Raw genomic sequence first — 288,358 nt, 5'->3', positions numbered from 1 at the left:
GGCGGCCTCTAGAGGCCAAAACAAACATGACACGAAAAGGAAATAACAGCGGCCTCTAGAGGCCAAAACAGTCCTAGTCCTAACAGCTATGAGCTTGGCACACTTGTTTCTGGACATTTTTGCCCATTCCTCTTGGCATAACCTTGCAAGCTCTGTCAGGTTGGATGGGGAGCATCGGTACACAGCCATTTTCAGCTCCTTCCACAAATGTTCAATTGGATTCAGGTCTGGGCTCTGGCTGGGCCACTCAAGCTCGGGTTCTCTACCAGAGGCCTAGGAGTTTGAGGGTCCTGCGCAGCATCTTAGCTGTTCCTAGGACTGCGCTTTTCTGGACAGAGATCTTGGATTTTGTTCCTGGGATCTGTTGGAGCCACTTTCCCAGTTTGTGGGTCACTGCACTGAGGGCTTCTATCACCACAGGGACCACTGTTGTCTTCATCTTCCACATATTTTCTAGCCCTTCTTTCAGCCCTTGATACTTCTTGAGCTTCTTAAGTTATTTTTTCCTGATGTTATTGTTACTTGGTATTGCCACATGCATCACTACAGCCTTGTTCTCCTGTTTGTCCACTACTACCATGTCTGGTTGGTTAGCCACTACCAGTTTGTCTGTATCTGGAAGTCCCACAGGATCTTAGCTTGGTCATTCTCAACCACCTTTGGAGGTGTGTCCCACTTTGACCTTGGGACTTCCAGTCCATACTTGGCACAGATGTTTCTGTACACTATGCCAGCCACTTGGTTGTGGCATTCCATGTACACTCTTCCTACTAGTATCTTACACCCTGTTGTTATGTGCTGGATTGTTTCGGGGGCATCTTTGCACAGTCTGCACCTGGGGTCTTGCCTTATGTGGTAGACCCCAGCCTCTGTCAGTCTTGTGCTTAAGGCCTGTTCCTGTGCAGCTATAATTAGTGCCTCAGTGCCATCTTTTAGTCCAGCTTTTTCCAGCCACTGGAAGGATTTTTCAAAATCAGGTACTTCTTCTATCTGCCAGTGGTACATCCCGTGCAGTGGTTTGTCTTTCCGTGATGGTTCCTCTTGCACTTCCTTCTCAGGTTTCTGCTGCCCAATGTAATCACTAAGCACTTCATCATTTGGGGCCATCTTCCTGATGTACTTGTGGATCTTTGCTGTTTCATCCTGGATAGTGGCTCTGCAGGATTCCAAGGTACTTGTAGTTGTCTTCCATGTCTCCTATTATGCCATATGCTAGCATCACCCCCTCAGTTCTGACTGCCTTCCATCTTCTTGTTACCATCTGGGCACACTTGTCTAGTCTGAATGACATTCGGCTGTCATTGCTGTGGATCAGTGAGTCAATGTCTTATTCAGACCTGGCATACAGCTTGACATCTTCCATGTAGAGGAGGTGGCTGATGGTTGCTCCATTTTGCAGTCTGTATCCATAGCCACTCTTGGTGATCTAGCTGAGGGGGTTCAGTCCTATACAGAACAGCTGCGGGCACAGGGTATCTCCTTGGTATATGCCGCACTTGATGGTGACCTGTGTTATTGGCTTGAATTTGGCCTCTAGGGTTGTTTTCCACAACCTCAGTGAGTTCTTGATGAAGGTTCTTAGAGTCTTGTTGATGTACAGTTTCAAACATTCCAGGATCCATGTATAGGGCATCAAGTCATAGGCTTTCTTCTAGTCAAACCAGGTGGTGCAGGGATTGGTATGTCTGGTTCTGCAGCCTCGAGCTACTGCACTGTCTACCAGCAGCTGATGGTTTGCTCCTCTGGTGTTCCTACCAGTTCCTTTCTGGGCCTTGCTCATGTATTGAGTCATGTGCTTACTCATCTTATCCACTATGATGCCTGACAGGAGCTTCCATGTGAGCAGCTGGTGCATCTGTGCTGCCAAGTGCTTAGGTAGTGAGGTTAGCTTCTTTAGCCAGTAGGCATGAACCATATCCGGGCCTAGTGCTGTCCAGTTCTTCATTTTTGAGACTCTTGGATGTCTGCCACAGTAATGGTTACTAGGTCTTGTTCAGGGAGATTGCTGTGTTTGGCTCTCAAGGTCTATGAGCCACTGAGCACTGTCATTATGTGATTTTTCCCTTCTCCCCATCCCTTTCTAGTATTGTTCAATCTCCAGCCTTGGTGTGTGTGTGTGTGTGTGTGTGTGTATATATAAGGTGTAGAAGCAGTTTAGCTGAAGTGGTCTCAAAATTGCTTTCAAGAGCAGGCAGCTTACTCCATTGATCTGAAGACAGCAGTTATCTTTAGAGAGGTCTTAGAATGTTTTATTGACGTGTACAATAGTTTGCTTGGCATGAGAGTCAGACATTTTCCCAGGTAAATTAAAATAGCCATAATGAGCCCATCAATGCAGATACACATGACTATATATTTTTTCCCCAAACGATTATTAAGAAAAATATTAGCTTGTGTGAAATGTATAAAAATGTAGAAATGCACTTTTTCTATTTTCCATTTCTTTTTCACAGAGTATAATTTTTAAAATTAAGAAGATTTAGACTTTAGATTTAGTCTTATTGGGTGTTCAGTGATATTTACATATATGAGTACATCTCATTATCTCTAGCCGCTTTATCGTTCTACATGGTCGCAGGCGAGCTGGAGCCTATCCCAGCTGACTACAGGCGAAAGGCGGGGTACACCCTGGACAAGTCACCAGGTCATCACAGGGCTGACACATAGACACAGACAACCATTCACACTCACATTCACACCTACGGTCAATTTAGAGTCACCAGTTAACCTAACCTGCATGTCTTTGGACTGTGGGGGAAACCGGAGCACCCGGAGGAAACCCATGCAGACACGGGGAGAACATGCAAACTCCGCACAGAAAGGCCCTCGCTGGCCATGGGGCTCGAACCCGGACCTTCTTGCTGTGAGGCGACAGCGCTAACCACTACACCACCATGCCGCCCCATACGAGTACATGAAAGTAAATATAGACTCTACTCTTTGAAGAGCTTATTCTTTCAGCAGCTCCTTAAAGGGACACTCCAGCCAAAAACTAAAATTTAACCATGGATGCATCTGTTGTAATATACCTACTTGTGCACTGATGCAGTGGGCTCTGTCATGTTACTTTCCAATCTGAATACTTCAGAAATCCCTTCCAAATTATGTATCTTGAAACTTTGACAAACTATAATGGTTATGGTGGATATTTGGGGTGAGTGGTGGGAGGGGAATGGGGGAACAGGGGGGAATTTGGGAATTCAGGGAAGACAGATAGCTAGCTGTCTATGGATAATAAGCAATCACTTTACTTTGTAAGTAAATTATTGCAATGATACACAAATGGATTACTCAAGTGACAGAAATGACTCAACAGATGAAGATTTTTTTTTTAAATTACTGTTACACAGGGGCATCTAACCATCCATGGTCGAGCCAGAATATACAGAAGAAGGTTTGCACCTGAGAGACGAGCAACAGGAGGCAAGCAGAGAGCAACTGTAGGTCTTTCAAAATGACACTGGGCCAAATAACTGAAGTTAGCAACAAATAGCTACTATAATATTCACTTACAATGTTGCATGCTTATTTACCATTGTGTTACCAATCATACTAGCCATCTTATTAATAGTAACATACATAAAGACACATGGAATGGAGAAGTGATTCTGCAGGAGCTAAAAGATGCCTCCATTGTGCACCTGTATAAGAAGAAAGGAAACTGCCAAGTGTGTGACAACCACCATGGAATTTCCCTCCTGTCCATGGCTGGAAAGATCCCAACTCATGTCCTGCCGAATCATCTGATCACACACCTGGAGCAAGGCCACCTGTCAGTGACCCAGTGCGGGTTCAGGGCTGGATGGTGGACCACTGACATGGTGTTTGCCACATGCCAGCTGCAGGAGATGTGCCAGGAACAGGGTACATCACCTTTGTGGATCTGACCAAGGCCTTTGACACCATCAGTCAAGCAGGATTATGGAAGATTATGTCCAAGTTTTGCTGTCCTGACAAGTTCGTTGCCATGGTCAGATAGTTTCATGAAGGGATGTGTGCTCATGTCCTGGACAATGGAGAAGCATCTGACACCTCTGAAGTGACCAATGGCATGAAACAAGGGTGTGTACTGGCCTTGACCCTGTTCAGCATGATGTTTAAGGCCATGCTGACTGATACCTTCAGAGACTGTCATGATGGCATACCCATCAGATATCACACTGAGGGGGTCTATTCAACTTCTGAAGACTGCAGGCCAAGACCAAGGTGCTGAATGAATTCCTCTTCGTTGATGACTGCACTTTAAACAGCAACTCAGAATCTGGTATGCAGGCTAGTATGGATCACTTTTCTGATGTCTGTGATGATTTTGGCCTTACGATCAGTGCTAAGAAGACTGCAGTAATGTACCAGCCAGCATCAGGCAAATAATATGTTGAGCCTGCAATTACAGTTCATGGGCAGAGACTTGAGCCTGATAGCAAATTTACATATCTTGGCAACTCACTGTCTATATACAGCCATGCTGATGATAAGGTGACCAGTTGGACCGCCAAGGCCAGAGCAGCTTTTGGTAGACTGTGTTCCACTCTTTGGGAGTGCAGAGGCATCAGCTTGAGACCAAATTGAAAGTTTACAGGGCTGTCATCATACCAACTCTGCTGTATGTATGCGAGACATGGACAGTGTACACCAACCACACCAGGACATTCCAGCACTTACACATTACCTGTCTGTATCATTTGATACATATCCGGTGGCAGGATTGAATCTCAGATACAGAGGTTATTGAGCATGCCAGGCTCCCCAGCATCTACAGTCTGCTCCAGATGGCCCAACTCCAGATGGGCAGGGGATCTAAGCCATATGCCAGATGACCTGCTCCTAAGGAGACTACTTTCCGGTGAACAATGTAAAGGGAAGCAGTCACCCAAGAAAGCTCTTTAAGGACAGTTTGGAGGAGTAATCTGCATACCTGGGAAGAATCAACAAAGGGCACACCAAGATGAAGAATGGTGCCCTGTTATTCTGAGCAGCAAGGGAAAAGAGGGCTAGGAGGAAAGCAAGTGTTAGCAACAACAGTGTTCTCACAGGGACAGCAGACTATGCTTACATTGGCCTTATCAGCCATACACACATTCACAAGAGCAGCATCTAATGCCGCTTTTCCACTACAAACGCGGCTGAGTCGGGCTGAGCCGTGCCGTGCTGAGTCGGGCTGAGCGGGGCTGTTGGAGTTGCATTTCGACTACAACCGCGCTGAACCGTGCTGGCTGGAAGTGGGTGGACACATTGGGTGGAGTTAGCGAAAGTGGGTGGACGTCACGTGATGTCGTTAAGCAGCGCAAACAGTGACATCAGTGATCTTTTAAGCGGTAGTCTCACGACCCGAATAGTAAACAATAAACATGGAGGACATGGAGTCGTTAGTGTTGCTGGTCTTGATGCTGTGGCTTGTTGTCACCGACAACGCGGACAGATACTGGCAAGAACGTATAGATGAGGCGAGGCGCATAAGGCATCAGAAATTCTCGTAATTCGTAATTATTCTCCTTCCGGGTTTGCGGTGTTTACAGATCCCAGCGTGCTCGCGGGGCGTGTGTGGGCATGTGAGGACACTCCTCCTCACCAATCAGTGCACAGGGGAGTGTCTGCTCACGCCCCCAGCCTCACTCGGCACGGCTTGGCTCGCTTCAGCCCCACTCCAAAACCGTGCGAGTTTTAGGGGCTAAGCAGGGCTGAAACGAGCTGAGTCGTGCTGGTTTTTGGTAGTCGAAACGCGAGCCGTGTCGGGCTGAAGTGAGCTGAAGCGAGCTGAAGTGAGCTGAAAAAGGGTAGTGGAAAAGGGCCATAAGGGGGATGTCAGTGGTCCTCATCAAAAATGATGGACAAGAGAAGAAGCCATAATGGCATACATTTGCTAAGAAAGATTAGTGAGCATTCCTACCTCAATTTGGCTCCTTTTGTTCTGGACATATGGAGTTTTTCTGCTCTTCATCTTGTACGTAATATAGACAGATATTTTTAGTGTCTGCTTTGGCAGAAGAAACAGTAACTCTGCATAGTAATCATCTTTATAATCATCTGTTTTGAAGCACTGACTGCACACTCGTAAATATGTATCATTAATTGGTGTTGTAGAGACCGCATTACTTTTTTTAAACAATAAGAAATTTCTAACTTGATTTGAAATACTTGGTTATAATCTGATGGAAGTATCTATCGAGAATTTGGTTTAGGAATCAGATTGACATGAGAGAAAATGTTATCCACATATTATTATGGATTAACACTAAACAACAGAGAGTGCTATACAGCCAATCTAACATTTTTGAATGATATTACTCTCGAAGATCTTTAGGATTTGGAGTCTTGTCATGGCTAAATGGTGCTAAGCAGTAGTCTCGTTTTGTATTTGCATATATACTGTATATATGTGTATGCACTGTAAAAAAATGACATGGTATCTGCTTAAAATAGGCAAGAAATTACAGCAATAATTTTGAGTACATTTCAGTAGCATATTTTATTAAGTGAAATTTAATCTAAGCTTAAAATCAAAATCACCAAAAATGTTTCATGTCCAAATAGCATCATCATCAAAAATATATATATATATGTATGTGTGTGTGTGTGTGTGTGTGTGTGTGTGTGTGTGTGTGTGTTAATTCTACTCAATTTTTAAGTAAAATAATGACTAAATTAAGTATAATTACTTGGCTGATTTTTGTAAATATTCATTATTTTAACTCAATAAATTAAATAAACCAATTAAGCTTTCTTTACTTTTGTGTAACTTTTTTGCTTTGCACATAAGCATTATTCACTACAGTGTAAATATTAAAACAGTACAACCATCAAAATAATGTGATAACATGAAGAAACCAGACCAATTCTCACATATTACCAAAGAACTTAAATTAAAATCACAATAAAAAGTCAAAGGCATATATAGATAACTATTTATTTTTTAATATAAGGAAGTATTTGTATTGGATAGGTTTTATATTCAAAAATAAATCATATGGAATATTTTTAATGTACAGTACAAAAAAAAGAGCATGCAGCCGATTCCCCTCTCGTCATTGCTATGTCTTTTTACTGAGCTGAATATTTGCTGTGGACTTCAATATACACATGTAAAAAGGGTAATAATTTTTCTTTAAAATTGTTCAAATTAAATAAATTCTGTTGTGACTTGTGTTAACCGTCCCCAGTGGTTTCCAGTCATTTACTACTTTAGTGTCTTTACGCATGTGCCCCTTCACCATGAACAGCTATGGAATCTATCAATTAGACTTGTGTTGCAACAAAGGAGACAGAAACAAAAGTCTGACAAGTCTGTCTTGTGTCTTTTACCAGTCCTTCTGCAAATAATTGAGTCTCTGTTCAATATCATTGCCACCACTTAGCAAGCTAATGTTGTGTTAAACATTGGGAAACTTGGCAATTCCAGAAAGAGCGTCATGCAAAAGTATTCATCCCCCTTTGTGTTTGTCCTGTTTTGTCACATTACAAGCTGGAATTAAAATTGATTTTTGGGGGGTTAGCACCATTTGATTTACACAACATGCCTACCACTTTAAGGGTGAAAATTGTTGTTTTATTGTGATATTGTGTTGTTTTATTTATTTATTTATTTATTTGTGTTGTTTGGTGTACACTGTTTAAAGAACAGAAATCTGGAGTGTGCATAGGTATTCACCCCCCTCACCAATCAATACTTTGTAGAGTCACCTTTTGCTGAAATTTTCTTGGGGTATGTCTCTATTAGCTTAACACATGTAGCCACTAGGGATGGTGAAAACTAAAAAAAATCTTGACCGACCACCGAGCCTCATTAGCCGGTTAAAGTCGGTTAACCTATGAGTTTAAACAGGGATGCAAATGGCACGCCTTTTGGCGGATGCCGCCTTTTTCACGGCTGAATCGTGCAGATCCGATTTTTTTTTTAGGGGGGGCGTTGGAGTGTCTGAATAATTTCATCAGAGTAAATTCTGTATTAAAATTACTAAATAAGCAAATGCTGTTACAGTCCATGAAACATAGGAAGTATGAGAAGAAAACAGTAAATCAGAAAGCTGCTCATGTTTGCGCGAAAGCTGCGCAAATGTGCGCAGCTTTCTGATTTACTGTTTTCTTCTCATACTTCCTATGTTTCATGGACTGTAACGGCATTTGCTTATTTAGTAATTTTAATACAGAATTTACTCTGATGAAATTATTCAGACACTCCAACGCCCCCCCTAAAAAAAAAAATTGGATCTGCACGATTCAGCCGTGAAAAAGGCGACATCCGCCAAAAGGCACGCCGTTTGCATCCCTGTTTGAAATTCTAGAATTGGAATTATTAGAATCTATTCTAAATCTAACCGTGAGTATCCGCACATTCAGTCCCAGTCGCTGACCTCCACTCACATTACCTTTTCTACAGCGTGAAACATTTAGTCAAACACGGCACTGATGTCGAGGGGTTTGTATTGGAGCAGAGGACAAATGGCTCCAGCTTAGAGACAGTTTCAGTTGGTCATGATGGCGTTGAAAATAAAGTCAAGTGCTAGAAGAAGTACATAACATTCAGTGATGGGAATAACGATGTTAAAATAAAGGCTGTTATAACACCGGGTAATCTAATTAATTAGCTACAATCGTTATAACGCCGTTATCAATATCAACATGCCATTACTGCATGGTATTGAAGTTGCTCTGAAGCCATCACCGACTTGGCTCACAGACATAAAAGCTGCGTTTGTCATTCCCCCTCCAGACACCGTTGTCATTTCATCCTCTCCCCTTCCCTCCAAAAGTCGGTATCTGCACCTTTAGTTTGTGTGGAGAGATATGATCTGCAATAACATGCATTGTTGGCTACAGACCGAAACATACTTTCAGAATGCACTGGCCAAGGCAGGACTAAACTCGATGTGCCTTCTAATAATAATTAAAAAAAAAAAAAACAGAATAGTAATTTGTAAGCTAAAAAGCCTGTGTCTACACTTTTCTTTCACCGAGTGGCAGCTGTCTTCAACTGGGGAAGGAGGGCGGGACATGACTGAATGGGTGTTTCTGATTTGTCAGCTGTCGTCCTTACACCGCATGGCATGCCCCAAGCGTTTACAACATAGAATTCCAGGTTCTCCGCTCCAAAATTGGCAGCTTCAAAACGATTGATTTTTTTTTAACCGACAACCAAAAAAAAATTAACCGGTTGACGTTGATTCGGTCAACCATCGGTCAAACGGTCATCGGTTAACATCCCTAGTAGCCACTAGGATTTTTGTCTATTCCTTAAGGAAAAACTGCTCCAACTCCTTCAGGTTAAATGGGTTGCTTTGGTGTACAGCAATCAAGTTATACCACAGATTCTCAATTGGATTGAGGTCTGGGCTTTGATCGGGCCATTCCATGACATTTAAATGTTTCCCTTTAAACCATTCCAGTGTAGATTTAAAAGTATGTTTAGGGTCATTGTCCTTTGTCCAACAATTGTCCAACAATTTAAAGGAGTTAACAGTAGTATTTACTTTAGATCATTCAGCGTAGACATTACGTCTTTATGTGAATCTTTGTCCCAGTCTCAAACCTCTGGCTGATTCAAACAGGTTGTCCTCCAGAACTTCCCTGTATTTAGTGCCATTCATCTTCCCTTCAGTCCTGACCAGCTTTCCTGTCCCTGCAGATGAAAAATATCCCCATAGCATGATGCTGCCACCACCATACTTCACTGTAGGAATGGTGTTCTCAGAGTGTTGAGTTTGTGCCACACATGGCATTTCCCATGATGGCCAAAAAGATCAAATTTAGTCTCATTTGACCAGAGAATTTTCTTCCATATATTTGGGAAGTCTGTCACATGCTGTTGGACAAACTCCAAACATGTTTTCTTCAGCAATGATTTTTTCTGCCCACTCTTCCATAAAGCCCCACTCTGTGTATGGCTTAAAGTGGTACTGTGGACAGATATTCCCATCTCAGCTGTGGATCTTTGCAACTCCTTCAGTGTTATCTTTGGTGTTTTTGTTGCATCTCTGATTAATGCCCTCCTTGCCTGGTCTGTGAGTGTTGGTGGGCGGCCTTCTCTTGTCAGGTTTGTAGTGGTAACATATTCTTTCCATTTTGCTCTAATGAATTTAATGGTGCTCCCTGGGATATTCAAAGTTTGGAATATTTTTTATAACCCCACCCTGATCCATACTTCTCCACACCTTTGTCTCTGACCTGTGTGGCGTGATCCTTGGTTTTCATGTCGCTTGCTTAGTAATGGGTTAGGGTCTTTCCAGAACAAGTTGATTTATACAGACATCATGTGACAGATCATGTGACACTTTGATTACACAGAAGTGGATCTTAATCAACTAATTATGTGACTTATGAAGTGAATTGGTTGGACCAGCTCTTATTTAGGGGTTTCATACAAAAGGGGGTGAATACCTATGCACACTCCAGATTTCTGGGTTTTTTTTCATCTTAATTATTGTTTGTGTCACAATAAAACAATTTTCACCTGTAAAATTGTAGGCATGTTGTGCAAATCAAATGGCGCTAACCCTCTGAAAATCCATTTTAATTCCAGCTTGTAATGCGACAAAACAGGACAAACACAAAGGGGGATGAATATTTTTGCAGGACACTGTATATTCCAGCCATGCTTCACTTGATGTGATTTACATTACCTTGAGTTGTATGACTTTTAATGTCAGATTGTAAGTCTGGCCAGTGAGTTCAAATGCCCCAGGAGGGGAAGGTGATCTCACTGCTACTGTGGTGTTACACCAATGCCAAGCCCCAGGCAGTAGAAAATAACCTGGCCAGCTCACATAACCTAAGTGGGGTAGTGGGAACCGTGATGGAGGAAATGTCATCTAAAAGTAGAGGAATCAATTTAGATCAGCAGTATGCACAACTCATCAACATGCAACTGTGGCCCGCATGGTGAGTTAGGGCCACACCCTCCCAAGACTATGGTAGTACAAAGAAAGCAATTGTCCTCAGTCCCCAGCAGCTCTGACATGCCCAGCTATGGGAGTGGCCATGGTGGAGAAGGAGCAGAGGGTGCCAAGGATCTCTGGCCAAATACAGGCTACTTAAAGGATTTGACCATCTGCACATACAATGTGTGTTCCCTTCTGGGAGAAAATAGATTGTGAGCTGGAAAAAGAACTTGACAATATCACATGGGACATACTAGGACTCTGTGAAGTTAGACACCAAGGAGAACACTTGCAACAGTAACAAAAAAAGTGGACATTTGCTGTACACTAGGGGAAAGGAAAAAATAGCATTGGAGGGGTGGGTTTCTTTGTTCACAAGGGCATAGCATCAAATGTAATCAGCTACAGAAGCACTTCAGGCAGAGTAGCTCAGAACATCCTGAAGCTCTCCAAGAGGCAAACTCTTAAAATCATCCAAGTATACAGTATGTTCTAACATCAAGTCATACTGATGAAGAAGTCAAAATGGTATATGAGGAGATTGAGAAACTACTTGACCAAGAGAAGGCAAACCATACAATAGTCTTGGGAAACTTCAATGCTGAAGTTGGTCGATGGAAAGACGATAGTGAGACAATAATGGATAAAATTGGAATAGGCACTAGGAACAATATGGGGTGATCACCTTCTGGAATTTGCCCTCAACAAGGGTTCCAAGTTAATAAACACTTCCTTTAATAAAAAGGAATCTCAGAAATGGACATGACAGAGCCTGAACAGTACCGTCAGGAATGAGACTGACTTCATTCTCACCAACAAACATTGTCAAAGATGTCTCAGTTTTAAGTCACTTCAACACCAGCAGTGACCACAGGCTAGTGAGAGCAAAGCTACCTATTAATTTCAGGCTGGAAAGATGTAAGCTAATTAGGAAGAAGAAGACTCATCTAAATTTGGTTAATCTCCAGCAATGTAGAGAAGAATTCTAGATAAAGTTAAGGAACAGATTTCAAGTACTGCATGAAGTCAATCAAGAAGACATAAATTATATTTGTCATAATTGTACTCAAACTGTTCAAGATTGTGCTATGGAGGTTACAGGTAAAAGAGAATCCCAAAAGACTGATAAGATCTCAAAGAAAACTCTAGATTTGATGAAGAAGAGGAAAGAGATGAAGGTATCAACACAAAAAGAGAGCACAGAGTATACGGACTTGTGCAAAACTATCCGAAAACGCATGAAGAATGAAATTCATGACTTCACCACCAAGAAAGTTCAAGAGGCCATTGTAAGTAACAGCAGCTACAAAGCAGCTAAGCGTAAACATTTTAGTGGGAAGATGGCGATGGTGGAAGAATCATCCATAACAGAGACCAAATTATCACAAATGTGAAGGATTTATATCAGGATCTGTATTCCAGCAAGGTCCATGTTGACCCACCAATCATCACCATAGATACAGATGATGACATACCACCTGAAGGAGAAGATGAGGTAGCTAAAGCCTGCAATGCTACGAAGTGAGGAAAAGCACCAGGTAGTGAAGAAATATTTGTGGATGTCTTAAAAGACGGTGGCGTTGAACACCAGACAGCTGGAGACATTAAGGATGTGAAAAACTAGACACCAATCAGCTTACTCTCAAACACCTACAAATTATTCACCAAAGTCCTCACCAATCAATTCACTGGAATACTAGACTTCAATCAGCCAAGGGTACTACCAGTTTGAGAAGTAGATTTTCTACAACAGACCATCTCCACACTTTCAACCAGTTACTAGGAAAAAAACCTGCAAATACAGACAGCTATTATGTGTTGCTTTTGCAGATAATGTACAGGCCTTTGACAGTATTGAAATTCAGGCAGTGATAACAGCTCTCCAACAACAGGGCATTCACCATAAATATACCAAACTCATAGAGATGATGTATAACAAGGCAACTGCAATCATTCACCTGCATAAAGATAGTGATGAATTCCCCATCAACAAAGGAGTCCAGCAGGGAGATACTATATTACTCAAACTCTTCAATGCAGCATGAGAGGAGATCCTTCATAAAATTAATTGGGAGAGTAAAGGGATAAAATTAGATGGTGAAAGGCTAAACCACCTGTGATTTGCTTATGACATCATCCTAATCACAGATGATAGAGACAAGCTAGAAGAAATTATTAATGACCTTAACACAGAGAGTGATAAATTTGGTCTGAAGATAAACATGAAAAAGACAAAAATAATGTTTAATCAATTATGTAAAGAACAGAAAATTAAGATGGAAACCATTGAACTTGAGAAAGTATATTTACTTAAGACAGCAAATTACAATGGATCATGATCAAATATATGAGGTCAAAAGAAGGACAAGAGCTGGTTGGAGTGCATTTGGCAACTTCAACGATATCATGAGGAGTAGCATGCCCATCTGTCTCAAGAGAAAAGTTTTCAATCAATGTGTTGTACCTGCAATGACCTATGGATCTGAAATCTGGGCTTTAACAAAGAAAATGGAACAGAAACTTAAAACTATACAGCATAGTATGGACTGTACCATGCTTAGAATATCTAAGCATGATAAGAAGACAATCCAATGGATCAGAAACCAGACTCCAGTTGCGGACATAATACAGACAATCAAAAGAAAGAAATGGAGATGGGCTGGCCACCATGCAGAAATATCTGTCAATAAAGTAAAGTTGTTGTTATAAAGATGAAGTGTGGGGAACAGCACTTTACTCTTCCCCACACTTCATCTTTATAAGAACAATTTTACTTCCCCCTTCCAGCTCACATGTGACCAAACAAACCAATCAGAAGCTAGCAGGACCTAGCTTGAGGTAAATGTAAAAGAATCACAGAAGCAAATTCAACAAATTATCACAACTATTTTAAAGATGAAAATGTACATATCTAAATGTGTAACTAAGTAAATAAAAAACATGCCAACATAAGTATGTAAATAGTTAACTGTGTAAACACTATAAACATATTTTAAGTAAATTGCTTGAAATATATGCATTAACTTGTACACTTTACACAAGTGATTAATTAGGCAATAAATGCATACACTTTTTTTTTTTGTTTCCGTTTCTGGTTGAGAGTACGTTGTGCACGTTCTGGCTGCCGCTTCTCATCAGAGCTTTTTTTATTTTATTTTTATTTTCTTTCTTTTTCTATTTTCATTTTATTTATTTATTTATTTATTTATTTATTTTTTCTGTGTTTGTGTAGTTTGATGTTTGTTTGAGTGTTTTGTCCGCCGGTTGTGGTGTAGCTCCGGACCTAGTTTTGGGCGTAGGTTCCCTCCAGGCCTTGGTTCGCCGTGGGTGATGCCTGTGCTCCCAGCTATGGACTGCAGTGAGCCTGTTGCTCATTTTACATCGTGGTTGTCTAGCGCTCTGTGCTTTAACGCTTGGCGTGATGTTCTGAGCGATGTTGCTCGGTGGTGTTGCGGCGGCTGTGCAGGCCAGTGGCGGCTGCTGGTTTTTAAAACAGGGGAAGCCCATTTTACGTATTCATCATAAAACCTGTAGGCCGGATATCAAAGCATAGAAAGGTGTGCCCCATTAGCATAGTGAACTAGACAACCCTACCTAGTGGCAGAAAGTATTTTTGCTTGTACATTTCATGTTATAGTCTGGCTTGCCAGGCTAGTGCCTCATATCCTTAATCAAAAATATCAAACATCCAAAAATCACTGGCTATTCAACGAAGAGCCTTGAACATCATACCCTGATATGCAACACAGAGTCTTTAACACAACACCCAGCTGTGCAACACATCCTTGAACATCATCTGCAACACAGTCTGGAAATTCATAACCAGGTAGGCTATGCAACACACAGAACCCTGAATATTATACCCAGGTATAACCTATAACACAGAGCCCACCATTCTCTTAACATTACTGAACAATATACACACTTCAGATTCATGAACATTATATGATGCACACTATTTATACACAAATTCTGCCCTCCGCTCCTTTTCCAGAAAATGGTCTGTGACCCTGTCATACTAGCTGGTTGTGCTTTCCAGAGACTTCACCAATTTCTGTTAGCAGCTAGCACTGCAGATCCCAATAAGGCTCAAGTTAGCCTACAACCTGATTGAACTACAAATGAAATAAATGAGTGAATTCACGAATGATCAAACTGATAGAATGGATGAACATTAACAGAGCACAACGAGTAATATTTACATTTATTTACAGAGTAATGTACAGAGACATCAATGAGAAGAAACGTTTATATGAAAAGAAATTCGGACAGCACTTTGGCACACGACTACACTTTCTCGACATCCGCTAGGGACTGATCATACTTCCGTGTTCCTCGCCGACGCCAAAGTACAGAGCCTGCCCTCCTCACTACCTCCAATAATCCTTCATCAGCCCGGCTTCTTGTCCCTCCCACTGTCTCGTTTAGTCCCAGAGAAGCCCGGCTTCCCTGGAAGTGACGATTTGGTCGATTTTAACCAATAACAACTAGCCGAAATTGGCTGTTCAGAGCCGTCTCATAGACTGCAACAGAAACCCGGCTGCCAGCCATAGAGCCCATTGAAATAAGAAAGGTTACAGCCAGTGTTGCCAGATTGGGCTGTTTTAAGTGCAATTTAGCGGGGTTTGAACATATTTTGGCTGGAAAACGTCAGCAGTATCTGGCAACGCTGGTTACAGCCTGGCAGCAAAGGTGATTCTCATAGCGAACTGCAAGTTCGTCAGACATCACTCAAATAAGTTACAGGATAGTTATGAACATAAATACAATCTTGGGCATATATTATGTTATGCAAGTTATTGTTTTAATGAGAATTCAACATCATAGATGCCGCAGTTTGGGGAGAGAATTTTAGGGGAAGCTCAGCTTCCCTTGTTGTCTCTGAGAAATCGCCCCTGGTGCAGGCGGTTTGGACATACCAGCGCTCTGCATGATGGAGCTTCTCTGCTCGCTTTGTGGATCCATAGCGTGGTGTTCGAGCGATGTTGCTGACGGCGTCACGGCGGTGGTGCTGGAGATGTGGGACTCGTTTTCGTGTGCCTTTTAGTGAGACTGTGGCTGCTACACCACTGGAATTACATCCTGACCCCTACTTGGTGGACTTTTTACTTTTTTATTTATTTATTTATTTATTTATTTATTATTTTTAATTATTATTTTTATTTTTTTTATCTTTTATTTATTTCTTTGTTTCCTTGTCTATAATTGTAAAGATTCCTTGGGTTTTTTGAAAGGCGCTATATAAATTTAACTTATTATTATTATTATTATTATTATTATTATTATTATTATACACTTACCTTAAAACCAGGACTGACAATGTGATGAACGTCACATATAGAAGAGAGCCCAAGCTTCGGTTGTGTCAAAGACAATCCCAATTCCAAAAAAGTTGGGACGTTGTGTAAACTGGAAATAAAAACAGAATGTGATAATTTGCAAATTATGGAAACCTTATATTTCATTGAAAATAATACAAAGATAAATGTTGAAACTGAGAAATATTATGTTTTCTTGAAAAATATAAAAAGCCAAAAGTCAGCATCTGTGATGGTATGACAGTGCATTAGTGCACATGACATGGGTAGCGTGTACATCTGGGAAGGCATCATTAATGCTGAATAATATATACATGTTTCAGAGCAATATGCTGCCATCCAGACAAAATCTTTTTCACGGACGGCCTTCCTTTCTGCACATATTAAAACTGCATGGCTCCATAGTAAAAGAGTCTGGGTGCTAAATCAGCCTGCTTGCAGTCCAGACCTGTCTCCCATTTAAAACATATGGCTCATTATAAAGTGCAAAATACAACAAAGGAGACCCCGACTGTTGAGCAACTGAGATTGTATATTAGGCAAGAACAAGACAACATTTCTCTTTCAAAACTACAGCAATTGGCATCCTCAGTTCCCAAACGTTTACAGAATGTTGTTAAAAGTAGAGGTGATGCAAAACAGTGGTAAGCATGCCCCATACCAACTTTTTTGAAAAGTGTTGCCAACATCAAATTCAAAATGAGCATATATTTTTCAAAAAACAATAAAATCTCTCAGTTTCAACAGATTTGTTTTTGGACTATTTTCAATGCAATATAGGGTTTCCATAATTTACAAATTATCACATTCTGGTTTTATTGACAGTTTACATAGTGTCCGAACTTTTTTTTTTTTGGAATTGGGGTTGTATGTCAGCAAATGGACAACTCAAATAAAATGATTTGATTTCATACCTTTAACATGTTAGAAAATGAAAATTTACTCAAAATATTCAGTAAGATTATTTTCTGCATTTTATCAGAAATAAAAAAAATTGACAGGAAAAATGAAATCTTGATTTTATAAATTAAATAAACTTAAAATTTATTAGTAGTGAATTTATATTTTTATGGAAATCTGCTTCAACACTGATTTCATTTATTCAACAGTGTGTATAACATAGTCCTTACTGTATATCAAAAGACAGCATCGAAACATTTAAGAAAATGTGAAGGTGTGTGTTACAGTTACCTTAAAGGTGATACGCAGAACCATGGCCTCACTTTTTGTTTATAAATGCCTTGAGACCTCAAGAATGGCATAGGAATAATTTTAAGTATTAACAATAAATCTAATATAGTAATTTTTCATGATTAAAATGATTCATATAGGTAGCGGTCTGAGTGAATGACCTTGACATCTGACACCACTGCAGGAAGGCTATTGGTCTCATTGTCATTTCCGCTATACTAAAACACAGAGCTGACTGCAACTTCGAGTTTCCATTTTGAGCTAATTTATCACCATGCCATGTAGATGTGTTGCTGGTGGGTACAGCAACACAGCAGAAGGTGGATTTATGTTGCATTCGTGGCCCAAAAAGGTTTAAACTGCAAAGATTTGGACACATTTTGCGAGAAGTTCATGGGCACATTGGGCACCTATGAAGTGGTCTCGCCTCTGCTCTACACATTTTACTGAAGACTTGTACGAGACCTCTGATCTGTTGAGGAGCATTGGCTATAAGCCCGTATTGAAAGAGGGTGCAGTACCAACAATTAAAGGAAAAGAAAACTAAAAGAAAAGGAAAGTAAGTTCAGTTGTACCAGTTCGCCCAGAGTGTGAGCCAAGGGTTGTTGCTAAAACCCGGGACGGAATGGGACAGGATATGACATATCATTGCTCGGGCAGTGACCTCCTCGCGGTTGTTGCTAAAACCGGTGACGGCCCGTCCCGTCCTGGGTTTTAGTAATTGCCTGAGCCGAGCAGTAATGGTGGAGTACTCAGTATGGAGAAAATGGAGAATGAGTGGACCAGCCATCTGATTCCTCCGCTGGATATGCTTGCCTCAGCAGCAATATCTCACCCTTACATTGAAGAAGTGAATGAACGGAGAACTGAACAAACAACTGAAAGTCAGACTGCTTCAAAACAATCAGCCACAAGATCGGCCTTCAAGAAGCGAGAACACAGACAGGTAATCTGCAACTCTCATTTGGATACAAAACAACAAAAATAACAACACTCATTTGTAGAGGGGGCTGCCATGCCATAGCCATAGTAACCAATTCCCTGCTCCAATTTATGAACCATCTTCTCCCTTTCACTGTACAGCACTGAACACACCAATCCCTGTACTCGATGCCATGTTCTATCTCCACCCATTTTTCTGACTCCCTGTAATGGTATTGGATACAGAGACAATACCGGATACCAAATACAGTGACATCACGACTGTGCTTTAAACCCACGGCGAACTCGAAATTCCTTTTCTCTGGCGGTGGGTTTCCACGCGTGAAAGAGACGTTGTTGCATCCGTGCTACAGGAGAACAAAGGACAAAGAACGAGCTATTGATACTGGACCTTTAGCCAAAGTTCAATGTATTTGATCTTCGCATAGTTGCAATAATAACTGAACCGGTTAGTTACTGCAGCTCACGCAGTATTTTAAAGAGAAAAGGTGACCAGATCCCTTTTCCCTTTCATAACATCGACAAACTACGAACAAGATTCCTTCCAGATCATCGGACGACCAATGGGACACTGAAGATCTTCAGCTGACGAGCTGTAAAAGTAAAAGAAACAGAACTGTTTTCTCCCTGGACCTGCGCGCTGCGCTGTCTTCAGATAACAGACGGTGCACTTTCAGTCACCAAGCAAGAGCCATCTCAAGTAAGGCTGGCATCTGGGCAATTGTTAGTCTTAGTTGTGGCTAGTTAATGTGAAGAGTGTTGTTTATTTGAATTCATTCATGGTTTAAATGTACGCATTTTGATTCACATGAAAGTCGGTCTTAGACCGCGTATTGTTTGATTTGCTTTGTTTACTATCTGTATTTAGTTAGATCGTGCATGCGTTCTCTCTCTCTCTCTCTCTCTCTCTCTCTCTCCCTCCATTGCACTATACCCCTCAACTTTGGGATTTCAGGAGTAGCTAAGGTTGAGTAGAAGTTTGGTTTTGAGGCCTAGTACAAAGGCTCGCGCATTCCATTCACATACCACATCTATCTCACCCACACGCACACATAGCCTCACTCCCCTCCTCCTTGTCGTGCGCCTGTGCACGACCTCTCTCCCTAACTCCTTCTCATCTCATTAATGCGCAGCTGCGCACACACCTACACTCTCACACACACACTCTCCCACACATATACTCACACACACACTCTCACACAGACAGACATAAAGATTTCCCTCTCACATTTTAACATCCACTCTCCCCGACACTGTAAACTTGCATTTAGCCTGTTACTTCTGATCACCTTTAGTGCCTTAGTTATCATCACATGCACTGCTGATTTCTTACTCTGTTTACTACTGGTTATTATTCTACTTATTACTGACTATTGCTCCATACACTACTGATTATTACCTGTATACATGATATCACCATTTATATTGAATTATTCCTTGGCTGCTATTGTTGCTATATCTGATCAGTATTAGTTTGCTAATTTGTATCAGCTATTTCAATAAATGGTATCTTTGGAATAAACTGTGTCCTGTCTATTGCTACAACATTCACTGAGTGCCAACCTCTGCCAAACAAGTATTCCAATTGCCGTCGTCCATTTGGTTGTTATATGAATGTTATAGATCTAGCGTAAACGTATTACATTAGAGCTACAATACTCACTAAAACTATAGCAACATCACCACTAAGTTATTCCATTGATTTTAAGAGTTTAGCTATAAACTATTAGACACTTGAATTAATGATTAATGAATTTATGAGACTGATCCCTTTTTACATGAGACTTATTCAATAAGCCTATTGCACCCACACATTGTTTACCTGCATTTGGATTAATACATGTAACTTGTATTGTGTGTTTAATTTACCGGTATAAGATTATTCAATTTGCTTCAGAATGTGATTATCTCAGTTCATCTGATTATTTAATTAGTCTTTTATGTTTTATCAGTGAAAATGCATGCATGTACATGTATGTTGCATAAGTTATAACACCCATCCTGGTTTAATGGCAGTCAACCCACAAGCAATGAAGTCAAATTAGTCTTAGTTGAGAAAGTCAGTAACAGTATTTCTTACTTTCACCAAAATTTTTTGTTTGGTCTATAGCTATCAAAGGCCTCGGCCTTAAAACCAGTTCCTGCTGTGATATCACGCACTCAGGGCTGGCTGGCTCAGCGGGGCACCTCGAATGCCAACTTTGCAGTCGATTTTAACTGTCAAAAATATATATTTTTTTAATTCCCATTTATGCAGCATACAAGAGTCAAGGATGGAGATACTATCCACTCAGAAATGTATTTAAAAATAAAGGTTCTGCATATCTCCTTTAACCTATCCTAAAAACATTCATGACAGTGATAGTGTGGTGAAATGACCATGCAGATACCTACGGATTAGCAATAATAACTGAATCAGCATTTAGAGCATTATATATATATATATATATATATATATATATATATATATATATATATATACACACACACACACACACACACACACACACACACAGTGGTGCTGGAAAGTTTGTGAACCCTTTAGAATTTTTTCTATTTCTGCATAAATATGACCTAAAACCTCATCAAATTTTCACACAAGTCCTAAAAGTAGATAAAGAGAACCTAGTTAAACAAATGAGACAAAAATATTATACTTGGTCATTTATTTATTGAGGAAAATGATCCAATATTACATATCTGTGAGTGGCAAAAGTATGTGAACTTAGCAGTTAATTTGAAGGTGAAATTAGAGTCAGGTTTTTTCATTCAATGGGATGACAATCAGGTGTGAGTGGGCACCCTGTTTTATTTAAAGAACAGGTATCTATCAAAGTCTGATCTTCACAACACATGTTTGTGGAAGTGTATCATGGCACGAACAAAGGAGATTTCTGAGGACCACAGAAAAAGCATTGTTGATGCTCATTAGGCAGGAAAAGATTACAAAACCATCTCTAAAGAGTTTGGACTCCACCAATCCACAGTCAGACAGATTGTGTACAAATGGAGGAAATTCAAGACCATTGTAACCCTCCCCAAGAGTGGTCGACCAACAAAGATCACTCCAAGAGCAAGGCATGTAATAGTCAGCGAGGTCACAAAGGACCCTAGGGTAACTTCTAAGCACCTGAAGGCCTCTCTCACATTGGCTAATGTTCATGTTCATGAGTCCACCATCAGGAAAACACTGAACAACAATGGTGTGCATGGCATGGTTTCAAGGAGAAAGCCACTGCTCTCCAAAAAGAACATTGCTGCTCATCTGCAGCTTGCTAAAGATCACGTGGATAAGCCAGAAGGCTAATGGAAAAATGTTTTCTGGATGGATGAGACCAAAATAGAAGTTTTTGGTTTAAATGAGAAGTGTTATGTTTGGAGAAAGGAAAACACTGCATTCCAGCATAAGAACCTTATCCCATCTGTGAAACATGGTGGTGGTAGTATCGTAGTTTGGGCCTGTTTTGCTGCATCTGGGCCAGGATGTCTTGCCATCATTAATGGAACAATGAATTCTGAATTATACCAGCGAATTCTAAACGAAAATGTCAGGACATCTGTCCATGAACTGAATCTCAAGAGAAGGTGGGTCATGCAGCAAGACAATGACCATAAGCACACAAGTTGTTCTACCAAAGAATGGTTAAAGAAGAATAAAGTTCATGTTTTGGAATGGCCAAGTCAAAGTCCTGACCTTAATCCAATCGAAATGTTTTGGAAGGACCTGAAGCAAGCAGTTCATGTGAGGAAATCCACCAATATCCCAGAGTTGAAGCTGTTCTGTATGGAGGAATGGGCTAAAATTCCTCCAAGCCAGTGTGCAGGACTGATCAACAGTTACTGGAAACATTTAGTTGCAGTTATTGCTGCACAAGGAGGTCACACCAGGTTCTGAAAGCAAAGGTTCACATACTTTTACCACTCACAGATATGTAATATTGGATCATTTTCCTCAATAAATAAATGACCAAGTATAGTATTTTTGTCTCATTTTTTTTAAACTGGGGTCTCTTTATCTACTTTTAGGACTTGTGTGAAAATCTGATGAAGTTTTAGGTCATATTTATGCAAAAATATAGAAAACTCTAAAGGGTTCACAAACTTTCCAGCACCACTGTGTGTGTGTGTGTGTGTGTGTGTGCGTGTGTGTGTATGTTAAAGTGAAAACTGTATATGTTACTAGAAAAGAAACTGAACGCTTATAAAAGAAGAATGTGCCTCAGATGGTGAATTCCTTCCGGCATACATGTTTATCCTCCCTTAAAGAGTACACTGCCTCCCAACTTAAAGTGAAGCTTCTAACAAGAGCTCAGTCACTGAAAGAAATATCTTTGTTCTTGAAGAACACTTAACTTAAAAGCATCTTCTGTCTACATCTCATGTATTATTCATGTGTGTATACCACCCTTTTTTGTATTTTATTCAACGTTATTGCTTGCTCTCAAGTAAGTTTGATATTGGAGGTCTGAACAACTGTTTTTATGGTGTAAGTAACAATGGGTGCAAGCATTTGATATTTGGAGGAAGTTAATGAAACATTAAATATTTCAGTCAGTGTGAGCGCATAAAAGGTACAATTATCTGCATATTTCTCACAGTAATCACTAAACACACTCTACAACATGTAGCAGGGTTGGAATGGAGACGGGGTGAGGAACTGTTTACACTAATCCTGCTGATTTGCTTTAAGTGACATCAGGAGGTATATATTTACCAGAAGACAGCAGTTAGATCAAAGGCTCCAAGCAATATTTGAACTCTATGGAACACTCAAAACAAGTTTCATGCACAATCCTCATTGGTGTGTAAAGGTTCAGCTTGTGACTTTGAGACAGGCTGGTATTGATCTAGACATTTTAATTGTTTCAAATTTATTTGATTGTAAATTCCATGTCAGTCAACTAGAAGCAGATGACAAAAGTGCACTGAAACTACAACTGTTTAAAATTTTACAACAGACATTTTCTTTGTTCACTAGTTTTGTATCCTGTACCCTGGCCCATATATATATATATATATATATATATATATATATATATATATATAAAATGGGCTGTCTGACTGTGATTTGGTGGAGTCCAAACTCTTTAGAGATGGTTTTGTAACCTTTTCCAGCCTGATGAGCATCAACAACGCTTTTTCTGAGGTCCTCAGAAATCTCCTTTGTTCGTGCCATGATACACTTCCACGAACATGTGTTGTGAAGATCAGACTTTGATAGATCCCTGTTCTTTAAGTAAAACAGGGTGCCCACTCACACCTGATTGTCATCCCATTGATTGAAAACACCTGACTCGAATTTCACCTTCAAATTAACTGCTAATCCTAGAGGTTCACATACTTTTGCCACTCACAGATATGTAATATTGGATCATTTTCCTCAATAAAAAATGACCAAGTATAATATTTTGTCTCATTTGTTTAACTGGGTTCTCCTTATTTACTTTTAGGACTTGTGTGAAAATCTGATGAGGTTTTATGTCCTATTTATGCAGAAATAGAGAAAATTCTAAAGGGTTCACAAACTTTCAAGCACCACTGTAAACTGGGGAGAACTGGCTGGAAGAACATTTCATGAATTATTTAATGCCGTGTTCATATACTTTGCAGTTTTAGGGTGTGCAAATGAGAAATGAACTGTATAAGGCTTCACAATATATACAAATTTTTATATTAATTAATTAACTAACTAACTAACTAACTAACTAACTAACTAACTAATTGAAATATAAAATAAACTACATTTTATCCATATTGTTTTATTCCTTCTTCCTTTAACCCCATCATACAGCTGTCAGTAGTTACTTTTATTAAAGCTATTAATCATGTACTATATACTTTGATTTATACAATATACAAATGATACTTTTCTACTCCTCTAGAAGCGAAGTGAGCTGACTAATTTTTAATGTCTTAATTGTTCTTGATGAACAATAGTAAAGGTGCAATAAGCATTGCACTGACTGAAAGTGTTAAGATTATTTTCAGCTGTTGTTTTAAAAAACTAATATTTTTGTAGTTTGAGTCAGTTGTTCAAAAAACTTTTTGTGAAAGGTTTGAGCAATTGTAAAAGAAGATCTAAAAGGAAGTGCTTGTGTTCTATAATCATATACCACCCAAATCCCAAAGCATTCTGGAGTGTTTTATCCCTTGAAGTTTGGATTGGAGGTGGCATCATGTGTTATCCACTTCAGCACATGAGGTATGTTTTTCTTTCACTCTAGCTATTGCCAGGATTTTTTAAGGCACAGATAATTTGCTTGTATTCAAGTTCCACTTCTGTCTGGATGCTAAAAGCATGGAAAGTGAAAGAGAGGCACTGATTGATGACATGCACAGATGCCTAGCAATGCTCTAGTCATTAATGCTCTATTGATTGATGTCTGTTGCAAACACTTGTGGTAATGTGACTTCTTCCAGCATAAAAACAAAACAGGATTGGACAAGCCAAAAACAGAAGCTGGATCTATCAGTGATGGCTGATCCTAATATTAAATGAGAGGGTTAAAATCTAATATCCATCAGTAGCTCAACAAATTAGGGTTGAGCATTGCATTATATCACAAGGTCTAATTGATGCCATAATAAGAATTATTTGGGGCAAACTGCTACACACACTTTAAAACTTAAGATTAGTCACTGCATTTTTAAAGTATTTCAAGTCTGTAATGCCCTAGTGGGGTCATGTCATATTCCTCTATGTTACCAATCATGGTACACAGAAAACTTAAAACCCTTCCACTGAGGAAAAAAAAGCACTAAACATATAGTTGTCTGTCTGTCCTTTTGCATCAGTTGTGTAGTAAATAATCCACCTTGACTATATTTTCTGTTTTCACTGATGATTATGTGTCAATGAAGTGAGATGAAAAATATCAGCTCAAATGGAGTTCACAGAGATTCAAGCTGTATTTGTCACATGTGCATTTGTAGCCTATACAAAATGAATGAAATGACATGCAGTTACTCCAAAAACTGTGCATTTCAATTATTTCTTTGAACTGTTCTTTTTTGGTGACAGAATGATTGTACAACATACATCTTACATCCGGTCTGTGAACGGAGGGCGGAGTCAGGGAAGGTAAGTGGCAGAATCACTGCACCTGATGTCAGTTAACCTGTGTTTGTGTGTCTTCCCCAGTGACCGCGCCCTATAAAAGGAGAAAGAGAGCAGAGGAAGGGAGCTCTCTCCCCAACCAGACGACTTTTTTTTGTGTGTGTGTGTGTGTGTGTGTGTGTGCACGCGTGTGGCTGGGAGAGTGTAAATGTCACTGAAAAGTGCAAAATAAAGTTTTTGGAAACTCAGTTCTGGCCTGCCATACTCCTGTGCTCCACCCACCCACTCGAAGTTCTACAGTGGACGTGGGTGGTTCTCCACTATAGTTGCAAATTGGGATATGGACCTTGAGCAAACTGATAAGCTCATAAGGCAGAATTCTGGTAGCCAATTTTGGAGTTTTATCAAAGTATCTTCTTATTGCTCGATATGGCAAAATTCAAGGTCAAAGGTCAAGGTCATTTCAAGGTCAAGGTTGCCCTTGTCTCTGTCAGTACACAAACAGGTCTCTGAAATGCCTAATAAATCCATAATCTCTGACCAAAATCAAAATGTAATTGACCCCAATTACAAATCTGGGCCTTATTATCAATAATTATATTTGAAAATGTATATTTATCACAACAAAACAATAAATATATGTATTAAAAGGGTGCAGCGTTTGTGTACTGACAGCATGTTTGTGTACTGACATGTTCAAAAATAAGACAATGAAGTTGATTATTTGAGCAGAACAGTAAAGATCAATCATTCAACCAGGTAGTAAGTAGGGGAAGCCGGAAGTAAAATTAACAGTTTGTAAAAGGTGAGTACGGGGGGGGCAAATTCAAATTTTTAAGTCAGTACACAGACACTCTCAGAAATTGACTAGGCCTAATCAGAAAACCTTTAAAGATATCCTGGTAGGATACATGTACTAGGTATAGGCCTATATACTAGTAGGTTGACAAAAAGGATCGAGAGACATCAAACTGTCATCCTATCAAATTGGTCAATACACTAACACAATAGTCAGTACACAAACAGACTCCGGTGTTAATGTATAGACTGTTAGTGTATGGACAAATAGTTCATCATCTGGTCACCAGGGTGCAGATGTGTATATGATGCCTGTGCATTGTAGTCTAGTTGAAAGGTCTTCTAACTCACATTCATGGCACAAACATGTTTTCATGACAAAGCTGGGCCTACATCATTCTAGTCTGGCTAACGCGACAAAGCTCTCCGAGCTATTGGTCTGGCCAAGATATTAAGCCCAACCGTTTCCCAGAGCCCGTGGTTGACCCGCCTCCCTGAAATGCCTCAGTTTGCTACTGGTCGAAGCCAGAAAAGGCTGTGACGAAGATTAAACCAATCACATCACTCTTTCCTCTGATGTATGCGACGCGACGGGGCTAACTGGTAGATTAAACTCTTACCGAAGCCGGTCGGAAGCAAGGCGAAAACGTCCTTCCTTTCAATAAATACCTCCAGGGCTGCTCTTTGCTCCGTTTTCAATGAGAACTTCCTGTTGAATGCTTTCAATACAGCATCTATGCGGAAGCGTGAATGAAGCGCTTCCGGCATAGATTCTGTAAACAATCTATGGCTTCCTGTCGCAGTTCTACTACGTCAGTGCCTTGAACACGCCTCTACCCAGGGCCGTTGGAGATGCTCAAAGTTGATTGGTTCCTGATTTTTTGGGAGCTTGGAAGAGCTGTAGATAGCTTGCCTGGCCAGACTAAAATCAATTTCTTGGCGGGAAAATTTCTGACTAGTATTGGAAATATTTTCAGAATGTGCTTTTCTTCATGCTGCATGGACAATATTGATCATATTTAAATGGGTGACAAAATAATAACACCAATAAATATTTTTCAGCAAGGGTTTATTTTCCTTCTGGGATGTATGAGAGATGCATTTTGGACCCCCTTGGGTACTTCCAATGAAAAATTCTACCAACACTATTATATTTGAGTGGATAAAATTTAATATCAATTAATTTTTATAATCAATAGGAAGGCATATGAACACAGACACCCTGATTTTATTTAAAGGCCTGGTCTCAGAATACTTGTTAAGTGAGGTGACACCAATTTGCAACTATAGTGGAGAACCACCCACTATGCTTAAAAGTCAGCTTTGTACCAGGAAACACAAATTTAATTGACTTCTACAAATTCTGCCAAGTAAAGTGGTCAAAGCTTGTTGAGAAGGCTGTCATGGGTTCATTTCAAAACTTCCAAAAATGATGGCTCAACCATAGTAGCATTTTAGTGCAACGGTGGTTTGTTATTCTTGTCTGATTCAGTGCCACAAACAAGATGCAAAAGTCCCTAAATAAGCAGGTGAAAAAGAATTATATCAAAAGAAAACATTCAACAGTTTTCAATATTCAGTAAAACAGCTCAACTACTGAACCTTCTGCTCTTAGGTGCCAGAAGTAAAACTGACTCCTCTAGGCCTACTCAGCCTCCTTTTCCCTCTGAAATCCTGACTCCCTTGGTTCCAACCAACTCAAAGTGGTATCAAGCATTACAGTAAACAGGAGTTTGCAATATTATAAAACACATATTTTCCCATAACAATTACATCACTCACTCTAATAATGTCATGAAACATGTTGTGTCTATGTTATTGACATTTATATGCAATATTTGTATAACCAGTAGTCCAGGATCGGGCTTCTCTCCCATGAGCAGGTGCAATGAGAGATGGCGATAACCCAAACAGCAACAACAATAAGACCTGGGAAGGCAAAGAAGACAATGAAGAGGAGGACCTCGTCATCATTGAATTTTTGATGGACAGCCATAAGTTGTACAACCTGTGAGCCAGTCTAATTATCCTGGTGGTCTCCCCCTCTCCATGAGCTCACCGTAGTCCCCCTTTTCATGGGTTGACTTTGCTAAAACTGTTACTGTAATTTGCATTCAGTTTTTCCCTATGCGGCACCCATAAGCAGAACGTGTGAAGACAAGCACAGGAGACAAGACAGCATCTTTGCCAAACTCCTTAATAATATGAAAGAAATGTTAAAAGAAATGTAACAGAACCCTCTGCCAAATTACTGCTTTTTTCTTTTGGATTGGTGAGACTCAAGAATTGAGAAAGGTAATCTGCCATTGCCTGATGTTGAACCAAAAGTATTGAAGGTCTAAGTAGCATAGTTTTACCTTGGCATTTCGGTCCTTCATTGCCTGGGACCAGGTCAAGGCCCAGTGATTTGTGTCCAAGTCAAACTCCCTTGCCAGCAGGTAGTACCACAAAGTAGCCAGAGCCCATGTAATGGTCAGATATTTTTTTCTCAGTATTTTAGTCTCTGGTTTCCCTTGGCAGCAACTTTCTACTCATGTACAACACAGGTTTCCCCAAGGCCCACTGCAGAGGCATCCACCTGTACTAAAAAGCAGAAGTGAAATCTGGACTCTGCAAGACTGAGAAAGAACACAAGTGTGTCTTTAAAGCCCATAAAAGCGAGTTCACAGTCAGTAGTCCATGCCATTAGATTTCTGGTGACCTTAGTGGTTAGGTCTGTGAGAGGGGAGGCAGTTGTTGCAAACTGGGGAATTAACCTTCAATACCATCCCACCAGGCCCACAAAAAGACCTGACCTGTATTTTTGTCCATGGCCTGGGAATGGTCTCCAGCTTGTCCACTTGAGGTTGGATCTGGCCTCCACCCAGATGGTATCCCAGGTTTGAGCTTCTTGTTTTGCCCACTGAGACTTCTGCTGGTTCAAACTCAAGCTGGCTTCATGAATCTGACAATGGAATCATTGCAGATGTTGGAGATGGTTGACCATAGTGCCACTATAAATCACTATGTCATCCAGATAAGCTGCACAGCAGTCCTCACATCCTTGCAGAACACAGTCCATTTGCCTCTAGAATGTAGCAGTGGCTCTGTGCAGACCAAAGGGCATAACCATGAACTGGTATAAGCCCACCGGTGTCTGAAAAGTTGTGTTTTCATGGGACTTCTCCAGCAGCACTTGCCAATAACTCTTACAGAGGTCCAGTGTGGTGATGTACTTGGCAATGTCTGATCTTCTCAATCATGTAATTGATCCTGGGCATTGACTAGCAGTGGTCTCAAAGTTTAGGGGAATAAAAGGGTATGAGGCAGAGAATAGGATGGTACAATTAAAAAAAGGCTGAAGCCCTTCACCATGAACCATATGGTAGGTGAGAAAAATGGAAAACTGAGGTTATCTGAGACAGTTTCAAGGTATCTGGGGAGGAATTTCCAATTTATTGTAAACAGCAAAATAAAGTCTGAAGTGGTGTAATCAATACTAAAAATTAATAGAACTGCCATATACAGTAGTAATGAATCAAAAAAGAAACTGACAATACAAAACTTTATATATTATTGATGTTTACAAAATCAAGTAACAGTTACAATATCTTGATTTTGTAAACATCAAAAATATATATGTTTTGTATAGTCAAATTTCTTTTTGATTCATTGTTCAATTTCTGAACAATCTGAGTATTGATCTAATTCTAAAGCTTCTATAACAGTGTCTGTAGTGATATCAGGTACTGAACTTGATTCAGGTTTTTTACATGTTCTATCTTCCCCTTTATCCTTTTTTTCTTTGAAACAAACTACTCTGTTGCCTTTTGTATAAGTCTATTCACTTCAAATGCATTCAAATTAGGTCCAAATTTTATATTATATATATATATATATATATATATATATATATATATATATATATATATATATATATAAGCATGTGATATCCCCTTTATATTAAGGAGATTGAGTTCAAAAAATTGTCAGTCCTGCGCGCTGTGGCACGTGCACCAAAAGGTGCGCCTCAGGCTGTGCACACGCCGAGTGAGCTCCAGCACACACGCTGTGAACAAGGCACACCTGTTCTCAATTAGTGAACCAAGTGTTGGGCTATTTAAGGACTGCGCTGTATTACGCAAAGTATTACGCCATGTTCAGTGCGCGTTACCAAGCCTTTTTTCCCCATGTTTGTGGTTTTCCTGGTTTCTCGACTACTGTTCCTGTTTCTAGTTCTCGTTCTTGTTTTGTCTCCGACATACTGTTTGTGCCTCGATCGACCTTTTGCCCGTTTTCTCATTTATGACCTTGCCTGCCAATTTGGACTGTTTGCTTTTGTGTGTTTCATGCACTTCATGTATATATCGCACTGTATTAAAATAAAGACTTCTGCACTTACATCCGCCTCTCTCGTGCACTTAACATTTTTCAGATATTTTGAAAAAATATATTAATTAATCACAGTATTTTCATTTGGCATTGCACTATATAAGTTATAACAAGTGAATGTATGTTCATCTGACAACAAGTGACAATTCTTGCAACAGCAACTGTACAAAAACAAATACGTATAACTTGTATATATTTATAATTTTAACGATTACCGTTAACATTAACTGCATGACAGATGTCAAATCTCAATATGTGACTCCCCTACAAGGATACACTGCATTCCGGTGCAAGTCAAAATGTAAACAATGTCAATGCGCCAAGCATGCTGAGTGGGTGGGTTTGACCCAAAACAGGCCGTATACAATAACGGAACAGCGATCGATATTTATTTATAATATAATATTTAGCTGACCAGCATTTACACATGGACCCATACACAGACATATTCAGGGGCAGATCCAGGAAATTGGGGGGGGGTAACCCAGTAAGGCCAGGGATCAGGGGGCAGCCAGAGTCCCCCGGAAACTCTGCAGTTTTTAAATGTCCAGAGATGCATTTTGAGCTGTCAGAGACATGTTGTAAATTCAGTCTCCGAAAGAAAATTACCATATAAAAATGTTTTAAAACTAGGAACTTTTAAAACCATTTTATTAATCACTGGAAATGATATTGTCAGTTGCAGGTATATGCGTAGAAAATAATTACAACTGATATATGGTCGTATTTATGAAAGTTGCACTGTCATATAATGCATTACCACATGACACTCTAGTCTACAGTGTAATACACTGACCACAAAACACCTAATATATCAATAAATTATTATTGTTTTAGCAACTGCAATCTGAGCTCACTGGGGGCATTTTAAGAAGACTGTCACAGGACAGAAAAGTCTAAAATGTTCTCTGTCCATCCAAATTTCAGCCTGTCTGAATGATGGGCCAAAGGCCCAGAACAATGTTCCCGGGAGTCCGGGGCCCACCTAAGCTGAAGGTCTTTAGATGCCTGGAGATGGCTTCTCAGCTATTTCCAGGCACATTTTTGTGCTCTTCAAACACCAAATTACATGAGACATTAGTTGTTAATTATACTACAAATTGAATACAATTCACAAGAAAATGTCAGAAGTTTCAAGAAAAACATGTTTAAAGTTCTACCCAAGAAAACAGTAGCGCACACAGGTCAGTTCAATGTCTAGAAAAAAAGTATGAGGGGGCCAAGGATGTTCTAGTTGGTCACAACTTACTGGTACTCATATATAGATACTATAATAACACTCATGAAACATTATGTCAACAATGACTATTTTTATACTATGTTTATAATAAGTCTATAAGAAATTTAGTAATTAACAACACAACTATTCTTACATAATAGAGTTAAAATTTTGAGTATGAGATTCCAAGTAACTTTGAAACAAAATAAATTTTAAAATGACTCAAAACTAGATATGGTCATATCATTTGGTATTCAGACTAAAATCTACTGCACTAGAACTTAGAAAACTGAAAAAAACACGGAGAAAAAGAAACCACTCGAAAGCGAAAGATGATCATGCCGTTACCATGGGAACAGTCTTTTATGAATGCATAAGTGGGAGCTCAGTGCTCTGACTCCAGTGTGACTGAATAAGGGAGTTTTATGTTTCATCTAATTTAGGAAATTTAAAAAATATAATATTTGGTAGTGGGCACATAGGAAAGTGTAAAGTTTCTGTCAATATGTTTATCATGCTTGGATGATAAAAACTCGCAAAGATATTTATCTAAATACATGACCTACTCATTCTAAGCCTGCCGAGCTTCACCGGAAAAGCTCTCAACCCCAGAGGGTTAAAATACGATGGAAAAAAAGCACTTTATCAGGGTCCAAAACCTGTAATAGTCTGTTTTATTTTAACATTAGTGGTACGGTATATCTACCCAGCTGATAACAGCGTCGCGTGGTGTCAGGCCAGAATGCACTCCTACTCACTGATGAGAGACGACTTGTCATTGAGAGCATCCACAATCGGCCAATCACAGGCCATGTTTTGACATAATATATTCGCCAAATATTACATTTGGAAGAAAGTTAGAAGTAGATTAGACCCATATCTTTACCATTTTTCATGGGCCATCCAGTCCTATGCTTTTGAAATACAGACAGACAAATGCAAAAATTACCGGTCAATGTCCGACAATCCGGCCTTATTTCCCACAGTGTTATGTCAATGCACAAAGTTCCCGCACCCTGTTAAAATCCAACAGGACTCACCTAGATTGCTTTTCACTGCACTTGTGTCACAAGCAAAAAAACCTAATCGGACCTACTATTAAATATACATTTATACCATAAACTCTTCAGCTCAATCCCACATAACGATTTATTTTGTTTATTTTAAAAAAACCTTATTAATTACATAAAAAGGTGGGCATATCTTGGTATCTGCAATACTACATTTTTTTTCTTTTTTTGGATGGGGGGGGCACACTGCATGCACCCCCACTTAAATCCATGCCAGAGTATTTCACTCGGTAGTCATAGGGTCATTCCATGCCAAATCAACAAGAGGTTATGCTCGACCATCTCAGATTTCAATTAAATTTGGAGGGCTCAGAGATACTATTAAAAGAAGTTAATCCCCAAAACTTGAGCTTCCTATCACCAATAGTTTCAGAGATACAGGCATTTGAATTTTTCAATTTTTTTGTTTTTTGCTCAAAACATACATATTTCAAAGTGCAATATAATCTTTATTATGCAAGATAGAAAACAAATTTTGCACAGAGAGACTCAATGTCTTGTACTACAAGCTTCAGCTTAGAATTTTAATGGTCATTGTATATTAGATGGTGATTTTAACAAGGAAATTAAAAAGACAAATTGCATTTTTAACTCATTCTGGAAGCTTGCCTGTGGCAGTAATGCTTAAACTAAGAATGTTATTCAAATCTACACAGAAATATCTACCAATTTCAGTTTTACCAAGTCTCCACTATTCCTAGGTTGTCTGTAATAGGGTTTTGAAATTCGCCGATTTCTAAAACATGCCATTTTCAGTAGCAAGAAATCCAATGTGGGATAGCAGTTAGGAAATTGTAATTTTTTTTTCAGTAATCCCCAAGACCCATATTTTATATTTCCAAATTTTTGTTCTGTGTCTCTGAAGTATTTTTAAACTACAGGGGTTTAAAAAATCCATTTTCACCAAATTCGAATTTTCATATAACTGATATTTGAGGGTTAATAAATGCTTCAATAAGGCTCAAGTAGGTTAGGAGACATGGTTCTTACTCAATTTTAAATAAAATTTCAATTAATGCTCAGTATTAATTATTTGTAAATTGATTTTAATCTAAGACTGTGTAACATTAGCAATCAATGACCAGCTATTGTGTACCAGTCAACAGCCAGCCTTATCAATATCAACACAGCACAATAGGTGACCTTTGATACCAGAACAGGTGGCTCATATCTTATAGTTTTAGAGTCTGTAAACTGCATACTTGTTCAGATAACATTATATTGCTTGGATTATATTAAATACATTGTAATACAGAACACTGAGAAAATTTACCAGTGTTATTAACTGAATGTGTTTCTTTGCAAGGATTGGATATTTTGAATAGTTGACTAGGGAATTTAATTGTAGTTGTTTTCAATTTTAGATCAGTATAAATGAGTTTGTTCTTAGACATCTAGAAATGGCTGAACTTCCTCCCTGTCCCTGTTCTATAGGAATTGGACTAAAGAAAGATTCTGACTGCCATAAACTAACATACAACAGAAATTGTAAGTTAAGTGATTTATATGAAAAATGACTGACTTCTTTAGTTTTCATATATATATTTACTGGAAAAATGTGAAATGTTCATATATTATTTAGCTTATTTCAAAATGATAATATTTTTAAAACCATATTTCTGTGACATGAACACAAGTAAAATGTTTCCTTATCTATACAAAATCATTTAGTTGTATTTATCAGTCCTTAATCATCAATAAAATGGAAATAATATCAAAAATTTTAATTTAGAAAAAATGGATATTTAAAACACCTGTAGTTCAGAAATACTTGAGAGACACAGAAGAAAAACTTGGAAATATAAATTATGGGTCTAGGAGATTACTGAAAAAAATTTACAAGTTCCTAACTGCTATCCCACATTGGAATCCATGCTACTGAAAATGGCATGTTTTAGAAATCGGCGAATTTCAAAACCCTATTACAGACAAACTAGGAATAGTGGAGACTTGGTAAAACTGAAATTGGTAGATATTTCTGTGTAGATTTGAATAACATTCTTAGTTTAAGCATTACTGCCACAGGCAAGCTTCCAGAATGAGTTAAAAATGCAATTTGTCTTTTTAATTTCCTTGTTAAAATCACCATCTAATATACAATGACCATTGAAATTCTAAGTTGAAGCTTGTAGTACAAGACATTGAGTCTCTCTGTGCAAAATTTTAGGTTTCTATCTTGCATAATAAAGATTATATTACACTTTGAAATATGTATGTTTTGAGCAAAATGCAAAAAAATTTCAAATGCCTGTATCTCTGAAACCGTTGGAGATAGGAAGCTCAAATTTTGGGGATTAACTTCTTTTAATAGTACCTCTGAGCCCTCCAAATTCCATTGAAATCTGAGATGGTTGAGCATAAATTTGTCAGATATTTGTTGATTTGGCATGGAATGACCCCATAATGATGGCTAAAATTAGACTTACCCATGGGTCGAATCCTTTTTGAAAACCAGGCATCTAACGTGCCACCCCACTTCTTAGTCACCATTTCTAGCCATGTGGTAGAGCGACTCAATCACAGCACACCTTGTCAGCCAATCAGATTACAGCTTAGTTACAGCACACAGCAGCATAATGGCTGCCTCTATTTCCTATGGCAGTGTTAATATCTGGCCATTATTTAGTTGAATAAAACTTAGTTTCACATTGCACACTGCTCAGTTTTGTACAGATATGTAAACAAAAATATTTTTTGTTACTCGGTAAAAAATAGATGGTGGCAAATCCTACTACAGATGGTGATTTGCTGCCATTGACTGGCTACTTTTGAAACCCCTGGACTAGGCATCAAACCAAGAAACAGTGTTCAACTCAGAAGTCCATGCAGACCCAAAGCATCCCATCTTTCTTTGGAACAATGACAGCTGGACTGTACCATTCACTGGAAGAGATTAGATTAGATTCACTTTATTCATCCCACATCGGGGAAATTCATGTGTTACAGTAGCAAGAAAAAGTCAAACATGTAACAAATAAAACTGAAATAAAAATTAGACAAATGAAGGATTAAATACAGAGGGCTATTTGCATCATCTACCATGAAAAAGTATAGAAAAGAAAAAAAATTGCCTTATTGAGAGGCTCGGAAAAATTGCACATTACAGGTGGACTCTGTATATATATATATATATATATATATATATATATATATATATATATATGGGCGGCACGGTGGTGTAGTGGTTAGCACTGTCGCCTCACAGCAAGAAGGTCTGGGTTCGAGCCCCGTGGCCGGTGAGGGCCTTTCTGTGTGGAGTTTGCATGTTCTCCCCATGTCCGCGTGGGTTTCCTCCGGGTGCTCCGGTTTCCCCCACAGTCCAAAGACATGCAGGTTAGGTTAACTGGTGACTCTAAATTGACCGTAGGTGTGAATGTGAGTGTGAATGGTTGTCTGTGTCTATGTGTCAGCCCTGTGATGACCTGGCAACTTGCCCAGGGTGTACCCCACCTTTCGCCCGTAGTCAGCTGGGATAGGCTCCAGCTTGCCTGCGACCCTGTAGAAGGATAAAGCGGCTAGAGATAATGAGATTATATATATATATATATATATATATATATATATATATATATATATCCAAGACAGCTACAAGTACCTTGGCATCCCACAGGCTAATGGAAACCATGAAGAGGCCACAAGGAAGTCAACCACAGCCAAATACCTCCAGAGAGTAAGGCAGGTCCTGAAAAGTCAGCTGAATGGTAAGAACAAGGTCCGAACCATCAACATGTACGCACTACCAGTCATCAGATACCCCGCTGGTATCATAAACTGGCCAAAGGAGGAGATAGAAGCCACAGATATCAAGACTAGAAAGCTCCTCACCATGCATGGAGGGTTCCACCCCAAGTCCAGCACCCTGAGACTATACACTAAGCGGAAAGAGGGAGGCCGAGGGCTAGTGAGCGTCAAGACCACGGTCCAGGATGAAGCATCGAAAATCTGAGAATACATCAGAAAGATGGCCCCAAAGGATGAACTGCTAAGTGAATGTCTCAGGCAGCAGAACCCTGATGAGAGTGCAGAGGAGGAGGAACAGACAACCTGGAGGGACAAACCCCTACATGGCATGTACCACCGTCAGATAGAGGAAGTGGCTGATATCAAGAAATCCTACCAGTGGCTGGATAATGCAGGACTGACAGACAGCACAGAGGCACTAATCATGGCAGCACAAGAACAGGCCATAAGCACAAGAGCCATAGAGGCCAGGATCTACCAGAGTAGATCAGACCCAAGATGCAGACTGTGCAAAGAAGCCCCTGAAACAGTCCAGCACATAGTAGCAGGGTGTAAGATGCTAGCTGGATCAGCGTACATGGAGAGGCACAACCAAGTGGCTGGGATAGTATACAGGAACATCTGCAACCAGTATGGGATAGAAGTACCCAAGTCCCAATGGGCCATACCACAGAAGGTGGCTGAGAACAACAGGGCCAAGGTCCTGTGGGACTTCAGCTTCCAGACTGACAAACAGATCCTGGCTAACCAACCGGACATAGTGGTGGTGGACAAAGAGCAGAAGAGGGTGGTGGTGATAGACGTGGCGATCCCAGCTGACGCTAACATCAGGAAGAAGGAACATGAGAAACTTGAGAAGTATCAAGGGTTGAAAGAGCAGCTGGAACGGATGTGGAAGGTCAAGGGTTGCGTGGTCCCCGTGGTAGTGGGGGCACTTGGGGCAGTAACCCCCAAACTGGGAGAGTGGCTCCAGCAAATCCCAGGAACAACATCTGAAGCCTCAGTCCAGAAGAGCGCAGTCCTAGGAACATCGAAGATACTGCGCAGAACTCTCAAACTCCCAGGCCTCTGGTAGAGGACCCGAGCTTGAGGATGACATGGATACCACCCCCCCGCCGGGGTTGAGAAGGAGATTTTATATATATATATATATATATATATATATATATTATATATATATATACACACACATACATACATAAAAAAAAAAATCTCCTTCTCACCCCTGGCGGGGGGGTGGTATCCATGTCATCCTCAAGCTCGGGTCCTCTACCAGAGGCCTGGGAGTTTGAGAGTTCTGCGCAGTATCTTTGATGTTCCTAGGACTGCGCTCTTCTGGACTGAGGCTTCAGATGTTGTTCCTGGGATTTGCTGGAGCCACTCTCCCAGTTTGGGGGTTACTGCCCCAAGTGCCCCCACTACCACGGGGACCACGCAACCCTTGACCTTCCACATCCGTTCCAGCTGCTCTTTCAACCCTTGATACTTCTCAAGTTTCTCATGTTCCTTCTTCTTGATGTTGGCGTCAGCTGGGATCGCCACATCTATCACCACCACCCTCTTCTGCTCTTTGTCCACCACCACCATGTCCGGTTGGTTAGCCAGGATCTGTTTGTCAGTCTGGAAGCTGAAGTCCCACAGGACCTTGGCCCTGTTGTTCTCAGCCACCTTCTGTGGTATGGCCCATTGGGACTTGGGTACTTCTATTCCATACTGGTTGCAGATGTTCCTGTATACTATCCCAGCCACTTGGTTGTGCCTCTCCATGTACGCTGATCCAGCTAGCATCTTACACCCTGCTACTATGTGCTGGACTGTTTCAGGGGCTTCTTTGCACAGTCTGCATCTTGGGTCTGATCTACTCTGGTAGATCCTGGCCTCTATGGCTCTTGTGCTTATGGCCTGTTCTTGTGCTGCCATGATTAGTGCCTCTGTGCTGTCTGTCAGTCCTGCATTATCCAGCCACTGGTAGGATTTCTTGATATCAGCCACTTCCTCTATCTGACGGTGGTACATGCCATGTAGGGGTTTGTCCCTCCAGGTTGTCTGTTCCTCCTCCTCCTCTGCACTCTCATCAGGGTTCTGCTGCCTGAGACATTCACTTAGCAGTTCATCCTTTGGGGCCATCTTTCTGATGTATTCTCGGATTTTCGATGTTTCATCCTGGACCGTGGTCTTGACGCTCACTAGCCCTCGGCCTCCCTCTTTCCGCTTAGTGTATAGTCTCAGGGTGCTGGACTTGGGGTGGAACCCTCCATGCATGGTGAGGAGCTTTCTAGTCTTGATATCTGTGGCTTCTATCTCCTCCTTTGGCCAGTTTATGATACCAGCGGGGTATCTGATGACTGGTAGTGCGTACATGTTGATGGCTCGGACCTTCTTCTTACCATTCAGCTGACTTTTCAGGACCTGCCTTACTCTCTGGAGGTATTTGGCTGTGGTTGACTTCCTTGTGGCCTCTTCATGGTTTCCATTAGCCTGTGGAATGCCAAGGTACTTGTAGCTGTCTTGGATATCACCTATGTTGCCCTCTGGTAGGTCAATCCCCTCAGTCCGGATGATCTTGCCTCTCTTTGAGACCATCTGGCCACACTTGTCCAATCCGAATGACATCCCTATGTCATCGCTGTAGATCCGGGTGGTGTGGATCAGCGAGTCTATTTCTCTCTCGTTCCTGGCATACAGCTTGATGTCATCCATGTAGAGCAGGTGGCTGATTGTTGCCCCACTACGGAATTGGTACCCGTAGCCGCTCTTCATGATGATCTGACTGAGGGGGTTCAGGCCTATGCAGAACAGCAGTGGTGATAGCGCATCTCCTTGGTATATGCCGCACTTGATGTTGACTTGGGCAATGGGTTTTTTTGAGTTGGCCTCTAGGGTTGTCTTCCACATTTCCATTGAGTTCTGGATGAAGGTCCTTAGGTTCCTGTTGATCTTATACAGTTCCAGACATTCCAGTATCCATGTGTGTGGCATTGAGTCGTAGGCTTTCTTGTAGTCAATCCAGGCAGTGCACAGGTTGGTCTGTCTCTTCTTACAGTCTCGGGCGACTGTTCTATCGACCAGTAGCTGGTGCTTGGCTCCTCTGGTGTTACTGCCAATTCCTTTCTGTGCCTCGCTCATGTATTGAGCCACATGCTTACTCATTTTTGCCACAATGATGCCTGACAGGGCCTTCCATGTTGTGCAGAGACAGGTAATTGGCCGGTAGTTGGATGGGATGGGTCCCTTCTGGGGGTCCTTCATGATTAGGACTGTCCTGCCTTGGGGTAGCCATTCTGGGTGGGTTCCATCCCTCAGCAGCTGGTTCATCTGTGCTGCTAGGCGTTCATGGAGTGCAGTTAGCTTCTTCAGCCAGTACGTATGGATCATATCGGGGCCTGGTGCTGTCCAGCTCTTCATCTTTGACACCTCAGCTCTTGGTGGGTCTGACCGGTTGTTGGTCCCCTGCCACTGAGAGTACACCTTGGCTGGTTCAGTGGAGAACAGCTTGTTTATTCTCCTGGCCTCTCCCTCCTTGGTGTATCTCTTCAACCGGGTGGCCAGAGCTGTTAGTCGCTGTTTGGCAGTTTCAAGTGCCTCTGGTATGGAGAGTGAGTTGTACTTCCTGGGTGCCCCTTTATTCACCATGTTCCCTTTCTGTAGTTCAGCTAGCTGGCTAACTTCTCTCCGTGCTGCCTTTATCTTGGCCTCTAATCGTCTCTTCCATGGTGGATACTGTTTGTTATGTCCCGAGCCCACCTTGTGTCCAAGCATCTCCATGATTACTGTTGCTGTACTGTGTATCAGCTTGTTGGTCTCAGTGATGGTTCTTGTGGAGATTGTCTTCAGAGCAGCATTCACATCTACTAGTAGATCTTCTGAAGGTACTTGGCAACTCAGCTTCGGTATTCGTCGGGGGCTCCAGGTTTCCAGTTGGGTCACGATCTTCCTTCTCAGGTCAGCAGCTTTTGTGTTGAGGCTGTTAGTTGTTGGGGCTTGGTACCCAATCTCTGGTTGTGGGGATGATGACATCTCCCCGCTGACCTGTCTTCCTGGTTCCCCCTTGCCGTAGCATCGTTGTTGTATTTCATTAATCTCTAGTTGTGATAGTAGATTTCGATTACGGATGTTGGAATACTGGGCTAATAGCTGTTTCTTTGTTAGCCTTGATTGTGGGTTTCAAAGTATCCAATGTATCCCCTCTCTCTGGGATTGCTTGTATGGTAGCATTCCAGCAAATCCGTATTTTCTGTCCTCGTCCATCGATGTCTTGTTCCAGTAGCCCATTTCTCATCAGTTTGCCCTGGTTCCCTAGCAACTGACGCAGACCTTGTTGACCCAGGCGACGTCTGAGCCGGTATGACTCTATCAGTTATGTCTTCACTCATTCCTGAGGTAGGCTGATATATCATGAGGGTTTTTTGCCTAAGAACCCTTACTGGATGATGTTTTGCCCCGACCGGGATCCGATCTCCTGCATCGTAGTCAGTGAGCGTTACCACTGTACTATCCAGCTGATATATATATACACACATACATACATACACACACACATATATACATAAATTATATATAAGTATGCATTAAAATAGTTTAAGGCCTATATTATTGCACATAATAATTGCATTGATGAGAGATGGCAGAGGTAGTAGTGGTGAAGTAGTGCAAATATAACGACAAACAGGTTATTGGTGCTACGTTGCAAGTTGTGGGTGTTATACAGTCTGACAGCAGCTGGTATGAATGACCTGCGGTATCTCTCCTTCTTACACCGTGGGTGTAGCAGTCTACTACTAAAAGAGCTGCTTAAAGCCCCCACAGCCTCATATAGGGGGTGAGAGGGGTTATCCATGATTGAGGTCAGCTTGGCTAACATCCTCCTCTCACCCACCACCTCAATGGAGTCCAGAGGACAGTCTAAGACTGAGCCAGCCCTTCTGACCAGTTTATTAAGTTTCTTCCTGTCCTTCTCTGAACTTCCACAGCCCCAGCAGACCACAGCATAGAAAATCACTGATGCTACCACAGAGTCATAAAAAGTCCTAAGCAGTGTCCTGCACACACCAAAATACCTCAGTCTTCTCAAGAGGTGGAGACGACTTTGGCCTTTCTTGTACAGGACATCTGTGTTGTTAGTCCAGTCCAGTTTGTTGTTGAGGTGAACACCCAGGTATTTGTACTCCTCCACGATTTCAATGTCCAAACTCTGGATGTTCACTGGCGTAATTTGGGAAACCGTCCTTCTGAAATCGATCACCACTTCCTTTGTCTTGCTGGCGTTGATGCGCAGGTGGTTCAGTTCACACCAAGCAACAAAGTTGGTGATGACCTCTCTGTACTCCAGATCGTCCCCCTCTGACACACGTCCAACAATGGCTGTATCATCAGAGAACTTCTGGAGGTGGCAGCTGTCTGTGTTGTAGCTGAAGTCAGATGTGTAAAGTGTAAAGAAGAAAGGAGAGAGCACTGTACCCTGTGGAGCCTCTCTGCTGCAGACTACCACATCAGATGCACAGTCGCAGAGCCTCACATACTGCAGTCTGTTAATGAGGTAGTCGATGATCCATGCAGCCAGGTGGCAGTTGACACCAGCTCCCTCCAGCTTCCCCCTAAGCAGTGATGGCTGGATTGTGTTGAAAGCACTGGAGAAGTCAAAGAACATGATTCTCACAGTGCTCCCAGTGCCCTCCAGGTGCAACAGTGACCGGTGTAGCAGGTAAATGACAGTGTCATCCACACCAATGCCCGGTCGATATGCAAACTGCAGGGGGTCCATCTCTCTGTTCACCAGGTGTCGGAGGTGGGAGAGAATAATCCTCTCCATGATCTTCATGAAATGAGACATTAAAGCTACTGGCCGAAAGTGGTTGGGCTCCCTGGGGTGCGCAGTCTTGGGAACTGGAACCACACATGATGTTTTCCACAGAAGTGGAACTTTCTCTAGACTGAGGCCCAGGTTGAAAATGTACAGAAGAATCCCACAGAGCTGATCTGCACAGTCCTTAAGCAGTCTGGAGTTGATACCATCAGGGCCAGCAGCTTTCCTCATCTTGATCCTCCTCAGCTCCTTCAACACCTGATCAGCTGTTATGGAGAGGTGAGGGGTGTAGCTGAGGTGTGACTCCTGTAGAGTGAGGTCGGGGGTGGAGTGTGTGGATTGGTCTGGCAGGGAGCGGAGGGGGGTGATGTGGTGTGAGGAGGGAGCTGTTGGTGTCAGAGGTATTATGGGGGGTGGAGTGATAACACAGACAGGTCAGGACTATGGTGAGTGGGGGAGGGTGGGGTGGCACAGTCAAATCTGTTGAAAAAGAGATTCAACTCATTTGCCCAGTCCTGGACCCCAGATACAGGGCCCCTCCCACTGTTCTTTGTGTGGCCAGAGATGGTTTTCAGGCCTCTCCATACCTCTCCAGTGTTGCTCCCCTTGAGGTGCTCCTCCAGCTTCTTCCTGTAGCTGTCCTTGCCTCTCCTTATCCCCCTCTTCAGCTCCCTCTGCACTCTCCTCATCTCCTCCTTGTTGCCAGATTTAAAAACCCTCTTCTTCTCGTTTAATAGGGCTTTTAGTTCAGAGGTCACCCAGGGTTTATTGTTGGGAAAACACCGTACCTTCCTGACTGGCACAGTGTTTTCAACACAGAGATTAATGTAATCCGTGATGTAGGTTGTCAGGCTATCAATGTCATCCCCGTGAGGTTCACACAACACATCCAAGTCCGTGGTGTCAAAGCAGTCCCTCAGTGCCATACTGGTCTCCTCAGACCAGCTCCTTACATACCTCTTGGTGGGTGGTTGTTTATTCACCATAGGTATGTATGTAGGGGACAAGTGAACCAGATTGTGGTCAGAACGGCCCAGTGGGGGGAGGGGTGATGAACTATATGTGTCCTTCGTGTTCACATACATTAAATCCAAAGTTCTATTGTCTCTGGTGTGGCATTTCACATACTGAGTGAAGGTTGGGAGAGTGGAGGACAGAGAAGCATGATTGAAGTCACCGGAGATTAGTAGCAGGGACTGGGGGTGCGATGTCTGAAGCTTTGACACTGTAGTGTGTAAGAGCTCACAGGCTGCAGCAGCATCGGCCGCTGGGGGGATGTACACAGTTATCGTGATAACGTGCAAGAATTCCCCCGGGAGGTAATATGGCCGAATGCTAACCGCTAGCAGTTCAATGTTCTTACTGCAATACTGCTCCTTTACCCTGATGTGCCCTGGATTACACCATCTGTCATTCACAAACAAACATCACTATACCCCCTCCTTTCCTCTTACCGCTCTCCTTGGCTTTCCTGTCCGCTCTCACGAGTTGAAATCCATCCAGAGTGACGTGTGAGTCCGGTGAGAGTTCATTCAGCCAAGTCTCTGTGAAGCACATACCGTAAGGCTACACTCCCGGTACTCCCTCTGCAGCCTGGTTAGTGTCGTTAGCGCATCCATCTTATTAGGGAGAGATCTTACGTTTCCCATGATGACAGACGGTATACATGGTTTATACCGTCTTTTCTTCTCCCGGCACTTCATTCTAGCTCTGCATCCCCTTCTCCTTAATTCTGCGGGGATCACCGGTCTTTCCACGGGGAGTACCTTGGTGTTGCGCAGTGCTAACAGCTGCTCCTGAGTGTAAACAATGGAGCCGTGGCTGAAAGGGTCCACTGATGCCGATTTAACTAACCCCAGAAAGGAAAAGAGAAAAATACAAATGCATAGTCTCATGAGTAGTACATCCCGAGGTGCACACTTCCGACTGAGACTAGTGCAGAAAGAAACACGAAAAAAGTACAAAAACATACTAAAACACAAACACGCTCGGAGCTACTGCAACTAGCTGCCACTCTTGTGGCGCCATCTTCCAGTGACCTCAAGCTTGTTCATAATTTCAGTTTCCATCTTAACATCTTGGGCAGCACAGTGGTGTAGTGGTTAGCACTGTCGCCTCACAGCAAGACATGCGGTCTGGGTTTGAGCCCAGTGGTGAAAGGGGGCCTTTCTGTGTGGAGTTTGCATGTTCTCCCTGTATCTACATGGGTGTCTGTTCCGGTTTTCCCCACAGTTCAAAGACATGCAGTTAGGTTAACATGGGACAGCCTTGGGCTAAAGTGCCCTTGAGCAAGGCACCTAACCCCAACTGCTCCCTGGGCACTGTAGCATAGCTGCCCACTGGGTGCGCTCATTGCTCATTTGTGTGCGTGTGCGTTTGTTTGCGTGTGTGTTCACTGCTTCAGATGGGTTACTGTGCTTGAGTGTGCATGTGACAAATAAAGGCTCTTTAAAATGGTTTTAGAAGCCTCTCAAGAGTACAATAAAGTCTTTGCTGGATGAATGTGGGGTCTTTCAGATGCACCACATGCTGCAGTACAAGTCAGGTGCAGCCCACCCTGCTGGAACAGGCCTGGGTATTTCCTGAAAACATGCTGCAAGTCCACCCGCTGGTCTCCACTCAAGTGGTCTTGGTCCACCTGACTCCAGGCTTGCCAGGCTTTAATGTAACAAGGGTCTTCTCCTGACCTCCTTCACTCTCCTGACCATTCCTTTAGCAAGTTTACATGGTAGGTTTGTTTTGTTTACCTGGATGATGTGGTAAGGACCCTGACATTTCACCAGCAGCATACTTGTCAATGGAGGTAGCAGTAAGAGTTTTGCCCAGGTTGGTACTCTAATAAGGCCCATGCATCATACCACTGGGTTTTGGCATTCTAAGCCTGCTTCAGATTCTCCTGGGCCTCTTCAAGATACTGTTTTAGTTACTCCCTCATCTGCATTACCTACTGTACAATTCCCACCATAGATGGTCCTGTGGCAGGGGTCTCCCAACTTTTCTCTCGGAGATTGAATGGACCCTGAACCCATTATCTGTACATCAGCTCAAAATGGGAAAATACTGTAAATGCTGGGCGGCACGGTGGTGTAGTGGTTAGCGCTGTCGCCTCACAGCAAGAAGGTCCTGGGTTCGAGCCCCGGGGCCGGCGAGGGCCTTTCTGTGTGGAGTTTGCATGTTCTCCCCGTGTCCGCGTGGGTTTCCTCCGGGTGCTCCGGTTTCCCCCACAGTCCAAAGACATGCAGGTTAGGCTAACTGGTGACTCTAAATTGACCGTAGGTGTGAATGTGAGTGTGAATGGTTGTCTGTGTCTATGTGTCAGCCCTGTGATGACCTGGCGACTTGTCCAGGGTGTACCCCGCCTTTCGCCCGTAGTCAGCTGGGATAGGCTCCAGCTTGCCTGCGACCCTGTAGAAGGATAAAGCGGCTAGAGATAATGAGATGAGATGAGACTGTAAATGCTTGGGGCACCTCCGAGGAAACAAAGGGTAGCAATGGCAACCATTTGTCCCAGACCTTACTTGTATCATCCACAATTTTTTTTTAGCATGTTCTTAACGCTCTGGGGTTGAGAGCTTCGCCAGCAAAGCTTGACAGGTTTAGAATGAGTAGGTCGTGTATTTAGATAAATATTTTTAAAATTGTTTTTATCATTACAAGCATGATAAACATATTGACAGAAACTTTATACTTCACACGATCCTATGTGCCCACTGCTAAATAATAATAATAATAATAATACAATATATATATTTTTTTTTTATTACCTAAATTAGATGAAACATGAAACTTGTCACTTTACTCAGGTCACACCTGAGTCGGCGCACTGAGCACCCACTTACGCATTCAAAAGTGCATAAAAGACTATTCATATGGTAACAGCATGATAATCACTTTCACTCTTTCAGTTTTGACTGGTTTCTCTTTCGCAGTGGGAATGCCCACCGTAAAGAGGATAAAATATGTCAGCCATAGTTTAGGCTACCTGTTTGGAGGTAAAACTTCTTGCGAGATGGCACGCGGATTTTATGTTTAGGAGGCGCTTTGGATGATTCAGGACAGCGATTCAATTCATGATTCAGGATAGCAATTCAATTCAATCTTGAGAACTGTAGCACTGATGATGACCTTGCCTTTTTTTTTTTTAACTTTGTCTCGATCCAGCTGAACATCAACTCAAGTAAGTGGAAGTATTTATTCTATTTCTTATGAGTATATTGATTGATATATGTGCGCTGTAGTGCATACACAGGAAAAAAATGACTGAGCAATTTTTCCAGAGTGTCGGAATGCAGGCACTTACAGATGTAAATGCAGAGGAGAGCAAGGAAGCAGACTGTTGATGATGCCAAAACGATAGACTAGAAGCAAGGTCAGGAAACAAGCAAGGGTTGGGCAATTGGCAAACAACATAGAATAGGTGAGACAAAGAGCATAAATGAAATAAGGCTAGCAAAGGTCAGAAAATCAAGAGGCAGATAGAGAATAGCAAGGCTTGGTATGGACTGGATGAAACAGAACAATACTTTGCATGGGAGTGGTGTTTGAGAGTGGCTTAAGTAGGGGAAGAGCTACTGTAATTAGGGAGATGAGTGTCAGCTGTGATTAATACTCTGATGACAGAGGGCGCTGTGGATCTTGGGGCTTGTAGTTCTAAGTGTCCATGTTTGTAGTTTGTGTGTCTTTGGCAGGTTTACTGACAGAGCCCCCCCCCCAAGGAGCTCCCTCTGGGAGCTGAAGTTTTTCGAGGATGACCCGGGGAAAAGTCTGGATTTTCTCCTCTGTGTTTGTCCGCATATTCTTTAAACTTAGCATTGATTGTTTCGAGACGTTGGTGAACCTCCTCCCATATGATTTGGCTGTGTGCAAACCAATCCTCCACGGCCTGTACGTGGCTTGGTGCATCATCCCAGGAGAACAGGGGTGATTGATAGTTGAGTAGGGGAGAGCGGGGTAAGATGAGCCAGAGGGTAAGATGAGCCACCCCCTGTTTCTAAGAAACAGTAAACAAATGTGACCATGTGACCACATTCAAAGGGGGGCGGGACCATTTACTTACACTTGTGGAGAGGAGCACCACATGTCAAACTAGGTGAGGGAGATATTTATAAAAATGTGTTTTTGTGCTTTCTAAGTCAATTCCATGTTTGTCCACAGTGAAGATAATTTAGAGAAGACAAAAGTAGAATAATATTTAGACACATTAGGGTTAAGTTAGTGGCTTTCTAAGCTATGATATGAATGCTAATAAAAATAATTTTGATTAGCCTAATCCCCTTTATTAGCATTTTTCTACAAAATGGTGGCCACGGGGTAAGACGAGCCATTAGATGTGGGGCAAGTTGAGCCACTGGCTCAACTTACCCCATTGGTGGCTGAGCTAACCCAATATGGATGACACTTAAGTTTTCACATTTACTGGTCATATATGACAACAACATCACATCACACATCACATTATCTCTAGCCGCTTTATCCTTGTACAGGGTCGCAGGCAAGCTGGAGCCTATCCCAGCTGACTACGGGCGAAAGGCGGGGTACACCCTGGACAAGTCGCCAGGTCATCACAGGGCTGACACATAGACACAGACAACCATTCACACTCACATTCACACCTACAGTCAATTTAGAGTCACCAGTTAACCTAACCTGCATGTCTTTGGACTGTGGGGGAAACCGGAGCACCCGGAGGAAACCCACGCGGACACGGGGAGAACATGCAAACTCCACACAGAAAGGCCCTCGCCGGCCCCGGGGCTCGAACCCAGGACCTTCTTGCTGTGAGGCGACAGCGCTAACCACTACACCACCGTGCCGCCCGACAACAACATATATATATATATATATATATATATATATATATATATGACATCAGATGAGGAAGACCAGTTGTTAGATGTGGGGGATTATGTTGTGGCAAAATTCACGGGGAAGAAGAAAGTGCATTTCTTCATTGGCCAGATAATCAAATTGGATGTCTTCGAAATAGAGGCAAGATTTGTCAAAAGAAGCCGGTCATGCCATGGCTCTGCAAGAAAGCCGACCTTTGTCTTCAAAGAGAAAGATAAGGTTGTCCTGTCAAGACAGGATATTGTGAAAAAATTGCCCCACCCCTTTACTGTTGGGGGGACAGCACGGAGGGAGAGGCAAATGGTGTTCCCTTGCAATTTGAATGCTTGGAACATTGAATAATGATGAAATGATTGATGGAATGATTGCTGCATGTTTTAGCAATGTTTTAACCTACTGAAAGAAATAAGATTTTTTGGCACTGTTCTACTGTTTTAGTAATTTCTATAATATAGTATATCTCTCATTCCCTCTCTAACCATCCCTCTTTCTATCTATCTATGCATATCTCTCTCTCTATCCATCTATCTATCCCTCCCTATCCCATCTCGTTCTATCACCTCTCTCTTCATCTCCCCTTCTCTATGCAACGGCCCTATCCCCGACTTGCTTGACTTGACTTGATTCACTGATTGCATTTCTAATAATAAAAGTTGTTTACCTAACATGTTTTGTGTTGGCTCAATTTACCCCACACAGTGGCTCATCTTACCCCGTGCATGGGGTAAGTTGAGCCACTTGACTTTTTTTTTTCAAGAGGTAATATCACTCTAACCATAAGAGCTTATCAATTATTTTTTGCTCAGATAGTAACAGTACACTTTGAAATTTGGTATGGTGTGTAGACTGGAAGCAAAAATGGCTTTAACATGTAGTTATGATGAAAAATGTAAAAAGTGGCTCATCTTACCCCGCTCTCCCCTATGCACTGAAACAGTGTTAATTGTGTTGCAGAGTGTCTGAGGGAGTTTTGTGCACACTTGGCCCATGGGAGAAAGTGTGCCCAGTCCCCCTGGTTGTGCATGCAGAAGATTCTCAGGAAGCAGCCAATTTCCTGATTGGCTCTCTCAACCTGGCCATTGGATTGTGGATGGTAGCCTGATGTAAGACTCATTGTGACCCCTAACCTCTCCATAATGCAGGTCCAGAAGCAGGAAATGAATTGTGAGCCCTGGTTGCTGACTATATCCTCTGGGATACCATAGTACCTAAACATATACTGGAAGAGGAGTTCTGCTGTCTGAGATGTTGTTGGGATGCCTGGTAAGGGGATGAGCTTAAGAGCCTTCGAGAAGCGGTCAACAGTTACCATAATGGTAGTGTTCTTTTCTAAGGGAGGGAGGTCTGCGATGAAGTCAATGGCTATATGGGACCAGGGTCTCTGAGGAATGGGGAGTGGGCACAATTTGCCAGCAGGAGGGGTTCGAGGAACTTTAGCCTGAGTGCACGTAGAACAAGAAGCTATGAACTGGTTAATTTCAGTAAGCATGTTTTCCCACCAATACTTATTCTTTAGCATTAGATGGGTGCGATGACTGCCAGGATGACCTGTGGTGGGTGACAAATGGGCCCATGTGATTAGTCGACCTCAAAATCACTTGGGCACATAGAGTAGACCAGGTGGGAGGTTATTGGGAAGAATTTGTGGTTGAGCGTTCCTTATCTCTCGGTCCAGGTCCCAGGTGATGGATTGTATGAAACACTGAGTTGAAAGAATGGGGTGGTTTACAGAATCTTAGTACATGGAACCAAAACTGTGAGATAGAGCATTGGCCTTGGTGTTCTTGGAGCCGGGGCGAAATGAAATGGTTAAGTTGAACCTCGTGAAGAACAGTGCCCACCTGTCCTGGCAAGGGTTTAGCCTCTTGGCTTTCTTGAGGTATTCCAGATTTTTGTGGTCCATGAGAATGATAAAAGGGTGAGTGGACCCTTCGAGCCAATGCTGCCACTCTTCAAGAGCTAGCTTAACCTTCCTCTGGTGTTAGCTTTCTGTTACTATCTCTGATGTTAATGGGTCAGTTTTGACCCGTGTCTTAAATCAGCCATAAAATACCCTAAAAACAATTATTTATCATCCAATTTGTTTCTTACCTCTTGGTTACCTTGTTAGGCTCCCTTATCCATGAAAAGATTGGTTTTAATATTTTTGTTGTGGCCCCCTGGGCCTTTCTTTTAACAGCATACCCCTCGTTTTCAATTTTAAAAAAGTGGTCAAATGAACCTCAAGAGAATAATGTAAACAAATAAAAGGTTGTTCTGTCACCTGACTATTACTGAGGGGTATTAGATCACATCTCTTAAATGTTCAAAAAAAAAGATTTTAATTTTAATATCAACTATAGTAACATCTATGGTGTTTCGGGTCAATTTCGACCCATATATATTTACTTCAAGAAAAGGGCAAAAAACAAGTCTTTTTTTTCTGTTGACTATCAGTGGCCTCATTGCTGGATCTGTACACTCCAGCAAGGAGAAGAATACCAATGTAGGCATCCAGGCATACCCAGATTTTTATGCCATATTTGCCTGGCTTACTGGGCATGTATTGCCGGAACGGGCATTTTCCACGGAAAGGGAGAAAACGTTCATCCATTGTCACCTCTGTCCCTGGGTTGAACATCAGTGGAAGGAGTTGCACCCATCTCTCCCAGACATCCCTGATGGGAGCAAGCTTGTCAGATTTTGCTCTGGTGTCTCTGTTGTCAAATCTGAGGACTCTTGATATCATTCGAAAGGTCTGAAGTGACATTGTTGTCTGGAAAATATTCCTGCCTGTTGATGCGTCCCAGAGACTATCAGTGGCCTCATTGCTGGATCTGTACACTCCAGCAAGGAGAACAACACCAATGTAGGCATCCAGGCATTCCTCATCAATGTCATTCCACATGTTGCCATGGACTTTTTTTCCTTCAAGGTTTGTCATAGCAATTATGACTTTTTTTTAGTGACAATGGCATAAACAGATCAAAACATGACTTGATGTCACTTACTCTTGTCACAGCAAACCTTGTGATCCCAGGGGTCATTTTGATGACATTTGCAGCAGCTGTCCTGCCATGTACATCAGGAGGTACTGAGCTCCAACAGATGTTGCCACTTTTGGATCTGAATGTTTCAGCAGGAGCAGCTTCAGCACCGGTGACCTCCTCATCAGACTGATCAGATGTGTCTGTGTCTTCCGGTTGATACGCCACATCATCTTCCTCCTCAGAGACCTGCTCATCTCCATCGCTATACTGCTCTGTGTCCTCATTATCAGCAAAGATATGATCCAGAGCTTGGCTTACATTCAGTCCTCTTCTCATTGTTGCATGCTGTAAATTGGAGATGTGTACTCTGCAAGTTACCGACTCTAAACTCAATTGGCCTGACATGTCTGTCTTTGTTTGTTCTGTCAAACAGGCAAAGAGAAAAGCCCCTGACTGAAGCTCAAGTGGTTGGAGGAAGAGCTGGCTGTAGGCTGTTGGCTGATTGTGTGTTTATTATTTCAGTTTTGGCATTTATTATTGTTTTATAATCTTATATTTTAACTGGGTTGAAATTGACCCTAACAACACAAAGGTCCCAATTTTCACCAGAGCATTTTATAATTTAGTAAAATTATTTTTTTGGATTTTATTTTGTTTAAATAGAAGTTCCTGACAAAGTCAAAAAGTCTTGATGCAATAAACAAATTTATGTAGTACTTTTATGCATGCTAAACCTAAAAACAGGTCGGTGCCGACCCAAACACTAGAGGAAGGTTAATGGCAAGCAGTTCCCTGTTGCTGATGTTGTAGTTCCTCTCTGCAGAAGAAAGTTTTTTTGAGAAGAAAGCTATGGGATGTAGTCAGTTTCTCACCAAACCGCTGAGACAGAATCATGCCTACTCCTGTGTCAGATGCATCCACTTCTACTGTAAACAGTTTAGTGGGATCTGGATGCTGGAGGACTGGAGCAGATGTGAAGGCCTGCTTGAGACACTGAAATGCTTCCTCAGCCTTGGGCTTCCACTGGAGGCGCTTTGGTCCCTTCTTCAGCAAAGTCGTTAAGGGGGTAGCTATAGTGCTGAAGTCCCTGATGAACCAGCAATAGAAATTCACAAACCCAAAAAAGTGCTGAAGCTGTCTCACAGAAGTAGGTATGAGCCAGGATATAACCATGGAGACCTTGAAGGAGTCCATGCTAACTCCTTTGGCACTTATAATATATCCTAGGAAGGAGATTCGAACCTGATGAAACTCACATTTCTTGGCTTTGACGTGGAGGTGATTTTCTAGCAGGCAGTTCAGAACAGTTCTGATGTGTTTCTTGTGACTTTCTTCATCTGGGGAGTAGATCAGGATGTCATCAATGTACGTGATGGCATATCTGCCTAACATGTCCCGTAGCATGTCGTTGATGAAGCACTGGAACAGGCTAGGCACCAAAGAAAGACCATACAGCATCACCCGGTACTCAAAATGGCTGGCAGTTGTGCTAAAGGTGGTCTTCCATTCATCACCCTTTTTGATCCTGATCAAGTTGTATGCACTGCAGAGATCCAACTAGGAAAAGATCGTAGCTGATAGAAGTTCTAGTGCTGCAGGAGCTTGTAACTGTCAGCGACACTGATTTGTTCAGTTAACCTGTTCAACTCCTTTTGAAGGGACTCAATTTGTTCACTTACTTCACCCTCTTGTACCTTTTCCCCGTTAAGTGACATTGTACAACCTTGGAAAAAGCACTGTATCTTTAAAGTTATCGCTAGATATCTAAAAAGATATCTTACAAGTATAGCTATAGGTTCAATCCAAGAGCTATTCCAATTACTCAATGTAAAGGACCACACTAGTCTTTGTAAGTGTTTTGTTATTCTCTTGAGTAAAACTTACATAAATGTGTTTTCATTTGTATTTTATGTTATTGGGGCGGCACGGTGGTGTAGTGGTTAGCGCTGTCGCCTCACAGCAAGAAGGTCCTGGGTTCGAGCCCCGGGGCCGGCAAGGGCCTTTCTGTGTGGAGTTTGCATGTTCTCCCCGTGTCCGCGTGGGTTTCCTCCGGGTGCTCCGGTTTCCCCCACAGTCCAAAGACATGCAGGTTAGGTTAACTGGTGACTCTAAATTGACCGTAGGTGTGAGTGTGAATGGTTGTCTGTGTCTATGTGTCAGCCCTGTGATGACCTGGCGACTTGTCCAGGGTGTACCCCGCCTTTCGCCCGTAGTCAGCTGGGATAGGCTCCAGCTTGCCTGCGACCCTGTAGAAGGATAAAGCGGCTAGAGATAGTGAGATTTTATGTTATTTACGAATATAAGATTTAATCAAATTTCTGTTTGTGCTTTAGAATGGTTGGGCTATGAGGTTGAGTGAGTATTGTATGTGTGTGGATTTGTATGGACTTGGGGTGCTGTTTGTCCTTTAAGTGACACCGTAGCTCCACAAGAGGGAGATCTGTAAAGGTAGCAACCAGGTGTGATCAATTAAGAAGCTGCTTTGTTTGAGCTAGGAAGGCTTGATGTCCATGCTTCACTGCAAAAGAAAAGGATATTTTGACGCCTGTTTTACAACAGAAGAGAAATGATTATATGTTGCATCCTTGGTGAGCGCAGTGAGGTATGTTTTGTTTGAAGTTTTTGTAACTTTGTATCAAGTGTTGGAACCAAATGTGAATGCCTTTGTTTTAATATTGATGTCTCAATTAAGAAATGTTGTACCTGTGAGAACGGTATGGTGATTTGTTGTTTGTTTGCTGTTTTGTATACCATGATATAGTTTTCACGGTGCTATGGGTGATGTTGGACTGACTTTGCTGCAAGTAAAATAAAATACACCTTGAGCATCAGTCAAGACTCTCTTTGGGATCCAAGGGTTGCTACAGTGAAAACTCAGCGCTACATCTGGGTCGTCTGCTGGGTCGTTCCTGCCGGTTTCGTTGCGGAAGATAAGGCCTCCTGTGTTACCATCTTAAACAGAGACTGCAGATGTGGTGAGAGAATTTTATGAAGAGACAATTCCAGATGAACTGAACCTTCTTGGCACAGTCCTTCATCCATGGGTACAGTGACTTTGGTTATGAATGAAGTTTTGAGTTAAATGTTTGAGAAGACATGGCTATTTAAAATGCTTAAAATGGAAAAGTAAAGTGAATGCTTAATGGTTTTATTTGAATGTTTTAAATTTTTGAGTGTTTCAAATTACATGGTAAAGAGAAGCCTTGTTTACATTCTGAGGTTAACACAAGCCAGCTCAGGCCCATATTGAATGCAGTTTAAGTAGTAGCCTAATGATTTGTGTTGGGACTATTGTTTTTTTTTTTCCTTTAATGCTTAAAAGGGATTGGTGTAATAGAACACAAATTAATAAGTCCATTTCAGTTTTATCACATAAAAAGATAACTGCAATCACACAGTTTTAAGTTCAGAATGTCAGTGACTGAAGAAAAGGGTAAATCCACTGGTGAGAGAGACCTCTCTGAAGAACCTCCAGCAGGAGAAGAAAATTCAGCTCGCACACAAGTAGTCTCTGGTACTCGTGAAAGGCAACTCACTGACAGAGGCAAACAGATGCGTGAAGATCAAGCTAAAAAGCATGTAAGGGCATTCTTAAAATCTTATGAATCCTGGAAAGGGATAGCAAAAGAATGTAGGAAAAGCCTAAAGCAATTCTGTTCAAAGGAGGATCTTGATAAAATAAATGAGTACATTCAAAGTGGATATGATCGTGTACATCAGAATTATGAGCCACTGCAGCGCAATTCAACTAACACTCAAGACATTGTGCGGAAAATGGATGCTTGTAATACACTGACCACAGAAATATGTGATATAGTGAGTAAACGAATGGAAATGGGCATTGCCCGTGATACCTTTAAAGCAGAGGTTGAAAAGCAAAGAGTGAGAATGATTTTAAACAGAGATGAATACAAATCCATCTTTGGTGGAACAAACACTGAAAGTGTCATCTCAGAAGGGACTGAAGGATTGGATGACATGTCTGTAGCCAATTCTAAGGCTTCCAGTAAGCGAGCAGATGCAGAAGCAGATCTTGCAGCCAAATTGGAGCAAGCAAAGTCTATGCAGGAGATACAAGCTCAACAGAGTAAACTCATTAAGTTGGAAAGTGATTGGAAACTTCATGAGTCACAGGTGATGGTACAAATGAGGCAAAAGCAAGCTGAAGTTGAGTTGAAACTAGAGGAGGAGAAATCAAGGCTGAAAATTATGCAAGCAGATATGGATGTCAAGATGGCTGCAGCTCGGGCTCGGATATATGACAAATTTGAAGGTGGAGTGGAAAATGAAGTGAGGGAGTGCCATGAATTAGGCCCCGCTAAAACCACTACACTTATGAATTCAAATCGACACCTGAGTGTAGGAGCCACAGTGTTGAACACACCATCTCATAGTTTAACAACCACATTGGCTGACGCAATTGCAAGTTCATTAAGTTTAAATCGCCTTTCTGTTCCTGAACCAGCTGTTTTCTCTGGTGATCCTCTGAAGTTTGTTGACTTTAAAATGTCTTTCCTAACCTTAATTGATAGAAAACCTATTCCTGCCAGTGAAAAGATTCTCTACTTAAAAGGCTACCTGACAGGAGATGCACGTAAAGCAGTAGAAGGGTTCTTCTACCGGAGTTCTGAAGATGCATATGAGGGTGCCTGGGCAGTTTTAGAGGAACGCTATGGAAATCCATTTGTTGTACAGAAAGCATTCAGAGACAAATTTATGAAATGGCCCAAGATTAATTCAAATGATTCTTCTGCGTTAAGAGAGTTTGCAGATTTCTTAAAAAGTTGTGTAGAAGCAATGCCCCATGTTAAAGGACTGGCCATTCTGAATGACTGTGAGGAAAATCATAAACTTCTGAAAAAACTGCCAGATTGGATTGTGCGTAAATGGAGCAGAATTACTGTAGAAGAGCTTGATACATCAGGGGAATATCCAGCTTTCAATCATTTCACAGAGTTTGTGTTAAAAGAGGCACGAATAGCCTGTAATCCCATAGCCTCTCCCTTCTTTCTGAATTCTAGAACCCCAGAAGAGAAGCCATCTAAAAGAGCAAAGGCTCTTAGCACAAGTGCCCAATCAAAAGATTACACAAAGGTCTCAGGATGTGTATCATTTTCAAGACTCAGGTTGCCTTGCTTCATCTGCAAAGAAGAATCACATGGTGTAGCCAAGTGTCCAGTCTTTGCTGCAAAGTCCATGGGAGATAAACAGACATTTGTACATCAGAATCATCTTTGCTTTGGATGTTTGCGTAAAGGTCATATCATAAAAGACTGTAGGACAAGACATATCTGTGGGGTGTGTGGCCGTCGCCATCCAACCTGTTTGCATGATGAGAGAAGGAGAAAACCTGGAGAAACTACGGTGAAAGATTCCACTTCAACAGAGGGGCAAGTAACTCAGGATATCCATAAAGTTAACTCCCATGCCGTCATTAGAGAGGCATCTGCTACTTCAAGTATTGTTCCTGTTTACCTGTCATCTGTGAATGAACCTAAAAAAGAAATTCTCACATATGCTCTTCTTGATACACAGAGTGATTCAACCTTTGTCCTGGAAGATCTTGTCAGAGAGCTGAATGTAGTCACTCAACCGTTGCAATTGAAACTCAGCACAATGACTGCTGTAAATACAGTTATTCCCAGTCAAAGTGTGGTTGGCCTGCAAGTTAGAAGCTTCCACAATGACAATTATATTCTGTTACAGCGATCATATACACGTGACTTTATTCCTGTTGACAAATCTTGTATACCAACTAAATTTACAGCATTGCAATGGTCTCATCTTAAACATCTGGCACACGAGTTGCCATCACTTCAAGACTGTGATGTGGGCCTGTTGATAGGCTATGATTGTCCTTTGGCTCTGGCGCCTTTAGAGGTCATCATTGGGCATGAAAATGAGCCATTCGCGCAGAAGACTGAGCTGGGGTGGAGCATCATAGGTGCAGCAAATCCATATCTGGACAGACAAGGAAGCCAGAGGTTTGTGTACAGAGTTCTAGTGAGGGAGATTGCTGTGCCATCTCCTGCAGATATTCTGAGAGTTCTGGAGTTGGACTTCAGTGACAGAAATTCTGAAAGCAAACTTGTTTCACAAGATGATGTGCACTTCATTCAGCACCTTAGTAAAACAATACGACAGAGACCAGATGGTCATTTAGAGATGCCTCTTCCGTTCAAAGGCCAAAGCCCTCCTCTACTGCCAAATAATAAAAAACTGGCCATAATTCGTCTTCAGCATTTGAAAAGGAAATTAAAAGCCAATCAGCAATTCCATGATCATTACAAAGTCTTTATGGAGGAAGTGATCAGCAATGGCGATGCAGAGCCGGTTCCAGAGGCAGTAGTTGAAGAGGTCTGTTGGTTTATACCTCATCATGGGGTATACCATCCTAAGAAACCTGGCAAGCTAAGGGTGGTCTTTGATTGCTCAGCTAAATTTCATGGCATTTCCCTCAATGACACCTTACTGACTGGTCCAGATCTCATTAACTCTTTGGTGGGAGTTCTCTGCCGCTTCAGAAAGGAAGATGTCGCCATCATCTGCGACATTGAAAGGATGTTCCACCAATTCTTTGTTACACCTGAGAACCGTAGTTATTTGAGGTTTCTATGGTGGGAGCATGGAGACCTTGAACATGAGCCCAAAGAATACCAGATGGCTGTCCATATTTTTGGCGCTGCGTCTTCCCCAGGCTGCGCCAACTTCGGTTTGAAGTATTTGGCGCAACAGTACGAGTCTGACTATCCTTCCGCAGCTGCCTTTGTTACAAACAGTTTTTATGTTGATGATGGGCTGTTGAGTGTTCCCTCAATCAAGGAGGCCTCTCTGAATTGATCATTGAAGCCCAGCAGTTATGCAAAAAAGGGGGTTTAAGGCTCCACAAATTCAATTCAAATGAGAGAGAAGTTCTCAGTTGTGTGGATCCATTCGAGAGGGCAGCAGGTGTTGAATGCCTGGATCTCAGTCAAGATTCTGCCTTGTTGGAACACGCTTTGGGTCTTCAGTGGTCAGTCCAAAGTGACCACTTCACTTTCAATGTAAATATGAAGGACAAGCCTGACACTCGTCGTGGCATTCTGTCAGTAGTTGCCTCTTTTGTATGACCCTATGGGGTTTGTGGCCCCATTTATTCTGAGTGGAAAGTGTATTCTTCAGGAGCTGTGTCGCAGGAGTGTCCAATGGGATGATCCACTTCCTGATGATTTGCGCCCACGGTGGGAGGAATGGAAAACTGGCCTTGAAAGGCTGAGAGAAGTTTCAATTTCTAGATGTTATTATCCACCACACTTTGGCAAGATCGTGAGTGTAGAACTGCACCATTTTTCAGATGCTAGTACTGTGGGATATGGTGCATGCTCTTACCTTTGATATAAAAATGACCACAACAAAGTCCACTGCAGCCTTGTCATGGCCAAGGCTAGGGTTGCTCCTTCAAAGGTCATCAGTATTCCTCGTCTGGAACTTTCAGCTGCTGTGCTTGCAGCTCGACTGAGTGTCTTGCTGAAATCAGAATTGAACATGAACATTGAGTTCTTCTGGACAGATTCTAAAGTCACTCTAGCATACATCAATAATGAGGCACGGAGATTTCATGTGTTCGTTGCAAATCGTGTCCAGTCAATAAGGCAGAATACTAACCCAAACCAATGGCATTGTGTTGATACTGCAGAGAACGGCTCTAGGGGGCTTAGAGCATTGGAGATTCCATTAAATAACTGGCTATCTGGCCCTGAGTTCTTGTGGAAAGAAGAGTTTCAATTTGAACCCTGTGTATCAAACAATCTCATGGTTGGCGATCCAGAGGTGAAGGCTGTCCAAGTGTTTACATTAAAGATGAGCAAGTGCACAGACATGCTCGAGCGCCTGTCTAGAATTTCATCCTGGACAACACTCCTAAAGGTAGTGGGAAGAATTAAAAGACTTACCTCTGTACAAAAGTGTCTCTCAGATGTGGTGACTGTCAAAGAACGTGAAGGTGTAGTCAAAGTCTTGATTAGCCTTGTCCAACAGCAGTCATTCAGCCAAGAGATCAAAGCACTTGAAATGGGGCACAGTCTCCCAAGTTCCAGTCCTCTCTTTAGGTTCGATCCAATCTTGAAGGAGGGCATACTCTGTGTTGGTGGGAGACTGAAACATGCAGCTCTCAGTGAAGAGTTTAGTCACCCAATTATCTTGCCCAATAAGGATCACATTACACAGCTCATTCTGTCACATTATCACTCTAAAGTATGCCATCAGGGCAGAAGTCAAACTCAAATGGAGCTCAGAGCAAATGGATTCTGGATCCTTGGTTGCAGCAAGTTGGTCTCTAAGCTCATTCACAAGTGTGTGCCGTGCAGGAAGCTGAGGCATCCTGTTGAAGAACAGCGGATGGCTGAGCTGCCCAAAGAACGTGTTGAAGAATCTGCTCCATTCACAAATTGTGGTATGGACTGTTTTGGCCCATTTATCATTAAAAGAAGTCGCAAGGAGCATAAGGGGTATGGTGTAACGGGTACCGTAGCAACGGCACCGTGGTTGACAGATTGACTCCTGTCACCCTGAGATGCAGGAGAGGAACGAGGACACAGAGCGTTAGTTTCGCAGGTCTTGCAGTAATTTATTAATAAACATAGTCTCTTTTCAAATACACTCTTGTGTTTAGACTCTTTTTTTATGTTTCACATAGTACTTATTAAATGTCCTTTTAGAATTGTCCATGAATTTCAGTGTCCATGTCAAAACAAAGCTCTTGGTATCATGTCCATCCAAAACTCAAAATACTCTTACAATACAAAATCATTATCAAAATACATCACCAAATACATGTTCACTTACTCTTCATGTTAGTATTTTTAGCTATTTATCAAATATGAAATGCATAGACAATGGTAGTATTAACCAGCTTAATGTTGAAGTTACTTATAAACATCTATTTAAAGGGTTTAACCTCATATTGAATCCATACTGTACTGCATTTCCCCATAGAACTCATTAAGTGCTTAAAGTAAACAAAACTCGTTTTAAACAGTCACCTTTTTTTTCCCTTCTGAACCTTCTTATCAAAACTCGTTTGAAAACTAATGGTTGGGACCTTCTATTCAGCAAAATAAACAATACACATCAACATCGTATACTTATAAAACATTACTCAAGTGTACGTTCACGTGGGACAAGCGTGTGAATTAAACCGGCTTGGTTTCTAGTACCATGCTGCGCGTGCGTGATCACTGCAATGCTAATTTGGCTAGGCTTTGCCTTCAACATCCAAACTTACTTCAAACAAAAATACAGAAATGCTCCAGTGAAAGTTACATGACTAAAACAGTTACATATCACCCCAAATGCATTTTAACATGGTTAGTTCCCAATTTCAAGGCATATTTGCACATTTACTGACCTGAGATGCAGGAGAGGAACAAGGACACAGCGCGTTAGTTTCGCAGGTCTTGCAGTAATAAAGCAAGAAACAATGCAAGTCATTAAAACTCACCACCCGCCCCCTGCTGGCCAGGTGTAAACATTACAGCATACACATGAATTTAGAAACCATACCAATGCCAAAAGGGAATGCAAAAACTCGTGGGGGTACCTTTCAAAATAAAATACAAATATCAGTTGTAGTCAAAATAAAAGACAATAATTCTTTTTCATACTTATATTCAAAAACACAAAAGTGACCCTTTTGTGGTCGTCACACACTCCCCGACAAAAAGAAATGGGTCCCACCATTTTCTTCTCAACTAATGTTCTTTTTTTTTTCCTAAGAGGTGACAGGAACTGGTAAGATGTATGAAGGGGGTGGAGGTAAGTGGTAAGGCATGTATGTAAAGGGGGGATAGAGGGCGAAATAGGGGTTAAAGGGATATGTTGGTGTTGTGTATGGAATGCTCGAGTGTAAGGGTTGTGTGGTGTGAGGTGTAGTGTAAGCAGGCGAGTATAGGTTTGTGTTTGCCATGTTAACTCTAGCTTGTGTTGTCAGTGTGGGCTGACCAAGTCTCTCATATGTAAAGATTTGTCTTGGCTGTCGGTCCCGTCTTGACCTCCTGACCTCTGTCGGACGGTCTGGCATTGCATTTACAACAGGCTGTTCCTCTTGGATGGGCTCTGGAGCCTCGTCATATCCATCTTGTTCCTCAGGTCCCACTTCAACAGGCTGGACTTCATCCTGTTCATGTTCTCCTCGCTCTATTTCTCCTTCAGGTACCGGATCCACTTCAGGTAAGTAGTCTGTGTTCGTTCTCACCTCTTCTCTTACAGGTACTGGGACTGGGCGACCCACAGGGATGGCTGGTCGTTGTGGTGGGACTACAGAGGGTACCTCCTGTATCCTCTCAGCTGGTATCCTCAGCCAGTAACGAGGACCATCAGAGTCCGAGTTAGAGTCTGATTCCGCTCCTTCTGGTGGGTCTACACGCTCTGAGGTTGTACGTCGGATCTGGCGCTTACTTTTCTGTAGTCTCTTCTCAGGAGCGGCCCGACATGGAGGTTCTTCAACTGGAAGGTCATTCACGAGTAAGAGCAGATTGCGATGTAGTGTTCTTGTCTTTTTCTTGTCCCCAGACTCAGGATACACTACGTACACAGGGTTATCAGCAAACTGTTCCTTCACGACATAGATGGCCTTCTCCCAGTATGACCGTAGTTTTCCTGGTCCACCACGCTCACTGAGGTTCCTGACTAAGACTCTATCGCCAGGCTGTAGCACCACTCCTCTTGCTCTCTTGTCGTAGAGGACTTTGCCTTTGGCGCTGGCCTGCTTGCTATTCTCACTGGCAATTCGATAGGCTTCAGACATCTGCTTTGCCCACTTCTTTGCGTATCCCTTTGGCGAGTCTGGCTCTGTGTCTTCAAGCAACCCGAACAGCAAATCAATGGGGAGACGAGGATGACGGCCATAAAGGAGAAAGAAGGGTGAGAAGCCTCTCAACTTGTGTCGAGTACAGTTGTATGCATGCACAACTCTCGGGATCTGATCTTTCCATCGCTCTTTCTCTTTGTCAGTCAATGTTCTCAACATCTGCAGTATCGTCCGATTAAACCGTTCCGCAGGGTTCCCCTGGGGGTGGTACGGCGATGTTCTTGAATGGCGAATGCCTGACAGCTGCTGGAGTGTACTGAACAGTTCATTCTCGAATTCGCGGCCTTGGTCGTGGTGCAACTTAGAAGGATATCCAAAGCGGAGGACGAAGTCATTAAAGATGCGCTCAGCCGCTGTCTTTCCACTCTTATTCTTTGTTGGGTAAGCTTGAGCAAACCTTGTAAAATGATCAATGACCACTAGGATATATTCATAGCCACCACGGCTGGTTTCCAGATGCAAGTAGTCGATACACACTAACTCTAGTGGTGAGCTTGATGTGATACTACCCATCGGGGCACGAACATGAGTAACCGCCTTCTTTGACTTAATGCATGGACATCTCTTGGTGATATGGTCTTCGATCTCTTTTGCCATGAATGGCCAATAGAATCTCTCTCTGGCGAGGTTCAGGACCCTTTCTGTGCCAACATGAGCCATGTCATTGTGGAGTTTCTTCAAGACAAGATCTCTGTACTTGGCAGGGAGTACCAACTGCTTTCTGCCATTGGCACGCCTGTACAGGAGACCATTCTCCAAGACGAGCTTTCCCCATTCGTGGAAGAGCCTTTTAGTAGCTCCACTAGCAGCTTTCCGTATCTCATCAGTCAAAGGTGTTCCTGCCTCTTTCAACCTAATCAGCTCACTGATGGCTTCGTCTGCACGTTGCGTTTCCACAAGCTCATCATGACTGATTGCATTCAAGTGATCGAAGGGAGGAGACGGGTCGGCTTGGGAGGAGATGTTCAGGGCTGCCACCCACGCTACATCTTTCTGCTTGGCTACTCTACTCCCATCCCATACAGCGCGAACCACGTCCTGAGAACACTCTTTGGTACAGGACTCTGTATAGGCTTCAATGTCTAAAGGTAGACGTGACAGCGTGTCAGCATCTATGTTAGACTTTCCAGGTCTGTACTTTATGTCAAATCTGAAGTCTGAGAGTTCCCCAACCCACCGATGGCCTACAGCGTTAAGCTTTGCTGTGGTCATAACATAGGTAAGTGGATTGTTGTCTGTATATATCGTGAAGTGAGGTGCGTAAAAGAGATAATCCCTGAATTTTTCACACACAGCCCACTTCAGGGCAAGGAATTCTAGCTTTCCACTGTGCAGATGGTAGTTCCGCTCAGCTGCAGTTAAAGTCCTAGACCCGTACCCGATGACTCTCAACTTGCCATCCTGGTGTTGATAAAGGATCGCGCCTAGCCCCTGGTCTGAAGCATCCGTGTGTAATATGAACGGCGAGTTGAAGTTGGGGTACGCCAACACGGGGGCTAACAAGGAGAGAAACGAGTCGGTCAAGGGCTTGCTGGTGCTCAGCGGTCCACTCCACAGGTGTTCTGGATGGTAGTTGTGGACCTTTGCCTTTACCATGCTCTACAGTGGCTTTACCTGGCTTGACTTGTAGTAGCTTGTAGATGGGCTTCGCTATCCTGGAAAAGTCCTGGATGTAGGAACGGTAATAGCCCAGGAAGCCTACGAGCTTTCTCACATCTCCGACTGTCTGTGGCGTCCTGCTGGCCAACGATCTCACTGCATCCAGGTCTCTGGGATCGATTCTCACTCCTTGAGCTGACACAAGTCGACCGACGTACCTGACTTCTCTTCGAAACAGCTCACACTTTTCAGGTCTTAGCTTCACTCCATGTCTCTGAAGTGCTTTAAGTACTTTGCGGACCCCTTCCACGTGCACGTCAAAGGTCCCCGCATAGCACAACACGTCATCGAGGTACGGGAGGCAGCAGTCATCTCTCAAGGGACCCAGCATCTCTTCCATACTCCGCTGGAAAGCTGCAGGGGTGTTTGAGAGGCCAAACGGGATACGGACCCATTCGTACAGCCCCCAGGGGGTAATGAAAGCGGTGAGGTGTTGAGAGTCTTTAGCAACAAACCCTTGATGGTAGGCTTTCCCTTGGTCGAGAATACTGAACCAGGAATAGCCACCAAGCGTATCAGTCAGATCTTGTATCCTAGGTAAGGGATGTCGATCAGGGACGGTTTTCTGATTCAAGAGGCGATAATCTATGCAGAGGCGGAGCGTGCCGTCTTTTTTTCGGACGCAGACCACTGGCGCAGCATAAGAGGACTTTGACTTGACAATCCAGCCTTTCATCAACAAATCTTGTACGTACTCTTTCACTTCTTTGAAAAGTGGCTTGGGGACTGAGGAGTATGCTCTCTGCACTGGAATCTCGTCCTTGAGGTTGATCGACATCTGCAAACTGGGAATGCAACCGATATCATGACTGTCTCGAGCAAAAGCAGCTGACTCTTCCCACTGCATCTTCTTTACTTTGTCTTGCTCTTCATCACTAAGGTGGCTGAGGTCCACGGGAGGCTGCCACGGGGTCAGAGCAGTTTTAGCGGCTGGTGTCGTTGCAGCATTAGCCACTACCCTGGGCCAGGACATCTCCTGTGAGCTTGTCTCAATCACCCTAGCAACAGTCTGGACGCTACCCAGGATGGTCTTCCTAGGTATAATGACAGGATGTTTTGTGCCATTTCTTACTGGAATTGTGACATAAGGTCGCTTTGTAGATTGCATTTCAAGCAGGCCCTCTGCAATCTCAAGCTCTGTGAGATGAGCATTGTTTTCTTCAGGCTCAAACAAAAGAAGAGGGTCTGACTGGTCTGCAGCTAGTGGGATCTGACACTTGACCCAGGCTATCTGCCCAGCTGGAATGGCAGTGTCGTAGCTTCCAGTTCTTACCCGTCTCGGACACATGGAGGGTCTGTCTGTCTGAATGTAGTTCACCAGCAGCTCCACCTGATCAACAGAGGCAGATATTGAATCAGAGAGGAGAGTGGTGAGGGCTGGCACAAACTCTGCGGGTCTATTCTGAACCACTTCCTCAAGCACATTGAACCCAAGTATTGGCCGTTCAAGCGTGATGCTACTGATGAGGAAAGGCACCATTATAGACTGGCTTAGAGTGCAATTTCCGGAAAAGCTGACTGCGATGAGGACCCAGCCATCAAAAGGAAGGACTCCTCCATTCACAGCTTGTATTTCCAGCTCTTCGTTATCGAATATTTCACTGAGGGGTCTCACTGGTGCATCTGGCAGGTACTTCTTTTTCCAGCTTCTATCGATCATGCTCACTTGCGCTCCGGTGTCTAACAGCGCATTGACTGTCAAGCCATTGAGGTCACATCGTGTGATGGCCTTGGCGCCTATAAACTTGGCTAGACGCCTGCTTGTTTGAGTGGGCAGGGAAAGGGGAGACTGGGGGTCATCTTCAATGCTTACTTTTGGCCTTTTATCCAACAAACTCTCCCTTGCACGACTCTCAGAGCTAAACACATCGCACTTCACACTGTGGGACTGAACGTGAGGCCCGGTCACTGCTTGTCCCGTGACAGCGACCAGCTCCAGTTTTCCTGACGCTTTGGCTTCTTCAGGCAGCCTACTGCTCTGTGACCGTCTTCGCCGCAGTAAAAACAGTGAGTGCAACCTGGGAGATTCTGTGCGAGGCAGTTCGCACAGCTGTATGGTCTGGGTTTCTTTTGGTCAACTTGAGCTTTGCAATGATGGCAAGATTCAGGATTTTGAGTCTGCTGTGGCCGTTGCAGTAGCTCAACTTTAGTCATTAACTCTGCCACTTTCTCTGTTAACTGCTGAAGTGCATTAGTCTTTGGCTGTTTATCTGGAGCATCTCTCTTTGCTCTACTGCCTTGTGCAGCTGCGACTTCAATCTCCACTAGCTCTGTACGATGCACGCGTACTTGCTTCTGCTTCACATCTGACCCCAAACGTCTCTGTCGTTCATTCTCCGTGTTTGTTATCTTCATCATTTGCTTTAGAATTGTCTCGTCAGACACAGTGTTATCTGAAAGCAGTACTTTAAGTTCTCTACGTATGTCATTATGCTTATGGCTAAGGCCTTGGTAGATAGTGTGTAGGAAAATGTCTTGAACTGTGTTTGCATTGTACTTCACTTCTGTGTCAGCGTGTTTTGAAGCAAGGAGGATTTTTTGTTTCAGACCTATGACGCGGTACAAGAACTGTTGGGTTTCACTGTCATTTTGTTTCGTGCACATCAGCTCTTGGAAAAGCTCTGTGTTGCTTCGCCCACCTAAGTGGGACTGCAGGAAACCTTTCAGCTCATCAATTGTCAAATCATCTTTGTGCATTAGCATGTCTTTAAAGTGACCTGGTTTGATAATTCTGAGAACGCCTCTCAGGATTTCAGTCTCACTAAATCGGTCTTTTACTCCGTCGTCAATTTGTCTGCATATGTTATTGTAGCTTAGATCTGAGCTCTGGTCACCGATCTGTCCGCTGTGAACCTTGAACTCACGTCGAAGCATGGACAGATCTCAGGGAGGAAAGGCTGAGTCGTGTTTGTCATGTACATGTTGTTCAGGTGTGTGTTTTGTGTCAGAGGAAGGTGTAGAATGTACTTGTGTAGATTGTACTGGTGTAGGCATGAGAGTACATGGTGATGTGGGGTTGTTTAGGTATTGTAGGAGGTTAGAAAGCATTCTATGTAACTCTGTCTCAGTGTTTTGTGTGGCGTTAACATCAGTTTGTAAGTGTTGTGGATAGGTGATTGGTGAAGGGGCAGCTACGCTAACCATAGCTGTATGGGTTATTTTAGTGTTAGGAACACTAGCTGGCACATTATCAGTACTCACATCATCAGTGACTAGATCTTCCTGACCTGTTGTCACATTCTCACTCTGCACTGGGGTTGAAAATACATTGTGCACCTCAAGATCTGCAACTGCCTTAGACTGAACATTACGACTCTGAATGACATTATTCACAGTATCATTAAGCTCCAACAACACCGCCATACCTGAATCCTCAGAGTCCATGAGAGTGTCACTGTTCATAAAAGCTACGATGTACTCAAAGCAACTGTCTTCCTCACCAACCTGAAGCGTGGATGAATCTTTCCCCGGCACAGGACCAACACTCTGGGCTAGTTGGAAAAGTTAATCGGCCGTCAGAGTGAGCAGAATCTTCTTGATGTCCCACACCAAGCCTTTTCTCTCACCGTCCGCCATGACTGCTTTTCCCTTTTCCTCACTGTTGGTCTCTCCTCCAGGCACCTGTTTCACCCATGGATCCAGGTCTGGCTCCACTTGCACAGCACAGCCGTTGCTTTACAGGCACTCGGTGTGGTGGATGCTCTGCCTGTGCATCTGTGATGATGGATTGTTAAGGTAGGTTGTGTCTTCACACGCTGGAGGGCAGGGGAGGTGCTGACATCACGGACGCAGGACCCAATCTTCCTCCAGGTGCATGGGCTGAAGAGTCATCAACTCCAGGAACACTTCAAACTGCTGGTTCTGATCGTGCTTGCAGCCTGCGCATCTGACGCCGATCCCCGTACGGGCCACCAAAAATCTGTAACGGGTACCGTAGCAACGGCACCGTGGTTGACAGATTGACTCCTGTCACCCTGAGATGCAGGAGAGGAACGAGGACACAGCGCGTTAGTTTCGCAGGTCTTGCAGTAATTTATTAATAAACATAGTCTCTTTTCAAATACACTCTTGTGTTTAGACTCTTTTTTTATGTTTCACATAGTACTTATTAAATGTCCTTTTAGAATTGTCCATGAATTTCAGTGTCCATGTCAAAACAAAGCTCTTGGTATCATGTCCATCCAAAACTCAAAATACTCTTACAATACAAAATCACTATCAAAATACATCACCAAATACATGTTCACTTACTCTTCATGTTAGTATTTTTAGCTATTTATCAAATATGAAATGCATAGACAATGGTAGTATTAACCAGCTTAATGTTGAAGTTACTTATAAACATCTATTTAAAGGGTTTAACCTCATATTGAATCCATACTGTACTGCATTTCCCCATAGAACTCATTAAGTGCTTAAAGTAAACAAAACTCGTTTTAAACAGTCACCTTTTTTTTCCTTCTGAACCTTCTTATCAAAACTCGTTTGAAAACTAATGGTTGGGACCTTCTATTCAGCAAAATAAACAATACACATCAACATCGTATACTTATAAAACATTACTCAAGTGTACGTTCACGTGGGACAAGCGTGTGAATTAAACCGGCTTGGTTTCTAGTACCATGCTGCGCGTGCGTGATCACTGCAGTGCTAATTTGGCTAGGCTTTGCCTTCGACATCCAAACTTACTTCAAACAAAAATACAGAAATGCTCCAGTGAAAGTTACATGACTAAAACAGTTACATATCACCCCAAATGCATTTTAACACGGTTAGTTCCCAATTTCAAGGCATATTTGCACATTTACTGACCTGAGATGCAGGAGAGGAACGAGGACACAGCGCGTTAGTTTCGCAGGTCTTGCAGTAATGAAGCAAGAAACAATGCAAGTCACTAAAACTCGCCACCCGCCCCCTGCTGGCCAGGTGTAAACATTACAGCATACACATGAATTTAGAAACCATACCAATGCCAAAAGGGAATGCAAAAACTCGTGGGGGTACCTTTCAAAATAAAATACAAATATCAGTTGTAGTCAAAATAAAAGACAATAATTCTTTTTCATACTTATATTCAAAAACACAAAAGTGACCCTTTTGTGGTCGTCACAATGGCTTGATACTTACCTGTCTTTATTCCCGAGCTGTGCATATAGAGATGTTGGAAGACCTGTCCACGGATTCATTCATCAATGCTCTTCGGTGTTTCATCAGTCTAAGAGGAGCTGTGCGCCAACTCCACAGTGATCAGGGCAGAAATTTCATAGGTGCCAAGAATGAATTAAGAGAATCATTCAAACAGTACAACAACCAGGCCCTGGAAAATTTCTTGGCTGAGAAGCAGTGTGAATTTGTGTTCAACGCTCCCTCAGCAAGCCATGCTGGTGGGGTTTGGGAGCGTCAAATACGCACCATTCGAAATGTCCTGAATGCTACATTGGCCCAAAGTGCAGGTAGGCTTGATGATGCCTCTCTGAGAACATTGTTCTATGAGGCCATGGCTATTGTCAATAGCCGCCCTCTGAGCACAGATGGAATAAATGACCCTAACTCTCTTGAGCCTTTAACACCTAACCATCTTATTCTAATGAAATCAAAGTTGGCTCTTCCACCTCCTGGGAAATTTGTAAAAGAGGATGTATATGGCACCAAAAGATGGCGCAGGATTCAGTATCTGATTGAGCAGTTCTGGAGCCGATGGAAAAGGGAGTACCTGTCTAATATCTCCATAAGGCAGAAGTGGCATGTCCCCTGACGCAATCTGAAAGTGAATGATGTGGTCATTGTCAAAGAGGAAACCCTTCCAAGGAACCAGTGGCAGTTAGGACGAGTGGTGGAAACGACTGTTGATAGTGATGGCTTGGAGTGAAGAGTTAAAGTGTAACTAGGGGCCCAGAGGTCAATTAAAACTAGTTCTCCATCTAGACCCTCCATCATAGAAAGACCAATACAAAAGCTGGTTCTGTTACTTGAGAGTGAATGGTTACAAAGAGTGTACACACACATACATACACACAAACACATACCATACAAATGGTTGGAATATACATAGCTTACTGTATTTTGTGAACATGTTTTATACTTATTTGCACATATTGGTGTGGTGATTGGTCCTTTGGAATTTGAGAATCATGTGTGATTTGTGGCAACATGACATGATTGGTGGGAGTGTAAAGGACCACACTAGTCTTTGTGTTTTGTTATTCTCTTGAGTAAAACTTACATAAATGTGTTTTCATTTGTATTTTATGTTATTTACGAATATAAGATTTAATCAAATTTCTGTTTGTGCTTTAGAATGGTTGGGCTATGAGGTTGAGTGAGTATTGTATGTGTGTGGATTTGTATGGACTTGGGGTGCTGTTTGTCCTTTAAGTGACACCGTAGCTCCACAAGAGGGAGATCTGTAAAGGTAGCAACCAGGTGTGATCAATTAAGAAGCTGCTTTGTTTGAGCTTGAGCTAGGAAGGCTTGATGTCCATGCTTCACCACTCAAGCTTCACTGCAAAAGAAAAGGATATTTTGACGCCTGTTTTACAACAGAAGAGAAATGATTATATGTTGCATCCTTGGTGAGCGCAGTGAGGTATGTTTTGTTTGAAGTTTTTGTAACTTTGTATCAAGTGTTGGAACCAAATGTGAATGCCTTTGTTTTAATATTGATATCTCAATTAAGAAATGTTGTACCTGTGAGAACGGTATGGTGATTTGTTGTTTGTTTGCTGTTTTGTATACCATGATATAGTTTTCACGGTGCTATGGGTGATGTTGGACTGACTTTGCTGCAAGTAAAATAAAATACACCTTGAGCATCAGTCGAGAATCTCTTTGGGATCCAAGGGTTGCTACACTCAAGTAAATTACTTCAATTTGCAGTTAAACTAAAACATCAAACAACATCATTAAACATTCACCTCAACTTCACTGCTAAATCAGGAACAACAGTTATATTATGAGGATGTATTCATCACTTTCTCAGTAAAGTACAAGTATTATTGTTATAATTTTGAACCAACAACGATTAATAGTTACTCTGTTTTTGTTTTTTCTTTCATTCAAAATGTCCATAAAGTAGTGCAGTCAAACTTGGTACCATCTGCGGGGTCACTGTGCGCCGCTGCGCTGGCAGCAGTTGGATGAAACAGTCACTGCACGCTGAGGCCTGTAAAGGATATTTGCAGTCCTGTAACTCCCGCTGGTGCTGCCATCTATCAGAGAAGTGCGGTACCCTCTGTCTCCAATCTCTTCCCCGTCGCACGTTGCGCCAGCGATGCTTCCGTTTCTCCTCTTCAGGGAAACGCGCTGCTACTTAATTGGTACTCTTTCTTTGGACCTTTCGGCCATCCGGGTGGACGATTTTACTATAGCTGTGCTGGTTGTGTTGGAAATATGGCCACGAATCATACAGATATCTTTCTCTCTTTTATTATCACTTGGACATCATAAAAACTACAAGTAAGCAAAAGAAATATTCAGAAACTCACATGTACACATAAACAAACAAAGTTTGCAAAAATTAATAAATAAATACCATGTGCGCCTTCCAAACCGCGCAGAAAACTCTTCAGGAATCCCGCTGTCTCTACTGCCATGCTCTCTCTGTTACAATTATTTACCCATAATGCAGCAGGCATGACCACATGAACTCCAGTCATGTGACAACGCAAGATAAATAAAAATTACAATAAATAAAACATGTTTCCTCCACCAATCATTGTCACTCCCAAACCATAGAGTTTCGGTACTTTTATAAAATACAAATCAGTGTCTCTGACAGTTACAGAGCTAGTGGAAGAGGGGAAGGGTATTTTATTGATACCTGGTTCAAACCTCTATAATCAATACATGGTCAGAGTCCACTGCCTCGTTTCTCCATGAAAAAGAAGCCTGCAGAAGCGGGAGATTTGGATGGGTGGATATATCCTTGCTTAAGGGCCTCTTGGATGTACTCTTCCATAGAGGTGTGTTCCTTTTGGGACAGGGTGTAGATACGCCCCTGTGGTGGTGATATGCCTGGCAGTAGGTCAATAGCGCAGTCATGGGGCCAATGTGGTGGTAGCCCACATGCCTTTCCCTTGCTAAAGACCTCCCGCAGGTCCATGTAACACTCCAGGACACCATCCAGGTAGTCAGGTTGAGGACTCTCCACTGTAGTGGATGAAAGATTGACTTGGAGATGAGAGGTACAGTTCTGAAAACAAGTTGGAGACCATTGGAAAATCTCCTTGTTCTGCCATGAAATCAAGGGATCGTGAAGCTGCAACCATGGATAGCTAAGAATAAGATCATGACTTACAGTATTAGTGGCATAAAGCGAGATGTGTTCTGAAGGCAGAATGCCCACTTGGATGTGAAGCGGCATGGTCTGCAAAGTGATGAAGCCATCTCCTATTGGTCCTCCATTGATGGTCCTACTGCTGAGTGCGCTCTGCAGGGGGACCGTGGTCAGGTTGAATTTCTGCACGATAGAGTGGCTGATGAAGTCCCCTTCTGCTTCTGAATTGATAAAAGCACACAGGACGTGTGTGGAGTCAGTCAGCTTCAGTAATACTGGCACTTTAAAAGACTTAGAATTAAATTTTCTCACTGGACTCACAGTGCATGTAGAACCTTCTGCTGGAGCTGTACGGGATGGATGAATGGGACAGTGGTTCAGCTGATGCTTGGAGCTCCTGCAATAGAAGCACAAACACTCCCTTCTCCTTCTCTTGTGCTCAGAGTGGGACAGCTGGGTGTATGAGACCTCCATGGGCAAACGGTCCTCAGAAGTCGTGATAGGCTTATCGCTTTCCTGAATGGAGGGGCGGTGTGCCAACAGACGATCGAGTCGAATGATTAAATCGATAAGAGTTCAGCCTGAGTTGTTTGTCCCGGCAAGCTAGTGTGTGAGTGAAGCTAGTTCATTAAGAATTGCGGGATGTCAACCTTGGCACAAAACGGCTTTCAAAGCAGGTTCGTTTCATCCACTGGCTGCTGCTAGTGTTCTGAAGTCGAGAGCATATTCTGCCACGCTTCAGGGACCTTGTGAAATGGAGAGCTGACTTTCACTGATACCCACTGGTTCATGGTCAAAAAATCTCTTAAACATAGAGAGGAATTGTTCATAAGAAGTGGCTTGCTCTTGGTTCTTGTTTGTAGGTACATTCACTCCGTCTCTTTAAGAAACTACATTTCCCATAAGCCAACTTCCGCGTTGACCTACGTCATGCGTGGGCGGGATCATCTACGTCACATCCTCCAGGAAGGCATAAACCACCCGGAAACTCCTAGCTCCTCCTCTTTTGGCGCCGTGATCTCAACACGGACACAAGGAGAATCGCTCGCTCTGCTGGGCAAACCCAGATAAGACGTCTTTTCTTTTCTTTCTTGCAAGAATCAGAGTTTCGCGCTTTTCTTTGTTTAGCTTTGGCCACGGTAAAAATCCAGAATCGCGCGATTTTAAACTCAGCTTGAGTTACAACCGGTTTATTCATTATCAGTACATACGGACTGCAGCCCAACAGTTCAATTAATTAAAAATTAGGAGCGACGGAATTCCTCCTAATTAAACAGCTGTGCACATTATTCTGATCAGAGACTCTCTTCTCATCACGAGCGACCATGTGTCGAACCACGGGATCCTCTGCTCCACGGAATCGATTCATGGAGACCTCCACAACGGTGAAACTCCAAAGTCTCGGAACATCTCTTCATAATTTTGCTAAAGGCAAGATACTGAGTAAGACTGGCATTTGGGCAGATAAAGACTAGTCTTAGGAATTAGCTTTTATTGAAGTAGTGTGAATTTAAACTTGAACAGTTTAATTGTTTACACTGTTTGACACGCAGCGTGTTGAATTGTTGATTGTTCTGTTTTGTTTTAATCTCTCAATTGTTTAATAGATAGGCTGCGCATGCTTCTCTTTATTCCTGACTAACACTTTAATTTCCTTATCACACATTTTGACCTTATCAAGGTTTCAGTGGATTCAGTACTGTTATAAGCTAGTGAAATTAGCCTATGGCTAACTTCTTTTGTCCCATTAGCATCCAAAGGCTAAGTGTATTGTCTTAGAAACATGTGGCGGTCCTCCCCCACTCACAAACACACCTTAGCTAGCATCCCTTTGTCTTAGCTTAGCCACACGAGGTTAATCTAGGCCTACACGAACACGTGGTCACCAGGCCTGACACACACACAAACATGTGGTCACAGACCTCACCTGGCCTCACAAATACACCTCAGTTAGCATCCCACGCTAGCTTCTTTCTTTTGCTAGGCCATAGGCCTTACCACGTGGTCAACTCCTCCCCACAAACACACGTGGAGTTAGCTACCAGAGCTAATCCTTTTTGTAGGCCACACACAAGGTCTCTCTCTCCCCACACACAAACACACCTTAGTTAGCATCCCCTTGTCTTAACTTAGCCACACAAGGCTAATTCCTTTGTTCTCCTCAAATCCCACGTGGTGATTCCTACACCACGTGGACACACACAAACATACCTAACTAGCATCCCACGCTAGCCTTCTGCTCAGGGCATAGGGCCTTTCACTCACACACACACACACACACACACACACACACACACACACACACATCTCACTGTTTGTATATATTTCAACTGCCATTATCCATTTTTATCTTTGTTATAATAAATTCATTTATTATTGAAACTGTGTTTATTTGTGTTCCAATATCTTTGAAGTCCCCAATCTCCAAAGAATTCTAAAAGGTGCATATGATTTATGTAATCTGGTAAGTGATCATAATTTGGAATATACCATAATTTAGCTGTTTGGTAATTTATTATTAAGCACAAATTAATGGTATTAATTAATGAGATTGATTAATGAGACTGATTCCATGAGTGATTTAATGATAACATGAGACTGATTCAATGAAAATGATTCACTGAAAACGATTCAAATGAGACTGATTCAATTTAATTATTAACCTTCAGATTTAATGAGATTGATCACTCAATTACCCAAATGCACCTACATTTAAATTGGTGCCCCGTGTGAGGCGATTGGTTTGTTGACTTCTTGAATATTGTTGCAACAACAGATAAACCATCAGTTTGTTTAAGCAACTGCTAAAGTATATCCCCAGGTGTGTTAAACGGTTAACAGTAGCGTGATAACCATATCACAAAATACTAATAACCTATTGATAACTTAGGATAGAGCATTGTCAGCAAAAACAGCCTTATCAACTGATTAATTAATTACATAGTTAATATTAATTAATAAAAATGAATTAATAAATTAACTCATTGATTCATTAATTATCCAATATCCAACCTAAGCGAAATGGCATCCCCTCGTGTCTCAAAAATTGAAGACAACGCTCAAGACGTGTCTCTCCTTGAGGTTATCGCAGACCTCATTCACTGCTTTGCCTCCGAAAAGGCAAACATTAAGTACACGAGTAAGAGTGAATGCCAAAACAACATAGACAACTCGAACAGACATATGAGAGATCCAAAAGGAACAACTATTGGTGTCCAAGAGGCACTGGGTAAGCTATTCCTGTCATACTTCCGAGATACTGATTCAGAAATCAGACGCCTCCGCGGAGAGGTTGAAAGGCTGACCACCAGCAACGCTGAGCTGGCAGCCGATAATAATGAGTTACATAGGGAGTGTGAGCTCTTGAAGAACTCCCTTGATTGTGCCAAAAGGCTAGAGAAAGCCGAAAAGGCTGCCCAGAGGGCTGCTGAGGAGCAGACCCCCCAAGAAGAGCGTGAGGGGCATGAAAGACCCCCAACAATGCGCCGAAGCTCAGAGCAGGAAGAGGCGTCCGAACCGGACACCGTAGAGTACCTGGTCAAGGACCAGACACCCCGCCAAACTCCATCAACTCGCTACACGACTTCGTCGTTTAGCCAGGGTGGAGCCGAACTGTGCTCATCCTGAGCACACCCAAGTCAGTGTGCTACAGTGTCCCTGATCTATCGTCAGATGAATCAGGCTATGAATCTAGTGAGAAACGGGAGCAACACCAGAGTAGCTTAGATAATGAGTACTCAGGAGAGCCAAGAAGGCCGCACAAGGACGTGCACCAAACTCTTTGCTTACGGCAAATTGACCTACTTGCCAACGATGTTGAGCGATTCGATCCCGACAATAAAAGAACAAATGTGAATGATTATTTGCGAGAAATTGACCGATGCCTGATGGACCTGCCAAACGCCACAACACGAGAAAAACTTAAGCTGATCTGGAAAACCTCCAGTAGCAGCGTTCGGGCCCTTTTAGAGACTCTACCCCCAAACATTCGCAATAGTTATTCGAAACTTCGCAACTACAAGAGGGAAGAATATGCGCCGTACACAGACGAAACCTCCGCAACATTGTGTGCATTACAAATCAAACAAAAACGGTCTGAGGCGCCTCGTGAATATTATAGACGGCTACGTACTGCCTATTTCCAGGGTAGTAGCACACCAGGCTTGGAAGAAGATAGAGGCTTCAAATCCCTCTTCTTACATAACCTCCACCCAAGCGTGCGGACTCAAGTCGCACTGACATGTCGACAGGGTTTTCACTCGATGAGAGAAATTAGGCAACTAGCCCAAATGACCTGGGAGACCATCGTCAAAACCGCAAACGATGATGAACCCAGAGTCCTTAGGCTCCAGGATGCAGACGGGCCCCCGCTAACCTTAGGAGGCGAAGCTCCAAAAGGGGGACCCCCCTGGAGAAATCCCGGTCCGAACCGCCTCTTGCCGAGCCATCACCAGCATGAGCTGAGAAATCGGCAAGGTAAGGCCAGGAAGGACCGAAGGCAAGTCCACAGTGACTATGGCAACCGCCCATCACATGAAAAGGGTCATAAGGAACAAGGCGGTTGGCAGCAAGACCGTCATCTCTGCTCTGGCCAGAGACGGCAGGAGCGTTCCGACCGTAACTCTAAACGTAGGGGTAGAGATGACCGACACAGTGACTCAGACCAACTTGGTGAGTTCCGCTCAGAGCTGGACTCTTTAAAAGCCCAGTTGGCTGAGATTAAAAAACTGTTACAAAAGAGGTCAGACCCCTCAACAAAATAAATCGAAATGAGCATAAAAGAACAAAAGGCCTACTACGACCAAAAAGCCTCCCATCACAAATATCAAATAGGCGACAAAGTCCTATATTTTAACTTTACCAAACCGGTAGGAGTTTTTTAAAAAAAAGTTCCTACCACACTGGTCGGGACCTTTCGATCATAGGAAAAATGTCCCCCGTCGCTTATCGCATTAGGACATCCAGGCCCAATCAAACGCTCTCATATCGATTTCCATACCAATAAAATCAAGCCTTTGAACAGTCCTCACTCCAAAGGGGAGGGGGGGACGATAGCTAGGCCCATCCTGTCCACCTAGCTTGTATGCCTCACTCACCCATAAGCGTACACTAACATTCCCGGTCAGACTTACCAACCCAATAAAGTAATAACCCTTCGGTATAACATGGTAGATAAAATACTAAAATCCGCTATTATTACTACTGTGTATTCATCACAAATACACCTGGCATATAGTCTTGGCAGTGCTATCCTCATTTTTGTGAATCCACAAGACTTAGAGATGTGCACCTCCACTAAAGACATCCACTGGGTCTGCCCAGGCAACCCATACATAACACTACACGCCAAGCTGGATAAGATGGTCTGCGTCCCTGACAGCTTTAGCCGCAGTAGCGCACGCTTTCTGGCCAGACCACCCACTGCTATTACACCTTTCTAGAAGATTAGGTTTACCAACCCAAACACTAATACTTCTTCCCTTCCTTCATTTCTTCTCTTTTCTTGTTTTTTTTATGCGTAGGAAATGAAGTATATATGTTTCATGTTCAATGTTAATTTTTTTTTTTAGATGTGACTTGTGACCTAGTTAGCTAGAGTGATTATATGCCCAAAATGCCCATAGCCTGAGTATATGCCCAAAATGCCTCTGCCTCCAACTGTCTTACTGGAACTCATGAGTTTACACAGTTTTCACAGGACACCATGGACTGTGCAGAGCAAGGCTGCCTCAAGGACTACGGACATGTGGACTGTACGGTACTGTGCTCTCAGTGCTACGACTCCATCATACCCCTGAGACCAAAAGGGGGATTGTAGGTACATTCAGTCCGTCTCTTTAAGAAACTACATTTCCCATCAGCCAACTTCCGCGTTGACCTACGGCACGCGTGGGCGGGATCATCTACGTCACATCCTCCAGGAAGGCATAAACCACCCAGAAACTCCTAGCTCCTCCTCTTTTGGCGCCGTGATCTCAACACGGACACAAGGAGAATTGCTCACTCCGCTGGGCAAACCCAGATAAGACGTCTTTTCTTTTCTTTCTTGCAAGAATCAGAGTTTCGCGCTTTTCTTTGTTTACCTTTGGCCATGGTAAAAATCCAGAATCGTGCGATTTTAAACTCAGCTTGAGTTACAACCAGTTTATTCATTATCAGTATGTACAGACTGCAACCCAACAGTTCAATTAAAAATTAGGAGCGACGGAATTCCTCCTAATTAAATGGCTGTGCACATTATTCTGATCAGAGACTCTCTTCTCATCACGAGTGACCACGCGTCGAACCAAGGGATCCTCTGCTCCACGGAATCGATTCACGGAGACCTCCACAACGGTGAAACTCCAAAGTCTCGGAACATCTCTTCATAATTTTGCTAAAGGCAAGATACTGAGTAAGACTGGCATTTGGGCAGATAAAGACTAGTCTTAGGAATTAGCTTTTATTGAAGTAGTGTGAATTTAAACTCGAACGGTTTAATTGTTTACACTGTTCGACACGCAGTGTGTTGAATTGTTGATTGTTCTGTTTTGTTTTAATCTCTCAATTGTTTAATAGATAGGCTGTGCATGCTTCTCTTTATTCCTGACTAACACTTTAATTTCCTTATCACACATTTTGACCTTATCAAGGTTTCAGTGGATTCAGTACTGTTATAAGCTAGCGAAATTAGCCTACGGCTAACTTCTTTTGTCTCATTAGCATCCAAAGCTAAGTGTATTGTCTTAGAAACATGTGGTGGTCCTCCCCCACTCACAAACACACCTTAGCTAGCATCCCTTTGTCTTAGCTTAGCCACACGAGGTTAATCTAGGCCTACACGAACACGTGGTCACCAGGCCTGACACACACACAAACACGTGGTCACAGACCTCACCTGGCCTCACAAATACACCTCAGTTAGCATCCCACGCTAGCTTCTTTCTTTCGCTAGGCCATAGGCCTTACCATGTGGTCAACTCCTCCCCCACAAACACACGTGGAGTTAGCTACCAGAGCTAAACCTTTTTGTAGGCCACACACAAGGTCTCTCTCTCTCCCCACACACAAACACACCTTAGCTAGCATCCCTTTGTCTTAGCTTAGCCACACAAGGGCTAATTCCTTTGTTCTCCTCATCCCATGTGGTGATCCCGACACCACGTGGACACACACGAACATACCTAGCTAGCATCCCACGCTAGCCTTCTGCTCAGGCCATAGGGCCTTTCACTCACACACACACACACACACACACACACACATCTCACTGTTTGTATATATTTCAACTGCCATTATCCATTTTTATCTTTGTTATAATCAGGGCTTTGAACCGGAATTTTTTTCCTATTGGTTCGTTCCGAACAGAAACGGAATTTTAACGTTTCCGGTTTGGGGTTCCACCATTAAATAGACGTTCCCGAACCGGTTAGAACAAAAAAATTTCGTTCCCGGAACGGTTAATTACGTTCCCTGTCAGCTGTTTAACAAATGGCTATAAAATTATGTCTCTGTCTCATCCAGCTTAAGCCAAATGTAGGCTAATTCTATTACAACCTTCATTAAATAAGACAAGAAATAATTCAAAACAATTATTATTTCAAATGTTGGCGATTTGGATTCTCAGTATGTCTTCCCATCTACACAAACAGAAAAAGTGCCAAAAATGAAAGAGAATCTGTTTAGTGTGTTACCAAAGGCTAGTCAGGCCCTATACAGAGCTACCGCATGACGTCACCGCGCCGCAAGATTTTGTTAGGCGCCATATTGGAAGACCAAGTACACATCTATGCAAGTACATACATACATAAAACAAACTACACCTGAAATGTAGCCAGGGCCGGTTCTGCCCTAATCTGGACCCGGGTGCAACATCGCGCAACCCCCCAAAAAAACAGTCTAAATCAGGACAACCATCACATAACTATAACTATAAACATTTTATATCAACTATTTTAACTAAATGGGCTATAATAAATAAGCCTGCAGGCAGCCACGGCGGGCTGCCTCAGAAAAGTAACCATTCAATGACACAACTGAAAGCCTGCAGCCACGGCGGGCTGCCTTAAAAAGTAACCATTTGTCCTACCTTAAAACTCGTTTTGCATTTTCTGCCTCCTTTTTTGTATTTTCGACCCTCCGTTTATTTTCTTTCCTTTTCTGAAAACCCGATTTGTGTCCAGACATTTTGTTCTGCTACCAACGAACTAACTCATCAGGTCTCGTCTCTCGAGCCCGCGATGATTCCCGTGGGAAGGGCAACAACTGATACATTTTTACAAACAGCCAATAGGGAGGTTGCAACGTTCAGGCTCTTCTTTGTTCAGACACTCAGTAATGGAGACGTGATAGTAGTCCACCTTCCCGCTCTCTCCATTCAGTCAGCGAACGTCACACAGGAAGTGAACCCCAGCGGGTCATAGAAACTTCCGTAGGAGAAGAATGACTATTTGTAGGCTACAGAAACTTTGAGGAACGAAATAAAAACCGGTATTAACCGGTTACCATTATTTTTAATAAGCGTTTCTGTTCCGGAACATAAAAAATAATAAAGTTTCTGGTTTCGTTTCTGTTCCATGTGAAATAGAAAAAGTTCCCGGTTTTCGTTTTCGTTCCTTGAACCGGTTCAAAGCCCTGGTTATAATAAATTCATTTATTATTGAAACTGTGTGTTTGTGTTCCAATATCTTTGAAGTCTCCAGTCTCCAAAGAATTCTAAATCTGGTAAGTGATCATAATAATTTGGAATATACCATAATTTAGCTGTTTGGTAATTTATTATTAAGCACCAAAATTAATGGTATTAATTAATGAGACTGATTAATGAAACTGATTCCATGAGTGATTTAATGATAACATGAGACTGATTCAATGAAAATGATTCACTGAAAACGATTCAAATGAGACTGATTCAATTTAATTATTAACCTTCAGATTTAATGAGATTGATCACTCAATTACCCAAATGCACCTACATGTTCCACACTGCACTTGCCCAGCATAGTGCTTTGCCAGTGAGGGAGGAAAGGAATTTCGTGATCTTATGTTTATCAGAGAGGTTCGGCATGGTAGCGAAATACATGCAGCATTGAAGTAAGAAACCATTACAGTCAAGAGCATTTCTGGTGAACTTCTTGGGTGCAGGAAGTTGTAGCACAGGGCTGGGAAGAGACTCAGGGTACGGTAGGAGGTTACTAGTTGCATCATGTGGGTGTTGAGACCCACTAGCATCTGCTGATGTTCTCCCAATAAGCATCCCTGAGCATTCAAAGCAGTCTGCTTCACCTCTTCCGCTACATCCATGGTGGCGAAGTATCCTGTCAGAATGCAGGCACTTACAGATGTAAATGCAGAGGAGAGTGGGGAAGCAGACTGTCGATGATGCCAAAACGATAGACTAGAAGTGAGGTCAGGAAGCAAGTGAGGGTCAGGCAATTGGTAAACAATGTAGAATAGATGAGACAAAGAGCGTAAATAAAATAAGGCTAGCAAAAGTCAAAAAATCAAGCGGCAGATAGAGAATAGCAAGGCTTTGAATGGACTGGATGAAACAGAACAATACTTTGCATGGGAGTTGTGCTTTAGAGTGGCTTAAGTAGGGGAAGAGCTAATTAGGGAAATGAGTGTCAGCTGTGATTAATACTCTGGTGACAGAGGGTGCTGTGGATCTTGGGGCTTGTAGTTCTAAGTGTCCATGTATGTAGCTTATGTGTCTTTGGCAGGTTTACTGACACAGAGTGAAAAGTATTTTCCTCAAAATCGGTAATTTTGCTCTGTTTTGAGTTTAGAGAGTAAAATTTGGAGTTGGAGTGGGAGCAAAATTACAGAGTAATTGTGTAACAGATTAACAGAGTTGGTTGTGGTTCTGAACTGAGTAAAATTGTACAAGAGTTAATTTCAAGACACACTGAATAGAGTCAAATACCACCACAAAGAGTAAAATATTAACACTGACTTGAGGAGAATTGACTCTGGAAAAACAGCTCTATTAAAAGAGTAACTTTTACTCTTTTTAGAGAGGGACCAACTGTTATCTGGCATAGAGTAAAATTTTCTTCAATTTGAGTAAATTTTACTCAGGCAAATTTCCTTTGTAATATTTGCATACTTCTTGAGTAAACAAAATGTGCACCGACACTTGTTTGCTCTCTTTTCCTCTTCGTCTTTTTTTTTGCACTCAATGCCATTTTACCCGCAAATGAATGGACTGGTGGAGAGATTCAATCAAACTCTTAACCCTCTGGGGTCTGAGGGTACTTTCTGGCACTAATGATTTTGGCATGCTCTGATGTCAATTTCAACAAATTTAAGCAGTATTTTCAGTCATATGACTTTTTTTGTATTCAGCACAAGTTCAGCTACAATAATATCTATATAGTATATATGTCATGATCATACTTTAAAAAAACAGATAAATGAAGATGTTGTACAAAGCAGTTTTAGAACTGTATTGGAATGTGTTAAAAAACATTACCTTACCCATTGTGATGAACTGTTTTGATCATTTGACCAGATGGGATTAAGAGTTGGCAGTGGGGGGTGGGGGTTCACTCTTCCCAAAAAGATAGGGCATAATTTGTTGATGACCAGTTAATTGTCCAAATCAATGGAGCAGATTTAAGTTTTTGTGCTTGATACATTCCTAAGACTGAACAGAATCACCTCAAGTGATCAAAACAGTTCATCACAATGGGTAATGTTTTTTTTTTTTTACACATTCCAACACAGTTCTAAAACTGCTTTTTACAACAGCTTCATTTATGTTATTTTTTTAAAGTACAATCATGACATACATGTTACATAGATATTATTGCAGCTGAACTTGTGCTGAATACAAAAAAAGTCACATGACTTTGAAAATACTGCTTAGATTTGTTGAAATTGACAACAAAATCAGAGCATGCCAAAATCATTAGTGCCAGAAAGTACCCTCAGACCCCAGAGGGTTAAGAGTTTGATTGAATCTCTCCACCAGTCCATTCATTTGCGGGTAAAATGGCATTGTCTGGATAGAGGTGATGCCCAGTTTATGATGGCGGAATGTGAAGTTGGTCCCCTGGTCTGTGAAAATTTCCACTGGAAAGCTCACCCTGTTAAAGAGCTGTACCAGTGTGCTAATTACTTTAGAGATGGTTATACAGTGAATGGGGAAGGCTTCAGGATACCTGGTTGCATAGTCATAGATAACCAGTATCTAGCACTAACTTGCTTGACTCTTTTCCAAAGGTCCCACAATATCTATGAAAATGCACTTGAAAAGGAGTGCAGATGACTGGCAAAAGGTACAATGGAACTCTCTTGTGAACAGCACTAGTCTTTTGACATGTGGGGCAAGCATCGCAGCATATCAGAACATCAGGGTATATGGAGGGCCAGTAAAAACATAAGCTGATACTGATGTGGGTTTTCTGGTGGGCAAGGTGACCTGCACAGGGAATGGTATGTGCCAGTTGTAAATATCATGAGTTTACAACACATGGGTACCACTAGTCACTGGTTCTCCCCACCTTTAACATGCTGCACTCCCCCTTCTATACACAACTCCTTCCCCAATGGTTGGCAGCAATTTCACCCCCATACCTCTTCAGTATTGTGAACAGTGGCTGCAACATTTTATAATGTGCTTGGTGCTCGGCCATATTCTTGGATATTTCCTATTTTGGCACCTCAAGGTCAACCACATATAGTTCTTTCATGGTTCTACCTATATACATCTCCAGTCACAACTTTTGGCATAGTTTTCTGAGGCCTTTGGTAACACCCTCACAAAGACTATCAGAGAAGTCTGGGATTGGCTCCAAACTGGCTTTTGCTTGGGCCCAATTAAGCACAACACACATCATATTCTCAATAACCCCCTGTAACACCTCTTTAACTTGGGGGAAACAAAGGAACAGGAAGCAGGCTTCAGAACAGGTGAGTTCTCTTTTTATTATGCACACTTTTCAGTGACTATTCACGTTACACAAATACTCTACATACACACGTGACAGGGTGTCACAGCTCTCTCTCTCATTCCTGGCTGTCTGAAAGACACATAGAGATACAGGTTAATAGACAGCCAGTAATTTGACACAGGTGCCCTTCATTACATGTTACCTGCTGGTTCAACCTGCCTCCTCACTGGTCACAGCCGATGCTCAACCATGCCCCCACTGCTACACCCCCTCTTGGTTGCTCATCTCACATGGCAATGTCAACACTTCCTGGAGCACAGGCATATCCCTCCCCAAGATCATATCCACTGGTAAATCAAAACCTACCCAAACATTCAACAGGTTCATATGATCATTCACAGTCACAATAACCTCTGCCCTAGTATACCACTTTTTATCCCCATGTACACACCAAATTGGTGTGGTATGGCTATAGATAATGATGCCCTCTGGGACACAAGATATTTTATGAGTGAAATCACACTACTTACAGTATATCCAGCAGTGCTTGTAACTCCTGTACATTTATTTTGATATTGTAGTATACAGCAGCATCACTAACATTCTTTTGTCCATCCCCCTCCTTCGGTACATAACAGTAGGCATTGAGCTTCGACTTCCTCATGGGATATACTGATGCCTTATGTCCAGACTGCTGACAGTGAAAACAGACAAGTCCCTTGCCAGTTCCAGATGCCTCTCTTTCTCTGCCCATTTCACTCTTACTGCTCCCAGTACCCTCAGAGTTACCTCCAAGGCTGGGTCTGTCCCTGTAGTCCCAGATACCTCTGGTTAGGGATGAATACAGGTGCAGCATTACTGTTTTTGCAAACACTGAGATACTGTAAGGCCAGCTTGGCTGCAGTCAGGCCATACTGTGGCTCCCACTCCTTCACCCAAGTCTGAATGTCTGCAGGGAATACTTGGAGCAGCTGCTCCAGAATGATAGATTTGTTCCTGATATGGTGCACTTGGAGGGTGGGTTTAATTGCCATACCCACCTGTAGCTCTAGCCTATGGTCAGGGTGATGGTGTTGGTAGCTCTAGCCTTAGGCTCTCAGAGAAGGTAGTACTCTGTGCGTGCGTGCGTGCGTGCGTGTGTCTGCCCTCTGCTGCTGAGGAAAGGGTGAGACAACTGACCTTCCAGCTGGGTGCAAGGTCTCAGGGAGGCCCCACAACTCCCTCAGTAGCTCTTCCTCTCTTCTCTGCATCTAGGAAGGTTTTCATCAGCCACAACAGATCTGTATTTGTATTGGCTGTCATGGGCGGGGACCAAGGAGAGCTCACTATAGGCCACGTTCCCATTCTCCAACCTTCAGGTCTATTCAAGTCTTCCTCCTCCACCATATCCTATGCTGGCTCATCAGGTTCCTCCTGGTCTCAACCTTCTGGTCTTGGTGGCTGGCACTGTTTGGTCATCCCACTTCTGATGCTGAATGTCAGACAGACCTTAGTGGGTTCATTCCAAAACTCCAAAGAATGATGGCTCAGCCCCAATAACACATTAGTGCAAAGATGGTTTATTATTCCTGTGTAATTCAATGCCACAAACAAGATGCAAAAAGTCCACAAATAAGCAGGTGCAAAATAATACTATCAAAAGAAATCTCATCTCATCTCATTATCTCTAGCCGCTTTATCCTGTTCTACAGGGTCGCAGGCAAGCTGGAGCCTATCCCAGCTGACTATGGGCGAAAGACGGGGTACACCCTGGACAAGTCACCAGGTCATCACAGGGCTGACACATAGAGACAAACAACCATTCACACTCACATTCATACCTACAGTCAATTTAGAGCCACCAATTAGCCTAACCTGCATGTCTTTGGACTGTGAGGGAAACCGGAGCACCTGGAGGAAACCCACACCAACATGGGGAGAACATGCAAACTCCACACAGAAGGGACCCCATTGGCCACTGGGTTCAAAACCAGAACCTTCTTGCTGTGAGGAAACAGTGCTAACCACTACACCACCATGCCGCCAGTATTAAAGAAATGTTAAATTAAACTTTTACAGTGGTGTTGTGTATTCTTATTGGGTTGTAATACAGAAGGGGAACACATTGTGTGAGACATGACATGGTTTTGTTTGCATGTATGACAGTGGAGAATAGTTAGCTGCTACATGCACTCGCAGCCATGGATAGCTCATAACAGAAGGGGAAAGTTTGGTGATGTGTTATGTAGGAGTGCTACCGTTGCCAGTGACAGAGCCCTCGATCACAAATATCTAACCAGAATTTTGCCAGATGTTTGTTGATGGCTACCAAAAGTGTCTGGTCAAGGTGAAACCTGTTAAGGGAAATTTAATCAAATATTAGCTGTGCTGGGGGCAGCACGGTAGTGTAGTGGTTAGCACTGTCGCCTCACAGCAAGAAGGTCCTGGGTTCAAGCCCAGCGGCCAGTGAGGGTCTTTCTGTGTGGAGTTTGCATGTTCTCCCCATGTCTGTGTGGGTTTCCTCCAGGTGCTCCGGTTTCCCCCACAGTCCAAAGACATGCAGGTTAGGATAATTGGTGGCTCTCAATTGAGCATAGGTGTGAATGGTTGTTTGTCTCTGTGTGTCGCCCTGCACTAACCTGGCGACTTGTCCAGGGTGTACCCTGCCTCTCGCCCATAGTCAGCTGGAATAGGCTCCAGCTTGCCTGTGTAGAACAGGATAAGCGGCTACAGATAATGGATGGATGGATGGATGGATGGATGGATATGCTGTATATTTTTGACACTGTGTTGATTTTAGAAAAGCCAAAATGAATTAAAACCTGTCCACCAAATTCATGCTTTTATCTATTAAAGATGTTGTCCAATCATTCTGCCAGAGAAAAAGAACAGTTCAAAAAATAATTGAAAGCCTAATATTGCAAAAATGTTCATGATCATGATGATATTCATGTGTGTATGTACACTTCTGACCACAACTGAATACCAGCTGCCACTGAACTGTACTGATATGTTAGAAAGTACTTACATAGTCACAGAAACAGCCTAACTGTTCTAACAGTAAAAACAGTCTCACCTAGGAAATTATTAGATTTAGTAATGATCCAGTATATGTGATAGTACACACTGATCAGGATCAGAATGGAAAGGGAGAGCAGTGAAAGTTTTACACACACAAAGAATAATCAGTGTTTTGTTGACTCTTAAAACACCTGATACCAAATCCAGCCTGTTACTGCTTCATGCATTTATTATGTACCGCGGTGCAGACAGCACATAATATTCTAGCTGTTTATTCTTTGAGGGTAGTAGATTGACATTTGATAATAAGCTCTGTAACAAGGGTCATAAATTATGGAAAACTAAAGTCTGCGGATAAACAAAGCCACAGCTTACCTTGTAGGACCCTGAGTCATAATGATGTGATGATGTGTCTGGTACTTGCCATGGCTCATTCGGGTCAAGTTTCTGATCCAGAGATGTAGGACATATAAAACATGACTGATGAATAAAAGATGGAAAATATGGCTGGAGAATTTAGTGAGAAGATGTAGCCAAATATTGTTACATTTTCTACATGGTGAATATTTGGTACTACATGTCTTCATTTAGATTAAATGTAATAGAAGAGAAGAGAAATTCAATAATGTGTTATACTGGACAGCATTAGGTCCTATCATTGGCTTATTCCAGTATCTTCCAAGCTTATAAAAATCCCTTATACACAGTTTGTATGCACAGTAGATACATGTCATATTGCAGTAATTTAAATTTCCTACCTTAAAGAAATTGCTTGCTGGGTCATTTGCTCCCTTAAGCATGTTCATGCTCCTAAGGTAGGTATTGTATATTTGTTTCAAAACAACAAATTAATCAATACAAATATTCAGAACCTTAAACTATTGAATCCTAAGCTTTAGGAACCACAGCTACCTTGTTAGAGTGTGTTTTGGTATAAAGCTAGGTGTTTAGTATTGAGTAAATCTGAAATTATTTGTTCTCAGGAGATGATACAGCTGGGAATTGAGCTGTTATACACACTGCACGCCATCCAGTCCAGCCATACTCTAACATTAAAGCTGCATTGATTAGAATTAATGATGCTTGTCACACACTATATAAGTATATTAACAGTAAACAAAAGGCCCAGGAGAAGTGATAAGTACACTAGTGAATAGCCCTATCCATTTGGCCATAATTTAGACAGAGCTTAATCAAAACAAATGTTCAATGCCTTAGCCATTTTTCATAAATTGTGGTAATATGTATAGACTGCTGTAATATGAATTATATGTTACATGTCTAAATATTAAATAAAGAATATACTCAAATTATTTATGAGAGGAGGTAAGTGCACCAGGTGTGAATGTGTATATACATGGTGGCCTCTGATTTTGTGTCACATCAACCATGTATGTCTGCTTGCACCAAGTGTTCCCAAATTTCATTAATACTCTAACCAGAATAAAGTGGCTAATATGAATAAAGAAATGATCTACAGTATATCCTCTAGTAACGTAACATCTGTGTGCTCAGGGGTATGCCCAAAGCATTCTCATTTCCCAGAATGCTAAGGACACATAGTTTCCTCAATTCCTTAAGGATTTGCTCATGTCTACAAATTAATTTTGTATGTTTTCTTTCATGCCATTCAATGGGCAAAAGTTTATATTTATCCATTATATGTAGCCACTTATCCTGTGTAGGGTCGCAGGCAAGCAGGAGCCTATCCCAACTGACTATGGGCAAGAAGCAGGTACAGTATGGGTGTACCCCACCTCTCGCCCATAGTTTTATATATATATATATATATATATATATATATCTCATCTCATTATCTCTAGCCGCTTTATCCTTCTACAGGGTCGCAGGCAAGCTGGAGCCTATCCCAGCTGACTATGGGCGAAAGGCGGGGTACACCCTGGACAAGTCGCCAGGTCATCACAGGGCTGACACATAGACACAGACAACCATTCACACTCACATTCACACCTACGGTCAATTTAGAGTCACCAGTTAACCTAACCTGCATGTCTTTGGACTGTGGGGGAAACCGGAGCACCCGGAGGAAACCCACGCGGACACGGGGAGAACATGCAAACTCCGCACAGAAAGGCCCTCGCCGGCCCCGGGGCTCGAACCCAGGACCTTCTTGCTGTGAGGCGACAGCGCTAACCACTACACCACCGTGCCGCCTATATATATATATATATATATATATATATATATATATATATATATTGCTCAGCGTAAATGAGTACACCCCCTTTGAAAAGTAACATATTTTAAACAATATCTCAATGAACACAAACAATTTCCAAAATGTTGACAAGGCAAAATTTAATATAACATCTGTTTAACTTATAACATGAAAGTAAGGTTAATAATATAATTTAAATTACACATTTTTTCAGTTTTACTCAAATTAGGGTGGTACAAAAATGAGTATACCCCACAACAAAAACTACTACATCTAGGACTTTGTATGGCCTCCATGATTTTTAATGACCGCACCAAGTCTTCTAGGCATGGAATGAACAAGTTGGCAACATTTTCAACATCAATCTTTTTCCATTCTTCAACAATGACCTCTTTTAGTGACTGGATGCTGGATGGAGAGTGATGTTCAACTTGTCTCTTCAGAATTCCCCATAGGTGTTCGATTGGGTTCAGATCAGGAGACATACTTGGCCACTGAATCACTTTCACCCTGTTCTTCTTCAGAAATCCAACAGTGACCTTAGATGTGTATTTAGTCATGTTGGAAAAGTGCATAACGACCAAGGGCATGGAGTGATGGTAGCATCTTCTCTTTCAGTATAGAGCAATACATCTGTGAATTCATGATGCCATCAATGAAATGCAGCTCCCCAAGACCAGCAGCACTCATGCAGCCCCACATAAGGACACTGCCACCACCATGTTTCACTGTAGGCACCATGCATTTTTCTTTGTATTCCTCACCTTTGCGACGCCATACAGTTTTGAAGCCATCAGTTCCAAAAACATTTATCTTGGTCTCATCACTCCAGAGTATAGAGTCCCAGTAGTTTTCATCTTTGTCAGCATGGGCCCTGGCAAACTCTATGGGGCTTTTTTGTGCCTGGGCTTTAGGAGAGGCTTCTTTCATGGACGGCATCCATGCATGCCATTCCTCTGCAGTGTACGCTGTATTGTGTCATGGGAAATAGTCACCCCAGTTTGGCTTTCTACTTCTTTAGATAACTGAAGTGAACTGTCATGCCGATTTTCTTCAAACCTTCTCATCAGAAGATGCTCCTGTCGAGGTGTTAACTAACGTGGACGACCTGGACATCTCTGTGAGATGGTTGCAGTTCCATCTTTCTTAAATTTTTGTACCACTTTTGCTACAGTATTCTGACTCAGAAGTAAAGCTTTGCTTCTCTTGTAGCCTTCACCTTTGTGGTGTAAAGAAATTATTTTCTTTCGGGAATTCTGAAGAGACAAGTTGAGCATCACTCTCCATCCAGCATCCAGTCACTAAAAGAGGTCATTGTTGAAGAATGGAAAAAGATTGATTTTGCAAAATGTCGCCAACTTGTTCATTCCATGCCTAGAAGACTTGGTGTTCTCATTAAAAATCATGGAGGCCATACAAAGTACTAGATGTAGTAGTTTTTGTTGTGGGGTGTACCCATTTTTGCACCACCCTAATTTGAGTAAAACTGAAAAAATGTGTAATCTAAGTTATATTATTAACCTTACTTTCACATAAGTTAAACAGATGTTATATTAAACTTTGTCTTGTCAACATTTTGGAAATTGTGTTAATTGAGATATTGTTTAAAATTTTACTTTTCAAAGGGGGTGTACTCATTTACGCTGAGCACTGTATATGTGTGTGTATATATATATATATATATATATATATATATATATATATATATATATACACACACACACACACACACACACACACACACATACACACAGAGTGTCTTGCAAAAGTATTCATCTCCCTTTGTGTTTGTCCTGTTTTGTCACATTACAAGCTGGAAGTAAAATGGATTTGGGGGGGGTTAGCACCATTTGATTTACACAACATGCCAAAGGTGAAACAAAGGTGGAAATTGTTGTTTTATTGTGACACAAACAATAATTAAGAGGAAAAAGCAGAAATCTGGAGTGTGCATAGGTATTCAACCTCCCTGTCAATACTTTGTTGAGCCACCTTTTGCTGCAATTACAGCTGCAAGTCTCTTGGGGTATGTCTCCATTAGCTTAGCACATCTAGCCACTGGGATTTTTGCCCATTACTCAAGGCAAAACTGCTCCAACTTCTTCAAGTTAGATAGACTGTGTTGGTGTACAGCAATCTTCAAGTTATGCCACAGATTCTCAGTTAGATTGAGGTCTGGGATTTGATTATGCCATTCCATGACATTTAAATGTTTCCTTTTAAACCACTCCAGTGTAGCTTTAGCAGTATGTTTAGGGTCATTGTCCTGCTAGAACGTGAACCTTTGTCCCAGTCTCAAACCTCTGGCTGACTCAAACCGGTTTTCCTCCAGAATTGCCCTGTATTTAGTGCCATCCATCTTTCCTTCAGTCCTGACCAGCTTTCCTGTCCTTGCAGATGAAAAATATCCCCACAGCATGATGCTGCCACCACCATGCTTCACTGTAGGAATGGTGTTCTCAGGGTGTTGGGTTTGTGCCACACATGGCATTTCTCATGATGGCCAAAAAGATCAATTTTAGTCTCATTTGACCAGAGAATCTTCTTCCATGTGTTTGGGGAGTCTGCCACATGCTGCTGGGCAAACTCCAAACATGTTTTCTTCAGCAATTACTTTTTTCTAGTCACTCTTCCATAAAGCCCCACTCTATGGAGTGTATGGCTTAAAGTGGTCCTATGGATAGATATGCCAATCTCTGCTGTGGATCTTTGCAGCTCCTTCAGTGTTATCTTTGGTGTCTTTGTTGTATCTCTGATTAATGCCCTCCTTGCCCGGTCTGTGAGTTTTGGTGGGCGGCCTTCTCTTGTCAGGTTTGTAGTGGTGACATATTCTTTCCATTTTGCTCTAATGGATTTAATGGTGTTCCCTGGGATATTCAAAGTTTGGGATATTTTTTATAACCCCACCTTGATCCATACTTTTCCACACCTTTGTCTCTGACCTGTGTGGCGTGATCCTTGGTTTTCATGTTGCTTGCTTAGTAATGGGTTAGGGTCTTTCCAGAACAGGTTGATTTATACAGACATCATGTGACAGACCATGTGACACTGATTGCACATAGGTAGATCTTAATCAACTAATTATGTGACTTATGAAGTTAATTGGTTGGATCAGCTCTTATTTACTGGTTTCATATGAAAGGGGGTGAATACCTATGCACACTCCAGATTTCTGTTTTTCATCTTAATTATTATTTGTGTCACAATAAAACAACAATTTGCACCTTTAAAGTGGTAGGCTTGTTGTGTAAAATAAATGGTGTTCACCCTCCAAAAATCCATTTTAATTCCAACTTGTATTGCGACAAAACAGGACAAACACCAAGGGGGATGAATATTTTTGCAAGATACTGTATTTATAATTTATCATCATTTTTGCACTTCCAATGTTGAGACAAGAGCGCATCACTAACTTTTTATTATCAAAACCAATAAATTGGAACAGGCTGAGAAGAGAAAAAGAGAGAAACATAATGCACTATAAATGACTTTCTGCACTTAAATACCATTTCAAAATATAACATTGCTCATTTTAAAGTGCTTCTCTTTTCTTCTAGTACCACTGCCTTTTCAAACATTTTCTATTCCTCCTTGGGGGGAGGGGGTGTCATAGTGTCCACTCCAGCAGGCCCGCCGACAGGGGGGGACAAACGGGTATGTTGTCCCGGGCCCAGGAATGGGGAGGGCCCAGAACTGGGCTCTCATGAAGTTGTGATTAAATTTTATTTCATTTCAAAATGTGTTGATTTGGGGGAGAAATGTGCTATATTTGCATTCAATAAATAATTTCTAGTTCTTTTGCCTTTATTGTCTTTGAAAAAGGCGTCAAGAACCCCCTACCACCCCTAATGCAAAAATGGTTTGGTCTGACTCTTTGATTAAGGGGAAAAAAACGACATTGTTCGATCATAGCGCTTCGACAATCAGCGTGCGTGCCATTTGCCAACATGCACAAGACAGGAGCACAGAAAAGAAAAGAAAAGAGAAAAAGAGAGGAAGAAACCAAGAGACTCAGGGGCTCACTGCATAAATATTTTAAAAAAGATTCGGATGATGCAGCAGGTACTAGCAAAGGCAGTGGGGCAGCTGAGCCAGGTAAGACACAGCCAACTTTTTCCAGCCCCGTAAAGTAACCCCAACCAAGGCACGCGCGGCACGCAATTCATGTTACAAATGAGGGGAGAGCAAGTCACACTGAACACCATATCAAACTCACAGGGCATTGAATCATTTCATAACCACAACGGCTTAATAACATTGTGTTTCATATATCTGATTGAAGCTAAGAATATTCACATTAGCCCGCAATCATATCCCGCCATTTCTCGAGCGGTGTGTTCTTCTCTGCTTTTCACACGGGACAGTACGCACGCACAGTATACTATGTTCGCCCCCAGCCCTGCCCAAAATCCCCCATCCATCGCTGCTCCTTCAAGAGCACCCCAATCGCGTGATTATAGTAGACTATCCATGAGTTTAGGAAGGCATTGCGGGGGCTGTCGCATCCAGGCTTGGGGCGTAACGGAATACATTTAATGGCGTTCGGTTAAAGGATACAAAATAACAGTAACCACTTATTCCATTACAGTACAGGGGGGAAAGATTCAGTGAAATTGGGGATTACTTCACAGGATCACAATGTGTGTGAGGTTGCTGATTTTGGGCTTTTTTTTTGTTAAAATGTTAAAACTGTAAAAATGTTGAAATGCTAAAATGAAATGGTTGTTGACCAGTTGAATGGTTTTTGAATACCTGTCATTTAAGGGTTGGAGTGAGTAGAGACTGGGATAAGAGAGGTGGGTGTGTGTGTGGGTTGGCCCAGGGGGGCCCATTCAGAGCATTTTGTCCCGGGCCCAGCCAAAGCTGTCAGCGGCCCTGCACTCCAGTACTCACTCCTCTTTGCATCAATGGCTCTAATGGTGGCCCCTCAGGAGTGCTTGACCTGTCACCAACACTCGCTTATGCCCTAAGGTTTACATTTGAATTTCACTTTCCATATTACACATTTGAAGAATGTCAAAGCTGAACACATCCATTAACATCACAGCAGTGAAATGTTAGACACTTGCTCCTTCACCTTCTCTTGCACGTCTTTTCTTAAAAAAATGCTGGACTGCTGGAGTGGCTGACATTTTATTGTATTGTTGTATTTTATTGTTGTACATTGTTAATTAAACATCAAACACAGCAGAGCACAGGCAGCAAAGACTTCTCCTTTTCCTCATCAGTATTATTTTTACAGAAATTTTGATTCAGATGTTTTGCATATATATTTCATTTATAGTTCTAACAGAATGCCAGCAAAAATTGTTTTCATGTGTCAGCATGACCACCACTGTGCCATTTGCCACTAACAAGTGGTTTACAAAGCTACAGTGAATAACACTGTAACAATTTTGGTTGGTTGTGTCTGATCCAGAAATGATATTTGGTTGAAAATTAAGTTAAAGCATCGGTCAATCTTCCAACAATATACTTCGAATTGAGGTATAAGTAGCACTGTTAACCTATTATTTTTTCCTACCTGCAGGGCTACTCTGACAAAGAACACTTCCTGTGCAAGAATTTCCTATTAAATCATACTCAAAGAAACAAATACCTAGGACATGTCATATCTGGGGCGGCACAGTGGTGTAGTGGTTAGCACTGTCGCCTCACAGCAAGAAGGTCCGGGTTCGAGCCCCGTGGCCGGCGAGGGCCTTTCTGTGCGGAGTTTGCATGTTCTCCCCGTGTCTGCGTGGGTTTCCTCCGGGTGCTCCGGTTTCCCCCACAGTCCAAAGACATGCAGGTTAGGTTAACTGGCGACTCTAAATTGACCGTAGGTGTGAGTGTGAATGGTTGTCTGTGTCCATGTGTCAGCCCTGTGATGACCTGGCGACTTCTCCAGGGTGTACCCCGCCTTTCGCCCGTAGTCAGCTGGGATAGGCTCCAGCTTGCCTGCAACCCTGTAGAACAGGATAAAGCGGCTAGAAATAATGAGATGAGATGTCATATCTGATTAAATACCTAGGACATGTCATATCTGATGAGTTGACAGATGACAAAGACCTATATCGACAGCGTTGTAAAATTTATTCTCAAGCTAACATGCTTATTAGGAAGTTTTCTATGTGTTCTGACTCTGTGAAGTGTTCCCTGTTCAGAACTTACATCACACCATTATATACTGCCCAATTGTGGTCTAACTATAAGAAAAAGACTATGCAGAGGCTCAAGGTAGCATACAATGATGCAATAAGATTGCTGCTTTGTGTCCCTAGGTGGCATAGTGCTAGTCAGTTGTTTGTGTCCAAGAGATTGCCTACTTGTGAGGCACTCTTAAGACAGCTGATGTTTAGTTTTATGTGTCGCTTGGACAAGTCAGAGAACCACATAATTGAAGCCCTAGTTAGCCCATTGAAAAGCTGCTATAGATTCACTTCTAGGTTAAGGTGGCATTGGTGCAATAGCTAGTATATCTTGTAATTTGCACATTTTTTGTATTTTTGTACTTTCTTTTTATATTATTTATACTGTATGATGTGTTATATGGACCTGTGTCTGCAATAAAGCTTAGAAAAAACAATACACCACCTGGGTAATTGAGAAGGCAAAGTTTTGCTATTGTTCCACTCATTCTTACATTCTTATACTCGTTCTTGTGTACCTTTGATAACGCGAGATCACGATTCGCCATTCTGGTGATTGTAATACTTATGCACATGCCAGTGTGCTATTGTTACACTAATTCTTACAACACGATGATAACACGAGATAAACTGTTCATATCGCAAGATCACGATTCGTTGTTCTGGTAACTGTAATACTTATGCACATGTGCATTGTGCTATTGTTACACTCATTCTTACAACACAATGATCATGCAAGATCAACTGTTCATATTGCGAGATCACGATTCACCGATCTGGTGATTGTAATGCTTATGCGCATGCGCTACTGTAATCCTTATGAGTATGTGCATGCGCAGTGCGTGATTGTTACACTCTTACATTCTTACAGCCCGATGACATACATGTAGTAGCTACTGCCTCTATATGAGGCAGTAGCCACAATAAGCACATAAATGTATAAATCTAACACTATATAATTGGAAGTTGTTAATATATCATTGTCATGAGGGTTTGGGGATTTTTGGTGATGGTATTACTTTGAGTAGTTTGCTAATTTTATATTCCTTTAATATTATCTTTCTAATAATTTATTTAATGCTATAAACTCTAATTAATAAATATTTTATAAATGATATTTAATGCATAGGGCAGAATATTAAATTTACTCAGCTTGTAGTGTTATATTCAAATAATTTTTTGTAATGATATAATTATTTATTTCCTCTTTCATTTAATAAAGGGCAAAATAAACTCCAAACTATGCTGCAATAAATTGCAAATGCATGCACTTTTACTATTATGCATAGTTTAGATAGCCCTGGACCTGACCAGGGCCTGCAGCCCATGGACCCCAACTTTCTCACTTCTTTTTTCATTTTGGGGTTGGCAGCTACAGTATGCCATTCATTCATCCCTTTTTCTCCACATCTTCTGGTGAGAGTCATGATGGCAACAGGCTGAATAGGTTAGTCCAGACTTCTTTATCTCCAGCCACACGTTCCCATGCCAACTGTGAAATATAATCTCTCTTGGGTCTGCCCCAGGGTCTCCATCCAGTGGGACTTGCCTGATACAGTTCTAGCATGAGCCAACCGGGGCAAACCACAGGTTCCTCTGAATTCAAAGGAACAGTGTCTCTACTCTGAACCTCTCCTTGTCGAGTTCCTAACCCCATCAGAGAGATTAAGCCCAGCAACCCTGCAGAGGAACCTCATTTCCATTGCTTGTACTTGTGACCTTATTTTTTTCAGTCACTACCCACAGCTTGTGACTATATCTGAGGATCGACAGGTAGATTGGCTGGTGAACAGCAAGCCTTGTCAGAAAACTCCTGCTTCCAGGTGAAAGAACAGTTTTTGTTCGGCAATCTGATCGTGAAGTACTTAGCAAATGGTAGTCAGCTGGCTCACTACTGTTGGCTTAAGGTTGGGGCATAATAACATATGATGTATGACATATCTAAAATGGCCTATGTTGTGTGCCTGAAATCTTCCACTGAATCAAAACATACATCTCTGTCAATGAATTATTATATGGCCTTCAAAGATGATTAAAAAATGTCATGTCACCGTTTCCTGCCAAGATTCACAAATATTTTTTCTACATACCAAAAATTACTGCACCTTTAAAAACTGAAGAAAAAAGATGAAAAGCATGTTTTTTTATACAGAACAACTAAATGGCATAAATGTTCAGACTGTACATTGTATGCTATTATCCACTATACTTAATGCCTCCACCAACTTTGTCTTTCCTTTCTAAATAAAAAAAAAATACTAATAATCTAGCTCCAATTAAATAGCCAGAATATTGTCCAGATTTGTGCACATATTGTCCAGGCCAATGAACAATTGATTAGATTTTGATGTAAATCTGGATATGTATGTGGATCCAGGATCCGGATATGTATGCAGATCCAAGATTTTGTTGTCTGTTCCCAACATAACTCAAAAAGTAGTGAAGGGATTCTGATGAAATTTTGAGGAAAGATGGGCCAAGGAACAATTGATTAGATTTTGATGCAAATCCGAACATGTGACTTGGTGGAGGTATACACTCTACTGAGTGCCTTTCTAGTTAATAGCTTTATGTAACCCAAACCATAATTCTATTCAAATATCTCTCAGACTGAATGTACTTCTAATAGACAAAATCTGCTTTTCAGATTTCACCATTGTACAAAATCACGTTATTTCTACAAGCATATAAATTTTTTCTTCTCCTGTTAGAGTGCAAAATGGATGTTATTTTAACCTCTGGGTGCTGCATTAAGCAAGAGAATGTGGATGAAAACTAAGTAGGGAAAGTTCTAAAAATACAAACATCATTGCATTATGAAGCACAAAGTAAGAATCCATTGAGTTTTTCTTGCACTTAAATATTTTCTTTTATGTCCACAGCACATTGCTTACAGCATTAACTATAAACCGGACCTCTTCATGGTATCACTATGCTTCTAAAAACAATGAGAAAAGAAATCTTCTTATTACTTAGACGTCAGGTGTCCTACTCAGCATGTCTAACTAACTAATCCATTATCACTGATGTTTAATTGCATTCTGGTGATATTTTGGCAGAGGGTAAAGGCATGAAGCTTGTATTATTAAAAAGGCTGCATCATTGTGTGTCATTTTCCATGTGGAATTGCAAGATGTTTTAAGCATTGAGAGACATTTGAATGTCAGCCAGTGGCTCACAGTAACTCAAAACAACAATGAGGTTTTATATTTTCTGCAGTGACTCAATTATACCACAATGACAAAGGTCACATTCGGTGCTACTTCATTCCAAATAAGCAGCACCTCCCTCGAATAAGTGAGGACTGTTTGTCCCTGCACCCCGGAGCAATGAATACATTCGCTGACACCATTTTAAAACACTCCCGCCTCTGCACCAAGCCACCTTAATGATGTCGGAGATGCTGGAAAGATACCTGAAGCCCTCAGGCAAAGATTATCCATTCAGAGCTGGCCTTTTCAATATTTTTTCCTTTTGAATATAACAAGTATCATGTTTTAAACATCACTTATTGTGAGTTGAAATCACAATGAGGATGAGATAAACACTCACTGATCTCAGCAGTAGTATATAATTTCATTTAACAACTGCATCTGTTCAAACATTCATGCATTCTCTTCTGCACTGTCCACTATAAGCAATAATGTTAAGAATTGATTTTATAAAGTAATGAGTGATAAGTTTTGATTGAAGGATTTCAGGAAATCTCAGAAACAATCAGTAGAACAGTTTCTTGTCAGAACAGTACGAATAATCAGGGGTGTAATTGATTATTATGTTTGTTCTTTTGCAGTTAAAGTAAAACACCACCCTGAAACAGATTAAACATGTTAATACTGAAATATATGGTGCTAATTTGTTGGTTAGTGCTGTATTTTTGTTATTCCTGTGAGAATTTAGCTTGCCTCACTGACATCACAGGGGGAAATTGCTTGCAAATTAGAATGGTATTTAATCAGAGAAATAATCAGTGATCTCAAACATAAGGGAGATAGGCAAGATGTTTGCTGTTACCACAAAAAAGAGCAAGTGTTTCTCTTCTCACTCACTTCTAGTGCCATCCATCCATCCATCCATCCATCCATCTGGGTCATGGGGAAGCTGGAGCCAATCCCAGCTGACTTCAGGCGGGTACATCATGGGCAAGTCGTCAATCTATCATTACAAACAACCATTCACACTCTCATTCACACCGATAGGTGGGTTGTCTCCAATGTCACAGCTGCCTCATAAGATATGCAAGACATGAAGTGCTGGTCAGCTAAGCTCACTGTTCACAAAGCGTTACTATCACTGGGGCACCTTGCTAGTCATTAAAATGCCCTATGCTTGCATTGTTTTGCACTGTTCGAATCAAACAAACTGTGAAACTGATAATTTCTTCCAGGTTCCCGTGAAGTGACAAAAAGGATGAAAGAGCAAATGATTTTATCAAAAGATGACAAGGAAGGTGGTTCTTGAACCTTTCACTGTGATGGAAGGGAGCCAAGTCGAAGGATATTCGAGTTTGCAGTAATCAATTCATGAAAGGTTTGTAAATTCCTCTGATTTATTTTATTTTGATTCACAAATGAGTTTTCTTGCAATTTTCCATTATTTCATGATGTTTTGAAGTTCAGGAGATGCTTAAGTCTTCAGATATGTTTTTGTTTACTATTTGATCATGGTCACCATATTGTAAAATAATGTGTATGTTTTCACTTTATTTATCAGATTTATTTCCAAGCAATCTTTACAAGTACAATGATGTAGATTGGGCTCCTACACTGAACTACAGTGGTGCTTGAAAGTTTGTGAACCCTTTAGAATTTTCTATATTTCTGCATAAATATGACCTAAAACATCATCAGATTTTCACACAAGTCCTAAAAGTAGATAAAGAGAACCCAGTTAAACAAATGAGACAAAAATATTATACTTGGTCATTTATTTATTGAGGAAAATAATCCAATATTACACATCTGTGAGTGGCAAAAGTATGTGAACCTTTGCTTTCAGTATCTGGTGTGACCCCCTTGTGCAGCAATAACTGCAACTAAACGTTTGCGGTAACTGTTGATCAGTCCTGCACACTGGCTTGGAGGAATTTTAGCCCATTCCTCCATACAGAACAGCTTCAACTCTGGGATGTTGGTGGGTTTCCTCACATGAACTGCTCGCTTCAGGTCCTTCCACAACATTTCCATTGGATTAAGGTCAGGACTTTGACTTGGCCATTCCAAAACATTAACTTTATCCCTCTTTAACCATTCTTTGGTAGAATGACTTGTGTGCCTAAGCTTGTGCCTAAGGTTGCTGTCTTGCTGCATGATCCACCTTCTCTTGAGATTCAGTTCATGGACAGATGTCCTGACATTTTCCTTTAGAATTCGCTGGTATAATTCAGAATTCATTGTTCCATCAATGATGGCAAGCCGTCCTGGCCCAGATGCAGTAAAACAGGCCCAAACCATGATACTGCCACCACCATGTTTCACAGATGGGATAAGGTTCTGATGCTGGAATGCAGTGCTTTCCTTTCTCCAAACATAACACTTCTCATTTAAACCAAAAAGTTCTATTCTGGTCTCATCCATCCACAAAACATTTTTCCAATAACCTTCTGGCTTGTCCACATGATCTTTTACAAACTGCAGACGAGCAGCAATGTTCTTTTTGGAGAGCAGTGGTTTTCTCCTTGCAACCCTGCCATGCACACCATTGTTGTTCAGTGTTCTCCTGATGGTGGACTCATGAACCTTAACATTAGCCAATGTGAGAGAGGCCTTCAGTTGCTTAGAAGTTACCCTGGGGTCTTTTGTGACCTCGATGACTATTACACATCTTGCTCTTGGAGTGATCTTTGCTGGTCGACCACTCCTGGGGAGGGTAACAATGGTCTTGTATTTCCTCCATTTGTACACAATCTGTCTGACTGTGGATTGGTGGAGTCCAAACTCTTTAGAGATGGTTCTGTAACCTTTTCCAGCCTGATGTGCATCAACAACGCTTTTTCTGAGGTCCTCAGAAATCTCCTTTGTTCGTGCCATGATACACTTCCACAAACATGTGTTGTGAAGATCAGACTTTGATAGATCCCTGTTCTTTAAATAAAACAGGGTGCCCACTCACACCTGATTGTTATCCCATTGATTGAAAACACCTGACTCTAATTTCACCTTTAAATTTACTGCTAATCCTAGAGGTTCACATACTTTTGCCACTCACAGATATGTAATATTGGATCATTTTCCTCAATAAATAAATGACCAAGTATAATATTTTTGTCTCATTTGTTTAACTGGGTTCTCTTTATCTACTTTTAGGACTTGTGTGAAAATCTGATGATGTTTTAGGTCATATTTATGCAGAAATATAGAAAATTCTAAAGGGTTCACAAACTTTCAAGCACCACTGTAGATAGATTTAATAATCGAGACTGTCCACATAAACACAAAAGCAGAGCTCACGAGTTAACAGCATAAAACTGCTTCCCCAGCCATGCAGTTACAGAGAGCCATAATAACTTCTCTGTCCTGTTTCACCAATACCCAGGTCTTTAAAGGTGTTTCTGTGGATCTTTCTGAATGATTTACCTAGAAAAGAAGAGCAGGGAGGATTGAGAATCAAGTGGCTGTGGTTTGTTTACACCTGATACTAAAACTTGTAACGTCCTACTAATCACTGCAAAAATGCATACAAAAAGCCCAGAAATGCCTCCTTACCCAAGCATAAACAATACAGGATTTATCTAGTAGTGTCTTGATCCCCAGATCTTTAACTCAGCCACATATAAAAAAGTTGTACACCTCCATGCTCTTCTAGGTTTTCATCTGTTTGTCCATGTAAAAATGATGTCTGAAGCACCAGGTGATTTGAGATGTCGGGGAACTCAACGGATGGATACTTTTCCAACTCGTATGAAAAATCCTTTGATGACGTTTAAGGATTTATCCCATTGCAAAGAGCAGCTTTCTGAAAGTATCTTGACCATGCATTGGCCTCTAAACTGCAAAAATAGTCAGAGAGGGTCTCACTAGCTCTTTGCATAACAGCACCCAAATTGGTTTGTCTGACCACCACTTCATTCACCGGAAGTAACCTCGCAAGCAAAAGTCACGTGACTGAATACAACCTATTGGCAATATAGAGCAGCCAATTGACCTAATCTGCATGTCTTTGGACTGTAGTACTTCACAGAAAGGCCCTAGTCAGCTGTGGGGATCAAACCCAGAACCTTCTTGCTGTGAGGCAAAAATGCTAACCACTGCACCACCATGCCACCCCAGCATTATTAAATATCATGTTAATAAGAAATCCAACATAGAGGTTATGGAGACAGCAAATGTTGAACTCAAAGTCCCAGAAAGTAATGTGGATATACAACACAGTTGCACTGAGATACAGCAGATATTGAGCTCACCTAAGTAGTGGTCTATGAGATGATGAGCACAATGCTGCTAATGAGGTTATAGGCATGAAAATTGCAGTCTTGGAAACTGATCTATTGAGAAAGTGAGTGAATTGTAGACCAAAGGCCTGAAGCCTAGTGCACACAATACGCACACAGTTCAGCCTCAGCGACTAGCTGCAGGGCTCAGCATAGATTTGTTTTTTTCTTGTTTCCAAACCACAAAGTCACAAATTCACAAAGTTACTTGATAGACAGCTCTTGTGTTTAGTTTCATGAGAAAGATGTATTTGGAATGATTTAGCTGGGATTGCTCCAGGTGAAAGATCCTGGAGTTTGTGAGACACCAAACAACTGATCACAAGTGCTTACAGTTGTGTAGCAAGTGAGAAGTACAGCAATTCTAAGATTTTGGAAGTCATGTAGTGTGCACTCAGATTAAAGCGCAGCTGCATCTCTGTCTCTTTAGATAGAGGTGAACCAAGGGCTAAATCCTACTGGCACCACTTTCAGCAAGTAGTCAAATGGCATTGTGGGTAATGTAGCAGACAGTTAAATGAAAATAGACCAACATGGCAATGAACAAATATTAAAAACATCAAATCACATTTTCATTACAAAATAAATCTTGGACACCACCAAAGATTAGATGTTGATTATAAAGATTAACATGCAAATCATTCAGGGTGAATAGGTTTAATATGTACAGGTTTAATCTGTTCAAGAATAAGTGTCAAAAGAAGTGTTTTGGCTTCAAAGAAGTAAAAAAGAAACATGCAGTATTTCAACACATCCTTTAATGACCTCTGTCAAACTTTGTGATTAAAAATTTTCATGTTTCCCTACGTGTCATAATTTGCAAGAATATTCCTTTAACATCCTCAAGTTGTATATCAGCCACAGCATATACAGTGCAGAAGGGAAGGAGAATATAAAATGAGAGCTGAGTGTTGCCTGAGTAGATTAGTAATTGAGAAGCAACAGTGAACCTCCACATGTCCCAGTTAACTCTAACACAGGGACGCGCGACAGCTATGATGCATGACCGACAGAACCCAACACTACCTGAAAGCGATCAATCTTCACTTTAATACAAAGCTGCTCTCTTCATCATATTGTCAAAGAGTTCAGATGCTTAGTGTAATGCCCAGGCGCAGTGATGGCTAAAGCAACCCATTCCAAGAAAAAATATGATTGATAATCTGAGGGCAGAAAAGCTGCAACTGGAATCTTCTCATTTGCTAGAATGCTAACGATGACTTTGATTAATTGCTGTTGATGTTTCACAAGAACCAAATTACACTCAAAGTAAATGGAAAGGGGCCTGAAGCATTAAACTTTTGTCTCACTGAGGCTCTCCACTGGTATTTATGGTGAAACATTTCTAATGCACCAACATTTGCAAATTCACATTAATTATTTTGGAAAATTGGTCAGATGTCACTGAGTCTAAATTCTAACAGAATAACGAAATGAGGTTTTGACCAAAAGTAAGGGTTTTGTTTTGTCAGCAATGTACTTATAGACAGAATTTTTACTTTCAGAAAATATAAATACAATTTTACCCAAACAATGGGGAAATGGTTATTATTTAGGCTACTTTCTTACCTTGCCCTGGTGTCTGTATGTAGCCAACAGTTAATGCTGTCCATCTGCCTAAATATGTCTTAAATCTTGCAGGCTAAGTGTGATTTTTTTCACACAGTGATATTACGATTGGATCAAGTTGTTGGATAATTATATGATGTAACAAAATCTAACAAATTCAGTTTGCAATCGGATGCATCAACAAAGTGCTTATACACTCAGTTTAGCTCAGTGGACAAATTTTTAAAATGGTTAAATGGCCTAATAAAATTATATCACTAAGAAGAAATTAATATTTAGGTAAGGCAACAGAACAGAACTCACTACTCTTCTCAGGGATAATTGTCCCATGGAAGTTTTAACCCTGAACTGGAACATAAACACATACCTTTTTCAAGTCATTTTTAAACATTCTTTTTTCATGCCGTCACTTCACTAATCAGACAAGAGAAAGAAAATCTATGAAATTCCTTTTCCCAATATAAATGCCACAACAAAGGACTTTCTCCAGAAGCCAGCATGGTTCATGTCTGGAAGGCTGATGTGGCTGAATTATGGTCATTTTTCCAGACATTCTGCTATAACTTTTTTTAAGTGCTCACTTTAATCTGCTAAAATATTTGACTGGGTCTGCATCCAGACTGATGACCCCTGATGTATGGGATGAAGGAGATTTACTACCATTTATGGTGCATGAGCCATGCTCTCTGAAAAGCATGATCAGCTCCACTGAAGCAGGCTTATAGGTCTTAAACAACAGAGAAACTCCAACACACCATTTAATAGGTACTGCCACCCATGGAGAAAATTAGAAGATCTGAAAATTGTTCAACATTTTTAACTGATGAGAAACTTAATTGAGAATGTGAGATGAGAATTATATGCAGTGGGATTGTGATTAATGTTTTATATGCAGAAGTTCTGTGATGTAATAATAGAAATGACTAATAATTCATAATAGATGTTCTTGTTGTGAATTCTTCTTGGAACTCCCGGTAATAGTCTAGTGCAAAATAATAAATCTCACAGTTAAGACAGTTGTATCAGACTCAGTGTCAAAAAGAAATTAGGAGTGAGTGAATGAGTGTGTGAGAGCATGTGTGTGTTTGTGTTTACCTAAGCCATAAGCCCAGAGCACAAACTACTTTAGTAAAAATGCACTTGATTTATTGGTTCAATTATCCTTCATTTCCATTGGACTGATCAGCAATGTAAAATATTCAGGAACATAAGGCAGAGTTAAATATAATTTAGCTCAGACAGGAGGCATAAAGAGTCTGCTCCACGTTTTCCTTACTGAGGGATGATATGTGACTCATAGAGGAACGTTTATAGCTGAATACATGAATAAAATACTCATATGACTGAATGTTCCTTCATAAAAAGTTAGGTGCTTTCAAAAGCCTAAAAGGAGAAGCAAGCGCTTGTACTGGTGTTTTATACATTTTCAATTGAAGGCTATTACTCTACAAAATTCAGAATACAAGACGTTTTTGTATTGTATCTTTTTATAGTGAAAGTTTGTTCAGTCAAAAAGAATTGCTTCAAATACTTTTTGGCAGTGAGATGCAGTGACAAAGAAATAGTCGCACCAAAAATGTCATTTATTCTTACTTCTGAACAAACCATTAAAGGATTCAGAGAGTCGAAAAGGCACCACATTTCAGACAAAGTGTGTCTCTCTTAAAGTGAAAGTCAGAACACTGGTCACGTGGAGTCAATTTCAGCCAAGCTAATGTAAGAGAGTTGTTTTTCATAGAATAAGTGTTTAGCGGCATTTCTTTAGATTAATTTGTAGCTTAAGTCACAATATGGCGGCACGGTGGTGTAGTGGTTAGCGCTGTCACCTCACAGCAAGAAGGTCTGGGTTCGAGCCCCGTGGCCAGCAAGGGCCTTTCTGTGTGGAGTTTGCATGTTCTCTCCGTGTCCATGTGGGTTTCCTCCGGGTGCTCCGGTTTCCCCCACAGTCCAAAGACATGCAGGTTAGGTTAACTGGTGACTCTAAATTGACCGTAGGTGTGAATGTGAGTGTGAATGGTTGTCTGTGTCTATGTGTCAGCCCTGTGATGACCTGGTGACTTGTCCAGGGTGTACCCCGTCTTTCGCCCATAGTCAGCTGGGATAGGCTCCAGCTTGCCTGCAACCCTATAGAACAGGATAAAGCAGCTAGAGATAATGAGATGAGATGAGAAGTCACAACATAGGACAAGCTAGAGAAGAGTCATACAAGTGTTTTGCTTTAAACAAGCTTAAAGTAAAAAGTAGAAGTAAATGTTTTTGAACAAATGCTTTCCATTAGACGGTGTAACCTAATATTGTTCTGCTTATATATCAGTTGAAGCACTTGCTGTAGTAACTTCTCTCTAAAAAGGTTTAGCTTTGACCCTGAACTAGCATGAGGATATATTTCTGATGGAGACTGCAAAGCACTCCTGTAAGGCAGTCTGGATAATGGCATCTGCTAAATGCTGCTGTAAATGAAACACTGCCAATTTATTGGAATGAACAACAATAAAATGTGTTCTTTCATATGCTCCTTGCTATTTACTAGCCTGCTTGCTTTTTTGGATGGACAGTTAAGGTTATCCTGTTCTGAAACAGCATGAATGTTCATGGCTTTTCGAAAATCATTTCATGTGGCTCTCAGAAGCCTTTGTTAAGTTTGCCAGAAAAGCTCATAAGGGGCATCTGTCTGGGGATAGCAATCTTGCAGGACACAATAAAAAATCATGCAAGCAGGAGGTTTTCGCTTTCATGTAGGTGTAGGCAAGTTGTCAGAAAGGAAGCTTGAATAAAGACCACATTCATTAACAAAAACATGCAGTGGTCCTTTGTGACTGCCTGGTCTGGGTCATGGTTATTTTTTAGATTATGCTACAAGTTTGTTTATGTTGTGGGAATAGAACCAGTGAAAGGTTTATAAGAAAATATAATGGGCAAGTACAAGATAATAATAATAATAATAATAATAATAGCCCAAAAAAGTAACAGACATGCTGATTTCTCTTGAGTGATGCAAAGTTGAGAACCTGTCAAAGGCAGAATTCACAGTCTTGTTACACTCTTACAGTCTTGTATCTGAAAAACGTGTTAACAAACCAACTGACATCCTGGTAATGCCCTTGTATTGGACGTATTATGTTGTAGTGGGAGGTTTTTTTGGTCCTAAAAAAGAAATAAACTCCCAAGTACTGCAGGAAGACTTGAGTTCGAATAAATAGCAGAACTTTATAACAAAAAGAGGAAGAGGTGTGTGTGTGTGTGTGTGTGTGTGTGTGTGTGTGTGTTTAAAACTGACTCAGTGTGTTTACACCCAGCACATGTCCCCGTGGTTCTGCAATAGCTTAAAATCCTCTAGTTTTGTGTGCCTCCACAGCATGAGTGGTGTGAAAACAAGGGTAACAGACGAGATCATAAAAATAAAGAATTAGAATCTCTGTCAAGTTGTGTTTGTTGTAAAAAACAGAAGACTGCAGGTTGTATGTGCTCTTGGAGTTTGACTATGGACGTGGGGAAATATGCAAGTGCCAGAGTATTTTGTGTTGTGTTTACAACACCAAAAAAAGAGCCAATTTTACCCCTTTTCCACCAAATCAGTTCCAGGGCTGGTTCAGGTTCAGTGCTGGTGCTAGTTCACAACTCGTTCAACTTGCGAGCCAGCTGAGAACCAGTTTGCTTTTCCATAGCTCGCGGTGCTAAGGGAAGCCACGTCATTACGTCGCTGTATACGTCAGTTATGTTGCTGTATACGTCAGTTACGTCGCTACATTTGCATAAACCTTGGCAGGAATATCGAAGCAAAAACAACACGGAAGAAGCAGCAGCAACAACAACAACAATAATAATAATAATAATAATAATAGATGACTTCGCATTTGTACAGCTGCTGCTTCTCGTCACTTAAAAATGGCGATCTTTTGCGGTCTTGTTATTGTTGTTGGTCTTAACAACTCCGCCCCCCGCTGACGTAAGCGGTTCTTTCCTCTGGCCCAGCAGAGAGTTGGTGCTAGCCTGGAACCGGTTTTTCTGGCCCCAGAGCCAGTTCTTTGTCAGTGGAAACAGAAAACCCGGTTCCAAACTAAGCAGTGGCCCCGAACCAGCCCTGGAACTGCTTTGGTGGAAAAGGGGCATTTGAGTGATTTATCCATCATTGGCTTCTGTCCAGATAGCAGGGGGGAAAAAAATGTGTCCCCACAACCATGGGAAGTGCTGCTTTTAGCTGACCTTGGAAAGCCAGAGCTTTATAAACATGCTAGATTGATGTGGTGGTACTGTGCAGCAGTGTATCTCCTAAGTGACAAGTCTTCTGTTCACAGTTGGAATGTGCTGAGTGACAGAAGAGCCAAAGAGGGCTTGATTTTAGCAAATGATTCATCAAGCACATAGTATAGTATAGTATGATAGTGAGGCTTTTTCACAACTTGGAGGTTAAATATATCTTATACAGTATGTTTATGTAAGAACACACATTAGCAGGACACATACACCCACAGACTGTATGAGAGAAAGAATCAGTGGCCCAAGTGACTGTAGTATTTTGTACACGCTTACAAGTTTGTGAACCCTTTAGAATTTTCTATGTTTCTGCATAAATATGACCTAAAACATCATCAGATTTTTACACAAGTCCTAAAAGTCGATAAAGAGAAACCAGTTAAACAAATGAGAAAAAATTATACTTGGTCATTTATTTATTGAGGAAAATGATCCAATATTACATATCTGTGAGAGGCAAAAGTATATGAACCTTTGCTTTCAGTATCTGGTGTGACCCCCTTGTGCAGCAATAACTGCAACTAAACGTTTCCGGTAACTGTTGATCAGTCCTGCACACCGGCTTGGAGGAATTTTAGCCCATTCCTCCATACAGAACAGCTTCAACTCTGGGATGTTGGTGGGTTTCCTCACATGTCCTGCTCGCTTCAGGTCCTTCCACAACATTTCGATTGGATTAAGGTCAGGACTTTGACTTGGCCATTCCAAAACATTATCTTTATTCTTCTTTAACCATTCTTTGGTAGAACAACTTGTGTGCTTAGAGTTGTTGTCTTGCTGCATGACCCACCTTCTCTTGAGATTCAGTTCATGGACAGATGTCCTGATATTTTCCTTTAGAATTCGCTGGTATATTTCAGAATTCATTGTTCCATCAATGATGGCAAGCCATCCTGGCCCAGATGCAGCAAAACAGGTCCAAACCATGATACTAACACCATTATGTTTCACAGATGGGATAAGGTTCTTATGCTGGAATGCAGTGTTTTCCTTTCTCCAAACATAACACTTCTCATATAAACCAAAAAGTTCTATTTTGGTCTCATCCATCCACAAAACATTTTTCCAATAGCCTTCTGGCTTGTTCACGTGATCTTTAGCAAACTGCAGACGAGCAGCAATGTTCTTTTTGGAGAGCAGTGGCTTTCTCCTTGCAACCCTGCCATGCACACCATTGTTGTTCAGTGTTCTCTTGATGGTGGACTCATGAACATTAACATTAGCCAATGTGAGAGAGGCCTTCAGTTGCTTAGAAGTTACCCTGGGGTCCTTTGTGACCTCGCCGACTATTACACGCCTTGCTCTTGAAATGATCTTTGTTGGTTGACCACTCCTGGGGAGGGTAACAATGGTCTTGAATTTCCTCCATTTGTACACAATCTGTTTGACTGTGGATTGGTGGAGTCCAAACTCTTTAGAGATGATTTTGTAACCTTTTCCAGCCTGATGAGCATCAACAACGCTTTTTCTGAGGTCCTCAGAAATCTCCTTTGTTCATGCCAAGATACACTTCTACAAACATGTGTTGTGAAGATCAGACTTTGATAGATCCCTGTTCTTTAAGTAAAACAGGGTGCCCACTCACACCTGATTGTCATCCCATTGATTGAAAACACCTGACTCTAATTTCACCTTCAAATTAACTGCTAATCCTAGAGGTTCACATACTTTTGCCACTCACAGATATGTAATATTGGATCATTTTCCTCAATAAATAAATGACCAAGTATAATATTCTTGTCTCATTTGTTTAACTGGGTTCTCTTTATCTACTTTTATGACTTGTGTAAAAATCTGATGATATTTTAGGTCATATTTATGCAGAAATATAGAAAATTCTAAAGGGTTCACAAACTTTCAAGCACTACTGTAGGATAAAATGGCATTTAATATGTTAATGCTCATAGATGTTTAACACATAAACCCAGGGGTTTGTTCACTAAAATGGTAGAGTTTTTTAAAGGATAATTAAATAATCAAAAATAAATCAGTATCCGGCCTTATTTCAGGGTCCAAATGCTTAGTCAGCAGTTATGTCTGAGACAGTGGAGACAGATGAGCATCCCTGGCCCAATTTATCAAGGATCTTCAGTATTAATTTTTCAAAAGGAAGATGATAAATACCTGTAAATTGTGTGAGCCAAAATGCATGGAGATATCAACATTTCACAGTTCAACATCCAACTTGCAGATGTAAATAGAGATAAGCCATAGAGCTTAATGAACTAAACTAGATAACCAGATCTTATGATGTTTTACAGTATGTGAGCTCTGTATTAAACTTAAGAGGCCACTTTCCCATCATTATTGGTCGTAATTGCATGTTGTGTTAAATACACAGTATGTCAGTGCTGCTTCAGCCTACGTATAGGTAATGCTCAGGATAATCTTTAAGTAACTATGTATCTATCTTAACGAGGTAACTAGAAACATGTATGACATAATATGAGCTAGCTATTTAACAAACCTAGCAAGATAATGAAACCTCAGTAGCAAGTTAATGTTGCCTTTCTTTATATATGTTTGATAGTTCACTTGGTTAGTGGACATAATTGTTTAAAAATTAATTCCTCAGATATAGAATTTTAGGAATAATTGTGAAAATACATCTGAAAAAGTAATTTGTGAAGTAATTACTCAAGTAGTTTTTCCAACAGATTACTTATTTACTCTTATGTCAGTAATTCTTCATTGTTACTTTTATTTAAAGTGGATTATTACTACAATAGCAGCACTTTTACCCAAGTAACTTTGTTTTGTATTCTTACCACTGATAATAACCAAGTGTTTTAATTGCTATATAGCATCAAGTAAAACAAATCTTTGTGCTTAAACATTCATTCTATTTTGCTGCTGTATTGTAATGGAATATTTTTAAAGCTCCCAATACTTTTGCTTGCAAAAGTAACATTTGCATTTAAAATTTTTTTTAAAGTCCGTAGTTTCAAACAAATTAATTTTTACCCTTATGTTGGAATGTAACCAAGTACATTTACTCAAATATTATACATAAGTACAAATTCAAGGGACTTTTCTTGAGTATTTCCATTTTATGCAACTTTATACTTCTATTCCACTATACCACAAAGGCAAATATTGTTCTTTTTACTCCACTACATTCACCTGACAGCTACAGTTACTAGTTACTTTTAAGATTGCATTTTTTCATACTCTTCTTGTCCAATGAAAACCATCTATATCCAAATTTCATGATTGTGAATTTGAATGTTTGTGATAAACTGAAGAATTTTTGTGTTAATTTATGGTTTGAGAGAATTGACCTACTTCTTAAGCTAAATAAATTATTTAACACCCTCTTGGATTAGCTGCAAAATGCATTGTCACAAAGCTGAAAACAGGGCTGTTTTTCTGAGCTTATGAAAAGTTGACTTTTTCGAAACACATTGTTTTCTCAGGACAGCTATGTGACAAACGTATGATGATCTTATAGAAAATGATGCATTCTATAGATTAAACTACCCAACAGTGTATAAAATAGCTAAAATTAGCTCAACCATAAACAACTACAGCAGTAAAATGCAACCTATGCATTAATGCAGCAGCAATATTAATCCAATAATATCATATACAGTATCTTGCAAAAGTATTCATCCCCCTTGGTGTTTGTCCTGTTTTGTCACATTACAAGCTGGAATTAAAATGGACTGTTATGGGGTTAGCACCATTTGATTTACACAACATGCCTACCATGTTTTGTAACATGGTGCATGTTTTGTTTTGTTTTTTATTGTGACAATAATTAAGATAAAAAACAGAAATCTGGAGTGTGCATAGGTATTCACCTCCTTTCGTATGAAACCCCTAAATAAGAACTGGTCCAAACAATTAACTTCATAAGTCACATAATTAGTTGATTAAGTTCCACCTGTGTGCAGTCAAAGTGCCACATGATCTGTCACTTGATGTCTGTATAAATCAACCTGTCCTGGAAGAACCTTGACTCTGCAACACTACTAAGCAGGCAAAATGAAAACTGAGGAGCATTCCAAACATGTCAGAGACAAAGTTGTGGAGAAGTATAGATCAGGGTTGGGTTACAAAAAAAAAATCCCAAACTTTGAATATCCCAGGGAGCACCATTAAATCCATTATAACAAAATGGAAAGAATATGGCACCACTACAAACCTGACCAGAGAAGGCCACCCACCAAAACTCACAGACCGGGCAAGGAGGGCATTAATCAGAGATGCAACAAAGACACCAAAGATAACACTGAAGGAGCTGCAAAGAGCCACAGCAGAGATGGGAATATCTGTCCATAGGACCACTTTAAGCCATACACTCCACAGAGCCGGGCTTTATGAAAGAGTGGCAAGAAAAAAGCCATTGCTTAAAGAACAAAATAAGAAAACACATTTGGAGTTTGCCCAACAGCATATGGCAGACTTCCTAAATACATGGAAGAAGATTCTCTGGTCAGATGAGACTAAAATTGAACTTTTTGGCCTCGTCTCGTCTTCTTCTGCTTATCCGGGACCGGGTCGCGGAGGCAGCAGTCTAAGCATGGAAGCCCAAACTTCCCTTTCCCCAGACACCTTGGCCAGCTCCTTGGGAAGAACACCGTGGCGTTCCCAGGCTAGCCGAGAGACATAGTCCCTCCAGCGTGTCCTGGGTCTTCCCCGGGACCTCTTCCCGGAGGGACATGCCTGGAACACCTCCCTAAGGAGGCGTCCAGGAGGCATCCAAAAAAGATGCCCGAGCCACCTCAGCTGATTCCTCTCGATGTGGAGGAGCAGCGGCTCTACTCCGAGCTCCTCCCGAGTGACTGTGCTTCTCACCCTAAGGGAGCGCCCAGCCACCCTGCGAAGGAAGCTCATTTCGGCCGCTTGTATCCGTGATCTTGTTCTTTCAGTCATTACCCAAAGCTCATGACCATAGGTGAGAGTCGGAACGTAGATCAACCGGTAAATTGAGAGCTTCGCCTTTTGGCTCAGCTCCTTCTTCACCACGACGGACCGGTAAAGCGACCGCATCACTGCGGAGGCTGCACCAATCCGCCTGTCGATCTCACGCTCCATCCTTCCCTCACTCGTGAACAAGATCCCGAGATACTTAAACTCCTCCACTTGAGGCAGGACTTCTTCACCAACCTGGAGAGGGCAAGCCACCCTTTTCTGGTCGAGAACCATGGCCTCAGACTTGGAGGTGCTGATTCTCATCCCAGCCGCTTCACACTCGACTGCAAACCGCCCCAGTGCATGCTGAAGGTCCTGGTTTGAAGAAGCCAACAGGACAACATCATCCACAAAAAGCAGAGATGAAATCCTGTAGTTCCCAAACAGGATTCCTTCCGGCCCCTGGCTGTGCCTAGAAATTCTGTCCATAAAAATTATGAACAGAACCGGTGACAAAGGGCAGCCCTGCTGGAGTCCAACATGCACTGGGAACAGGTCTGACTTACTGCCGGCAATGCAAACCAGACTCCTGCTCCGTTCGTACAGGGACCGGACAGCCCTTAGCAAAGAGCCCCGAACCCCATACTCCCGAAGCACCCCCCACAGAATACCATGGGGGACACGGTTGAATGCCTTCTCCAGATCCACAAAGCACATGTGGACTGGTTGGGCAAACTCCCATGAACCCTCGAGCACCCTATGAAGGGTATAGAGCTGGCCCAGTGTTCCGCGACCAGGATGAAAATCGCATTGTTCCTCCTGGATCCGAGGTTCGACTATTGGTCGAATTCTCCTCTCCAGTACCCTGGAGTAAACCTTCCCTGGGAGGCTGAGAAGTGTGATTCCCCTATAATTGGAGCACACTCTCTGGTCCCCCTTCTTAAAAAGAGGGACCACCACCCCAGTCTGCCACTCCAGAGGCACTGTCCCCAACCACCATGCGATGTTGCAGAGGCGTGTCAACCAAGACAGCCCCACAACATCCAGAGACTTGAGATACTCAGGGCGGATCTCATCCACCCCTGGTGCCTTGCCACCGAGGAGCTTGCAAACCACCTCAGTGACTTCGGCTTGGGTAATGGATGAGTCCACCTCTGAGTCATCAGCCTCAGTCTCCTCAGTGGAAGACATGATGGTGGGATTGAGGAAATCCTCAAAGTATTCCTTCCACCGCCCGATAATGTCCCCAGTCGAGGTCAACAGCTCCCCACCCGCACTGTAAACAGTGTTGGCAGAGTACTGCTTCCCCCTCCTGAGGCGCCGGACGGTTTGCCAGAATTTCTTCAAGGCCGACCAATAGTCCTTCTTCATGGCCTCCCCAAACTCCTCCCAGTTCCGAGTTTTTGCCTCCGCAACTGCCCGAGCTGCAGCACGCCTGGCCTGCCGATACCCATCAGCTGCCTCAGGAGTCCCGGAGGTCAACATGGCCCAATAGGACTCCTTTTTGGCCATCATGGGAAATGGCATGTATGTCACAAACCCAACACTTCCCATCACCCTGAGAACACCATTCCTCCAGTGAAGCATGGTGGTGGCAGCATCATGCTGTGGGGATGTTTCTCATCTGCAGGGACAGGAAAGCTGGTAAGGATTGAAGGAAAGATGGATGGCACTAAATGCAGGGCAATTCTGGAGGAAAACCTGTTTGAGTCAGCCAGAGGTTTGAGACTGGGACGAAGGTTCATGTTCCAGCAGGAAAATGACCCTAAACATTCTGCTAAAGTGACACTGAAGTGATTTTAAAGGGAAACATTTAAATGTCTTGGAATGGCCTAGTCAAAGCCCAGACCGCAATCTAATGGAGAACCTCTGGCATAACTTGAAGATTGCTGTACACCAATGCAACTAATCTAACTTGAAGGGGTTAGAGCAGTTTTGCCTTGAGGAATGGGCAAAATTCCTAGTGGTTAGATCTGATAAGCTAATAGAGACATACCCCAAGACACCTGCAGCTGTAACTGCAGCAATGAGGGGGGTGTTTGACTACCTATGCACACTCTAGATTTCTGGGGGTTTGTTTGTTTGTTTGGGTTTTTTTTATCTTAATTATTGTTTGTGTCACAATAAAAAAAAATTGCACCTTAAAAGTGGTAGGCATGTTATGTAACTCAAATGGTGCTAAACCCCCAACACTCCATTTTAATTCCAGCTTGTAATGCGACAAAACAGGACAAACATGAAGGGGGATGAATACTTTTGCAAGACAGTGTATAATAGTAAAACACTGACAAGGACTTGTAGTGGAGCATTTTCACAGTGTGGTATTGCTACTTCTACTGAAGTAAAGGATCTGAATACTTCTTCCACCACTGCCTGTGCCCCAAATATAGTCAATCAGCCAAGATACCGGTATGTTTGTTGTCCAAATTCTTTATTTTTGATCTGAAGCTAATGTTCCTATTGTACTTAAATCCATGGAAAGGCAGCTTTACTTAACAGATAAATGCATGGACTAGCATGATCCTGTGCCAGACACTGTGACACAAGTGAAAGACATGAGCAAAAGTCCCAGAAGTAGCACAAGTTTTTATACAGTGAATAATAACACTTAAATAATTTACTTTACAAGCAAAAATGACTTGTGTGCTACTTTAAGGAAGTCAGTTAATTTATTTTGTAACTTATAAATAAGGAATAATTACTTTGCATGTCCTTTTACTTCATTAAAATGTATCAGTAGAACTGTAGTATTAAAAAACTAATTTCAAAGAGTGCCTTGTGGATAAACTTTGACCCTTTGTGAATACTCTTGCTGAAATATACTGCCTTGTGTCAGACATTAATTAACAAATGTGCAATAGCACAAAATGTACATCAAGCCCATAAAAACCAAGTTGTAAAAATATGACTTGGGTGCAGTATTTGGGAGCACATCCTACTAAATCAATATGATCAAGATGTTACATTAGGAATGAGAACTATGCAATGCCTTCTCCCATGCCATAATGCACAGTCACTGTGGAATTTTACAGGCCCACTTCTTCATCTCTTGTATACAGTAAACCAGATAAAGTAACAGAAAAAGATGTGCCAGGTTTGAATTAGTATAACATGCCTGCAGCTAAGATGGTTGATTTGAAGCTCGCTTAGGTTTTGGGGAACGTTAGGAAGGTTAATTATTGTTTGTGACCTCTTTTGTTTTCTGTTATAACATGCTGACATAATGGCATTGTTCTTGTTGCTAAACATCTGCCAAGGTAAATTGGAAAATTATATTTTCTAATATACTATGACTACAATCAAACAGAACACACTACAAATTTTTATTCAGAGGAGCAGGAAATGTATCTTCATGTTGTAGTGTGTGAACTACTAGTCGACCACACACACACACACACACACACACACACACACACAGTCATCATAATATTTGACAAGTGAGAGTGTTAAAGGAAATGCAGTTGCAAGTGAAGTTGTATTTATTCTTTAAAAATGTTGGTACTGTTGGTATTTTATTAGTTCAGCAGTACCCAATAGGATTTTTACAGTTATCTGGAAGTTGCATTTCAGATATTTTTGCACTCAGATGATTCCAGTTGACAGATGGTGACTTGTTTTATACTGCGCACAGCTGTGCCGTGTATCCTGTGGCATTTTCGGTATGTTTCTTTTGTTCTTTATTCCTCTAACTAATTATCAGCAACTCTCAGGTGCCTCATCTACACCATGCACAGTGATTTGCTCAATGAGTGTGGGAAAGTATAACTGCTGCACTGCCAGTGATTGTGGAGCCTCCTTTTTCCATTCAAAATAACAGCAACAAGGCCAAAGTATGACATTACATTGCAAATGGGTTTCTGAATGTGTGATAATTAATCAGTGTAGGCAGCTACTTCCTGCAGTAGCCTTAGTTATTTTCATTATAGCCATCCTTTTTTTTTGTTTACACCAAACCCACCTTGAGTGTTTTTTGCCAAAAGTTAAATTTTTGTTACATCAGACCATAGAGCACAGTTCCAGTCAGAGTTGTAGTAGCTTTTTGCAAACTCCAAGCGCTTACGCTTGTGGTAAACTGACAGAAAGTCTTTTTTCTGGCCTACCTTCTAAATAATCTGTTGGAATGAAGGTGACATCTGATGGTGGTTTTAGAGACTTGGAATCCCTGAGATTTTACTTTTTCTTGTAATTCACCAACAGTGATCCTTGGGGATTTTTTTTTTTTTTTTTTTTTTGGGGGGGGGGTCTCTCTTACCCTCCTCCTCACTGTATGTGGGGACAAAAGAAACTTGGGTGCTCTTCCAGGCAAGTTTGTAACAGTTACATTTGGTGTCCACTTCTTTTTCCCCTAACAGTAGAAATGGGCATACAGTGGTACTTGAAAGTTTGTGAACCCTTTAGAATTGTCTATATTTCTGCATAAATATGACCTAAAACATCATCAGATTTTCACACAAGTCCTAAAAGTAGATAAAGAGAACCCAGTTAAACAAATGAGACAAAAACATTATCCTTGGTAATTTATTTATTGAGGAAAATGATCCAATATTACATATCTGTGAGTGGCAAAAGTATGTGAACCTTTGCTTTCAGTATCTGGTGTGACCCCCTTGTGCAGCAATAACTGCAACTAAACGTTTGCGGTAACTGATGATCAGTCCTGCACACCGGCTTGGAGGAATTTTAGCCCATTCCTCTGTACAGAACAGCTTCACCTCTGGGATGTTGGTGGGTTTCCTCACATGAACTGCTCGCTTCAGGTCCTTCCACAACATTTCGATTGGATTAAGGTCAGGACTTTGACTTGGCCATTCCAAAACATGAACTTTAGTCTTCTTTAACCATTCTTTGGTAGAACGACTTGTGTGCTTAGGGTTGATGTCTTGCTGCATGACCCACCTTCTCTTGAGATTCAGATCATGGACAGATGTCCTGACATTTTCCTTTAGAATTCGCTGGTATAGTTCAGAATTCATTGTTCCATCAATGATGGCAAGCCGTCCTGGCCCAGATGCAGCAAAACAGGCCCAAACCATGATACTACCACCACCATGTTTCGTGGATGGCATAATGTTCTTATGCTGGAATGCAGTGCTTTCCTTTCTCCAAACATAACACTTCTCATTTAAACCAAAAACTTCTATTTTGGTCTCATCTGTCCACAAAACATTTTTCCAATAGCCTTCTGGCTTGTCCACTTGATCTTTAGCAAACTGCAGATGAGCAGCAATGTTCTCTTTGGAGAGCAGTGGTTTTCTCCTTGCAACCCTGCCATGCACTACATTGTTGTTCAGTGTTCTCCTGATGGTGGACTCATGAACATTAATATTAGCCAATGTGAGAGAGGCCTTCAGTTGCTTAGAAGTTACCCTGGGGTCCTTTGTGACTTCGTCGACTATTACACGCCTTGCTCTTGGAGTGATCTTTGTTGGTCGACCACTCCTGGGGAGGGTAACAATGGTCTTGAATTTCCTCCATTTGTACACAGTCTGTCTGACTGTGGATTGGTGGAGTCCAAACTCTTTAGAGATGGTTTTGTAACCTTTTCCAGCCTGATGAGCATCAGCAACACTTTTTCTGAGGTCCTCAGAAATCTCCTTTGTTCGTGCCATGATACACTTCCACAAACATGTGTTGTGAAGATCAGACTTTGATAGATCCCTGTTCTTTAAATAAAACAGTGTGCCCACTCACACCTGATTGTCATCCCACTGATTGAAAACACCTGACTCTAATTTCACCTTCAAATTCACTGCTAATCCTAGAGGTTCACATACTTTTGCCACTCACAGATATGTAACCCTGGATCATTTTCCTCAATAAATAAATGAGCAAGTTTAATATTTTTGTCTCATTTGTTTAACTGGGTTCTCTTTATCTACTTTTAGGACTTGTGTGAAAATCTGATGATGTTTTAGGTCATATTTATGCAGAAATATAGAAAATTCTAAAGGGTCCACAAACTTTCAAGCACCACTGTATTTTGGTGAGTAGCGATTTTGTTTTAACTATTCCCTGACATATGAAGGTAAATGCACTTCTCCCTGATTTGGTTTGTGTGTTCTCTTATCTTTTCCATGTTGATGGATGACCAAGGGAATTTGGCCCTTGTGTCCCCTCATATTTGTATCCCAGATAATCAGGAAGTCATGGATTACAGCTTGAAAGTTCCTACACACTCCATCAATCAAGTTCAGTTACATTGTGCTCACCATAATTTCCAGGGCACATAGTGTAATATTAATAGTGGCACATGTGTTTTTGTTGAAAATAATTATTTCTTAATGAGAGATTTGTTTTCTGCTGAATAAATTTAGTTCAATTAAAGTTTAGGATTAGGGTTATATATCCCTAATCATATATATATATATATATATATAGTTTGTGCAGAAATTGGAACAGTTTGAGTTAAAATAAATTAATTGCCCCTTAGAGTAACTTCCTCCCTTTGGAGCCACAAAGCTGGACACTGCAGCAAGGTTTGTGCAGTTAAATATTTTTGTCAACCAAAACTTGTATTTTCTACTTCACCTCCAACTCCATTGTGTAATGTACGCTGGTGAATTCAAGATTTGTTAGCAATGAATGTATGTAGCCCAGAGTTAGCATATATAATATTATTTATTAAACTTAAATGTTTAAGGATTTTTTTAAATGGCTAGATGGGGAGAGTCAAGACAGTTCATGTTACAAGTTTTTTTCTTGTGATTTACAAATATTAAATTTGTTTAAGTTTTTGTAAAAAATGTGGGCATGTACCAGCATGAGGATTAAGCTTATTTCATTCCTCCTTGACAATGGAATGTTTTGTGAAGTCAGATTTTGGGCAAATTGACATTTTTCTATCACTGTACCAGCATTGTGTGTTCATACAGTTCATGTGTACAAGTTTCGATAATAAATAAAAATTAAACATGTAGGCCTAGGTATTTTATTTTTGCTCCATGTCTCCCCACTATGTTCCAAGTCTCCCAACATAATGTCCTGTGTCTCCCTGCAAATAAATAATGACAGAAAAAGTGAAGTCTGAAGTCCAGTATATGGGACAAGCTGAGAAACTAATGTTGTGGTAGGAGCTATAGTAAATACTCTCTAATGCAATATGAATTTGATGATACCTGCAAAAGAATTTCACACAAGCTACATAAACTTGTCCCAAGTCTCCTAGTGCATCTCAAAAAATTAGAATACCATGAAAAAGTTCATTTTTTTCATAATTTAATTCAAAAAGATAAACTTTCATATATTCTATATTCATTATATGTAAAGTGAAATATTTAAAGCCTTTTTTGTTTTAATTTTGATGATTATGGCTTATAGCTCATGAAAATCAGAAATCCAGTATCTCAAATTATTAGAATATTCCCTAAGATCAATAAAAAAAAAAGGATTTACAATACAGAAATGTCCAACTTCTGAAAAGTATATTCATTTATACACTCAATACTTGGTTGGGGCTCCTTTACCATGAATTACTGTATCAATGCGGTGTGGCATGGAGGTGATCAGTCTGTGGCACTGCTGAGGTGTTATTGAAGCCCAGGTTGCTTTGATAGTGGCCTTCAGCGTATCTGTATTTTTGGGTCGGGTGTTTCTCATCTTCCTCTTGACAATACCCCATAGATTCTCTATGGGGTTCAGGTCAGGCAAGTTGGCTGGCCAATCAAACACAGTAATATCACGGTCAGCAAACCATTTGGTAGTAGTTTTGGCACTGTGGGTAGGGGCTAAGTCCTGCTGGAAAAGGAAATCAGCATCTTCAAAAAGCTCGTCAGCAGATGGAAGCATGATGTGCTCTAAAATCTCCTGGTAGATGGCTATGTTGACTTTGGACTTGATAAAATACAGTGGACCAACACCAGCAGATGACATGGCACCCCAAATCAACACAGACTGTGGAAACTTCACACTGGGCTTCAAACACCTTGGATTCTGTGCCTCTCCACTCTTCCTCCAGACTCTAGAACCATGATTTCCAAATTAAATGCAAAATGTACTTTCATCTGAAAAGAGGACTTTGGACTACTGAGCAACAGTCCATTTCTTTCTCTCCTTAGCCCAGATAAGACACTTCTGACATTGTCTCTGGCTTAGGAGTAGCTTGATATTAGGAATGCGAAAGTTGTATCCCCTTTCTTGAAGATGTCTGTTCATGATGGGTCTTGATACACTGACACCAGCCTCAGTCCACTCCTTGTGAAGCTCTCCCAAGTTCTTGAATCAACTTTTCTTGACAATCCTCTTAAGACTATGGCCATCCCTGTTGCTTGTGCACCTTTTCCAGCCACCCTTTTCAGCAATGACCTTTTGTGGCTTACCCGCCTTGTGGAGGGCATCAGTGATCATCTTCTGGACAACAGTCAAGTCAGCAGTCTTCCCCATGATTGTGGTTGTGTGTACTGAACTAGACTGAGAGATACACTGTGTTCATACTGTTTTACTCAAACTCGAAATGAAATACTCTAATATTTTGAGATGGGTTTTTTTATGTTTTTGTACTGTATGCCATACTGATTAAAATTAAAATAGAAAATGCTTGAAACATTTTAGTTTATGTGTAATGAGTCTATAATATATAACATTTTCACTTTCTTAAATAACTGATGGAAAATATTGAACTTTTTCACAATATTCAAATTTTTTGAGATGCACTAGTGTGTGTGTGTGTGTGTGTATGTGTATATATATATATATATATATATATATATATATATATATATATATATATTAGTGCTGTCAAAAATGTCGCGTTATTAACGCGTTAACTTGACTCAATTTTAACGGCGATAATTTTTTTTATCGCCAGATTAACGCTCTGTGACATGATGCCACGCCCCGCACAGCCGGAGTCCTCTGCCCTCCCCCGAAGCGCCACGGTGCTCGGCTTAAGTTTTTCGTTTTCCCATCGGCGGCTCCAGCCCCACTTTGCAGTGGCTGTGACAAGACGTGTTATGCTCTGCAATAAATTTAAAAAAAAAAAAAAACATTGGTACAACCAGTGTTCGAACTATGCCGATATTTTCGGGGGGTCCTTTATTTTCCCTTGGGGGGGTGCTTGCGCTTGTCTCAGAGCGCGGATCTCCATCGCGCGCTCACTTCGGATATGCAAATGCTTCCCGTTACACACGATTGCTATGTCAATAAACATCATTTTGCCAATATTTTAGAGACCCCCCCAACATTTCCCAAATCATGTTTTCAAGGGATCTCATGTCTGTTTCAGGGGATCTCGGATCCCCCGTGTACCCCCGTAGTTCGAACGGTGAGCAAGCCCATTCACTTTTTTATGCTGATAAGAGAATTACAATGGTTTTTCATGTGACAAAAATGTGCGATTAAATTGCGATTAATCGCGAGTTAACTATGACAGTCGCGACATTAATCGCGATTAAATATTTTAATTGCTTGACAGCACTAATATACACAACCCCGATTCCAAAAAAATTGGGACAAAGTACAAATTGTAAATAAAAACGGAATGCAATAATTTACAAATCTCAAAAACTGATATTGTATTCACAATAGAACATAGACAACATATCAAATGTTGAAAGTGAGACATTTTGAAATGTCATGCCAAATATTGGCTCATTTGAAATTTCATGACAGCAACACATCTCAAAAAAGTTGGGACAGGGGCAATAAGAGGCTGGAAAAGTTAAAGGTACAAAAAAGCAACAGCTGGAGGACCAAATTGCAACTCATTAGGTCAATTGGCAATAGGTCATTAACATGACTGGGTATAAAAAGAGCATCTTGGAGTGGCAGAGGCTCTCAGAAGTAAAGACGGGAAGAGGATCACCAATCCCCCTAATTTTGCGCCGACAAATAGTGGAGCAATATCAGAAAGGAGTTCGACAGTGTAAAATTGCAAAGAGTTTGAACATATCATCATCTACAGTGCATAATATCATCAAAAGATTCAGAGAATCTGGAAGAATCTCTGTGCATAAGGGTCAAGGCCGGAAAACCATACTGGGTGCCCGTGATCTTCGGGCCCTTAGACAGCACTGCATCACATACAGGCATGCTTCTGTATTGGAAATCACAAAATGGGCTCAGGAATATTTCCAGAGAACATTATCTGTGAACACAATTCACCGTGCCATCCGCTGTTGCCAGCTAAAACTCGATAGTTCAAAGAAGAAGCCGCATCTAAACATGATTCAGAAGCACAGACGTCTTCTCTGGGCCAAGTTTAATTTAAAATGGACTGTGGCAAAGTGGAAAACTGTTCTGTGGTCAGACAAATCAAAATTTGAAGTTCTTTATGGAAATCAGGGATGCCGTGTCATTCGGACTAAAGAGGAGAAGGACGACCCAAGTTGTTATCAGCGCTCAGTTCAGAAGCCTGCATCTCTGATGGTATGGGTTTGCATTAGTGCATGTGGCATGGGCAGCTTACACATCTGGAAACCATCAATGCTGAAAGGTATGTCCAGGTTCTAGAGCAACATATGCTCCCATCCAGACGACGTCTTTTTCAGGGAAGACCTTGCGTTTTCCAACATGACAATGCCAAACCACATAGTGCATCAATTACAGCATCATGGCTGCATAGAAGAAGGGTCCGGGTACTGAACTGGCCAGCCTGCAGTCCAGATCTTTCACCCATAGAAAACATTTGGCGCATCATAAAACGGAAGATACGACAAAAAAGACCTAAGACAGTTGAGCAACTAGAATCCTACATTAGACAAGAATGGGTTAACATTCCTATCCCTAAACTTGAGCAACTTGTCTCCTCAGTCCCCAGACATTTACAGACTGTTGGAAAGAGAAAAGGGGATGTCTCACAGTGGTAAACATGGCCTTGTCCCAACTTTTTTGAGATGTGTTGTTGTCATGAAATTTAAAATCACCTAATTTTTCTCTTTAAATGATACATTTTCTCAGTTTAAACATTTGATATGTCATCTATGTTCTATTCTGAATAAAATATGGAATTTTGAAACTTCCACATCATTGCATTCCATTTTTATTTGCAATTTGTACTTTGTCCCAACTTTTTTGGAATCAGGGTTGTGTGTGTGTGTATGTATGTATATATATATATATATATATAATATCCATATCCGGGTGTAGTGGTTAGCACTGTTGCCTCATAGCAAGAAGCTTCTGGGTTCGAGCCCAGTGGGCAACGAGGGCCTCTCTGTGTGGAGTTTGCATGTTCTCCCCGTGTGGGTTTACTTCGGGTGCTGCAGTTTCCCCCCAAGACATGCAGGTTAGGCTAATTGGTGGCTAGATTGACCGTGGGTGTGAATAGTTGTTTGTCTCTGTGAGTCAGCCCTGTGATGACCTGGTGACTTGTCCAGGGTGTACGCTGCCTCTTGCCCATAGTCAGCTGGGATAGGCTCTAGCTTGCCTGCGACCCTGTAGAACAGGATAAGCAGCTACAGATAGTGTGTGTGTGTATATATCCTTGGCTTATTTAGAATTAATTTTGTTTATTTTGGTTCAGTGGTTCAGCATCTGGAACAGGAACATGTAATTGTTTCCATGATTCTTTTTTTCCATGCTGTTACTGGTGTAATTTGCTGGTTAATACTAAATAATTGCTAAGTTGTTCATGCCTAAGGCCAGTTTGTTTAGAGATAATGAGATGAGATGAGATGAGATGAGATGAGATAAATAAAGGTACTGCACTGCAGAAATGCCATCTCAGTGAGTGGAAATATCTTGAATATAGTCAAATGTATCTTGAATTTCAGATTACAAGATTGCAGTAAACCAAATATAAAAGTATGTTTATTTCTAGACATTTTTAATAACTTCACACTTTACATGTTCTATTGGCAGGTACTTTTGCTTCCTTTTTAGAAATAATTGATAAGCATGATCTCCCATTAGAAGACTATTTCAAACTTGCAAAAAAGGATAAAAATAAGCTTAATAATCTTTCTTTTGGATTAGTGTAACCTTAATAGCAAATAGTAGTTAAATTTTACTATATTCATGCTATTTCCACTTGCTAAAATGTAGTTTTTTGCGGTATGTACCTGCAGTGAAGAAGCACACCAGAGGTCATCACATTCTATATCTGCCAATGCAATGATATTTTCAAGCTAAATTTTGGCCAAAACATGAATGCACTGCCATCTGCTAAGACCCCATCCTATAACCCTTTCAGAAACAATGCAAAAATTTTATCCTCCTGATTTCAATTAGAAGTCTTATTTCTTATAGTCCCCCCCACCCACCCTATATGTACGCATGGTGAGACCTCATTTGCAAGTCATACAGCTACGCATTAGGGTTAACTGAAAAGGTGTATGGAAATGACCTCTTTCCTCTTTGTCAAACCTGAATAAAATGCCTGAACAAACTCCTCATAATGTGGCATGTCAAGGTCATGACAAGGTATCCAACCTGCATTTGCTGGCAAAAAGGCTGTTTTTAAAATGAGACATTTTATTTCAGCAACTAGCATGAGGTTTTAAGAAGGACCTTAAGAAACAAGGTGAAGGACTCTTGGGGAATTGTGGAAGACAGAGAGACTTCGCCTGTTTGGAAAGGTCACAATAGGTTTATGAGCTATAAAAGATGATATCTACAGTGCTGTGGTATGATGCAATTGCTCTAGTTTGTGTACATGGGGACTTGCTAATATCTTGCAGTCCTGAAGAAAAGTTTGTATTTTGGGATCAGGTAGTGCACCGGATCCAACTGATGAAGTAGTCACCATCTGTGGAACAGCCCACCTAAGGACATATAAACCCTGTGTACCAGAGACTCTTGAGTTCAGGAGTACTAGATCATATGGAAAATACACTCACCATGACAAGAGAGATGATAGGGGCCTAAAGACAGCTTTGCAGAACAGATTACCTGTAGCTTCAACCTTAGCCCATGTTTACATTAGACCGTATCAGCGGATCATCAGATTAACGTTTTTAAAACGATTAGTGTGCACACAGCAACACCAATACACGATTTGCGTGCACACAGCAACGCCAATACACGGATACGCTCGGCTCCGCAGGCATACTGCACTCCAAATCACTCCGCCCTGAACAGCGAGTGCCCTCTGGAGGGTGCACACTCCGGCCTTGCGCAGCTCACAGAGCACGCGAGTGAAGTGAACAAGCTGTGATTCGGGACTGAGCCGCTGTGTGTGTGATCCCAGCGCACATCACTTACCACTTGCAAGTGGAAGGATGGCAAGCCTAAAGACAATCATAACTACACAATGGGCAGTATTTGCATCAGTATTTGCAGTATTTTCATACTTTTATACTCTTTAATGAAAGGTGATACAAGGCGGAAGTCCGCGCCGTTTTTCAGCAGTCGTGTCACATGACCAACGCCAGCGAATCAGGAAGGTGGATGTCACAGTGACGTCCAATGACGACGCCAGCTAGAGCTCAGCACAGCGTATCCGCGTATTCTGAATGTTTATACAGCACCGGAGCTGACACGATCTGGATTGAATACGTGGACGCTGGCGGATTCCCGTTTCCCGGCGTTTCCAGGCGGTTTAATGTAAACGGACAGTGCATCCGCGAAGAAAACGAGACAGATACGGTCTAATGTAAACGTAGCCTAGTCACAAGTTGATATGGATAGCTCCATATTGTGTCTATAGCCTTAGCATATGTGCATGAAACTGTCCAGGTGATTCTTACTGTCCCAGGTGGTTAGGAGAGATGAAATGCAACACACATTATACGGGGTAGCATATTATTTCTACTGGCACATTTTTGACTCCACAAATTAAGAAAATGAGATTTTAGTTGGTCTGAGTTTCACAGCAGCTCATGTAAACATGTCTGGATAATATATTAATATAAACCACATCCATTTTTACAATTACATTGTTTGCTGCAAAAAATGACTAAGAATGTATATTTTTATACATTAGTACTGTAATGCACTGCATTTAAAATATTGATGACATGGCCTTCTTTATATAAGGTACAGGAGTATTGCAAAAGAATTAAACCTTAAACTGATACATTAAAAGTTGTTGAGAATTTATTAAAACAATAGAATGAACAGTGGCACATTTTTTCATTTGCCTATCAAAAACAAAATCCTTGCAAGTTTTCCCTTAATGAGAGGATTGCTTTGAAGAAATCTTTATCCAACTTTGCAGCATGACTATGTTGAAGCTAACTTTTATTTCTGATGTTTTTTTTTTAGTTGTTGCCTCCCTCCCACTCTTTCATAGTCTTGAATGCAGTGCATTCAACAGTGAAACTGGCCAGTCATTGCTTTGCCTTAGGATGTTGTGTGTCTCTTAGGCCCACGCATAGGCTAGTGCAAACTGCTCAAAGCCTCAGGAGACATACATACACTTAAATCTACAGGCAAGAAGAGAGCTGATTAAAGCATGGCTTGCTTTCTGTACACTCAAACATGCCTAAGGAGAGAGTCTGTTGTTGTTGTTGTTGTTGTTGTTGTTTTTGCCCTTTTTCTGTCTGTTCTGAGCTGATTGTGGTTTTGCACCGAAAGTGATTGTTTGGTGGAAGAGATTATCTAAATGTGAAGACAGTTTAATGAGTTCTAAGTATTAGGGTGTAAGACTTTGGTGAAAAGTGTAAGTGAAGTTACAGCAAAGTGAATGCAATACATATAAGCAAGCCTTGGTAGCTATAATACTGTGCGAGCATGTGAGGGAGGAAAGATAGTACAGAGATATTTTTATATCTTATTAAAGAAAGAAAAACATTAGGTAATAGACCACTGATTCAGATAAACTTAATTGAGTCTGTCTGTGACTTTCTGAGATGGGAGCATGTGAAAATAAATGTCTGGAAAAGAGCTGTAGTGACAGTGCATAGTGCAAGCTAATTTCTAGGGGAAAAAAACTGGTGCATTTTAAATGAAAAGTGTTGCTCACAGCAAATATTCCTTCAGTTTTTTGTTTTTTTTCTATTTACTAGTTTTTATAGTAATATTTGTTATTAAAAAACTTGATTACATCCATTCTCCTTAACCACTTATCCTGTGCAGGGTCGTGGGCAAGCTGGAGCCTATCCCAGCTGACTATGGGTGAGAGGCAGGGTACACCCTGGACAAGTTGCCAGTTCATCACAGGGCTAACACATCGAGAAAAACAACCATTCACAGCTACGGTCAATTTAGAGTCACCAGTTAGCCTAACCTGCATGTCTTTGACTGTGGGGGAAACCAGAGCACCCAGAAGAAACCCATGCAGACATGGGGAGAACATGCAAACTCCACACAGAAAGGCCCCCCATCAGCCGCTGGGCTCGAACCCAGAACCTTCTTGCTGTGAGGCACCCATGCTAACCACTACACCACCATGCCGCCCCAACTTGATTACATTATTTTTAAAAGCATCTTTGCTTCATAGACTTTTTAACAGACACATGCCTTCTAGAAATCTGTTGCACTGTTGTCATCTCCATTTATTTCATTGTACAATTCCCATGTCCAGGTCCTGCCGTTCAGTGTTGTTGCTATAGGCAGATGCTGATTGTCCCACCTGAAGTCTGCACAGGGAGACCAGAGCCAGATTGCAATCACAGAGTTGATCAGAACAAAATCTGATGCGCTTTAGGGTGACAACCAGGCTAGCTTCAAACATGCTGTGCATATCAACCCATAGTGCCAGAGCTTCAAGGGGCAGGAGTTTACCCACAAACAACAACTGATGAGGTTCTGAAGAGAAAGAGTGAGCAGGTTGGTCCAATTCGATCACTGTACTGTCGCACATCAAATTTCTGTACATTTGAGCAGCTCAAATGATTTGTCTTCAGATTGCTTTGCACTGTAGCTTATAAACTACATTCATATATAGTCTACATGAATAATGTATTTATTTTAATATGGTTTGTTTCTCCCCATTAATAAAATAAAATATAAGATAAAATAAATTTTAAATACACACAGTTTTTTGCTGTTTTAGTTGCTGTTACATCTGTCCTTGAGTCAGGCTTTTTAATGCACTGCCTGTATATGAATCATCCCTAAAATGCCATTCAATCCCTCCATTTATTTTCAAATCCAAGAATCTTCCACTGACATTTCTGGATGTGACTATTTGTGATGGCTTTTGTGACAGCCATCTCTATCTGTCCATTTATGTATTTTAAATGTGTTTCCACATCCACTTACTCACATTATACTTTGTTCCTATGTAGCATTGCCAATGCAAAATATATACCTGTCAAATAAAAAAAATTGCTAAGAAACATTGCTAATCTTTAGTTACAGAGTGAACCTGACCTACTATTGTAATGGAACACTGATGGAGTATGGCATGCAGATATGCCTGTATAATCTTCACTATATGGGCATGTCAGAGACAGCGTCCTGGAAATTGCTTTTAAACCAGCAGGTGCATGTTTATTTTTCAATGATTTTTAAGAAGGTGAGGGGGAAAGAAACACCTCCAAACCAAAAGAGGAAAAAGAAAAAAGCTTAGAGCAAGAGGCACACTAGAATCAGGATTTGAGTGGAAGAATGAGTTGAACATGAAATTGCAGTCCATTATGAAACTGCAGGGCACTGTGCATGTCAAGGTACATACCAGTGTAATCCCATAATTAAGTGAAATTCCGTTTAGAGAGAAACGAGGACAGCATGACAGTTCTATTAAAATAAGATTGGAATACATTAAGGTGAAGTGAGCTCTCCTTTTGTATTCATTCAGAGGGAACATTTTATGACCTTGCTGAATGCCAGAATGTTGAGAAGTGCTGTCTTCAGCAGAATTCATATAATTATTTGGATTTTGGGGGCTCACAAATGCCAAGTATCGCTCACTGTGCAAAAACACTGAATAAACAATGCATAGTTATGACAGACACAATATGTTAATGAAGATTAACGAATGACTCAATCAAATATCATGTTGCATCACAGGGTGACATAACACACTCAGAGGAATGTGCTATCCACCCCCTTCTGCATGAATGAGCTCACAGATTACCAAGATTGGCTCCTGTCACTGTGATTGACGGGGGGGATATGCCAGCCCTCAAACCCAAACAGCACAGCTAATTTTGCTCTCTTGAACTCATAGCTGGGGATGACTGGCATCATTGGAATTTGAACTCACTATCTCAATAGGGCAAATACTTTTCTGTAGCTGAACTAGGGAGCCCAAAAAAGATGACTTTTTAGACCTTTTAAGCCTAAGAACTGTTGCTGTAAACATAAAGACTTTCTTTTTGTATTGTAACAATATTGCACGCTCATTCTCCATTGGGGAGAGTGGCGTAATACATGTAGGATAAGCGAGATGATAATACTGCGTGCTATCAGTAAACCCATGTAGAAATAGTTGAAGGTGGGTGGAGCACAGAAGTACGACAGGCCAGAACTGAGTTCTCACAAAAAACTTTTATTTGCGCTTTTCAGCATCTTATTTCGCTCGCCCACATACATGCACACAAGAGTCCAGGTTGGGGAGAGCTCCCTTCCTCTGCTCTCCCTCTCCTCTTATAGGGTGTGGTCACTGGGGAAGACACAGGTTAATTCCCATCAGGTGCAGTGACTCCACCCTCCATTCACAGACCGATGCTTGACCACGCCCCCGCTGCCACAACCCACTAGAAAGGAATAGAATACATGTTTTCATTCCATGGAAAAAGTGCCATGTATGTATAATAATTTCCAAAACTTCACTCCGATGACATCACTCCCAGTGTTTTCCCGCTGACTAGACGCGCATTGTCAAAATGGTGAACCAGTTCAAAATTAAAATTATTTTGGTTAACTTGCACATTTTTGCGTGTGCATGTGGATGTGTCCATATAATATAAAGAGCATTACACAGTGGTGTGAAGATATGAAGTTTATCTTCTTGTGTTGAAAATATTTTCACTCGTTTGCTTCGCTCACTCGTGATATATACATTCACCACTTGAAGATAAACTTCATATCTTTGTGCAACTATGTAATACGCACTGAATTCATATACAGTATATATTTGTTCATGCTATCATCACATTTGTAGATACAATACATATACTGAATATTCAGATAGCATCTGTCCTGGAATGAGGAAGTCATTTATAAAAGAGATCACTTCAAAAATTGCACAAATGTAGGAAACATTTTCATCACTCAGCTTACACCCAAGTGTGTGGGTTGCAATTTACAATTTACAGTAAATGGTGTGGCAGTCTATTTGTTACAGTTCTGGGGGTGTCTCCACATTGCTTAGTCAGTCGGAGATTGTTTTCCAAATGATAGGCTTTTGCCTAAGGGTGAACTGTATGAGCAATCCAAATGGAGAGGTTTATTGACATAGTGGAGTTGCAGTTTCTGTAGCAAGCCACACTCAGTGTATTTATGACTCTGCATCATATGCTTTTTGGCCACTGACTGACCTGAGACACTTTAATCAGTTTTCCCCATATTCCTGGAAAATGATTTTGGCCCTTTTCCTCACACCTTACATGACATTTTATCATCAACCAAAGTACTTCCGTGCTGGCCTAATGATTCAGCCTTACTTCTGCTTCCTCTATGTGAAGTTCCCATAATGAATACTGTGGTTTCTTCTCGTCCTCTCTGCTCCTGATGAGTTCAGTTTTCATACTTTCTAAAGAACCCTTAGGTCCTGTATGTAATCAGCAACAGGACAGACAATATCTGATTATCCTTTGTGTCGCTGTAGTTTACTAATTGTAGCGGTTGGGTGGTTTTGGTAGTGAGGAGATATGCCAGTAATAGAGAATGTTAAAAATACATATACAAGAGAAATAAAATAGAAAACATAATTAAAAGGGACGAGCATTGTAAGAATATTTAGGCATGACATTCAATACCCAGTGCTTCAGAAAACAAGATAAAGTTGAAAGAACACTCAAGTCTGCACAATACATTTTGTGCAGATGCAACATTCAGTTAATTAAGTTACGTGAATATATTAAGATGGTGCACCAAAGCCTCACACTGTCAACAGAGCGCTATAAAGCTGTCAGCTTTCCTAATTAGGACAAGTTAAACTTGCTAGTTATTTGATGATAATTGGACATATTGTAGCATTGGAGTGAATATACAGTACATCAACAGTGAAACAGCAACATGACATTAATTTGGATCAGTCAAGCCTGTAGCAACTTATTTTGCATTATGTCCAAAGCAGAATGCATAAACTGTGGAGATTTTAGATAGGTATGTCAAATTTGTTTGCACACTCCTTCACACATAGGCACAATTTAGAGTTGCTAATCCACCTACCTGTTATTTTTGGGAAGTGAGAGGAAACCAGTGAACTCAGAGGAAAACAGTAACCTGAGGTCAGGATCAAACTGATGACCCAGGAGCTGTGAGCTGCTCCAACCATTCCACCCACTAGCCTCTAGTGCATCAAGTGTAGATACTGAGTGTATAAATTTTACAGAATATTCCAACTGATGAAAAGAAGCGCATATGCCAGGAATTATCTGTGTATATTATAAGTGTGCATTAACTTTGAGGATATGAGAATTTTCAAGGAATAGTTTGGCCAAAAATGAAATTCTTTTATTTGTGCTAATACTCAAATAGTCACATGGATGGTGTACTTAATAAAAAATTTATATTAATGTATTCTTGTTCACAATGTTTATGCTACTATATTTCAAATCTACAAGTGCATTGGACTCTCACATTACAAGGCTGGAGTGAAACTTTTATATTGCCCTCATGAAATGTTACAAAGTCTGAACACACAGTCTAAATACATTGTGTTTAGTTCATTAGCCAAACTCTAACTAGCAAATTTATCAAGTCAAAACAGGGCTCAGCAAATCAAAAAATACAATTTGATTGAGTTATTCTCAGCCCACTCAGAAATTCATGGATATGCAGTGTGTTGACATTAACTGGTGCATAAGGGACATTAGCAAACATGCAAAGTAAATACAGACATCTTGGTGACAGTTCGTTTACTGTTTTTCTTACATCTGCAACAAGCATTAGTCATTAAGTTTTTTTCCCTCTCTCTCTGTCTCTCCAAACACATAAAGCACAACAGATACATTACAACGATAAAAACTACAAACACACCTCAAACTCAGCAAGCACTTTTTTCCACTTTTAACAAGAAAAGATTGTTAATCAGAGCACAATGAGAAAAAAAAACACTAAAATGCAAATTTAGTCTATTCCTTTCTTTCTTTAGTTTCTTTTTTTTTTGTGTTTTTTTCAGTAAAGTTTTCCCCGTGGTTGATAGAAGTAATTATTTAAAAAATGAAATTACAAACAATCTTACATTAATTGTGCAAGGTACATGACAGAAACAAAGATGAAAATTCTAACTGTAACAGAAAAAATATTGTTCATAATCTTTCAACCTCTTCTGTATAGCTACATAATAGTAAATATTGCAAGGGAGAATTTGACTCCATTTTGCTTGGTTATAGTATTACATTGCCTACTTTCATTCTCCCATAAAAATTTGCATTCACTTAGAGAATGATCTGCTGCTTTCACTCACATGCAAATGATTCGTTAAACACGGTACCTGATCCACCAGCACGCGGCGCACGTGATTTTGGAATTTTCTACCCAAAAAAGTATAGAACAGAGGGTTGATACAGAAGTATAAATTGGCAATGCTGTGAGTGACATACTGTGGATAGACAAGACTGTAGTCACAAGGGTCTCCATTATCATTTTCTTTTATAACTAATATGACATTGTATGGGGACCAGCACATGAAAAATAGAACCACAATTACAAAAATCAGTTTCAAAAGCCTTTGTTTGCTCCTCATTCGAGTTGATAGAACCCTCAAGCCGATCCTGATGTAGCAGTACAAGACGACAATAAGGGGGAAGATGAAAAAAAGAGCAACCTGGGAATAAGTGCCTATTATCTTATGGTCACCTTTGTCAGTACAAATTAACCCCTGAACAATGTCTTGTGCAATATCATGATTGAGGAAGGTCTCCAGACTAGTCAGGCCACAAACAAGCCACACAACAGTGACTGAAATGTAAGCATAGCAGCTCTGCCTCCACTTTGCAGAAGCAACAGCATGCACCACAGCCAGGTAACGGTCAAAAGTCATAAGAGTGAGGAAGAGCACAGAACTGTAGAAGCCAAGGTAGTAGGTGCTATTCATCAACTTGCATCCCAACTGGCCAAATGACCACTCCGAGCTATGGTACACAGCTTGGAATGGGAGGCCAAGGGTAAAAATCAGATCGGAAACCACCAGGTTGATGAGGAATATATTAGTGACCGTGTTGAGCTTTTCAAACTTGAACAGGATATATAGTACCAGTCCATTGCCCAGCACACTAATAATGAATATGACAATGTAGAATGGTGGCAATAAATGTGTACTAAAATTCGTTATGTTCATCAATTCACATGGTGGAACATAAGTCATTGAAGAGTTTTCATCTTTGTAGTCAAACATGGTTGATGTGTCAAACTTGTCCATATTGCATGCAACCTGTTGTGAAAAGCAAGCAAATATCTAAAAATATGTAATGTAAAGTAATAATAATAATAACAACAGCAAATCAGTTTAGAGATTTAAAAAAAAATGCTTACCAAAGAGAGATGTTCAGACTGATGAGTTGCCTTTTGTACACAAAACAAGACTGGTTTTAGCCAAAGGACTAGACTGACTAGAGGTTAGTATAGAGCTAACTAGAGCTATGCTGCATATAGATGTGTGTGTGTGTGTGTGTGTGTGTGTGTGTGTGTGTGTTAGTTTTAATGAGTCATTCCATGCATCATCTTCTGCTTCCTCAAAAATGTCTGTTTCTTCTAAAGTTTGCTTACTTACACAGTAATTTATTTGACCAATCCTCAAATCTGACAAGACATACATAACAGGACAAAAAAAATTAACCAACTTCATTATTGCAAGAACTTTTAACACAAAGTACAACTGGGTGATGTCAGAAAATGAATACAGATTTTGACTAGAACATTTATCTAACATTTATGCCTATTCCCTTAGAAAAAAAAGGGTTCTTCAAGGCTTCTTTGGAGTTAAAGGGTTCCAAGGGTACCAAAAGGTTCCATATGAAACCAAAAAGGAAGCTCTCTGTGAAGAACCTTTTCAAACCTTTATGGCTTCTCCTGAAAAATAAAAACTAAAGAACCCTTTTAAGTACTAGATGGAACTTTTTTTCCTAAAAGTTTATGATCTGTTAAAAAAAAAGCAAAAAGCCATGTATTTGTTCTTCAGTCATTGCTTCAAGGGAATAAAATACATTAAATAAATTACATTTGTCAAAACTGGATTACATTGCAAATAAGGCTATGGTATGATTTTTACACTACTTAAATGAATAATGAAGACATTTAAACATCACTTGAATACACATTATTTTTATAAAAGGATTAAATACTCTTAGTATAATGCATATCTTTCTATCTTGTATAATGTACTGCATGTTCACATGGAGGTAGCTTCTTCTGGGCAGTGCAAGTGCATACCAGAGTCCAAATATTTATCTTTTAACAAGTCAAAGTGTATGGATTTTACTGAACTGCATTACAATTTAAGGACCCTTTAAGTACAGCAATGATCCATATCAGTCAGAACAAAAGGCCACTGAATATGCTCTGCTCTGAATTCCTCTGTATCCCACTGTTCTGACAGTATCACTGCATGTATAAGGACATTAATCAAGAATTGTTTTCAGTCCTTTATAATTGTTCTCCTGAATGCCATTGAGTAAAGAACTGACCCTGCGCAGTGCACTGAGATGCTTCTCATATATAGTCTTCGCGTGTGCATGTGTGCGTGCGTGTGTGGGTGCATGCTTGTGTCAGAAGTTCGGGCCTTTGCTATAGTGTTCTTCCCTGAGGTTGTAGGCCGGATAGCAGATGGACATATCACACACTCCAGCTGGCCCTGGGGCACCTCGCTTGCCTGGAAGTCCTGGAGAGCCAGATTTGCCCGGTGTTCCAGGAGGACCAGGTAATCCAATTCCATCAGTGCCATGCAGGCCCGGGATCCCTGTTGTTGAAAGAACCAAATTGAACAGGGCTAGATAAACTAACATAATTTTGTTGAGTATGCTTATATTTCTTTTTTCTTTGTTGTTGTTTTAGTTTTAGGGGTGTCCAAGTCCAATCCTGGTGATCAGCCATATTTCAACTCTAATTTAACACTACCCGGTGTAAGGATCTAGGATGTAAAATGGTGTTGCAAGCTAATTTCAAAAGAATATTTCATAATGTGGTGAATCATGTGTTATTCATCACTGACATACAGTGGGGCAAAAAAAGTATTTAGTCAGCCACCAATTGTGCAAGTTCTCCCACTTAAAAAGATGAGAGAGGCCTGTAATTTTCATCATAGGTATACCTCAACTATGAGAGACAGAATGGGGGGAAAGAATCCAGGAAATCACCTTGTAGGATTTTTAATGAATTACTTGGTAAATTCCTCGGTAAAATAAGTATTTGGTCACCTACAAACAAGCAAGATTTCTGGCTCTCACAGACCTGTAACAACTTCTTTAAGAGGCTCCTCTGTCCTCCACTCGTTACCTGTATTAATGGCACCTGTTTGAACTCGTTATCAGTATAAAAGACACCTGTCCACAACCTCAAACAGTCACACTCCAAACTCCACTATGGCCAAGACCAAACAGCTGTCAAAGGACACCAGAAACAAAATTGTAGACCTGCACCAGGCTGGGAAGACTGAATCTGCAATAGGTAAGCAGCTTGGTGTGAAGAAATCAAGTGTGGGAGCAATTATTAGAAAATGGAAGACATACAAGGCCACTGATAATCTCCCTCGATCTGGGGCTTCACGCAAGATCTTACCCCATGGGGTCAAAATGATCACAAGAACAGTGCGCAAAAATCCCAGAACCACATGGGGGGACCTAGTGAATGACCTGCAGAGAGCTGGGACCAAAGTAACAAAGGCTACCATCAGTAACACACTACGCCGCCAGGGACTCAAATCCTGCAGTGCCAGACGTGTCCCCCTGCTTAAGCCAGTACATGTCCAGGCCCGTCTGAAGTTTGCTAGAGAGCATTTGGATGATCCAGAAGAGGATTGGGAGAATGCCATTGTAGCGCTTACAAAGTGTGGGTGGAGCACAGAGGACAGCAGGGCAATGCTTTAGAGGCAGAGAAGGCTTTTTATGAAACAACTTTTCAGTCTCAATCGCCAGTTTCTAGTATGCGGTGTAAGCACACACATACACTCTGCATTCTGGTCCCGGGTTGCCCTCCCTCTGCTCTCCCTCTGCCTCCTTAAATAGGGAGCGGTTACTGGGAAAACACACAAAACACAGGTTAATCACCGTCAGGTGTAGTGATTCTGCCACTCACCTTCCCTGGCTCCGCCCTCCTGTCACAGACCGGCGCTTGACCACGCCCCCGCTGCCACATACCCCCACCGCCCGACTCAGACCGGGCACCCGTCCGGCCCGCAGCTGACTCCCCCCCCCCCCCCCCCCCCGACGGGAGAGGAAGTCCGCCACGGCCATCTGCGCCCCCGGCCTGTGGACCACCTTGAAGTTGAAGGTTTGGAGTGCCAGATACCAACGGGTGATCCGCACGTTGGCATCCTTCAGGTGGTGGAGCCACTGGAAGGGCGCATGGTCCGAACAGAGGGTGAAAGGGCGCCCCAGCAGGTAGTAACGGAGGGCGAGGACCGCCCACTTGATCGCCAGGCATTCCTTCTCAATCGTGCTGTAGCGCCCCTCACGCACCGACAGCTTCCGACTGATGTACAGGACGGGGCGATCCTCCCCCTCCACCTGCTGGGACAAAACGGCCCCCAGCCCTCTGTCCGACGCATCCGTCTGTAACATAAAAGGGAGAGAGAAGTCAGGGGAGTGTAAAAGTGGCCCCCCACACAGTGCAGCCTTTACCTCAGAGAAAGCCCGCTGGCACTGCTCCATCCACTGGACCGGATCTGGCGCCCCCTTTTTAGTGAGGTCAGTCAGCGGGCTGGTGACGTCCGAATAATTAGGTATAAACCTACGATAGTAGCCAGCCAGCCCCAGGAACTGTCTCGCCCCCTTTTTGGTCTTGGGCCTCGGGCAGGCCGCAATCGCTGCTGTCTTATTAATTTGGGGACGCACCTGCCCGTTGCCCAAGTGGAAGCCCAGATACCGTACTTCCACCCGCCCAATCGCACACTTCTTTGGGTTGGCAGTGAGACCCGCCCGCCTCAGCGACCTAAGGACGGCCCTCAGGTGTTGCAGGTGCCGCTGCCAGTCATGACTATAAATGATAATATCGTCTAGATAAGCGGCCGCATAGGTGGCGTGGGGCCGGAGGACCCTGTCCATCAGCCGCTGAAACGTAGCGGGCGCCCCAAACAGCCCAAACGGAAGTGTGACGAACTGGTGTAAGCCGAACGGTGTGGAAAAGGCCGTTTTCTCCCGGGATAATGGAGTCAAGGGTATCTGCCAGTATCCCTTCGTCAAATCCAGTGTCGAGTAAAAGCGAGCCATGCCTAGTCGATCAAGCAGCTCATCAATACGAGGCATTGGGTACGCGTCGAATTTAGACACCGCGTTGACTTTCCTATAGTCCACACAGAACCGGACCGAGCCGTCGGCCTTGGGAACCAAGACCACCGGGCTGCTCCAGTCACTGTGGGACTCCTCGACGATGCCCATTTCGAGCATGGCCTGAAGTTCTTCCCGAACCACCTTTTTTTTGTGTTCGGGTAGTCTATAAGGGCGGCTACGCACTACCACCCCCGGGGGCGTCTCTATGTGGTGTTCTATGAGGTTAGTGCGACCGGGCAGGGGCGAGAACACATCCGAAAATTCGGCCTGCAACTGGGCGACCTCCGTGAGTTGGGTCGGGGAGAGGTGGTCTCCACAGGGGACCGGAGAGGTACGTGATGCCAATGTCCCTTTTTGAACCTCCGGCCCCAGCTCCGCCTTCTCCGGAACTACCGACACCAACGCCACGGGGACCTCCTCGTTCCAGAGTTTCAGCAGATTGAGGTGGTAGATCTGTAGTGCCCCCTCCCTGTCCGTTCGCCTTACTTCATAGTCGACGTCCCCGACTCGCCGTGTGACCTCAAAGGGTCCTTGCCACTTGGCGATTAATTTGGAGCTCGACGTGGGCAACAGGACGAGTACCTTATCTCCCGGAGTGAACTCTCTAAGGCGCGTGCCCTTGTTGTACAGGCGGGCTTGCCGTTCCTGGGCCTGCCACAAATTCTCCTGAGTTAGGTGGGTGAGCGTGTGGAGTTTTGCGCGCAGGTCCATAACGTACTGAATTTCGTTTTTACTCTGTGAAGGTCCCTCCTCCCAATTTTCCCGCAGTACATCTAAGATGCCGCACAGCTTACGCCCATATAATAATTCAAACGGGGAGAACCCCGTGGAGGCTTGGGGGACCTCTCGCACTGCAAATAACAAGGGTTCAAGCCACTTATCCCAGTTACGTGCATCCTCACTTACGAATTTTTTGATTATATTTTTGAGGGTGCGATTGAACCGTTCAACTAAACCGTCCGTTTGTGGGTGATAAACGCTGGTGCGGATCGACTTAATACCCAGTAGCCCATACAGTTCGCTCAGTGTTCGTGACATAAACGAGGTGCCTTGGTCAGTCAGAATCTCTTTCGGGATTCCAACCCGGGAGATGACATGGAAGAGGGCCTCTGCAATACTGCGTGCTGAGATATTGCGAAGAGGCACCACTTCCGGGTATCGCGTTGCATAGTCCACCAGAACCAATATAAAGCGGTACCCTCGTGTTGACCGATCTAATGGCCCAACGAGATCCATCCCAATTCTTTTGAACGGGGTCTCAATTAATGGTAGGGGGCGCAAGGGCGCTTTTGGAATGGCCGCTGGATTTACTAACTGGCATTTGCGGCACGCCGTACACCACTTACGGACGTCGCCGCGAATCCCCGGCCAATAGAATCGGGCCATTATCCGGGCTAGTGTCTTATCCTGCCCTAGGTGTCCAGCCATGGGATTAAAGTGAGCCGCCTGGAATACCAATTCCCAGCGGCTCTTTGGAATTAATAACTGTGTGACTCGCTCTTTCGTCTGAGTGTCCTGCGTCACTCGGTATAATCTATCCTTCAAAATGGAAAAATAGGGGAAGGACGGGGTGGCGTTCGACTGGAGCGTTTGACCATCGATTACTCTCACTTGGTCAAACGCGTGTCGCAGAGTCTCATCTCGCGATTGTTCTAGTGGGAAATCCGCGAGGGATTCCCCAACAGAAAGAGGAGGAGCCAGCGGCTCCTCGTTCTGTCGCGGAGATGACGTAGATGGCTCTGTGACCGCAGCTCCAGCCAAAGCGACACCGGGACCACCCCCTGTCAAACGGCAGGACCCACTCTTTATTAGGCATGTCATTAAACCCTGAAATCCCGGCCAATCTGTCCCCAAATTTAAAGAGTGGGTAAGGCGAGGATTAACCACCGCCTTCACTATAGATTTTTCCCCTCTGAAATATATGTGGACCGACACCAAAGGGTATCTGTGAACATCCCCGTGCACACACAACACCTTCACCCCCTGTGCTCCCCCCAATGCCTCGTCTTGCACCAGGCTTTGGCGGATCGAGGTCTGATTGCAACCTGAATCCACCAACGCCTGATATGTAGCCCCTTGTACACTCACCGGTATGCGATACGCTCCGGCCCAATCGAGGGCAGCCTCTGGCGCATTGGGGATCCGCACCACTGCCCCCACCTCCATTACTGCGCACTGTTGCTGCAGGTGGCCCGGTTCCCCGCAACGCCAACAAACCGGCCCGGGCCTTCCCTGTGCAGCTGTGTTCTGGGGCTCACTCACCTGAGGGGGGGGGAGAGATGGACACAGAAGGGAGAAACAGGAGGGCACCACGGGTGCGGCGGGCCGGCTGGGGTGGAGCCGGCCCCCGCCTCCGTGGTGGGGGAATGGGGCGAGGACGGGACACAGAAGGGGGGGAGGAAGAGAGAGAGAAGAGGAGAGAAGAGACGACGTCGTCGGCTGTCCTGCCGTCGGAACAGCCACCAAATGATCCTCCGCCAGTCCTACGGCCTGATCCAGTGACGCCGGGCCCACTCCGCGGTTCCGGCTGGTAAGCGGGCATTGAATTGCTCCAGCACCACCTGATCGATGATTCCCTCGGCATCGTGATCGTCGGCCCTCAGCCACCGCCAGCAGGCGTCCCGGAGCTGCTGGCCGAACGCGAACGGCTGGCCGACTTCCTCCATCTGCAGTGCGTGGAAGCGCTGGCGCTGTTGTTCGGGCATGCGCCCCACACGCTGGAGGACGGCCCGGCGAAGGTCCGCGTAGGCCGGTCGGCGGGGAGCTGTAGTGCGGCCAGCTGCGCCTCTCCCGTCAGGAGGGGGAGGAGGCGCACCGCGTGCTGCTCCATCGGCCACCCCGAGGCTTCGGCGACCTGCTCGAACAAGGTGATAAACGCCTCGGAGTCGTCCTGCGGGCCCATCTTGGTCATGGTGAGGGGAGACGGGCCCGCGGCCGGGGCGCTGGTGGACCCCGCCGACGCGAGGAGATGCCGGAACGCCTCACGATCTTCCTGCTGGGCCAGCACCAGGGCTTCGAAGCGGCGCTCCTGCTCCTTTCAGAGCGTGACGAGTGCCTGGTGCTGGCTCTGCTGAGCCGTGGCAAGGGCGTGGACCAAGTCCGCGGACCAAGTCCGCGAATGGGGAGGATTCCATGGGGCTGCAAAGTTGGTGCTCCACCTGTCCTGGGTTTCGGCACCACTGTAGCGCTTACAAAGTGTGGGTAGAGCACAGAGGACGGCAGGACAACGCTTTAGAGGCAGAGAAGGCTTTTTATTAAACAACTTTTCAGTCTCAATCACCAGTTTCTAGTATGCGGCGTAAGCACACACACACACTCTGCGTTCTGGTCCCGGGTTGCCCTCCCTCTGCCTCCTTAAATAGGGAGCGGTTACTGGGAAAACACACAAAACACAGGTTAATCACCGTCAGGTGTAGCGATTCTGCCACTCACCTTCCCTGGCTCCGCCCTCCTGTCACAGACCAGCGCTTGACCACGCCCCCGCTGCCACAGTCATATGGTCAGATGAAACCAAAATAGAACTTTTTGGTAAAAACTTAACTTGTGTTTGGAGGAGAAAGAATGCTGAGTTGCATCCAAAGAACACCATACCTACTGTGAAGCATGGGGGTGGAAACATCATGCTTTGGGGCTGTTTTTCTGCAAAGGGACCAGGACGACTGATCCGTGTAAAGGAAAGAATGAATGGGGCCATGCATCATGAGATTTTAGTGAAAACCTCCTTCCATCAGCAAGGGCACTGAAGATGAAACGTGGCTGGGTCTTTCAGCATGACAGTGATCCCAAACACACCGCCCGGGCAACGAAGGAGTGGCTTCGTAAGAAGCATTTCAAGGTCCTGGAGTGGCCTAGTCAGTCTCCAGATCTCAACCCCATAGAAAATCTTTGGAGGGAGTTGAAAGTCCGTGTTGCCCAGCGACAATCCCAAAACATCACTGCTCTAGAGGAGATCTGCATGGAGGAATGGGCCAAAATACCAGCAACAGTGTGTGAAAACCTTGTGAAGACTTACAGAAAACGTTTGACCTCTGTCATTGCCAACAAAGGGTATATAACAAAGTATTGAGATGAACTTTTGTTATCGACCAAATACTTATTTTCCACCATCATTTGCAAATAAATTCTTTAAAAATCAGACAATGTGATTTTCTGGATTTTTTTTCTCATTTTGTCTCTCATAGTTGAGGTATACCTATGATGAAAATTACAGGCCTCTCTCACCTTTTTAAGTGGGAGAACTTGCACAATTGATGACTGACTAAATACTTTTTTGCCCCACTGTACTATACGAGTAGATTAATCTCTCAGTCACAAGTGCATACATTCACAGAGAATTCAGGGCTGCATCGCAAACCACATAAGAGTACACCAATGGTGTATTGGCAAACTATTTAGTATGGCATCGTGCAGTTTTGGATGGGACTCCAGTGTCTGTGTCTCTGAAGATATCATTAAATTCTGCCATTTCCTCAGTCTTATAGAAACACCAAAATTAAAAAATATATTGTGCACTTTTATGTGATTTTTCCAGTTACTGTGTACAAGATGAAACAGCAAAAGCTCTCAGTATCTCCACTATAATCTCACAGCATCTGTGTTTAGTTTGCATTGACCTGCATGGGTTATGGCTCCACACATCTATGAAGATAATAGACCACTAAGTCTAGTTAGCTACCTAAAATAAAGAAAATGTCAGAGTGCAGGCACGTACAGATATAAACACAGACGAGAACAGGGACGCAGACTGCCAACAAAGCCAAAACGATAGACTAGAATCGAGGTCAGGAAACAAGCAAGGGTTGGTCGATCAGCAAACAATGTAAAGGAGATGAGACAAAGAGCGTAAACGAAGGAAGGCTAGCAAAGGTCAGAACCTAGAGCAGCAGATAGAGAAATGCAAGGCTTAGTATGAACTGGGTGGATTCAGAATCATACTTCATGTTGGAGTGGCGTGTGAGAGTGGTTTATATGCAGTAGTGCTTGAAAGTTCGTGAACCCTTTAGAATTTTCTGTATTTCTGCATAAATATGACCTAAAACTTGGGTGGCCAACCCACGGCTCACAAGCCGCATGCGGCTCTTTGCCCGGTGTCATGCGGCTCTTGCGTTCATATCGAAGTTTGTGTTTGCCGAATCAACATCAACCGGTTAATTTTTTTTTGGTTGTCGGTTAAACTAGAGACAATTCCCCTGTGGGAAATTGTGAGAGTGATGCAGTGAACTATGTGAATGTGTCTCTCTGAGAGGGAGCAGCCCCTCCCTCATGTGTGCGTGTGTGAGAGGGTACAGCCCCTCCCTCGTGTGCGCGCGTGTGTGTGTGTGTGTGTGAGTGAGAGAATGAGCAGCCCTTCCCCCATCCGCGCACTGCGAGCAGAGACACAGAGTGTGAAATTTGTTTTTTAAGAGTGTTTTTTAATTTTTAAGAGTGTTTTTAAAAATTTTTTTAAGTTTTAATTCTGTATTAAAATTACTAAACAAGCAAATGCCGCCACAGTCCACGAAACACAGGAAGCACGAGAAGAAAACAGCAAATCAGAAAGCCGCGCACATCTGTGCAGCTTCCGCGAAAACATGCGCAGCCCTCTGATCCACCGTCCTCCCTCCACACTTCCCACGCCCCACGGACCGCAACGACGTGAGATAATCGCTAAGTTTTTGGGCAAGGTGTATTTTGTGTCAAGTAGCCTCTCAAAATGGCAATGAAAAAATGCACAGCAAAACGAAAATATGAAGACGAACATAGGACATTTTTAACAGAGTGGGAGAGTTTATACTTTTTTGTTGAACGTAATGGCAAGGCATTCTGCCTTATATGTCAGTTGTCATTAGCTCATTTCAAAGCTTCCAATCTTCAGCGCCACTTCAGCTCACTTCATGCTAACATCGACAAGGAATTTCCAAAAGGGACTGAACTTCGCAAGAACAAGTTGGCCACTTTAAAGAGTAAGGCAGAAAAACAGGTACAGATTTTCCAAAAATTTACGAAGCACTCAGAGACAGTAACGCTTGCATCGTATCAACTGGCTTGGAACATTGCACAGGCTAAAAAAACATAGAACGAAGGGGAGTTTGTTAAGAAATGCCTCAGTGACGCTGTTGAAATCTTGTCTCCTGAAAATGACAAACTAAAACGCATGGTATCAGACATCCAACTGTCCCAGCACACTGTTGAACACAGGATATCGGACATTAACACAGCTATTGAATCACAGTTGCACTCCGACCTTCAAGCCTGTGCGTATTTTAGTGTCGCTTTGGATGAGAGTTGTGACATAGAAGACAAGCCTCAGTTAGCAATATTCGCACGCTCTGTGTCAAACGATTGTGTGATCAAAGAAGAACTCCTTGATATTATGCCATTGAAAGACAGAACCCGTGGTATAGATGTGAAAGAAACAATGATGGCTGCATTTGAAAAAGCAAATTTGCCCATACGTAAACTAACTGCGATAGCCACGGATGGAGCGCCAGCCATGATCGGATCCATGAACGGGCTTGTCGGGCTGTGCAAAGCTGACGAAACATTTCCCGAGTTTTGGAATTTCCACTGCATCATCCACAGGGAGCAACTCGTGTCTAAATCATTGAATTTAGACAATGCCATGAAATCTGTGATGGAAATCGTCAACTACATCCGCACACATGCTCTTAACCACAGGCAATTCAAGAATCTCATCGCTGAGCTTGACCAAGGGCTTCCAGGTGATCTGCCACTGCACTGCACTGTGAAGTGGCTGTCAAAAGGCAAGGTACTCTCTTGCTTCTTTGAACTTTTGGATGCCGTGAAACTGTTCATGGAAGAGAAGGACAAGGACTATCCGGAGCTCTCGGACCTCAAGTGGATTATGGATCTGGCCTTTTTGGTCGACATGTTGTGCCACTTGGACAGACTGAACCTTACCCTGCAGGGTAAATTAAAAGTGCTGCCTGACCTGGTGCAAAGTGTGTTTGCGTTTGTCAACAAACTGAAGCTTTTCAAGGCGCACACTCAAAAGGGAGATTTAACGCATTTTCCCACTCTGCTAAAAGCCAGCGGGCAAGTCACCACCGCCTCCCTGAATAAGCAAGGAGCCAGATATGCAACACTAATTGAAAACCTGCACGAAAGCTTTGTAACCCAGTTCCGTGATATACAACTGAAAAGGCCGCAGATTACGTTCCTCGTCGACCCATTCAATGTGGAGATGGACTGTTTGAAAGCCCCGCTAGTCACAGATGAGGCTGCGGCTGAGTTGGAGATGATCGATCTTCGTGAGGAAGACCAACTGAAACCTGTTTTGAGGGAAGGCACCATTGAGTTTTGGAAAAGTGTGCCATTGGAAAAATACCCGAATGTGAAACGGGCTGCGCTTAAGATACTGTCAATGTTTGGGTCAACATACGTCTGCGAGTCTGTGTTCTCTACCATGAAACACGTGAAGTCAAAGCATCGTTCTGTTCTGACTGACACCCATGTGAAAGAACTGCTTCGAGTGGCAACGACGGAATACAAGCCAGATTTGAAGAGGATTGTTCAAGGCAAGGAATGTCAGAAGTCCCACTAAGCAACATGCATAGTAAGTGCACATAATATTGATTGCTGTAAATGACTGGCCTGTGGTATTAGTACTGACTGAAGGAGTAAATTTCTCTCATGTTGGCGTGTGACATTTACTTTTAATCTGGCTGAGCAGAGGTGCATGCGTGAGCATGTGTGTCTGTGAGGGAGAGCGAGAGTGGGGGTGGGGGGGGCGATGTTCATGTGCGGTCATGTGTATGGTGTGGCTTTTTTTTGGTAATGCCATGAGTCCCACTAAGCAGCATGCATAGTAAGTGCACACAATGTTCATTGTTAAAAATGACTGGCCTCAGCCTGTGGTCTTAGTACTGTAGGAGTAAATATGTTGGTGTGTGACATTTACTATTAATCTGGCTGAGCAGAGGTGTGTGTGTGTGTGTGTGTGTGTGTGTGTGTGTGTGTGTGTGTGTGTGTGTGAGAGAGAGAGGAAGGGATGGGTGATGTTTGTGTGCCCATGTGTACGTATGATGTGGCTCTTTGCAGTAACACAGTAAAAAATGTGGCTCTTGGTCTCCAACTGGTTGGCCACCCCTGACCTAAAACATCATCAGATTTTCACACAAGTCCTAAAAGTAGACAAAGAGAAACCAGTTAAACAAATGAGAAAAAAAATTATACTTGGTCATTTATTTATTGAGGAAAATGATCCAATATTACATATCTGTGAGTAGCAAAAGTATGTGAACCTTTGCTTTCAGTATCTGGTGTGACCCCCTTATGCAGCAATAACTGCAATTAAATGTTTCTGGTAACTGTTGATCAGTCCTGCACACCGGCTTGGACGAATTTTAGCCCATTTCTTGATACAGAACAGCTTCAACTCTGGGATGTTGGTGGGTTTCCTCACATGAACTGCTCATTTAAGGTCCTTCCACAACATTTCGATTGGATTAAGGTCAGGACTTTGACTTGGCCATTTCAAAACATTAACTTTATTCTTCTTTAACCATTCTTTGGTAGAACAACTTGTGTGCTTAGGGTTGTTGTCTTGCTGCATGACCCACCTTCTCTTGAGATTCAGTTCATGGACAGATGTCCTGACACTTTCCTTTAGAATTCACTGGTATAATTCAGAATTCATTGTTCCATCAATGATGGCAAGCTGTCCTGGACCAGATGCAGCAAAACAGGCCCAAACCATGATACTACCACCACCATGCTTCACAGATGGGATAAGGTTCTTATGCTGGAATGCAGTGTTTTCCTTTCTCCAAACATAACGCTTCTCATTTAAAACAAAAAGTTCTATTTTGGTCTCATCTGTCCACAAAACATTTTTCCAATAGCCTTCTGGCTTGTCCACGTGATCTTTAGCAAACTGCAGATGAGCAGCAATGTTCTTTTTGGAGAGCAGTGGCTTTCTCCTTGCAACCCTGCCATGCACACCATTGTTGTTCAGTGTTCTCCTGATGGTGGACTCATGAACATTAATATTAGCCAATGTGAGAGAGGCCTTTAGTTGCTTAGAAGTTACCCTGGGGTCCTTTGTGACCTTGCCGACTATTACATGCCTTGCTCTTGGAGTGATCTTTGTTGTTCGACCACTCCTGGGGAGGGCATTGAATTTCCTCCATTTGTACACAATCTGTCTGACTGTGGATTGGTGGAGTACAAACTCTTTATAGATGTTTTTGTAACCTTTTGCAGCCTGATGAGCATCAACAACGCTTTTTCTGAGGTCCTCAGAAATCTCCTTTGTTCATGCCATGATACACTTCCACAAACATGTGTTGTGAAGATCAGACTTTAATAGATCCCTCTTCTTTAAATAAAACAGGGTGCCCACTCACACCTGATTGTCATCCCATTGATTGAAAACACCTGACTCTAATTTCACCTTCAAATGAACTGCTAATCCGAGAGGTTCACATACTTTTGCCACTCACAGATATGTAATATTGGATCATTTTCCTCAATAAATAAATGACCAAGTATAATATTTTTGTCTTATTTGTTTAACTGGGTTCTTTTTATCTACTTTTAGGACTTGTGTGAAAATCTGATGATGGTTTAGGTCATATTTATGCAGAAATATAGAAAATTCTAAAGGGTTCACAAACTTTCAAGCACCACTCTAGGAGAGGGACTAATTGAGGAAATGAGTTTCAGCTGTAGTTAATATTTGGGAGACAAAGGGCGCTGTGAGTCTTGGGAATCGTAGTCTTGAGTGTCCATGTTTGTAGTTCGAGTGTCGACAGCAGGCTTACTGACAGAGCCCCCCCCAAGGAGCTCCCTCTGGGAGCTTAATTCTTCCTAGGGCATCCTCTACTTCGTGGTGCTGGTTTGTGTGGATGTTGAGCATGAAATTCTTGTTTGAGAAGAGGGTCTAGGATGTCCTTGGCAGAGACCCAGCTTTGTTCCTCAGGTCCATAGCCTTCCCAATCTACCAGGTACTCGATATGCCCTCTTCTGTGTCTGGAGTCGAGGATCTTATTTACCTGGTAGATGGGTTCTCCCTCCAGAAGGTGTTCAGGATGTTCCTGGACTGGAGTGTTTTCAGCCAGGGGGCCTGGGACCGCTGGTTTGAGGTTGGAGATGTGAAACGCAGGTGATAGTCTGCTGTGCTGATAGTCTGGGGGGAGTTCTAAATGGTAGGAGACTTCATTAACGCGTTGCAAAATCTTGAATGGCCCAATGTATCATGGCTGAAGTTTTTTGCAGGTGTTGGGCTCTCTTAGATTCTTTGTAGCCACCCATACTCTGTCACCTATGGAGAAGTCTAGGTTTTCTCCTCTTTGTCTGTCTGCATATTCCTTATACTTCATGTTGATTGTTTCGAGGTGTTGGTGAACCTCCTCCCATATTGCTTGACTGCATGTAAACCATTTGTCTACTGCCTGTACCTGGCTTGGTGCATCGTCCCAGGGGAACAAGGGTGGTTGGTAGCCAAGTATGCACTGAAATGGTATTATCTGTGTAGTGGAGTGTCTGAGGGAGTTCTGTGCATACTCAGCCCATGGGAGAACGCGTGCCCAGTCCCCCTGGTTGTGCATGCAGAAGATTCTCAGGAAGCAGTCGATCTCCTGGTTGGCTTTCTCAACTTGACCATTGGACTGAGGGTGGTAACCTGATGTGAGACTTACAGCCACCCCTAACCTCTCCCTAAAGCAGGTCCAGAAATGAGAAATGAATTGTGATCCTCTGTCGCTGACTATATCTTCTGGGATACCATAGTACCTGAACATGTACTGAAAGAGGAGTTCCGCTGTCTGGGATGCTGTTGGGATGCCTGGTAAAGGGATGAGTTTGAGAGCCTTCGAGAAGTGGTCCACGGTCACCATAAACGGTGGTGTTCTCCTCAGAGGGCAGGAGGTCCATGATGAAGTCAATGGCTATATGGGACCAGGGTCTCTGAGTAATGGGGAGGGGGCACAATTTGCCAGCAGGAGGGGCTCAAGGAACTTTGGCCTGAGCACAAGTGAAACAAGAGGCTATGAACTGGTTAATCTCTGTTAGCATGTTTTCCCACCAACACTTATTTTTTAACATAAGGTGAGTGCGGTGGCTGCCAGGATGTCCTGTGGCAGGTGACGCAAGGGCCCATGTGATGAGTCGCCCTTGAAACTGCTTTGGCACGTCGAGTAGACCAGGGGGGAGGTTATGGGGAAGATTTTGTGGTTGAGCCCTTCTTATTTCTCTGTCCAAGTCCCAGGTGATGGATTGCACAAAGCACTGAGTTGGGAGAATGGGATGGGTTACCGGATCTTGGTGCGTTGACCCAAAGCTGCGAGATAGGGCATCCGCTTTGGTGTTCTTGGAACCGGGGCAGAATGAAATGGTGAAATTGAACCTCGTGAAGAATAATGCCCACCTGGCTTGATGGGAGTTTAGTCTCTTGGCTTTCTTGAGGTATTCCAGGTTCTTATGGTCTGTGAGAATAACAAAAGGGTGAGTGGACCCCTCCAGCCAATGCTGCCATTCTTTGAGGGCTAGATTAATGGCCAGTGGTTCCCTGTTGCCAACGCCGTAGTTCCTTTCTGCCGAAGAAAGGGTTTTTTGAGAAGAAGGCTATTGGATGTAATTTCTGTTTCTCTCCAAACTGCTGGGATAGGATTGCCCTACACCTGTATCTGATGCATCCATCTCTACCATAAACGATTTGCTGGGGTCTGGATGTTGGATGATGTAAAGTAAAGGCAGATGTGAAGGCTTGCGTGAGATGCTGTAAAGCTTCCTCGGCCTTGTGGTTCCACTGGAGGCATTTTGGACCTTTCTTTAGTAATGTTTTTAAGGGGTTAGCAATGGTGCTGAAACCCCTGATGAATCAGCGATAGAAGTTAGCGAACCCCAAAAAATGTTCAAGTTCCTTTACAAAAGGAAGTAACTGTGGAGACCTTGGAGGAGTCTATGCTAACTCCTTTGGCACTTATAATATATCCTAGGAAAGAGATTTGAACCTGATGAAATTCGCATTTTTCAGCCTTGACGTAGAGGTGATTTTCGAGTAGACGCTTTAGGATGGCTCTGACGTGCTTCTTGTGATTCTTTTCATCTGTGGAGTAGTTCAGGATGTCGTCAATATATGCGATAGCGAATCTGCCTAGCAGGTCCTGCAGCATGTCATTGATTAGGCATTGGAACACACTAGGCACTGAAGAAAGGCCATATGGCATCACCCAGTACTCAAAATGGCTGGCAGTTGTGCTAAAGGCAGTCTTCCATTCATCGCCCCTTTTGATCCTGATCAGGTTGTATGCACTTCTTAAATCCAACTTTGAAAATATCTTAGCTGATCGAAGTTGTTCTAGAGCTGCAGGAACTAGAGGAAGGGGATTAAGGGTATTTTACTGATACCTGGTTCAACCCTCTATAATCAATACAGGGTTGGAGACCACCACCTCATTTTTCCATGAAAAAGAACCCTGTGGAAGTGGGAGACTTGGATGGACGGATATATCCTTGCTTCAGGGCCTCTTGGATGTACTCCTCCATGGCGGCGTGTTCCTTCTGGGAAAGGGGGTAGATGTGCCCCTGTGGAGGTGACATGCCTGGCAGGAGATCAATAGCGTAGTCATAGGGCTGATGTGGTGGTAGCCTGCATGTCTTTCCCTTACTAAAGGCCTCCTGCAAATCCATGTAGCACTTTGAGACACCCTCCAAGGAGTCCAGCTAAGGACTCTCAACTGTAGTGGAGGAGAGCTTAACTTGTAGACAAGAGATGCAGTTAGTGAAATAGGTTGCAGACCACTGAAGAATGTATTTGTTCCGCCATGAGATTAAGGGACCATGAAGCTGTAGCCAGGGATAGCCAAGAATGAGTCCTTCTGCCCCTGAATCAATGAAAGCACACAGGATGTGTGTAGAATTGGTCAACTTCAATAATACTGGGATTTTGAAAGACTTGGATGTAAATTTTCTCACCGGACTCACAGAGCGAATAGAGTCTTCTGCTCAAGCTGCCAGGGACAGACGAATGGGACAGTGGTTGAGTTGATGTTCGGAGCTCCCACAGTAGAAGCACAATCCCCCCTTCCTTCGTTTCTCACGCTCAAAACGTGACAGCTTGGTGCGTGAAACCTCCATGGGAGAGCCGTCTTCGGGGGCCGTGATGGGCTGAATGCCTTCCTGGATGGAAGGGCGGTGAGTCAACAGATGGTCAAGCTAGATGGCCAACTCGATCAACGAGTCCAACATGAGTTGTTCGTCTCGGCATGCTAGCTCACTGAGAATAGCAGGACGTAGACCCTGACGGAAGACAGCCTTCAAAGTGGGCTCATTCCATCCACTAGCTGCTGCCAGGGTTCTGAAGTCAAGAGTATATTCCGCCACACTTCGAGAACCTTGTGAGATGGTAAGCAAACTTTCACCAATTTCAACACCTTCCGGTTCATGGACGAATACCATCTTGAACATAGTAAGAAACTGCTCATATGATGTGCTTTGTTTTTAGTCTTTGCCCCATACTGCGCTTGCCCAGCATAGCACTTTGCCAGAGAGAAAAGAGAGGAATTTAGCGATTTTATGCTTGTCGGAGAGATTCAGCATAGTGGTGAAATATATAAAGCACTGAAGCAAGAAACCTTTACAGGCGAGAGCGTCTCCAGCAAACTTCTCGGGTGCAGGTAGTTGCAGCATGGGGCTAGGAAGAGACTCAAGGCGCGGTAGGAGGGCCTGTGACATCACAGTGGTCAGCTGCGTTAAACAGGTGTTGAGGACGCTAGCATTTGTTGATGTTCTTCCAGCAGGCGACCCTGAGTATTCAAAGCAGAAACACATCTCAAAAAAGTTGGGATAAGGCCATGTTTACCACTGTGAGACATCTCCTTTTCTCTTTACAACAGTCTGTAAATGTCTGGGGACTGAGGAGACAAGTTGCTCAAGTTTAGGGATAGGAATGTTAACCCATTCTTGTCTAATGTAGGATTCTAGTTGCTCAACTGTCTTAGGTCTTTTTTACCGTATCTTCAATTTTATGATGCGCCAAATGTTTTCTATGGGTGAAAGATCTGGACTGCAGGCTGGCCAGTTCAGTACCCGGACCCTTCTTCTACGCAGCCATGATGCTGTAATTGATGCAGTATGTGGTTTGGCATTGTCAGGTTGGAAAATGCAAGGTCTTCCCTGAAAGAGATGTCGTCTGGATGGGAGCATATGTTGTTCTAGAACCTGGATATACCTTTCAGCACTGATGGTGTCTTTCCAGATGTGTAAGCTGCCCATGCCGCACGCACTAATGCAACCCCATACCATCAGAGATGCAGGCTTCTGAACTGAGCGCTGATAACAACTTGGGTCGTCCTTCTCTTCTTTAGTCCGAATGACACGGCGTTCCTGATTTCCATAAAGAACTTGAAATTTTGATTCGTCTGACCACAGAACAGTTTTCCACTTTGCCACAGTCCATTTTAAATGAGCCTTGGCCCAGAGAAGACGTCTGCGCTTCTGGATCATGTTTAGATACGGCTTCTTCTTTGAACTATAGTTTTAGCTGGCAACGGCGGATGGCACGGTGAATTGTGTTCACAGATAAATGTTCTCTGGAAATATTCCTGAGCCCATTTTGTGATTTCCAATACAGAAGCATGCCTGTATGTAATGCAGTGCCGTCTAAGGGCCCGAAGATCACTGGCACCCAGTATGGTTTTCCGGCCTTGACCCTTATGCACAGAGATTCTTCCAGATTCTCTGAATCTTTTGATGATATTATGCACTGTAGATGATGATATGTTCAAACTCTTTGCAATTTTATACTGTCGAACTCCTTTCTGATATTGCTCCACTATTTGTCGGCGCAGAATTAGGGGGATTGGTGATCCTCTTCCCATCTTTACTTCTGAGAGCCGCTGCCACTCCAAGATGCTCTTTTTATACCCAGTCATGTTAATGACCTATTGCCAATTGACCTAATGAGTTGCAATTTGGTCCTCCAGCTGTTCCTTTTTGTACCTTTAACTTTTCCAGCCTCTTATTGCCCCTGTCCCAACTTTTTTGAGATGTGTTGCTGTCATGAAATTTCAAATGAGCCAATATTTGGCATGAAATTTCAAAATGTCTCACCTTCGACATTTGATATGTTGTCTATGTTCTATTGTGAATACAATATCAGTTTTTGAAATTTGTAAATTATTGCATTCTGTTTTTATTTACAATTTGTACTTTGTCCCAACTTTTTTGGAATCGGGGTTATATATATATATATATATATATATATATATATATATATATATATATATATATATATATATATGTGTGTGTGTGCGTGCATGTAAAATATGCAAATCTAAATACAATATTGTCAAGATGAGTGATTATTTGATAAACAATCAAATCAGCTCCTCTAATTTCACATAGAGATGAGGAATTATGCAACAGAAGCTCTATGATGGAAATCAGCTTGAAATATTTGTTTTGAATGATTTTTTTTTCGACATCTCAAGAATACTGCCTGCACTGTCACAAAAATACAGAGAACATATTTGCCACATCCAGACACACTAGCTCCGTGATCTTATATGCCTTATGTTTTGCATTTGCACTATGGTATGTATCATGGCTATAGCATTTGTCAGCTGAGCTGATCTCTTACCTCTTTCTCCAGGCAGTCCAGGTTGTCCTGGCCTACCTTCCCCTTTGTTGCCCTTCAAGCCCCTTGGTCCCATGTCCCCTAGAGAAAGTTACACACAGAATATGCATGTACAGTGTCTTGCAAAAGTATTCATCCCCTTTGGTGTTTGTCTTATTTTGTCGCATTACAAGATGGAATTAAAATGGACTTTTGGGGCGTTAGCACCATTTGATTTACACAATATGCCTACAACTTTAAAGGTGAAAATTGTTGTTTTACTGTGACACAATAATGAAAATACTACACTACCGTTCAAAAGTTTGGGGTCACCAAGACAATTTTGTGTTTTCCATGAAAAGTCACACTTTTATTTACCACCATAAGCTGTAAAATGAATAGAAAATATAGTCATGACATTTTTCTGGCCATTTTGAGCATTTAATCGACCCCACAAATGTGATGCTCCAGAAACTCAATCTGCTCAAAGGAAGGTCAGTTTTATAGCTTCTCTAAAGAGCTAAACTGTTTTCAGCTGTGCTAACATGATTGTACAAGGGTTTTCTAATCATCCATTAGCCTTCTGAGGCAATGAGCAAACACATTGTACCATTAGAACACTGGAGTGATAGTTGCTGGAAATGGGTCTCTATACACCTATGTAGATATTGCACCAAAAACCAGACATTTGCAGCTAGAATAGTCATTTACCACATTAGCAATGCATAGAGTGTATTTCTGATTAGTTTAAAGTGATCTTCATTGAAAAGAACAGTGCTTTTCTTTCAAAAATAAGGAAATTTCAAAGTGACCCCAAACTTTTGAACGGTAGTGTAAATTCTGGAGTGTGCATAGGTATTCACCCCCCCAAGTCAATACTTTGTAGAGCCACCTTTTGCTGCAATTACAGCTGCAAGTATCTTGGGATATGTATCTATTAGCTTAGCACATCTAGCCATTGGGATTTTTGCCTTTCCTAAAGGCAAAACTGCTCCAACTCTTTCAAGTTAGATGGATTGTGTTGTTGTACAGCAATCTTCAAGTTATGCCACAGATTCTCAATTGGATTGAGGTCTGGGCTTTGATTAGGCCATTCCATGACATTTAAATGTTTCCCTTTAAACCATTCCAGTGTAGCTTTAGCAGTATGTTCAGGGTCATTGTCCTGCTAGACCATGAACCTTCGTCCCAGTCTCAAACCTCTGGCTGACTCAAACAGGTTTTTCTCCAGAATTGCCCTGTATTTAGTGCCATCCATCATTCCTTCAGTCCTGACCAGCTTTCCTGTCCCTGCAGATGAAAAACATCCCCACAGCATGATGTTGCCACCACCATGCTTCGTTGTAGGGATGGTGTTCTCAGGGTGTTGGGTTTGTGCCACACATGGCATTTCCCTTGATGGCCAAAAAGGTCCATTTTAGTCTAATTTGACCAAAGAATCTTCTTCCATGTGTTTGGGGAGTCTGCCACGTGTTGTTGGGCAAACTCCAAACATGTTTTCTTAAGCAATTACTTTATTTCTGACCACTCTTCCATAAAGCCCCACTCTGTGGAGTGTATGGCTTAAAGTGGTCCTATGGGCAGATACTCCCATCTCCGCTGTGGATCTTTGCAGCTCCTTCAGTGTTATCTTTGGTGTCTTTGTTACATCTCTGATTAATGCCCTCCTTGCCTGGTCTGTGAGTTTTGTTGGGCAGCCTTCTCTGGTCAGGTTTGTAGTGGTGACATATTCTTTCCATTTTGTTATAATAGATTTAATGGTGTTCCCTGGGATATTCAAAGTTTGGGATTTTTTTTTATAACCCAACCCTGATCCATACCCTTCACAACTTTTTGTTTTTGACATGTTTGGATTGCTCCTTGGTTTTCATGTTGCTTGCTTAGTAGTGTTTCAGAGTCAGGGTCCTTCCAGAACAGGTTGATTTATACAGACATCATGTGACAGATCATGTGACACTTTGATTGCACACCGGTGGATCTTAATCAACTAATTATGTGACTTATGAAGTGAATTGGTTGGACCAGCTCTTATTTAGGGGTTTCATACGAAAGGGGGTGAATATCTATGCACACTCCAGATTTCAGTTTTTTCATCTTAATTATTGTTTGTGTTACAATAAAACAACAATTTTCACCTTTAAAGTTGTAGGCATGTTGTGTAAATCAAATGATGCTAACCCTCCAAAAATCTATTTTAATTCCAGCTTGTAATGTGACAAAACAGGACAAACACAAAGGGGGATGAATACTTTTGCAAGACACGGTATTCATTATGTGACTGTACAAACGCTCTACGCTATTTGTAAGAGAATTAGTAAGACTCTGATACCTTTGACCCCTGGGGGCCCCTGTAAGCCAGGTGAGCCTGGGTAACCCTGAGAGCCTGGCCTGCCTGGATATCCCTGTGGCCCAGTGGAGCCTTTAGGACCTTGAGCTCCAGGTGGACCTGGGGGGCCTTTCACCATCTCACAAGGCTCACAGCTCTGAGGAATCATCGTTTGCATCAGCTGGGAGAGCTCCTCTGAGGAACATGAGTGTGCAAAAGAGAATTCTGAACATCTTTACACTGATGGGTTGTGGCAATCACAAGTAACACTTCATCTGGAGTGAAAATGTTTGTTTATTCTTAGCTAATTATATAATAAGTTGTGTTTGGGGTTCATTCAGTATGATTATACACATTAAATAAGTGTATCCTTTCTTTACAGTTGTGAAGAAGTATGAGTCACTCCTAAGTTTATGTTTTCAAAGCTATTTACATCGGGGTTTTTTTTGTAATTGCTTTGACATGATGAAATGTGGACTGAATTAAATGATTGGACGGCTTTTTACAGCCTTGCATCTGTCACAAATGACAGATTTGTTTTCTTTTTATTGTCAGAGTATTGGATTTATTCATTGATGTCAGGACATAAAGACAATTTCAAGAAATGTAACAAAAATGCTTCTAAAATAAATTACCTACCCTGCCTTTAACCCTACACCTGCCCAGCCTTCACTTGTCAAATGTGTAGGTTAGTTACTTACGTCTTAATACATCTCCACAGAGCTTTTTTAATTGTTCATCAGAAGGAGACTTCCCCTGCAATACAGATTGGGCAATTGGTCAACTTTCAGTCATTATTTTCTTCTGTTTCATTTAGCATTCCTGGTGCATAACTGAGAGCCTGTCTGTAAACTTACTCAATTACTTTTTGAAACCGGAACTATTTTGTACCACCTTAAAACAAAGAGACTAGAACAATTTCTAAAAAAGTGATTTATTAATTTCAGAAAACTCAGTTAATTTTCTAATTATTCTGGTTGCATGTCTATCCAACAAACTGTTCACTCATCTTCAGTAAACACTTTAATTTGATCAGGGTCATATCGGATCTGGAGCCTAGGTAGATATATACTCTGCATGGCATGCCAATCCTACATATCTGTGCAACATTGCAGATTAGAAACAACTTGATATTTGGAGAAGTGTACTTCCAGAAGACTCACAGGTTTGCCCGGATATCCTGGAAGACCAGGATGCCCTGGTGACCCATCCTGTCCTGGAGAACCACGTGGTCCAACTACTCCTGTGTGTCCCATGTCTCCTTTCTTCCCATCAGGACCTCTAGCTCCAGGATCTCCTGGACTACCTCTCTAGATAGGAGGAGGAAAAAGGTTTTCTGTAACAAAAGAATCCGTTCATTTGATCTTTTTTTTTTTTTTTTAATCAGGTCTCCAACCCCAGCTCCATTCCTTGATCTAGGGTACTGTTTCATGGTTTACGTGCTCACTTACAACTTATTTAGCTCTTAAAATCTTTCTGCCTTTTATATTTTGTGTCCTTTCAAATATTATAACCTGGATCAGTATACCCAAAAAAGTCCTGATATACTGTTTGTCTTAACATAATTATGATTGACCTTATTTGGTGGACTGGCAGACCAGATTTCTTTATTCTCAGCTTTAGCAAAATTATTACCAGTGACTAAAGTTTATTACATTTTCTATTACTTACTTATGCAATAAAAACAAGAAAATACACTTATTTGTTAAATGGGTACTTTGCAGTTTAAAAAAGAAATAATCACCTTTATTTTATGGAAAACAATATCCGACATGCAGATTTATGGGCCATGACAACAACAACAAATGCTACTACATATGTTCTTCATGAATACCTCTCTTCACTTTAACTATCTGTTTTGCAGGCATTGCACAATCCTCTTTTGTGCCTCTTTCTGCACTTGTCTAAGGTTTGTATAGCTGGTTAAATACATCTCCCTCTCAAACCTCACAATCCAACTCCTAGTTTAGCTGCAGGTCAGGTGACTGGACAGGCAGTTTCATTCAGCACTCCCTCCATCCTCTCCAAATGGCTTTTTCACAGCTTTGAGGTATTTGGCTCATTGAAAATCAAACATAAAAAAAAAAAACATGTCCCCAAAGGTTTGATGGGCAATCTAAGTCCCATTCATTCTGCATTTTTTTTCCTGCAAAGTCACTGTAAGTGATGGAATAGCACTACTGGCTCCAGCACCCTCCATGCTCCCTGCACTACAGCTGAAGCTCACTCAGCCTAATACTTGTCAACCTGTCAAATATAAACACCCCCATGGACATGATTATCACTCCTCTAAAAAGCATAACTATCTTGTTCCTTCAGCAGGAGGAGACAATCTTGTTTCCTGTGTAAAGCAAGGTTGAACAGATTAAAATGCAATTTACAACCTCTCCTTTGCTTCCCTTGAGTCCAACTTCACCCTGGTAAATGAAAGCAGAAAGAGAGAGAAAAAAAATGTTAGCAATTCTCTCATTAATATCAAAGAGGGGAAAAAAACATGTTTTTTAAAAACAACATTTGAGTTGTCAAGGAGATTGGAGACGAGGAGGAGAAGGGAGAGTAAGGTGAAGGTTAGGGAACCAAAAAAAAAAAGAAAATACTTTCCTGTATTTGTCTGTTGCTTAGTTTATGGCCTTTCATTTTGATCTGATGAACGGGGTGTTTTTTTCTAATGATACAAGTGAAAGCTATGTATTGATTATTTATCACAAAGAAAACACTTGTGTCTTGTACACCTACACAGCATGTATAAGGTCAAAATACTTTGTTTCCAGTTGTGAACTAAAAGGTTATAATTTCATAACTGTGCTATTGCACACATGCGATAAAAACATCCTTCCATTTTCAAAATATAGACACTTTGAATGTGTATTTTCAATATTTTCTTTACTGTTTCACTGATCAAATATCCAATTAATCTAATTACGTTCCCAAAGTCCATCTCTGTGACTTAATCATAAAATACATCTGCTTTTGTACCAGACTATAGCTAGGTGATGACTCTCATCCTGTCGCCATAGCTGTCCAATTCACATGCATTGTGCTGACCCCTAGTGGACAGAAGGTGTGTGACTTCTCACCTGTGGCCCAGGCACACCAGGTGCTCCCTCATGTCCTCTTTCACCCTGAAAGAGAATGAAAGGTGGTATCTCTTAGGCAGTCTCAGATATTAAAAGGCATTTAATACTCAAAAGCAGCCTGAGGCTAAAAGCAACATTTGGGAGCATACACTACCGTTCAAAAGTTTGGGGTCACCCAGACAATTTTGTGTTTTCCATGAAAAGTCACACTTTTATTTACCACCATAAGTTGTAAAATTAATAGAAAATATAGTCAAGACATTTTTCTGGCCATTTTGAGCATTTAATTGACCCCACAAATGTGATGCTCCAGAAACTCAATCTGCTCAAAGGAAGGTCAGTTTTATAGCTTCTCTAAAGAGCTAAACTGTTTTCAGCTGTGCTAACATGATTGTACAAGGGTTTTCTAATCATCCATTAGCCTTCTGAGGCAATGAGCAAACACATTGTACCATTAGAACACTGGAGTGATAGTTGCTGGAAATGGGCCTCTATACACCTATGTAGATATTGCACCAAAAACCAGACATTTGCAGCTAGAATAGTCATTTACCACATTAGCAATGTATAGAGTGTATTTCTGATTAGTTTAAAGTGATCTTCATTGAAAAGAGCAGTGCTTTTCTTTTAAAAATAAGGAAATTTCAAAGTGACCCCAAACTTTTGAACGGTAGTGTATGCTGTGACAAACAGTACAGATTTAAGCTGGTGCCAATAATACAGATTATATCACAGGAATTTGCCACAAATCCTCCCATGGCAGCTCTAGTCTTTTGGTTTAAGTATTGTATGTTGTGCAATTTCGCTGAGATAGCCACTGGATTCATAAATATCATCTAATTTTAAATTTGGCTGACAAAAGTGAAACAAAGATCAAAATGGCTCTACCTGAACACCCTTTGGACCAGGTTCTCCCATATCCCCCTGTGAAACAGAATTAATATTATAATGGGAGGTCACAAGAGACCTTGTCAGTGGGTATTTTAGGTCAGGCTGTACATCGAATAACTGAGCTGAAAATGATATAGCACAGCTAATGCAGACTACACCCTTGACAACAAAACAGCAGCTCTGGGCTCTAATGATATCTTCTAGACTTTTATGATGCCTTACCTTATGTCCTTTAAAGCCAGGAAGACCTTCAGCACCTTGTAAACCTGGAAAACCTGGTTCTCCCTGTGAGCCCTGTCAAAGTTTAAAGATATATTAATGAGTTTGAGGACCCATACTCTTTTATCTTGTGCATTTATGGTAAGTTAGAACTGAAAGTTTAGAATAATTATACTGACTGATTCAATAAATCTTTCAATTATATATGAACCGTGTTCATTAAGCAATAAGACATATGACTACAATCCAATAATACTCTAAGGCAAGATAGTTAGGCACAAACTGTTAGCTATTTAAGGTGAATTTTGTCATTTTAAACATGTTTTGGTAAACTCATAGCAGGGATGAATGAGTAGTACTAACAATAGTATTAACATGAATCACTAATATTAACTACTAATGACTACTGGGTAATTACCGTACTCAATAAATAATAATAAAGTAATAGTTTGGTCATTGATTTTGAAGTGAGCAATACATATTACCAATTCTTATATATCTCCTGGAGAACTGTTAGCTGAGTAGCTATGACATTAGTTACCTATGACTTATTGAACAATACTGTGAAGTGTTACTCATATTTTTAGACCTGTAGAATCATATAATTACAAATGATCAAGTAATGGAAATTTTACCCTTCATTTGCATTTTCCAGCCCAAAATTAGGAAGGGTGTTATGAAATGATAAGTAGTTAAGATATGAGGTTTCACCAGAGGGGAAAAGTGAAAAGCCTCTTAATATGTTAATATTTCCATTACTTGTAATTCATCTTACAGGTATCAGAAAGCTTTAAAAATTACAAACTGCTCCATTTAAATGGTTCATGCATAGGAGTTGTAATAACTTAAATCTCACCTTTTGGCCTGGCACACCCAGATGACCAGGCAATCCCTGTTGTCCAGGACTTCCCTAGACATGTAAACAGGAATTAACAGACCAAACAAACAATCACACACACATATAACCTTGTCATGCATTGTACATGATGTCCACAATGCCCTTACTATCAGGCATTTGTTAGTAATCTGTTCAATAAGAATGTACTTTATGGAAGAGAATATACACAATTTCCATATAACCATCCACACTGGAGACAGTGTATTTGCATAATTGCTGAAGGTGATTTTTAATAAAAAAAAACTAACCTTAGGGCCAATTTGTCCATCTGCTCCAGAGGAACCTGGTGGTCCCTGGATGCCCTGAGATGTTGAAGCAGAAAGGACATGGAGTTAAATATTTTGTGACTACTGTGGTGGAAGAAGATAACACGGTCTGCTGACTTCATGCATTACAAGATGGCCAAAGTTACGGAATATAATTATGGCTGCGGCGAAAAAAAAAGGATGATGTGGATTATTATATCCCATTGTTTTCAAATCATGCTTTTGCTGAAGGTGAAACAAAAATGTCTAGAAAGTTTTCAGAAATCTCATCACATATTCTGTTTTCTGGCACAATTGAAATTAAACATGCAATAGAACAAGAAGTACTGTACCATATCCAAATCCATGAACTTCTTTTAAACGGAATTTTTACTCTAACATACAAGTCACATGAACTTCACGTGAATAATCACATGATTTGCATGCAAAAATGTACACATATGGGTTTTAGACTCTTCAAATACTCAATATTATTGAAGTCGTTTACATGTGATAACATATTTACTTATTTTACTTAAGTTTAGACATGCAATTTCAGTGCATAACATGGTGAAATGCACATGCACATCATATGGAACATTATTTACTTAAACATGTGAAATGTATGCGATAATTCCAAAAGGATTACAGATTGATCAAATTTAAAATTAAATAATGTAAGACTTATAATGAAACGGCAGCACGGTGGTGCAGTGGTTAGCACTGTTGCCTCGCGGCAGGAAGATTCTGGGTTTCAACGTCATGGCTGACGGGGGGCCTTTGTGTGTGGAGTTTGCATCCTCTGGTTTCCCCCACCATCGATAGACATGCAGTTAGGTTAACTGGCTACCAGAAGTGGACAGTAACGAAGTACATTTACTTGAATACACTTTCTGAGTATCTTTACTTGAGTATTATTTTTTGGCAACTTATGACTTTAACTTCACTACATTTGAAAGACAAATATCGTACTTTTTACTCAACTACATTTCTATCCAGGTCCTCATTACTCATTACTATGAAGTGGCTTTGAAAGTGGATTTTTTTCTTTTCTAAAATGTGATTGGTTTTTTCACAGGTGACACTGAGACAGCCTATCAGTAATCACTAGGGTCAAGTCACATTCATAGATTGTATAAAATCAAGTTCAATGATTTTTCTGCAGCATTATTTAACACGATCAGTTGATGGCAGAATGAAAGGAGGCGGTTCTTCTGGGGAATGCACACACCCATGTCTATAGCTAGAACCCATGTTTCAGTTTTCTTAAAGGAATACAGAGTCGTTTCGCTTTAAATGTTTGTTTTGTTTGCCTAAAATGGAGCACATCACAGCCTACAAAAACTTGCCATCCAGCCTGCAGAAGCATATTGAGGTATTCAAACATTTTATTCCAAGAGAAAGCTTTCAGTGAAGTTGTATGTGCTTTTAGAGCTAGCGATAACGTTGCAATATCTATGCAGTCTGGTTAGTCAGAAGACTTTCTATGGATTTGCCTGCCAAGTTGCCATAGCCTTGTCCACAGCTAATGTTAACACATAGCTAGTTAACTTGGACACTGTTAGTTAGCATGTAAAAACGGAGTTACGCTAACAAGAATAATGTTAACTTATCTGAAGTCATTTCAGAAATGTTTTAACATAATCTTGCCAAATAAACAAAATATAGAAATCTTTCTTTTCTAGTAATGTTAGCTACCCAATATGATTTTGAGTTTGAAAAGACTTTGCTAGCATGTCGGGTGGAGCGTCACTGACTAGCTAGCTTAACATTAAACCACCATGATTCCACAGGCAGATTCATATGTGCATGAATACATACACTTGTGCCTGCACACACACACACACGAGACCTGTGAGATGGACAGTACTGTACTAGTCAGTCACAACAAATTGGATTTTTTTTGTTTTGATGTCAGATGATGGTCTTGCATTTTTTGGCATTAGGTTTTGTAAGTGTTGTGGCAATAATACAACAATGCATTGACAGAAAATGTACTTTTAATACTTAAGTATTTTTAAAAGCAAGTACTTCAGTGGGCGGCACGGTGGTGTAGTGGTTAGCGCTGTCGCCTCACAGCAAGAAGGTCCGGGTTCGAGCCCCATGGCCGGCGAGGGCCTTTCTGTGCGGAGTTTGCATGTTCTCCCTGTGTCCGCGTGGGTTTCCTCCGGGTGCTCCGATTTCCCCCACAGTCCAAAGATATGCAGGTTAGGTTAACTGGTGACTCTAAATTGACCGTAGGTGTGAGTGTGAATGGTTGTCTGTGTCTATGTGTCAACCCTGTGATGACCTGGCGACTTGTCCAGGGTGTACCCCGCCTTTCGCCCATAGTCAGCTGGGATAGGCTCCAGCTTGCCTGCAACCCTGTAGAACAGGATAAAGCGGCTAGAGATAATGAGATGAGATGAGAAGTACTTCAATGCTTTAACTTAAGTCAGAATGCTGTTCATAGACTTTAGTTCAGCATTCAACACAATCATTCCTCAGCAGCTTATTCACAAACTGGACCAGCTGGGACTCAACACCTCCCTGTGCAACTGGCTGCTGGACTTCCTGACGGGGAGACCACAGACTGTATGGGTCAGCAGCAACTCCTCCAGCACCATCACACTGAACACAGGGGCCCCCCAAGGATGTGTGCTAAGCCCCCTCCTCTTCACTCTGCTGACCCACGACTGCACACCAACATCCAGCTCCAATCTCTTCATTAAGTTTGCGGATGACACGACTGTGGTGGGTCTCATCAACAATGGCGATGAGACAATCTACAGGAGTGAGGTGAGCCGCTTGGCCATGTGGTGCAAGGACAACAATCTCCATCTGAACGTGGAGAAGACGAAGGAGATTGTTGTGGACTTCAGGAGAGAGCACACCCAGCATGCTCCACTATCTATTGACGGTGCTGCAGTGGAGAGGGTGAGCAGCACCAAGTTTCTGGGTGTGCACATCTCTGAAGACCTGTCCTGGAGCAACAACACCGCATCACTGGACAAAAAAGCCCAACAGCGTCTGTACTTCCTCCGCAAACTGAGGAGAGCAAGAGCCCCGGCCCCCATCATACACACTTTCTACAGAGGCACCATTGAGAACATCCTGACCAGCTGCATCACTGTGTGGTACAGCGCCTGCACCGTGTCCTGCTGCAAGTCTCTGCAGCACATCGTGAGAGCAGCTGAGAGGATCATTGGTGTCTCTCTCCCTTCTCTTATTGATATTTATAACTCCTGCCTCACCCGCAAAGCCATCAGGATTGCAGGTGACCCCACCCACCCATCTCACAGCCTCTTCAGCCTGCTGCGGTCGGGGAGGAGACTGCAGAGTCTTCGGGCCAAAACCAGCAGGCTCAAGAACAGTTTCTTTCACCAGGCAGTCAGGAGGCTCAACACCCTCCCTGTTCTGCCCCTCCTCCCCCCTCTGCCACAGATTCTGCTTGCACACACCCCTTCAGCATCTGATATGTCATCCTCACAGTTTCCCCCCCAACACACACACACACACACACACACACACACACATACATCTCATCGTTCATTAACACACTGAACTCAGGGACTGCACATCTCACTTTACCGCACATCTCACTTTACCTCGCTCATTTGCACTATTCCGCACTACCTCATCTTAACAGCTGCTAGTTTGTTTATACTGCTTATGTCATGTTTCATGTTTACCTGCTATACCTCAAGTGCCCTTGACTGTTTGGTTTTATATATATATATATATATATATATATATATATATATGAGTGTTTAGTCCACGTCTAGTTCATATCTAGAGTGTTTATACTTTTATATTGTCTGTTTGAGTGTTTAGTCTGTGTGTAGTTCTTATCTAGTGTTTACACTGTTTATGTTGTCTGAGTGTTTAGTCTGTCTTGTTCTTATCTAGTGTTTATACTGTTTATTTATACTGTTTATATTGTTTGAGTGTTATCTAGTTCCTATCTAGAGTGTTTACACTGTTTATATTGTTTGTTTTTTCAATTATTCTATTTTTATTTATTGCATTGCCTGTTTGCACCATGGGTCAGAGAGGACTGATATTTCATCTGTGCTGTATGTCGAGCATGTATAGCATATTTGACAATAATGTTGACTTGACTTGACTTAAGTAAAAAAAATTGACTGTTCAACTTTTACTTGTATTGGAGTAACATTTGACCAGTGGGATCTGTACTTTGACTTAAGTAATGATGCTGGGTAATTTGTCCACCTCTGCTGGCTACATTAAATTGCCCATAGGTGTGAATGGTTGAGAGGAGAAAACCTCTATAATAATCCAGTAGAAGGCAACAGGAAACCACTACTGGAATTCTTCCTTGAATTACACTGAAAGCTTGGCATTTCTTTTTTTTTGATATTGTATAAACTTCTACTGTCTGCTGTGTACAAAGCATTTCAAAGGTTTGATGGTTGGAGCTGTCAGATTGGCCACGTCGTCACTGTAGTGATATGCCAAATGGATAGATAATGGAATAACGTTATAAAATGTCTGTGGCAGCGGGGGCATGGTCAAGCGCCAGTCTGTGACAGGAGGGCAGAGTCAGGGAAGGTAAGTGGCAGAATCACTACACCTGATGTCAATTAACCTGTGTTTGTGTGTGTCTTCCCAGTGACCACGCCCTATATAAGGAGGGAGAGCAGAGAGCAGAGGAGCTCTTCCCCGAACCAGATGCTGGTTGTGTGCGTGTCTGTGTTAAATCACGAATGTTTCACTGAAAAGTGTGGCAATAAAAAGCCATATTCTGCAAACCTGATCTCTGTCCTGCCGTCCTCTGTGCTCCACCCTTCCTTAGAACTGTTACAGTGGTGCCGAAACCCGGGACGGAGAACAGCAGCCTAACAGCCCCATGGAGTCCTCCCCGTTCGCCGAACTGGTCCATGCCCTCGCCACGGCCCAGCAAAGCCAGCACCAGGCACTACTCACCCTCCGAAAGGAACAAGAACAGCGGTTCGAGGCCCTGGTGTTGGCCCAACAAGAAGATCGACAGGCGTTCCGGCACCTCCTCGCATCGGCGGGGTCCACCAACGCTCCCACCGCGGGCCCATCCCCCCTCACCCTAACAAAGATGGGCCCGCAGGACGACCCCGAGGCATTCATCACGTTCTTCGAGCAAGTCGCGGAGACCTCGGGGTGGCCGATGGAGCAGCGCGCGGCGCGACTCCTCCCCCTGCTAACAGGAGAGGCACAGCTGGCCGCGCTACAGCTCCCCACCGACCACTGGCTGGCCTACGCGGACCTTCGCCGGGCCATCCTCCAGCGTGTGGGGCGCACCCCTGAACAGCAGCATCAGCGCTTCCGCGCTTTGCGCTTGGAGGAAGTCGGCCGGCCATTCGCATTTGGACAGCAATTCCGGGACGCCTGCTGGCGGTGGTTGAGGGCCGACAACCGCAACGCCGAGGGGATCATCGACCAGGTGGTGCTGGAGCAATTAATCGCACGCTTGCCAGCAGGAGCTGCGGAGTGGGTCCAGCGCCACCGCTCGGCATCGCTGGATCAGGCAGTCGAGCTGGTGGAGGACCATATGGTGGCTGTCCCGGCAGCAGGACAGCAGACAGCCTCTTCTCTCCTCTCCTCTTCTCTCTCTCTCTCCCTCTCCTCCTGTGTCTCGTCCTCGCCCCATTCCCGCACCGCGGAGGCGGGGGCCGGCGCCACCGGTGCCGGCCCACCACACCCGCGGTGCCCTCCCATTTCTCCCTTCTGTGTCTGTCTCTTCCCCCCCTCAGAACACCGGTGCGGAGAAGAAGCCCAGGCCGGTTTGCTGGTGCTGCGGGGATCCCTTTCTGTTGGGGAATCCCTCGCGGATTTCCCATGAGAACAGTCGCGAGATGAGACTCTGCGGCATGCGTTTGACCAAGTGAGAGTAATCGATGGTCAAACGCTCCAGCCGAACACCACCCCGTCCTTCCCCTACTTCACGATTATGAAGGATAGGTTATACCAAGTGACGCAGGACACTCAAACTAAAGAGCAAGTCACGCAGCTTTTGATTCCGAAGAGCCGCCGGGAATTGGTATTCCAGGCGGCTCACTTTAATTCCATGGCTGGACACCTAGGGCAGGATAAGACACTAGCCCGAATAATGGCCCGATTCTATTGGCCGGGGATTCACGGCGATGTCCGTAGGTGGTGTACGGCGTGCTGCAAATGCCAGTTAGTAAATCCAGCGGCCATTTCAAAAGCGCCTTTGCGCCCTCTACCATTAATCGAGACCCCGTTCGAAAGAATTGGGATGGATCTCATCGGGCCATTAGATCGGTCAACACGAGGGTACCGCTTTATATTAGTTCTGGTGGACTATGCAACACGATACCCGGAAGCCGTGCCTCTGCGCAATATCTCAGCACGCAGTATTGTGGAGGCACTCTTCCGCGTCATCTCCCGAGTTGGAATCCCGAAAGAGATTCTGACTGATCAAGGCACCTCGTTTATGTCATGAACACTGAACGAACTGTATGGGTTATTGGGTATTAAGCCGATCTGCACCAGCGTGTATCACCCACAAATGGACAGTTTAGTTGAACGGTTCAACCGCACCCTCAAGAATATAATTAAAAAATTCGGAAGTGAGGATGCACATAATTGGGATAAGTGGCTCGAGCCCTTGCTGTTTTCAGTGCGAGAGGTCCCCGAAGCCTCCACGGGGTTCTCCCCGTTCAAATTATTATATGGGTGTAAGCCGTGCGGCATTCTAGATGTGCTGCGGGAAAATTGGGAGGAGGGACCTTCACAAAGCAAAAACGAAATTCAATACGTTATGGACCTGCACGCAAAACTCCACACCCTCACCCACCTAACCCAGGAGAATTTGCGGCAGGCCCAAGAACGGCAAGCCCGCCTGTACAACAAGGGTACGCGCCTTAGAGAGTTCGCACCGGGAGATAAAGTACTCGTACTGTTGCCCACATCGAGCTCCAAATTGGTCGCCAAGTGGCAAGGACCCTTTGAGGTCACACGGCAAGTCAGGGACGTCGACTACGAGGTAAGGCGAACGGATAGGGGTGGGGCGCTACAGATTTACCACCTCAATCTGCTTAAACTCTGGAATGAGGAGGTCCCCGTGGCGTTGGTATCGGTGGTTCCGGAGAAGGCGGAGCTGGGGCCAGAGGTTCAAAAAGGGGCATTAGCATCACGTACCCCTCCGGTCCCCTGTGGAGACCACCTCTCCCCGACCCAACTCGCGGAGGTCGCCCAGTTGCAGACTGAGTTTTCGGACGTGTTCTTGCCCCTGCCTGGTCATACTGACCTCATAGAGCACCACATAGAGACGCCCCCGGGGATGGTAGTGTGGAGCCGCCCTTACAGGCTACCCGAACACAAGAAAAAAGTGGTTCGGGAAGAACTCGAGGCCATGCTCGAAATGGGCATCGTCGAGGAGTCCCACAGTGACTGGAGCAGCCCGGTGGTCTTGGTACCCAAGGCCGACGGGTCGGTCTGGTTTTGTGTGGACTATAGAAAAGTCAACGCGGTGTCTAAATTCGACGCGTACCCAATGCCTCGTATTGATGAGTTGCTCGATCGACTAGGCACTGCTCGCTTTTATTCGACCCTGGATTTAACGAAGGGATACTGGCAGATCCCCTTGACTCCACTATCCCGAGAAAAAACGGCCTTTTCCACACCGTTCGGTTTACACCAATTTGTCACACTTCCGTTCGGGCTGTTTGGGGCGCCCGTTACGTTTCAGCGGCTGATGGACAGGGTCCTCCGCCCCCACGCCGCCTATGCAGCCGCCTACCTAGATGACATTATCATCTATAGCAATGACTGGCCGAGGCATCTCGAACATCTGAGGGCCATCCTTAGGTCGCTGAGGCGAGCGGGTCTCACAGCCAACCCAAAGAAGTGTGCGATTGGGCGGGTGGAAGTACGGTATCTGGGCTTCCACTTGGGCAACGGGCAGGTGCGTCCCCAAATTAACAAGACCGCAGCAATTGCAGCCTGCCCGAGGCCCAAGACCAAAAAGGGGGTGAGACAGTTCCTGGGGCTGGCTGGTTATTATCGTAGGTTTATACCTAATTATTCGGACGTCACCAGCCCGCTGACTGATCTCACTAAAAAGGGGGCACCAGATCTGGTCCAGTGGACAGAGCAATGCCAGCGGGCTTTTTCTGAGGTAAAGGCCGCACTGTGTGGGGGGCCACTTTTACACTCCCCTGACTTTTCTCTCCCCTTTATATTACAGACCGATGCGTCGGACAGAGGGCTGGGGGCGGTTTTGTCCCAGGAGGTGGAGGGGGAGGACCGCCCAGTCCTATACATCAGTAGGAAGCTGTCGGTGCGTGAGGGGCGCTACAGCACCATCGAGAAAGAATGTCTAGCAATCAAGTGGGCGGTCCTCGCCCTCCGTTACTACCTGCTGGGGCGCCCTTTCACCCTCTGTTCAGACCACGCGCCCCTCCAGTGGCTCCACCGCATGAAGGATGCCAACGCGTGGATCACCCGTTGGTATCTGGCACTCCAACCCTTTAATTTCAAGGTGGTCCACAGGCCGGGGGCGCAGATGGTCGTGGCGGACTTCCTCTCCTGTCAAGGGGGGGGGAGTCGGCTGCGGGCCGGACGGCCACCCGGCCTGAGTCGGGCGGTGGGGGTATGTGGCAGCGGGGGCGTGGTCAAGCGCCGGTCTGTGACAGGAGAGCGGAGTCAGGGAAGGTAAGTGGCAGAATCACTACACCTGATGTCAATTAACCTGTGTTTGTGTGTGTCTTCCCAGTGACCACGCCCTATATAATGAGGGACAGCAGAGAGCAGAGGAGCTCTTCCCCGAACCAGATGCCGGTTGTGTGCGTGTCTGTGTTAAATCACGAATGTTTCACTGAAAAGTGTGGCAATAAAAAGTCATATTCTGCAAACCTGATCTCTGTCCTGCTGTCCTCTGTGCTCCACCCTTCCTTAGAACTGTTACAATGTCTTTTGTCTGCTATTTTTACTGTTAAAAACTGCAGATCAAATGTGTTGGGAAATTGTGCCAATTTAGCATCACACTGTTAAATACATTGTAGCCCGTAATACATTCCCTGACCATCACACACTGCAGCATTATTAAGGTATAATTTGAGTCAGCTGGATCTGCAGGCAGCAAGCACAATTCAATTTGTCACTATGGCACAGCTACCTTATTGGGTGTTCTCTAGATTTTCAGAACTGCTGGGTAATAATAACATCCTGTTTCTGTTGTTGTTGTTGTTGTTGTTGTTGTTGTTTAAAAATGCCCTGTTTTAACAGTATTACATAGGTGTAGAATTAAATTACACAGTTGCAAATTGCATTATATAGCGAGAAATAAGGAAGAAATAATGTCCTTCAGGTTTGAAACCTACGAAATGCTATGTACACCGCAGAGAGTATAAGTTTATACAATATTAAAGAAATGCCCTGCTTTCAGTAGAAAAATGTCAATCATACCTATACCTGTAAAACATGAGCGCCTGCATTAAATTATACAAATCATGTCTCAGTTCATTACAGGCATCAAAATTCACTTTAAAAACAGTTTTCTCACAAAATGTTATGGCATGCAAACAAGGCAATATTGCTTAATGGTGACTGGTCAACAGCTCTACTACAACAACTGTTTAATTTACACATCCAAAGCATTTCATATTGCTGCCAATGTTCTGTGTCTAACATATACTCAGAATATGTATGTGGTTGATTTTTATATTCTCTTTGGTTACTGTGTGCCCATCAAGTGTTATACTGTTAAAATACAAAAACCTTAATTCAGAAAATCATTTGCATTTTGTGAGAGGTGCTGAATAATGACAGACTCTGTTTATACCAGGCTGTCTCATGAATCTTGTATCTGCACTGCATCCTGATAATTTTATGCATCATTCATCTGCATTTGGCAACCAACTTCCTGTGTTGTTCCTCGTTTCCCATTGTTTTATGCAAATGATGGTTAATGCATTTTCATATTTATAATTTCCTTTACCCCAGCTTTTTCTTTAAAGTCCACATTATTATTCAGTTATTTATCATAAAGTATATTATACAGTAACTACTATAATTTATGCGTGATTACAGTAAAGAAAAGTAAGTAAAGGTTCTGTTTGCCAAATGTACATTTTTATAAAATCTGGAAAATACATATCAGACCTCTTGGTAGATTGTGTGATAGGATGTAAATTTACTTTAAGTGCATCTCCAGTGCTTTTATACCTGCATTTTTATGTACACAATTCCTATATGTAGTATATTGATACCAAAGAATAATAAAACAAAAGGTATAAAGATACTCTTAATAAATGCTACCCACTCTACAGGTCTCACAACCATCTAAAGTAATTGAACATCACTGGAGTACTGTGTTATATGCAGATTTTAGTATTTGATAGCAATAACATGGGCAGCAGGGTGGTGTAGTGGTTAGCACTGTCACCTCACAGCAAGAAGGTTCTGGGTTCGAGCCCAGTGGCCGGCGAGGGCCTTTCTGTGTGGAGTTTGCATGTTCTCCCTGTGTCTGCGTGGGTTTCCTCCGGGTGCTCTGGTTTCCCCCACAGTCCAAAGACATGCAGGTTAGGCTAATTGTTGGCTCTAAATTGACTGTAGGTGTGAGTGTGAATGTGAATGGTTCTTTGTCTCTATATGTCAGCCCTGCGATAACCTGGTGACTTGTCCAGGGTGTACCCTGCCTCTTGCCCACAGTCAGCTGGGATAGGCTCCAGCTTGCCTGCGACCCTGTAGAACAGGATAAGCGGCTACAGATGATGGATGGATGGATGGATAGATAGATAGAGATAACACTATCATTTTAACCATATTATGATTATAAATAGCTAAATAAAGCACCCATTATCAGACTACTTTTTTATTTCTTTATTACTTGACAGCAGACTCCAAAAACTGTTATTAATGAACTGAGGCTTAACCATTAATTATGGATTCTGCTTCCGCCATAAAAGCTCTGGATTTTGCTCTTGGATTTATTACTGGTGATTCTTTCTATAGTCATTACTCTCAGCTACATACCTGAAAGTGGCCTGGCCAACTATAATGAGGATACAGCATAGACAGTATATTACACCAGAAAATACTTTATCTGCCTTTAATAGTTCATCTTTCTTTATAGGCCAAGACATAACTCAGCTAGGCATTTGTTTTCATTCCAAAAGGTTTGTTAATGAACAGTTATTTTCAGTTTATTGTTTATGTTTTCATTTTTATTTATACATCACACTTTTTTCTGAATCTAAGCATAAGTTATGATTATAATTATTAATGATTATACAATCGTTAATGATTATAATTTTCATTCAAACTCAGTTAAAACAAGTCTACTGTTAAATAATCATTCACCTACAACTAATACAAATGTTGTTCCACAAATTAACTAAGGATTTTTTCCCTAATACCACAAGATGGCAGTAATGAAATCAGTTCAATTCAGAATCAGTTAAATTATTTGCATAATCACGAAACATTGTAATATTCTATACTGACCAATAGAGGTCACTCTACTCACTTTTCCCCTTTTGTTTTAGAAATCGAAGCACTATTGTTTAAAGGTTTCTGTTAGAAATTTTGTTTTGGTGATGTACAAATTGGCTTTCTTTGTCTTGTTCCATTGCAGCTGTAAAGAAGCAGGTTTTAAGCTGAATGGAATGAATGTGAACGCATTTATTTATTTATTTATTTATTTATTTATTTATTTAACACATGGGTCAGTGATCCCAAATGGAGGACCAGGTAAAGTGGCGAAGGTGCAGTACTCAGTAGAAATGTTAACTTACTGGAAGTCCTTTAGGTCCAGCAGATCCTTTCTGTCCAGGTGATCCTCTAGCCCCCTAAAATCCAGACACAATGATAAGATCAATAGCTGTGTGATACCAATTTGACAACAACAGGGATTGTATGGACTCACGTAGTCACTATAATGCAGCATTTTGTGTCTAGGAAAATGCTCAAGGAAAATCAATAACCAGTGCATAATGGTTGCAAAGTTCAGGCTTTTCAATTATACAGTGTGTGTGTGGTCTATTTAAATAAAGATAAAGATAAGAATATTGTGAGTGGCATGAAACGCAAACAATTGTACCTGAGGTCCAGTTGGCCCCACCTCCCCAGGAAGTCCACGAATACCCTGAGAACAACAGAGCAAATCCCATTTACTTCTATTACATGCTAGTGTTTTGATTGACAGGTCTAATGGCGCATACTGTGAAGAACAGACCCCATGATGGCCCTGTCATTAATCACGGTCCTCTTCTCTAGTTTCCGTTATTACATTCATTGCCATTCCACTTCATTACCATTAATGACACTAATTTAATTCTACATTGTGTTTAAGTTATTAAACAACTAGAAGCTTGCCAAGAAAAATGACAATTACTGAGACAAATATATGTAATACATAGATGTAAAAGAGGGTCTTTGATTGTTCATCTCATTTAGGAAACTTCCCACCTAATCTGTTTCTTTTAGAACAAAGTGCTAATTATACAATTATGCACATGGAATAGCAGTCAGGTAGCGTGCCAATACAAGAGCGCCTGCTGCATAGTAACTATACACTCAACTCCAGAATTACACATTTCATGGAAATGAACAAAAATTCATATGTAAATTGGAAATTAAATGCAATTAGTAACATTTTGGGGTTTAAATGTATGGGGATGATCCACAGTTCTATTTTAACAATTTTGACAAACATACAGTATAACATTTTTTCCTGATTTTTCCATGTTTTAAATAGTATATACACTTTAAGAATGTTAATTATTTCAACAGTACATTCTGAGAAGAAAATGCAGGTGTCTTAGGAGAAGTATATTTGTTAAAGATATGGAGTTTCTGCAATTGTTTGATTTAAAATTTGGAATAATTATGCTTAATTCTGTGGCATAATTCAGGAGTTCTGGAACTGACTATATCCAGCTGAAGTGTGTTACCAGTTCTCCAAGTGGTTTAGGTTGTCCTTATAGGAGACAGACTGTCAGTGTGGCATGACACAATGACTAGAACAGTTATCATCTATTATTCTATTATCATCTATCATGGAGTAATCTGAAAGCAAGCATTAAGCATGTGAACAGGAAAGAACTTTTTTTTAAGTATGAAACTTGAGTATTTGCAAACATCCTCAACTCTATGACATGTTTCTTAATGCAAGACCCTATAGTAGATAGTTCAAACAACTGAGGACATCACTCTATTGAGGACATTTAGCAAAATCACTGTATCCAAAAAGACATCAGCATTGTGGATGACCCCTTGCACCTTTCCTACGACTCTTTACCCTCCTGTCATCTGGATCACTGCTGACAACCTCTGTAACAGCTTCTTCCTTCAGCCTGTCATGGTCCTGAACACTCTGCTGCCAACACCTGAATGAACTGAACTAAATCGAACATGGCATATAAATCAGCCTCACTATTTACACTTTATAGCACAGGGTCATCATCTGGACTGTACTCTTGTCCTTATAGATATTTCTGTTTGTTTTATGCTACTAAGACAGTTTACAGTCTGATCTTTTGCACAGTTCTTTTACTTGCCGCTAAACAAATATTGCAGACTCTTGACTGAAAGTGTATCTATTGTATTGTTCTGTTCTGTGCATTTTGGAATTGTGTTGGAAGAATTCCCCTTTTTTACACACAGTTTTTTGTAGTTTTAAAATTAACACAACCTGTGAATTTGTTCACAACATTCAACAAAATATGTGTAGTTGCTTGATTTAGCTGAACAGCAGCCAGGCCATAGTGTGATAATACCATCGATTTGCCATTTCATTTTCATTTTATTGTATACTGTTGTACATAAATATAACATTTATATTATTATCACTTGTCAGCCCTGCGATAACCTGGCGACTTGTCCAGGGTGTACCCCAGTCAGCTGGGATAGGATCCAGCTTGCCTGCAACCCTGTAGAACAGGATAAGCGGCTACAGATAATGGATGGATGGATTATAATCACTTCACTATATGAACTGCTAAAAAAAACCTCTACAGCTCAGTGGTCATTGAGCACCTCTGAACAGCCTCTCCATTTCTTAGAGACGGTGTAAACAACACTGCTAATGCCAGCCATTTAGAACCTCATAAGTACTTACAGACTACTTGCAGTATAAATTCACTGGCCCTTTTTGGGTAAGACTGAAGCCCCCTGCTTACAACCCCATGGAAATCGGTGGAATAATAGTAACTCAGGTGAGGAATTTCAGTGGGGGAATTATGGAGTTACTCAAGTAGTGTTACATTAATGCTAGCTCTCTCTATCTTCAGCTTGAAAAACATTAGCTTGCTACTTGTTTTTTAACAACTATATTTGATGTGCTCTTGAAGCGGGTAAAGGCTGATTTATGTTGTAGTAGTTAATTAGTTTTAGTTGGCTAGTATGTGTTTCATGCATGGTGTCACCAGGTAATGCTAACTTCCAGTGACTGTGGCTGGAGTGTGTGATAAGCATCAGGGGAGCTGTATAATGTCAAAATCACCATTTAGACGGGGAGAGGATTCTTGCTGGTGATGGCTTGATGGCAAAATTCTTGAGGTAAGTTGTACTTGAAATTGTTTCTTAACATACATTTACATGCAAAAATGAAATCTGCTACTGTTATTTTTAATACTTGTTTAGTTTTGTCTCTAACAGAATGGTTATACTGTTTATTTTACTCTCTATTAACTTCAGATGTTTAGACAGATTTGCTAACTTTATTATGAAATTGGCAGAGGCAGCTAATTTACATGGCAGAAATACAGCGGGGAGTTTTTTGTTTTGTTTTTAACTATTGTTGTTCAGCTTCCAGGATGGAAATTTAACTTGTAAAATACAGTATGTTACGTAGTTGTGTGCTATTTTTATTAGCATTTAGTTTGTACTTGGCACTGTATTATGAAAGCATCTAGCTAGAACTATAAGTTCTACTAATTATTCAGCATCATGAGGCAGGAATATTTTTTCTTCTTCTTGCTAACTATCTAACTATCTAACTTTGCTAACTAAGATGTACCTCATATAGCTATGGCTAGCTTAATCCAATTATTTCCCATCGTAGCAATCCTTTTAATACAAATACATTTAAGACAATTTAGTTCAGATCAGTAAGAATGTTGGTGTATGAATGTACAGATGCAGCCTCATGTTACCTAACATTAAGTGTATAAATTTTATGTCGGGGAGGAAATGAACTGTGATATCAGCTAATGCTGTATGTAAAATATTATTTTAAAAAGTGATCGCTGCATGATCTGTCTAAATGTTAACATCTCATTAATTTATTATGCAGCAAATGGAACAATGGCGACACAGTGGTGGAGTGGTTGGGGCTGCCGCCACACAGCAAGAAGGTTCTGTGTTCGAGTCCAGCAGCCAACTGGAGCCTTTCTGTGTGGAGTTTGCATGTTCTCCTTGTGCCTGCATGGGTTTCGTCCAAGTACTTTGGTTTCCTCCCACAGTCCACATGCAGATTAGTTCAACTGGCTATTCTAAATTGCCCATAGGTGTGTGAGTGGACCCACCACCAGATGAGGGTTTGGGTCCCTCTGGTGTGCCATAATCATCTCATCTCATTATCTCTAGCCGCTTTATCCTTCTACAGGGTCGCAGGCAAGCTGGAGCCTATCCCAGCTGACTACCGGCGAAAGGCGGGATACACCCTGGACAAGTCGCCAGGTCATCACAGGGCTGACACATAGACACAGACAACCATTCACACTCACATTCACACCTACGGTCAATTTAGAGTCACCAGCTAACCTAACCTGCATGTCTTTGGACTGTGGGGGAAACCGGAGCACCCGGAGGAAACCCACGTGGACACGGGGAGAACATGCAAACTCCACACAGAAAGGCCCTCGCCGGCCACGGGGCTCGAACCCGGACCTTCTTGCTGTGAGGCGACAGCGCTAACCACTACACCACCGTGCCACCCATGCCATAATCACCCAAGAGAATTCATGGAAGCTTGTCAACGGCTTCCTGGATCGCTGACCCTCAACTATGAGGATGGCAGCAGACAGACAAATGGACCAATCTGAAGATGATCCTTGGGTCCTTCAATGATCAGATGATCAATCTAAGATACAAAGTTTTGACATAAGTAAAATGTACAAGGTGTAGTTATGTGTCATGTTGCCTAATGAAACAGGATGGTTTTGTCCTATGTTGGACAGTTCCTTTATTACTGCTGAAATTCTATGAAATTCGATTCTGTGAATTTGTATCATTATATTCTGCAGTTTGATTTCTGTGAATCGTTAATACTTCATGATAATAAATGTGTTGAGGTCATAAATAGTGCATCAATGTCATTAACTAATTTTGTGTCAAATAGCACTTTTTTGTGTAAGGCTTTAGGCATTTTTAACACAGTGTGTGTTGCCAAGGAGAGCACATAATGTGTTAATATAACACGTTTACACATCTTCATGTTAACCTTTCTGACACATTCACTGTGTTAAAATAATTTACACAGTGAACGTGTCAAAATTAACACAAGCATTGTCCCAAAACTCACTCATTGGTGTGTAAGAATTTAACACAGTTTGAGTCAGTTTTCTGTCATCCTTTCATCCAAGTGTGTGGTATTTTTGGTTTTCCATGTTGCTTGATAGCAGATGGCTTATAAAGTGACTTGTAAGAAATGCTACATATGGGTGAATCTGGTGGACTGACACACACACTCACTCTCTCTCGCTGCTATGTGCACTGCTGCCTGATGTGATGCTCAAATGCCCAGTTGATTCATTTGGTAGCTCAGTGATTAAGGTATTGGGCTACAGAGCTACTGATTGGAAGATCATGAGTTCAAATCTCAGTATTGCTGGGCTGTCACTGTTGGTCCCTTGAACACAGCCCTTTACTCTCAACTGTTTAATTCTATCCTGTTTCAATTGTAAGTCACTTTGTCAGCCAAATGAGCAAATGTAATTGTAATACTGGTGTTTAATCCTGACACACATCTAACTGCTGTGGCTCCTCTAGCCCTTAGGACCTGCCTGATTCATTTTGATGCACTTCTTGGAACTTATTTCACTTCTGACTCATTTTCTACTTTTGTGGATGGTCTCACATAAATACCCTAAAGATTTCACCTCCCAAAACCAGTTCTTGCCCAAATCACACCTATGTTTCAGTGGATAAACTCATGTGGTACTGTAGACTTTTATCTAAAACCTGTAAGAACATCCTTTCAACACGCTTTTGGACATTATAGTAAACAGTTTTAGAGCACTACTGCAGAACAAATTGACTTTTGAAAACTGATAAAATGATGCATCCTGATGAAGAAATACTAAATGAAATCTAAAGGGCCAACTCACAATTAGGAATTCAAATAATGTTTTAATCTCAGCTAATTATTTTATATTATGTACATAAAATTACATGCACATGTCTAATGCTTATAGTAATAATTTCTAAGTACACGTGTCTAATACCTGTAATAATTTGTTCATCTGCACCTAAGAATCACACTATACTTAAACCCTTATATAATTAATTAAATATATCATTCTTAAGGATGCCTAAAATAATGTAGGCCCAACCTTTATATATTTTCAGCACCTGCTGTCTATAGTGATCCCTCATAATGATCCTTTTAGTTGCATGTGTCAAAATGTAATAGGATATACAGGGAGTGCAGAATTATTAGGCAAGTTGTATTTTTGATGATTAGTTTTATTATTGAAAAACAACTATGTTCTTGATGAACCCAAAAGACTCATAAATATCAAAGCTGAGTATTTTTGGAAGTTGGAGTAGGGCTTTCTTAGTTTTAGCTATCTTAGGAGGATATCTGTGTGTGCAGGTGACTATAACTGTGCATAATTATTAGGCAACTTAACAAAAAACAAACATATACCCATTTCACTCATTTATTTTCACCAGGGAAACCAATATAACAACTCAACATTCACTAATATACATTGCTGGCATTCAAAAAAACAAACAAACAAATCAGTGACTAATATAGCCGCCTTTCTTTACAAGGACACTCAAAAGCCTGCCATCCATGGATTTGGTCAGTGTTTTGATCTGTTTGCGATCAACATTGCGTGCAGCAGCAACCACAGCCTCCCAGACACTGTTCAGAGATGTGTACTGTTTCCCCTCCTTGTAGATCTCACATTTGATGAGGGACCACAGGTTTTCTATGGGGTTCAGATCAGGTGAACAAGGAGGCCACGTCATTAATCTTTCTTCCTTTAGACCCTTTCTGGCCAGCCATGCTGTGGAGTACTTGGATGCGTGTGATGGAGCATTGTCCTGCATGAAAATCATGTTTTTCTTGAAGGATGCTGACTTCTTCCTGTACCACTGCTTGAAGAAGGTGTCTTCCAAAACTGACAATAGGACTGGGAGTTGAGCTTGACGCCATCCTCAACCCGAAAAGGTCCCACAAGCTCATCTTTGATGATACCAGCCCATACCAGTACCCCACCTCCACCTTGCTGGCATCTGAGTCGGACTGGAGCTCTCTGCCCTTTACTGATCCAGCCACGAGCCCATCCATCTGGCCCATCAAGACTCACTCTCATTTCATCTGTCCATAAGACCTTAGAAAAATCAGTCTTGTGATACTTCTTGGCCCAGTCTTGACGTTTCATCTTGCGTGTCTTGTTCAGTGGTGGTCGTTTTTCAGCCTTTGTTACCTTGGCCGTGTCCCTGAGTATTGCACACCTTGTGCTTTTTGACACTCCAGTGATGTTGCAGCTCTGAAATATGGCAAAACTGGTGGCGAGTGGCATCTTGGCAGCTTCACGCTTGACTTTCCTCAGTTCACGGGCAGTTAGTTTGCGCCTTTTTTTTTCAACGCGCTTCTTGCGACCCTGTTGACTATTTTGAATGAAGCGCTTGATTGTTCGATGGTCACGCTTCAAAAGCTGGGCAATTTTAAGAGTGCTCCATCCCTTTGTAATATATGTCACTATTTTTGACTTTTCTGAGTCCGTCAAATCCCTCTTCTGACCCATTTTGCCAAAGGAAAGGAAGTTGCCTAATAATTTTGCACACCTGATATAGGGTGTTGATGTCATTAGACCACACCCCTTTTCATTACAGAGATGCACATCACCTGGTATGCTTAATTGGTAGGAGGCTTTCAAGCCTATGCAGCTTGGAGTAGGCCAACATGCATAGAGAGGGTAATGTGGTCAACATACTCATTTGCCTAATAATTCTGCACTCCCTGTACAGGCCCTCTCTGCCCTCAGCAATGTTTCCAGCTCCAGGTTAATTAAGCATGACAAATCAAGAGGCATGCAGTAGTAGGGCGGAAACGTCAAGAGTTCTGTTTGCTCACTGAGCCCTCAGAAATGAGAAAAGGAACAAGGGAATGAGAGCAGATGTGTCACTTTGAAGTGATGCCTCCCACATAACGTCTCACTTAATGAGTCGTTTTCTGGTGAAAGAAATGTGTGGATTCCTCTAAATGAGACAGGATCAAATAGTGAGACTAAAAAGATCACTGCAGGGAATGATACTGAGAGGTAGTAATCTGTAGAAGTGTGATAGTGAGAGGGAGTTTAAGGTCACGAATTAAATTACATGAGAGAAATGAAAAACACTATATCTGAAGAGTACCACATATGGAATAGCGATAATATTATCATACAGTGTAATTACCAGGACATGGAGTTGTTTATATGACTACGACTCGTATACAGCGGTGCAATTTTAAATACTTTTTTAACCACTTAATTCCCTGGTGCATTATTTAGTTATTCGTTTTAAAGCATATTATGAAGTAACTATAGTGAAAAAAAAAAACAATGAAATACACCATATGACCAAAAGTATGTGGACTTTTGTGGACAAAAGTACTTTTTTTCCAGCATGACAGTGCCACTGTGCATAAAGCGAGCTCCATGAACAGATGGTTTGTCAAGGTTGGTGTGAAAGAACTTGAGAAGCCTCACCCCACTGAATATCTTTGAGGTTAAACTGGAACACTGACTGTGAATCAGGCCTTCTTGCCCTATATCAGTTATTGATCTCACTAATGCTCTTGTGGCTGAATGAACACAAATCTCCAAGCCATGCTTCAACGTCTAGTGGAAAGCCTCCCAGAACAGTGGAAATTATAATAACAGAAAAGGGGGACTAAATCTAGAATGAGAAGTTCAACAAACACATTTGGGTGACAGTTAGGTGTTCTTGTACTTTTGGCCATGTCACAGTGAAGAAAGTGAGGAACTGTACACTTTGTGCTCATAAATGCTCATAAATGGCCAACCACTGTGACCAACGAAAACCGACGATAAAGGTCTGGCAGAGTCCAAATATTTTGATTAAAATCTCAGAGAATGCTCACTGTGACACTTGCCTAAAGCCAGTTTTAAGTCTGGAGCTGCTGACTGGCCCTACGGGTTACGTAGGACCATGAAAAGTGATGGCTACTCAGGAGAACGAGAGGGCTAAAGCATATTTTATTAGCCATCAGTAACTATAAAACAAATAGGATTGTCTCATCTAAAAGTCTCATCTTATAGGCATGAAACTAGTGATGGCTAGTCATGACATCAGACAGAAGGCTAAAATCTGATATCTATCAATAGATTAATAATGAAACTAGTGAATAAGTGTGTATGCCTGATAAAATGCGTTGTTCAAAAATTAGGGGTGAGCAATGCATTATATTACAGGGTCTCATCAATAGCATAATAGAAATGACATGGGGCAAATTATTATACGCACACACATGCACACGCAAACGCACACATGATAAAAGAGAGATAGACAGCTGCATTCATAATTATTCTTTTTTTTAAGATCTTTTATGTTTGCAATGCTCGATTGGGTTCATGCTGTGTTTCCTGCTTGTGAATAGCAAACATGGTAAATAGAAGTCCTGTCACACTTTTAAATAAATAAATAAATAATTCAGCTCTGTTGTTTGTCCTTCTGTGTAATCTGCACTTTGACTGGACAATCTGTGCTTATTCTATCTACATTTAGCTTCTCCTCCAGAGGCATTTTGGGAGAAAAAGAACACTAATCCACCTCATTTGTGTTCATTACAGCTACGATATGACTGTATTTCATATTCACCTTTAAAAAAGTGTCCTAATGTTTTATAAAGACAAACAAATATTTTAGACTAATGTATGGTTAATTATGGTTAATAACTGACACTGGTAAACAAAACACACAAACTGTTTCAAGACGTGAAATTTTGAAAAGCTTCTTTAATACAAAATCTGCAGTAGTCCATAAAGTGAGAGACTGACAATGAAGCCAAAATGCAGTCTTGTAAATGTTTCATTTTCTGGTGAACTTCAGTGTGAGTGAACTGAGCTGAATGTTTGCTGCCCTGTGTGAGACTGTAAATGTGTTTCAACTTGATTCTGTCTGAAAGGTTTTTAATATTAAAAACTGTCTGGCCTTCACTGAGACTCTGTGCTAAACTCAATCTTGGAAGTCAACAAAGCAAACACTAATTCATAACAGATGTTACCCTAGCCACATCAAGATCACTAAAGCTTAAAGACACTTGCTGCTAACACTGCTACAAATTGACCATAGAGAGAGCTCTTTAGAGATAGACTTTGTACAACTGTCAGGTTTATACAACAATATTTTCCATTTGGATGCAGCTGTGCAACTGTAGTCATCATCAATGTCTTCTCTTTTGAAGTTGGCCAGAGTGTGGTGCTAAAAAAGGTACACAAACCTGTCAGTCTACTGCTTATTTGTCATGTGTATGGAGCACTTGCATGTGACGTCACAGCCGATCCAGATTGTGACAGACGCCATCTTGTCGGTCAAACGCCATATTCCGCCTTCTACTTCTACTTCTGCTTTTACTTCTACCTTTTCTTCTGGAAAACCCTACTATATACAATTCTACTACAATGGCTGCGGCTACAAGCTCTCCCTACCTGTGCACGTTTTTTATGTTTTTTGTGTGTATTTTGCGTGTTGTTCATCTGTACCGGACTTCAATATCCACTACAACCGTATGGACTTACTGGACATTGGTTTCCAGCAGAAAATGACGGTTTGTAGCGATTTCCATCGCATGCACAACATTCCGGACGAGAAAAAAAAAACATTCCGGACGAGATAGCGAGACCAGCGGGGTCTCCGTGGATTGTTATCGGAAGCAAAGCGAAGGAGGCGGCGCCGGGAGCGGAAGCAAAAGCGAGGCTGCAGAGCCGGCCTGTTGACTAAGCTCAGAAAACAGCCACTCAAACCTCCACTGCCAAGCCTCTACCTCTCCAACGCCAGATCCATGTAAACAAGACGGATGATTTGGAATTACAGCTGGAATTACCTTATTCTATTCTATAATCGGCTGGTCAGTGCTATACTCAATACTTAAGTGACTTACCCGTCCAATGAGGATTCTTGTTTACAAGATGCCACATCTGAGTCACTGACAAATCCTGAATTTCTGTAGAGATAACTGTCCAGAGATTTATAAGCACGCAGTGCTTCACCACTGAACAGCGAGGGAAAGTTAATGAGGTAATTATACATGTCTGGGTATTCCGCTGGCAGTTCAAAATCCGGTCGTGAAAACTCCGTCCGGTAAGCCATAAGGGTCACAAATCTGTAGATCGTTTATTTTAGACACATATCTAGTTATCTGTTCATTAGAAAAATGAGCCGTGTAGTCCGTCGGTTGAAATTGATCCATTCTGTACACAAGTGCAGCAGTATTCAGCGGTGTTTTTGACCGACAAGATGGCGGTTGTGTACTTTCCGGTCACGTGACTGCAAGATCTCTATAGGATGTTTTGACAATCTAAGACCTTGAAGGTCCATTAAGGAAAGAGCCAGCATGTAAGTATTGGGGAGATTGGAAAGGAAGGCATTACTCGTTGGCATGGTGGCATTTGTTGTTTATATTTACTGTGTGAGTTTTGGTTGTATTTTGCAGTTTGTTCCAAGGTTTGGATGAAGTGGAGTCTCTGGCTGATAAGGCATTGGCAAAGGCTTTTATGAAACCACTTCAGACTTTTATGAAACCACTGCCAAGAAGCTGTATACTGGAAAAGAATCCTAACCATTACCATGAATGCAGAAAAAAAAGAGACTGCTTGGACATACATACATACATACATACCACAATTGTGGTTCTATACATTCTTTAGTTTATCAGGTAAACCTACTACAAAGATGACTTTGTTGCTATGCAGTGCGTCAGCAAAGCACTAGCCCATGCATCAATGAAAAGGGTCTGCATACTGGAAAGGTGTGTTGTGACTGACATTTGAGCTAAAAAAAAAAAGAAAGAAAAAAGGCTTACTGGTACACCTTGTATTCCATCTCTGCCAGGCTGTCCTTCATCTCCCTTATCACCCTGTTAAAGAGAAACAGGAATATTAACATCATGTGTTCTGAGTTTCAGGCATTTTAACCTTTTCTAAAAACTGTTACAATCAGCACCAGTAGGCATCACTATTAACCACTACACATCACTAATCAGGTCAATTCCACATGGAGCATCAAAGACTTGACATTTTCATCTTTACATATCTAAGAGTGGACTGTCCTACTTGAACCAGAATAATCAGGTTAAAGAAATAAAGGAATAAATAAGCACACAAACAATGAAACAAATCTCTGTTTTCACAATACAGTCAAGAGCAAGAGTCTATTTAAAGTACAGACCATTAGTTTATTTGCAAGATGCCAAGTTTTAGTGGACACATAATACCAAGTCTTTCATTGTGGGACACAGACACCATCAATTGAACCAGGATCTTTCTTCCTCCTCTGTATATCAGGACTAAATTATATTGGCACAATGTTTTAGCTTTGTTAATCTATTCAGACCTACATTAACACTTTTCTGGTTTTGTATACTTCTGAGTTTTCCATTCTCATTGCTAAAAAGTCTTCTTTACAGATCGTATGTTTTGTTTTGATTTCTCTATGTGCTTTAATTTACTGCCATGTGCCTTTGTTTATGTTCAAGTCCTGTCTCCACCCCTGTCTTTGTGTTGTTGCCGGATTGTGTTCACCTTTTCTGTTACCAAGACTTTGTCTCTTTGTGCCCGTGTTCTAGTTCATAATTGCTTTTGACCATGTCTGTATATTTGGTCTATAAATTTTGATAATTCCTCTTATTACCTTGTCTGCCAATGCTCTCATCCCTGCTTTGAACACTGATAAATCATAATCACGTTATACTATTTTTTGAAAGTAATATCTATATTGTACATTTCCAGATTCAGATAATTATATGTTAGACATAAGGCACTCAATCCATAATATACTGCATGGTATAATATTACCCACTAAAAACTAATCTTACATTTTCACAAAATCTAATTAAACAACAAAACTACATTAACCCTGAGATTGGGAAAAATAGATGGATATAGAAAACTTCACATATGTCTTTAGACTATAATACATAATTTTATTTTCCTTACTACTAATTTCATTTTCGGGCGGCACAGTGGTGTAGTGGTTAGCGCTGTCGCCTCACAGCAAGAAGGTCCGGGTTCGAGCCCCATGACCGGCGAGGGCCTTTCTGTGCGGAGTTTGCATGTTCTCCCCGTGTCCGCGTGGGTTTCCTCCGGGTGCTCCGGTTTCCTCCACAGTCCAAAGACATGCAGGTTAGGTTAACTGGTGACTCTAAATTGACCGTAGGTGTGAATGTGAGTGTGAATGGTTGGCTGTGTCTATGTGTCAGCCCTGTGATGACCTGGCGACTTGTCCAGGGTGTACCCCGCCTTTCGCCCGTAGTCAGCTGGGATAGGCTCCAGCTTGCCTGCGACCCTGTAGAACAGGATAAAGCGGCTACAGATAATGAGATGAGATGAGATGAGATGAGATAATTTCAATTTCCTATACCAAACCCAGGTCAGTCACACAAGACAACCACTAGTTGTGCATTGGTGCAGATGCCCTGGTTTTCATGAAAGAAATTGCAGCTCTTTCAAGATGCTCAAGAACAATTCTCCACCGGCAACACAGAATGTATTTAAGCCTTTCAGCAGAGTTCAAGTGGGTTTTGAAAACAGACACACTTATTTTGACAAACACTCAACATGTTTGAGTGCTGTGCTGGAAAGGAAACTGGTAATTAAGATATCCCATGACGTTGTTTTCACCAGAATTGCTATGTTTCTCAAGGCACATAAAATGTGGCAAGCTTCTGAAACCAGTGGCCAGGAAACAAACAGACAAGCTGACACACACACACACACACACACACACACACACACACACACACACACACACACACACACACTTACTTGTAAACAGTTTGCAAACAGGCATGACAGAACATCTTTGTAAACAGGCATGTTCTGTCATGACTTGGTTAGAGCAGCAATTTGTAAATTATAGAGCCCTCTGCTGCCTGTACAGGGAATTGCAATAAAAATGTTTCTACTGGAGCTTCCTTCCATATGCTAAAAACATGCTAGTAGGTGGGTTGGTTACTATAAACTTCCCCTAATGAGAAGAACATGTGCATTTTGCTCTGCAATAGACTGATGTATTCCCCTCTCACACGGACAGTGGTGCTTGAAAGTCTGTGAACCCTTTAGAATTTTCTATATTTCTGCATAAATCTGACCTAAAACATCATCAGATTTTCACACAAGTCCTAAAAGTAGATAAAGAGAACCCAGTTAAACAAATGAGACAAAAATATTATACTTGGTCATTTGTTTATTGAGGAAAATGATCTAATATTATAGATCTGTAAGTGGCAAAAGTATGTGAACCTTTGCTTTCAGTATCTGATGTGACCCCCTTGTGCAACAATAACTGCAACTAAACATTTCTGGTAACTGTTGATCAGTCCTGCACACCAGCTTGGATGAATTTTAGCACATTCCTCCATACAGAACAGCTTCAACTCTGGGATGTTGGTGGGTTTCCTCACATGAACTGCTCGCTTCAGGTCTTTCCACAACATTTCGATTGGATTAAGGTCAGGACTTTGACTTGGCCATTCCAAAACATTAACTTCATTCTTCTTTAACCATTCTTTGGTAGAATGACTTGTGTGCTTAGGGTCGTTGTCTTCCTGCATGACCCACCTTCTCTTGAGATTCAGTTCATGGACAGATGTCCTGACATTTTCCTTTAGAATTCACTGGTATAATTCAGAATTCATTGTTCCATCAATGATGGCAAGCCGTCCTGGCCCAGATGCAGCAAAACAGGCCCAAACCATGATACTACCACCACCATGTTTCACAGATGGGATAACGTTCTTATGCTGGAATGCAGCGTTTTCCTTTCTCCAAACGTAACACTTCTCATTTAAACTAAAATGTTCTATTTTGGGCTCATCCGTCCACAAAAAATTTTTCCAATAGCCTTCTGGCTTGTCCACGTGATCTTTAGCAAACTGCAGACGAGCAACAATGCTCTTTTTGGAGAGCAGTGGCTTTCTCCTTGCACCCCTGTGATGCACACCATTGTTGTTCAGTGTTCTCCTGATGATGGACTCATGAACATTAACATTAGCCAATGTGAGAGAGGCCTTCAGTTGCTTAGAAGTTACCCTGGGGTCCTTTGTGACCTCGCCGACTATTACACGCCTTGCTCTTGGAGTGATCTTTGTTGGTCGACCACTCCTGGGGAGGGTAACAATGATCTTGAATTTCCTCCATTTATGCACAATCTGTTTGACTCTGGATTGGTGGAGTCCAAACTGTTTAGAGATGGTTTTGTAACCTTTTCCAACCTGATGAGCATCAACAACACTTTTTCTGAGGTCCTCAGAAATCTCCTTTGTTCATGCCATGATACACTTCCACAAACGTGTTGTGAAGATCAGACTTTGATAGATCCCTGTTCTTTAAATAAAACAGGGTGCCCACTCACACCTGATTGTCATCCCATTGATTGAAAACACCTGACTCCAATTTCACCTTCAAATTAACTGCTAATCCTAGAGGTTCACATACTTTTGCCACTCACAGATATGTAATATTTGATCATTTTCCTCAATAAATAAATGACCAAGTATAATATTTTTGTCTCATTTGTTTAACTGGGTTCTCTTTATCTACTTTTAGGACTTGTGTGAAAATCTGATGTTTTAGGTCACATTTATGCAGAAATATAAAAAATTCTAAAGGGTTCGCAAACTTTCAAGCACCACTGTACCTACCACATACAGACCACATAAACCTCTGAAAAAAAAATCAGGCAGCAAGTTCAGCCAAATTTTGTTCAGATTTGATTACAGTATATGTACTTTATCTGTGAAAATGTAATAGGACTGCTCTGATGAAACAAAAAAAAAGTCAGTGAAGTGCGTAAATTAAAAACTGTAAATTAAAAACACTTGTACTTTTGATTAGTTTCTTTTCATTTCATTTAAATTTTTTCACATTAATTTATTAGGGGTAAAATTAACTCAGACGTTTAAAGTCTTTATTTTTTCTGCAAAGCTGCTTTGTGACAATGTCTGTTTTTAAAAGCGCTATACAAATAAACTGACTTGACTTGATTTTATACAAATAAGACAAAAATACATTTTGCAGAAACACTCATGTTCAGCGAAACTTTGAGCTTGGAGGCAACCAGTTTCCTTATTTATCCTCTCTCATCATCCCATACAAGTATAGGACATACTGCAAGTAAATGGTGTATAAAGCACGGTATACTAAGATATGGCCGCATTTACATTGTGTGGGAGCAACCATTTTAGGGTTACAGTCAAGTTATTGATTTTATTCAATCCATTGCAAGGAAGGTTCACTTTTCTTCTAAACATTGAAGTTACCATCATCACTGGCAAGTCAATGGCTTATGCTGCCTTCACATGCTTGTCTGTAACGTTCTGCTATACTCTAGAATGTAGCTCCACTTAAAGAAAAAATAGCACCTTGGCATAATGATCACACATTAAAATAGACCATTCAACTGGGTTGTATTCCAATTAAAATGGAAGGAGAGCCTCCTGAACAATTAAAAAGCATTTAGTGCTGCTAGATCAATGTAGCTTTCCACCCTAACAGAAGATAACAAAAATAATCAGAGATTCTTGTTTCATACTGTCGCAAAGATAACTAGGAATAAGACTACCATTGACCATGATTTTTTTAATGGCTAAACTGAAAATATCAGGAAAAAAAAAAAAGCCAGACTATTAATTTAAAGCCAGACGATTTGATAATTAACCCTGTAGATAACAATATAACTATATCAGATCAGCAATTAGAATGTTTTGTTCCCCTTTGAGAGACCAAACTAATTTAATTAATTTCCTCAACAAAATCATCACTTTGTATACTAGCTACCTTACCTACACATTTCTTCAAACAGATACTATCAGAAGCAATTGAACCTCTTCTAAAAATCATCAATTCTTCCCTTAGAACTGGCTATGTACCAAAATCCTTTAAACTAGCAGTTATCAAACCCTTGATTAAACAACCTGATGATGACCTCTGTCAGCTGTCTAACTTTAGGCCAATATTAAACCTTCCCTTTATCTCCAAGATCCCAGAAAAAGCTGTGGTACAGCTGTTATGCTCATACCTACATCGAAATAACATTCTTGAAATGTATCAGTCAGGATTTAGGCCTCATCATAGCACAAAGACAACACTGGTTAAAGTAGTAAATCACCTACTACTGGCCTCTGATCAGGGTTGTATCTCCTAGCTTGTGTTGCTTGACTGTAGTGCAGCTTCTGACACCATTAATCACACTCTATTCTTTGAGATACAAGAAAATGTTGTTGGGGTTCAAGGAATGGCCCTCTCCTGGCTCGTGTCTTATATAACTGATCATTGTCAGTTTATAAATGTAAATGGTGAATTCTCTATGCATACAAAGGTAAAGTTTGTTCCATAAGGTTCTGTTTTAGGCCCACCAATTTTTTTCTTTGTATATGCTACCTCTGGGTGTGTGGCACGGTGGTGCAGTGGTTACCACTGTCACTTCACAGCAAGAAGGTTCTGGGTTTGAGCCCAGTGGCCAACAGGGGCCTTTCTGTGTGGAGTTTGCATGTTCTCCCCGTGTCTGCATGGGTTTCCTCCAGGTGCTCTGGTTTCCCCCACAGTCCAAAGACATGCAGTTAAGTTAAGTTAACTGGTTACTCGAAATTGCCCATAGGTGTGAATGTGTATATACAGTATATGTGTGTGTGCGTGTGTGCAGAAAGGAATTGGCCACCCTGCTACTGCAATTCTGGCCAAGTCAATCAGACAGGCTTTCCCTCAAGCCTGGATTGGGTTCAGCAGTGATGATGACAATGACCTCTGGGTAAGCATTCGTAAGCATGGTATTAGCTTTCACTGTTATGCTGATGACAGACGTATGTTTCAGCAAAGCCAGACACCAGCTTAATGAAACGTAGGAATGTGTAAAGGCAACACTGGATGCTTATCAACTTCCTCCTACTTAATCATGACAAGACAAAAGTACTTGGACTAGGACCACTTGCAGCTATAACTAAGCTTTTTGATTACATAGTAACACTGGATGGCCTTTCTTTTTCATCATGTGTAGCAGTAAAAGACCTTGTTGTGATTATTGACTCCAGTCTATCATTTGAAGCTCATGTAGATAATATTAAGAGCCTTCTTTCATCTCAGAAATATTGCTTAGATAAGAAATATAATCAGGGATGTGATTTGGGGCTGGTGAAATTATCTGAAAATTTTAGCCAGGGGTCTGGGGGCCACAGGCCCCCAGCTGGTCCAGGGCAGTGCCCTGGTGGGGGGACAAGGGAGGGCGAAGCCCCCTGAAGCTCCTGGGTTCTGGGGTTTTCCGACTTAAAAATTGTACTAAAATGGCAAGCAAACACACAAGAAAAAACTTGTCATGATTAACAAATTCAAGCCAATTTAATGGTCAACATGCAACTCTGAGCCCCTATAGTACATTCAATGATTCTTAACTGACAAAAAGCCAAAACATGAAACCTAAAAATGCCATTCTAAATTAAATCATCTGCATTAGAATAAATAGAAAATTGTATAGGAAAAACAAAATTTATACTTTCAATTACTGTAGAAGTTGAACATACCTAAATGTGCCTTTTCAAACAAACATGATGCAACATAAGAATTCATCCACCATTATTTATTAAACTCTATTGCTCCTGGTAGTCTCCCGGTTTGCTTCTTATGTATGGCAACTTCTAATATTTGATTAAGTTACTGCACACCCCGTTTAGACAGGGTAACAGGATTGACACAAAAATTAGTCATGCATAGACTACTTACCAAAACTGAAATTTTTAAGTAAATATTCTCAGATTCAGTTCATTCTGCCATCCATATAAAAGGTGAGAATATGTAGATCCTTGGCAACAAATAATTTCAATAATAGCTTTTGGGAGCATTTATTTTTGTTATGTGATTAATCACGGTAACAGAACTGACACAAACCTCTGGGACAGGTACAAAAATTAACAAAACATCGAAAAAATATATTTTCTTAATGGCATTTTCAATTTGTGACATCATATGTCCATTGTGGTTTCCACAGTCTTGTCGTTGAACATGAAAAAGTTTCAATTCCACCTTTGTCTAACATTAAGAATCATGTCTGAAAAAAAGTCTCTTTTCAGTGGAACAGACATTTTTGCTCATTTTCGACCCTAAGATTTGCTACAAAATGCACATTTATGAACCAAAGTAGTCAAATTTTGAAATGCAAGGTAGAACTGATAATGTTTTATCATATGAGACCATAAAAAGGTTTTAGAAATCTCAAAATGTAAACAAAACACGTCTGGACAAAAAAAATAAGTTTTCTGTGAAATTGACTCATATACAGAACTGTACAGTGTTCACTCACTTGAGGATTTTCATATGCAAGAATAAAAATCACTTTTTCACTAAACAACATTCACAAAAAATGTGTTTGCAATTAATTGGGATCCACTGTTTTTATCATTTCAACCGCGCATCAGACCCTCGGTCAATTGAAAATGTCTTTCATGCACTTTTCTCCCTCATGAGAATTTTGAAAAGTTGGCAAGTATGTATTATTTGCACTAACATTTTAATATTGAATAAACAAATCAAAATTGTGTATAATTACCTTACATCCACGCTGTGGGAAAAGTTTTGAGCGAAAATTAAAACTAACTTCGAGTGAAAAAGGTGAAATAATCTGTGATGAAGTTGGCAGAGACTCTGAGGTAAAGTGAGAGGAGGCGGGAGGGGTCAAGCATCACTGCCGCCTCACAGACTCACTTTCCCGGGTTAAACTCCCACCACTCCCCCTCTCTCTAGCTTTTGTTTTGTTTTCACTGAGTAACCATTTTGATTTGTAAACTAGAGCCGTGATTTAAACTGCTGTTTCTTCGGACGTAACTAAAACAAACTGAAATAAAAACCGCCCCTTCTTTTCTCCTCAGAAGGTTTAGCCTCCGATGCTAACCTTTTCGCCACAGCTTTCATAGCGTGCGCATGCGCATCCAGGAAGCAACAGATGGCGCGAGGCCCCATTGCCACGGCAACCTTCGTCACTCCGTCGCACGTGCAGTGACACCATCACCACTCACAGGCTTATTATGGGGAAAGAAATGAGCTGGGTTGTTTTTTCTTCTTCCCCATGTTTATTTACTTTAAAAACACACACCAAACTGATGATCAGGTGCATCTTTACGCTCGATCACGGAGGCTGCCATCTTTCAACTCTTTGTTTGAAGCGAGCTTACGTACAGCTATCTAACAAGCGCGTTCATTGGTTGTTACAGAGCGATGGGCCAATCACGTACCTCGTTTCATCTCAATGACGGAATTACTGAAAGTCGGAACGAATAGGATATGAATGCGGATTTTTGAGCGAAAAATCGGAAAAAAAAATTTTTTTTAATTTTGAGGTGAAAAAAGCGGAATTCCGCGAATTCGCGGAAAAATCACATCCCTGTATAATGTCAGTACACAATGCAGAAAAACTAGTCTGTGCATTTGTTACCTCTAAATTGGATTTCTGTAATCCCTAATGTCTGGATGTTTTAGTAAGTGCATAACCAAGCTCCAGTTAGTCCAGAATGCAGCAGAGAGATTCCTTATTAGAACCAGATGATATGATATCACCCCTAGCCACACTGCACTGGCTCCCAATCAAATTTTGCATTGATTATAAATTATTACAGGGCGGCACAGTGGTGTAGTGGTTAGTGCTGTCGTCTCACAGCAAGAAGGGCCGGGTTCGAGCCCCGTGGCCGGCGAGGGCCTTTCTGTGTGGAGTTTACATGTTCTCCCTGTGTCCGCGTGGGTTTCCTCCGGGTGCTCCGGTTTCCCCCAAAGACATGCAAGTTAGGCTAACTGGTGACTCTAAATTGACCGTAGGTGTGAGTGTAAATGGTTGTTTGTGTCTATGTGTCAGCCCTGTGATGACCTGGCGACTTGTCCAGGGTGTATCCCACCTTATGCCTGTAGTCCAGCTTGCCTGTGACCCTGTAGAACAGGATAAAGCAGCTAGAGATAATGAGATGAGGTAAATTATTACTATTGCTTTATAAAGCATTAAATGATTTCGCACCACAGTACCTGAGTGAACTTCTAGTCTTTTATGACCCGCCACGCTTACTTATATCAAAAGATACAGACTATTTGCTTACTTATATCAAAAGATGCAGACTATTTGTTGGTACCCCATATAGTGAAGGCCACAGCAGGGGGGCAGAGCTTTCTTTTACAAAGTTATGGAACAGCCTTCCAAGTAGCCTTCAGGGCTCAGACTCAGTGTTTAAATCTAGACTGAAAACATTTGTTTCGTCAAGCCTTTTGTTAATAGATTTTTAGTAGATAAAGGACTAGCTCTGGAGAGCTCTTGGGCATAATGTTTTGGTAAACTGGAATGTTTGCATGCTGTCTCTCCAATACCCCCCACCCCCAACCTCATCCATTCACTCAGGTTTGTTGACAGTGGAGTGGCTGGCTGCTTTATGTCCCAGGGCTCCGCTGTGTCTGTGTTACCTTCTGGCTCTCCCATTTAGCTATGTTGTCATAGTTAGTCTTGCTGGAGTTCTTGCTTGCACTCAGTGTAAAATGTACACTCTTCTTAACCATAAAATGACAATGAGCATACCTAACAAGCTGTATTTCATATGTACAGCCCCTGATCCATCCTAATGCCCTACTTCTAGCTGGAGTTCATCACTTCATTCCTGTGGAGGGTGGCCCCATACAGTGCCGCCTAATAGTATTGGCACCCTTGAAGTTTATGTACTTAAAGTTAAGCATCTCCTGAACAAAAGTGATGTAGTGATGCAGAATTTTTCTACAGATAGCTCGTGGTTAATATAAAAGAGCAAAGTATCAACAAAATTTAAAAAAATAAATTATTAGAGTGAAAAAAATTAAAAAGGTAAATCTTGCTGTACAAGAAGGTCCTGGGTTCGAGCCCCGGGGCCGGCGAGGGCCTTTCTGTGCGGAGTTTGCATGTTCTCCCCGTGTCCGCGTGGGTTTCCTCCGGGTGCTCCGGTTTCTCCCACAGTCCAAAGACATGCAGGTTAGGTTAACTGGTGACTCTAAATTGACCGTAGGTGTGAATGTGAGTGTGAATGGTTGTCTGTGTCTATGTGTCAGCCCTGTGATGACCTGGCGACTTGTCCAGGGTGTACCCCGCCTTTCGCCCGTAGTCAGCTGGGATAGGCTCCAGCTTGCCTGCGACCCTGTAGAAGGATAAAGCGGCTAGAGATAATGTGATGTGATGTGTGTGTGAATCTTGCTGTATCACTAGTATTGGCACCCTTTGCTGTTAGTCCTAAAACCTAACCTAACTAAACCTAATTTGACTCACCTATGGTAAATTACAAATGGAAATCACCTGTGAAGACCTGTCTGTGCCCATGTGACATGAAATGGCCAATGAATGATGAGATTTGTGTTTTGAAAAACCAACTGTTTCACTCAGTCCCTTTTTCACAATGGTGAAGACAAAAGAGCTGTCTAAAGAAACAAGAAATGCAGTTGTTGACAAACACAAGAGCTCCAAAGGATATAAAGCCATCTCCAAAGAGCATGGTATCCCTTTGTCAACAGTGCATAATGTTATTAAGAAATATTTGAAGCATGGAACTGTCAAGAACCTCCCTGGGCGTGGGGGTAAGAGAAAAATCAATTATAGAAGTCGTCGAAGGTTGGTGCGATTGGTGGCAGAATCACCTCAGTTAACATCTACGGACCTGCAGGCCCACCTGGAACAGTCTGGGGTAACTGTTTCAAGAAGCACCATAAGGCGCACACTCAACACAGCAGGGCTACATGGGCGGAGGCCAAGGAAGACCCCATTATTGAAAAAAAGACACAAAAAGGAGCATCTGGAGTTTGCGAAAGAGAACCTGGACAAGCCACAGTCCTTCTGGGAAAATGTCCTGTGGACAGATGAGACAAAAGTAGAGCTTTTTGGGAATTCTCACAGGCAGTATGTTTACAGGCGCTGCAATGAAGCATTCAAAGAAAAGAACACCCTACCAACAGTCAAGCATGGTGGAGGATCAATAATGCTGTGGGGCTGCTTTGCTGCATCTGGGACTGGAGGCCTTACCCGTGTCATAGGTATTATGAAATCTGAAGATTATCAACAGATTTTGGAGCAAAATGTCCTGCCCAGTGTAAGAAAGCTCGGTTTGAGGCGAAGATCTTGGGTACTCCAGCAGGACAAAGACCCCAAACACACATCTAAAAGCACACAAAAATGGTTAGAAAAGAAAAAATGGACTGTTTTGAAATGGCCAGCAATGAGTCCTGACCTCAATCCAATTGAGAATCTTTGGGGGGAGTTGAAATCTGCCATTGGCAGAAGGAATCCTTCAAATATCCAAGACCTAGAGCGCATAGCGAAGGAAGAGTGGGAGAAAATACCACAAGACAAATGCAAGAAGCTCACTGATGGCTACAGGAAATGTTTGGAGGCCGTCATCGCTGCCAAAGGGTGTGCAACCAAATACTAAGGAGGGGTGCCAATATTCCTGCACCTGCTGTATTTCTGTTTTTTGTTGTCTTAGAAATTAAAATGCCTATTTTGAACGAAAACAACTTTTCAGTTCCTTTGGACCTTCAATTAACCCTTTGATGCAAAACACATGCACACCCCTTCTAATGCACAACATGGGTCAAAAATGACCCGCATTCATTTTCCAGGTTATTTCATGCTGACTGAGTTTTTCTTTGCTCTATCTTTTGAAATCAATTTATTTTATGATTGAATATTCCAAGTATTCTTTAAATATCTTGTTTTTAATTACCACAAATCTCATCTCATCTCATCTCATTATCTCTAGCCGCTTTATCCTCTTCTACAGGGTCGCAGGCAAGCTGGAGCCTATCCCAGCTGACTACGGGCGAAAGGCGGGGTACACCCTGGACAAGTCGCCAGGTCATCACAGGGCTGACACATAGACACAGACAACCATTCACACTCACATTCACACCTACGCTCAATTTAGAGTCACCCATTAACCTAACCTGCATGTCTTTGGACTGTGGGGGAAATCGGAGCACCCGGAGGAAACCCACGCGGACACGGGGAGAACATGCAAACTCCGCACAGAAAGGCCCTTGCCGGCCACGGGGCTCGAACCCGGACCTTCTTGCTGTGAGGCGACAGCGCTAACCACTACACCACCGTGCCGCCTTACCACAAATCATTAATTTAATTTTTTCTTGCCTACTTTATGAACAAAAATACTTTTTATATTACTACACATGGGTCATCCAAGTGTGATTTAAAATTAAATGTCTTAATACTATAATAATAATTTGTTTCAAGTAATTACTTTAGCAGTGAATGGGGCCAGTTATTTATTTATTAACGATGTCGTTAGCTAAGCCAACTACAATAAAATTAGCTAACTAAAGTAGAATATGTCAACAGCTAGGTAGCTAATAGTAATTACTTGTAACTTTCTGACAAGTAATCTACTCACTCTCAAGGGAACCTAAACATAATCAATTTTTTTCTAAGGTAATTTTAGAACAATTGAAAAACGTTACTTCCATGTATTAGATGGGCAAAGGGCGCTGTGCTGAGCTGTGAAATGTCTGACACAAGCACAATTCACAGTTCCCACCAAACGCTGGAGTAAATGCATGCGGGTCCGTTCTGACCCATGTGTGTAAACTTGATGTAGAATTACAAAAGCTGTGCTTGTTCATAACTTAAGAAAGGAAAAATAAAAACGATGATTTGTGCTAAACCAAAACAAGATATTTACTGCATATTTGGAAAAGTAAACGACAAAATGAATTTATTTCAAAAGTATATCATAGAAACACTCAGCCATACATGAAATAACCTGGAAAATGAATGCAGGTCGTTTTTGACCCATGTTGTGCATTAGAAGGGTAGTGATACAAAAAGGGTTTTTATTCAAAAAGTAAGAAAGGAAAAAATAAAATAAGGATGTATGATGATCAAGAACAAGTTAATTGAGGAATACCTTGAATACTGAATGATGGAATTAATTTATTGCAAAGATAGAGAAGATAAAAACTCAGCCGGGTCACTTTTGACCCATGTTTTGCATCAAAGGGTTAAAAGATCTTGGTATTGCAAATTGTGTCCATTTCCATTTATTTCTGGAGATATTACAAAAGTTGTGAATAAAATTAAGGGGTGCCAATACTGCTAGGCGGGGCTGTATGGACAGTCTTAAGATACATTTAAAAATGGCTTTGGAGAATTAATACAAACAGTTTTGCTATGATGGCTTAGGACTACAATTGCCACTTTCAGATTGTAGTTGCCATGAACAGTTTTGTACTCAAGTCTCCATCAGTAAACAGTTGATAACGTTAAGAAAATAGACTTCATCTCAAAACTATCATGAATTTCCTGGTTACGCAACTGTAATTATGACCATATACGACACAGTTATAGAAGCAAGTTATTTATAATCATGATATCTGTTGTCACCCAAATGAGGATGGATTCCCTTTTGAGTCTGGTTCCTCTCAAGGTTTCTCCTCATCTCCTCTCAGGGAGATTTTCCTTGCCACCATTGCCTCAGGCTTGCTCATTAAGGATACATTTAATTCATATGTTTAAAATGTATATCTGTAATTAATATATTTTTGTAAAGCTGCTTTGCGACAATGTCTGTTGTTAAAAGCACTATAAAAATAAAATTAACTTGACTAGATGTAACTAGTCAGAAGGTCCTACTTCCCACTTGTGAAGTCAGAATTACAAGTACGTCATGTTCAAGTACTGTCAGGGTGCAGGCACTTACTGGATGCTGATGCAGGGGAGAGTGGGTACGTTGGAAAACTGGTAACCAAATCCAAGACGTAATCCAGGAAGCATAGTCAGGATCAGGCTAAGGTCGGTTGATGTGCAAACAGGATATTGGAGACTAAACTAAATCGAGGTCAGGAATAGATGGAAACAAGGTCAGAGTAATGAGAGTAAGAAAACAGGAAATCAAGGCTCAGTAATGTCAGGTCGGACCACTGAGCATTGTCGGTTTGTTTGTCTGAAGCTTATATAGGTGTGTGGGTGATTAGGAAACAGGAAACAGGTGCATCTAGTATTCCGGGGAGGACAGGTGTTGTTGGGTGTTGTCGTCCATTGTGGCCATGTTTGAAGGCTGCACTGAACCTGTGCATATTACTGACAAGTACTTTGTTGTTGGAGCAAAATGTCCTCTCCTCCGGCATTTTGAAAGGCTGAAGGTTATCCCAACTCAGGAATTCGGGTATCAAAATTATTTCTGACATTCCCAATTGAGAGTCCAAGTTGAAGGGGGATTCATGTCCAACTTTCAAGTCATGCAACTCGCATTTATCATAATTCCAATAGCATGTGAAGGCAGCATTACTGTAAGTCCAAAAGTTGCAGTCTGTCAATGTTTCTGTGGAAAAAGTTGATTTTCAGGGCTCTCTATTTAGATAATATAAATTACCTATGTGTAGTTCCAAAATTGCTATTTGTCTTAAGTAGAGGTGTAGAAGTAGAAGAGAGAGATAAAGAAAAACTGAGTCTAGAACTTTCAACACAAAGACATGCCTGTAAGCCTAAAAAATGAGGGAATATTCAGACTGAAGACTGCAGATAGATTTTTTTTTTCTTTGCTGTCAAATGTAATATGATGTCAAACAAACACAAAGTCTTGGAGTCCTACCTGCAGTTGCTTTAAAGTCTTTTGAAAGTGACAAATGGTGTGGCATTCAGCTCCTATGTATTTACAACCATTTTTGTGTATTTCTATTACATAGGGACAAACATTGATTTTGGCAGGCAAACAGGGTTTTATAATTGCACCCCAGTTCCACTGCATAATACAGCTTCATAAAGAAAGCTCAGTGAGGCTTGGCCTGATTCTTTCAACAAACTGTCTAAACCTGAGTTTCTCAGCCCAGCCCTCAGTGTCTATAACCCAGAAAATATAAGCAGACCATTTGGTCTGCTCTCATACACCAGACATATTTATTGAGGGGTTTGTATGGCACAGGTGTGCTGAGAGTTGGAACTGGATTAAAATCCAACTTGTCTACACAGAAGGTCTCAAACGCTAGGCTGCAAATGATTTCCTATACAGATGCAGGGCCAACATCAACCTATATAGCAAACCGTACTACATTAATCCTGAGCAGGAGGTCCTGATCAACAAGCAACACCTGCTAAATATCACTGCACTAAAAATGGTAAGAACTCAGATTATCCACATGCCAAAAGTACCTTCTGAAAGAAGGGTTGTCCAATTAGACAAGTATATAGCCTCAATGACCTCAGCTGTCTCTCTGAGGAGACCACGTGTTCTCTTTATATAATACCATTTTAAGTAATTCACGGTTACTCATTTTGAATTATTATTGTTGGTATTCCGTATGTATTAATAATTATGATGCCAGTATCATTGCACTTTTAATTAAATGGTTTGTCAGCAGTGTTTTTAAATCTGTGTACTACTGTGTATAATTACTGCTCCATCTGTTCTTCCTACAACTCGCTACTGGTCATTTGGCAGATAGTCTCTTTTACAGCACTTGTACCACAGTCTGCATTTTAGTATGTACAGAAAAAATGACACATTGAATTTCTCATCTCATCTCATTATCTCTAGCTGCTTTATCCTGTTCTACAGGGTCGCAGGCAAGCTGGAGCCTATCCCAACTGACTACGGGCGAAAGGCAGGGTACACCCTGGACAAGTTGCCAGGTCATCACAGGGCTGACACATAGACACAGACAACCATTCACACTCACATTCACACCTACGGTCAATTTAGAGTCACCAGTTAACCTAACCTGCATGTCTTTGGACTGTGGGGGAAACTGGAGCACCCAGAGGAAACCCACAGGGAGAACATGCAAACTCCGCACAGAAAGGCCCTCACCAGCCACGGGGCTCGAACCCGGACTTTCTTGCTGTGAGGCAACAGTGCTAACCACTACACCACCGTGCCGCCCCCAAATATACATCATTAATAAAATTAATAAAATATAGTGTATTAAACAATTATTACCAAAGTTAAGTAAACTAAAACACAGTAAGTTCATATATATATATATATATATATATATATATATATATATATATATATATATATATATAAGCCTGGCTTCAGTGGATAAGAGCTCTTCACTTTGCCACCTGGCTCCAAAGATGTTGTCACTCTGCCACCTGGCTTCAGTGGGGCCGAGCTCTTCGCTCAAACCAAACTCATGCCAAGATCAAAATCTAAGCCCATATCCAAGTCCATGCTAATGCCAGAGCCCATACTAAAATCAAAGTCCAAACCCATGTTTAAGTCCATGTATATGCCTGAGTACAAGCCTATGTCCAAGGCCATGTCCATCCCAAGGTCAGAGTTCAAGCTCATGTCCAGGCCAAGATCAGAGTCTAAGCGAGAGTACACACCTGATGCCTGAGTCTATGCCCGTGTTCAAATCCATGCCCATGCTGACACCAGGGTCCATGCTCATTCTCAAGCCCATGCCTATGCCTGAATTCATATCTATGCCTGAATCCATGTAAAGTGTGGAGCCCGTATCTGGGCCTATGTCTGAGCCCATGTCCATGCCCAAATTTATGTCTGAGCCCATGTCCATGCCCAAATTTAAGCCTGAGCCCACGTCCGGGTCTATGCCTGAGCTCATGACCATGTCTAAATCTATGCGGGAACCCACGCTCAAGCCCGTGTCTCTGTTAATCTATGGCTAAACCCATGTCTGATTAGGAAGGCAGGATCTATCTTGGGCTGTGTACTGGACTCAGTGGACATAGTGGGGGAGAGGAGGACGTTGGTCAAGTTGTCATCCTTAATGGCGAACACCTCCCATCCACTGCAGGAGACAGTAGCAGCACTAGGCAGCTCCTTCAGTGACTGGCTCCTCCATCTGTGGCGTGTTAAAGAAAGCTATAGCAACTCCTTCCTCCCTACTGCTGTGAGACTGTACAACCGGCATCTTACCAAGCATAGCACCAGACACTCCTCACAATAATGAACAATACTGCCCAGATCACTTCTACATCCATAGAAACCCCTCTGAATGTATACTGTGTTCACTATCAGCATCAGTACTTTACAACGAACTGCTAGCTACACACTGTTAAAATGGCTCCTGTGCAATATATCTACTTGTGCAATACTACCTGTGTAGTACTGGTAATACTACCTGTGCAATACTTACACGTGCAATACCACCTGTGTAATACACTTATGTTCACTGTATATCTGCAAACCTGTTAATTTATGCAAATTTGTTAATTTTATCTTTAAATTTGTAGTTTATTTCTTTTTATATATACTTTTTTTGTATACTTAGTACTTTTTGCACTATTCCTTCACTGCCTTTTTTTCTTTCTATATTTTGCTGCTCATTTGCTGCTGTAACAATGTAAATTTCCCCTTGTGGGATAATAAAAGGTCATCTTATCTTGTCTTGTGTCTATGCCAGAACCCCCGACCATCCTCATGTCCATGTTTGTGTCCAAGCCCAAACCAAAGCCTCCACTTGCATCCTTGCCCCTGTTCAAGTCCAGGTTCTGGTGCCACATCCATCCAGAGCCAGAGCAGAGTGCCAAGGGGATGTTTTCTAGTGCCAGATCCTTAGCCCCAGGGCTGACCAAGGAGGTTTTTAGCTCCCAGAGGGAGCTCTTTCAAGGGGTTCTGTCACATCTACGTGCACTCATATACCAAAATAATCTGCCAACGACTACAGTTGTTTGGTTGTGTAACATCTGCACGTGCTTGAGATTGGCTCGGCATGAGTGGCTGCTCTTGTCCACATGCACGGAGTGCATTGCACACACCATAAGGACCAATTAGGATTGGATTCACCTGTTGCTGTTTTGAGCACAATCAGTATGCTCATATAAGGACTCTGGCAACACAAAGAAGGCACAAAGTAGTCTCATCTCTCACAGCTCATGTTCTCCATGTTACCAAGCCAGGTTTTTTGTTACTCTGGCTTATGACTTTGTTTTCTGTTTTGTTTGTTTTTGTGACTGTCTTTGCCTCACGTTTCCATATGTACGCATGCCTGTAAATAAATGTCTTCCTGTGATTACGTCCATCTGCAACCCCTCCTGATCTGATAAATTAGCTGTTTTTTATTTTTCAAATATTTTTCAGGTACATTTTATGTATTTTATGTATGATTGTAAAACAAGTTAGTTCCTGTTTTCACTTACATTACAATAGCCAATAATAGCCTTTTCCTCACTTTCTCTTGAAGTTAATAAGCTGTCTTAAAAAATATATATGCAGCTTGTTGCCAAGAACTCACAAAGCACAGTGCCCTCTGTTGTTTGACTTTCTTATTGCAGAAAGTTTTACTTCTGACTGTTACAGTGCTCTGACACTGGAGACTCTTTCCAAAAATATAATCTAAATCTAAATATAATCTATAATATAAAATATAAAGTCACCATATAAATAATTAAACATTTTACTTTGTTAAATAACGTTTTAATCTGTTTATTATTAGATTTAGATTATGCTTAGAGTCCATCATACAATTCCCTTTAAATTAGCCATTACTATTGAAACAATAACCTATTAGAAAGGGCACATTAATATAAACCTGTGATTTGTAGCTGCACTAATGTCAGAGCTGAGCTGTTATAAAATTAATCAACACCTTCTGACCAATCAGCATTGAGAACTGAAAACAGCACTGTGGTATAAATAATTTTAATTTAGATTTAAAATTCTGAGTCAAATATGTATTTTTCTATATCCAGCTGTTAAAATACATCAAACACAAATGGTATTTGTTCTTTTGTAGGCACGCAATGATGTGATGGTATCAGTATTGGGGATGATATTAGCCTAAAGCAGTTAAGTTTTATACAAAAAAGTTTTTATTCCAAACATAGACTATTTTTGTCCATATAATGCTACATAACTCAGCAATAGACAATTGTGGAAAGTTTGCTTGTTTATTTTGGGTATGTCAGTATCAGTATGCAATCAGTATTAGGAATCAGGAAATAACTATTAATTAGTGTGCCCTTTTTCATATTTTTCAAACCTTTTAATGGACAATTAATTATTATTCACATAAAAATACATAAAGACATGAGGTACGTATGAGTGTTTGAAATCCTCTGTGTGGTGCCACAATGCTCTAAATTTCAAACAGCAGAGTTGTGTATGCTGAATTGGCAAGAGCAGAAATTAATTGTGCAATCCAGTACCTTGTCTGCTTGGCTCCTTAAAATCTTCAAAGACAAGTAATCTGTTATTTTACACCAGTAAAGTGGTTATAGTCTTAGTTTTACAGGATTATTAACACAGGTGCAAAATGACAAATGGATACAACTAAAATGCCTTATAGTGGTCAATTTGAGATTAAAGCAGCAGAAAAAAAAAAGCTGAGCCCAGAGCATCCATAACAATGAACCGTAATTGTGTCAGTGTGTGCAATTTTCCCTGTTTTGACTGTCTTTTCTTTATAACAAGATTAATCTAAACTGTCAGAAGAATTTACTAGCCAGACACTTTATATACATTTGTTGTCTGGCTTTGCACTTTATCGAAATTTATGTGACTTTAATGTGTTACTCAAGGCTGAATTTTAAACAATTTGTCGACGCATGAAAAGGAAGGATGTGAAAATAGGATTTATGAATTTGTTTTATGTATGTTTATGCATTTCAGTAATTTCCATGTTGTGAGTGTGGGGGAGATGATGAATGCTTTTACAGTCCTGTATTCCTTGTTTTTTTGGTGTGTGTACTGAGCCTGCATTACGAGTACTCCTCGGCTATAAAACCTCATCACGAAAACCAAGAGGCCACATGAAAGTAAAATAGTCTAAAATAACCTAGTTATCTAATGCCTTTGTTTTACATGCAGATTGTGCGGTTTTATGGGCTTTTAATTGTCCCACAACTTCTAAAAAAGGAAGGTGTCCACCCAACATTCACAACTCGAGGTTATCTGATCTACTACTTTTATTTCTCTCTATTAGAAGCTCAATGAAATAAACTATGCCACAGCACAATTTTGCAAGAAAAGTGGGTTTTTGTTATGACTGCATTCTGAGATCAAGTCAAGGATACAGTGACTCAATGAACTGGAAGAAAAAAAAACAAGAACCCCGACTGTATGCATTTCATATTTACAACAAATGTATCAGATGTTAGTCAATAATCTCTAGAGTGAGATTTCTTGTTTGAATACTGGGGAAACCCCTCCTTATGATATACTTTCAAGGTGCCAGTACCTCTGTAGAACTGCAAGTGATTTGGGGGGAAGACTGTATAATTATATTTTTTGCTAGATGGTGGCATGATGGTGTACTGTTGCCATCTCACACTTCTAGGGTCCTGAAATCAATCATTAGTATCTGTGTGGAGGTTCACATGTCCTTAATGTGACTGTGTTGGTTTGCACCAAGTTCTAAAGCTTCTCCTTGCCTCCCAAAAACATGCCAGTAGGTGGACTGGCTACACTAAATTGCCCTGGTTTTGAATGTACGTGAGTGCAGCATCACATCCATGAGGTGTTCAAGCCTAGTGTTCCCAGGATAGACTCTAGATCTATGAGAATCCTGACCTGGATAAAGTGGTTGGTTGGTTGGTTGGTTGGTTGGTTGGTTTAAAAGCCGTGAGATGTATTACATGTTTGATTAAAGCATGCACTGTTCTGTAGTGAGAGAACATGGAAATAAGCACAGCAATAAAAATCTTGAGTTTTACCAAAAAATAGAGGTACAATATTGTGCTGCAGAATAAGTGAACACTAGATGCAGTGTCTTGCAAAAGTATTCATCTCCCTTTGTGTTTGTACTGTTTTGTCACATTACAAGCTGGAATTAAAATGGATTTTTTGGGGGGGTAGCGCCATTTGATTTACACAACATGCCTACCACTTTAAAGGTGCAAATTGTTGTTTCATTGTGACACAAACAATAATTAAGATGAAAAAAACAGAAATCTGGAGTGTGCATAGGTATTCACCCCCTTTCGTATGAAATCCCTAAATAAGAGCTGGTCCAACCAATTCACTTCATAAGTCACATAATTAGTTGATTAAGATCCACCGGTGTGCAATCAAAGTGTCACATGATCTGTCACATGATGTCTGTATAAATCAACCTATTGTGGAAGGATCCTGACTCTGCAACACTACTAAGCAAGCAACATGAAAACCAAGGAGCACTCCAAACAGGTTAGAGACAAAGTTCTAAAGAAGTATAGATCAGGGTTGGGTTATAAAAAAATATCCCAAATTTTGAATATCCCAGGGAGCACCATTAAATCCATAACAGCAAAATGGAAAGAATATGGCACCACTACAAACCTGACAAGAGAAGGCTGCCCACCAACACTCACAGACCAGGCAAGGAGGGCATTAATCAGAGATGCAACAAAGACACCAAAGATAACACTGAAGGAGCTGCAAAGATCCACAGCGGAGATGGGAGTATCTGTCCATAGGACCACTTTAAACCATACACTCCACAGAGTGGAGCTTTATGGAAGAGTGGCCAGAAAAAAGTAATTGCTTAAGAAAACATGTTTGGAGTTTACCCAGCAGCATGTGGCAGACTCCCCAAACATATGGAAGAAGATTCTCTGGTCAAATGAGACAAAAATTGAACTTTTTGGCCATCATGGGAAATGCCATGTGTGGTGCAAACCCAACACCCTGAGAACACCATTCTTACAGTGAAGCATGATGGTGGCAGCATCATGCTGTGGGGATGTTCTTCAGCTGCAGGGACAGGAAAGCTGGTCAGGACTGAAGGAACGATGGATGGCACTAAATACAGGGTAATTCTGGAGGAAAATCTGTTTTAGTCACCCAGAGGTTTGAGACTGGGACAAAGGTTCACATTCTAGCAGGACAATGACCCTAAACATATTGCTAAAGCTACACTGGAGTGGTTTAAAGGGAAACATTTAAATGTCTTGGAATGGCCTAATCAAAGCTCAGACCTCAATCCAATTGAGAATCTGTGGCATAAATTGAAGATTGCTGTACACCAACGCAACCCATCTAACTTGAAGGAGTTGGAGCAGTTTTGCCTTGAGGAATGGGCAAAAATCCCAGTGGCTAGATGTGCTAAGCTAATAGATACATATCCCAAGAGACTTGCAGCTGTAATTGCAGCAAAAGGTGGCTCTACAAAGTATTGCCTTTTGGGGAGAATACCTATGCACACTCCAGATTTCTGTTTTTTCATCTTAATATTATTGTTTGTGTCACAATAAAACAACAATTTTCACCTTTAAATTGTAGGCATGTTGTGTAAATCCAGTGGCACTAAACCCCCGCAAAGCCATTTTAATTCCAGCTTGTAATGCAACAAAACAGGTCAAACACAAAGGGAGATGAATACTTTTGCAAGACACTGTATATGACAGAGGTCTCCTTTAACTCCTTTAAAATGTATCACATTTTACATCACAGTTCTGGTAATTGTAAGTTGGTCCCTCATCCCACACACTCAAAAAAAAAATTAATTGATTATGGGGTAAATTATGATAAAATTACTTGCCATTATAAATATAATTTTAAATATAATGAAAATACATAGGAAATTTGCTCCACTGTTCACATACACACAAGCACACACACACTATATATAATGCTACTATACAAGCAATCCCAGAGAGAGGGGATACATGCAGCGAATGTGGGACCATTGGATACTTCGAAACCCACAATCAAGGCTAACAAAGAAACAGCTATTAGCCCAGTGTTCCAACATCCGTAATCGAAATCTACTATCACAACTAGAGATTAATGAAATACAACAATGATGCTACGGCAAGGGGGAGCCAGGAAGATAGGTCAGCAGGGAGATGTCATCATCATCCCCACAACCAGAGATTGGGTACCAAGCCTCAACACAAGAGCTGCTTGTGACCCAACTGGAAACCTGGAGCCCCCGACGAATACCGAAGCTGAGTTGCCAAGTACCTTCAGAAGATCTACTAGTAGATGTGAATGCTGCTCTGAAGGCAATCTCCACAAGAACCATCACTGAGACCAACAAGCTGATACACAGTACAGCAACAGTAATCATGGAGATGCTTGGACACAAGGTGGGCTCGGGACATAACAAACAGTATCCACCATGGAAAAGACAATTAGAGGCCAAGATAAAGGCAGCACAGAGAGAAGTTAGCCAGCTAGCTGAACTACAGAAAGGGAACATGGTGAATAAAGGGGCACCCAGGAAGTACAACTCACTCTCCATACCAGAGGCACTCGAAACTGCCAAACAGCGACTAACAGCTCTGGCCACCCGGTTGAAGAGATACACCAAGGAGGGAGAGGCCAGGAGAATAAACAAGCTGTTCTCCACTGAACCAGCCAAGGTGTACTCTCAGTGGCAGGGAAACAACAACCGGTCAGACCCACCAAGAGCTGAGGTGGAAAAATACTGGAAAGACATATGGGAAAGAAAGGCATCACACAACACTGATGCCCAACGGTTAGTGGACCTAATAGCTGACCACAGCAACCTCCCAGAACAAGAACCAGTAACCATCTCAATGGCAGACGTCCAAGAAAGAGTGTCAAAGATGAAGAGCTGGACAGCACCAGGCCCCGATATGATCCATACGTACTGGCTGAAGAAGCTAACTGCACTCCATGAATGCCTAGCAGCACAGATGAACCAGCTGCTGAGGGATGGGACCCACCCAGAATGGCTAACCCAAGGCAGGACAGTCCTAATCATGAAGGACCCCCAGAAGGGACCCGTCCCATCCAACTATCGGCCAATTACCTGTCTCTGCACAACATGGAAGGCCCTGTCAGGCATCATTGCGGCAAAAATGAGTAAGCATGTGGCTCAATACATAAGCAAGGCACAGAAAGGAATTGGCAGTAACACCAGAGGAGCCAAGCACCAGTTACTGGTTGATAGAACAGTCGCCCGAGACTGTAAGAAGAGACAGACCAACCTGTGCACTGCCTGGATTGACTACAAGAAAGCCTACGACTCAATACCACACACATGGATATTGGAATGTCTGGAACTGTACAAGATCAACAGGAACCTAAGGACCTTCATCCAGAACTCAATGGAAATGTGGAAGACAACCCTAGAGGCCAACTCAAAACCCATTGCCCAAGTCAACATCAAGTGCGGCATATACCAAGGAGATGCGCTATCACCACTGCTGTTCTGCATAGGCCTGAACCCCCTCAGTCAGATCATCATGAAGAGCGGCTACGGGTACCGATTCCGTAGTGGGGCAACAATCAGCCACCTGCTCTACATGGATGACATCAAGCTGTATGCCAGGAACGAGCGAGAAATAGACTCACTGATCCACACCACCCGGATCTACAGCAATGACATAGGAATGTCATTCGGATTGGACAAGTGTGGCCGGATGGTCTCAAAGAGAGGCAAGATGATCCGGACTGAGGGGATTGACCTACCAGAGGACAACATAGGTGATATCCAAGACAGCTACAAGTACCTTGGCATCCCACAGGCTAATGGAAACCATGAAGAGGCCACAAGGAAGTCAACCACAGCCAAATACCTCCAGAGAGTAAGGCAGGTCCTGAAAAGTCAGCTGAATGGTAAGAACAAGGTCCGAGCCATCAACATGTATGCACTACCAGTCATCAGATACCCCGCTGGTATCATAAACTGGCCAAAGGAGGAGATAGAAGCCACAGATATCAAGACTAGAAAGCTCCTCACTATGCATGGAGGGTTCCACCCCAAGTCCAGCACCCTGAGACTATACACTAAGCGGAAAGAGGGAGGCTGAGGGCTAGTGAGCATCAAGACCACGGTCCAGGATGAAACATCGAAAATCCGAGAATACATCAGAAAGATGGCCCCAAAGGATGAACTGCTAAGTGAATGTCTCAGGCAGCAGAACCCTGATGAGAGTGCAGAGGAGGAGGAGGAACAGACAACCTGGAGGGACAAACCCCTACATGGCATATACCACCGTCAGATAGAGGAAATGGCTGATATCAAGAAATCCTACCAGTGGCTGGATAATGCAGGACTGACAGACAGCACAGAGGCACTAATCATGGCAGCACAAGAACAGGCCATAAGCACAAGAGCCATAGAGGCCAGGATCTACCAGAGTAGATCAGACCCAAGATGCAGACTGTGCAAAGAAGCCCCTGAAACAGTCCAGTACATAGTAGCAGGGTGTAAGATGCTAGCTGGATCAGCGTACATGTAGAGGCACAACCAAGTGGCTGGGATAGTATACAGGAACATCTGCAACCAGTATGGAATAGAAGTACCCAAGTCCCAATGGGCCATACCACAGAAGGTGGCTGAGAACAACAGGGCCAAGGTTCTGTGGGACTTCAGCTTCCAGACTGACAAACAGATCCTGGCTAACCAACCGGACATAGTGGTGGTGGACAAAGAGCAGAAGAGGGCGGTGGTGATAGATGTGGCGATCCCAGCTGACGCCAACATCAGGAAGAAGGAACATGAGAAACTTGAGAAGTATCAAGGGTTGAAAGAGAAGCTGGAACGGATGTGGAAGGTCAAGGGTTGCGTGGTCCCTGTGGTAGTGGGGGCACTTGGGGCAGTAACCCCCAAACTGGGAGAGTGGCTCCAGCAAATCCCAGGAACAACATCTGAAGCCTCAGTCCAGAAGAGCGCAGTCCTAGGAACATCGAAGATACTGCGCAGAACCCTCAAACTCCCAGGCCTCTGGTAGAGGACCCGAGCTTGAGGATGACATGGATACCACCCCCCCCCCCCCCCCCGCCGGGGGTGAGAAGGAGATTTTTTTTTTATACACACACACACACACACACACACACACACACACACACACAGTATATATAGGGTCCTAGGCCTGCACAGGTTCTCAAAGATAGTTATCCATGTAGGAGCGAATTATATACACCTTTGGCAGTCTGAGGTTACCAAGAGTAACTTTGGAGAGGTGTTTAAAGCATACGTACACTACCGTTCAAAAGTTTGGGGTCACCCACACAATTTTGTGTTTTCCATGAAAAGTCACACTTTTATTTACCACCATAAGTTGTAAAATTAATAGAAAATATAGTCAAGACATTTTTCTGGCCATTTTGAGCATTTCATCAACCCCACAAATGTGATGCTCCAGAAACTCAATCTGCTCAAAGGAAGGTCAGTTTTATAGCTTCTCTAAAGAGCTAAACTGTTTTCAGCTGTGCTAACATGATTGTACAAGGGTTTTCTAATCATCCATTAGCCTTCTGAGGCAATGAGCAAACACATTGTACCATTAGAACACTGGAGTGATAGTTGCTGGAAATGGGCCTCTATACACCTATGTAGATATTGCACCAAAAACCAGACATTTGCAGCTAGAATAGTCATTTACCACATTAGCAATGTATAGAGTGTATTTGTGATTAGTTTAAAGTGATCTTCATTGAAAAGAACAGTGTTTTTCTTTCAAAAATAAGGAAATTTCAAAGTGACCCCAAACTTTTGAACGGTAGTGTATACGCAGAGCCATGGCCTCATTTTCATTTATAAATGACTTGAGATCTCAAGAATGGCATAGGAATAGTTTTAAGCATTAACAATAAATCTAATATAGTAATTTTTACAATGAGTGATTCATATAGGTAGTGGTCTGAGTGAAGGACCTTGACATCCGTAACGTCACAGCAGGAAGTCTATCGGTCTCATCGCCATTTCTGCTATACTAAAACACAGAGCTGACTGCAACTCCGATCCTGCATTTTGAGCTAATTTATCGCCATGCCACGTAGATGTGTTGCTGGCTGGTGCAGCAACACAACAGAAGGTGGATTTATGTTGCATTCAGGCCCAAGAATGTTCAAACTGCAAAAATTTGGATGCGTTTTGTGAGAAGTTCATGGGCACATTGGACACCTACGAAGTGGTCTCTCCTCTGCTCTGCACATTTTACTGAAGACTCATACAAGACCTCTGATCTGTTGAGGAGCATTGGCTATAAGCCCGTATTGAAAGAGGGTGCAGTACCAACAATTAAAGAAAAAGAAAACAAGAAAAGGAAAGTATTTATTTATTTTCAAGTGAGTTCAGTTGCACCAGTTCTCCCGGAGCATGAGCCGAGGGTTGTTGGTAAAACCCGGGACGGAATGGTACGGGACATATCGCTCGGGCAGTGACCTCCTCGCGGTTGTTGCTAAAACCAGTGACATCCTATTCTGTCCTGGGTTTTAGTAATTGCCTGAGCCGAGCAGTATTGGTGGAGTAGTCAGTATGGAGAGAATGGAGAATGAGTGGAGCAGCCGCCTGATTTCTAAACTGGATATTGCTGCCATCTCGCCCTCACGTGGAAGAAGTGAATGAACGGAGAACTGAACAAACAACTGAAAGTCAGATTGTTTCAAAACAATCGACCACAAGATCAGCCTTCAAGAAGTGAGAACACAGACGGGTAAGCTCCGATTCTCATTTGGATATAAAACAACAAAAACAGCACTCATTGTTTACCTGCATTTAGATTAATACATGTAACTTGTATTGTGTGTTTAAGTTACCGGTATAAGATTATTTAATTTGCTTCAGAATGTGATTGTCTCAGTTCATCTGATGATTTAATTTGCCTTTTACATTTTATCAGTGAAAATGCATGCATGTACATGTATGTTGCACAAGTTATAACACTTATCCTGTTTTAATGAGAGTCAACCCACAATCAGTGAAGTCAAATCAGTCTTAGTTGAGCAAGTTGGTAACGGTATTTCTTACTTTCACGATAAATTTTTATTTATATGACTTTGGTCTGTAGCTGTCAAAGGCCTCAGCCTTAAAACTGATTACCGCTGTGATGTCACACATTCAGGGATGGCTAGCTCAGCGGGGCAGCTCAAATGCCAACTTTGCGGTCGATTTTAACTCTCAAAAATATATATTTTTTAAAGTCCCATTTATGCAGCATACAAGAGTCAAGGATGGAGATACTATCCACTCAGAAATTTATTTAAAAATAAAGGTTCTGCGTATATCCTTTAAATTAGCTAAGGCAATGTCCAATGCTGTAGTATGCTCTGGCCCCGTCCCAGTGCAGTGTGGCGATGTAGCTTACAGCAGGTTATGGTCACTGAACTACTGCTTGTCCAGGTGGTGCTCTAAAAACAGTGTGGGTTTTATAGATAATTGGACTAACTTTGAGGGCACTGCTGGCCTGTTAGGGCAGGACGGTATCCATCCCACACAGGAAGGTGCTGCTCTCATTTCTTGCGGCATAGCTCATAGTCTCAGAATAGGCCTAGTTAACTTCTGACAATCCAGAGCCAAGGCCAGGGAGCAGATGAACAGGCTAAACCGACTGTCTGCTAGCTGCAGAGTCGTTACTCAGGTTCCACTACATCGAGACTGTGTCTGTTCCCCGAGCTAAACATAAAAGTAGAAATACTCAGAGAGTTTGTTCTAGTAACCTAATCAATATAAAATTAGATCATACTGACTGTACAGCCACTCCTAGGACCTTTGATCTAAAGGTAGGGCTATTAAATATTAGATCTCTTACATCTAAAGTGCTAATTGTTAATGAACTTATTACTGATCAGGAGTTTAATGTACTGTGTTTAACAGAAACATGGATTAAGTCAAATTAATATATAGCATTAAATGAAGCTAATCCTCCTGGATACAGTTATATACGCCAGCCTCGTCTAACTGGCAGAGGAGGAGGAGTTGCGGTTATTTATAATGATTATCTAGGCATAATACAAAAACCTGGGTATAAATTTAATATGTTTGAAGTTTTTCATACTAATATAATGTATGTAGGGGGCGCCGTGGCATAAATCCGGGGACCCGGGTTTGATTCCGACCCAAGGTCATTTCCCGATCCCGCCCCGTCTCTCTCTCCAGCTCATTTCCTGTCTCTACACTGTCCTATCCAATAAAAGGTGAAAAAAGACCCCCCCAAAAAATCTCATCTCGTTATCTCTAGCTGCTTTATCCTGTTCTACAGGGTCGCAGGCAAGCTGGAGCCTATTCCAGCTGACCATGGGCGAAAGGCAGGGTACACCCTGGACAAGTCACCAGGTCATCACAGGGCTGACACATAGACACAGACAACCATTCACACTCACATTCACACCTACGGTCAATTTAGAGTCACCAGTTAACCTAACCTGCATGTTTTTGGACTGTGGGGGAAACCGGAGCACCCGGAGGAAACCCACGTGGACATGGAGAGAACATGCAAACTCTGCACAGAAAGGCCCTCGCCGGCCACGGGGCTCGAACCCGGACCTTCTTGCTGTGAGGCGACAGCGGTAACCACTACACCACCGTGCCGCCCCTCAAAAAAAAAAAATCTTTAAAAAAAAAAAAATATATATATATATATATATATATATATATATATATATATATATATAATGTATGTAGTCTCAGAAAATAAGTCTACCCAGTCAATTCTGTTACTTATTATTTACAGGCCCCCGGGGCCATATTCCGAGTTTCTTTCTGAATTTGCAGATCTTATCTCAGATCCGGTTATTTCCTTAGACAAAGCTTTAGTTGTCGGAGATTTTAATACTCACTTTGATAACCCTTTGAAAACAGCATTCGTGTCCATTTTAGATTGAGGAGGGGTTAATCAGAATGTCATAGGACCGACCCATAATGGTGGTCACATCCTCGATCTAATACTAACATTCAGGTTAAATATAGAAAATATAGTCATGCTTAGGCAGTATGGTGGTGTAGTGGTTAGCGCTGTCGCCTCACAGTAAGAAGGTCCAGGTTCGAGCCCCGTGGCCGGCGAGGGCCTTTCTGTGCGGAGTTTGCATGTTCTCCCTGTGTCCGCATGGGTTTCCTCCGGGTGCTCCGGTTTCCCCCACAGTCCAAAGACATGCAGGTTAGGTTAACTGGTGACTCTAAATTGACTGTAGGTGTGAATGGTTGTCTATGTCTATGTGTCAGCCCTGTGATGACCTGGTGACTTGTCCAGGGTGTACCCCGCCTTTCGCCTGTAGTCAGCTGGGATAGGCTCCAGCTTGCCTGCGACCCTGTAGAACAGGATAAAGTTGCTAGAGATAATGAGATGAGATAGTCATGCTTCCACAGTCTGAAATTATCTCATCTCATTCAAAATATGTTTGAGTAATAATATACACACCTCACCATGCTACTGTATTAAATGTACATTCATATCAACTACTGCACAGAGTTTTATAAATGATCTCCCAGAGTTATCAATTTTGATTGGATCACTGTCAGGCCCCACAGAACTTGATCAGGCAACTGAATGCTTAGAGTCAACATTCCACTATACTTTAGATAATGTAGCTCCACTTAAAAGGAAAATGATTAGAGAGAAAAAAAAATGCACCCCGGTATAACGATGACACTCGCACTTTAAAACAGACCACTCAAAAATTGGAACGTAAATGTCATCAAACAAAATTGGTAGCGTTCAAATTAGCTTGGAAGGAAAGCTTCCTGAAGTATAGAAAAGCTCTTAGTGCTGCTAGATCAACAAATCTCTCATCCCTAATAGAAGATAACAAAAATAATCCTAGATTCCTATTTAATACTGTGGCAAAATTAACCAGGAAAAAGACCTCTATAGCCCTGTGATGACCTGGCGACTTGTCCAGGGTATACGCCACCTTTCACCCGTAGTCAGCTGGAATAGGCTCCAGCTTGCCTGCGACCCTGTAGAACAGGATAAAGTGGCTAGAGATAATGAGATGAGATGAGAAAGACCTCTATAGACACATGTATACCTGCAATATGTAGTAGCAATGACTTCATGAATTTTTTCAATGACAAAATTGAAAATATCCAACAAAAAATTCAAACTACTAATTTAAGGCCAGATAATTTAAGTGGCAATTTAAGTAACCCTGTAGTTAACAATATAACTGTATCAGATCAGCAATTAGAATGTTTTACTTCCCCTTAGATAAATCGAACTAATTTCATTAATCTCCTCAAAATCCTCAACTTGTGTACTCGATCCCGTACCTACACAACTTTTCAAACAGATAATTCCAGAAGTAATTGAACCACTTCTAAAAAATAATAAATTCTTCTGTTACAATTGGCTATGTACCCAAATCCTTTAAACTAACAGTTATCAAACCCCTGATTAAAAAACCTGACCTCGATCCCTGTCAGCTGTCCAATTATCGGCCAACATCAAACCTCCCCTTTATCTCCAAGATCCTAGAAAAAGCTGTGGCATGGCAGTTATGCTCATATTTACATAGGAATAACATCCATGAAATGTATCAGTCAGGATTTAGACCTCATTATAGCACAGAGACAGCACTGGTTAAAGTAGTAAATTACCTACTGTTGGCATCTGATCAGGGCTGTGTCTCCCTGCTTGTATTGCTTGACCTTAGTGCAGCATTTGACACCACTGATCATTCCATTCTCCTGGATAGACTAGAAAATGTTGTGGGAGTTAAGGGAATGGCCCCCTCCTGGCTCAGCTCTTATTTAACCGATCGTTATCAGTATGTTGATGTAAATGGTGATTTTTCTAGACATATTGAGGTAAACTTTGGTGTTCCACAAGGTTCTGTATTAGGCCCACTGCTTATATATATATATATATATATATATATATATATATATATATATATATATATATATATATACACAAACTATATTATATATATAAGTATGTGTGTGTGTGTTACCTCTGGGTGATATTATTTGTAAGCATGGTATTAGTTTCCACTGTTAAACCAGATGAGAGACACCAGCTTAAAAGAATTGAAGAATGTGTAAAGGACATTAGACACTGGATGTTTATTAATTTCCTTCTGCTTAATTCTGACAAGACAGAAGTACTTGTACTAGGACCACATACAGCTAGAAGTAAGTTTTCTGATTTCACAGTAACTCTGGATGGCCTTTCTGTTTCTTCATGTGCAGTAGTAAAAGACCTCATTGTTTGATTTTAGAGTGTATTTTACCTATATTATCTATATTTATAAATATTTATATATATTGTTTTTTCTTAATATAATTTTTTTAATCTGTTTTTACAAGGTGAGAGAGAAACAGCATTTCAGTTCTCCTATATGTCCTGGATATATAGTGAATTGACAATAAAAAATCTTTGAATCTTGAATCATTGACTCCAGTCTTTCTTTTGAAACTCATATTGATAACATTACCTGGATAGCTTTCTTTCATCTCAGAAATATTGCTAAGATAAGAAATATAATGTCACTACATGATGTGGAAAAAAATATTTCATGCCTTTGTTACCTCTAGGTTGGATTATTGTAATATGTTACAGTCTGGATGTTCCAATAAGTGCATAAACAAGCTCCAGTTACTCATAGTTCAAAATGCAGCAGCAAGAGTCCTTACTAGAACAAGAAGATACGACCACATCACCCCTGTCTTATCCACACTGCATTAGCTCCCAATCAAATTTATATTAATTATAAAATACTACTATTGACCTTTAAAGCACTGAATGGTCTTACGCCACAGTACCTGAGCTAACTTCTGGTCCTTTATGACCCACCACGCCTATTTAGATCAAAAGGTGCAGGCTATCTGCTGGTACCTCGTATAGTAAAAGCTACATCAGGGGGCAGAGCCTTTTCTTACAAAGCCCCACAGTTATGGAACAGCCTTCCAAGTAGTGTTCAGGACTCAGACACAGTCTCAGTGTTTAAGTCTAAGCTGAAAACATATCGGTTTCGTCAAGCCTTTTGTTAATAGTTTTATTAGATAAAGGAGTAAATCTGGAGGGTCCTCAGGCATAGAGTGTTTTGGTAAACTGGGATGTATGGATGCTGTCAGTCCCCCAGTCCCCCCCCACTCACTCACTCACTCACTCACTCACTCACTCACTCGGGTTTGTTGATAGTGTAGTGGCTGGCTGCTTTATGTCCCAGGGTGCCTTCATGCCTGTGTTACCTTCTGGCTCTCCCCTTTTAGTTATGCTGTCATAGTGAGTTTTGCCGGAGTCCCTGCTTGCATTCAGTGCAAAATGTGTCTTGCTCTTACTCATCAGGTAACATTGGGCATACCTAACAACCTGTGTTTTCTTTCTCTCTCTCTCTCTCTCTCTCTCTCTCTCCCACACACACACACTCTGTCTGTCCCTCTGAGTTACATGTTGATCCTGAGATCAAGATGCTGACCTCTTCTGCTCCTCGGACCTGCCTGATCCATCCTGATGCCCTGCGTCTGACTGGAGTCTCATCGCATTGCTCCTGTGGAGGACGGCCCCATATGGACAGTCAAAAGTCGCACTTGGATGATGGCTCTGGACACTTACAGTAATGCTCTTATGGCTGAGGACTACAATTAACTTGCTAACTTTAGGACTGCAGTTGTCATGAACAGTTTTGCACTCAAGTTTCCATCAATGAACAGTTTATAACATCAAAAAAACATACTTCATATTAAAACTATAATGAATTTCCTGGTTTCACAGTTATCCTTTGTGACTATATAGGACACTGTTATAGAAGCTAGTTATTTATAATCATGTCTGTTATCACCCAAAATGAGGATGGGTTCCCTTTTGAGTCTGGTTCCTCTTGAGGTTTCTTCCTCATGTCATCTGAGGGAGTTTTTCCTTGCCATCGTTACCACAGGCTTGCTCATTGGGGATAGATTAGGGATAAAATTAGCTCATGTTTAAAGTCTTTAAATTTCTGTAAAGCTTCTTTGCGACAATGTCTATTGTTAAAAGCGCTATAAAAATAAACTTGATTTGACTTGAATTGGGGTCTGAACCTTCCCCTGATAAATTTGATTTATTACAAGTTTTTCTAAAGTAAAGATTTAAAATGTAACAAAATAACTTATAGTAAGGATCTCATGTTCATGAAACTGCATGCAGATTTGTCAGTAAACCTACTGAGAAGGAACGAACTACAAACATGGACACTCTGGACTACAGCTCCCAAAACACACAGTGCTCTCTGTCTCCAGCCTACTGAATCTCAGCTGGCTCTCATTTCCTTAATGACCTGTTCCTCTATTTAAGCTCCCCTAACAAACACACCATTGTGAAGTATTATCCTGTTAGTTCAGTTCATATCAAGCCTTGTATCTTTTCTGACTGCCTCTTATATCGCTGACCATTTGCTATTTCCTCCGCGGTTTCGCTCTTTGTTTTTCCTACGTTATGTTGTTTGTCAATCGCCCGACCCTTGCTAGTTTACCAACACCGATTCCAGTCCCTCGGCTTGGCTTTGTTGACATTCTGCAATCTGTCCTCCTCCACGCATACAGTGGTGCTTGAAAGTTTGTGAACCCTTTAGAATTTTCTATATTTCTGCATAAATATGACCTAAAACATCATCAGATTTTCACACAAGTCCTAAAAGTAGATAAAGAGAACCCAGTTAAACAAATGAGACAAAAATATTATACTTGGTCATTTATTTATTGAGGAAAATGATCCAATATTACATATCTGTGAGTGGCAAAAGTATGTGAACCTTTGCTTTCAGTATCTGGTGTGACCCCCCCTTGTGCAGCAATAACTGCAACTAAACGTTTCTGGTAACTGTTGATCAGTCCTGCACACCAGCTTGGAGGAATTTTAGCCCGTTCCTCCATACAGAACAGCTTCAACTCTGGGATGTTAGTTGGTTTTCTCACATGAACTGCTCGCTTCAGGTCCTTCCACAACATTTCGATTGGATTAAGGTCAGGACTTTGACTTGGCCATTCCAAAACATTAACTTTATTCTTCTTTAACCATTCTTTGGTAGAACGACTTGTGTGCTTAGGGTCGTTGTCTTGCTGCATGACCCACCTTCTCTTGAGATTCAGTTCATGGACAGATGTCCTGACATTTTCCTTTAGAATTTGCTGGTATAATTCAGAATTCATTGTTCCATCAATGATGGCAAGCCATCCTGGTCCAGATGCAGCAAAACAGGCCCAAACCATGATACTACCACCACCATGTTTCATAGATAGGATAAGGTTCTTTTCCTTTCTCCAAACATAACACTTCTCATTTAAACCAAAAAGTTCTATTTTGGTCTCATCCGTCCACAAAACATTTTTCCAATAGCCTTCTGGCTTGTCCACGTGATCTTTAGCAAACTGCAGACGAGCAGCAATGTTCTTTTTGGAGAGCAGTGGCTTTCTCCTTGCAACCCTGCCATGCACACCATTGTTGTTCAGTGTTCTCCTGATGGTGGACTTATGAACATTAACATTAGCCAATGTGAGAGGGGCCTTCAGTTGCTTAGAAGTTACCTTGGGGTCCTTTGTGACCTCGCCGACCATTACACGCCTTGCTTTTGGAGTGATCTTTGTTGGTCGACCACTCTTGGGGAGGGTAACAATGGTCTTAAATTTCCTCCATTTGTACACAATCTGTCTGGCTGTGGATTGGTGGAGTCCAAACTCTTTAGAGATGGTTTTGTAACCTTTTCCAGCCTGATGAGCATCAACAACGCTTTTTCTGAGGTCCTCAGAAATCTCCTTTGTTCGTGCCATGATACACTTCCACAAACATGTGTTGTGAAGATCAGACTTTGATAGATCCCTGTTCTTTAAATAAAACAGGGTGCCCACTCACACCTGATTGTCATCCCATTGATTGAAAACACCTGACTCTAATTTCACCTTCAAATTAACTGCTAATCCTAGAGGTTCACATACTTTTGCCACTCACAGATATGTAATATTGGATCATTTTCCTCAATTAATAAATGACCAAGTATAATATTTTTGTCTCATTTGTTTAACTGGGTTCTCTTTATCTACTTTTAGGACTTGTGTGAAAATCTGATGATGTTTTAGGTCATATTTATGCAGAAATCTAGAAAATTCTAAAGGGTTCACAAACTTTCAAGCACCACTGTACATCTGTAAGTGCCTGCATTCTAATAGGATACTTCGCCCACATGGATCTAGCAGAGGACACAAAACAGACTGCTCTTAATATGCAGGGGCGTTTGCTGGGAGAACATCAACAGATGCTCGCCGATCTCAGCACTCAGATGGCACAGCTCGCAACTGTGATGTTGCAGGCCCTCCTAGCGCACCCCAAGTCTCCTCCTAACCCGTCATTGCAACTTCCCACTCCGGAGAAGTTCGCTGGAGATGTCGTTGCAGGTAAAGGTTTTTTACTGCAATGCTCTATGTATTTCGCCGCCATGCCAAACTTATCTGATGAGCATAAAATCGCTAAGTTTCTGCCTTTTGTCACTGCGCTCCGCTAGGCTACTGCCACTTGGAACAAGGGTGGTGAGAAAACAAGTCGTACAAACAATTCCTATCTCTATTCAAGAGAGTGTTTGACCATGAACCAGAGGGGATAGAGGTTGGAGAGAGCCCACTCGCCAGCTCTCAAAGTTCTCAAAGTGTTGTTGAATATGCCCTGGACTTCAGGATGCTAGCAGCCGCTCGTGGATGGAATGACCCAGCTCTGAAAGCAGTCTTTCGCCAGGGTTTACATCCTGAAAACATAAGCAAACTGGCCTGTAGAGATGAGAACCTCACCTCACTCTAGACTCCCTCATAGACCTAGCTATTCGTCTCGACCAACTGTTAAAGCACTGACCCTCTAGCCACGATTGTACCATGCCTGTTCAGCCATCAGAGGACAGCTCACCTATGGAGGTCTCACGCATTAGGCTGACCCGTGCTGAGCGCGCTAGATGACGCAACGAGGGGTTATGCTTCTATTGTGGGAGCCCCAAACATAACATCCAGCACTGTCCGATCCGACCAGCCCATGAATCCTCAGCAGAGAAACCAGTAAGATCTACAAGTCTGGTGAGAGAGTTCAACTCAAAGTCCTTGAAGATACCAGTTTTGCTAAAGGTGGCATCCTCCACTTATGTCCTATCTGCTTTTGTTGATTCAGGGGCAGAGGGGAACTTTCAGTAGTACCATCGTGCAGAAGCTCAACCTGCCTACCACCCCTCTGCACAGTGCACTCAGCATTAGGACCATCGATGGAGGACCCATAGGCAATGGGCTGGTCACTTCATGTACCCAACCAGTACAGATTCAAGTAGGAGCATTGCACAAGGAACTCATCTCACTGTATGTAATGACAACTGTTGATCATGACATTATTCTTGGATATCCCTGGCTACAACTTCACGACCCTCTTATTTCATGGCAAAGTAAAGAAATCCTTCAATGGTCACCCATATGTTTCCAGAGCTGTCTCTCTCATCCCCAGGTCATAGTATCTTCCACCTCTGTGGAAAGTCCTCAACCTGTCTCCATGGACAACATTCCTGACTGCTATCAGGACCTTTCAGAAGTCTTCAGTAAGGGGAAGGCCTGCAGGCTACCACCACACAGGCCTGTGGTGCTGTGCTATTGACTTAGAACAGCACTGTGCTATTGACTTACTGCCAGGTTTGTCTCCGCCACGAGGTTGTATTTATCCCCTATCCCAAAAGGAACATGCTGCCATGGAGGAGTATATTCAGAAGGCCCTCAAACAGGGATATATCTGCTCTTCCAAGTCTCTCACATCTGCTGGTTTCTTTTTTGTGGAGAAACAAGGGGGCGGACTAAGGCCCTGCATCGATTGCAGAGGTTTAAACCAGGTCACCATCAAGTATCTTTATCCCCTGGTCCCAGCAGCTCTGGAACAACTCCGATCCACGAAGATCTTTTCCAAGCTTGATCTGCACAGTGCTTACAATCTGATCAGGATAAAGAAGGGTGATGAATGGAAAACAGCTTTCAACACTTCCGCTGGATACTTCGAATACCAGGTCATGCCTTATGGCCTTTCTTTGGCACCCAGCATGTTCCAATGCTTCATTAACGACGTGATACGGGACATGCTGGGCAGATATGTCATCGCTTATATTGACGATATCCTTATATATTCCTCAGATGTCCAGAGTAATCAGGAACACATCAGAGCAGTTCTCAAGTGACTACTAGAAAACAACCTCTACATGAAGGCTGAGAAATGCAAGTTTCATCAAAGTAGGATCTCCTTCCTTGGCTATATTATCAGCGCTGAAGGAGTGAGCATGGACTCATCTAAAGTCTCAGCTGTATCGTCCTGGCCAACACCCTATAAAGGATCTTCACCAATTCTTGGGCTTTGCAAACTTTTACCGCTGGTTCATTCGAAGTTTTAGCACTCTGGCAGCCCCTCTAACCACCTTGCTGAAGAAGGGTCCTAAACGCCTACAGTGGAACCCAGTGGCAGAGGAAGCCTTTAATCGGCTTAAGCTGGCCTTCACTTCTGCACCCATACTCCAGCACCCTGACCCTACAAAGCCATTCATCATAGAAGTAGATGCGTCTGACACTGGAGTAGGGGCCATCCTGTCCCAACATTTTGGGGAAAAACAGAAGCTACACCCAGTAACCTTCTTTTCTAAGAAACTAACTTCAGCAGAAAGGAATTATGACATGGGGAACAGAGAACTGCTTGCTATTAAACTAGCCCTTGAAGAGTAATGGCATTGGTTAGAGGGAGTCACTCACCCCTTTGTACTCCTCACAGATCATAAGAACCTAGAATGTCTCAGGAAAGCCAAAAGGTTGAATCCACGTCAGGCCAGGTGGGCATTATTCTTCACCTGATTTGACTTCACAATTCCATTCCGTCCAGGTTCCAAGAATACCAAGGCAGATGCTCTATCCAGGGCGTCCAGTCCATCCCATCATGACTTGGTTTCTTATCCTATCATCCAACCACAGTGTTTCGTACAGTCCATCACCTGGGAACTGGACAAGGAAATAAGCAAGTCACAGCCTCAAACTCTGCCCATTCATCTCCCACCTGGCCTTCTCTACACACCCAAGCATCTTCACAGCAGATTCATCACCTGGGCACATGCACCTCTTGCCACTGGACATCCAAATAGCCAACGCATGCACCAGATGTTAAGGAACAGGTACTGGTGGGAGAATATGCTTTCAGAAATCAACCAGTTCATTGTCTCCTGCTCCAAATGTGCTCAACCAAAGGTTCCGAGAATCCCCCCCACACACACACACACGGCAATCTATGCCCTCTACCAATTCCCCAAAGACCTTGGTCACACCTAGCAATTGACTATCACAGATCTCCCTCCCTCTCAAGGCAAATAATGGTAACTATTGACCGATTTTCTAAAGCATTGAAACTCATTCCATTGCTAGGCATTCCCACAGCCTCTCAGACCATAGAGCTGTTGTTTCAGCAGGTCTTCAGGTACTATGGTGTCCCTGAAGATATAGTTAGTGACCAGGGACCCCAATTCATTTAATGTTTTTGGACAAGCTTCATGGAGAGGTTGGGAGTATCTGTAAGCCTCACATCCAGCTATCACCCTCAGTCCAACGGCCAAGTAGAGAGAGCAAACCAGGAGATTGGGTGTTTTTTTTTTTTAAGGATCTATTGCATGCGCAACCAGGGGGACTGGGTGCGCTTCCTTCCTTGGGCCGAGTATGCACAAAACTCGCTTAAACACTCTCAGCCACCCACCTAACACCATTTCCGTGCATACTCTGCTACCAACCACCCTTGTTTCCCTGGGACAACGCACCCAGTCAGGTACAAGCCATCTGACTGACTGGTTCAAACACAGTCAAACCATCTGGGAGGAGGTCCATCAGCGGCTAGAGTCAGTCTGCGCCAAGTACAAAGAATATGCAGATAAGCATAGAGGAGAGGCTCCTAACTTCCTCCCTGGCAACAAAGTATGGGTGGCCACTAAGAATCTGAGAGAAACCAATACCCATAGAAAACTCCAGCCACGCTACATCGGGCCATTTAAGGTTTTGCACCACATCAATGAAGTATTATACTGTCTTGAACCCCCCCCCAGCCGAGTATTGCCCACATTTCATGTCTCACACCTAAAACCTGCTATCCCAAGGCCCCTTGCCAGCAACACACCTACCCAGGAACACTCTACACTTAATCTAGAGGGAGAGCCCATCTACCAGGTCAACAAGATCCTCGACTCGAGACGAAGAGGAGGCCAAGTTGAGTACCTGGTAGATTGGGAAGGATACGGGCCTGAGGAACAAAGTTGGGTCAAGTCCAGGGACATCCTTGACCCCCTTCTTAAGCAGGAATTCCATGCCCAATATCCTAATAAACCAGCACCCAGAGGTAGGGGTCATCCCAGAAAGAATGTAGTTCCCTGAGGTAGCTCCTCGAGGGGGGTTCTGTCAGTAAACCTACTGAGAAGGAATGAACTACAAACATGGACACTCCGGACTACAGCTCCCAAAATGCACAGCGCCCTCTGTCTCCAGCCTACTGAATCTCAGCTGGCTCTCATTTCCTTAATGACCTGTTCCTCTATTTAAGCTCCCCTAACAAGCACACCATTGTGAAGTATTATCCTGCTAGTTCAGTTCATACCAAGCCTTGTATCTTTTGTAACTGCCTCTTATATTTCTGACCCTTTGCTATTTCCTCCATGTTTTCACTCTTTCTTTCCTACGTTATGTTGTTTGCTGATCACCCAACCCTCGCTAGTTTACTGACACCGATTCCAGTCCCTCGGCTTGGCCTTGTTGACATTCTGCAATCTGTTCTCCTCTGTGCATACATCTGTAAGTGCCTGCATTCTAACAAAATTACTGCTATACTGTAATTACATTTCATTCAGGCCCCACCAATTTAAACACAGTTCTCTGCATATTTTGTCTTTTAAATTAAGGCAATTAAAACTTTGCAATCATGGCCATCAGTAATTTGTTATCAGGGTGTCGCACATTGTCCTAAAAAAGCTGCTGTGAACTGATTTGGTCACACATTAACAACATGAGGTTCTTCCACTGATGTGTGGAAATTTTCATTTAGACCTCACTAATATTGATTCGTGTATGTGTGTGGACAGTACACACTCACTGGTCATTTTATTAGGTGCACCCATACACCTGCTGTTTTTTTATGCAGTTATCTAATCAGCCAATCCCTTGACAGCAGCACAATGAATAAAATCATGCAGATACAAATCAAGAGTTTTGGTTAATGTTCACGTGAAACATGGGAATGGGGAAAATTGTGATCTATGTGACCTTCACTGTGGCATGGGTGTGCCATGGGTGCCAGATGGACTGGTTTTAGGAGTTCAGAAACTGCTGATCTCCTGGGGTTTTCACACAATTTCTAGTGTTTACACAGAATGGTGCAAAAAACAAGAGACATTGAGTGATTTCTGTGGGTGGAAACACCTACTTGATAAGAGAGGCCAGCGTGCATGGGCGTAGCGGACACGGGGTACATGTCCCCTGCACTTCCCGTATTTGTGCCCTCTGTCCCCCGCACTTTTTTACAGCCATTACAACCACTCAATTCATTTTTAACATGTGGAAACGCGTTTTTCTGAGCCGCCTCTAAACGCATCATGAGCAGGCAGAGCTAAGGCGGCAAACAAACACCGCTGTTGTGTGTGATCAGAAACGCTTTAGAAAATGTTGTATGAGTATCTTTGGTGTGACTTCAGATCTGGGCAGTGCTTCTGTATGTTCAGCAAACCAGCCAAGAGGCTAAAGACTTTAGACAGTTTTTTCCAAACAAACCATGTAAGTTGAGTAATGCTGTTGAATGTTGATAATGTTTAGCTAAAAGATGACAAATAGATGTCAATTTAGTTAGTTAAGCTAGTTAGCTAACTTAGAGGCGGTAGTAACTAGTTACATTTACTCAGTTACATTTACTTGAGTAACTTATTGGATAAATTGTACTCTTAAGAGTTGTTTTGTTGCAAAATACGTTTTACTTTTACTTGAGTAATATTATTCTAAAGTAACACTACTCTTACTTGAGTAACGTTACTATTTTGGCTACTCTAAGATTACTAACGTCTGGGTAGAAAATAAGAATATAAATGTATTTGTGTTCTTTTGACTTATTTTTGTAAAGATTTAATTTTATTTTTGTGGTAGTTAAAGTTTCAAGTACATGAATTTGCTGATTACGTTATTCCTAATTCTGTTTCAAAATGTTGTTTTCCACATATTTTTTTAATCTTTATTGCCACAATAGAAAGAGCAGGATGAGAGAGGAGACAGTAGACCAGAGGCCAACAGGGATGATTATGCAGGGTCACAGGTGAGAAGAGAATATAACTAGCTACATATGTCGCTACTACTATTCTTAATTGTAGTTATAAATTTTACTTTATAGATTTTGACTTTAGATTTTGATAGTATATCATTTTAAAGAACTAAAGTCGGTTCCCTGGTGTTGTGCTGTTTGTGGTTATGTGGTTCTTTAGCTGCTAAGGAGAGGTGCAATTGAATGCGAGAGGATGATAAATCACTCAATAGACCTCTGAACAATTTGTCCCCCTCACTTCTAAAATGATGGCTACGCCCCTGCCAGCGTGTCTATGATTATTCCAAGCCACTGTTATCTGCCTGTCTTGAGTGTGTTGGACCATAGCCTGCTGCATGATTACTGATTTAGTTTCGGTAAGTATATGGCTGTTTACTGATTATGGGACTACCTTCTTCCTCCTATTTCTCTGCTGCATTGTTTGTTGTTGCTGTTAAATAAAAGTAGAAAACCTGGACTTACATCATGGTCAATTTCATGACAAAATGTCCAATGATAGAACTACGTGAAAAGTGTAACCAATTTAGTTAATTTAGCAAGTTAGATAAGTTGTTTTTCAGATTTCCTTTAGTGAGAGTAAGACAAACTTTAGGTATCAGAGTAGTAATTTTTGGCATTATTAGCACAAGTCAAAGTAAAAATTACACAAATATAGGTTAGACGTAAATGGTGTGCGCACGTGAAGAGAGACTGAACAAGACAAAGTAAGACATTGCTGATTTGTTATAATGAACAATGAAACTGAACAGTGTAACAATGAAACAGACCAGCAGAGAGAGAAAAATAGACTCCCCTGGAAACAAAATAAAGTGAAAGATTTTGAGAGAAAGCGATTCCACTGAAAATAAGAACTAATGTCTTAAAGCAACTTTGTAAAAGAGAGATAGTGAAAAGGTGGATAGAGGTTAAGCTTTAAAGAGATTAATGGTTGGATTTAAAGCAAGGAAATTTAACAAAATATTCTTTCAAATCATTATCTTTCTCTTTTTTTATTAATGCTGTAAAAAGAGCACAAGATAGAAGGATAATGGGGGTTTGGAAGAGTGAAACATAATATGTAGGAAGAGGGTGGAAAGATGGGAGATATAATGATAGTGAGGTATGAAATGAGGGTACAGGATGAAGAGATAAAGAGAGGGAGAAGCAGATGTAAAGGCAGGGGTATGAAAACAGGTATAATGATTAAATACACAGTGCTTAAGGCAATACTGTGTCAATGAAGCATATAAACTTCCATTTTAAGTGCAGTTGGTATTCACAGTGTATTTACTGCTGTTATTATAAAACAAGACTCTGAACAACCGATGCACAGTATAATGCCTCCCAAGGAAATAAAGGACACTTAATTGTTCAGATACAATATACTAAGTCAATTCCCTAACTGCAATCTTGTAAATTATGAACAGTGTTAAATTAAAATACCCAATTAGCAACTGCACAAACAGCTCAGGCATATCAGACATACAGTAGTACTGGGTTGAAAACAGTTTGTTCAAGGTTGCTTCTTTTCTCACACCTGAAAGTACATAACTAAAACTGAGGAGAATTTCAGTTTTATCACTGCTTTGTCAAATCTGGACATGAATTCAAGGAACTGGGTTGCATATGGAGTTACATTATGCAAAATTTCATGTTAAAACACACATCACTACCCACATTCACACACGCTACATACCAAAACTGCAATACAATGTGTTCAGAGTTTAGTAGGAAATTGATCCTAATTTGGATGGCAGCCATGTATGTTTCTGATAAATGCAATGAACCATCACCTCTAAAATTCCATGTTGTAAATATACAGTGGTGCTTGAAAGTTTGTGAACCCTTGAGAATTTTCTATATTTCTGCATAAATATGACCGAAATCATCAGATTTTCACACAAGTCCTAAAAGTAGAAAAATAGAACTCAGTTAAACAAATGAGACAAACATATTATACTTGGTCATTTATTTATTGAGGAAAATGATCTAATATTACATATCTGTGAGTGGCAAAAGTATGTGAACCTTTGCTTTCAGTATCTGGTATGACCCCCTTGTGCAGCAATAACTGCAGCTAAACGTTTCCGGTAACCGTTGATCAGTCCTGCACACCAGCTTGGAGGAATTTTAGCCCATTCCTCGATACAGAACAGCTTCAATTCTGGGATATTGGTGGGTTTCCTCACATGAACTACTCACTTCAGGTCCTTCCACAACATTTTTATTGGATTAAGGTCAGGATTTTTGACTTGGCCATTCCAAAACACATTAACTTCTTTAACCATTCTTTGGTAGAATGACTTGTGGGCTTAGGGTCATTGTCTTGCTGCACGACCCACCATCTCTTGAGATTCAGTTCATGGACAGATGTCCTGACATTTTCCTTTAGAATTCGCTGGCATAATAATTCAGAATTCATTGTTCCATCAATGATGGCAAGCCATCCTGGCCCAGATCCAGCAAAACAGGCCCAAACCATAATGCTACCACCACCATGTTTCACAGATGGGATAAGGTTCTTATGCTGGAATGCAGTGTTTTCCTTTCTCCAAACATAACGCTTCTCATTTAAACCAAAAAGTTCTATTTTGGTCTCATCCGTCCACAAAACATTTTTCCAATAGCCTTCTGGCTTGTCTTTAGCAGACTGCAGACAAGCAGCAATGTTCTTTTTGGAGAGCAGTGGCTTTCTTCTTGCAACCCTGCCATGCACACCATTGTTTGGTGGACTCATGAACATTAGCCAACATGAGAGAGGCCTTCAGTTGCTTAGAAGTTACCCTGGGGTCCTTTGTGGCCTCGCCAACTATTACACGCCTTGCTCTTGGAGTGATCTTTGTTGACTGATTACTCCTGGGGTGGGTAACAATGGTCGTGAATTTCCTCCATTTGTACACAATCTGTCTGACTGGATTGGTGGAGTCCAAACTGTTTAGAGATGGTTTTGTAACCTTTTCCAGCCTGATGAGCATCAACAACACTTTTTCTGAGGTCCTCAGAAATCTCCTTTGTTCATGCCATGATACACTTCCACAAACATGTGTTGTGAAGATCAGACCTTGATAGATCCCTGTTCTTTAAATAAAACAGGATGCCCACTCACACCTGATTTCAATCAATGGGATGACAAACACCTGACTCTAATTTCACCTTCAAATTAACTACTAATCCTAGAGGTTCACATACTTTTGCCACTCACAGATATGTAATATTGGATCATTTTCCTCAATAAATAAATGACCATGTATAATATTTTTGTTTCATTTGTTTAACTGGGTTCTCTTTATCTACTTTTAGGACTTGTGTGAAAATCTGATGTTTTAGGTCATTTATGCAGAAATATAGAAAATTCTAAAGGGTTCACAAACTTTCAAGCACCACTGTAGATCTCATTCAGCACTATAATCCATATGCATTACATGAATACACACACATACACTGTCTGTACTACCGTTTTGCTGTATGCATACATCCTCTGTCTGGCCAGGAAAATCTATGCTTTTTGCATTTCAAAAAAAAGTAGAAATGTAACTTCTGTGAGGTAGAGTTTAATTATCATTGTCAATCAAATAACACAAGAAATTTAAGTACAATACAGCACAGAGTTAGTGATGGATGTTAGCTGTAAAGGCAGAAATGTCAGAAAAAGATGGGATTCTGGATTAAGCATTTTCTAAAAAAAACATCATATAACCATATTGTTTATTAAACTGTTTTATCAAATAGCACTGTTGCATTATTTCATTCGATTGGTCAGATTGTTCAAGGACACAATTGGGTTAAGTTTTAAGACAACATTTGCTTCCTTCACCCAGCTTCCCTAAGAAGTCCCTATTCACATCAGAGTAGTTAAAACTTCATAGAACTATAAGAACCATATTTGATTCTTTTTTTTTTAAACAGAGCATAAAATTAAATAAGTAGGCTATTTACGATTTTTAAATTACCCCAGACAACAGCAATAATTCTTCAGTAAGAAAATATAATTCATAACAGCAGGCCTGCAATCCTCATTGTCTATCTAAAGTTTTCTTTCTTTTCTTAGAAGTAATAACTATTTTATGTCTCCACATCCCATAATGCCACATGGCCTACAAAAATTGCTACCAGGGACTCCAAATCCCATCACACACTTTCACCTGATTACTGATCACAGTCACCTGGACTCAATTACACACAATATAAGGACTCTCATTTCCACTCAGTGACTGTGAATTATACATTTTTATCGGTGTCATTAAGAAGCCTTGCATGCTGTTAAAGTCTGCCTAGTTGTTGAAATTATTTCTTGTTTTCTGGTTTCAGGATTAAAAAAAATGTTTTTCCCCAGAATTTAAGTTTAATAAATAATGCTATATATGGTAACTCTCTAGGCTACATATTTTTTTTTCCTAACAAATCCCAAATTCACCAGTGTACATTACACCATAGAATGGAGGTGAAGGCAAAGTAGAAAATACAAGTTATGGTTGACAAATATTTAACTGCACAAACCTTACTGCAGTGTCCAACTTCATGGCTCTAAAGGAAGTCGGTTACTTTAAAGGGCAATGTCTAACATCTGATGTAATCTAAAACCCAATTGGCTGAAATTAATTTATGGGAATACAAACTGTCCCAAGTCTCCCCTGTCTGAGGTCGCCCTGCTCTCTCCTGTAGCTTTTGCCTTGTTCAAGTTGTTTGCTGATCGCATGACTCCTGTGTATCTCCTGTTTCCTGTGTATGATTTTGCCTGTTTTGGTATTAAGTGTTTCTAATGTGTTTTTACCCTGCACTTACTGTACATATCTGTCTGCTGCCATGATAATAAAAAAGGATAGTAATAAAATGTTAAGTTTAAAAAAAAATGTTGAGTGAAGTGTTTTTTAATGAAAAATGGTATTTTACACTCTAAGAGAATGTGATTTATCTTGTTGAATCTGAGCTGAATATTTACATGATTTAAATTATTTAATTTCACTTTACAATCTATGGGAAAACATCCTGAGCTTTTCCAGCCTTTTTTTTTTTCTTACCATCATCTTCATGAGGTTCATTCAAACATGTATTTTAAACAAATAAGGATCTATCTTGGACAATCGACTTTGATCTTGGACTTCATTAGTGAGTGAAATGTTCCCTGAAATTATAACAAGGCAAATCCATGTATTTTATTGTTTTTGTGGCTCCAAGGAGTGTCACAAAATGGCTGATGGTTTGTAAATTTAGTAGGCTGGGCTAATTGAACTAGACTGGAGGGAATACAATGTATACAGCCCAGCATTATAACTGTTTGCTAATAATAATAATAATAATAATAAAATAAAAGCTAGAAAAAGCATCCAAAGTGATTGTGACAATATGTGCACTCTTCATTACAATATGATGAAAAGGCATTGTCTTATAAATAGACATGTCTGTGAACAATTTACCAGTTAATCTTTATGAATGGCTTAAGTTAGAGTAGAGAAAATTTGTGGCCAGTTATATAATGTTTTCTACCATAGGTGAAAATATTGGTCTGCTGAGTATAATTACTTTTTAACGGTCGCACCAGACATGTGCTTTTCATTATTAACAAGTCCAAAATGAGAGTAGTTATTGTGGCACCTGTGTGCCCACACCCAGAGGCAGTTTCTCCCTCAGGCGATACACCCCATCTCTCTATCACTCTAATGACAGGAAGCACACTTAAATAATTCAATCAAGTAACTCTTCTTAATGCACAACCAAATGACCAAGAAGTTATGAAATTAAATCAAGATCGCAATGCATGCACTACAGATGGACTTAAAAAGTAGCTAGGATTTTTCAAAGGGGGGGTCACACACTGGCAGCCTGAGTACATACCCGTAGGTTTGTAAATGAAAAAATACATTGAATACATTTGAGAAAATAATGCAGTCTTTGCATCATTCTTTCATCTCATGTTGCGAGCTGTTGAGATGTCGGACAATGATTAGGCCAAATCAGCTTTATCCGGCAGTGTATGGATAGCGGCTCAACATCTTACCCTAGTCAACCAATGCAGTTTGACCATGCTTTCTAGTGCGATCATGTTGCACTTGCGCAGAACTAGGTTTTGTCCCCAAACCACAGGAAGACCATAACAAGGTTATAGAAACCCTAATGAGGCTGAGGTGACAATCTAGTTTAAAAAATTAAAAAAAAAGTTAGAAAAATTACAGTGCGCGCTTTTCTAATATTCTTATACGGCTATTGAAAAAAACGTATGGTCCAACAAAGGGAGGGTCACGGGCACCCCAGGACCCCCCCCCCAGCTACGCCCCTGCTGTGCATATTTTATACATGGATGCAAATCCCTTACATGTGGCTAATTTTACAGCTGTAGTCATTTAGTAAGAAAAATACATCCTAAACTTGGGTAGACATTTTATTAGACCAGAACTGCACCCACACAGTAAAACTGTGTTGAACTGCAGCGAGCCTTGTTTGATGCTAATGACTGTGAAATTACTATCCCAGGAGTCTAAAACTGATTCATGTTAAATACGAGTCTCCACAAAATCTTGTCTGTGATCATTCACACAGAGCACACTGATGAAGTTCACACTTTTATCAACACGCCATTCTGTTATTTTAATTTTAACTCTTTTTAAAACAGACTGACCTTTGATCCAATTGTGCCAGCGGGTCCTTCATTCCCAGGGAGGCCCGGTTCCCCCTGTGTGTGGGGAAAAGGGGGGGGAAGCCTGAGATATGCAAATACAATAACAACTTGTTCTTAAATGAGCCATATGAAGCATAATTAAATAAATTCTCTTTGCCCTTAGGATACTAAGTTAGCCAGGAGGAAGGGGAGTAGGATGGGAATGGAATTCAACTATTACTTTCTCCCACACATACACCTTCCTGTCCAAATCAACACACAGTTAGTCTAGACTATTCAGTTCTTTATTTTCCAAGTGTCTGGAAAGTGTGAAAACATTTGTGGGTATTGTGATGAGTGTTAAATGCAGAGAAACATGTTAGTGAACATAAGAAATGTGCTTTAATTATGCAGCTGACAGAAGCTTGCTTTAGCTGGCACAATCTAGCCTGATCTGTGTGTAGACCTTTTTTGAACACACTGTGAATGCACTGTTGCTTTTTGGCAGCTGGGAATGACAGCAAACCATCACAGATATCACTCACATGCTGTATATTCAGAATTTGTCACTATTTCAAGTATATTTGTAGTTGATACAAGTATTTTAAATGTATTTTATACAAAACACATCATAATTTCTGTCATTTTAACCAAGATAATTTACAATTCTGTATTGAATGCTTTTAAATGATCATGGTGCAGAATAATAAATTATAAAACACAGTTTTGATTCTTCATGATACACATATCCTAGTTTATGTCCTTTACAAACATACCAAGGAACTTACAGCTGCTGTTAGTGTTACAAAATTCACATACTCGTGTATTTTTGTGTGGTTTTCAAGTATCTATATCCATCCCTTATCTGTAACCACTTATCCTGTGCAGGGTCGCAGGCAAGCTGGAGTCGATCCCAGCTGATTACGGGCCAGAGGCAAGGTACACCCTGGACAAGTCACCAGGTCATCACAGGGCTAACACATAGAGACAAACAACCATTCACATCTAGTCAATTTAGAGCCACCAATTAGCCTGCACATCTTTGGACTGTGGGGGAAACCGGAGCAACCCCATGCAGACATGGAGAACATGCAAACTCCACACAGAAAGGCCCTTGTTAGCCGCTGGGCTCGAACCCAGGACCCTCTTGCTGTAAGGTGACAGTGCTAACCACTACACCACCCCAAGTAGCTATACTGCTTTTCAATTGTTACCTTGCCCACTACAGAGTAAGCGGAGCAAAGTATTGTTTTCGGTCAGGTTTCTTTGTTTTTTTTTGTAAATGATATTACAGGAAAATGGCTGGATCAATCTTCATGAAACTTTCAGGATAGATGGGCATTGGTCTCAAATAGAACCTCCAACATTTTGAGTAGGAAAGATATTGTACATTATACTGCGCATTGTCCAGTATTGCTTATTGTTAAGCTAGGCTACTGCTCCTTCCCGTCCTCTGTCCTCCTATTACCCCTCCTCCCCCCCAGAGAGGAGTTGTACAGTCTGATGGCATGAGGGGCAAAGGAGTTTTTGAGTCTGTTCGTCCTGCACTTGGAAAGGAGCATTCTGTCACTGAACAGGCTCCTCTGGTTGCTGATGACGGTGTGCAGAGGGTGACTCGCATCGTCCATGATGTTCAATAGTTTGTCCATAGACCTATTCTCTGCCACCATCACCAGAGAGTCCAGCTTCACGCCGACCACAGAGCCGGCCTGCCTAATCAGTTTGTACAGCCTGGATGTGTCCTTCTTGGATGTGCGGCCCCCCCCAGCACACCATGGTGTAAAACAGGACACTGGCGACCACAGACTGATAGAACATCCACAGGAGTTTCCTGCAGATGTTAAAGGACTGCAGCCTCCTAAGGAAGTATAGCCTGCTCTGTCCCTTCCTGTATAAGTGATTGGTGTTGCAAGTCCAGTCCAGCTTGCTGTCCAGCCACAGTCCAAGGTACTTGTAGGAATCCACAGCCTCCACCTCAACTCCCTTGATCAGAACTGGTCATGACATTGGTCTGGACCTCCCAAAGTCAATGACCAGCTCCTTGGTCTTCGAGGTGTTGAGCTGCAGATGGTTCCTGTTGCACCACACAGCAAAGTCCCTCACCAGGCTCCTATACTCCTCCTCTCTGTCATCACTGATGCACCCAATGATGGCTGTGTCATCAGCAAACTTCTGAATGTGATACAGCTTCGAGTTGTAGCAGAAGTCCACGGTGTACAGGGTGAAGAGAAGAGGGGCCAGCACCATGACCTGGGGTGCTCCGGTGCTGCTAATCACAGTGTCAGACGTGATGTCCTTCAGCCTGACATACTGCAGCCTGTCAGTGAGGTAGCTGGAGATCCAGGTGACCAGGCAGGGGTCCACTTGCATCCTGTTCAGTTTGTCCTGAAGCAACAGGGGCTGGATGGTGTTGAAGGCACTCGAGAAATCCAAGAAGAGGATCCTCACTGTGCCATTTCCCTTATCCAGATGCAAGTGGGCTCGGTGTAGCAGGTAGAGGATGGCGTCTTACACACAGACACCTGCCCGGTACACAAACTGCCGATAGTCCTGGGCATGTTGTACCTGGGCTCTGAGGAGGCTGAGGAAGAGCCGCTCCAAAATCTTCATCAGATGTGATGACATTTTTATGCTTATCACAGAGGGAAAGTGCATTCCACTGAGCTCTAGCATCAGGCCATTTCCGGGAAATACTGTAAGAGTTTTGGTCATGACAACAGTGTGTGTATGTCAGCCTCAGTTCAGAGGTTGCAGTTTCAAAAACTGTAAGAGGTAAGAGTAGAATAATATAAAGTACAGACACTTGGTATATTTTATGATTTTTTAAATTGTTCATTTTTGGATTATGCTTCATTTTTGTGGCTACTACCTCATAGATTAAATGTGTGTATGTATAAAATATATATATATGCGCGCTATATTTACTGTTTGGACATGGTATCAGAATTTATTTATAAGCAGTAGCCACATGTACTCATATCTTCCTTCATATTCATCATAAGGGTGAGGTTTGTTTTGCCTGGCAACACTTGTTTTTCTATTGATTTTACTCACTACATTTCAAAATTCTATGATATACATATTTTTTCACAACTCTACCTCATTTTTTCTCTTCTGATAGCTTCAATCAAATTTTTAGCTTCTGTGAAATCATGAATAAAATGGTGAAATATTTATATGTACATTTTACATGTGTAAGCAGAATGTTTACACTAAATAGCAATATTTTTCTCTCCCAAAAAATGCAGCATTGTTAAATATGTATTGTGAGCTGTATTTTGTATTTGTATCAGCAAATTTGTATTATAACTCGCTTACATGCTAGTAATAAGCAGGCTGTATTATCGGAATTATCAACAGGCTAGCTAACATTTGAGAGATTACACATATAGCTTCAGTTTGTTACTGTTACCCAAAATCTCAGGTAACAATATTTCTTTATTCTTGCTTTCTTTATTCTTGTACTTCAAGGTAATTTAAGCAATTTTTTATTCTTTAACTGAAGGATTTTTTTTTATTTTATCTTTTTTATTTTATTTTTTAAACACAACACTTAACACTTTTACTTGGGTATAAAACTGGTCTGCTTCTACCACTTTTGGTCACATGCCTACCACAGAATGAGAATAAATCAGGTGTGCTATAATTATGAATAATACATGCATGCTTACCTTTGGCCCAGGCTCACCAGGGGGTCCTTGTTCACCTTTGTCACCCCGAGGTCGCTGTTGAAGAAAAGATGTTGAATGATTTATCAGTGAATTGTTTAAATATGTTTGAAGATTCTGGGGTTGTTTCTTTCTCTATTTGGGGGGGGGGTTGAGAAACAGCACATTGGTGCTTAATCAGTTCACCATCTGGCACCTACTTGGTTAAAATAAACAGCAAAAGTGCATATAAAGTGCTCCATAGTGTTCTTTTTTCTGCTGTCACTCCCAATGCCCTTTTTTTAATATGCCACACAAAAAAGCAAAATGTCCATTTCCTCTCCATGTTTTTTTTTTTCCCAGAGGACAGACATTCTGCTTTTTCCTGCCCTGAGTCAACAGGACATGTTTCCCTGAATTACGTATTATGCCTTTTTATGTCTTGTGCTTAAGAACAACATGGTGAAAAATGTTAGCTATCCATGAAATCAACTCTGATATTTCTTTATTCACTCACCAGGATCTTTGATACCAAAACAGCTCTGAGTTGAGTCTTGGACATGAGTAACATACTGTGACAAAAATTGGTACTGAGGGTGGGCCTTATTTCATTCCCATAATGTCGATGGGCTTGTTTATGTGATAGAAAGACAATGATCAATGCCAAATTAGTGACAGAGCACTGAAAATCAGGCCTGTTATGGACAATTTTCGAGGTCAGTCAGTCAACGGTAGGCCAGTGAGCTGCCTTCAGCGAATAAATTTATAGTAAGATAGACAGATGAAGTTTATTGCCTCTGGTATGAATTTGGGAAGAAAACTGGCTACAAAAAGCAGCGGATGGTTTTGATCTCTGGGTTCTGGGCCCAGCACACTTCCGGTGCACCACTTTGCTAACCTCATGCCTGCTGTGGGTCTGAAGCCTGCAATCTCTGGCTCATGGAAAACATTGGCATAAAAGAATCAGCAGAGGATGGTTTTGATCTATCAACCTCTGGATTATGGGCCCAGGACACTCCCACTGCACCACTCTGCTGACCTCACACCCCAAATGGGACTCAAACCCACAGTACCTGGTTTAGAAGGCCAGTGCCTTATCCATTAGGCCACTGGGGCTCTGCTACACCAGACTGAAAAAGTGCAGTCACTCAAAAATTGCTAGGCTTCTTCTAAAAGGTCCCCTTACATCATTTTTTCATAAATTGTGCGGTGGTCTCTAGTATGAATGAATGCCCTGTGAGCTGGTTTTGGTGAAAAAAAAATGCTGTGGTTCTCCTGTTTCAGGCTGTTCGAGTTTGGTGGATGAGTGGGTGGGGAGAGAACGACAGAATTTCAGCTCTTACTCATTAATATTCATGACATGTAAACGTGTTACCTCTGATTGGCTAACAGCAATCAGTAAACGTGTTACCTCTGATTGGCTAACAGCACTGTGACGCTACCTCCAGTGGGTCAGAACAAGCGGATGTGGGTGTCTTTGTAAAAACTGTTTCGATTGGCTATCATGGTCTCGACATCGATGTTTTGACCAATAACAATGTAGATGTGGCAGCGGGGGCATGGCCGAGCGTCGGTCTGTGAATGGAGGGCGGAGTCAGGGAAGGTCAGGGCTTTCCACAAGCGCTGGCTGCCGGCCATACAGCCGACTACACAATTAAGTCCAGCTGGCTACTTTAATGACTATTATTTTTGTAGCCTACAGGCTCTAAATATTAATTTTTGATTTTAATAAAATTAAATGTTTATCTAACGGACTGACAATACTGTCAAACTGAACCGCACTCATTTAAGTTGTGATTCGCGCTGTTTGTACCAATAATAACCACAAATTCCCCGCCGACTTCGTTGATCAGGGGAGAGTAACTCATCCGCGGCCCCGACATGCAGTGTGCGCGCGCACTCGGCGGAGGCAGTAGTGTGTCGGAGGGAACAGAAGCAGAGATAACGCTTATTTTGTCTCCGGTAAACCAGTCTTCTCTTGTTCAATTACGTGCTGGCATCAAAAGACACCGTTGGTTGTAAATTAAACCAAACTGAGTCATTGGAGTGTATTTTCATACACAAATGGAGAAATGTTCGCTGAGTGTTTAATTGTGTAGCCCCACTGCAGACCGTTGTCGTTATTAATTCATAGCATGCTCAGATGCGTGAATGTGTCATGCACTGAAAATAAGAGATTTACAAGCCAGGAACGCCTCATGATGCAATATGCAAGAAAAGAAAGAAGATTTACTGCCATTTTACTTTCTATTTGAGTAAAGTGAATAAATAAATGGTCTGTGGAAAATACATTTAATCCTGGGAACTGCATGCACAGGAGTTTATTTTGTGTTTACTCCCCCCCCGTTGGCTACTTATTTGTCATGGCTGGCTAGTATGAGCCTTAGTGGAAAGCCCTGGGAAGGTAAGTGGCAGAATCACTGCACCTGACGGGAATTAACGCGTGTTTGTGTGTCTTCGCCAGTGACCGCGCCCTATAAGAGGGGAGGGAGAGCAGAGGAAGGGAGCTCTCTCTCCAACCAGAATGCTTGTGTGTGCACGCGTGTGACTGGGAGGGAGTCGTTCGTTCATTCATTCATTCATTCATTCATTCATTTATTTAATTGAATACTCCCTGCGGCAGCGGCTCTCATCAAGGCACGAGGCACAGAGCGGAGCTCACCTCGGGGGGGTGTGGGGGGGGGATAGCGTCCCCTGGCTGGGAGCTGACGGGCCCTGGCAGCGCTGGTTCGTTCGGGAGAGGGCAGGGGTTGCTGGCTGCCGAGGCTGGGACCTTCCCTGCCCGAGTTACGAGCATGCAAAGTCGGGCTGGAGCCGCCGTTAGAAACGAAACTGATGCGGAGCACCACGCCGCGCCTCGGGGCGAATTGCGTCTCTCTCCTCGTGCCATCTTCCCGTGGGCGGTCGCAAGCCAAGGTGGGCGAGGCCATGAATACTAATTTTCGAAGTGATGTAACTTCATATGGCTTTTTCTGATCCACTCATTTTTCCGACTATTTTCTTTAATAAGCTAATACAGGGAATGGGAGTAGAATTACATTTTCACATGCAGCATGCATATGAAACTCAGAGTGAACTATGGTATTTCAAAAAGAGCCAGTATTAAACATTTTTGGTGGAAGGGCACCTTTAAGCCATTTGTCATCTCAGCTACAGAACTTTATGTATACTTGGTTTGCTCAGTTGAAATACTTTGCTGGGTCTGCGCCAAAGTCAAACAATTGCAAAGTGTGGCTTTAATGTCAGCACGTCCTCATTTCTATCATAAATTGCTTACAAATCATTTCACCCCGACTTAAGTAAGTAGACTTTTCTCTGGAGGCATGTACACTGCTACTCAAAACCAGTCGATTTTACACAGGAAAACACAGACTTGTACTGAATTTACATAGGCCGCATGATGTTGCAGTGGTTAGCAGTGTCACCTCACAGCAAGCAGATTCTGGGCTTGAGCCTAGTGGGTGACTGGCAGCCTTTATGTCTGGAGTTTGTATGTTCTCCTCATGCCTTTGAGGGTTTCCACTGGATGCTCCGGGTTCCTCCCCCAGTCCAAATGTGGATTAGGTCATGTGGCAACTTTCAATAGCCCAGAAGTGTGAATGTGTCTGGGTTACCCCGGAGATAGCTCATGGGTACAGAAAATGAATGAATATATGTAAACAAGTCAGGGCACTTGTTTCATTATGTATTATGTCTTTATGTGTTGTGCTTAAGAACAACATGGTGAAAAATGTTAAAAAACCATTAAATTGACTGATTTTTCCTTATTCACTTACCAGGATCTTTGATACCAAAACAGCTCTGAGTTGTGAGTCTTAGACATGAACAACATACTGTGACAACAACTGGTACTGGGGGTGGGCATTATTTCAGTCCCATAATGTCTATGTGCTTGTCTAAGTGATACAAAGACATTGATCAATGCCAGACTAGTGACAGAGCACTGAAAATCAGGCCTCCTTATGGACAATTTTCGAGGTCAGGCAACGGTGGGCCAATGAGCTGCCTTCAGCAAATAAATTGATAGAAAGATAGACAGATGAATTTTATAGTCTCTGCTGGGAATTTTGGGAAGAAAAAGCAGCAGATGGTTTTGATATCTGGGTTCTGGGCCCCAGCGCGCTTCTGGTGTGGCATTCTGCTCACCTGTCACCCCACATGGGTCTCAAACCCACATTCCCTGACTCATGGAAAACATTGGCGTCAAAGAACCCAGAACTACCAGAGGATGGTTTCGAGCCATTGACCCTTGGATTATGGGCTCAGCACACTCCCACTGCACCACTCTGCTGTGGGTCTGAAGTCTGCAATCCTTGGCTTATGGAAAACATTGTTCCAGACCAGATTGGCAGGATGTTAAGAAAGCTACCGTGATGCTGTAAAGATGGTAAAAGAACCACTTTGGCTTCAATGTTCTGAGCAAGCGCTTACCTTGGGTCCTGGTGGTCCTTGTTTTCCAGGCAGCCCTCGCTGTCCTCGCTCACCCTGTACATAGAAAACAAGTGAGGTGTCACACACTGGAAGCAGGGAAACAGGATTCAGATTGCCACAAAGTGCACTTGCCTTAAGCCTTTGCTTTCTAGAACACTGGTTTATCACACTAACACCAACTTGTACACTATCCTTACAGGGCTTTCAGAGTAATTTCTATCATTATGAAATTAGAACTGTTCTCTTTTCTCTTGATGCTACTTACTTTGGAGCCCTTTACTCCTGAGTCACCTTTGGGTCCATGTAAACCAGCTTTACCCTGCCAGGGAAGAAGTAACAAAGAAAGAGTTTAGTACACAAAATATACGCATTTTCAGTCCAATTTTCTTCCAATTTGATCATCTGCAAATTCCTACACACTATCTACCTCTCCTTTATGACGCAACAGCTAAAAAACAGGTCGAGGAAAGGCTAGCACATGCTTCCTCTGTTACACATGAAGCCAAACACTGCATCTTTTCAACCTGCTGAACTTGGAGGAAAATGCCATCTGCCCTCTTCTGCATACACGAGTTCACAGATGCCTAAGATTGTCCAGTGTTGCACTGATTGGCAGGGAGGAAAGTAATGTCATCCTTCCCACAGGGAGCACAGCCAATTTTGCTCTCTTGAACTCCAAGTCATTGATTACTATGGCAAGAACATGGCATACATTACCACATACTGTCAAAAACGTTAGAAAGACGTTAGATACTATTGAAATCTTACCTTTTGCCCCAATGCACCTGGCTCCCCAGGCATTCCTCGCTCACCTTTGATACCCTTTCGAACAATATTTTCAAAAATCAAAATGCTATTACTGTAGTTCATGATCAATGTGTGTTTTTGTTATTCTTTCTGAATGGAATAAAACTGAGTACTCACAGGCTTACCATCACGACCAGGAAGTCCATTTTCTCCTTTTTCACCCTGCAGATAAATTATTACGCATTACATATCCTGTTTACACACAGTAGTGTTCATAATATATTTGTGTTTGTGTGTACTAAAACTAAAGCTAGGCAATGCTGACCTTTGGCCCAGGTGGTCCGGATGGTCCAGGGTTCCCCTGACTGCAGTCACACTCTTCCTTTTCTTCAGGTGCCTCTCGGTTTGTGGGACACTGAGGGGGAAGGGAAAGCTGCAGCTAGGTGCTGATCCACTCACAAAAACTGTTCACACAGGACACTAATGGAGGGAAAAAAACTTACCCTTTCATCATCCTATTGACATGGAAAAGATAAAAGAAAACATGGTAGATATGCAACAATTGTATTAAAAGAAACTCCACAAGTGTGACCAAATTATCACTCTAAATATCACTTACCACAGAATAAATCTCACATGCTGTTTCTCTTTCACTTTGCATTGGATCACAATACAGCCTCAGTTTTTGGATTGCCAACTGTGAAAAGTTAGAAAAAGAAATTATACTGTAAATATTGTATTGCTTGGCATGTCATAAATGCATATTCACAATGGACATTTTGTAGTGTAATAATTTCACTAAAACCTTCTGGAATTTTTAATATAGAGATAATGAGATGAGGTTTACAAACTCTATTGTCATCTTTCAGACTGTATACTTACAGGAATCGTAGCTTCAGAGTTGTAATGTTTGGCAATCTGAGTTTTCCCATTGATGAAAATGGGCACAACTGGCTCCAGATCCACTTCCTGGATCACCTGGTCATCGACAAAACAGATGGCATGCCTTTGCCTGACAAGAATCTTCAGCTGGTGCCAGCGTTGATCAAATAGTCTCTGTAGTAGAAAGGGAAGAGACAAAGACTCTAAGTGGCACTGGTTGATTTATATAGGATAGGTTATAGTGGAGCTAAAGTATAGAAAATGTAAAAAAAATTAAAATTACAAATGACATGGGGGAGGGTACAACATAATATAGTGTTACTAGAGAATAAAGACATTTGTAATAATCTAAAAAGAGGCTAAATTGACAGTATGTAAGCACTCTTTCTCTACAAGGTTTGAAACATGATGCACTATACTATGTAGGTTGGGCCATTATCAGTTGGAGACAATATGACAATTTTGCATAAGATTTCAGAGTAATTAAAGACTTCACGAGTTCAAACTCAAGATATATGCAAGACAGCACCCACATGATTAGTATTTGTAAAGAAGGAAGTGCTAGATACAGCTGGCTGCTTACCAGTAAAAGAAAGTGAGAGTATATTTTTTCCTGTCCTATTCAATCTACACTGGCAAGGTATTAAGTTCCACACTGACTACAAACTTATGCATATGACATCTAAGGGCAGATACCATAGCTTTTTTCCCTTTTTTAAATTACATCAGAATGAAACCTGTTAAAATATACATCCATAAAAGTTTTTTTGTATTTCTTTTAAAAATGCTCACTTGCACTAAAGAGAACACAAAAAAATTTCAAGTTGGTCAAACTTAGAAATGAAAGTTCGCCCACTGCCTTAAAACATGAGTCAACTCAACTTGAACTTCAACTTATAAACATGAGCTCAATGAACACACACAAACCTCACAAGCAGTCAAGACAATGGATTAATTTGTTTAATTTGCCAAAACTTAGAAATTTGAGTTAAATATCCAAAACTTGCCATGACAGTTGGAGTTAAAGAGAAGAAATAAGTTTAAAAAAAACAAAAAAAACATTGATTTATGTAAACAGTGAATGTGTCATAAAGAATCTATAAAATCATTTGTAATCTGTAGTTCAATATTTATTATTAATCATTTATAAAAACTTGCCATGTATTTCTGTACAGACAGTAGCAAGGTCTGTATTCATTTAATGAGTTATAATTGAATTATCATCGGGGTGGCTCAGATCAATGGGCTAGCAGGGCTAAGCCCTCCGTCTTTCAAAGGTAAAAGAAATATCAATATAAGGTTTAACGTTTGGCATCCACATCATCTTATCTGTGGTTAACAAACATTTTAAAGAGGATTCTTTGTGATTTTTTTTTTTAAACCAAGTGTAACAGCACCGCTAATGGTTGCACAAAAAAAAAATTACAAAGAGTGATATCAAGCAATGCTGTGGGCTAACTGTAATGAGCCCAGTGCTGTAGGTTCATGCTGATCAGCAACAGCTGTGTGATGTGATTAGACAGCATGACACCCCCCACCCCCCCAAGTTTTGAGCTCCAATTGGCTAATAAATTCTAGTCCATTTTGGTGACATTTCTGTAATACATAATCACTAGGTGTGTTATGGATTCAGTCAAAGGTGTGGTGAACATGAGCAAAGTGGATTATTTACTTTATCATTATTTTTCTGCTAAAATATATTCGGAGATGAAACCAGAAGTTGATAAACTGAGCACACATTGTCTAAGTAAAGTACAGATTACACAAAAGGACAGATGACAAAACAATAAGTTTAGTGGTTTTTGGTTTGAATCAAAGGGTTACAACTTTTCTGTGTACCGTGTTTGTTATTCCGACAAAATCCAGTTGAGATTCAAATATTCAAATATATATACACAAACTTAAATAATATATTAGTGATATTATTCCCCCCCTCCTCCCAAAAAAAAACCTCACACCAATAACCACTAGCCATCACTGATTACTGGTTATGTACCAACTGAAATTCATCTGATACAGAGGCCCTTTGTGCTCTCAGCAAACATTTGATGGAAGCCTAAATTACTCAGCTTGAATTTTATTTTATAAAAGACAAATTGTTCATGAATAAAGATGGTTACATGGATGCAGCTAAAATCCAGAGTCACACTACCTTCTCTGTTCAAGTTGATTGGATTAAACTTCTCTTTTTTTTCTAAAACCACCAGGCACTACTGGACATTTTGTTCCTTAAATACATAGCCAAGATGCTAAAAATGAAAGGCTTGCAGTGCCATGGGGAAAAGTAACCAACTTTTTTGCTCTGTGAACACAGTAAAGAAAGGATGTGGAAACTCTTTCTCCATTACTCTTGACTAGTGTAAATCAGAGAAGGAACATTCACTAGTATTACAAAAGCACATTGAGAAAGTAAATAACTATGGAACAGAATCAAAAGGACTGCCATGTGTAATAATGACAGAAAGCAAATAAAATATATTTACAAAAACAAACATTACAGACTCAAAGTACTTGAGTTTTAAAATTTTTTTTTCAAAATTAAAAAAAGCTCCATTATACTTGGAAAGGGAAAACCACAGCAAGCATGGAAACATGGATGGTTTCGAGACTACAACTTGGCCTGCTGTCATATTCCAAACCTGTGTGATTTAGGTAGGGAATAAAACACAAAATTTTATTCTTTTTATGTTGTGGAACATCCACAAAATAAGTTCCTGCTATCACTTAAATTGCAGTGGCTCAAAACAGTTGCTCCATCACCAGCCTTTTTTCTCTCTCTCTTTAACTCAGTAAGACAAAAAATGATTTTTGTAATGTTCTAGAGAAACCACAAAGCCTTTCTGGTGGTGGAAAACTTAAGGGAGCATTTCACCACCGCCAATCAGTTTAACAGCATGAGGGAGGTCTGGGAAGGTGTGAAAACCATCACAGGCCACAATACAAAGACCAGAGTCGTTGAGGGGACAGTGGAGAGGGCAAATGAGTTGAATGACTTTGGCTACGTTTACACTAGACCGTATCTGTCTCGTTTTCTTCGCGGATGCACTGTCCGTTTACATTAAACCGCCTGGAAACGCCTGGAAACGGGAATCCGCCAGCGTCCACGTATTCAATCCAGATCGTGTCTGGTCCGGTGCTGTGTAAACATTCAAAATACGCGGATACGCTGTGCTGAGCTCTAGCTGGCGTCTCATTGGACAACGTCACTGTGACATCCACCTTCCTGATTCGCTGGCGTTGGTCATGTGACGCGACTGCTGAAAAACGGCGCGGACTTCCGCCTTGTATCACCTTTCATTAAAGAGTATAAAAGTATGAAAATACTGCAAATACTGATGCAAATACTGCCCATTGTGTAGTTATGATTGTCTTTAGGCTTGCCATCCTTCCACTTGCAAGTAGTACGTGATATGCGCTGGGATCTCACACACAGCGGCTCAGTCCCGAATCATGGCTTGTGCACTTCACTCGCGCGCTGTGTGAGCTGCGCAGGGCCGGAGTGCGCACCCTCCAGAGGGCACTCGCTGTTCAGGGCGGAGTGATTTGGAGCGCAGGATGCCTGCGGAGCCGAGAGTATCCGCGTATTGGCGTTGCTGTGTGCATGGCTAACGGTTTTAGTGTAAACGCGAATCGCTTTAAGAACGTTAATCTGATGATCCGCTGATTCGACGTAATGTAAACGTAGCCTTTTTCAATCGGTTCAACCAGCCCACGTCCCCCCCCCTCACTGCAGCCATCTCTCCTTCTTCCCTCAACACACCTCCCCCCAGTCATCACAGCAGCCCCCTCCTCCCCCTCCTCAACACAGACTCCTCCATGCATTACTGCAGACCAGGTCAGAGGTCAACTGAGGAAGCGTCACCCCAGGAAAGCAGCAGGCCCAAGGTGTGTCCCCAACTACTTCAGACCTATGCTGCTGAACTGGGTGAACCATACCAACACATCTTCAACCTTAGCCTGCAGCTAGGGAGAGTGCCCACCCTCTGGAAGACATTGGGTATTGTTCCAGTTCCCAAAAAGAATTGGCCCAGCGAGTTGAACGATTTCCGACCGGTGGCACTCACTTCACATCTGATGAAGACGTTGGAGTGGCTCTTCCTCAGCCTCCTCAGACCCCAGGTACAACATGCCCAGGACTGTCTGCAGTTTGCGTACTGGGCAGGTGTCTGTGTGGAAGACGCCATCCTCTACCTGCTACACCGACCCCACTCGCATCTGGATAAGGGAAATGGCACAGTAAGGATCCTCTTCTTGGGCTTCTCGAGTGCCTTCAACACCATCCAGCCCCTATTGCTTCAGGACAAACTGAACAGGATGCGAGTGGACCCCTGCCTGGTCACCTGGATCTTCAGCTACCTCACTGACAGGCCGTAGTACGTCAGGCTGAAGGACATCACATCTGACACTAATTAGCAGTACCAGAGCACCCCAGGGCATGGTGCTGGCCCCTCTTCTCTTCACCCTGTACACCGCGGACTTCTGCTACAACTCGGAGCTGTGTCACATTCAGAAGTTTGCCAATGACACAGCCATCGTTGGGTGTATCAGTGACAACAGAGAGCAGGAGTATAGGAGCCTGGTGAGGGACTTTGCTGTGTGGTGCAACAGGAACCATCTGCAGCTCAACACCTCGAAGACCAAGGAGCTGGTCATTGACTTTGGGAGGTCCAGACCAAGGTCACGACCAGTTCCGATCGAGGGAGTCGAGGTGGAGGCTGTGGATTCCTACAAGTACCTCAGGCTGTGGCTAGACAGCAAGCTGGACTGGACTTGCAACACCAATCACTTATACAGGAAGGGACAGAACAGGCTATACTTCCTTAGGAGGCTGCAGTCCTTTAACATCTGCAGGAAACTCCTGTGGTCAATCTGTGGTCCCCAGTGACCTGTTTTACACCGTGGTGTGCTGGGGGGGGGCAGCACATCCAAGAAGGACACATCCAGGCTGGACAAACTGATCAGGCGGGCCGGCTCTGTGGTCAGCATGAAGCTGGACTCTCTGGTGATGGTGGCAGAGAATAGGTCTATGGACAAACTATTGAACATCATGGACGATGCCAGTCACCCTCTGCACACAGTCATCAGCAACCAGAGGAGCCTGTTCAGTGACAGAATGCTCCTTCCCAAGTGCAGGACGAACAGACTCAAAAACTCCTGTGTCCCTCATGCCATCAGACTGTACAACTCCTCTCTGGGGGGGAGGAGGGGTAATAGGAGGACAGAGGACAGGAAGGAGCAGTAGCCTAGCCTAACAATAAGCAATACCGGACAATGTGCAATATAAAGTGCAATATCTCTCCTACCGCCCCCCCTCCTCTTTTCCCATCTTATTCTTTTTATATATTTGTATATGTAAATACTTATTTAATTTTAATTTATCTAGAAGTTTTCTCTGTTTCTTTTCTCTGGAATCTTAATTTCCCTGAGGGAACCCACCCAAAGGGATCAATAAAGTTTTATCTAAATCTAATCTAATCAGAATCAAGTATCCAATAGCATTGTGGAATAAAAATAAGTTAATTAATCTTAAAAAAATGTACAAAACAATAGGAAATGTAGTTTGCTTCATTAATGTGGACCATACTGGATATGTCATGTGACCTAAGAGTCCAAAAGGCTAGTTATTTTCTGATTTATCACTCATTTTATAAATCTGATCATTCACCTGAGCTTAAACAGGTTGGTGAATTTCTGCAGCTTGATCCAGACATATCAAATAAGTCACTGCAATAGTTGTATGCAGCATGTACACTGAAGGGAGTGATAGCAGTGCTTTACAAACCTGAAGGCCTTGTGCATTAAAAGTGACCACTTGTACCCCACTTGCCAAGTTTGTGGTGGTAAAGGTGACAGAATCCTCTTGTCCATGTAGCGTCACAGCCACTTGGACTTCTTGATCTTTAGAAAGTACCCTCCACAGGTCAAACTTCTCTCTGCTTGTAGTGCCTTTCAGCTGCAGAGTGGCCACAAACACATAGGACGGAGGAAGACCCTCTGGAAATATCTCTCTGGTAAACAATATAAAAATGTACATTATAAAGAGAACATAAATAAAGATAGCTTTACTATATGTGGATAAAAATTATATGTTTTTATCTACAAGAGATTGTGTGTGTGTGTGTATATATATATATATATATATATATATATATATATATATATATATATATTTATTTATTTATTTTTTATATAAAGAATGTGTGTGTACACTACCAGTCAAAAGGTTGGGGCACCTATTCATAGACAGGTTTTGTTCATTTTTACTATTTTACAATAATGAAGATATGAATCAAAGCTTCATATTTAAATTTCTTAAGAGGAGGTAGCATGGTGGTGCAGTGTATAGCATTTCTGTCGCGCGTGCACACACACGACTAACGTCCATGGTTTGATATTGCACTTGGGTTAATGTCTGTGCGGAGTTTCTGTGCATGTTCTCCCCATATCCACATAGGCTTCCTTTGGGTTCTAAAGGTTCCTCTCACTGTCCAAAAATATACGGTAAGCAGATTGGCTACACTAAATCACCCCTAGATTTGAATGAGTGTGTGAATAGTACCCTGCAGTGGACTGGTATCACATCTAGGGTAATTCTCTTATTTTGTGCCTACAGTGAATGGGAGAAGCGGTTTCTGAAGATGTTCTGTTTTTCTAAATAAACTTTACACACTTGGCATCTTCTCACCCAATCTCATAAGGGACCCACCCAGGATACATTTACCAAAATGGCCAAGTACTTCTTGGCTTTGCTACCAAGTCTGAAATGAAAACTGATTATTTGGGGAAACAATATTTTAAAGCAAAACTACTATTAAAATGACATTTTGATTCAAAAGCAAATCAGTATACAGTGCCTTGCAAAAGTATTCATCCCCCTTGGTTTTTGTCCTGTTTTGTTGCATTACAAGCTGGAATTAAAATGGATTTTTTTTTTTTTTTTTGGGGGGGGGGGGGGGGGAACACCATTTGATTTACACAACTTGCCTACCACTTTAAAGGTGCACATTTTTTTTATTGTGACACAAACAACAATTAAGATGAAAAAAACAGAAATCTGGCGTGTGCATAAGTATCCCCCCCCAAAGACTATATTTTGTAGAGCCACCTTTTGCTGCAATTACAGCTGCAAGTCTCTTGGGGTATGTCTCTATTAGCTTAACACATCTAACCACTGGGATTTTTACCTATTCCTCAAGGCAAAACTGCTCCAACTCCTTCAAGTTAGATGGGTTACATTGGTGTACAACAATCTTCAAGTTCTGCCAAAGATTCTCAATTGGATTAAGGTCTGGGCTTTGATTAGGCCATTCGAAGACATTTAAATGGTTCCCTTTAAACCACTCCAGTGTAGCTTTAAAATTATGTTTAGGGTCATTGTCCTGCTAGACCATGAACCTTCATCCCAGTCTCAAACCTCTGGCCGACTCTTACAGGTTTTCCTCCAGAATTGCCCTGTATTTAGTGCCATCCATCTTTCCTTCAGCCCTGACCAGCTTTCCTGTCCCTACAGATGAAAATTATCCCCACAGGATGATGCTGCCACCACCATACTTCATTGTAGGGATGGTGTTCTCAGGGTGTTGGGTTTGCGCCACACATAGCATTTCCTATGATGGCCAAAAAGTTCAATTTTTGTCTCATTTGACCAGAGAATCTTCCATGTGTTTGGGGAGTCTGCCACATGCTGTTGGGCAAACTCCAAACATGTTTTCTTAAGCAATGACTTTTTTCTGGCCACTCTTCCATAAAGTCCCACTCTGTGGAGTGTATGGCTTAAAGTGGTCCCATGGACAGATACTCCCATCTCCACTGTGGATCTTTGCAGCTCCCTCAGCGTTATCGTTGGTGTCTTTTTTGCATCTCTGATTAATGCCCTTCTTGCCCGGTCTGTGAGTTTTGGTGGGCAGCCTTCTCTTGTCAGGTTTGCAGTGGTGCCATATTCTTTCCATTTTGTTATAATGGATTTAATGGTGCTCCCTGGGATATTCAAAGTTTGGGATATTTTTTATGGCCCAACCCTGATCTATACTTCTCCACAACTTTGTCTCTGACCTGTTTGGAGTGTTCCTTGGTTTTCATGTTGCTTGCTTAGTAGTGTTGCAGAGTCAGGGTCCTTCCAGAACAGGTTGATTTATACAGACATCATGTGACAGATCATGTGACACTGATTGCACACAGGTGGATCTTAATCAACTAATTATGTGACTTATGAAGTGAATTGGTTGGACCAGCTCTTATTTAGGGGTTTCATACGAAAGGGGGTGAATACTTGCGCACACTCCAGATTTCTGTTTTTTCATCTTATTGTTTGTGTCACAATAAAAAAAACAATGTGCACCTTTAAAGTGGTAGGCATGTTATGTAAATCAAATGGTGCTAACCCCTCAAAAAGCCATTTTAATTCCAGCTTGTAATGCAGCAAAACAGGACAAACACTAAGGGGAATGAATACTTTTGTAAGGCACTGTATGGGCACCTATGTCTTTTAAATTTCTCCCATAGGCCTTTATCATAATGTCTTTCAGACAATGGAACGTAGATACTAAATGTGTTTTTGTTTTTTGATTGGTAGTGTACATATATAAGTAATATGCTTTGCAATTCATATGTGAGAAAAACATGCATAATAAAAATATATTGCATATTATACAGTATATTGCACAACATAGTGTTGCAGTGTAATTATAATGTATTGAAAGTCCATATGCTGATTATTAGTCACAAGATTTAGAATCCAGTTATGTACTTTATTGCTCTTCTCCAAGTTTATTCGGCCATCTGACAATGTTGCATGAACAGCTTGATAAGAAGTGAGAACTAATTCACCTGATTTGACTTCTGTGTAAGTCATCGCCCTCCCAAGTGAGTAAGTATTGACAGAGGAGACCAATCAGGTAAGACATGGCACAATTACAATAGAACTACACCATCTTACCTTGTCTCTTCAGTAATGTCCACCCCTTTGTCCAGGAAATAGGCTGTCTCTGACAGCAAAGAGCCTTGTAGCTTCTTGGCTTTCTGATGGATTTTCATCCCAAGTATCAGCTCAAAGCCCTTCTCATCCCGAGAGGCCACAGGGATACGTGTGGGACAAACAGATTCTGCAGAAGACCATCAGAGAAGCATGTTTTATACTGTAATCCTCCTTATGGCAGCCTTCCTCTGTATGCCTCCTTAATACCAGGTGATCAAGCTATTATCTCTTAAAGTTCGGAAATATTGACTACTTGAATCTGATAGATTCGAAGGTGGAAAGTTTTTTGGGTTGTCCCCCCAAAAAAATATATATATATATAAAAAATACAGTGGGGCAAAAAAGTATTTAGTCAGTCACCAATTGTGCAAGTTCTCCCACTTAAAAAGATGAGCGAGGGCCTGTAATTTTCATCATAGGTATACCTCAACTATGAGAGACAGAATGAGAAAAGAAAATCCACAAAATCTCACTGTCTGATTTTTAAAGAATTTATTTGCAAATTATGGTGGAAAATAAGTATTTGGTCAATAACAAAAGTTCATCTCAATACTTTGTTATATACCCTTTGTTGGCAATGACAGAGGTCAAATGTTTTCTGTAAGTCTTCATAAGGTTTTCACACACTGTTGCTGGTATTTTGGCCCATTCCTCCATGCAGATCTCCTCTACAGCAGTGATGTTTTGGGGCTGTCGCTGGGCAACACGGACTTTCAACTCCCTCCAAAGATTTTCTATGAGTTTGAGATCTGGAGACTGGCTAGGCCACTCCAGGACCTTGAAATGCCTCTTACGAAGCCACTCCTTCATTGCCTGGGTGGTGTGTTTGGGATCACTGTCATACTGAAAAACCCAGCCACGTTTCATCTTCAATGCCCTTGCTGATGGAAGGAGGTTTTCACTCAAAATCTCACGATACATGGTTCCATTCATTCTTTCCTTTACATGGATTAGTCGTCCTGGTCCCTTTGCAGAAAAACAGCCCCAAAGCATGATGTTTCCACCCCCATGCTTCACAGTAGGTATGATGTTCTTTGGATGCAACTCAGCATTCTTTCTCCTCCAAACATGACAAGTTGAGTTTTTACCCAAAAGTTATATTTTGGTTTCATCTGACCATATGACATTCTCCCAATCCTCTTCTGGATCATCCAAATGCTCTCTAGAAAACTTCAGACAGGCCTGGACATGTACTGGCTTAAGCAGGGGGACACGTCTGGCACTGCAGGATTTGAGTCCCTGGCGGCATAGTGTGTTACTGATGGTAGCCTTTGTTACTTTGGTCCCAGCTCTCTGCAGGCCATTCACTAGGTCCCCCCGTGTGGTTCTGGGATTTTTGCTCACCGTTCTTGTGATCATTTTGACCTCACAGGGTGAGATCTTGCATGGAGCCCCAGATCGAGGGAGATTATCAGTGGTCTTGTATGTCTTCCATTTTCTAATAATTGCTCCCACAGTTGATTTCTTCACACCAAGCTGCTTACCTATTGTAGATTCAGTCTTCCCAGCCTGGTGCAGGTCTACAATTTTGTTTCTGGTGTCCTTTGACAGCTCTTTAGTCTTGGCCATAGTGGAGTTTGGAGTGTGACTGTTTGAGGTTGTGGACAGGTGTCTTTTACACTGATAACGAGTTCAAACAGGTGCCATTAATACAGGTAACGAGTGGAGGACAGAGGAGCCTCTTAAAGAAGTTGTTACAGGTCTGTGAGAACCAGAAATCTTGCTTGTTTGTAGGTGACCAAATACTTATTTTACCGAGGGATTTACCAATTAATTCATTAAAAATCCTACAATGTGATTTCCTGGATTCTTTTCCCCCATTCTGTCTCTCATAGTTGAAGTGTACCTATGATGAAAATTACAGGCCTCTCTCATCTTTTTGAGTGGGAGAACTTGCACAATTGGTGGCTGACTAAATACTTTTTTGCCCCACTATATTAAGTGGGAGAACTTGCACAATTGGTGGCTGACTAAATACTTTTTTGCCCCACTATATATATATCTCAAGCAAGCATAGCTTGGACAATAGTTTAGCTACAACTTAACAACTTATACTGTATAAGGTAAGGAGATATTTTATTTTGTAAAGATATGTTTATTCAGCGGGCGGCACGGTGGTGTAGTGGTTAGCGCTGTCACCTCACAGCAAGAAGGTCCGGGTTCGAGCCCCGTGGCCGGCGAGGGCCTTTCTGTGCAGAGTTTGCATGTTCTCCCCGTGTCCGTGTGGGTTTCCTCCGGTTTCCCCCACAGTCCAAAGACGTGCAGGTTAGGTTAACTGGTGAGTCTAAATTGACCGTAGGTGTGAATGTGAGTGTGAATGGTTGTCTGTGTCTATGTGTCAGCCCTGTGATGACCTGGCGACTTGTCCAGGGTGTACCCCGCCTTTCGCCCGTAGTCAGCTGGGATAGGCTCCAGCTTGCCTGCGACCCTGTAGAACAGGATAAAGCAGCTAGAGATAATGAGATGAGATGTTTATTCAGCATTTATGGAAGGAGTAGCAGTCAGAGGTAAAGCTGTTCTTTTAGATTTTTAGACACAGGAAGGTCTTCAGAATGGAGGCTTTACAGTTTCTCTGTAACATGACAAGCTGCTTTTTTGTCTTATTAAATTTAACAGAGAAACAATGAGGCTGGGGAAGGAACAACTGTTTATAACTATTACAACATAAATGATAACAGGAACCAATTTTTTGTTTGTAGCACTACATTAACCATAACTATAATATGTCATTATTTAATAAAATAAAGTGTTAATACTGGCAAATTGCTGTGGTATAAGAGCAACATTCACAAAGAGAGTTAAAAGATTCCTTCGATATGGCACATCGAGTAGGTCTCTTATACCGGTATACAGTGCCTTGAAAAAGTATTCATACCCCTTGAACTTTTTCACATTTTTCCACCTTACAACCACGAACTTAAAAGTTTTTTATTGAGATTTTATGTGATAGACCAACACAGAGTAGCACATACCGTAATTGTGAAGTGAAACAAAAATGATAAATGGTCTTCAAAATTTTAAACAAATAAAAATCTGAAAAATGTGATGTGCATTAGTATTCAGCCCCCCTGCGTCAATACTTTGTAGAGCCACCTTTTGCTGCAATTACAGCTGCAAGTCTTTTGTGGTATGTCTTTACCAGCTTTGCACATCTAGACACTGAAATTTTTGCCCATTCTTCTTTGCAAAATAGTTCAAGCTCAGCCAGATTGGATGGAGAGTGTCTGTGAACAGCAATTTTCAAGTCTTGCCACAGATGCTCAATGGGATTTAGGTCTGGACTTTGACTGGGCCATTCTAACACATGAATATTCTTTGATCTAAACCATTCCATTGTAGCTCTGGCTGTATGTTTAGGGTCATTGTCTTGCTGGAAGGTGAATCTCCTTCCCAGTCTCAAGTCTTTTGCAGCCTCCAACAGGTTTTCTTTCAGTATTGCCCTGTATTTAGCTCCATCCATCTTCCCATCAACTCTGACCAGCTTCCCTGTCCCTGCTGAAGAAAAGCATCCCCATAGCATGATCCTGCCACCACCATGTTTCACAGTGGGGATGGTGTGTGCAGGGTGATGAGCAGTGTTAGTTTTCTGCCACACATAGCGCTTTGCATTTAGGCCAAAAAGTTAAACTTTGGTCTCATCTGACCAAAGCACCTTCTTCCAACATGTTTGCTGTGTCCCCTACATGGCTTCTGGCAAACTGCAAATGGGACTTCTTATGCCTGTCTTTCAACAATGGCTTTCTTCTTGCCACTCTTCCAAAAAGGCCAGATTTGTGGAGTGTACAACTTATAGTTGTCCTGTGCACAGATTCTCCCACCTGAGCTGTGGATTTCTGCAGCTCCTCCAGAGTGATCATGGGCCTCTCGGCTGCTTCTCTGACCAGTGCTCTCCTTGCTCGCTCTGTCAGTTTAGGTGGACGGCCATGTCTTGGTAGGTTTGCAGTTGTGCCATACTTTTTCCATTTTTGAATGATAGATTGAACAGTGCTTTTTGAGATGTTCAGAGCTTGGGATATTTTTTTATAACCTAACCCTGCTTTAAACTTCTCCAGAACTTTATCCCTGACCTGTCTGGTGAGTTCTTTGGTCTTCATGATGCTGTTTGTTCTTCAGTGTTCTCTAACAAACCACTGAGGCCTTCACAGAACAAGTGTATTTATGCTGAGGAGTAAATTACACACAGTAGGACTCTAACTAATTAGATGACTTCTGAAGGCAATTGATTGCACTGGATTGTATTTAGAGGTATCAGAGTACAGGGGGCTGAATATTAATGCACACCACATTTTTCAGATTTTTATTTGTTTAAAATTTTGAAGACCATTTATCATTTTCGTTTCACTTCACAATTATGTGCTACTCCGTGTTGGTCTATCACATAAAATCTCAATAAAAAACTTTTAAGTTTGTGGTTGTAAGGTGGAAAAATGTGAAAAAGTTCAAGGCGTATGAATACTTTTTCAAGGCACTGTATATACATCCTAGAGCAAACTTGGAATTATACAATTCCTAGCAAACAGAAAAGAGCTATAGTTTGTTAATCACTGGGACCCCTTAAAGGTTGTGTGTAGAACTTGATTTCTATTCCAGAGAGGGTTTCAAATATAACCCCTATAGGAAGCTAAGAACCCTTAAGAAATCCAATTTTCTAAGCATGTGCTTGAAGGCATCAAGACACCATAAAGATATAGTTGGTGCTTTTGAAGGAAATATGTTGAAAGTAGTGATTTTTTCTTTCCAAAACTCAAAATACAAATGTAGTCCATCCTTTCAGTGTTCCCTCCAAAGTCATGCCGTATAAACACATGCATGTATGCTGCCTTGGTGAGAATGTCTGAATGCTTGGAAGAATGTTAGCTTTCTGAATTGAACAGCAACAGGCAAGTAAAGAGGCATTTATGGTGTGACTAGTTAGCTTTTATGGTCATTGGGTTTTATTTTTTTTCTCCTGTTCAACAGAAACTGAGTGGATACACAGAAATTACTGGCAGATGCTGAATTTTTAAGAGAACTTCAAGTATTAATACATGTTTTCTGAATGCATTTAAAGTAAAAGATCTTAATGCACCCTCACACTTTCTATGAAAGCCTCATATAACATTTTGCCAGCTTCCTATCATTACTAGGCCTCACCTTCACAAAGTTTCTGCTCCATGGAGTCTCGGATGCGATCGATGGTGGTGTAGTCCTGTGTATACAGCACGTAGAAGCTGGACGGCATGTTAGCGATTGCAACCAGCTCCGAGGTGGTGATCTCTGACCCCACTCCCACTGCAAATACAGTGATTCCCTGTGCTCGAGCCTCTACACTAGCATCCACCACATCATCCTGAGATTTCCCATCAGTCACAACTACGGCAATGCGATTCCTACTGGTGTCGCTGCGCTGTGAGAAAGCAAACACGTGATCAACTGCAAACTTGATGGCACGCCCTGTCTTTGTGTTGCCTCCCATGTAACGGATAGCCTGGATAGCTTCAATGAGCTCTTTGGCACTTTGATGAGCACCAAGTGGGATCTCTAGCCGAGGAGTGTCACTGTACTGCACTACAGCCACCTGGGAGTAATGGGTGCCTACATCAAAGCCGCTGGTGATGTTGATAAGCCAGCGCTTGGCAGTATCAAAGTCCCTGTAGCCCACACTCCAGGAACCATCAATGATGTACACAAGATCATTTGCAGCTGTACTGCAACCTACACAACATCAGATTTGAGGATATGAGTTTTCTGAACATATTTAGAAGGGCAGTGGATAACTGATAGTGAGTTTTTCAGAGCTTTTAAAATCCCTAATGAACATGTATCTATAACTAAATGGAGGGGTCTATAAACACATGATAAAAGACTTAGGACTATCTATATATTCAAAATGTACATTAGAAACATTTAATTTACAGATACACATTATCCTATTAATACTGGAAATAGAGTTGATGCATACCTGCTCGAATGTCCTCCTTTTCTGTTGAATGCATGTAAGTAAAGAGCATCAGCATGAACAGCAATCTTAATATTAACATTTTTAAAAGTGCCTTCCACCACTTTCTGCTTTCACTTTCCTGCAAAAACAACATTTATGGAAAACATTCAAATACTGACACTCCGACAAACACTTCAATGCAAACTATGTTTAAATGACCCTGTAGCAGTGCATCCAGTGAAGGACTAAGATTTGCCATTGGACTGCACACAGCCCACAGAACACCAGACACCTCCAAGTATACAACATGTAAATCTGTAAATGCACCTTTTGAGAACAAACTATTAGATGCATACAGTGGTGCTTGAAAGTTTGTGAACCATTTAGAATTTTCTATATTTCTGCATACAGTAAATATGACCTAAAACAACATCAGATTTTCACACAAGTCCTAAAAGTAGATAAAGAGAACCCAGTTAAACAAATGAGACAAAAATATTATACATGGTCATTTATTTATTGAGGAAAATGATCCAATATTACATATCTGTGAGTGGCAAAAGTATGTGAACCTCTAGGATTAGCAGTTAATTTGAAGGTGAAATTAGAGTCAGGTGTTTTCAATCAATGGGATGACAATCAGATGTGAGTGGGCACCCTGTTTTATTTAAAGAACAGGGATCTATCAAAGTCTGATCTTCACAACACATGTTTGTGGAAGTGTATCATGGTACGAACAAAGGAGATTTCTGAGGACCTCAGAAAAAGTGTTGTCGATGCTCATCAGGCTGGAAAAGGTTACAAAACCATCTCTAAAGAGTTTGGACTTCACCAATCCACAGTCAGACAGACTGTGTACAAACGGAGGAAATTCAAGACCATTGTTACCCTTGTTACCCTCCCCAGGAGTGGTCGACCAACAAAGATCACTCCAAGAGCAAGACGTGTAATAGTCAGCGAGGTCACAAAGGACCCCAGGGTAACTTCTAAGCAACTGAAGGCCTCTCTCACATTGGCTAATGTTAATGTTCATGAGTCCATCATCAGGAGAACACTGAACAACAATGGTATGCATGGCAGGGTTGTAAGGAGAAAGCCACTGCTCTCCAAAAAGAACATTGCTGCTTGTCTGCAGTTTGCTAAAGATCATGTGGACAAGCCAGAAGGCTATTGGAAAAATGTTTTGTGGACGGATGAGACCAAAATAGAACTTTTTGGTTTAAATGAGAAGTGTTATGTTTGGAGAAAGGAAAACACTGCATTCCAGCATAAGAACCTTATCCCATCTGTGAAATATGTAGGTGGTAGTATCATGGTTTGGGCCTGTTTTGCTGCATCTGGGCCAGGACGGCTTGCCATCACTGATGGAACACTGAATTCTGAATTATACCAGAGAATTCTAAAGGAAAATGTCAGGACATTTGTCCATAAACTGAATCTTAAGAGAAGGTGGGTCATGCAGTAAGACAACCCTAAGCACACAAGTCATTCTACCAAAGAATGGTTAAAGAAGAATAAAGTTAATGTTTTGGAATGGCCAATTCAAAGTCCTGACCTTAATCCAATCGAAATGTTGTGGAAAGACCTGAAGCGAGCAGTTCATGTGAGGAAACCCACCAACATCTCAGAGTTGAAGCTGTTCTGTACGGAGGAATGGACTAAAATTCCTCCAAGCCGGTGTGCAGGACTGATCAACAGTTAGCGGAAACGTTTAGTTGCAGTTATTGTTGCATAAGGGGGTCACATCAGATACTGAAAGCAAAGGTTCGCATACTTTTGCCACTCACAGATATGTAATATTGGATCATTTTCCTCAACAAATAATTGACCAAGTATAATATTTTTGTTTCATTTGTTTAACTGGATTCTCTTTATCTACTTTTAGGACTTGTGTGAAAATCTGATGTTTTAGGTCATATTTATGCAGAAATATAGAAAATTCTAAAGGGTTCACAAACTTTCAAACACCACTGCATTTGCTTATTTAAATCCAAATGGAAACTTTTTTTTTGGCCAGGCAGTGCATTTTAACAGTTGTCACACTTTGTGTAGAATTAAACTGTAGCATGAATGCTTATCAGAGTTGGCTTGTTGTTAGGGACATTATAGAGGTCTTCTCAGGTCACATTCTTAAGACCTTCATTGCTGTTTTACTTTGTTCTACACTATGTTCTGGAGGAATGATGGATATGTGAGAGAATGCATTGCTTCAAACCAGTTTTCTGTGCTCAACTGTAATTCATCTCAAATGGCCCTCATAAAGTGCTTGTGTAAATAAAGCATGTTACTTGTCTGTGGATGGGTTTGTAACTGTAAACCTAGAAAAGCAGTGGGTTAATGACATGCCAAAATTTTGGTCAACCAACTATTTACTGCTACACTCTTGGAAAAAATAGTGACAAACCAATGAACCTAGATTTGACTTCAGATGTATGAGAAGGGTAGGGTTCTCCAGAAAATCTGAAGTAGTCAGCTCAAAAAAAGTAGTAGGCGGTTGTGGAATTTGCGGAAGCAAGGCCGCCATGGCACGTCAAAGGCACACTAATGCTAGGGTGGTCTGGGGGCATGCCCCCCAGAAAATTTTGAAATGTGCATGCCTTCTGATGGCTCACGGCTATGTTTAATAGTTAAATTAAGATCATTTCCACACTCGCAATGTGATGAGAACTCACAGGATTGGTACTCAACAGCTGTGTGTCCATAAGAAAACCATTTGTTAGTGAGACTAATCAGGAGAAAAGGAGCATAAAGATTAGACTCTGGAGCAATGGAAAAAGGTCATGTGGTTTGATAAGTCCAGATTTACCATATTTCTGAGCGATGGGTGTGACAGGGTAAGAAGGGAAGCACATGAAGCAATGCATCCATCATGCATAGTGGCCACTGTACAAGCCTCTGGAGGCAGTGTTATGATCTGTGGTTGCTTCAGTTGGTCAGGTCAAGGTTCAGCAATGTTACAGGGCAATAAAATGAAGACAGCTGATGACCTGAATGTACTGAATGATCAGATTATCACATCAGTGGATTTTTTTTTTCTTTCCTGATGGCACAGGCATAAAATTAGGGCTCAGATTGTGGTTCAGGAAGCATGAGGAATCATTTTTCACACATGAATGTGCCACCACAGAGTCCTGACCTTAACCCCATTGAGAATCTTTTTGATGTGCTGGAGAAGATGTTACACAGTGGTTCAACTCTCCCATCCTCAACACAAGATCTCAGTGAAAAATTAATACAACTCTGGACTAAAATAAATGTTGTGACATTACATAAGTTTATTGAAACAATGCCCCTGTAAATGCAAGCTGTAATCAAAGCTAAATGCAGTCCAGCCAAATAGAAGAGTGTGCATCTTTTTTGGGGGCAGGGCAGTGTACCTTACAACTCTGCTCTGACACCGGGAAATTAAGCCTATATTAGTCGAGAGCATAACCTTATCAACAAACTGAGAAATGGACAGGACACAAGCATGTACAGCAACCTAACCTGACTTGTGATTATGGGTGGTGATTCGTTGTTTTCATCATCCAAGTACTAATGTTATGCCTGTTTTTCTCATTTTCTTTTCTGGGCTTTTCCTGGTAATTTTGCAATATGCTGACTATGCTTTGTTGCATCCATTTTATCTCAATGTTACTAAACCAGTAAATGTTAACATTTGAAATTTACATTGTGCCTCCTGGCTGTTAAAAAACAATCAAACTATGGAACAAACTATGAATGACTGAGCCTTTCAAGGATGTCCCTTTCATACCCAATCATGATACTATCACCTGTTGCCAGTTAACCGGTTTACCTGTAAAATGTTCCAAACAGGTGTTTTTTGGGCATTCTACAATTCTCCCCATCTTTTGTTGCCCCTGTCCCAACTTCTTTGGAAAGTGTTGCAGGCATCCAATTCAGAATGAGTGTATATTTACAAAAGACAATAAAGGTTATCAGTTTGAACATTAAATATCTTGTCTTTGTATTGTACTGTATTCAACTGAATATAGTTTGAAAAGGATTTGCAAATCATTGTACTCCATTTTATTTTGGTTTTATGCAGCATCCCAACTTTTTTGGAATTGGAGTGTAGATGATGAGTATCTGCACATGAGGTTCTCGCAATCTGGAACCACTGCCAATACAAAGGTAATTTACAACTAATAATCCCAATACTGTGTTCCTTTCCCAATAACCCATGTCCACTTCCCCTTCTGAAACACCTGACTATCTGCATGTTGGCATCTGCTCCAGTAGAAAGCCAGATATAGATGGTGCATGAGTTTTACTCTCATATACACAAAAACATCAATATGGATCATAAACACTCCTGCTCTGCAGCTCAGCTTTTCAATCCATTTCAAGTAAACTCCACACAGAAAGGCCCTAGTCAGCCATGAGGTTTGAACCCAGTACTTTTTTGCTGTGAGGTGACAGTACTAACCACTGTACCACTCATTCATTCATTCATTCATTCATTTATTGAATTATATTTTAAGTGTATATTCAATCAATATATCAAGTGTTTCATATCTGATTCTGAAAAATCTGTGACACTGAAATGATGGATTAGCTCTGGCCATGTGGAAACAAAACCCCACCCACCAACCCTTCATCCCTCATGTATATTTGTTTGTGGGTGGATGAAATGGATGGTCTCCTGAAGGCGAGGGAAGCTGGTTACCAGCCAATGAAGATTTAATTAAAACTGGACATCTGTTAATAATCTGTTAGGAGATCCATCCATAACCACTTACCCTAGGCAGGTGTCACAGGCAAGCTGGAGCCTATCCCAGCTGACTGGGATGCTCCCTGGACAAGTTGCCAGATTATTGCAGGTCTGACACATAGAAACAAACACCAATTCACGCTCACATCAACAGTCAACTTAGAGCCACCAATTAGCCTACTCTGCATGTCTTTGGACTGTGGGGGAAACCAGAGTACCTGGAGGAAACCCACACTGACACAGGGAGAACATGCAAACTCCACACAGAAAGGCACCCATCAGCCATTGGGCTCAAACCCAGAACCTTCTTGCTGTGAGGCAACAGTGCTAACCACTGCACCACTGTGTTACCCCTCTGTTCAGAGACACACAACTATATTATGTACAGTATTTGATTCATAATTACATAATCACAGTTCTTAAGTTATAGAGTTCTGTCAACAAATCAGTCTCTCTCACACATTCTCTCTCACACACACACACACACACACACACACACAAATAAGCACTGCACCCAAATGTTACAAAGTGGTCTTGATTGTCATTTTAATTAGAATTTAAAAAGAAACTACTTGTAAATTTTAAATGTATTAACTCAAGAGTATTAAAATCTTAAGTATTAACTAAAAGAATATTAATATTATCTTGGCTTGACTTCGCTAGCGAAGAGTTAAGGGCGTCCACGTCTGGCGCAAGCTCGCTGGTGGCTGACAAGGCCGATACGTGACAGGCACACTCGGCCACAGCGGCTGCAGGGGAATGATGAGTCTGGGGTTGGTGCTGTGGCAATGCGGTTCTTCCTCCTACTGCACTTCACTTCAAGGGCAGCTCTGCGGTTGTTCTCAAAGGAGGAGACTTACTTACTTACTGATGAACGGTGTGTCGCCAAGCCTCTCGGTCAGCGGCAAGGGCTGACCACTGACGATGGTCGATGTGGCAGGATGACAGGGATTTCTTCAAAGAGTCTTTGAATCTCTTCTTTGGTGCTCCTCTGTTGCAGCGCCCAGTGGAGAGTTCGCCGAAGAGGACGATCTTGGGCAGATGATAATCCTCCATTCTGGAGATGTGCCCTGCCCAGCGTAGCTGCGTTTTCATCAGCGTGGCCTCGATGCTGGTGATCTCCACTCGCTCTAACACTTCAACATTTGTGACATAATTGCTCCAATGGATGTTGAGGATGGAGCGGAGACATCGTTGGTGGAAACGTTCTAGAAGTCGTAGGTGGTGTCTGTATGTGACCCACGACTTCAAACTGTACAGGAGGGTAGTCAGGACCACGGCTCTGTAGACGCTGACTTTTTTATGGCTTTCTTCAGGTGCTTGTTGCTTCAGACACGACTGTAGAGTCTGCCGTTTGCCTTTGCCAGTCTGTTATCCATCTCCTTGTCAATTTTTGCATCAAAGGAGATGGTGCTCCCCAGGTAGGTGAACTGCTGGACTGCCTTCAGTTCTGTCTCACCAATCGTAATGCAGGGTGGGCGGTACACTTCCTGGGGGGCGGGCTGGTGGAGAACCTCTGTCTTCAGACTGACTTCGAGACCGGAGAGCTTGGCTGCCTCTGCAAAGCAAGATGTTACATGCTGCATGGCAGACTCTGTGTGGGCTACAATTAATTAATTAATTAATTAATTAATTAATTAATTAATTAATTAATTAATTAATTGCAGTTTATATGCATGAAACAGGGAAATTTAAATGTCTGAGTAATATTTTCCTGAAGAACAGCAACATATTAATTCCACAGAGTCAAAACGTCATTCTGTTCAGGAAATTAAGCTGTAAATGGCTGAGTTAAATAAAGACCAAAGGTCCAGCTGTTGAAGGATTTTCAACATTAACTGCTCTACTCCAGCCAGGAGCACTCTCCCTGGCATTGCTTGATTCATTTGCTGCCCTTAGTTGCTGAGACTTTTTCAGAAAAAAGTGGATGATTCTTGATAATATAATGAGAATAAAGTTCTCGTTTAGCACCTTAGTTATTTCAAAAATCTTGAATGATCTCAAATCTAAATATATGAAAATGTGAATCATCATTAATCTTAAATCTTTGCATAAATTAGTTTGCCAGACAAATTAAATGAACAATTTTAAATGCAATAAATAATTGTTGTTTAGCTTGTGGAGAATTTTTTAACCCTTTCACCACTGCAAACCACTATATCGGTCCGGAAAACATGGAATCTTTCAACACGACAGACTACGAAAGCAGTCTCATGCATTGGTCGCCATTATCATGGCAGACTGCTATTACAGTCTCACTGTAGTTGGGAAACCCTTGTGTATGTCAATTGGTTGAGAAGTCAGATTCGCCAGGATTTCCTATGACGTAATTTAGATAAGCACAATGTTATTTTACGTTAATTAGGGTTGTGCATCTTTCTTTCAGTAAATATTAGTGGATAAAACCTGAATTTACCCGTATTCAGTTTATTATCATAAGTGTTATATATTCTTGAAGCTGAATTCTTTTAGTTTCCAAAGGTACCAAATGTGTCACTATGGCAAACACTCTCCCAATGTCTGGCCCCAGAGCCTAATATGGCCCACAGCCAGATGTTAATTGGACTGTCGCATCTCTATTAGAATGTATGTTAGGCAGCCCACTGGCCAACATACTGCAGTTTTTCATTTCAACTGACAGTGGCAGCAGACTGTGTTAACACTGTGTTAGATTTACATTTATTGCATTTGGCAAACACCCTTATGCAGAGCAATTTACAAACATTTATCTCATTTATTCAGCTGAGCAGTTCAGGATTAAAGGCCTTCCTCAACAACTTAGCAGTAGCAGTTGGGTAGTGCAAGAGACTTCTTAGTTATGGCTACAGACAAAATTCAGCTGGAAAACAAGAATCATGGAAAACCTTTCATGAATCTAACATGATCTTGAGTTACTGACTGAAAGGATTTGCAACCAGATATTAAAAATGACAGCGGAAGCACCCATAAGATATGATGTGAGCCAGCTCAGCAATGATTTCAAGGTTAATATCCAGAACCATTTCCAGAGTCTTCTGGAAAACCTTTCAGGTGAAGAAACTCTTGAGTTATGGTCTGCAATCAAGTGTAAGATTAATGATGTGGCTAAGAATTCTTTAAATCCAAGAAAGGTTAGGCATTCACCTTGGATCTCTGATGAGGCTCTGTGGATTGCTGAAGAACAAAGGGTTATAAAAACTCAAGGACTTGTCACCGAGGAGAAAACAGATATATATCTGGATTTATCTAGGAAATTTCAGAGGCAGGTGAGAACAGATAGATCTAATTACATCAAGCAAAAATGTGATGAAATAGAACGGGCCAGTGCATTAAATGATAGTGAGCAACTTTACAAAACCATCCGAGATTTAACAAAGAAGAAAACTAACAAGATGAGTAATGGAACTCAAATGGAATGCTGTTGACAGAAGCGGCTGACATCAAGAACAGATGGAAAGAATATTGTTACAAGCTTTATGAGGAAGACCCAAAGGTAAAAGTTGTCTTGTTGGCGGTTTTTGATTCTGACAATCGCGACGAGCCAAATACCTTGATGAAGGAAGTGGAAAAAGCTGTTAACAAGATGAAGAATGAGAAAGCTCCAGGTATTGATCACATCCCAGCTGAAATGCTCAAATCTGAAGGGGCTGCGTGCATAACGGTGTTACACAAGCTCTGCAATAGAACATGGGATACTGGCATATGGCCAGATGACTGGAGAAAATCTGTTTTCTTGCCAATGCCAAAAAGGGAGATATGACACTGTGTTCAAATAACCGCATCATATCAGTAATCTCTCATGCTAGCAAAGTGCTTCTGAGTATTATCTTGCACTGGATCATATACGTTTTAGACAAGGGACTACCACCTGAGCAAGCCGGCTTCCAAAAAGGGGGATGCACGCGGGCTCAGATAAATAACATCAGATATAACATTTAATTTACATTACATTACATTAATACATTACATTTAATACAGAATAACATTTTATTGATTACTCCAAAGCTTTAGATTGCATCAACCACAATCAGCTTTGGGCAATCCTAAAAGAAATGGGCATAAGTGATCACATCATCCATTTAATCTCGTCGCTCTATGCAAATCAATCAGCAGCAGTTAGAACTGACTTCGGAGACACAGACTGGTTCCCAACAGGCAAAGGTGTGCGACAGGGTTGTATTTGGTCACCTGTTCTCTTCAATATATACACTGAGTATATCATGAGAGAGGCCCTTGATGGCTACGAACCTGATTTCAGTATTGGCAGAAGAAGTTTGTGCAACATCCACTACATGGATGATACCACTCTCGTCGCTCACTCTAAAGAGAAGCTAGAAGAACTAATTGGTCAAGTGAAGGATGCAAGTGCTGACCTTGGTCTATATCTAAATGTGGCCAAAACGAAGGCAATGATAATAGGAAATGTTGAAGATTGTACAATTTCAGCTGATGGTTTCAACATTGAAATACTCGATAGCTTCAATTTTCTTGGCTCTCTCATTGTAAATGATCATGGTAGTCTGAAGGAAGTGAAGAGGAGGCTAGGGCAAAATCTGCAGTGACAAACATGAATGAGATATGGAAAGATAAATCTGTCACAAAAGCCACTGAAATCAGGTTTATGGAAACACTAATATTCCCTGTGATGACTTATGGATGCAAATCTTGGGAATTGAGCAGAGCAGTGAAAGACCGGGTATCGTCGTTTGAGTTATGGTGCTGGAGAAGACTCCCGCGTATTTCATGGCGTGATTGCAAAACAAATGAGTGGTTGTTAAATGAGATTGGTGTACGAAAGTGATTGCTGTTAAACTGTATTCAGTTGTGCAAACTGACATATTTTGGTCATCGTTCCAGACGGCAGGGCAACAATCTAGAAAAGACAATTTTGCCAGGAAAAGTGGCTGGTAAGAGGAAGTGTGGCAGGCAAAAGATCAGATTTGTCGATATCAAGGAGTTGACAGGCCTTCCAATCAACAAGGTCACGCGATTGGCTGAAGACAGGGAAAGATGGTGAGCTTTGTCATTAAGAGTCACTATGGGACAGTGACCAGCCCAAAGGACAGGACAGATTAAAAATGACAATTTCAATTTATGATTGTTAGTTTGTCTGATTAATTTTGGTCCCTGAAATGGGGGGGGCACATGTAAAAAGTACTGTTATTCCTACAGCATTCACCAGATATAATATAATAGTAGCAGCTAGGGTGTGGTCGAGCGTCAGCTGTGAATGGCGAGGAGTCAGGTTGAACCAGTAGGTAACATGTGATGAGGTGCACCTGTGTCTAATTATGGGCTGTCTATTAACCCATGTCTAGTCCTGGGTATGACTTTAAACTGCAACCGGTGGTGAGTCTCAGGTCCAGGATGACTTGAGTACTGGGAAAAGTGGAATTACCTCTTAATTACCATTGCTCCCAGGTCCACTCTCACCCGAAGTGGTAGCGCCTGCCTGGCTTCCAGCTATGGGTTAAATAGTACATCACCAATAAGGTGCTGGCAGCAGGGCACTTTTCGGTGCAATGTGGCCAGCACCTTATTGGTGCCAACAGGGTGTAAGGGGCTGCCATGCTGTAGCCATAGTACCCACAATTCCCTGCTTCACTTTATGGCCCAGCTTCTCTCCTTTCACTGTTACAGCATTGAACACAACAATCCCTGGACTCGATGCCATGTTCTATCTCCGCCCATTCTTCTCACACTCACTGTAATGGCATTGGATACAGAGATGATACCAGATACCAAATACAGTGAAAACACGACAGTGCTTTAAAACCCGCGGTGGAATCGAAATTCTGTCTCTCTGGTGGTGGATCCCCATGCGTGAAAGAGACGTCGTTACATCTGTGCTAAAGAAGAACAAAGAACGAGCTATTGATACTGGACCTTTAGCCAAAGTTCAATGTATTTGATCTTCGTATAGTTGTAATAATAACTGAACCAGTTAGTTACTGCAGCCCACACAGTATTTTAAAAGAGAAAAGGCGACTGGATCCCTTTTCCCTTTCACAACGTTGACGAACTACAAACAAGATTCCTTCCAGATCATCGGATGACTGACGGGACACCAAAGACCTTCAGCTGACGAGCTGTAAAAGCAAAAGGAACAGAACTGTTTTCTCCCGGACCTGCGCTCCGCGCTGTCTTTGGATAACAGACGATGCACCTTTGGTCACCAAGCAAGAGCGATCTCAATTAAGGCTGGCATCTGGGCAATTGTTAGTCTCAGCTGTAGCTTGTTAATGCGAAGAGTGTTGTTTATTTGAATTCATTCATGGTTTAAATGTACGCATTTTGATTCACATGAAAGTCGGTCTTAGACCACATGTTGTTTGATTTGCTTTGTTTATTATTCGTATTAGTTAGATCATGCATGCGTTCTCTCTCTCTCCCTCTCTCTCTCTTTAACTCCCTCTGTCACACTACGCCCCTCAACATTGGGATTTCAGGAGTAGCTAAGGGTTGGGTAGAAGTTTTGGTTTAAGGCCTAGTTGAGACTAGCACTTACGTTCCAGATCCTTTGTTACTCTCCCTCGTGCGCTCTCCTTGTTGCCCCCCCCCCTTAGGTGGTGCCTAGCACAAAGGCTCACGCACTACATTCACATACCACACCTATCTCTCGCCCGCGTGCCGCACACAGCCTCGTTCCCTCACTCCCCTCCTCTTGTTTCGTGCACCTGCGCATGCTCTCTCTCCCTAGCTCCTCATCTCATCTCATAGTGCACAGCTGCACACACGCCTACACTCTCTCTCTCTCACACACACACGTGATTTCCCTCTCACATTTTAACATTCACTCGCCCCTACACTCATTTGTCCCTTACACTGTAACACTTGCATATAGCCCATTACTTCTGATCACCATAAGTGCCTTGGTTATCATCATATTCACTGCTGATTTCTTACTCTGTTTACTGCTGGTTATCATCCTGTTTGTTGCTGGTTATTATTCTACTTACTACTGACTATTGCTTTATACACTACTGATCATTACTTGTATACATTGCATCACCATTTATATTGAATTATTCCTTGGCTGCTATTGTTGCTATATCTGATCAGTATTAGTTTGCTAATTCGTCAGCTATTTCAATAAATGGTACCTTTGGAGTAAACTGTGTCCTGTCTATTGCTACAACATTCACTGAGTGCCAACCTCTGCCAACAAGTATTCTAATTGTCTTCGCCCATTTGGTTGTTATATGAATGTTATAGGTCTAGTGTTAAGGTTTTGCTGGGATTCGAACCCGGGTCACTGGTGTGATAATCCAGCAAACCCCCACTAGGCCACCAGGGGGACGACTCAAGTGCAGAGGCGTGAGGCAAAAGTAGAGTATCAAAAACAGTTTATTTACAATATTTACAATCCAAGGGAAAAACAAAAGGGATAATCCAAAAGCTCAGAAGATATACAAAATTAAAATATCCAAAGGTTCAATGTCCAAAATCCAAACCCAGAAAAGAAGAGGCAAAAACCCAAACGCTCAGAAGATCCAAAGGTCAAAACAAAAATCCACAAAGTCCAAAAGAAAGCAACAAAAACCAAGAATACTAGGACACAGGCAAGGTACATGGGACAGAGGGAACTAGCACTAACAGCATAGCATAAAGACTCCGTGACTAGGGACTGAACTGAGGGAGTATATACACAAAATAAATGGGAAACAGGTGACAATAATGAGGACTAAACAGGCAATAAAAACAAACACAAAACAAAGAAGCAATAGTGGCCTCTAGAGGCCAAAATAAACATGACAAGACAGAATAATAGCGGCCTCTAGAGGCCAAGATCATCCAAGTCCTAACAGGACCCCCCCCCCCCCCCCCCCCGCAAGGAGCGTCTCCTGACATTCCCAGGACGCTCGGGATGGGCCAAATGGAAGTCCCGGCAAAGTCCTTTATCTAAAATGTCCCGGGTGAGGACCCAACAGCATTCCTCAGGGCCATAGCCCTCCCAGTCCACCAGATATTGAAGCCCGCCACGGACCCGGTGGGAGTCCAGCAGACGGCGCACAGTGAACACGGTCTGACCCTGGAAGATGCGGGGGGCGGGGGATTCCTAGGGTCAGGGGCATACGTGGACGAAAGTACGGGCTGCAACAGGGAAACATGGAATGTAGGGTTGATCCTAAGAGTCCGGGGCAACTGGAGCCGGTAGGCGACAGGGTTCACCCTGCGCACAACCTTGAAGGGGCCAATGTAGCGAGGAGCAAGCTTGCGGTTCTCCACCTGCAGTGGAAGGTCCTTGGTGGACAGCCAAACCTGCTGCCCCGGGCAGAAGACGTGGGCAGGCCTTCTATGGCGGTTGGCCTGAATCTGGTTGGACCTGGAAGTCCGGATGAGGGTCCTCCTGACCTTGTTCCAGGTCTTGCGACACCATCTCACGTACTGATTGACCGAGGGCACCCCAGCATCCTCCTCCTGGTCTGGAAACAGAGGTGGCTGGAACCCGAACTGGCACTGGAACGGTGATAACCTGGTGGCCGATGACTGCAGGGTGTTGTGAGCGTACTCTGCCCATGGCAGCCAGGTGCTCCATGTAGTCGGGTTATCCATCGCCAGGCCTCGCAGGGTGGTTTCCAGGTCCTGGTTGAGCCTCTCCGTCTGGCCATTGGACTAGGGGTGGAACCCAGAGGAGAGGCTGGCAGTGGCTCCGATAAGCTTGCAGAACCCGCGCCACACTCGGGAGGAGAACTGGGGCCCCCGGTCTGAGACGATGTCCTGCGGAAGACCAAAGACTCGGAAGGTATGAGTGAAAATGAGTTTGGCTGTTTCAAGAGCAGAAGGGAGTTTGTGCAGTGGTATGAAGCGGCAGGCCTTAGAGAATCTGTCGACTATTACCAAAATGACCGTGTTACCTTGTGAGTCTGGAAGGCCCGTGATGAAGTCGACCGCCACATGGGACCAGGGACGCCGGGGAATAGGCAGAGGGTGCAGGAGGCCCTGGGGATGCTGTTGTGGATTCTTGCTTCTGGTGCACACTTCACAGGACAGAACGAATGACCTCACCTCCTTCTCCATGCTTGGCCACCAGAAGCGTCTTTTCAAGAAGTCCAGGGTCCTCCGAGCTCCTGGGTGGGCGGTGAGAGGGGACGAATGACCCCACTGGAGAACCTTGGCCCAGGCTTGACGAGGGATGTACAAGAGGCCCGGTGGCCCCGTCCCAGGACCGGGGTCCTGGAGTTGAGCTTGTCGGATGACCTCCTCGACACCCCAGTGGACAGGGGCCACAATCCAGGACACAGGGATAATAGGCCTGACTTCACTCTCCCTGTTAGTAGCAGAGAACAGCCTGAACAGTGCGTCAGGTTTGGTGTTCTTGGAGCCGGGGCGGTACGATAGGGTGAAGTTGAATCGACTGAAAAACAAGGCCCACCTAGCCTGTCGTGGGTTCAGTCTCTTGGCTTGCTGGAGGTACTCCAGGTTCTTGTGGTCCGTCCAAACCAGGAATGGATGTTGCGCTCCCTCCAGCCAGTGCCTCCACTCCTCAAGGGCCAGTTTGACCACTAGTAGTTCTCAATCCCCCACATCGTACCAGGACTCGGCAGGGCTCAGGAGGTGGGAGAAGTATGCGCAGGGGTGCAACTTTCCTTCCGAACGTTGAGAGAGCACCGCGCCGACACCACTGTCCGAGGCGTCCACCTCCACGATGAATGGTTGGGAAGTGTCCGGGAGGACCAGAATGGGTGCTGTGCAGAAGCGGTGCTTGAGGTCCTTGAATGCCTTATCCGCCTGAGGAGACCAGACATAAGATCCACCAGTCCTCTTGGTGAGATCCGACATGGGTGCTGCTACAGAACTGAAGTTCCTGACGAACTTGCGGTAGAAGTTAGCGAATCCTAAGAACCGCTGAACCTCCTTAACGGACTTGGGAGTGGGCCAGTCCCGGACAGCCAGGGTCTTGGCTGGGTCCATTTGGAGTTGTCCCGTCCGTACAATAAATCCCAGGAAGGAGACCTCGGGGACATGAAATTCGCATTTCTGGGCCTTAGCAAACAGATTGTTCTGTAGCAGTCTCTGGAGGACTTGGCGGACATGGTGGCGGTGCTCCTGTAAGGTCTTGGAAAATACCAAGATGTCATCGAGGTAGACAAAAATGTACTGGTTAATCATGTCCCTCAAGACATCGTTGATTAGGGCCTGAAAAACAGCTGGTGCGTTGGTGAGTCCGAAGGGCATCACCTGGTACTCGTAGTGCCCTGACGGGGTGTTAAAGGCAGTCTTCCACTTGTCTCCCTGTCGGATACGGATGAGGTGGTATGTGTTCCGTAGGTCCAACTTGGTGAAGACTGTGGTGCCTTGGAGCAGGTCGAATGCTGTGGACATCAGCGGAAGGGGATAGCGGTTGCGCACAGTGATCTTGTTCAGGCCCCTGTAGTCAATACATGGTCGGAGCCCCCCATCCTTCTTGCCGACAAAGAAGAAGCCGGCACCAGCAGGTGAGGTGGAGGGTCGAACGAACCCAGAGACCAGGGCGTCCTTGAGGTATTCCTCCATGGCCTTGTGTTCTGGCTGAGAGAGGGAGAACAGTCTGCCCCGAGGAGGGGTAGTCCCAGGGAGCAAGTCGATGGCACAGTCGTAGGCATGGTGCGGAGGAAGAATGGCGGCCCTACTCTTGCTGAAGACTTCTTTAAGGTCGCAGTACTCTGTGGGAACTTGAGATAACTTGGTGAGATCAGGAGGCTCGGCAGGAGACACAGGAGAGCTAGAGAGCAAACAAGAGGTATGGCATACAGGGCCCCATTCCACAACCTGGCTAGTTACCCAGTCTATACGAGGGTTGTGGCAGGTAAGCCAAGGAAGGCCTAGGATAACTGGGAACTCTGGCGAATGAATAAGGTGCAGGGAAATTTCTTCCTTGTGACCTTGAGACTGGAGGAAGACTGGAGAAGTTACTTGGGTGACCCTTCCGTCACCTAATGCTTGGCCATCCAGGGCAGACACAGACAGTGGGACTTCAAGAGGTGCAGTCGGAACATTGATACTTTGGGCGAAGTTGACATCCATAAAGTTTCCAGCCACCCCGGAGTCTAACAAGGCCTGGCAAGAGTGGACGGACTCACCCCAGGAGATGGAGACCAGGATGTAGACTCCTTGGCCAGGAAGTTCGGGAGAGAGGGTAGGCCCCGTCACAACCCTCCCTCGGCTGGACGAGGCAGTCCTTTTCCCGAGAGCTCGGGACATGATGCTCGGAAATGGCCAGGCTTGCCACAGTAGATGCAGCACTTGTCCCTCCTTCTGCGCTCCCTCTCAGATGCGGAGAGACGAGTATGGCCCACTTGCATGGGCTCTGGACAGTCACTGGAGGAGGTAGATGAGCTCCATGTTGAGGCACTGAGGCCGGGGAGGCTCAGGACTTGGCGACGTTCTCTCATCCTGTTGTCAAGAAGAATGGCATGGGAAATCAGTGTTTCAAGGTCACTTGGGCATCCGATAGAGGCCAGACCGTCTTTGATGGGGTCAGACAAACCATGGTGCAAGGCTGAAACCAGGGCCATCTCATTCCACCCACTTACTGCTGCGAGCATCCAGAACGAGATGGCGTAGTCTGCGACGCTTCCTCCTTGCCGGATGGACATGAGCATTCTGGCTGCGTCTTTACTGATGTCCGCCTGGTCGAAGACACGAAGCATCTCCTCCTTAAACAGCTTAAAATCAGAGCACTCAGGTCCCTGTCTCTGCCAGATGGCTGTTGCCCAGGCTCGTGCCTTACCCGCTAACAAGGTTATCACAAAGGCAATCTTGCGGTGATCCGTAGAGTAGGTGGTAGGCTGGAGCTCAAAGGTGAGTTGGCACTGGGTAAAGAACTCCCAGCACTCACTATGCTTGCCGTCATACGTCTGTGGTGCAGGAAGGCTGGGTTCACGAGGTGAAGGAGGCAGCATGGCAAGAGGCACTGGAGCAGAATCGGGAGAGGAGATGGGGCAGAGGGCCAGGGCTTTCCCAATTTGTTGAAGCAGTACCTCGTGATGAGCAAGGGCATCACGTTGGCTTGCAAGGGTTCGTCCATGGTTGCCCCAAGTTAAAGCAGCCGTAATTCCCTGAGGGTTGGCTGGGTAGACAGTAGACGAAGCCTCTGCTGAGTCAGTCATGACAGAGTCTTTCTGTTAGGGTTTTGCTGGGATTCGAACCCGGGTCGCTGGTGTGATAATCCAGCAAACCCCCACTAGGCCACCAGGGGGACGACTCAAGTGCAGAGGCGTGAGGCAAAAGTAGAGTATCAAAAACAGTTTATTTACAATATTTACAATCCAAGGGAAAAACAAAAAGGATAATCCAAAAGCTCAGAAGATATACAAAATTAAAATATCCAAAGGTTCAATGTCCAAAATCCAAACCCAGAAAAGAAGAGGCAAAAACCCAAATGCTCAGAAGATCCAAAGGTCAAAACAAAAATCCACAAAGTCCAAAAGAAAGCAACAAAAACCAAGAATACTAGGACACAGGCAAGGTACATGGGACAGAGGGAACTAGCACTAACAGCATAGCATAAAGACTCCGTGACTAGGGACTGAACTGAGGGAGTATATATACACAAAATAAATGGGAAACAGGTGACAATAATGAGGACTAAACAGGCAATAAAAACAAACACAAAACACAGAAGCAATAGCGGCCTCTAGAGGCCAAAATAAACATGACAAGACAGAATAATAGCGGCCTCTAGAGGCCAAGATCGTCGAAGTCCTAACATCTAGAGTAAACATATTACATTAGAACTACAATACTCACTAAAACTATAGCAGCATCACCACTAAGTTAGTCCATTGATTTTAATAGTTTAGCTATAAACTATTAGACACTTGAATTAATGATTAATGAATTTATGAGACTGATCCCTTTTTACATGAGACTGATTCGATAAGCCTATTGCACCTACAAGGGTCAATGACACACCACCAGATGGCATGCAGAAGAGCCAGTCAAATGGCCAACGGATGGCATCACTCAGCAAGTCAGTTGTCACTGTGGGGCAACTTCCATACCCGTCAGGTCTGTGGCACTTTTGTGCACCACTTGGCATCAGGTCTGTAGGTCCAGAGAGACAACACGATGGGGGCACATCGTCGTTTGTCTTACCTTACTGTGCAAGGTGCTTCGTTAAGAGAAGAAAATAGTATGCGAGAGCTCATAAGGCCAGACAGTCCATGGCAGCTCAGCCGGGCCACTTATGCCACCGCTGCAGGTGACTGTCACTCTGGTGCGGGCCTTGCAGCCCATCTGCATTGCTGTGCATCCTAATGAAGCAGTCATCATTGCTAGTGATGGACAGCTGATGACGATTAACCTGTGTCTCTGTATGTCTTTCAGACAGCCAGGAACAAGAGAGAGAGAGAGCTGCGACACCTCATCACACGTATGTGTACTGTGTCAATTGCAAGTCACTGAAAAGTGTAAAAATAAAAAGAACACCCCTGTTCTGAAACCTGCTCCCAGTTCCTCTGTTCCCCAAAGTCATAGAGTTCAAACAATTATATAATATACGATGGCTGGTGTAAGAATATAGGTGTATAGAATATCCCTATACACCCTGACCTATACAGTTTGAGGATCTGATAAAATAGCCAAAAAGTGTATTTACAAGGTAGTTGTAATGTGGCTATTAAATGCATACAGCTAATAAGCTCTTCATAAGAAGAAATATTAAAGGTGACATACTGTACCCATTTTACACACAGTGACAGTTCCCTGAGGTCTAAATGAAATATCTGTTATATGCTTTGGTCAAAATACCACAAGAATAAAGCACCACAGCTCCCTGTCTAAAGCATCTTCACCATGTCTAAACAGCCCTGTTCAAAAATGGCTGATTTGTTACTTTAAATGATAATGAGCCACTGTTCACCCCACCCCTCTCTTCCAACGGACCAATCAGGTAGCATGTTGCTCATGAATATTCATTCAGAAAGGCAGTTCTCAAGCCATGAGTGGAGATACTCAGATGAGGGCATTGCATAATTCTAATGAGTTCCCCATGTGCCATAGAAACAGGAGCCAAATCTGAATGGCTTGTGGAAGCACATGTTCTCTGAAACAGGCAGCTCAAAATAAACTGACTGTGTTGTTTTATTTCAGAGTTTATGGGTTGGTAGGCACTCCAAATACCCAAACACTAAGCTGATAGAAATGTCTGTCGACCACATATTGGCCAAAAACAGGTGTAAAGTATTTAAAACATAATTTGATGAAGCAACAACATTGCTAATAAGGCTGGGTGATATTACAATATCAATATCATGACACCTTACACTGTTCTTAGACATTGTGGGCATATAACCCTGCTAATTTAAAAGAAGAAGAAGTACAACAAACTGACTACAAGTAGCTGATTACACATACATACATATACAGTTGTGGTCAAAAGTTTACATACAGTGACATGAATATCATCTTGGATATGAATGCCATGCAATATTTGAGCTTTCAGTAATTTCTTTGAAGTGTTCTTTTTCTGTGGCAGAATGTACAGCATACATCTTTAATTTAAAAAAAAACACTAGAATTTGGTGCACAAGTTCTAATTTTCTTCAGCTTTCTGAAATCAACACAAGGTCAAAATTATACATACAGGGTCAAAAATATACATACAGCACACTTAATGTCTCTTTGCAAGATTCACTTTAACCAAACATTTTTGTTTACCATGAACAAGCTTCTGGCAGAATTCTGGTTGGATACTTCATGACTCTTCATGGTAGAATTGGTAGAGTTCAATTAATTTTTTTTTTCTTGGCATGGACTCGACTTATAAGCATGGTCCATATATTTTCAATAGGGTTGAAGTCAGGACTTGTTTAAAGCTTAATGTTAGCCTGCTTTATCCTCCACAACCAGCTCTGATGCGTCTTTGGGTTCATTGTCCTGTTGTAACTCTCAAGTCCCGTTGTAACTCTCAAGTCCCAAGTCATGTTCAAGTTTCTGATGGTTTATGCTGAAGAATTCTAAGGTAATCCTCCTTCTTCATTACTCCATCCACTTTGTGCAATGAACCAGTTCCACTGGCAGCAAAACAGCCCCAGAGCATGATGATCCTATCACCACCACCAGCTGGTACAGTGTCCCTCTGTACATGGTGGTCATTGTGGCCAAACAACTCAATCTTTGTCTCATCTGACTATACAGCTGTCCTCCAGAAGGCTTTCTTTTTGTCTGTGTGTTCAGCTTCAAACTTTAGTTAAGTTTGAAGGTGTCAGTTTTGGAGCAGGGGGTTATTTCTTGGATCGCAGTCCATGGTGATCTGAACTGTAGACAGTGATCCATCAGCTTCCAGTTTATGGCAGGGCTGTGCCATAGTGGTTCCCAGGTTGTTCCTGACCAAACCAATTTCTTTTCAGCTGAGGGTGACAGTTTGGGTTTTCTTGAAGCAAAGTCACTTGGCAAAGTGACTACACCTCACAATAACTTGGATACAATGGTTTGAACTGATCTTGCAATTTGCAGTTGTTTAGAAATGGCTCTAAGAGACATTCCAGAGTTGTGTATATCTGCAATCCTCTTTCTCAGATCTGCACTGAGCTCCTTGGACTTTCCCATTTTACTGTGTGTTGGTCAATCCAATTAGCGCTGTAAACAAGTCCTTTTTATGAAGGCACAGAGAAGCTACCAGCTGTAGTCAATTATGATCACTAACAGGAAGTTAAGAGGCCTTGGCAAGATAAGAGACATTTTGGAAGTTTCAGCACCTCTGAATTAATAATCTAAGTGAGCGTATGTAAATTTTTGACCCTGTATGTATAATTTTGACCCTCTGTTGATTTCAGAAAACCCAAAGAAAATTAAAATTTGCGCACCAAATTCTAGTGTTTTTTTTATATTAAAGATATATGCTGTACAGTCATTCTGCCACAGAAAAAGAACAGTTCAAAGAAGTTACTGAAAGCCCAAATATTGCCATGACATTCATATCCAAGATGACATTCACGTCACTGTATGTAAACTTCTGACCACAACTGTATGAGAAAGTCCTAAAAAGAATTTGGTCTGTAACACTTACAAGTCATAAACATTACACAAATTAGATCATGCTAATTATTAATCAGTATCTACCATTCCCTCTTACATGCTGAACAATTTTGGGTGAAGTACTCTTTAAATACATGCATGTGGCTGAAATTAGACTCACTCTAGCAACATTCATCAAATAACAAATAAACTAAATACTTGCTTTGTCCTTTTCTTGTGACCAAGACTGAATGAGAGGCAATTTTGTCTACAGCTGGTGCACATGTGGACTGTGCCATGCCTTGCCCCTTTCTTTTTTGCTCCTGATCATGCCCACTGATGGGCTTCTTCATTTGAAGAGAACTTGTGGAATGCTGGTATTTCTCTTCAGACATATTGCGGTATGGCAAAGGCTCCTATACAATGTGTTTGGGGGGGGTGCCTTTGGTTAGGATTATTTTTTCTTTCACAACTGAAAATAGTCTAAACATCTCATTATCTCATTATCTCTAGCCGCTTTATCCTTCTGCAGGGTCGCAGGCAAGCTGGAGCCTATCCCAGCTGACTATGGGCGAAAGGCGGGGTACACCCTGGACAAGTCGCCAGGTCATCACAGGGCTGACACATAGACACAGACAACCATTCACACTCACATTCACACCTACGGTCAATTTAGAGTCACCAGTTAACCTAACCTGCATGTCTTTGGACTGTGGGGGAAACCGGAGCACCCGGAGGAAACCCACGCGGACACGGGGAGAACATGCAAACTCCACACAGAAAGGCCCTCGCCGGCCCCGGGGCTCGAACCCAGGACCTTCTTGCTGTGAGGCGACAGCGCTAACCACTACACCACCGTGCCGCCCTAGTCTAAACATTTCTGATTAAAATGAAATTAAACATTATACATAAAGACTTTCCTAATGGATGAAAATTATATTGCAAATCGTCAGACTTGATGAGTGCTACAGAAACTGATATGCATTGAGATGTATAGACAATTTAATAACTGAAATCAGTCCAAACTGAATCACATTGTAAGATGCCAAGAAATTCCCACCTGCACTGCTTTTGACACATTTTGAGCTATTCACATCATCAAACACACTTGAAGAACATGGGTCCTTATCTTACTAAAGAGGCCACATTAACCCATTTCAATCCTATGGAAGAATTTGTATTACAGGCCACTGAGCATAACATGTATGCTACTCTCCTTCAACAACATACAAACTGTCTTTAGTAGAAACTCATTTAGATGCTAATACATACATATGGTGAACAGGTTCACTTCTACCCTTGTTTGGACATGCAGGAGCAACTCTGTTTGATTTTCAAATGCGAGTGAAATTACACAGATAGTTAGTTGGCTGCAACTTTGAACCTTATCTCCTTCTGCTCAGAGAGAAATCATGGAGAAAGGAGGTCAGTCTACAGCTAAGATCAGATATGGCTCACCTATTACAGCAGCCAAGACTTTTTTCTTGAACTACTGAATGAAATACACCTTTGTGAATTACAGCCAGTCAACAAATAGTGAACACACTGTAGTTTTGGAAACAAATCTAGTGAATCAAGTGACGAAACACAAACTGTACTGTTTACAAATGTGTGATTCAAAAATGTGCAGAAAGGCAACTACACTAAACAGTAAACCAGAAGCAGTGTTATAGGCAAAGCATGAATGCGGGTATATAGAAATGAAGGCCAGATTTCAAATGCCAGTTCATCCTGAACCACGCTCCCTGAAATATATACTACCTGGAAATTGTTTGTCAGAATACACAAAATTTTAACTGAACATGATTATTCCATCTTGTGTATTATAGTGTAGTTCACCTTTAAAGCATTCTTTCAACTTGACCTTTATATGAACCCTGAATGTGAATGGTATACTGTATTTATCTTTAAAATGTAGGCCAAAACCCTTTCCATGTAAGCAATAAGGCACAGATTTCCCCACACAGTTCACATTGAAAAACACAGGCTGCTATTTTAAGTGTTACTTCTCTAAATGGGACAAAAGTCGAAAGACCATGCGAGAGGAGTCAGTGGAGGTTAAATGTATTTGTCAGAGAAATATTAATGCTTGAAACTATATTAAAACTAACGACGAACAATAAACATGCTGTATTTAACAATCCAGGAAAATGTCTCATTTCATACCAGTCAGGGCTCTACAGTGCGCACATTTCACTCACATTTGTGAGCGAATTTTTCGGCATGTGAACAATGAAAAAAAAAAAGCGCATTCGTGCAAGGGCTTCTTGCGGCCGACAATTTAGGAAAGCACTGAGCACAGACGCGACGAGTTTAACATTCTAAAATGTATCAAACGTTAAACTGCAAACTATGTAAATCCAGCGCTGGATAGCCTACCTAATATAGTGTAACGAGTAACGGCCTGTATTGTTGTAAGTGTGTGTGTTCAGTGTTGTGTACGTGCGTGCGTGTGTTCTGCCTGCGCCTTGCTCCCTGTCTGTAGTTGAGTGCATTACCTCTGTCTTGCACTGCAGTGGTTCCCACGGTAGCCGGCGGGGGGGAGTGAAAAAGTTAAATTTTTTTTGCCGTTCTGCCATGCTAGTGCGTTTTACCGGGACATGAGATTTCAGCATTTTTATTCTTCTCGGTCTGTAGCTTGAATAAGTTTAGGCTACTGAATAACACTTTCAGTTAAAGTTGAGTCTGGTGCTTTTGTGCTGATGCTACAATAGCCTACTATCACAATAAATATCCCCCGTAACATTTCCCGTTTTCTACTCATCTTTCTGTGATTGCCCCTCTTTCCCACGGTTGTATGTTGTGGGTGTGGCATTAGGTGGGAAAAGTGCTTTTTAGGGATTCATCAGATCATTCAACTGAGAGATAACTGAGAGCTGGTTCGGACCGAGCTAAGAAATCTATTCGCTATGCAGAGAATAACGGTGTTTTTTAAAAGCAATGATGGTGGAAACAAGAATAAAAGAACGGACGAGGAAGAAAGTGTAGTGAAGAAAGCTAGAACGACGGGAGAAGGTGCGGGAAAATTATATAATGAGATGGAAAGCACACACTCCAGTGCAAACATTTAGATGGGAACATACAACACAGCAGAAAAACAAATAATATACAGTATATACAAATGGTGCATGTCACAACACAGCAGAAAAACAAAGAATATATATACACAACTGGGCGTGTTGAGTTGCAGATGTTAATTGCACATTAGTTATAGAAACTCAGTTCAGCTACAAAACTGAGGATATTGCACTGTATTTGGTATTGCATTGTATTGGGTATGGATGTAAAAGTGTAGAAATATAAATATAAAATATACAAAAGCTATAAAAACTAAAAAGTTGCTCTGTGAGGTTGCACTGTAATAAGTATTGCACTGTATCAGGTAAGTGTGAGAATATTGTCCTTTTAGGTCCTTGTTGGTGCATTGTTGCACCTGCCAGAAGTGGCATCAGTCAGTGCATGTAATTAGCCTTTTTCACATTACATCACTTGCAGAAGAACCTCACATCCATTTTCAGCCTTTTGAATGGAAGAAGAGGTGGCATGCTAATCTGCTGGCTAACAAGTAGCAACCATAGAAAGTCAGTAAACTTCCTTTCCAAAACAAGGCAGACAGGTGACTGGAATGGTCGCTAACAATACGTAACGATAAACAACAATGCGCAATATTATTATCAATCTTATCTGTGAATGACACAGTTTTGTTAACATATGTTGCCGCCGTATACCTCTTCTTCCATTCAAAAGGCTGAAAACGGATATGAGTTCCCCTGCAAGTGACGTAATGTGAAAAAGGCTAATTGTTCAAGGTGGTTATGGCCTGTGGGAAAAAACTGTTTTTGAGTCTGTTGGTCCTTGCTTTGATGCACCTGTAACGCCTGCCTGAGGGCAGCAAGTCAAAGAACTCAGAGCCAGGGTGGGAGCTGTCCTTGATGATGATGTTAGCTCTGCTGAGCTCTGCTCTCTGTTTAGCTACTGTTTGTTCATTCATTCAGTTGTTCATTATTCATTTGTTCATTCATTCATTCATTCATTCATTCTCAATTTAATTTTGTGTTTTGTGTTGGTGTGTCTAAGGTTTGCGCTGCAATAAACCTTTAAAATGAAAACCTACTTGTGCTTGTGCCCCCATTTTTTTCCCTGTGCTCCTAAAATTTTTAACTTAGGAGCACATGTGCTCCTGAAAAAAAAAAAGTTAGTGTAGAGCCCTGATACCAGTGCACGGTTGGAATGAAACAAAAAGAGAAACAGATAGGAATTTACTAAGAGCAATCCTGAGTTAACTTATTGCACAGGTTCCCAAGCCTGGTCATGGAGAACCTCTTGTCCTGCACATTTTAGTCTTTTCCCTGATCTAAGACACACACAGAGTCTCTCTCTCTCTCTCTCTCTCTCTCTCTAACTCAGGCTGTTAATTAGCTGATTAGTTGTTAGAGAAGGGGAGAGACTAAGGCCCTGTCCACACGGCAACAGATTCAGGTGACTCCGATACAACTGCTTATCATTTAGGCCTGGCGTCCACACGGCACCGGTGTTTTGGGTGCCCAAAACGCAATCTTTTTGAGAACGGGTTCCAGAGTGGAAAGATCTGGCAACGTTGCCGTTGTGAAGTCGTCTGGATGAGTAGAACAGATTTGTTTACGATGACGTCACAACCACATGACTGTGAGTGCTTCACGCCGGGTAGAAGTGTAACGAACTCGATGCGAGTTGTCAACAAATCCTATAACTTGGTTCATGAAACACGCTTACAAAATATTTTCACTGTGAATATTTATTGTGTAATGGTGCAAAGTGAGAGAGAGAGAGCGAGAGAGAGAGACTCTGCCCTTAGGGCAGAGTCAATCCCGCCAGCAAAACTGGGGAAAAAAAGGAGCGATCTCACCTCTTCAGATGTTGGTTTAAGTCCGACAATACATTCCTCAAAAAGGGCGTAGAAGAGCAAATTAATCCATCAACGTGTAGCATTCAATTTATTCTGGACCATTAAAGACGCCACCTTCTGCGTAGAATCATACGTCATCCTCGCCGCCATATTGGATAGGTCAAAGCGGAGAATAAAGATTCATGTGCTGCGTTTAACTGTACCAACAGGTTTACCGTCCAAACGAGATCACATGGGATTACCTTTCACAGGTGAGAAACAACAAATTAATCCATCAACGTGTAGCATTCAATTTATTCCGGACCATTAAAGACGCCGCCTTCCGCGTAGAATCATACGTCATCCTCGCTGCCATATTGGATAGGTCAAAGCGGAGAATAAAGATTAGCTGCATTTAACTGTACCAACAGGTTTGCCGTCCAAACAAGATCACATGGGATTACCTTTCACAGGTGAGACTGAAAAAATACTTTTCATTGTATTTGGTCATTATAATGTAATTTTACAAACAGATTTCCCTGACGGGCGGCACGGTGGTGTAGTGGTTAGTGCTGTCGCCTCACAGCAAGAAGGTCCTGGGTTCGAGCCCCGGGGCCGGCGAGGGCCTTTCTGTGTGGAGTTTGCATGTTCTCCCCGTGTCCGCGTGGGTTTCCTCCGGGTGCTCCGGTTTCCCCCACAGTCCAAAGACATGCAGGTTAGGTTAACTGGTGACTCTAAATTGACCATAGGTGTGAATGTGAGTGTGAATGGTTGTCTGTGTCTATGTGTCAGCCCTGTGATGACCTGGCGACTTGTCCAGGGTGTACCCCGCCTTTCGCCCGTAGTCAGCTGGGATAGGCTCCAGCTTGCCTGCGACCCTGTAGAAGGATAAAGCAGCTAGAGATAATGAGATGAGATGAGATTTTCCTGACTTTGTGGCTAATATGAAGTCTCGCACATAATAGTTTATGCGCATGCGTCCTTACTTCTTCTATTGTTCTGGTGTCTCCGAAGGGACCGTCTTACAGCGCCCCTAGAGGTGTGGCATGTGTATTGCATCGTTTTCAGCAAGCGTTGCGTTGCCATATGGACCTGATATTTTACTGATCGTTGCCCATTTGGACGTGATATATTTTTAAATAACATTTCGTTGCCGTTGTCATGTGGATGTAGCCTAAATTGTGCAGGACAGGAGCTGCTCCAGGACTTGAGGACTTATTATATAAGCAGTAAATCACCTAGCTGCCCAGAGAGGACATTACAAGTCAAATATCTATCCAATATTCACCAATAAAATATTCAATCTAATCTCTAGGAATATAATCATACTATATCTATATCTCAGGGCGGCACAGCGATGTAGTGGTTAGCACTGTCACCTCACAGCAAGAAGATTCTGGGTTCGAGCCCAGTGGCCGACGGGAGCCTTTCTGTGTGGAGTTTGCATGTTCTCCCCGTGTCTGCGTGGGTTTCCCCCACAGTCCAAAGGCATGCAGGTTAGGCTAATTGAAGGCTCTAAATTGACCGTAGGTATGAATGTGAGTGTGAATGGTTGTTTGTCTCTCTGTGTCAGCCCTGTGATGATCTGGCGACTTGTCCAGAGTGTACCTCGCCTCTCCCCCATAGTCAGCTGGGATAGGCTCCAGCTTGCCCGTGACCCTGCATAGGATAAGCGGTTATGGATAATGGATTGATTGTTATATCTCTGCCTCTATTATATTATCTCATCTCATCTCATTATCTGTAGCTGCTTTATCCTGTTCTACAGGGTTGCAGGCAAGCTGGAGCCTATCCCAGCTGACTACGGGCGAAAAGCGGGGTACACCCTGGACAAGTCGCCAGGTCATCACAGGGCCTATTATCTCATCTCATCTCATTATCTCTAGCCGCTTTATCCTTCTACAGGGTCGCAGGCAAGCTGGAGCCTATCCCAGCTGACTATGGGCGAAAGGCGGGGTACACCCTGGACAAGTCGCCAGGTCATCACAGGGCCTATTATATTATCTCATCTCATCTCATTATCTCTAGCCGCTTTATCCTTCTACAGGGTCGCAGGCAAGCTGGAGCCTATCCCAGCTGACTACGGGCGAAAGGCGGGGTACACCCTGGACAAGTCGCCAGGTCATCACAGGGCCTATTATATTATATTATATTATATTATATTATATTATATTATATTATATTATATTATATTATATTATATTATATTATATGGATGCAAGTGTTTTACTGGGAAATATACCACTAGTATTTTTCATACAAGCTACTTCCAGGTCATCGAGAATGGCAACCGTGACATAAATCTCTATATGTGACTCATGAAGATATCCATTAATTTTTTTGATAAATTTGGGTACTTTTTGTTTGTGAATGTGTCAATATAATAAAAAGAAAATCACATGTTGGCTTGAAGATATGAAGTTTATCTTCTCATGTTGAAAAACTCACATTTTTCATACAAAATACATTGCGGATCTGAGTGACATATTTCCCAATATTTCACTCCAATGACATTACTCCCAATGTTTTCCTGCTGACTAGATGCATGTTGTCAAAATGGCGAACCGGTCCAACATTAAAATTATTTTGATTAACTTGCTTATTTTTTTTTTTTTTGTGGATGTGTCCATATAACATAAAGAACATTACACGGTGGCGTGAAGATACTAAGCTTATCTTCTCATGTTGAAAAAAATGTATCGCTTGTTCACTTTGCTCCCTCGTGGTATATACATTCACCACTATAAAATAAACTTCATATCTTCGCACCACCGTGTAATATCCTATATATATGGGTCCGTCTCAGAAACTGGTCTCTCATTTGGGACATTATGGTCAAAAAATAAAATTTTCTAATTTTACTATTTTTTTTGTGTTTACCTAACACTCAATGTTTCGTCATGTTTAATAAGAATAAAGATAGCATCTTGCTTTATCTGGCCTCCACTGTGGAAATTTTTTTGATTACAATTCAAATGCTTTTGTAAAATTGATTTACATATAAAATAACTACATCACGAAGAATTAAAGCCCCTCCTTCACAGATGAGTGAAAATATTGAATAAATTTCCTCTTTTTGATTGCTTGGCGGCGGCACGGTGGTGTAGTGGTTAGCGCTGTCGCCTCACAGCAAGAAGGTCCTGGGTTCGAGCCCCGGGGCCGGCGAGGGCCTTTCTGTGTGGAGTTTGCATGTTCTCCCCGTGTCCGCGTGGGTTTCCTCCGGGTGCTCCGGTTTCCCCCACAGTCCAAAGACATGCAGGTTAGGTTAACTGGTGACTCTAAATTGAGCGTAGGTGTGAATGTGAGTGTGAATGGTTGTCTGTGTCTATGTGTCAGCCCTGTGATGACCTGGCGACTTGTCCAGGGTGTACCCCGCCTTTCGCCCGTAGTCAGCTGGGATAGGCTCCAGCTCGCCTGCGACCCTGTAGAAGGATAAAGCGGCTAGAGATAATGAGATGAGATGAGATGATTGCTTGGCTTAAAAATGCCAAGTTATGATGACTGAATTGATTATTCACTTAAGTATGAATAATATGATACAGTTTGGGTATTTGATATGGTGAAATAGGACACAATGGAAAAATCAAGAACACACCGGAAAGATGAGAATAACGGCGCTGGTAAAAGAACAGCGACTGTACCAGCTGAAGGTCGCGCGGGTCTCTGCTGCGGCGTGCGAGCAACGGGACATCACTACCGCACCGGACGGAGCGCGAGGCGGGGGCAGGGCAAAATGACTGGCCGTAGATTCTATCAAAAGTTCAATCTAAATTGACCATGGTTGCAAAATATTGGCCAAAAATACGCAAACACTACGAAATATGAAAGTAAGATGAAAAAGAAACATTCTATTGCCTAATACTGCAAGACTAAAACAAAATAAAACTGTCAAAACTCACCTTTTCAGTGATAACGTCCGAACAGATCACCCGCATAACAGAAAGACCGCAAATGGAAGCACGATCAACTTCTAACTGTTGGAGTAGAAAATTCCATTCTACACATGCAAATTGTTAATGTGTGTCCTTCCCCGCACACAAATAACACGCTACGTTAAAAAATAGACCACAACTCATTTTATAGCTCAGAAATTCATACAAGACCAGCTACCATCGTAACATATTCTGTAAGAAACATATTCTATACCTAACTTTCAGCTTTCGTTTTAAAAAACAAAATCGCAGAATTTATAACTAAATTTTTATATGGCATAGTGATTTTAAGTTCCTACTTTTGGTGAGGTAGTGACCTTGACCCTGAGGCTTTCCATTTAGATCAAAACACACAATCGTATTGGTTTTGGGTATGCAGAAAACGGAGTTACAACGGTGATCAAATATTTTGCATGATGTTTTATTACGGTTATGATTATTCTGTGAGCGCACCAATCCTTAGGTGTATAAAGTTACAACTTAAAATACAATTAGTGATAACTGTAGACTTTTCAGTGGACTACAACCTTTTTAAGGGAATGTGATGTAGTCAACCGTTTATCATGTCCCAGATCAAGCCGCCATTTTTCCACAAAT

General features: G+C 41.9%; 2 protein-coding genes across 2 annotated transcripts; both read right to left on the bottom strand.

Annotated features, from left to right (window-relative positions):
* Nucleotides 1-133,608: 133,608 nt before the first annotated feature.
* On the bottom strand, nucleotides 133,609-134,798 carry LOC132886141 (C-C chemokine receptor type 3-like). Its single transcript, XM_060920711.1, has 2 exons — nucleotides 134,735-134,798; nucleotides 133,609-134,633 (listed from the first exon to the last, which is right to left on the bottom strand). The coding sequence occupies exon 2, from the start codon at nucleotides 134,619-134,621 to the stop codon at nucleotides 133,635-133,637; it is 987 nt and encodes a 328-aa protein (XP_060776694.1). The 5' UTR covers nucleotides 134,622-134,633; nucleotides 134,735-134,798; the 3' UTR covers nucleotides 133,609-133,634.
* A 1,168-nt stretch (nucleotides 134,799-135,966) lies between these two features.
* Nucleotides 135,967-258,385, bottom strand: si:dkey-225n22.4 (collagen alpha-1(XXI) chain). The gene is made up of 28 exons (XM_060920849.1): nucleotides 258,352-258,385; nucleotides 257,544-258,104; nucleotides 252,372-252,537; nucleotides 249,219-249,444; nucleotides 243,437-243,610; nucleotides 243,174-243,251; nucleotides 243,058-243,069; nucleotides 242,880-242,969; nucleotides 242,732-242,776; nucleotides 242,576-242,629; nucleotides 242,073-242,126; nucleotides 241,808-241,861; nucleotides 237,401-237,454; nucleotides 233,751-233,804; nucleotides 185,103-185,156; nucleotides 173,940-173,984; nucleotides 173,635-173,688; nucleotides 161,903-161,956; nucleotides 161,613-161,666; nucleotides 160,760-160,831; nucleotides 160,535-160,570; nucleotides 159,647-159,691; nucleotides 158,954-158,986; nucleotides 157,733-157,879; nucleotides 157,271-157,325; nucleotides 156,573-156,764; nucleotides 154,268-154,345; nucleotides 135,967-136,157 (listed from the first exon to the last, which is right to left on the bottom strand). Exons 1-28 carry the CDS (start codon nucleotides 258,383-258,385, stop codon nucleotides 135,967-135,969), a joined length of 2,766 nt encoding a protein of 921 aa, XP_060776832.1.
* Between the last annotated feature and the right edge of the window lie 29,973 nt (nucleotides 258,386-288,358).

The sequence above is a fragment of the Neoarius graeffei genome, chromosome 5, assembly GCF_027579695.1.
Source record: "Neoarius graeffei isolate fNeoGra1 chromosome 5, fNeoGra1.pri, whole genome shotgun sequence".
NCBI classification, from domain to species: Eukaryota; Metazoa; Chordata; class Actinopteri; order Siluriformes; family Ariidae; genus Neoarius; species Neoarius graeffei.
Note: the sequence above shows the minus strand (reverse complement) of the source record. Positions and strands in the feature narration are given on the sequence as shown.

Bases quoted from the DNA above. Each gene is read 5' to 3' on its own strand.
- LOC132886141 (XM_060920711.1), bottom strand. From the start codon at position 134,621: ATGGACAAGTTTGACACATCAACCATGTTTGACTACAAAGATGAAAAC.
- si:dkey-225n22.4 (XM_060920849.1), bottom strand. From the start codon at position 258,385: ATGCATTCAACAGAAAAGGAGGACATTCGAGCAG. The intron at 242,630-242,731 runs GTGAGTACTCAG...ATTGTTCGAAAG, and splicing joins CTGGTCGTGATGGTAAGCCT to GGTATCAAAGGTGAGCGAGG. The intron at 154,346-156,572 runs GTATCAGAGTCT...AACTTTCTCTAG, and splicing joins GGGGCCCCCAGGGGTCAAAG to GGGACATGGGACCAAGGGGC.